Here is a 281654-nt window from a genome sequence, read left to right on the forward strand (position 1 = left end):
ATGTTTCTAAAATTATTTTGCCATTTGTCGAAACTCTCTGCCAATATATCCGGGGCCGAAGAGTCCTTCCACCAAATTCAAGATTCATTAACTCCGATTGAAGGATATGTCTGAATTAGTAGAGTGCTCCCTTAATGGGACAAAAAGAAATCTAATACAGGGCCATCCAAGGTATACGTGTATTAAGTATCCAGGCAATCCGAGTAGAGGTTTTCAAGAAGTTAATCACATTTTCGACCAAAAATATTCAGTGAAATTAACAAATCTGCTAGAGGCTAAAGGTACCTACATATAACATGGTTTAATTTCCATATTGGATTAACCAAAAATGGAAGAAAATTCTTGAAAATAAACTAATCTCAACTGCTTGTAGGAATGTCACCCAAATATTCTGATTTTGGATGACACCACGCAACATAAAGACAAGTACAAAATGACTTTCACAATGGTTTTTAATCTTGCACACGTCAATTTTTACATAGAAAGAAATCCATATAATATACAGAGTAAGGGCCCATCACACCTTGTCTTCATCTTAAATATTAGGAGCTATACATGATACAAGTAAACCAACATGCGACAGTGAACACATAGCTGGTATTGGAGGTCCACAAAATTGATGACCAATACTATAAAACAGGCCACCTTTCTGTTGTCACATATCAGTTACCTTATAAAGAAATCTGAAACTTAAAAAAAATGTAAGCATGCAAATAGAATCAAAATAGCAAACCATCAAAAATTAAAATCAAGGTGTAAAATATAAACCCTCTTTAAAGTCATTTTCACTTTTAAAAACCACCAGGCCCATAGTAAGCACCATAGTAGAGTTCTACTCTTAGAGCATAAATGACGTGCAAATGAAGTAATGTTGCCCATATCTACAATACCATGGCAGTCAAATTAGACAACTACCATTCATTATCAATAGAGGGCGCTATAATGGCAAATTGATCTCAAAAAAAAGTTACTGAAAAAAACATTTTTTTCACTGGCATTTAATTTCTATATTTTTAGGATATTGAATTTACCAGAGAAACGAGCTATTTTGTTAATTCATCACATTTTAAATTTAGTGGATTTTACTTATAAGCAAAAAATAGCAAAATCAAAACCCAGTGAATAAGGGGCGAGGTGCTCTCCTAAAGTCACAAGTGAATGTTGTACGCTACTACCGGATTATTGTGACTGAACCTCATATCATGCATTTTGACAGTGTCAGTGTATGCCAGAAAACAATTTCTTTTGACCAGACATATCATGGAGCTAAAAAGAATTATGTTTAGAAGTGATTATTGTATTGTATATGTCCCCCCTTTCATCACATGTATTGCTGCCAACAATGTTGAGACATGTTGAGTGGAAGGGGACTTGTGGTAGAAATAGTGAATTCCACATTGAGAAAATGTCATCATAATCCATGTCAAGACATCACAATGGCTGTTATAATCATTTTAGCAACAAATAAATTAGAAAATATGATTCAATACAAACATCTCTGGTAAACATACATTTGCATTTTATTTTTTAAGCATTTGATGGTTATTTAAAAAGCAACTATCTTCATAGCAAAATCATTATACACGGCCGCTATGTTCAACCTAGTGCTCTATAAATTTGATTGTAGGACATAAAGCTGAATATTCACATTCAGTAATAGTCTACTAAACTCGCAAAATATTACGAGTAAAGCAAATATTACCAGTAGGCACGACAATAAGATTTAAACATGTTCATTTTCCTTTTAACTCCATGATGTTTATCTTTCAATACATAATACTACAAACAAATACAAGCATCATTGCTAAAACTTGACAACCCTCTTCAAAACATGAATAAAGCAGGCCAGAAAGATACAATATATAAGCCGTGTGTCATTAATACCGGTATCAGCAAGGTTTTATATATAACATACGATATTAATTTGCCAAGGAATCCATTGATTCAGCATTATATTGATACATTGACTCGAGTCTGATCAGCAAACAAAACACTGGTGAAATCAATTCTTTTAAGCAATATTAGAATGAATCGATATGCCTTAAAATTGCATTCCTACTTTGTATTATCCATAGAAAACCTTACACTGAAACCTGCAATTATAATGTTGCATTTTGTAACAGTTAACCTGAAATCAAACAAAGTTTCTCTTAAAATAAAAAACAGTGGTTTTGAGCGATAACAATGAAAATCAGGTTTGATTCAGTGATTAGCCGCCACCACCACATTGTTTTAGTTAAGTACAGGCTAGCTTCAGTGCTCCAATATTTCAAGATTTGTTGCAAAATAAACTGTTTTTATCAATTTTCAAGGTGATTATATACAATACAAAGTAGAAATGCAATTTTAAATTATGAGAGTTGTAATGTTATCAATAGATAATGCAGTAGATGGCCAACAATAGGTCAACTCATTATTGCTACATGCAGAAATACAAAATGTGTAATGAATTGATTACTTCTTCTACTAATTAATAATCAATTATGCAAACAATAGAAAATGAATTCAATATGTCATTCGTGTAATCACACCCTTTAGCAACGAGGCACTGTGACATATACTACATTCACGTTACGGGATCTCAGCACGTGTCGAAATTTTTAATCAGTTGTGTTTGCAGAGGGATTACAGCAGTTGTGTTCACGTTATTCAGGACCCATTTAGGACCGACTGGGTTCGTGCCGAAATCACGCTCTCATTCGTCGATCTGTTGGCCCAAACGATACGCATACGATAATAATAATTGTTATAGTGAAATTATATCCATTTGTTGCAATGGTGTTTATTACGAGCCATCGTGCACATGAACGGCAAAGAAGATTCGAAACACAATTACTTTTTTCACGTCAATGTAATATGTGCAAGAAAATAGAGGTTGTAGCAGCACATAATGATAAATATGCGTCGCTGATGACGGTTTGCGTTCATTACTACAGCATCCGACCATCTACTAGTATATCCGAATTTCCTGTCATCGTCATTTCATGCTAGTATCAATCAACTTATGTTTTTCTTAAATTTACCAACAAGGGCGTGATTTCGGCTCGTGCCGAGCGTTCAGGCAGCAAATCTCGGCACGTGCCGAGTTTCGGTCCCAAGCATCCTTCGGGACCGAGATCGAGTTCTTTTCGGCACGTGCCGACTCGGTCCTGAGTCTCAGCACGTGCCGAGATCTCTAACGTGAACGCCACTATAAAGTGGTGTAAGTGACTCAGTTAGCTTAGATGTGTATTCGCACATCATGAAAAGTAATGTAATTACTATATTTCTGATGCAACTGCATGACCTATCAGAGTTGTCGATGGCATAACCAATCAGATGTTGTTCGCAACTAACATTTTTACATCATAGAGGTATTTCATTGCTGGAGAGCGAATTAAGTTTTCAGATAAAAAAAATAATTTAACACTTGCCATAAAACTTGACACAAACTTGTTAAGATTATAATCACAAAGCACAGCAGTTGTTCATGTATCATTAATGCACATATAGTATGATAGTGACAGGAAAATACCTATCACATTATTATGAATAGGTCATTCAACAACATAGTGAACATGCAACAATGTATATATTTTTAAGAACACAGATATTAGAGAACAGGACACACTGTGCATATTGTATTGTTCGCCAAGATTCGTAGTAGAACCAAAGTTTCTTCATGATCACTGCAGTTTCCACCATCTGACTGGATAGAGTACAACCATCTAAGATACCTAAAAAGGGAAGCAGCACATTGCAAACTATAATAGAGTTCTATTACTCAAACTATATTCATAAATTAACATTTTTTTGAAACTATAAATAGTGGACGTTTTCCTTTTTCAAAATCTGATTTGTCAGCTAAGTTGCATTTTAAATACATTTTTCTTCCGTTTTTTTTTTTTTTACTTCACCAAATAATTACCATCTATGTAAGCTAGTTATCTACATAACAATATATGTTAATCTACATGACAATATAGGCTAATTTAAATATTCATGAACACTAACCAAGCACCAATACATACTACAATGCTACGTGTTACATCTCGCAAATTTTACACAAAAATGTATTTTTTACAAAAAAGTCATTTGTTTACCCCTTGGTCTTTTTTTTAATCATTATATTGCATATTTAATATTGTATACCTTTTTCACAAACATAAATCACAAGGCATTTGCATTAACCGAGCCACAACACTTGCACACCGAAAAACCCTCAATTTTTTTTTAAAGACAGAAAGACCATTAAGAAATGTCTTGGTTATGTGGTTACACAGTATTTGGTATTATTCAGTATTATTCCAAGATAAAGATCACTTAACAGAGATAAAACTTGTGCCAAATTTATGGAAATCATTTGACAGCAATATGGAAGACAATATGTGGAAAGAAACAAACTTTTAAAATGAAGTCCCAGAGAAACTATACAAAACTTCAAAAATGCAGATGATACTTTAAAAACATTTTCACCCCCTTCCCTCTCAGCCTTTGAAGAAGCAAACAATTCTACAAGTTGGAAATAATTTTAACTAGAAAATAAGAAAACTTGGTGACAGGAGAGTGACACAAGGTTAATCTCTGAGGAGTTCATCAAAAACAACTTGCCATTTCACATTTACAAATGCAGATATGGTAGGTTGATTTTGGGAGATACTGAAGATCCTGCTACGATATGCAACTGAACAGCCAATGACAGGACAGCAAGGCAACTGATCAGCCAATGACAGGACAGCAATGCAACTGATCAGCCAATGACAGGACAGCAATGAAACTGATCAGCCAATGACAGGACAGCATGAAAGACACATCAAAAATTGGTTACCATGCCATCCATGATGACTACATCTACAAGGTTTAATACAATTTTGAACACAAATTGATATAAGTATAAATTACACTGTATGGTTCAAAAATAATGAAGTCAACATCAAGTAAAACCTGTCTCAGCCAAACAAGCCACAAAGTTTTTCACTTCATGATAATAGACTTTATTTATCAAAGATAAAAATGCGCAAAGTCATAGGGTTATCTTGTACATGATCCTCAGTTTACAGAGGTGTTTAAAGTAAAATTACATTCAGTTTAGATCAGTTTCTAGTGTACACAGGGCTTGCTTTAGACAGGCTTTACCCCACAAAAATAACAATGTACTGTACTATTGTGGATTATTGGCATATGCATGAATTAAAAGACCAGTTAAGGAGGTTCAAGTGGAAGGGTAAAAGTCATATCTGTCAATATCATGGTCATCAGGATTTTGAGTCACTGAACAATTAATTTGTTTGAGATACAAGAGTCCAAAATGTCATGTAAAATTATCAAAATTGTCATTTTTACACTGGTATCTAGAAGTCTTTCTCCCTATCTCAAACATTTGCTTAGTTACATAGGATGAATAAGTATTATATTATTATCGATAGGAATCCTAATATTGTTAAAACATTTCAGAAAACTGACAATTGCCAGTATGATATTAAATACAACGAGTTTTTCCTCAAAATGCATTAGCAGAACATGTGTAGTAACATGCTCAGTAGTGTAAAATTAAAATTTCACTTGAACTTTCTTAATAGAATAACATGTCAGCAATGCAACTTGAACTCGATCATAAAAATGAAAATTGACATGACTGGATTGGACCATACAACAAGGAATGGATAGATATGGCTGATATGCAGAGTTACACTGCACTGCAGCCCTGTGTCTTTCATGCCGTCGAGACAAGGACAAAACTTGTCATGTAACTTAACAGGTGGAACAACTGCTTTCCTGTTGCTGAGGTTCAGGCAACTTTTCTAGTTTTATAGGCGTCTCAAATACTGGGAGAGATGTGAATGTTAAGGAAACCTGTGGCACCAAATCTTTGGCAATTAATTCATTTACATTGATGAGCTACAGAGTCACCAAGAACTGTACTGTACATCTAAACTGCTGATAGATATTGTTTATACACCAGAATTGTCATCGGTATTCTACTACAAGCCAAATTTGTTTAAATAGCGACATTATTTGAGATAAGACACAATAAACAGCAAACAGGCTGTCTTTTCATTTGCAACTGACTGATCAATTGAGCAATCAGGGCACCTGGTCTTAGCAGGCACAGCCACCCTCTTGTTGCTGTGGTTCTTGTGGGGTATCTTTCAGTTTTACTTCGATCACTGTGTTAAGGAAAATTGTGTTAAGGAAATTTCAACAACATGGCTGCAAACACAAAAATAAACATAGACAGGATCTGATAATCACAGAAAATCATAGGAAAATGAAAAAGAATGTTAGCGGTAACATGCAGAGACAGGAGTACATGCAAATAAAAATGAAACGGAAAAAGAAAGGAAAAAAGTCAAGAAGCAGTGGTGAGAATAAGTGGAGGAGAGAGACAACTGATAAACAAACAGAAAACAAGCAGCCAGTTTTAATTTCTTAACAGTAAATTCTGAATAAATTTATGCTAAATAGTTGGCTTCTTAACCTAGAAAACAGTTGACAGACCAGTTAGTTTAAATTTGTTGTTAATTAGTTGACCGACACCAGGTAGTAAAGAAAATCCAAACAGAAAAGTAAAGAAGCTTTTACTTAAAGCCATGATAAGCACTGCAGCCTTTAAGTTATAACAGTATACAATTTAAGATCAGAACAGTTCATGTACATCACACACTACTAATATATCTATTTATAAAGGTACTCACCAAAACAGCAGTCCTCTATAATCCCCTCCACACATACACGGACAGACATTTATACCCTCCCCTAAATCCCTCCCCCCTACCAGAATTAGCCCTTTTCCTAAAACTGATAAAAAAAATAGCCTAATTATTACAACCTTCAAGAAAAGAAATGAACATACTTGCTGTGTTCACATTTGCATACATTTGTATATTTTTATACTCTTTTACATTTCTTGTTTGATGTTATATGCATGGGGGTTTAATATCTTTTTTTTTTAATATAACAACGATGAGAAAAGAAATTTCCTCTTCATATACCTTTTCCTTCATCTGATAATGATTGGGCGGGGTGAAAAAACTGAAGCACATGAATGTCTTCTTACCTTAAGCAATAATGACACAAAATATAACCCATAGTTGATAGTTCCTGTACTCAGTAGTACCAAGATGTAAGAAATAAATAGTAAAGTTCTGCAGGGCTAATGGTAATAGGTCATAACTTATGTCACCATTACAGTTTTATGTTTTGAGATGCATGTATTACCTGATATGACCTGGTTATGATTACTAAATGGAACTTTTAATCCCTCTTGGCTGTCAGTTAAGTTTCTTGGATTGTAATTCTGACACTATCAACTTCAATCTATTTGCAAGGGCACAAATGTTCATACACTAAGTTCAGACATACTTGAAAAGTGCAACTTTGAGATGTGACCTAGTATGCCAATATAAGACAGTTACTCACAAAAACTACTCTGCACACAACTCTCTACTTGGCCAGCAATTTTTGAATTAAAAAAAATTGGGTTAATATGTATACCATTGTGCATCAACTAATAGTAAGTTTGAACAAATCTGTTTATAAAAATGAAAGACTAATGCACACCTGGAACCCAATCACACATGGACTCAATCTATCAGCCTCTGCCAAGACTGTGTTCAGTTTGGAGCTAACTGTACTTACCTTTCAAACAATTACCAAGTAACGTGTGTAATACAGCCCTTTTGCACCCTAAGCCAGCAACATCACTAACTGGACGCAAAGACATCTTTTTTCCCTGCAATGTCTTCTTTGGAAAACGTGCATGTTAATCAGATTGAAAATTTTGCACCACCCCATTCTTGTACATTTGGCCAATTTACAAGTAGAGCAAAGTACTATTTAAGCCTAGCCTGGCAATCATAAAAGATGTACGTGTATGTAGAGTGATGAGTTGGGTCCAGGCTTACTTACAAAAATGCTCAATATTACGCAGCTCTTCAATATAGTAATTTTTCATTGCTTTCTTTCAATAATATTTGTTAAAGATGATATTATTCTCCAGATTTCAACATTGCTTGCCCACAGCTGGTGATGTTACTGGAAACCAAATAATTTGGTTTATTGAAGAGACATTGTACTTTGAGATCATTTCTAAAGATTGAGACTATTTTGTGAAATATATAAAATATTTAACAATTCCTCAGACAGCTTGAGTTCTGAATGACCCCACAAAAATGTTGAACAAATGCAAATCTTTATAAATGCATTGAAACAATAGTATAAATAATTAGCAAATGAAATTAAAAAAAGTCAAATGGGAATCTGAAACAATCTGCAACATTCAAATGGGCTGATATTAATGTTTAGTGGATATTTCCCACTATCACTAGAAATGATCTTAGAGAACAAGAAATTCGCAAGTATAAACACTGTGTAGTAATGTTTGTACCAAGGTGCTGTGAAAGGATACTGTCTTGATCGTTTTTCTTTTGTTCTTGACTTTCCATTCCTGGTAAAGCTGCCGCTACACGGCGAAATAACTAAATGAAAACAACAAATACATATAATGTTTATGTGTTATTTTATTTACAATCTCAACTTTTGAGGAACGTGTGGCAACACTAAAGACGCTCACATTTAATGTAATACTGTCATAGATGTATAGAATATTTTAATAGGAAAAGCACTGAACACAGGATTAACCAGTTATCTGAGTAGATACATCACATTTCTTGTGAAAGAACAATCAATGGGGAGCTGATATAACAAATGTACTGCAGTTTTGAATACCGTATTACCCCGGGCACGCGCCCAGGGGCCTGAACGTACAAAATCGGGAAAAATTGGGGGTGGGCGCTTACCCGAGGACCACCCCAAAAAAGATTTTAAAAAGTTGTTTTTGTGATCGTATGATAAGGTCAAATAAAGGAATGCTTTCGTACACTTTGTACACGTACTTATTTCTTGATTTATGCGAGGTTTCAATAAACGTGAGCACTCGGTCAAGATCTGTGGGAACACTAAGACACAGGGTCGAATTTCAAGAATAAAACTTGTTTTATGTCAGCGAATGAAGTTGTATTACTCACTGAAATTGACTACAAACTATGGTAAATATTGTAATCAATGCACGGTTACATTTTTAGTAACCGTGATCAGTGCAAGTCGAAACGGCCGGGGAAAAACTACCGCTTGTAATCCAAGAAGGCGATGACCTCATTAGCATAATTTTGTTCACGCACGTATTGATACATCGCATCGTAATTACTGAAGAATAGCAGACAGGGTTATGAAACAAAACAAACTGTTATTACTGATGTGAAATGTTTACAAACTATTGTGAATGCATAAACATATCCAAATGGCGATACATAAAAAACAGACTGAAAATAAACTCTGGTCGACCTCATTAACATGATTTATTCACGCACCCACACACAAGACAAAATTATGATGCAACAAGTTCTCACCGACGGCATGCCTCATTATGGTTATCGTAATGGACTTGAGGTCGGCAAAATGTGTTTTTCTTCAACGACAGAAAAATAATCCACATGACCGTAATGCCATAGCTGTGATGAGGGATGGAAAGAAAGTAGCAATGTCTCAAAAGTGCTAGCTCCCGTTCACAGTCAGCTGGCATCGGTGTCGCTGGGTGTATATGATAGAGGGAAGTTGTGCAACCAAATTTGCCGAGTTCGCAGTTTTTCGCCGATAAAAAAATAACTAAGGCAAAAACTCAGTTTTTCAGCAATTTTGTAATAAAGACATTATCCTCTATCAATAATCCGCCCCAAATAGAAACATTTCCACTAATTCTTGTGTTTTTTCGACGATTTTCGAAAAACCTGCGATTAGGCTGCGAAAGTATAACATTCCGGAGGGGGGTGAAACGGAAGAGCCAAACTTAACGCGTAAAAATAGAACGCGTATTTTGACCCAATGGCTGGACACGGATACGTTTTTGGTCGTTGCCAAAGAGCCCCGCATCCATCGCCTGGCGATGCTCTTCCAACGAGTTTTTACGTAAAAACACAAACAAAACGGCCCTTTTCAGGGCCACCACACACTCCAAAAAGAGAACTACCGTAACAAACACACTATTTAAATAAATCAGACGCGTTCGTTTTTGACAAATACAACTTCATTGTTGACCTAATTCTTGGCTAAAAATCACCCTGGGCGTTTAACCGAGGATGTCCCCAACATGTAACTTTTGTGAAAACAGGGGGGTGGGCACTTGCCCAGGGAGGGGCGCGTGCCCGGGGTAATACGGTATATACTCAATAATTCCACTATTGGTATGCAAATGAGTACACCCCCCTCCCGCCAAATCCTGTCTGTTTTTTATGGAATTCCATTGGTTACACCATATGTGCTCTTAAAATACTTTGTATATCATAGAACATCAGGAAACGTTAACAAATTTGTTTAAGACATGATAACTGAGTGGTATTTTTACTTGTTATATGCAAATTAATATGCTATTCAATGACTGAACACACAAGGTGGATGTTGGTTCTCATACATTTACATTATATATCGATTTTAAACTACATTGAAAGAAGCCCTGTCACAAGAAATGTCTGTGCATTATATACTATTGTTTTTACTTTGAACAGATCTCATTTCACTGTCTCTGTCACCCAATGATTTTCACTCATGAAATACAGCAGGATACACCAAATCGCTTGTGAAAATAATTCCACAAATGTTAGGGCAAGGCCATAATTTTGTATTTAGATACATAATGATACCAATTATGGTGTCACACCAAGGCAGGTTACTTGCTTACCTGTTTTACATTATACCCAGTCTTAGCACTGGTTTCAATGTGCATTACATTAAGTTCCTTTGCCTTGCGTTCCCCCTCATCAATTGAAACTTGTCTAGAAGAAGAAAAAACAAAATCCTTCACCACAGCAACCACAAATTGACATTACTCTACCTGTTTAACGTTGTAGCCTGATTTGGCACTAGTTTCAATGTGCATAACATTAAGTTCTCTGGCTTTGCGTTCACCGTCGTCAATGGATACTTGTCTACATGAAAGGAAAGTGCAATGAAAATGGATGGGCATGATAAAAAATAAAGTCAAAGCCTTTATCTTACACATATTCAGTTTTAACAATGTATCAACACTGTTGTAGTAAAACAGTGCATATGATGAAACAAGTATTGTGGTTGGGTAATATGGTGAAGGTGTTTTCAAGGAAACTACTGTTAGAACGAGATGAGAGAAATGATTGCATGCAGTGAATGCATATCAATGAATTGAGGTGACCATCTTACCTTTTATCAGCTAAATCTGTTTTATTTCCTACTAACATTATAATAACATCACTACCTCTTTCTGTTCGCACATCATCAATCCATTTAGATGTCTGGTGGAAAGAATTCGCATCTGAAATGAAAGTGATATACATTTGCATGTTGTGCAATGTACTACCAAGCTAGGCATTGGCAATCAGTCACATCTCAGACAACTAATAAAACAGACTTACAACGCTATTGTTTAGAGGTGTCAATCGGCCTAATCCCTGACGAATGTGCGTCTCCGCTACGCTTGTGCCCATGCCTTGCCAAATTTTGCTGAATGGCGAGTACACACATCGGGAATCATCTGTCTCGCATGCATTTTAGTCATTCTCTGCATTCAGTTCAGATCAGATCACCCGGAAACAAGAGTTTTGCTTCGAGTTACCAAATAATATATTGTTTAGCCAAAATTGACCATATTTCAGGAAAGTAACGATTATTTGAATTTATAGACTATCTTCATAGTAATTTTCTTGAATGTATAAACAAGAAAAACTTTTACCAGAACATGGCAATTTTTTCCAATAGTGACTCAATTTTTCTAGGATAGTTCAGGTCGCCATGTTTACAACAAAGCTGGTCTTATGTTATTAAATTTTGCCAATCATGTATTAAAAGCCTTTGAAAATATGATACATCAGGGCAAGAAGTATACCAGTCAACTAAAGTGAGGCAAAATTAATATAACAGTCTTGAATTAGTACTGACGCTATGTTTTGATTTTTTACATTTGTGTAGCAATGTCGCGTTGAGAGAACGTTTATTACTTACTTCCACCAGATTTATTTCCACTGTTATTTAGTTTGACCTGCAACTGAATTTTATACTTCCTGTTTTATTGTTAACCAGAGTTGTTTTATGATTGTCTGTGGGCCCGTGAGAATCACTAACGTAAGAAAAAAATGAAACTTTGATCTGACCTTTCGTGTCACTTCCTGTTGAAACATCGCTATAACTGTGTGTTTTCGTGTGACTACGTGGACATTTTCTTTACTCCCCCAGTTGCTTATTAGCTTAAAACATTATCGCAAAAGTAAACACGAGACACATGCTAAATCAAAAGAAATATCGCATTGCCAGTCGTTTGGCATTATTAGTTGTCTGAGGTTACATATACATACATTCCGATTACCTGACAAGTCAAACATTGGCAGCCCGTTACACACACATATATTCTCATTCACTAAATTGTGCAATGTACTAATAAAACTAGGCACCCGCATTCTAAATCTGTGGTTCACTCCTGAAAACAATCTAAAACATAAAATGTGAGAAAATAATATTTTTGCTACAAGAGTAGATATCCTGCCTTGACCTATCCACACAATACATTATGAAAGTACTCTTATACAAAGATAGCTATAAGAGAAAAAAAACACACCTAAACTGACTATTGTTTACAAATTACCTACCAATCTCAACATTTGATGGTGTATTTATTGATGACTGGATGGAACCTCACAGATTTGCAAAGTGGAAATGCAACTTTTGATCAATTCAAATTATGACACAAACAAACAGTCAAAATGTGGGATTTGTAATGCCCAAAGGATATGGTTTATTCCTTACTTGTAATATCGTAAACAACAACTGCTACTGTAGAATCTCTTATGTAACTAGGAATTAAACTCCTAAATCTCTCCTGACCCGCTGTGTCCCACAGCTGAAGACGAACTGTTCTATCTTCCAAATACATCGTCTTTGAGAGAAAATCTATACCAATTGTGGCCTGAAAGACAGAATCAGATATATGTTACGACAATAATGCATGGTTAGCATTTAAATTAGTTCAAGTAAAGTCAGCAAAATTAATACATATGAAGCTTTATACCTTACAAAATTGCATGAAAATGCAAGTGCACACACAATGTGAAATATTTCAGTGACCTAGGGAGGCTTATACACTTTTATAGGTGTGGCAGATTGTAATTATAATAAGTTATTTTCAAAGCAGTAGAGTTGATATATTCTCATTTTTATTATATCCTATATTATACCTGCATTTCAATTTTGGATATGTTGCGTTTTTAATTATGCTAGTTGCCATAAAAAGACATCGTACACTAAGTCTTTTCATGTTCATAAGTAGGCCCCAAACATGAATAACACAGTAGGGGTGAATCTTGCTGTCAAGGAAAAATCAAACAAAAAAAATTATATTTTTAATAATATGTCGTATATTTTTAATAGTATGTCGATCGAGACAATTTTATGTACATCAACATTGCCGCTAACTAGAAACTATTATACACAGTGCCAAAATGCGAGTGCGAATTTCTATACAGCAAAAGGTTGTATGACACAAAGCCTTTAGAATACCTGTCTTCGCTGGGTTTATTGCCTCATTTCAAGTCGTAAATATATGTAGCTTCAAATTATATTCAGAACAAATTATTCATTGTACTCTAGAAATCAATCGACAGAGACAAAGGTGATGACAAGCTTTTTAAATAGTAGCGTGCGAGTTTGTTTCCATAGCAACCAACATAAAAGCAATATTGTCTATCTCAAAAAACCTAATACATTGATAAAAAAAAAAGAATTTCAACTATAGCCTCTCTGCTGAATACAATATACTATATCAATAAAAACAATCATAATCTACCACTACCTAGGGAATCAGGCCCTCTAGTGACCAAGTGCTTCTGTGACGTGATTGGTGACAAGAAAGCTGTTCAAAGCGATGGCATCGTTGTGATCTGAAGTCGTTTACATCAATGAAAATCATACGATTGATAGATTTTAATATATTCTAGAAGAATGACTACTCAACAAAACACATTTGTTGATTTGAACGACAGTGTCTTCACCAATATATGTCATTATAAGCATGATTTTGAATTGCCCATACACTGGGGATACAGTACACAAGAATCCAGGTACATGCACCCATACACTGGAGATACAGTACACAAGATTCCAGGAACTTGTACCCATACACTGGGGATACAGTACACAAGACTCCAGGTACATGTACCCATACACTGGGGATACAGTACACAAGACTCCAGGTACATGTACCCATACACTGGGGATACAGTACACAAGACTCCAGGAACTTGTACCCATACACTGGGGATACAGTACACAAGAATCCAGGTACATGCACCCATACACTGGAGATACAGTACACAAGATTCCAGGAACTTGTACCCATACACTGGAGATACAGTACACAAGATTCCAGGAACTTGTACCCATACACTGGAGATACAGTACACAAGACTCCAGGTACATGTACCCATACACTGGAGATACAGCACACAAGACTCCAGGTACATGTACCCATACACTGGGGATACAGCACACAAGACTCCAGGTACATGTACCCATACACTGGAGATACAGCACACAAGACTCCAGGTACATGTACCCATACACTGGAGATACAGTACACAAGACTCCAGGTACATGTACCCATACACTGGAGATACAGCACACAAGACTCCAGGTACATGTACCCATACACTGGAGATACAGTACACAAGACTCCAGGTACATGTACCCATACACTGGAGATACAGCACACAAGACTCCAGGTACATGCACCCATACACTGGAGATACAGCACACAAGACTCCAGGTACATGTACCCATATACTGGGGATACAGTACACAAGACTCCAGGTACATGCACCCATACACTGGAGATACAGTACACAAGAATCCAGGTACATGCACCCATACACTGGAGATACAGTACACAAGACTCCAGGTACATGTACCCATACACTGGAGATACAATACACAAGACTCCAGGTACATGTACCCATACACTGGAGATACAGCACACAAGACTCGGGTACATATACCCATACACTGGAGATACAGCACACAAGACTCCAGGAACTTGTACCCATACACTGGAGATACTGTACACAAGACTCCAGGTACATATACCCATACACTGGAGATACAGCACACAAGACTCCAGGAACTTGTACCCATACACTGGAGATACAGCACACAAGACTCCAGGAACTTGTACCCATACACGAGAGATACAGTACACAAGACTCCAGGTACATATACCCATACACTGGAGATACAGCACACAAGACTCCAGGAACTTGTACCCATACACTGGAGATACTGTACACAAGACTCCAGGTACATATACCCATACACTGGAGATACAGCACACAAGACTCCAGGAACTTGTACCCATACACTGGAGATACAGTACACAAGACTCCAGGTACATATACCCATACACTGGAGATACAGCACACAAGACTCCAGGTACATGTACCATACACTGGGGATACAGTACACAAGACTCCAGGTACATATACCCATACACTGGAGATACAGCACACAAGACTCCAGGTACATATACCCATACACTGGAGATACAGCACACAAGACTCCAGGTACATATACCCATACACTGGAGATACAGTACACAAGACTCCAGGTACATATACCCATACACTGGAGATACAGCACACAAGACTCCAGGTACATGTACCAATACACTGGGGATTTCAGTTTATACTAAACATTTTTTTGCTTTTTTTTGTTCCAATCTTCTGATGGAAAGTGTGTGGTGTCAAACATGTAAAGTGTGTGGCACAACTTACCTGGTATGTGTTATCAAAACTATCATACATAAACCTTGTAATAAGTGACGTCTTTCCCACTGTAATAAAATAATAAAAACATTAATCAATGCAAGAAAACTGTACTACAATGCAGTTATTAGCAGTTGACATTATTTTAACTGTTTTTCAGAGAGTTTGTACAAGTCATGATGTTATAATACATCAAGTAATTCCAAAATATTCAATATTCACAGTATGTAGATCCTTTCAACACATTAGCTACTTGCAGATTCAATCAAAGAAGGTTCATAACACCACTGCCACTTATAGAAAATTAACATATTAAAAGTGACAACTTTCATTTCTCAGCAAAAGCTTTGTGTTATAGAGAACAAATACCATCTATAGGATGAAATATGGAAAATCATGTTTCAACAAGTCTTTGAAAATGACACATGCAGTCCCTGTTAAATTTTTGAAAGTTCTCTTTGTGCTCGTCATATTAAAGCGGAGGGGTTGTCGCGAGCGTGTCCTTGAAACTGGTGTTCCAAGTGGCGTATACAACAGATAGTAATATGGCCAAAAATAAAAAAAGAGGTTATTCGTCCATCTTTGATCAGATTATGAAACACACTGATATGTATGATGTATGTGCCAAATATGAATGAAAATGGAACATAAATTGTGGAAATACATAATAGTAGTAAGACCAAAAAGTCAGATGGCTGTCAATCGGCCATCCTAGACCAGATTTTGAAACAAATTGTCATGGACATGCATCCTAACATGTATAAAGTATGTGCCAAATTTGAATGAAAACTGACAAAGCATGTCCAAAATACAACATTTTCAAAAAACAAGATGGCTGCCAGTCGGCCATCTTTGATCCAATTGTGAAATAAATTGTCATGGACATGTATCCTAACATGTGTAATCTATGTACCAAGTTTGAATGAAAACTGACAAAGCATGTCCAAAATACAACATTTTCAAAAAACAAGATGGCTGCCAGTCGGCCATTTTGAATCGAATCGCTAAACCACTGCATGTGCATATGTCCCACATAAAGTACTAGGCACATGCAAAGAATGAACGGAATCCGCCCAAGGGATTCTGAGATATGACTCTGGACGTACGCACACCGAATTATAAGTCCCCGTTTTTGGACTTCGTCCGAACGGGGACAATAATGTACATGTTATGGGAAAAAACCTGTCCAATTGTCTAACATCCCTAGCCTAACATCACAATTTGGTAAATCAATCACAGTCAATAAATGAAGACAGTTATTCATGGAACTAATGAGTCAATCAACCAGTATGTCAGTCTATCATCCATTTCATTAATCAACCAATCAACTCATTCAATGAACTACATATTAGTCACACGAGTCCCAGCATGCAACGGCTACTTGGACATGCATGTACACTTCCGTTTCACTCCTGATATTTCAATCAGTGATTCCTTGACATTAACTGAGGCACACATGTACAGTACATTCAACTTATTCATTATTCATCAGTCTGTCTGTATATTAACAATTAACTACATGATAGACCTATGCTGACATAAGCAGCTACCTGAATCATTTGAAATTACATTTCTATTGGACTAAGTCAAAAATATGACCTTGAAATCAGTTTAATGCATATAGATGATGGATCTTAAATTAAATTCTGAGAAAAGCAGCCAGACAGCACGTATACATGTCCTATAACATACAAGGACATCGTTAAAAGTACAAGTATATGCCCACTGGACAGAAGCAATAAAGTAACTATATCAATCATAGAGGTCCTTGCTCAAAACAAAATAAGCAATATAGTTTAAAGAGATGGAACAAGCCAGAATATCTATAACCTCTGAGAATAGTGTTCATTTCACAGTAACATGGTTTGATTCGTATAAACAAAGAAACAAGAATAGTTCCAAATTTTGTGAGCTTTGTTCAGGAAAATCAATTAAATAAGACAGTTGTGGTTGAAAATATACTTAGTTTTTGGAAATGTCCTAATTTGTTATATGCTTTAAAACCGCGGCTCCAGGTGTGGGGTGAAGGAAAGATAGCTTTTCACTGTGATTGATGCATCTGGCATGCTCTATGAAATTACTCATTTTGATAGTCAGAATGAATGGATTATTTTACTTTTTTATTGTATACGATCATGAATATATGATATGTAGAATACAACTATTGATGTCAACTTACAAGATTTTGAAATAATTTTCACCTAAAAATTTACGAGGGAGGCATGGTAGTCTTTGAAATGACTGTCAATCCTCGTTTTATTCTAATCATTGTTAAAGCGTTAATCCAAACTGTTTATGACAATACATTCTTTCCAGGCAGAAAATGATGTATGTGATATGCTAGCATAAAGGATGAACACCTTCAGTAACAGCAGACATAGTAAATCAACGGGTGGACCATTCAGAGTACATTTCCCCATGCTGATGCAATTCTAGGAATCCTAGGAGACATGCTTCAAGTACAGAGCAACATTGTATGGCTGTATCAGTTTCTTTGAATATTCAAATCATTGTGATAACATCTTTCAAGCACAACAAGAACAAAACCCACAATGTAAGAATTATAACCTTTCCTGTTGAGAATCTAGATATTAATAATGAATCAGTATTCAGGATGGTAAAACAATGTTGCTCCCTGTCCTAAGGTTTTCACATGAAAAATCTGATGAACAAGATTTTTTTTTGGCTGTAGTTGCTAACACATCTTGCATGTATGCATGTTTTATAAATATATGCAAATCTGTTCATTCTCAGTGATTATTTCAATGTCAAACAAATTTACAAGTACATCTTAAAAATTATACTTGTTAGTCCACACCAAACCTGAACTTGGTTGATTTTTTTATAGTGATCGACAAGATTTTGGATTTTGAAGATGAAACAAAAATTGGTTGACTCATTGTAACCACAAAGATTGAGTTACATTTTCACAAATAATACTACAATTAAACTTGTGCAAGATTTTATACTGATATGATATGATATCAAAGTTTGAAAATGATTGGATAAGAATTGCTTGAAATATTGTAACAATCAAAATTTGACTTAATGGCGAAAATTTTCCACGTCTCCTTTTCCATCATTTGATGACAGGTAAATAGTATTATGGCAGGTAAGAATGACATTAATTAAATACATACATATTCACACAAAACTGAAAAGCAGTGTTTATCAATCAATTCATCAGTTTATCTTTTTTATTGAAGAATTGACTGGTCTAAAGTTAGGGGAATTTAGTATTTTTATTGAGCAATATCAAAATACCATCAAAATGCCAATGCCAGGAGATCCAAGCTATGCAATTTTCATGAGTATAAATTATTTAAATGAGCAGTGTGTGATAACATCAGGTGATTTCACACTAAATATTAAAAGTACAATCTTTGACCTTGTAGACTTCAATTATCCAAACTCCAGCATAAATCTATTCAAAAAATTGAATCAAGTCACTGTCAATGACTTAGTCCCAAGAATGAAAAATCCTAAAAATGTCTGAATATTCTTTTAAATAGATGGCAAAACAGTTTACACTACTGTAAAAGGATTGATTTCACTGGTTTTTTTTTACTATTTCTGAAAATGCAATAAATTCATTATTATTACATTGACATATTTTCATCTATCTTGCATCTTCAATTTACTGCCTAATGAAAATAGTTTAAAACCCATATTAAAACAAGTCATTGAAAATGACACAGTCCCCATAAAATTTTTGAAAGTTCTCTTTGTGCTCGTCATATTAAAGCAGGGGGTTGTCGCGAGCGTGTCCTTGAAACTTGAGTTCCAAGTGGCGTATACAACAGATTGTTTTTTTACATCAAAACAAGTGTTCCTTGTAGTAGTAATATGGCCAAAACAGCAGTTATTCGGCCATCTTTGATCTGATTATGAAACACACTGATATGTATGATGTATATGCCAAATATGAATGAAAATGGTACATAAATTGTGGAGATATAGCAGTAAGGCCAAAATGTCAGATGGCTGTCAATCGGCCATCCTTGACCAGATTTTGAAACAAATTGTCCTGGACATGCATCGTAACATGTATAAAGTACATGTATGTGCCAAATTTGAATGAAAACTGACAGAGCACGTCCAAGATACCGCATAAAAAAAAAAAAAAGATGCCTGCCATCTTTGATCCAATTGCGAAATAAATTGTCATGGACATGTATCCTAACATGTATAATCTATGTACCAAGTTTGAATGACAACTGACAAAGCATGTCCAAAATACAACATTTTCAAAAAACAAGATGGCTGCCAGTCAGCCATTTTGAATCGAAACGCTAAACCACTGCATGTGCATATGTCCCACATAAGGTACTAGGCACATGCAAAGAATGAACGGAATCGGTCCACAGGATTCTGAAATACGACTCTGGACAGACTGACGCATGGACGGGCAGACACACGGACGAACTCATGGATGGTCGGGGACATGTATCCTAACATGTATAATCTATGTACCAAGTTTGAATGAAAACTGACAAACTACTGCATGTGCACATGTCCCTCATAAAGTACTAGGCACATGCAAAGAATGAACAGAATCTGTCCAAGGGATTCTAAGATATGACCCTGGACAGACGCACGGACGGAGACAAAATTATAAGTCTCCGTTTTCGGACTTCGTTCGAACGAGGACTAATTAATGAGTACATTTGATTGACAAACAAGCAGCCTGTCAGCTGAGATAGCTCAGCAGTTAGCAATACACATTTCAATTAAATAACTGAAGATATCATTAGAAAATGAACAATAGGTATAGTGTCAAAGCAATTGCCGTTTTCAAGACGAATTCGAAAATATCACTTTTTACCAAAAATGACAACAATCAAACAATTTAAGATATCACGAAATGAACAAATCTGAGAGAGGTTTACCTGAGGTACCTATACACAAAGTATCAAAGCATTCAGACTTGTAGTTTCCAAGAAGAACAAAGTCAAGAGCGGAGATAAAAAGTTGACAGTACACAAAATCTGATCGGCTCAAAAAATTAAGGCACATACAAATGTACACATGTTTTGTATGCATCAACTCTGAGCAGGTATTCAGGAAGTTGAGGAACCACTCAAATTGTGATGGCAATGCAAAAAAAAAACATAGTTGAACTCTGGTGACCTTGCCCTTTGTTATATAATATAATTCCCTTTATCATAGTTTGTTTCAATATAAATATGCATTGTCATAATTAATTTTGAATACAAACAAGTTTTGGGGTTGAACCTACAGTGGGGAATCAGTCTACCGAATGTCCTTAAAAGATGTAAATATCTTACAAAAACATTGGTGCCTTATTTGTTTAATTATTTTAAGGAACATAATTTCCAGCTTTATTGAAAGTAATTGAGATATTTTAGAATAAAAACAAATGTCTCATTGCAAAAAAAAAGTGCTGCATTTAGATGTGAATAGATTCATAAAACATGCAAGAAACTACATCTTCAAACACTGCAATCTCTGAAGTGCGTTTTTAAACTAGTATTATAAAACTATCATTCTGTTCTAATAGCTGAAACATATTCCTGTGAGTTTTCATTTGTTGAATGAACTGTTTGTCAAATACAGAATACATATATTTTAGAATAATTTTCTTTTTAAAATGTAGATGAAATGTTTTGCTTTTAATGTATTTTTTATGTATTGTTTTTGATTTGATAACTTTTGACTAAACAGATTTTCTATTAGCTTCAGATCTTGATCAAAGTTTGGCACCCAGTTCATAGCAATGCTTATATTGATTTTCTGACATCTTGTTTTCTGTAAAGATTTTATTGGTAGGTTTGCAAATGTGTATCAGACTGTGCAATCTCTCCATGAGTTGGTTTTGAAACCCAGTATGGGATTCTGAGATACATTACCAAGGATATTATTACAAGATAAATCATTTGCTTCATTGAACACATACAACAATGCATATTTCCACTGAGATCAGTGACCTTTGATGTGTATCACCAGTGATCAGTCAAGTAGAAACAGTCAAAATATTTTATCAGATTTTCTCAATTTTTGCATGATATTTTCTTACAGGACATCTGTTGTTCAAACTCAGGGAAGACTTTATACTGATGAATAAGGTGACCAAGTTTGATAAAGTCTGGAATAGAATTAGTAAAGTTATTATGCACACAATAACAATTATTAACGACGACGACAACAGCGACGACGACAACGCCGGACAAAATTTTTCCCTTAATATACCTTTCCCTTCCATCTTTGATGGTACGGGCAAGGTAAAAATGGTAAAATTAGTTACAAATACCACTTTGGAGAACCAACGGAGAATTAGTCTGCACATTTGACACAATTTGTGTTGTACAGACTAAATTTGAATTGTACTAATTTTACAAATATTAATGAACTGACAGATGGAGTGACATCAACTAATCTACTAGTTCCTGTTTAATTGACCACATCAGGTATCAAAGAATTACTAGAGTGGGACAAAGAAACGTGGATACGCAACCAATTGAGGTTTGACTAAGAGGTTAACAGGTCGCATGTTAAGACTTGTATTTGCATGACACCAATTCCTAATGACCATAAATCATATACACTGTAGGAATACTGAGCATAATTATTGGTCACTCATACATTGCTACTTAATGCAAGTGGCATGTATTCATACCATTACTAGAAAAATGGTTACTGTTGACGGGGTAACAAACACTTGCATTTCATTAGAGAATTATTATCCATGGGAACAGTTTTTATAATCACAGCACAATATTTGCCAAAATGTCAATATGATCAGCATTCCTTAAAGGGGAACCGCTCAATCCCATGAATTGGACCACGTGCTCATGGGTAATTAACTCCGCCTCTGCTCACGAAGTAAATGAATGCTTATTATGCTCGCTTACTCAAACTGATTGACAGGCATTTTGCATATATTAGCCGCCATTTCAAAATCGTGATTTTTACTTTTTGCGACACGTTTCGACCGAAAATAACAACATTTATACTTCAAAAGCCCAACCAGGTGAGTAATTATCGCTAGCGTACATATTCATGCCCCCATAGAAATGTATTTGGAATCACAGCTTGATCTCTAAACATCTAAAATGGCACATTTCCTGGAGCTCCAGCCACGATGTGAGCAGCTTGGTTTGGATTAGCATACTAATTACGGTGGCCATCTTGCCCCTATTTATAGTACTGGTTCCCCTTTAACTACATCATATGCAATACTTGGAGATCCAAAAATGTGGAATACATTTTACACTAATGACGAATGCATACTTCTCATATATTTCTACGAGATCAAAATAAGTCATATTATAACAAATGTATAACAAATGCAATTTTTGGTTTACATGTACCGATACTTTCTGCATATAAACAATAGAACAGAACTAATATACAAGAACTACTGGTATAGGTAAAATGATATCTGTAATTATTACATACTTTTACACATGAAAATTTGTTTGAAGGACGACCTTTTCAAGCACTTACCCAGTTAACTCTTTTTTGAGCCAATATGGCAAAAAATAAGGCCTTCATGAGAGGAATCGGCGGGGGGGACAACATCGTGGCAGATCTAAACTATAGTTCTCCTCAGGTTCTACATCTGTTGACTCCCAATGTGTTCAATCAATGAAAAGCCAAGATGGTGTTTGAGCTGCCTAAATGTTGTCTCCATTTACACACTTCTGTGAGGGTTGTATTTTTTGCAGAATTGTAGATTTTATGGATATTTGTGAAAAAATAAAAGTAGTCATGTTCAAATGCTGTTTTGTTTGAGAGTAACATGGCTGTCAATCAAACATAAGGTCATCCATTTTTATGTCTCGCCTTTTTACCAAATTTAAATAAACATTTCAATGGGATTATTAAGTCAGTGGCCTTTGAATGCGCTTGATCAAACCTGAAAAATTGATAAAGAACATAATGGTTTATAGTATTATCATTAATTTGACAGATCAAACATAAATTCCATTTTATCTTTAATTTCATAGATGGATTGTTCTTCATGCACTCTATTATGAAGAATATTGTAAGACAGACAAGACAAGACGAGACGAGAAAGATACAGAGAATTACAAACTCCTCAGACGGCCTCTCATTGACTGGGTAGCCTGCTTCATTCATATTCCATCCACAACCTTGCATGTAGCAGTGAATGTGAACACAATCTAAGACATGTTTATAAACACAAAATTAAAATTCAGGACCATGGTCAAACCATCCAAAAACGCTCATTAAGTAGCCTTTATGTCTAGTACTGCACATATAACACTGTGGATCTTGTGTCTGTATCCCTTACACATCTATGGTTATTTTACCAATATTAGTGGGTGGGATGACCAACTTACTGCCCCTAAAGTTAATACACTAAATTATCATTTTTTTCTTAACATTTGTTGTACAAATATATCTCTACTACTATTTTTAAATATTACAAAGAAATAACTATTAAATGATGGACGAATGAAAGTCATCAGGGCAGTTGATAGCACTTGAGAAGATGGCAGTGAAGAAAACACCATGATGAGCAGTTAATAGCACTTGGGAAGATGGCAGTGAAGAAAACACCTTGGTGGGCAGTTGATAGCACTTGGGAAGATGGCAGTGAAGAAAATACCATGATGGGCAGTTAATAGCACTTGGGAAGATGGCAGTGAAGAAAATACCATGATGGGCAGTTAATAGCACTTGGGAAGATGGCAGTGAAGAAAACACCATGATGGGCAGTTAATAGCACTTGGGAAGATGGCAGTGAAGAAAACACCATGATGGGCAGTTGATAGCACTTGGGAAGATGGCAGTGAAGAAAACACCTTGGTGGGCAGTTGATAGCACTTGGGAAGATGGCAGTGAAGAAAACACCATGATGGGCAGTTGATAGCACTTGGGAAGATGGCAGTGAAGAAAACACCTTGGTGGGCAGTTGATAGCACTTGGGAAGATGGCAGTGAAGAAAATACCATGATGGGCAGTTGATAACACTTGGGAAGATGGCAGTGAAGAAAACACTGATGGGCAGTTGATAGCACTTGGGAAGATGGCAGTGAATAAAACACTGATGGGCAGTTGATAGCACTTCGGAAGATGGCAGTGAAGAAAACACCATGGTGGACAGCTGATAGCACTTGGGAAGATGGCAGTGAAGAAAACACCATGATGAGCAGTTAATAGCACTTGGGAAGATGGCAGTGAATAAAACACTGATGGGCAGTTGATAGCACTTCGGAAGATGGCAGTGAAGAAAACACCATGGTGGACAGCTGATAGCACTTGGGAAGATGGCAGTGAAGAAAACACCATGGTGGGCAGTGGATGGCACTTGGGAAGATGGCAGTGAAGAAAACACCATGGTGGGCAGTTGATAACACTTGGGAAGATGGCAGTGAAGAAAACACCATGGTGGGCAGTTGATAGCACTTGGGAAGATGGCAGTGAAGAAAACACCATGGTGGGCAGTTGATAGCACTTGGGAAAATGGCAGTGAAGAAAACACCATGATGGGCAGTTGATAACACTTGGGAAGATGGCAGTGAAGAAAACACCATGATGAGCAGTTAATAGCACTTGGGAAGATGGCAGTGAAGAAAACACCATGGTGGGCAGTTGATAGCACTTGGGAAAATGGCAGTGAAGAAAACACCATGATGGGCAGTTGATAACACTTGGGAAGATGGCAGTGAAGAAAACACCATGGTGGGCAGTTGATAGCACTTGGGAAGATGGCAGTGAAGAAAACACCATGGTGGGCAGTTGATAGCACTTGGGAAAATGGCAGTGAAGAAAACACCATGATGGGCAGTTGATAACACTTGGGAAGATGGCAGTGAAGAAAACACTGATGGGCAGTTGATAGCACTTGGGAAGATGGCAGTGAATAAAACACTGATGGGCAGTTGATAGCACTTCGGAAGATGGCAGTGAATAAAACACTGATGGGCAGTTAATAGCACTTTGGAAGATGGCAGTGAAGAAAACACCATGGTGGACAGTTGATAGCACTTGGGAAGATGGCAGTGAAGAAAACACCATGATGAGCAGTTAATAGCACTTGGGAAGATGGCAGTGAAGAAAACGCCATGGTGGGCAGTTGATGGCACTTGGGAAGATGGCAGTGAATAAAACACTGATGGGCAGTTAATAGCACTTTGGAAGATAGCAGTGAAGAAAATCACCATGGTGGGCAGTTGATAGCACTTGGGAAGATGGCAGTGAATAAAACACTGATGGGCAGTTGATAGCATTTGGGAAGATGGCAGTGAAGAAAACACCATGGTGGACAGCTGATAGCACTTGGGAAGATGGCAGTGAAGAAAACACCATGGTGGGCAGTGGATGGCACTTGGGAAGATGGCAGTGAAGAAAACACCATGGTGGGCAGTTGATAACACTTGGGAAGATGGCAGTGAAGAAAACACCATGGTGGGCAGTTGATAGCACTTGGGAAGATGGCAGTGAAGAAAACACCATGGTGGGCAGTTGATAGCACTTGGGAAAATGGCAGTGAAGAAAACACCATGATGGGCAGTTGATAACACTTGGGAAGATGGCAGTGAAGAAAACACCATGATGAGCAGTTAATAGCACTTGGGAAGATGGCAGTGAAGAAAACACCATGGTGGGCAGTTGATAGCACTTGGGAAAATGGCAGTGAAGAAAACACCATGATGGGCAGTTGATAACACTTGGGAAGATGGCAGTGAAGAAAACACTGATGGGCAGTTGATAGCACTTGGGAAGATGGCAGTGAATAAAACACTGATGGGCAGTTGATAGCACTTCGGAAGATGGCAGTGAATAAAACACTGATGGGCAGTTAATAGCACTTTGGAAGATGGCAGTGAAGAAAACACCATGGTGGACAGTTGATAGCACTTGGGAAGATGGCAGTGAAGAAAACACCATGATGAGCAGTTAATAGCACTTGGGAAGATGGCAGTGAAGAAAATACCATGATGGGCAGTTAATAGCACTTGGGAAGATGGCAGTGAAGAAAATACCATGATGGGCAGTTAATAGCACTTGGGAAGATGGCAGTGAAGAAAACACCATGATGGGCAGTTAATAGCACTTGGGAAGATGGCAGTGAAGAAAACACCATGATGGGCAGTTGATAGCACTTGGGAAGATGGCAGTGAAGAAAACACCTTGGTGGGCAGTTGATAGCACTTGGGAAGATGGCAGTGAAGAAAACACCATGATGGGCAGTTGATAGCACTTGGGAAGATGGCAGTGAAGAAAACACCTTGGTGGGCAGTTGATAGCACTTGGGAAGATGGCAGTGAAGAAAATACCATGATGGGCAGTTGATAACACTTGGGAAGATGGCAGTGAAGAAAACACTGATGGGCAGTTGATAGCACTTGGGAAGATGGCAGTGAATAAAACACTGATGGGCAGTTGATAGCACTTCGGAAGATGGCAGTGAAGAAAACACCATGGTGGACAGCTGATAGCACTTGGGAAGATGGCAGTGAAGAAAACACCATGATGAGCAGTTAATAGCACTTGGGAAGATGGCAGTGAATAAAACACTGATGGGCAGTTGATAGCACTTCGGAAGATGGCAGTGAAGAAAACACCATGGTGGACAGCTGATAGCACTTGGGAAGATGGCAGTGAAGAAAACACCATGGTGGGCAGTGGATGGCACTTGGGAAGATGGCAGTGAAGAAAACACCATGGTGGGCAGTTGATAACACTTGGGAAGATGGCAGTGAAGAAAACACCATGGTGGGCAGTTGATAGCACTTGGGAAGATGGCAGTGAAGAAAACACCATGGTGGGCAGTTGATAGCACTTGGGAAAATGGCAGTGAAGAAAACACCATGATGGGCAGTTGATAACACTTGGGAAGATGGCAGTGAAGAAAACACCATGATGAGCAGTTAATAGCACTTGGGAAGATGGCAGTGAAGAAAACACCATGGTGGGCAGTTGATAGCACTTGGGAAAATGGCAGTGAAGAAAACACCATGATGGGCAGTTGATAACACTTGGGAAGATGGCAGTGAAGAAAACACCATGGTGGGCAGTTGATAGCACTTGGGAAGATGGCAGTGAAGAAAACACCATGGTGGGCAGTTGATAGCACTTGGGAAAATGGCAGTGAAGAAAACACCATGATGGGCAGTTGATAACACTTGGGAAGATGGCAGTGAAGAAAACACTGATGGGCAGTTGATAGCACTTGGGAAGATGGCAGTGAATAAAACACTGATGGGCAGTTGATAGCACTTCGGAAGATGGCAGTGAATAAAACACTGATGGGCAGTTAATAGCACTTTGGAAGATGGCAGTGAAGAAAACACCATGGTGGACAGTTGATAGCACTTGGGAAGATGGCAGTGAAGAAAACACCATGATGAGCAGTTAATAGCACTTGGGAAGATGGCAGTGAAGAAAACGCCATGGTGGGCAGTTGATGGCACTTGGGAAGATGGCAGTGAATAAAACACTGATGGGCAGTTAATAGCACTTTGGAAGATAGCAGTGAAGAAAATCACCATGGTGGGCAGTTGATAGCACTTGGGAAGATGGCAGTGAATAAAACACTGATGGGCAGTTGATAGCATTTGGGAAGATGGCAGTGAAGAAAACACCATGGTGGACAGCTGATAGCACTTGGGAAGATGGCAGTGAAGAAAACACCATGGTGGGCAGTGGATGGCACTTGGGAAGATGGCAGTGAAGAAAACACCATGGTGGGCAGTTGATAACACTTGGGAAGATGGCAGTGAAGAAAACACCATGGTGGGCAGTTGATAGCACTTGGGAAGATGGCAGTGAAGAAAACACCATGGTGGGCAGTTGATAGCACTTGGGAAAATGGCAGTGAAGAAAACACCATGATGGGCAGTTGATAACACTTGGGAAGATGGCAGTGAAGAAAACACCATGATGAGCAGTTAATAGCACTTGGGAAGATGGCAGTGAAGAAAACACCATGGTGGGCAGTTGATAGCACTTGGGAAAATGGCAGTGAAGAAAACACCATGATGGGCAGTTGATAACACTTGGGAAGATGGCAGTGAAGAAAACACCATGGTGGGCAGTTGATAGCACTTGGGAAGATGGCAGTGAAGAAAACACCATGGTGGGCAGTTGATAGCACTTGGGAAAATGGCAGTGAAGAAAACACCATGATGGGCAGTTGATAACACTTGGGAAGATGGCAGTGAAGAAAACACTGATGGGCAGTTGATAGCACTTGGGAAGATGGCAGTGAATAAAACACTGATGGGCAGTTGATAGCACTTCGGAAGATGGCAGTGAATAAAACACTGATGGGCAGTTAATAGCACTTTGGAAGATGGCAGTGAAGAAAACACCATGGTGGACAGTTGATAGCACTTGGGAAGATGGCAGTGAAGAAAACACCATGATGAGCAGTTAATAGCACTTGGGAAGATGGCAGTGAAGAAAACGCCATGGTGGGCAGTTGATGGCACTTGGGAAGATGGCAGTGAATAAAACACTGATGGGCAGTTAATAGCACTTTGGAAGATAGCAGTGAAGAAAATCACCATGGTGGGCAGTTGATAGCACTTGGGAAGATGGCAGTGAATAAAACACTGATGGGCAGTTGATAGCATTTGGGAAGATGGCAGTGAAGAAAACACCATGATGAGCAGTTGATGGCACTTGGGAAGATGGCAGTGAATAAAACACCATGATGGGCAGTTGATGGCACTTGGGAAGATGGCAGTGAAGAAAACACCATGGTGGACAGTTGATAGCACTTGGGAAGATGGCAGTGAAGAAAACACCATGATGAGCAGTTAATAGCACTTGGGAAGATGGCAGTGAAGAAAACACCATGGTGGGCAGTTGATGGCACTTGGGAAGATGGCAGTGAATAAAACACCATGATGGGCAGTTGATAGCACGTGGGAAGATGGCAGTGAAGAAAACACCTTGGTGGGCAGTTGATAGCACTTGGGAAGATGGCAGTGAAGAAAACACCTTGGTGGGCAGTTGATAGCACTTGGGAAGATGGCAGTGAAGAAAACACCATGGTGGACAGTTGATAGCACTTGGGAAGATGGCAGTGAATAAATCAAAGAAAGCTTAGAAAGAACTCCCATGTGCTGAGAGTATTGGAGACACATTAAATATAATTCGAAATTACTTAGCTGAAAACTAATTATGCAAATCAGAAAATTAATATGACCAGATTTGAGTGTAAAACTAATGAGGTCTGCGCAATGTAACAGAAAATCTATGTCTCCAAGTTTAAATGAAATGTGATTAGAACCAAAAAATTATGAATTATTATGCTTATTAGGGAATTAATATGAACAGATTTTTACCCCAAACTAATTAGGTTTGTACATTGTCCTAGAGCATCTTTATACTAAGTTTCATTGAAATGGAATAATTAGTACCGTGAAAACTCCAAAATTTCGACCCCTCTAAAAATTCGAACGCCTATTTATTTGCCGGGTTTCGGTGTTTTATTTACCTCCAAATTTTCGATTCCACTAAAAATTGCCGACTCATTCTTATTCGAAAATTGCGACCAGTTTTAGTTTTCCCACAAACGAAAAAAAACACGATGTGAGCGTTCAAACGGGACCTTCCTCGAAGGCATGAATCCGGGTTTCTGATTGACTGAGAGATTTTTATTTTATTGGTAACGAAAATATATTCTAAATAAACGAAGTTTGAAATAAAAACGAACACAAAAATCTCGGCATGCTGCGTTTCTGAATTGTTGATTATTACTGTACTCAGTAGTGATTATAATAATGTACACAAAATAAATTTGTTGAATGGTTATGAAATACAAATAAAAGTCAACTTAGTTTCATCGTAAGCGAATGATTCCGGTCTCGTATAAACGTTTGATGCTGTAGGATATCCGCCATGTTCTCTTAGGTCAAATAGGTCAAATCGCTAATTAACCAATCAAAAAGCTGGATGATGCCAACGTGTTCAAATTACCATAGCTTATTTAAATATGTTAATGTTATTGAACGCAATGCGGAAGAGATTGGTGTTGTAGTACGATGTTTTGGCTTGGATTTTGATGCGAAAACGGCATGATTTTTTTTAAATAAAAAAATTAGTTGTTTTTAAAAAATAAACTGGTCATCTGAAGAATAATTTAACATTGTTCACAGTGATAACAGCTCATTCTCGAAAGGAAGCTTACCCGCTCACGCTAGTCACGATAAAAATCATACACGTGTACTCTTGAATAGATAAACGTCAATGACTACGGTAAAACTTAGACTCCATTTTAGCCGGCAGGATTGATTGAAATGTCCGAAAAATGACGCCAAAATACACCTTAAAAGTCCCATTTTATTTTCTTAAATCCCATTTTATTTTTTAATCCAAGGGCGAATTTACGGCAGAATTTGGTCCCTCAAATAAGGGACACGTGAGCTTTGATTCTAACCGGATACATTGCACTGGGTCGGGGAGATCGTTTGCTAAACTTCCATGTATCTTTTGTCCAATGGGTACCTGTACTTCGAACATTCGCAAGTTTTTCTAGGTAGTGCGAGACAGCTTTGTCTTTTGACCTATTAGTTTTGTGCTGACCTCTTCTCCGCGTCTTGATGTTTTGTTTTGCTTGTCATAATACTCACTGATTGATGACTTTGTTTAGATTTTGAGTTACAACTCGGCCACGACCTTTGCTTTTACCGTGAAACATGAGGAAGTTTACGTCAATTGACGGACATTGCATTTTTTAAAAACTAATGAAGCACACTGTCTATCATCCCCATTTTTTCATTTGCTGATTTCTATTCTGAAAAATTCGACCGTCCGAAAATGCACCTTAATTTTGACTCTAAAAACACGTCACATATCTAACACCAATTATTTAAAACCGGTCGAAATTTTGGAGTTTTTACGGTGCTTTAGATATCAGTGTGAAAGCTTAAAATTGGTTAATTATGCAAATTAGGTAATTAATATGTACAGATTTTAACCCGCAATTATTCAGGTCTGTCTATTGTCCTACAGCATCCATGTACATTCATTGATATGTGATGTAGTACCTGAGATATCAGTGTGAAAGTTGGTTAATTATGCAAATTAGGTGATTAATATGCACAAATATTTACCGGAAACTAATTGGGTCTGCATAATTCTAGATTCATTGAAATGTGATGATTAGTACTTTAGACATCAGTAGAAAAGCTGAAAATTAATTATGCAAATTAGGTAATTAATATGCACAATTATTTACCCTAAAACTAATCAGGTCTCTGCATAGTCCTAAAGGATCTATGTACCAAGTTTCATTGAAATGCGATGATTAGTACTTGAGATACCCGTGGAAAAGCTGAAAATTAACTAATTATGCAAATTAGGTGATTAATATGCACAACTATTTATCGAAAACAATCAATCTCTGCATAGTCCTTGAGTATGGAAGTACCAAGTTTCATTGAAATGTAATGCTAACTACTTATATCAAATGCTGAAAATTAATTAATTATGCAAATTAGGTAATTAATATGTACTGATATTACCATAAAAACTATCAGGTCTGTGCAGTGTCGTATGACATCTATGTACCAAGTTTCATTGAAATGTGATGATTAGTACTTGAGATATCAGTGGAAAAACCGAAAATTGACTAATCATTATGCAAATTAGGTAATTAGTGTCCACGGATTATTACCAAAAACTAATCAAAACCTAGCATTAGTTCAGAGCATCTATGTACCAAGTTTCATCAAAATCCAATGAGTGGTTGTTTAGATATCAGTGGAACAGTCATGGAACCACTAAAAAATAGCTAATTATCATGCAAATTAGGTAATTAATATGCACGGATTTTTACCAAAAATTAATCAAATCTGCGCATATGTTCAGAGCATCTATGTACCAAGTTTCATCAAAATCCAATGAGTGGTTCTTTAGATATCAGTGGAACAGTCATAGAACAGCTAAAAATTAGCTAATTATCATGCAAATTAGGTAATTAACGAGCATGGATTTTTACCAAAACCTAATCAAATCTGCGCATTGGCCCAGAGCATCTATGCACCGAGTTTCATCAAAAACCGATGTATGGTTCTTGAGATAGCAGTGGAACAGTCGGACACACATACACACACACACACATACACACATACACACATACACACATACCCACATACACACATACACACATACACACACACATACAGACACACTAACTGCAAAGACTCCCATTTTGTGCTTCGCACATGGGAGTCAAACACCATGATGGGCAGTTGATAGCACTTGGGAAGATGGCAGTGAAGAAAACACCATGGTGGGCAGTTAATAGCACTTGGGAAGATGGCAGTGAAGAAAACATCTTGGTGGGCAGTTGATAGCACTTGGGAAGATGACAGTGAAGAAAACACCTTGGTGGGCAGTTGACAGCACTTGGGAAGATGGCAGTGAAGAAAACACCATTGTGGGCAGTTGATAGCACTTGGGAAGATGACAGTGAAGAAAACACCTTGGTGGGCAGTTAATAGCACTTGGGAAGATGGCAGTGAAGAAAACATCTTGGTGGGCAGTTGATAGCACTTGGGAAGATGACAGTGAAGAAAACACCTTGGTGGGCAGTTGACAGCACTTGGGAAGATGGCAGTGAAGAAAACACCTTGGTGGGCAGTTGATAGCACTTGGGAAGATGGCAGTGAAGAAAACACCTTGGTGGGCAGTTGATAGCACTTGGGAAGATGACAGTGAAGAAAACACCTTGGTGGGCAGTTGATAGCACTGAACAAAACACAGGCAGTAAACAATACATAGGAATGCATTCACCTAGAATACATCAGTCAGAAATATAGACCATTTATGCCCAAGAAAACTTTCGAATATACAACTTTTTGGCTTTCATGTCGTCAATCTGAACCTCGTTGCCACTAATGTAGACAGCTTTAAGACAATGTTCCATCATTTTCTGTACTTGTGGAGAAACTATAATAACTATGGTCCTTGGATGTTCAGTGAAATTATCGTGAAGTTCGTAGTCCAGGCAGAAAGGTGCAATTTGGAAAGTTAGGGGCTTTCCACTGCTAGTGGGCACACTCACAAAAGCATCACTGCAGAAAGTGTATGCCTTGACGACCTCTTGTTGGTATTCTCAAAGCAATGTATATCGTAGTATCTTTAGTGCACCTTTGACGATGTCTTTAAATACCATCATAAAAAATCTCAAATAATAATATGACATATAGTATGGTTTTGAGACAAGCAAGAAAAAATAAACAAGGGACTGTTATGCAAGTCAATATGTATTTATATGTTTACTGATACTCCATCACTAGTTAGCAACCAACTGATACATGAACTTATTGCAATTATGATAATTACAATTCTTCCAATTAACCAACCTTATGAGTATATTATATTATCCATGCCTTATTAAAGTACTCATTAACTTTTCAGTAAATTTATATCTAGAGGCTGTTAATAAAAGTATCTGGTTAGAAGTAAAGGTTAATACAAGAATATACACAGAGGCTCTATTATAATGTACTGTAATCTCAGGGGAGCCTATGAAGAAATACTGTCGCCAGGTATTTAGATATTGTACTACATGCCAGCAAGTATCGTGATCAGAGATCAACTTGAAATTTATTTCGTGGTGATTTAGATTTCTGCACATCAGTTAGTGAAGTACACTTGAATCTTAACTATAATATAAACAGTAACAATCAATAATTAGAAAAGTAGATATGTTTATTAAATAAAGGTATATAGTGATGTGGAGAAAATACATAGAAGTGCTCAAATGACAGATTGAAAACTAGAGTAATTACTGTAACTAGAGACACAATAAAGGCATGCAAATTAAGGTTCTAATAATGAATTCTGTTCACTTCTGTGTTTTTTTTTTGGTGCTAAATGATTGGGTTAGAAATCAAACTCTAGAAATACATTCACCTCTTCATCAATAAAATTATTGATAACAATCACAGTTTTTGTTCTGTTAAAATTCAGATTACAGCCATTTATGAATCGCTTAGACAAAAACAATATTATTATGATTCTACTACAAAGGAAATACTAAAAAAAATTACAATTACAGCATTGATCAAATCAGTAAAGTATATTATATGTCATACTGATTGAAATTTCAATTACATGTAATGTTGACAAGGGATGAGTAACAGATTGCCTTTGATAACATTAAAATAAATGGACACAATAATAATTCCTAATCTATATCATCAATGATTTATAAGGATATGCAATTTTATATCCAAGTATGATGACATGCAATAGAGTTCTTGTTCTGTGTGTGCACCGATCAAATGCATTTCTGACAAATAGCATCACAAGACGCAGAAGTAGAAAACGGGCAGTAATGCATTCTTATTACATTTATTACGACATATAGCGTATTTCAGTTAAGTATACCTAGCGGGTTTGTGTTGAAATAGATAAAACTTATGCTGTTTCCATGCAGCATGTAGACTTGACTTAGGCTATACATGTCATCAACAAGTTATACAACTACTAGTGACGTATGGATGTTTTCACTGACAACAGATGGTGCATGTGACACATGTCTACATGTGACAACCTGTTCCCATATGTCCTACTTTGCAAGCTTGCTCAGTTATTAATAGAATATCAATGTTAATAATTGTCAAGTTCATTAAATTAGATTCTTTTATTTAACACTGATTTGTCATAATGTTTACTCCAATGTATCAGTATAGTGAATATGTACACTGTCACCACATCAAGAATATATACCCTATTTGTCATCACATCTAGAATATATCTGTAAATATACCCTATTTGTCATCACATCTAGAATATATCTGTATATATACACTACTTGTCATCACATCTAGAATATATCTGTATATATACACTATTTGCCATCACATCTAGAATATATCTGTATATATACACTATTTGCCATCACATCTAGAATATATCTGTATATATACACTATTTGCCATCATATCTAGAATATATCTGTATATATACACTATTTGTCATCACATCTAAAATATATCTGTATATATACACTATTTGTCATCACATCTAGAATATATCTGTATATATACACTATTTGCCATCACATCTAGAATATATCTGTATATATACACTATTTGCCATCACATCTAGAATATATCTGTATATATACACTATTTGCCATCATATCTAGAATATATCTGTATATATACATTATTTGCCATCACATCTACAATATATCTGTATATACACACTATTTGCCATCACATCTACAATATATCTGTATATACACACTATTTGCCATCACATCTACAATATATCTGTATATATAAACTGTCACTAATTCTGTATTCCCAATTACTGAATTTGTCTCATAAATTTAAGCAATTTACAATAATACAAGTGTGTTGTAGAATTTACACATTTATGTGAAGACAACAAAATGTTAATACTTTATACTGCATTAAATGTCATGTCTTTCATACGTTATTCATAAGCAATCTATGTATGCAGGCTTCAGATGAAACAGAATACACCCTTGTGAAATCAAAATGAACGCCTGATGATTGTATGCAACTTCTTGTCTAAGTACACTAACATCAAAGTGATCAATGCTTGTACAATAGTAAGTTGTATTCTACATTTGTATTCCATACAACCATTTCCGTAAAATTTGACATATTTCATTAAAGCTGGCATGCATACCGGTAGAACCATATTACATTTATTTCCAGATGTCATATTGTTATACCTCCATAATATTCATTAAAAACAAATTATTTGTTATTGAGAAGACTAAAAGGGAAATGTACAGTGTAGTATAAGATTGGCCCAGCCATTGTATTGTTTTATATGATAATTGCTTTTAAGAACACATTATTAAAATGATGCAAAATTTCTTTGACTGGTCTATTCTGCTGTGTCCGCTAGTAACAAACCCAAGCTGGTAATTATGCTGATGAGTAGTATGAATTGTTAGCCAATGGGAAGGCAGCTTTTAATGCAACTAGTTCTATGCAACCATAAAGCACACATTACCCTAGCCCATATAATTCTTTGCACAATCGCATGCCTATTTTCCTCCCTTTAAATGTTCCACTCCCAGGTTCCACATTGTCACTGCATATCATGAATAATTAATAACAAAAGATACATCTTAGAATAGTAACTTTGTGTCAGACCAAGAAAAAAATAATTATCATAAAAAACATTTGTAATACCATGGCTGGGCAGTCTAAATGTAGCACTAAATCAAACACTTGGAGATATGCATATACATGTACATGCATGTACAGTTGAGTGTATTTGATCACCTGTAAGATATAGGACATCTCACAAGTGAACCCACAATATCAGATTTATTATCCCAGTATAGCAATTTGTTTAATAATTCTGACCTATTACAGTCATGCAGTTTAATTATTAGACATCTTGTTAAGCATGTTGTCATAATTTATTAAGATATAATAGTCAGAATGTCAACAACAAAAAACATTTGAGGGCAACCACATTAATACATTTTTCAATTTTGGACAATGGTATAGGGACTGATTTTTATAAACTGTATGGCATGTACTCGCTGGTTAGGGGTAGTAATTGGCTTGAAGAAACTAAATACAGTACATCAGTACATCTTTTGTAAATGCATTTTGCTCATGCATAAAGTCAAAGCAGGTTCTAACCATCCCTCATGCTGGAACCACAGGCAACTTTTCTGTTTCTTGTTTATTGATTGATTGCACAGATGAGGCAACTGAATTCCTGCCTGTGCATTCAACACAGCAAATATACAGCTGGCACGCATACCGATTCTTGACAGTTTCTACGATTACAAATGGTATTTTTTACATGTACCGTGTTCATTGAAATCTGGGACATGTATAGATATTATAGTCCAAAATCCCTTATACATGGATCCAAGTTGTTGGATCCTGGTGAAATTTATTGTAACTTAGAACTGTTTTGATTTCAACACCTATAATGTAGGAATCATTTATAAAAATAAAAATCATTAATAAAATAAGTCATTTTAATGATACAGCATACAATAAATGCAATTTTTGTTTATGAATTCTTCTGTTAGAGTCTCACTTTGAATAGTGCAAATTCAAGTTACAGTTATCACAACACACATGCCATATAAACATCCATGAAACCACAAAACCCACCATTATAGAATGCCATTTAATCTGTATTTTATTTTGGCTAGAATCTGTAGAATGTCATAACCAGTGTTTTTGCCCTAGGGAACATACATGTATGTAGTACCACAATTGGAAAGGGTGGTAATAATAATTGCAGATGCATACATGTAGCACTATGCATAGCACTATATATGTGGCACACTTGGAGAATGCTAGCAGCACACTGAGAAACTTGGGTAGCGACATGCAAGGTAAATCAGGTATCGATACAATGGGGAGCTTGGGTAGCAACACGCATGAAAACTCAGGTAGCAGCACACTGAGAAACTTGGGTAGCGACATGCAAGGTAAATCAGGTATCGATACAATGGGGAGCTTGGGTAGCAACACGCATGAAAACTCAGGTAGCAGCACACTGAGAAACTTGGGTAGCGACATGCAAGGTAAATCAGGTATCGATACAATGGGGAGCTTGGGTAGCAACACGCATGAAAACTCAGGTAGCAGCACACTGAGAAACTTGGGTAGCGACATGCAAGGTAAATCAGGTACAATGGGGAAACGCACATGAAAACTCAGGTAGCAACACATTGGGGAACTTGGGTAACATACTTGCTTACCGCTCATAATAAAAACACTACAAACATGTAACACATGTTTGACCAACAGATGTCATATTTTATGTAACAATTTCTGTACACATTATACCGAGTGCATTGTTGTCATTAAAAAAAAATAGGAATGCATGATAAAGGAATCAGTAGTCAATTACTGACAAGAACATAGTCTTTATACTTTCACATTTGTGTCCCAACAGTAATTCCTGTAATTGCCAATCACGTCGAGGGGCAAATTTTATCGCACACGCATAGTTCATCTACTAATCAAAATCAAAATAAAATTATACATTAGTCTGTGTGTGAACATTATATCACAACTTCTGATGTCTTTTCTTATGCATCTATTTCAGTTTAATCATTTGTGTCAGAGAAGTAAAAAATACAGAGGCACAAGGGGAATTCAGAGAATACAATACATATCTTAGCCAGCAATGAGTTGCAATGAATATTGCTGCTTGCTACACAAGGAAAATGTATGGTAAAAACTTGTTCATATAAATAACAAACAAACTGGCTTTAACTTTATGGAGGCATCCAAAGCAGTCTTGATTCCCTTTGAAAAATACCTATTTTCCCTCCACTATTCCACTATTTTGTTAATATGCAACTGTAAAATATATACAAAATAAGACTTTTTACTTTTAGTTACATGCCCACATGTAGGTAATACTAACGCAAGAGATTAGTTTCTATGCATAGTATATCAAAGATACACGTAATAATTAAGTGGTTAACTGAGTACACATATTGATTTGAATTTGTGTTGCAAAACTGCTTTATGGAATTTTCAATTTCAAAAGTACAGCTAATGTCCGATAACAAAATCACTACTGAGTCACCGGCAGATATAAATGTCAAATAAAAAGCAGCGTATATAGCAGTTATAGCGCGAGACACTACTATCATGAAAATTAGCTCAAAAGGTATTCCAGAGAGAATGACTAACGCTACATATCCTCAATCAATCTTTGAACAAATAATTCAGAAATCGAGTCAGAAAGCATCATGTGACATGACAGACAGATGATGAAGATTAGCATATCGAATACAGTGTAAGGCTTCCTTGTATTCTGGTGAGCTACTTTGTATTAGACTAGTCAATGTATTACATGCACAATATAGCCTAATGGTACATTTATTCAAATTACCGGGTAATAATACAAGAAACTGGTACTTGCAAATTACGGCGTGTATATGAAAATGCAGCTGTCAGACAATCTATTTAATCTAATTATTGTAATGCAGATATCAAATCAAAATATCAAATATATCATGTAGATATCAACAACAACAACAAATTAGCTGAAAACATAGTTGATCATTTGAAACTCAAATCAGATAATGTTCCCTTGACAATAAAATTATGCAAATTGAATTCTATAGGATGTTGGCAGTTAATTTTTTGTATTCATAGGATTGACCATGAGAAAAATACATTTCAAATGTTATCGAAACAGGTTTTTGGTCATTTTATCAAATCACCTGCTGATTATTTTTTTCATCCTTGGATGCTTTCAGCAGGCAATGTGTTGAGATTATATATTGCAGACTGAGCATAGATTTTACTTCAGATATCTAACATCCTAAGGGGTGATTTCGTTGATGTATTGTGTTCGAAAGAAGGAGTATTTTCTGTAGGTGGCAAACTATGTAAGCGCTTAAGTAAATGTTGTTTTTGAATGGAGTATGAATGAAGGATTATTTTATGCTTGGTACATTTCAACATCACCTGCTGATGCCAATTTTTTCCATTCATTAAAAATTGAATTATAAATAATGCACTCTGAAATTATCACCCTTGACATCAATACATCAATGTGGCTAGTGGATATCTAAATAAAATTAATTATAAGCTTCTCATGTCGTTTTGGAGATATTGTCTAGACACCCATGAAAGTATGGGGAATACAACACTTCTGGATGGCCACCAAACGAGCGAAGTTACAATTTAGATATCTGCATTTTAATTCTTCTTGTCCCAAACTATAGGACTACACTTGTATTTAGCCCTTTATGACATTTTTGGTTAATCGAATATGGTGGCCAAACTATGTAAGTGACAATCATATTGAGCTTGTTAGATTTCAATGGATTAAATACACACACTGTATTTGCTCTATTACAAGTATTTAGCCCTTTATGACATTTTTGGTTAATCGAATATGGTGGCCAAACTATGTAAGTGACAATCATATTGAGCTTGTTAGATTTCAATGGATTAAATACACACACTGTATTTGCTCTATTACAAGTGTATCTCCAATAAAGTGCATGTAAGCCAACAACTGCATAGTAAACTGGATTTTTAAAATAGGATATATTTTGACCATCACACACCTGCTGTTTAAATACATAAATGCACTTCAAATAGAGCAAATATGGTATTCTAAACAAACCAAATTACACTGAAATGAATTAGCAGTTCTGAAGAAAATAATTTGTTTAAGTTTGCAGTGGATTTGTTTTGTTTTTAAAAATCATTATTATTGAATAGTCGTTATATTATGAATGAACAATTCAGTAATATTAAACTTCAAAAAAAGTTTATATTCTTGCATGAAAATTAAAGATGGCACTAATTATATACCAGCAATAATTGATTTTACAGGGAAAAAAGTGTTTTTTTATTCCATCAATTTCTGGCCACTTGTTTTTTCTATCCTCATAATTCAAGATCATAATTATCAAATAGTGGCAGATCAATCAGTTACTGTGAAATCACTTTCTAAGGCATTTGATTTTTCATTATCAAATACAGAGACCAAACCAATTATATATTTTCCGTACATCAGCAAAGTTAAGCCATATCAAATTTCAAACAAATCTGAGAAGTAATTCTTAAAGACAGGATTGATGTTTATTGTTGTGATTGGCCATTTGTTAACATACTAAATAGATAGCTATATCAAATATTTCAAGTTTCTAAAGAAAATCTGGTAAGTAAGAATACTATAAAAACAATTGAAATTATTGAATACTACCCAGTAAATAATGTTTAACATTTGAACTGGCTGAGTAAAAACCAGTGATTACAAAAATCTTTAGATCATGATGGCATACATGATGCATTATTTGTTGTCAAAATGCAAAATTTCTCAAAAAACTCAATCACTTGTGGTTGTGTGACGACCCACAAAAAACTGATTTTGAGTAGAACTGACTTTTGCTATCATCACAAAAGCTGTTAAAAATTTGTAAGTACTTGTTTAACCTTTTAAAAAGGGGTATTTTTTCGCAAAATCAATGCCAACATATCATACTGCAACTTTGACCATAAAAATATAAAGAACTTGCTTCCAGGATACGATTTGTTGCTTTCAATACTATGAAGATGTCAGTAGTACCATGCAGTATTCTGATTGGTTAATGGCATTGTTGAACTTGTGTTTAAAAAAGCATGGTGGATTTTTAGCATTTGTACAGAACCAATCAAGTGTTCTAAAACATGTCTTCACAATAGAACAAAGTTTACATATATTTCACAGTCAACCAAAGAAATAATTTTGTTGGTATCAAACCATGACTAAATAAAAAGCAATGCTGTTTAATAGAACGTCAAAAAACAAGTTATTTTTGTGTGTATGTCTACAGTTTGCATGATGTTTACATTCTGCCAGTGTGAATGTTCCTAACATTGCCTACTATCAGTTGAAGGTTTTTGTTTTTATGAATTAAAAGCCTAAAATTAGGGTCAATCTACTGGTTCAAAAATTTGATGGAATTTTAGAGAACTAATTCAGCATAATTCTGTAATTTTTGAAGCCACTAAATTACGGAAATTTGCTAAATAATTGGGTGGTAGAATGTTCAGATTAGGTGACATTTACAGTAATAGAGCTCAGTTTCAGTTTCAAGATGGAACAAGACGTAAGTGATTCTCAAACTTTACATATATGCTAAAAACCAAAAATGCAGATCAGGAAAAGCATTTTAAAGCATTTTCTGCAGTTGTTCGAAAAATGCAATATGGCAGAATAAGTCACATGAGTCAAAGTTTCTAATCTTGACATAATTGATGTTTTAATAATACAGAGTTTCAATGATGCTGATAAATTTAATGATAGGAAAAACAAAAGTGAATTAGATCAAGAAAAAATTATGAGCGATACTACAGCGATACTAAAAGTTGGATGTATGAAATAAATGACAATACCTCCACAGATTAAACTTTTTTGATATTGCATTGCTTTCTCTCAATCACTGTATAATTGGAATTACTGAAAATAGTTTATATAAACTTAATACAGACAACAAGAATGTGTACCTCCCCCCTTGTAAGTTGTTTATACTCCCAACAACGCTAATAAGACTTGCAATCATATAAATGTTAATGAAGGGCTTCAGTTTGTTTGACTATCTACAAATACAATGGCTTTTATTGAAGAGAGAAATGAGCAAAAATACTTGTATTGGATTAAAATTTATACATGTCTTGTACATGTCTTTCGCAAAATCAATTAAATTATTGGAAATGGCAATTCAGATATACAGATCTCGTAACATATGAAATTCAAAAGAATCGATTGGGATAATTATTGAAATATTCACTGTTAGTGATATCATGTCAACATGAAACCAGAAGCACACCAAATGATGGGATGTTCAGAGTGTTGGAATGTTACTCCTGTATGAGTATTGTTATTACTGAATTACATATTTATTTTTAGGGCTTATTTGTTGGGTTTTATTTTCCTCTTTTCGCACTGACAAGTAATTAAAATCTAGTGACTATTCGTCCTTCGGTAATGTGTATTGATTGATGTTACAATTCAAAGAAAAACCACTTGAACACTTGTGTTTTTTGGGAATAACTTATCTCGAAGGTCGAAGGTCAAGTTTACTATTTACAATTACCACCAAAAATTGTAAAATGGAATGAATGAATGAATAAATAAATAAATAAAATCGAAGTCCATCAACGAGTTAAATATTTAAAAAACAAAAACAACTTCAACTGTAATTTGACAATATAAATTTTATTTTGAATCAAGCATTCAAATGAGACGTGTCAGGTCAATACAAACGTTGTCTGGCGTGCCGACAGTGTATGTGACATGACTACATGTTCTTAGACTTCTCTGTATTCTCGTCATGACGTTTCTATTCCCTTCTGAATCCCTGCTTTTCTAATGACGATGGGAAATCGGCAACAAAAAAGAAGATTACATTTGAACCTTCGCAATTTGTGAGTGACATGACAATTCACATACAATGTGACAGATTTCGGAAGATTTTTCAATTTAACCGGCCGACCTAGAAGGGAAGGACGTCGATCAGACAGAACACTGTAGTAGAATCGTCTGATCAGTTTATCGTATTCGCCGTCCGAATCTAGTCAGTCGGCGTTTGAATGAAAGACTGACGGATTCTCGTACATCGTTGGGAAATGATAAACACACAAACAGAAAACCCTATTGGTGAAAACACGCATCCAAACTTCAGTAAAACACGAGAATAGCAAAATTCATAGTTTTGCCCTCAAAATTCACACCCACAAATCACAGATTCAGTTCAATACCCGGCATTTTGAGGGTCATTCTACTCACCGCTCTGTTCACCAAGGAAAACCAGCTTGAATTTTCGTAACGGATTCCCAAAATCTCCCGAAGAAGACATTCTAACGATGGGTGTTAATTAAAACTGTTCTACTAAAATATTTCAGTCGCTTTGGACCAAGAATCGTAGAAATATTCAGACACAAAATCCAAGATATCCAACAGAATTATCGCCGCCACGTTTGGAGCCTCGTTCTCATTCACGGAATATGCGCACTCGTTAAAAATGTCGTCACTGTACAGGGTTCGGGGATCAGGGGGCAAGTCCATTGTTGCTACAGGTGTGTCTTGGTGCACGGATATGGTTAAAAAATGACTCACTTCGAAAGTGCGTCGCCAGTGACATCAGTATTACTCATTGGTTAGACGCTTCCAGTTCCACACATACATTTTATTTGTCACCAAGTCACATCATAACAATTTTAACATTGTGACTCACACATCTAAATCATTCGCAAAAGTTTTGTTTCAACTACAGGATTTGTGTCTCCCGATATTGCATGTATGACTGCGCGTTTCTGGTATTTGTGTTGTGTGTTTAATTGTTATTGAAAACGACGTTTTCCCAAATGATATAGTATTGCCATAAATATACATGCATCGTACAGTACCAGCAGCTGTAACAGCTTGAACACTTTAATAATATCGACAATAACACACAATATACATCGAGACATGTAGACTTGTTGTGTTCAACTTCAATGAACTGATAATAACCAGATTTAGTTGTTATTTTAAAAATGGTATTTACTATAAGGTATCCGGTTATTTTGAATTATTATTAAGGCCTACTATTACGGACTGCCATTTCCAATATATCATGTTGGCAGCTGTTGCATAGTTTCTATTTTTATTTCGATTTTCACTTGCATATTTATTCAATACATATCTAAACATTGATATATTTTCAGTGAATGTTTCTATGACGATTGATAGGATATACTCCAGTATAATATATTATAATGTTGTACAATGAAAAACCTTTGAAAAAAAAAGATTTGCAAAAAATCAATTCTGGGTGGCATAACAAGGTATTATTAAGTATAGCTGCAAGCAGGAGTGATTGGCTTCGGCTCAATCTCTGTGAATTAAGTATGTGCATAAATAATGAGGACATGCCAACCATGTATCAAAATAACGTTGTTTCACACAGACGGTATCCAGTTAGCAGTAAATTTGCATCTGAAATTGACATGTGAGAATTGTTTAGGTCAGGCGAAACCCTCAGCTAATAGTGTATGTATAACAAATATGTCAAAAGGCCAACGGTTAAGTTCAGTTTATGCATTTCCATACTGTGCATTATGTCAAAATGGAAAATAGCCAGTGCCTACAAACTTAGCACACACATTAATTACTGAGCAGTTCCCAGTGATCTGGCAACATTTTGGGTCAATATGTTTTTACAATATACAATTACAATAAGGAAATTGCTTGCAAAACCAGGTTACATCTTTTGTATTTAAAACATTTTTTATTGAGTCAATTTACATAAGCACTTTACATAGTTACATGTATATGTACCAAAAAATTACATTGCACAACAGACAAGTACAAAGTCTCCACAAAAATATTACAATTTTTTCAGGTAGTCATGTTGATATGCTAGGTCGTTGCTACAATTTTCATAAATTTTCCCCATTTACCTTTACTGTTTGCAATCAAGTACTCAGTTTTCTGCACCCTTTGCACGAAGTCTTTAAATTCCTCAAATTTTGGTTTGTTACCCTGACATCTGCAAATATAAATAAACCTCCTGGCTACCAAAAGCAAAAGGTTTAACAGGAGGGGGAGTAGACTATCACCAAACAAGAAGCATTCTGGGTCGTTTACCCGAGGGAAACTCAGTTTTGTCCCCGATATCTCAAAGAATGTATCCCAAAATAATTTTACTATTGGACATTCATAGAAAAGATGAAGCAGATTTTCGTCAGGCCCCTTACAGAATTTAGAGCCCTCGCCATAAATTTTTTAACCAATGGCCAAAATTTGTTATAAAAATCTGCTGGCAGACCGTCATTACCTGGGGTTTTATTTGGTACAAAAGTTTTAATCACCTCCCAGGATTCCTCGACAGAGATGAGGCCTTCACAAATGTTTGCCTGATCTTCAGTGAGTTTTGGAATGTCTGGATTATCAAAAAAGTAAGCATTTTCCCTCCTCGCCCTTTCATTTTGGTCAAGTTTTGAGGCATACAAATTTTCATAATACATTTTAATTTCATTATTTATTTCTCTCTGGGACCTCACCTCTAACCCATTCGCTCTAGTAAGTTTGTTTATTTGAGGTCTCTAGCGTTCATTTTTTCTAATTGCAAAAAATACTTAGTATTTTTCTCACCTAACTCATGCCAGTTGGCCCTAGCTCTAACAATCTGCCCCTCTGCTATTTCGTCGTATTCCTGTTGTAATGATTGTTTTATTTGACTAAATTCATGTAATACTTCAGCAGTAGGGTTTAGGCAAATTTGATCATCTAGAATTTTTAATTTTCGCTCAAGATTTTCTATTTTTACTGTTTGTTTTTTCTTTTTTTCTTTACTAAAAGTTATTGAGGTTTTCTTAATACAATATTTAAGCCAGTCCCATACCATACGCGGGTCCTCAATATCCTTGCCTTCTTTTAGCCAACTAGGGAACTGGGTTTCAATAAGCTCAATATAATCAGTGTCTCTCAATAAGCTAGTATTCAATTTCCAATATGAAGTACCACGTACAGTTTCGTCATATTTCAAGCTAATGACGACCGCCGAATGATCAGACAGCACACAGGCAACAATTTCTGTTTGAACTACATCACTAATAAGTGACTGGCTTACCAGAAAATAGTCTAGTCTACTTTGGATCAATACAGGATTGAAGCTACTTTTCTCCGGATGTATAATCAACCGCCTCCAAAAAGCCATGAAACATCTCCGAAACACGAACCCATTTCTGGGGGTTACCACTTTTCCTATCTTTAACCATGTCCAATACAATGTTGTGATCCCCCCCCCCACACACACACAATTTGGATATCTGGGTCTGACATGCTCCCCCTGATCTCACTGAGTAAATTCTTCAGAAAATTTATGTACAGTTTTTCTTCATTTGGGGCATATGAATTAACCAAAAGAAAATGTTTCCCATATAGCATAACATCGTGAATTAAATACCTGCCCCCTGGGTCACATATTGGCCAGGTTACATCTTAGGTACAGAAGTTCAAGGTCACAGTATGTGTTTAGGGATGTTCACAATATATCTGCAAGAGAAAAATAGCTAATACCTTTAAAATTGTCACTCAAGCAACACACAAAATTTGGGTACAATTGGGTCAAAAGTCATGGCCGCAGTACATGTTTACGTATGTTTAGTAGTCACATTGGAAGGCAAAAAAGCATGAGCCATTTTCAAAGTTTGGAAAATCACACGTGAAGTGGGAAAGTTGCTTGAAAGTTCAGAAAGCCACCTGAAAAGTCTTAAATGCTGCATTGGAAAATCAGACAGTTGCCTGAAACAACAGCTGTCACAAAAGTCGCCTGTGAGGGCGGAAACATTGCCGAAAAGTCACCCAAGCTATCTACATAGTTGAAAATTCACTTTGGATGGCAGGACAGTTGCCTGAAAAGTCACAGAATCCATCTATGAATTGGTTATACATGACCAGAATATTGCTGAAAAGTCGTGAAAGGGGTCTGCAAAGTTTTAAAAGTCGCTTTGAAGGGTAATTGAACAACAAGAAAGTTGCAAAGTTTGTGAGGTCGTTTTGAACAGTATGAGAATTGCCTGAAAAGTCAAACAAGCATTTGATAATTTTTGAAAGTTGATTTAAAAGATTTGAAATTTCATTACAACGTTCAAATAATCATTTGCCTGAAAATCATTAAAACCATCTGGAAAGTTAAAAAGGCCCGTTGAACGACAGAAAAATTGCCTGAAATGCAATGAGTGTCATTTACAAATGTTAAAAATTTCTCTTTGGGAGGTGCGAACATTGCAGGAAGGCCATTATAATCATCTGCTAAGTTTATAAAGTCACTTTGAAATGAGAAAAAAGGTTGCCTGGAGCTCATACCACTAATAAAATTAATGGTCTGTGATTGAAATTATCTTTGAGTCGAGGTATGTGTGGGGATCGAAATCGTTACTTTGCGCCACCTGAATGCGCCGGCGCATTCCCGAAATAAGCATCGTGCATGCACCACCAAGTTGCGTCATCATTCTGCGCCCTCACTTGGTGTCAACGAGAAAATTCATATTGTGCCACATTATGGGTTCAAGCTTTTTTTAAATGTGTCGCTTACGACTTGTTTACCACTTCCGTGTGACTGAGAATGTTCTAGAACCGTACTGTGTCTGGGTGGAATTTTTAGAAGCTGGTTGAATAGGTAATAGGATACTGTAGAAGGCAATAGAAGGTAATGGAACATTCTAGAAATTTGTAGTAAATTCCAGACTCATTATGTATGCTGATGTAATGGTCTATTTATAGACAGTATGGATATATATATATATAGGGGAGTTGTTCAGCACTGAGATCAGATCGGAGATCTCGTTGAATTGTATTGGAGTTTAAGTATCTAGTTATTGGAGTAGTGGAGTTTTACCGCGTTATTGTAGTTGATGTTTGCAGAGTATAATAATACCAGTACCAGTTGAAACTTCATCTGTTGGCTCCGTGTTCGTATTTTATCATCGCCGCCAGGGAAGTTCTTTTGTTACTGTTGCCATTTTGGTATTTGAACCATCACACCTGTACTATACCAATTACGGTAATATTACGTTGCGTGTGACAAAATGCAAAAATATAAACCCCTACAAAATGCCGGTGAAGTTATAATAAAGCTATAATTTGGTAAAATCGACAGATAAAAACGCCAAAATCGCTCGTTTCCAATGAGGTAGTGTGAAATTGTGCCTGACATACTTATACGTAAATGAATGATATGTGAAACAAACAGTGTTTGTAAACACTCATTGCGTGTGAGATGGCAAAAAATCACCCAATAACGGGCTATCAACGGCTAATTCTAATGTCACGAAACCATGAAAACAAATATTATTTTTTGGGAGTGGCTAAATTAATAGAACGAAAACGGAAATCATCATTATTAGGAGTACCAAGTGGTCAAATCATAGAAAAAAAATAAAACGTCTTGATTCATTTAATCATGCTCTGTCTGAGGGGGAAAATACACACTCGCCCAATCATTTTCTCATGGTACGGTTTATCTTATTTTGGAGGATTTGGTGGCCCTGATATAATTCCTCAACTCTAGATGATATTAAAACGTCATGTCTGAATCTGTGTTTTTTTCGTAGCAGGCCAGACACCTATGTTTTGTTTTTACTTCACAATAATTTAAGCATCGTCAGATTGGTGGAGCAAAGAATGCGTGTTTGACTGCAGGACGTTTTGTCGTCTACATTTGGCCAATCAAAAATCATAATTCACACAGCGGTGAGGTGATTAACATATGCCTCCTGTTTGACCCCCAAAGACGCACTTATACAATAGACCTTAGATTGGTTTCACAGTTCGAAAAATAAAGCATGCCAAATTTCTTGAAAATAGCATATTTCAACGAAAAAAATACGATATTTTCGAAATCGGGTGACGTTAGAAGGAAAGCATAATAACACCACCCCTAGTATTCAATCACAATTTCCGGTCTCGAGCGATTTCCAGACAGTTCGAAAATTTCGGGAAAAAGTTTTTTGGAAAGATAGTTGCCAAACTAAAACACACCAACGTTCTTTTAAATAGTGTGATACAAGTAAAAATTTAACAACATATGTTATATTTTCCCGAAAACAAGTTGACGCAGCCAATTTCCGGCCCGGGTGATTTTCAGACAGTTCGAAAATTTCGGAATACCAAATTTTGAATGCTAACGTTTTTTGAAGATTACAATTACAATATTTTTTTTACAGAAAAAAAGAATAATTCCTGTACTAGTTGTCGTTTTCCAAACAGCCAGTACGAGAAAAAGTCCGATCTATACCATGTCAAGCTTTGTCTTAGCCTTCCTGTTTATTATTCGAATTGTTCACAGTCATTCGAACAACAGAGATGTAAATGGTGGTGGTGAATAACCATTGCATTGTCTTGAGTTGATCTTTGAAACTTCTATGAACACAGATTAAACTTGGGTTGATTATTTGTGCGGATACTAGTGGGGTCGTGCTGCATTATTTTTAACCAACTTACATTGACATTTAATGTTATTTCGACTTCAGCATTTACAGTAAACTCCATCATCTAAGAAACTGTTTTTTAAACGTAATTTTAAAAGCAAATAAGACTCTCGCTACCACGGTGCTTGGGCGACTTGAATTCCGGGTGTGTCGGGAATGTTTCAAACAATCTTTATTGTAGCAGGGAGGTAGAAAAGACTACTACCGCAATGATTGCAGTAAATCAACTTCAATAACGTTCAAAGCATTTGCTATTCAATTACTAGTACATTTACTATCTTGAAAACTTTAATTTTGCTCATTTTGTTGGGTATCACCAATCACGGGATTACAATATTGTGAGATAATAAAAACAAAATAGTAAGAGATATGAAGCCGTGCGAATTTCAGTGTTCGTGCGTGATTTTGTTTTTATTTTCGCTGAACATTTTCTAATCGTTTGAACGAAATGAAAACAATGGATTAACAGTAGACCTATTTTGCGTTCTATAAAACAACATTGCCTCGCGTTTCACCGGTGGGGGGGGGGATTATTTGGCTGCCGATATTGGTGTAGGTGCGTAGTCCGCTTTGCATCCCCATCTTATACCAACCACTTGTCAGACAAACCCCATTTTAGACCTAACATTTGTCCAGCAGATCTCATTTTACACCAAAGTACAGTCTTGACATATTAAGGTAGCGAGACTATTATTTGTGTTGAAAATTACGATTTTCACATTTATTTATTAATTGATGAAATGCACTATAAACTTTCATCTGATAAAGTCAACGTAACCTAGAATGTCATGTAAGTTGGTTAAAATTTAATGATTTAATGATTTTCTGAAGGGAAGCAAGGCAGCTTCAGTAGTGTTTTCCAAAATCAACAACACAGGTTTAATCTGTGTGCCTATAAGTTTCAAAGATTAACTCAAGACAAAGCAATGTTAGGATGTGTTATCAGTAGCTATATATCTGACACACAATGAGTGTTTCCAAACATTTGAGTGGTTTGTCTCCGCCCCTGTTTATTTCACAGATTAGTCATTTGCATATGAATGTATCAGACACAAGGTCACACAGCCACTGAAAAAAATCATTGATTTTGGTGTTTTCATCTGCCGATTTTATCGAATTATAGCTATCCCATTCCTTTATTTTTTGGTTTCCAATAGCCTTACACATTTGGATGTCCCTACACATGTTAATACAGACCTTGAAGGAAAAACAAATCGTTTGTGCCGATAAACAAGCTTGAAAATCTTTGCTGTGACTTCATGGACGTTTTCTAGGAGTTTATGTTTTTCAAAATACAAGGTCTTTAACAAAAAATAACGTATACTTATTGTCGTCGGATTAACACTAAATTTTCACAGCTTTAAGGTGAGAATGAGAGGAACTTGAATGTGTCCAGACAAACTATTTCATGGATTATTTACCAATGTGTTGTGGTTTGAGTTGGGGGCAATGCGACTAAAACAGAAATTAAAATTCAGGACACTACTTTTCAAAACGCGCTGCTTGAATATAACTGACCAGACACATTCAATTTACCAGACTATTGAACAACTAGGAAAAGTGAAAAAAAAACTTCTTATCACCAGCATAAATGCGTAATTATTTTTTTTTACAAAAAAAAAAATATTTTTTCACTTTTGATTGAGTAACGCACCGTAGAATGCAGATACGGGCATGGCAAACACACCTTGAAAAGCTTGAAGTCTGGCGATTCCAAAAATATACACTTTTCTGGGTCTATTTGTAGTCGTTTGGTCACAATTAGGAGATGAAAACAAGTATGCAAATAATAGTCCCGCTACCTTAAGTATACCTAAATTATCTTAATAAATACGTATACTTTGTACTAAACCTTACAAGTATGCATGCATTCTGACTGATTCTGAATGAATTCCATCAAAACTATAGGTAGCTGAATACAGGGAAGTCCCGGTTGACTAAAACATTTTCTTGAGAAAGTCATTTCGACATTTAGTGATTATGGCATATAGTGATGCATCATGTATGCGCCTTTATACGTGGTAAACATAATATGTAATTATATTGACAAAGAACAAGAGAACAGCAAAATAGTGTTTGAAAAAATAAACTCCTTTTTTTAACCCATACCCACTTGACAATTTTGAACCCCATTTTAGACCAATTAAATCCCTGAAATTTGTGGATACCATTTAAGACCAGACGGCTGAAAAACACACCCCAAAGAGCGGCACATCCACGCAAGGTGAATTGTAGGGAGTAACCCCCCACACCTCGATGGCACAGATTGTTAGCCTAACTTAGTAGGCAATTTCGATAAAAAAGAATGGAAACATTGCTTAAACTTCGTAACGATTGACCTAGATTGCGTCCTTGCTGGGTGGCCTAGAATGGGGCGCGAGTGAACGGCACAGAATGATTTGCTTTGTACGTTTCCATGTCCTTACAGCTTGAACCCTGAATGGGCACAAGTGTTAAATTTCTCGATAGTACAGAATTAGAGGTGCAGAATATGGCGCAGAAGGAGGCGCACGATGTTTATTTTGGGAAATGCACCGGCGCATTCAGGTGGCGCAAAGTACCGATTTCGATCCCCACACATACCTCGCGAGTCACAAAAGCCATCGGTATAGTTTGAAAAGTTGAACTTTCAACTATGTATGTTGATATGACAACATCTGTCAAATTTCCATGCAACTGCACCAACTTTTTAACCACCTTTTACTATTTTATTTACAGTTTTTAACATACTAAAACCAACGTTTTTTGACTACTGAAGCAATTTTTGTTACTTACATTCTGTGCAAAATTTGTTACTATTTTCACTACTTTCAACAAATATAATCGAAAACACGGCCTAGTTTGATGTCATATCGACAAAATATAGTTAGGAAAGTCAGTTTATTTAATTGGTCTTTCATTCAAGTAAAAGACACACACATATTTGCTAATGAAACTTTTACTTTGAAGGTCAGTAAAATTGCCTGAAAAAAAATCAACTATGCATTTCAATATGACAAGATCGGCCAAAAATCGTAGCAATCTATCTTTCCAGTCACTTCTTTCAGGTTTGTAGACTGTTTTAACATACCATGTTCAAATTGTATGGCAATCCTCTGATATAATGAAGTTTCACAAGTCACTTTTTAGAACTTTGAACTCTAGACATGCTTCGATCATAAAACATGGGTCAAATATCCAAGCTATTATATTATATTTCAAACTTTCTTTTTTACCAGACAATGACGATCTTTTGCCAAATGCTTCCCTGCTACTATTATTAAATATGATGCGGCTTAACTGTCAACAATGGTCGATCACCCATCAGGGGCTGTTTAATTCATATTGAAGTTTCATTATTCAGACATGGCATAAGTTAAAATCAAAAAAACGCATGGAAAGAACTTGCTTGAGAGTATTGGAGATGTATTAAAAATTAATTAGCCTTTCAAACAAGAAGCTTGGCAACTAAAAAAAGTAGATGATATATTGATTGGAAAAGCTGAAAACTGTCTGTACCATGTTTTATTGAAATGTGATTAGAACTTGCAATACCAGTGCAATAGCTGGAAATTAATTATGCAAATTATGTGATTAATATGCACAGATTTTAAACCAAAAATAGTCAGGTTAGTGTGAAGTCCTAGAGCATCTATGAAGCACGTTTTATTGAAATGTAATGATTATTAATTGAAATATCAGCAGAAAAGCCCCAAATAAGGTTATTAATATGCATGGAATTTTACCAAAAACTAATCAGGTCTGCATATTTTTCCAAAGCATCTATGTACCAAGTTTCATCAAAATCCATTAAACAGTTCTTAAGATATTAGTTGAAGAATCAAGGAACAACTAAAATTGGTGAATTATCATGCAAATTAGGTTATAATTATGCATAGATTTAAAACAAATCAAATTTGTGCATTAGTGCAGAGCATCTATGTGGACAATTATGCAGTGAGACACTATAAAGAGGTTAGATATTTTTTACTTTTGCGCTTAAGGTACATATTTTGTTCTTGAAGTTGGGCTTGATTTATTTTTTATTGATTGTCACCAGTTGTGTAAATTTTATCGAAACCTAGAAATATTTGATAACAACAGTCACCCCATTATGTCTTTGCAAACAATTTAAGCTAAATCTGTAAAAAAATATGTTAAAATAAAAATAAAATATATTTTTTCAAAAGGTAACCAAATTGATGTTCATCATGACTTTGTACCAGCTTTAAATAATAATTGATCTCAGCACGTCAAATAATGACGAATGGATACATGGATGCACAAACGGAACACGAAACACAAGTTCTTATTAAATTATTCCCAAACTTGCGGTGAGGTACAGGTAGTTTACTCACAACACCTTGATTTGTAAATTTGACTTAAGATGGTTGACTGGTGGCCATTTTGTTTTTGACAAATTCTATTTCAGACAAAAATCTTGTACATAAGTTTTGAGTATTTGATTTAACTTTAAATTGACAGTACATCATGAAATATATATTCACATACAATAATTAGTCATCAGAACAAAGATTGCATGCTGACTTTGGTTAATAAGGTATATTGATATGTCCATAACTAGGGCATCTTGAGTATTTGTTATTTGATATTCTTCAAACTTGTTGAAAGAAGTAACCATAACTGGAAGTTGATGTATGTCTATTAGAATTGTATAACGTTATATGTTTACTTATTGAGATGTACGATTAGAAAGCAATCTGGTACACAGAATTGAAATTGATAATGCTAAATAAAACTCATTGAAAATATTACAACAATGGAGTAAATTTATCTGGTGTGCTGTCTGTGGAGTATCCAGGGTTTTCCCCTAAGATGTTAATCAAAAGGCCCAAACAAGAATATAAGTATTCTTTTACTCACAGTATTTATGAACAAGAGTAGATAGCCTAAGCCCTCAAATTACCACAAATCACTAAGTAACAAGTTAAGTTAAATCTTTTAATTATTTCAGAAAATCTTATTTATGCAAATTAGGTAAATACCATAAAATAAAATAATCAGGTCTGCAGATTATCCCAAAACATATGTACCAAGTATGTTACTTGAGATATGTAGAACAGCTACAAAATTCTAAGTAATCTATGTAAATTAAAAGAATCATGTCCATGGATTATCCTAGAGCAGTTATGTAGTAAGTTTGAAATCTGATTCATGGTTTTTGAGATATCAGTGAAAATTGTGTATACAGATTTCAACCAAAAACAAATCAGGATTATGATGTGTTTCATTAATATTTGTGGAGTACCGGTAGTTCTTTATATATCGATCAAACAGACAAATATACACAGACACACAATTGGACTCCAATTTGTGTTTAGTACACATGATTTAAAAGTTCAACAAATGACATACACAAGTTTCTTGGTAGCAATCAGGGAAGTTCTTTATTATTACCGGTAAGATCAATGTATTATAATTTAACATCCATTGGAATGCATTATAATGGATACAATGCACAATAAAAGCAAGAAAAGAAAAAGGAAAAACGATGTGACAAAGCAATAAAAAACAATAAACAAGCAGTCTGTCAGTTGAGATAGCTCCGCTGTTAGCAATGTACATTTCAATTAAAGAACTGAAGATATCATTAGAAAAGGAACAAATCTGTTAAAAACTTGCGGTTTTTAACAAAAAGTCTAAAATATCACTTTTTACCCAAAATGACAAAAATATTCATAAAAATTGAGAATGTATAGTATTAAAGCAATCAAACTAGCAGTTTTCAACAAGAAGTCGAAAATATCACTTTTCGTCAAAATGTCAAAACTATTCATTACAATTAGAGAATTGAAGATATCATGACAAATTGAACAAATCTGAGAGAGGTACACATGTAGTACCTATATGTATAATATCAAAACAATCAGACTTGCGGTTTTCAACAAGAAGTCGAAAATATCACTTTTTACCAAAAATTACAAAAGTATTCATCAAAATTAGAGACTTGAAGATGTCATTATGAAATGAACAAATCTGAGAGAGGTCAACCTGTTTATAGTTCCAATATGTATAATATCAAAGTAATCAAACAGCGGAGCTAAAATGGTCATTGGGTGACACTAATATCTAGGAGCTGTTGCTGTCTAGATTCTAACAGATTCACAAATATTGGCCTAAAGGAATTGACAGGGATTTATAAGATAAATCTGAATATGTCATCATTGTTTATTTTATTGACATTTGTGGATATTTGGATATCTATCCGTAGAAGTAAGAATGTTTCTGTGTTGGACATAGACAGGTCGAGCAAGAAATCACAAAATGTTATTCATCTTCTACCTGATTTGTGTTACATGTCAAATCAAAGAACTATTTTCCAATATATATGGAGACCTAAATAAAGTTACATAACCATACTACTGAGAGGTATCAAACTACAAACAATGGAAAAATAATGTAAGGAGCATGCCACACAATCAAAAGCGCAATTGAATTCTACTATGTACTGGCTTTTTTAAGGTACGGAGATAGCTTTGGGAGGACTTTTCAATGTTTTTTAAAAAATGGGAGAAACGACACTTTGGCATTAACTTTATGTAGTGTCATATTTATTTTGCTGAAAACAATGTTTTTTTCTGGTGAAAAAATGCATATTTTTCTCTTTCTTAAACAAAAGCATAACCTCTTCATTAATATTCATGACTGACAAACATAACTGAACAAAGCCTAGACAGTTATGGTCTTCATTTAATTTAGACTCAGATAAATCTCTGGCAAGATGTGGTTCTTTAAACCTGCATCGGTAATGGGTACCTCCCTAAAAAAACATTGGGTAGTTTGTGAATTATGAACCTCAAGTCTTTAAATTTGTACATTTTAAAATCCAAAATGGCTGCCAAAGTTAGATTGTCATGGAAACAAGTTTGGATAAACCAGAACTGTTTCACTTCATCCTTATTTGATTTACCTGTCGCTGTTTAACAAGTTAGTCTCATTAATTCTTAAAATGTTTTACAGACATTGTACATTTAATAACAATTGAAAAAACAACATGCAGTAGCAAATAAAAATATTAGCAAAAAAAGAAAGAGAGCAATATAGTTCATGAAAGGTGTCACTGGCACATTCTTCACAGTGTCATATGCTTTATTCCAACTATGTGGTCCTTGTAGACGATACTGAGCAGAACCACATGTACCAAACAACAACCTACAATGAATAAATAAAAGAAATTTAGTTACTTAGTGAATCTAATTAGCTGTCACACACGTTCAGGGAATACAGTTGTTGAGGCAGATAGTTCTATCACTAGCTCTATTCTATTTTTAACTTGTATTCTATTCAGAGGTGGATCAAGGACTTGTAAAGAAGAGAGACAAAACCTATGTTGGTGTTTTAAAGTTGAGGTGTAACTTGAAACCAAATGTCGGCATGAAGTAAGTTAATTAGTTGAAGTTACTCTAAAATTTGTGAAAAATACCAAGTGTTAGGCTAGTTCTGCATTTCACAAGATATGTTAACATTGCCGGCCCATACCAAACCAAATAACCCATTGAAAGTGTAAACTACTATCTGTATATGACAAAAGTAAACAACAGGAATTGCAGTTATAAATTCTCAGTAAATAATCACCATTGATTGCACAACTGTTTTGAAAATAATGCCATATTGATAACCTTTTCATCACCAGTAACCTCTTTTCATCACAACAAATTCCTGTTTATAGAAAATTGGGACAAAAATAGCCAAATTAAAAGAGTAAAAACTGAAAATTTACTCAAATTTTGTCTGTCGGTTCCAAAATTAGAGTTCATTTCCAGAAACATTGAAGAATATAAGAAAAAAGTGCAGAAAAATGTTGGCAAGGATTCATCTGGTTATGAAAAGTGAACACAGCATACATTCAAACATTGGCAGATTTATGATTAATGTCTATAAAATTGAACAAACATGTATATTTATGAACACTTAAACAATTTTTGCCACTATAAATTCATCGCAATGCTTCATCTCTATAATCAACAATACAACTATTTTCATGCAGAGAGAGACACAGCAGTAGCCTGGTTGTCTGTCATGGTTACGTGTTAGACCTTATAGTGTAATTATAATAAACTCAACTCAAAATAAAGGTGAGAAAACTATAAACACCTCTATAATAATAACAAGTATGTATAAATAAAATAACACATAAAATGACTAAACAGAATATATATACATTGTATATAGATTGTATATACATGTATATTAAATGCCGGTATTCAAATTGTTTAAAATGATTAGTAATCATGTCATGTTAGATTGTACAACTGGTAGTGCTTAATGTCATTTAATGCAGATCAATGATAATTGTTGTTTAACAATGTATTATCAGAATTTGGTAAAGTTTTAAATTCCGCCTGCAAACTTTTTGAGTTAAAATGTTACTAAAAAAATTAGATTTGTTGCACCAAAAAGCCTTCAAACCATTTTGTATATGATCAGAGGCTGAGTTAGGTTAACAAGATTAATTGTCATTAAAAAAAGAATTAATATTACAGTTATTTGAACTGTAAAATATGTTAATTCAAAGTCAGCCCAAGCATCATTAGTTTGAGGGTTCAAGAATTTGTAATTTCCAGGAGAAGAGGCCAGACCCCCAGGTCCACCCCCTAAATTCACCACTGCTATTCCTAACTCATATTTTATGGTGAAGCTATTATTACAACAATGTTGCAAAGCATGAATAAGAAGTATGTTGGTCAAATCAAACCAACACAAAGTACTAATCTATGCTGCCTGATGCCTGCTTTTCTCATGATAACCATAATACCACGTACTTCTTTTCCTGTTTGTAGTTATTATTTAATGAGATATGCCATCCCAGAATGCCAATGTCAAGTGCGCATGATTATTCCTTCACAATCATTGGCGTTCTGAGATCTGATAAATGCTACATAAATTGTTACTACATATGACATAAACAAAAGAAAGTGTTTGAAAGCGACGTAAATATAACACACAAAGAAGACGTCTATAAGATTTTCAAACTTGTATGTAAACATTTTTGAACATTAGAAAAATACAGCGTTTTATGAACACCTGAATCTTATTGTTAATGCTGCCATTGCACAAGGGAATATACATTTACAGAAAAAATATAAATATTGCTTTGGGCAATATCACACATTATCTCCAGTATTATCCAACAAGAACTCTTTACCATATGCACAATTACATCAGCACAAAAATCACTGAACAGATCACGAGAAAAAGGACAAGCATGAAAAGTAGTAGCAGTGACTTGTGTTGTAGAATATGCAATTTGAAATGAAAATTACTATTGAACGTCAAACGATTTGCTTTACCAAATTACTGACTCAAAAAATATCTAAAATCAAACAACTCCTGAATGGTAAGTGTATTTGTGGCATGACGTACAAATAAGGAATGCAGTATCTCCCAACATACTATTGATGGGTGGAATGAATCCCAAAATATTACTGTGGTTAAAACAATAGCACATTACAGATATCACAGTTGCTCATCATAAGTTACATTGTATCTCACCTCCAAGCCAATGTAGGATGCTTCCAAATTTGAGGTTTTGCTCCAAAGTATGATGCAACTTCATCACAGTATATTATCGGATCTTTTTGAATTGTGTGTCTTGCTGATGCATAGTAACGACTATCACATTTAACCTGTAACGAAGAAGATTTGACACCATCATCCAAAGAGATGACACAGACAATTTCACCAGTGAACAATAATGTGGTGATGTCATAATATAGATACAGGTGATACAGACAATTTCACCAGTAGACAATAATGTGGTGATGTCATAATATAGATACAGGTGATACAGACAATTTCATCAGTAGACAATAATGTGGTGATGTCATAATATAGATACTGATGTTACTGACAATTTCACCAGTAGACAATAATGTGGTGATGTCATAATATAGATACAGATGGTACTGACAATTTCACCAGTAGACAATAATGTAGTGATGTCATAATATAGATACAGGTGATACAGACAATTTCACCAGTAGACAATAATGTGGTGATGTCATAATATAGATACTGATGGTACTGACAATTTCACCAGTAGACAATAATGTGGTGATGTCATAATATAGATACTGATGGTACTGACAATTTCACCAGTAGACAATAATGTAGTGATGTCACAATATAGATACAGGTGATACAGACAATTTCACCAGTAGACAATAATGTGGTGATGTCATAATATAGATACTGATGGTACTGACAATTTCACTAGTAGACAATAATGTAGTGATGTCATAATATAGATACAGGTGATACAGACAATTTCACCAGTAGACAATAATGTGGTGATGTCATAATATAGATACAGATGGTACTGACAATTTCACCAGTAAACAATAATGTAGTGATGTCACAATATAGATACAGGTGATACATACAATTTCACCAGTAGACAATAATGTGGTGATGTCATAATATAGATACAGGTGATACAGACAATTTCACCAGTAGACAATAATGTGGTGATGTCATAATATAGATACAGATGGTACAGACAATTTCACCAATAGACAATAATGTAGTGATGTCACAATATAGATACAGGTGATACATACAATTTCACCAGTAGACAATAATGTAGTGATGTCATAATATAGATACAGGTGATACAGACAATTTCACCAGTAGACAATAATGTGGTGATGTCATAATATAGATACAGGTGATACAGACAATTTCACCAGTAAACAATAATGTGGTGATGTCACAATATAGATACAGATGGTACAGACAATTTCACCAGTAGACAATAATGTGGTGATGTCATAATATAGATACAGGTGATACAGACAATTTCACCAGTAGACAATAATGTGGTGATGTCATAATACAGATACTGACGTTACATACAATTTCACCAGTAGACAATAATGTGGTGATGTCATAATATAGATACAGGTGATACAGACAATTTCACCAGTAGACAATAATGTGGTGATGTCATAATATAGATACTGATGGTACTGACAATTTCACCAGTAGACAATAATGTGGTGATGTCATAATATAGATACAGATGGTACAGACAATTTCACCAGTAGACAATAATGTGGTGATGTCATAATATAGATACTGATGGTACTGACAATTTCACCAGTAGACAATAATGTGGTGATGTCATAATATAGATACAGATGTTACAGACAATTTCACCAGTAGACAATAATGTGGTGATGTCATAATATAGATACAGATGGTACAGACAATTTCACCAGTAGACAATAATGTGGTGATGTTATAATATAGATACAGGTGATACAGACAATTTAACCAGTAGACAATAATGTGGTGATGTCATAATATAGATACAGGTGATACAGACAATTTCACCAGAAGACAATAATGTGGTGATGTCATAATATAGATACAGGTGATGCAGACAATTTCACCAGTAGACAATAATGTGGTGATGTCATAATATAGATACAGGTGGTACAGACAATTTCACCAGTAGACAATAATGTTGTGATGTCATAATATAGATACAGGTGATACAGACAATTTCACCAGTAGACAATAATGTGGTGATGTCATAATATAGATACAGATGGTACAGACAATTTCACCAATAGACAATAATGTAGTGATGTCACAATATAGATACAGGTGATACATACAATTTCACCAGTAGACAATAATGTAGTGATGTCATAATATAGATACAGGTGATACAGACAATTTCACCAGTAGACAATAATGTGGTGATGTCATAATATAGATACAGATGGTACAGACAATTTCACCAATAGACAATAATGTAGTGATGTCATAATATAGATACAGGTGATACAGACAATTTCACCAGTAGACAATAATGTGGTGATGTCATAATATAGATACAGGTGATACAGACAATTTCACCAGTAGACAATAATGTGGTGATGTCACAATATAGATACAGATGGTACAGACAATTTCACCAGTAGACAATAATGTGGTGATGTCATAATATAGATACAGATGTTACATCCAATTTCACCAGTAGACAATAATGTGGTGATGTCACAATATAGATACAGGTGATACAGACAATTTCACCAGTAGACAATAATGTGGTGATGTCATAATATAGAAACAGATGGTACAGACAATTTCACCAGTAGACAATAATGTGGTGATGTCATAATATAGATACTGATGTTACATACAATTTCACCAGTAGACAATAATGTGGTGATGTCACAATATAGATACAGGTGATACAGACAATTTCACCAGTAGACAATAATGTGGTGATGTCATAATATAGATACAGATGGTACAGACAATTTCACCAGTAGACAAAAATTGTGGTGATGTCATAATATAGATACAGGTGGTACAGACAATTTCACCAATAGACAATAATGTAGTGATGTCATAATATAGATACTGATGGTACTGACAATTTCACCAGTAGACAATAATGTGGTGATGTCACAATATAGATACAGATGGTACAGACAATTTCACCAGTAGACAAAAATTGTGGTGATGTCATAATATAGATACAGATGGTACAGACAATTTCACCAGTAGACAATAATGTGGTGATGTCATAATATAGATACTGATGTTACATACAATTTCACCAGTAGACAATAATGTGGTGATGTCACAATATAGATACAGGTGATACAGACAATTTCACCAGTAGACAATAATGTGGTGATGTCATAATATAGATACATATGGTACAGACAATTTCACCAGTAGACAATAATGTGGTGATGTCATAATATAGATACTGATGTTACATACAATTTCACCAGTAGACAATAATGTGGTGATGTCATAATATAGATACAGATGGTACAGACAATTTCACCAATAGACAATAATGTGGTGATGTCATAATATAGATACAGATGGTACAGACAATTTCACCAGTAGACAATAATGTGGTGATGTCATAATATAGATACAGGTGGTACAGACAATTTCACCAGTAGACAATAATGTAGTGATGTCATAATATAGATACAGGTGATACAGACAATTTCACCAGTAGACAATAATGTGGTGATGTCATAATATAGATACAGGTGGTACAGACAATTTCACCAGTAGACAATAATGTGGTGATGTCATAATATAGATACAGATGGTACAGACAATTTCACCAGTAGACAATAATGTGGTGATGTCATAATATAGATACAGATGGTACAGACAATTTCACCAGTAGACAATAATGTGGTGATGTCATAATATAGATACAGGTGGTACAGACAATTTCACCAGTAGACAATAATGTGGTGATGTCATAATATAGATACAGATGGCACAGACAATTTTACCAGTAGACAATAATGTGGTGATGTCATAATATAGATACAGGTGGTACAGACAATTTCACCAGTAGACAATAATGTGGTGATGTCATAATATAGATACAGATGGTACAGACAATTTCACCAGTAGACAATAATGTGGTGATGTCATAATATAGATAAGATGGTACAGACAATTTCACCAATAGACAATAATGTAGTGATGTCATAATATAGATACAGGTGATACAGACAATTTCACCAGTAGACAATAATGTGGTGATGTCATAATATAGATACAGGTGGAGCTATAGATGTTTTGGGCCTTCACTGTAAAATAACTTACCTGGTCATCTTTCATGACGCGATACATTTTACTTTTTGGTGGTAGTTGACATTTATTTTTACATAACTCAACAAACCATCTTGCCTGTGTTTCACACATTGACAACAGACCACCAGATGCTGGCTGGAGGAAACCGATAAAAGCCATGGATGGTCCAATCTCAGGAGAAAATACATTCTTGAACAACTAAAATAAAATAAATTATAACATATCACTTTCCATATTTGGACATTGTATTCCGTATTTGGACATTGAATTCCATATTTGGACATTGTATTCCATATTTGGACATTGTATTCCATATTTGGACATTGTATTCCATCATTACTGTACACTCTCGGATGATAGAGTATTACTCTAGGTGGACGGTTGATTTTTTTCCAAATCACATTTGTTGATTCGTCACACAAGTTTATCCACCTCAAAGTCGTTTTGTCTGATATATTAGGTTTGCTCAATACTAGCTTGTCCATTACACACAACAAGATCCAACAACAAACTCCATCTAATCATGGTCTTGCACTCATTGTGCATATGACAGCACCCCAAGGCCTGAACACCAGTCGTTTATTGTATCAAACTTTGCAATCCATCAATCATCAAATCAAGTTATTCATATTTCAAGTTCATGTTGTACTTTCCTATTGTATTTTATATGCATCACACATGATTGTCTTGTTACCAATATATAAAGGAAGTCATCCTGCACTAGATCGTAAGGCTAACCGAAGGCAATGGGATGAAAGTGTATAGAGATGAATTGACACAAATCAACTTATGTGTCAGGGTGGGACGAATTGATTGTGAATCTTACTCTATTGTGTTGCAGAGGTCTTGCATGACATTGTTAGTTTAAAAATGGGATGAATATACAATAGGATATGGCTAAAAAACCTAATATCACTTGTTTGGAAGGCAGGGCAGGCTGTACTCAGCTCTGAGATCGAACACAGGGCCTCCCTGATGCTCGGCAAACATGCTAACCACTCTCCCTACACCCAGGGTTTTCACATATTTATTGAAATGCAAATAAATTTCTGTACCCCCAACTTTGTGATTTGGAGAGAAATTGTGTCTCGTCTGGGAATAAACATTGGCATTCCCTGACAATGCTCCACACTGCATGACTGACATGGCTTATGACTTTATATACTATAGGGTTCCATAGGATATGGTATTCCATAGGATTCTATGGGGTATCTTACGATCTATGTCTCATTTAACCAATAATAATAACCATTTAACCAATACAACATTAAATGAGACATAGATCATAAGATTCTGTAGTGTACAAGGTGTACATATATATATACAATCCTGCAGAAGAAAAAATATGTTAGACAACATATACATGTATATTTGTTCATTACCTTTACTTTATTGCTGCCTTCAACAAACACCTGCTTTTTGACATCATCACTAAGAAATGGAACATCGACATTGTATCCAGTACAGAAAATAGCATGGTCTACCTCTGCTGACGACCCATCTGTAAACGTGACCTTATTACCATCCATATTCGTAATATTAGAATGCATATTTATGTAACCTCTTTGAATCAAAGGTATCAGTGTGGGACTCACAGTTGGTTGTGTTTGTAATGCTTTCATCTTTGGATTTAATTTCCACCTACCAACAAATAAACATATACAAATAAGGTTTTCATCTATAATAATTCAATGCCCTAGTTGACATGACCAATTTGAAGTCAAGTGTACAGAAAATGACAGTTCAAGTTCATGTACTTACCTTTTTGGGTCTCCAGATATCATCTTGATTATGCTTTCTAGTATAGAGTTGCCAACTCGCCATGGCAACCATAAGAAAGCACGACACGAAAAATGATCCACTGGACATCCAAATATATAGTTTGGTACAATCCAGGCACCAGACCTTGTGCTAAGATGGACCTCTTTACATCTGAAATGAAATGTGGATAAAAAAAATTACTTTAAAAAGCAAAAACATATGAATAACAATCTGTTCTGCTACATCAACAGCAATATCGCCAGTGGGTGGTAAATTTGACAGAGGTGGTAACAGATGCAGTCTCTAGACACATCCACAATACAGTTACCAATACTTACCTACAAACTGTACCAACAGATGCACAGTCTGTAGACACATCCACAATACTGTTACTAATACTTACCTACAAACTGTACCAACAGATGCACAGTCTGTAGACACATCCACAATACAGTTACCAATACTTACCTACAAACTGTACCAACAGATGCACAGTCTGTAGACACATCCACAATACAGTTACCAATACTTACCTACCAACAGATGCACAGTTGGTAGACACATCCACAATACAGTTACCAATACTTACCTACCAACAGATGCAGTCCGTAGCCACATCCACAGCACTGTTACCAATACTTACCTACCAACAGATGCACAGTCTGTAGAAACATCCACAATACAGTTACCAATACTTACCTACCAACAGATGCAGAGTCCGTAGACACATCCACAATACAGTTAACAATACACACTTACCAACAGATGCACAGTTCGTAGCCACATCCACAGCACTGTTACCAATACTTACCTACCAACAGATGCACAGTCTGTAGACACATTCACAATACAGTTACCAATACTTACCTACCAACAGATGCACAGTCTGTAGACATCCACAATACAGTTACCAATACTTACCTACCAACAGATGCAGTCCGTAGACACATCCACTATACAGTTATCAATACTTACCTACCAACAGATGCACAGTCTGTAGACACATCCACAATACTGTTACCAATACTTACCTACAAACAGATGCAGTCTGTAGACACATCCACAATATTGTTACCAATACTTACCTACCAACATATGCACAGTCCGTAGCCACATCCACAATACAGTTATCAATACTTACCTATACCAACAGATGCACAGTCTGTAGACACATCCACAATACTGTTACCAATACTTACCTACCAACAGATGCAGTCTGTAGACACATCCACAATATTGTTACCAATACTTACCTACCAACATATGCACAGTCCGTAGCCACATCCACAATACAGTTATCAATACTTACCTATACCAACAGATGCACAGTCTGTAGACACATCCACAATACTGGTACCAATACTTACCTACCAACAGATTGCACAGTCCGTAGACACATCCACTATACAGTTACCAATACTTACCTACCAACAGATGCACAGTCTGTAGACACATCCACAATACTGTTACCAATACTTACCTACCAACAGATGCACAGTCCTTAGACACATCCACTATACTGTTACCAATACTTACCTACCAACAGATGCACAGTCCGTATCCACATCCACTATACAGTTACCAATACTTACCTACCAACAGATGCACAGTCCGTAGACACATCCACTATACTGTTACCAATACTTACCTACCAACATATGCACAGTCTGTAGACACATCCACAATACTGTTACCAATACTTACCTACCAACAGATTCACAGTCCGTAGCCACATCCACAATACAGTTACCAATACTTACCTACCAACAGATGCACAGTTCGTAGCCACATCCACAGCACTGTTACCAATACTTACCTACCAACAGATGCACAGTCTGTAGCCACATCCACAATACAGTTACCAATACTTACCTACCAACAGATGCACAGTCCATAGCCACATCCACTATACTGTTACCAATACTTACCTACCAACAGATGCACAGTCCGTAGCCACATCCACAATATAGTTACCAATACTTACCTACCAACAGATGCACAGTCCATAGCCACATCCACTATACTGTTACCAATACTTACCTACCAACAGATGCACAGTCCGTAGCCACATCCACAATACAGTTACCAATACTTACCTACCAACATATGCACAGTCTGTAGACACATCCACAATACTGTTACCAATACTTACCTACCAACAGATTCACAGTCCGTAGCCACATCCACAATACAGTTACCAATACTTACCTACCAACAGATGCACAGTTCGTAGCCACATCCACAGCACTGTTACCAATACTTACCTACCAACAGATGCACAGTCCGTAGCCACATCCACAATACAGTTACCAATACTTACCTACCAACAGATGCACAGTCCGTAGCCACATCCACTATACTGTTACCAATACTTACCTACCAACAGATGCACAGTCCGTAGCCACATCCACTATACTGTTACCAATACTTACCTACCAACAGATGCACAGTCCGTAGCCACATCCACAGCACTGTTACCAATACTTACCTACAAACAGATGCACAGTCCGTAGCCACATCCACTATACTGTTACCAATACTTACCTACCAACAGATGCACAGTCCGTAGCCACATCCACAGCACTGTTACCAATCCCAACAACCAACACTTTCTTTCCTACCAATCTATTAGTTACAGGGTCTTTGTACTCAGCACCCTGGATGATGTCACCTGCCAATACACATATACATAATATGTACTTCAATAAGTAATGCTCATGACCCACTTCCAGTTCTCTGATCTAGAAATTTTGCTTGTGTAATGATTTACATCTCTATGGGTTATGTTGCAGCTCTGAACTAATTGTGGTTTCTGATTCACAGGTGTTTGACCTGAGTCAGGTGTGAAATGAAGCCAGTTGAGTGTCGCGCAGTGATCCATTTTTTGTATTTGAAAGGACGTACACCAAAGGAGACTTTTGATGAAATGAAAGAAACTTATGGTGATGATGTCCCATCATATGACCTTGTAAAACGCTGGCATTGTGATTTCAAACATGGCCGGAAGTATGAGGAAACAGCTCCCAATGGCTCTTCTGCCATTGATGAGGCATCTGTCTGTCAAGTTGAGGCAGCCATTTTGGAAGATCTACATATTACTGTTCGCCAAATAGCCCAAGAGGTCAAGATTAGTACAGGGTATGTGGAAACTATAATTCATGACCATTTGCATATGCATAAGGTGTCTGCCAGATGGATTCCCAGGTTGCTCACACCTTTCCAGAAGCAAGAACGCATTGAGTGCTCGAGGATGAATTTGGAGATGTGCCAAGAAAAAAGACTGATTACACAGGATGAAACTTGGGTCCATCACTATGATCCAGAGACCAAAGCCCAGTCAATGCAGTGGAAGCACTTGGACTCACCACCTGCAAAAAGGGCAAGGGTGCAGCCCTCCGCTGGCAAGGTCATGCTCACAGTTTTCTGGGAGCAGGACGGAGTAGTGATTACAGATTTCCTGGCAAAGGGTACCATAATTACAGAAGCCTATTACGCTTCACTTTTGATGGAATTAAGGGAAGCTAACAAAATCAAGGGCAAGGCAAGATTAGCAAAGGTATCCTCCTCCTGCAGGACAACGCTTCGGTCCACAACTCGCATGTCGTCAGATCGGAAGCGTAGCTAGCGTGTGGCTATGGAATCCTACCCCATCCCCCTTACTCTCCTGACCTTGCACTCTCTGACTTGTTTTTGAAAGGAAAGCGTTTCTCAGATGATGCAGCCTTGATTTCTGAAGTTACAATGAAGTTGGAGGACCAAACTGGGGTGTTCTACAAAAACGGTGTCCAGAGCTGCATCAGACAATGGGAGAAATGCATAACTCTGGATGGTTCCTATGTAGAGGAAGACTAATAACTTTACCAAGTTTCATTAATTTCCTGCTATGGGAAATGGGTCAGGGGCATTACTTATTGAACGCCCCATGTATGTAATCATATAAATAAGTAGTAAATCAACTTTATAAAATTTGCTATACTGTGAAATACTTTATTTTTGCTTGGAATTAAATTTCGCTATTTTCGCTGAAGGAGTGATTCAATGAAAATGAAATCCAGTGAATATCCCTTTTTTCTGATATTTAACATTGAACTCAGCAAAAATTAATTCCAGCTAAAATGAAGTATTTTACAGTAGTATAATTAATGATCAAATTAACATTGTATTCCCCACATGTTACAAATTGGCAAGTCAATAAAAGTCTAGGTGCAATAAGAAGAATTATGGGCAGCTGATTTACTGACCTTTGAAAGTATCCTGTCCGGGAAACTTTACAATCTTAGGTGTAGCATGATGTCCTGTTGCTATGGCAACAAAATTAGAAATAATGATTTCTTCATCTGTTCTAAGATATCCTCCCATTCCATCTTCTTCAACTTTCACTATTGTAATATGCCACCCATCCTCTGAGAGTAGGAATAGACATAAAATGCTAAGGTTAAAGGTCATTTCGAATTATGATATCCTAACATTTCACAAAAATAATGTAAACTGCATGAATTTCATGACATACAAATGTTGAGATAAAAACACAAGGGTTGTTGGTAGTGAAATATAGTACTGTATATGGGGTCATTGTGATATTGAGTCATTGTGTTGATATCATCCACTAATAGTATGTATATTCACTTGGTAAACATGTGATGCTCCCATATTAACTTGGGTCAACAAATCATGTAACAAGGTACATATGCCTACCTTTCTGTTCCACCAATTTGACCTCAGTTTGAAATCGTATCAAGTCAGTTATTTCAAAATGTTTTGCATAATCCACTATATATTTTGACATATGGGAATGATGTGGATAGTCTGGTACTTCATCCGGGAATGGAAAATCTGAGAAGCAATAGTTTTGTTTGGATACATTGCTGAAAAAAACAAATATGGTGTTATAATGCATTTCAATTTGTTCATAGTAATACTTCAGTATACAATAATGTTATCGGCAATAATATAACTTGATACAACTACTGTCCTCTCTCAGTAGAAGTAACGTCACAATTTAAAATTCAATGTTTAAAATATTTCTTTCAGTGTTTTATGTATACTCATATTATATACTGATTACCAAAATGACACAGGTTTAAAGCAATATTGAGACACGTACATTCATTATTTTTGTAGTTGTTGTTCAAGTTCAGTATAGCCTAGCTTTACACATGTAGCTCCCAGGGCCCATCAAGTGGAGAGTATAGCCCAGGATGCATATGCAGCTCCCAGGGCCCATCAAGTAGAGAGTATAGCCTAGCTTTGCATATGCAGCTCCCAGGGCCCATCAAGTGGAGACTATAGCCCAGCTTTGCATATGCAGCTCCCAGGGCCTATCGAGTGGAGACTATAGCCCAGCTTTGCACATATAGCTCCCAGGGCCCACCAAGTGGAGAGTATAGCCCAGCTTTGCATACGCAGATCCCAGGGTCCATCGAGTGGAGACGAGAGCCCAGCTTTGCATATGCAGCTCCCATGGATCACCAAGTGGAGAGTATTGTCCAGCTTTACATATGCAGCTCTCAGGGCCAATCAAGTAGAGAGTATAGCCCAGCTTTGCACATGTAGCTCCCAGGGTCCACCAAGTGGAGACTATAGCCCAGCTTTGCATATGCAGCTCCCATGGCCCACCAAGTGGAGAGTATTGTCCAGCTTTACATATGCAGCTCTCATGGCCCATCGAGTGGAGACTATAGCCCAGCTTTGCATATGCAGTTCCCATGGCCCACCAAGTGGAGAGTATTGTCCAGCTTTACATATGCAGCTCTCAGGGCCTACCGAGTAGGGAGTATAGCCCAGCTTTGCACATGTAGCTCCCAGGGCCCACCAAGTGGAGAGTATTGTCCAGCTTTACATATGCAGCTTTCATGGCTCACCTAGTAGAGAGTATAGCCCAGCTTTGCACATGTAGCTCCCAGGGCCCACCAAGTGGAGAGTATTGTCCAGCTTTACATATGCAGCTCTCAGGGCCTACCGAGTAGAGAGTATAGCCCAGCTTTGCACATGTAGCTCCCAGGGCCCACCAAGTGGAGAGTATTGTCCAGCTTTACATATGCAGCTCTCAGGGCCTACCAAGTAGAGAGTATAGCCCAGCTTTGCATATGTAGCTCCCAGGGCCCACCAAGTGGAGAGTATTTTTTTGTGAATGATAATATCTGGGATTATGTAGCTCCCAGGGCCCACCAAGTGGAGAGTATTGTCCAGCTTTACATATGCAGCTCTCATGGCCCACCGAGTAGAGAGTATAGCCCAGCTTTACATATGTAGTTCCCAGGGCCCACCAAGTGGAGAGTATAGCCCAGCTTTACATATGTAGCTCCCAGGGCCCACCAAGTGGAGAGTATAGCCCAGCTTTACATATGTAGCTCCCAGGGTCCATCGAGTGTATAGCCCAGCTTTACATATGCAGCTCCCAGGACCCATAGAGTAGAGAGTATAGCCCAGCTTTGCACATATAGCTCCCAGGGCCCACCAAGTGGAGACTATAGCCCAGCTTTACATATGTAGCTCCCAGGGTCCACCAAGTGGAGAGTATAGCCCAGCTTTACATATGCAGCTCCCAGGACCCATAGAGTGGAGACTATAGCCCAGCTTTGCACATATAGCTCCCAGGGCCCACCAAGTGGAGAGTATAGCCCAGCATTACATATGTAGCTCCCAGGGCCCACCAAGTGGAGACTATAGCCCAGCTTTACATATGTAGCTCCCAGGGCCCACCAAGTGGAGACTATAGCCCAGCATGCATATGCAGCTCCCAGGGCCCACCAAGTGGAGAGTATTTTTTTGTGAATGATAATATCTGGGATTATGTTTTGTTTCTCCTTTCACACTTGGCCCTATGGTTCTCTGTCAAAAACAAACAATGTCACTCTCGACATGTATATCGAATATTTCAGAAAATATATACACTATATTTCCCTGCTACTACCTTAAAGATAATAATTGAGTTATATGCATTACAGAAAGTACCACTCACATGTGTGTGCATCTCATTACACCATAAGATAACTTTTCCCGGAAAGTCCAGAGTCCACCAACTTCATCTGTTCTCTCAAGAACAATCACATCAAAGTTGGCATCTTTGAAGCATTTTGCAGCAACAAGACCTGATATGCCTGCTCCAATAACACATACTTGTGTTTTAGTGATTGGTGTTGATGTCATCCTCTATAATTTTCAAAGATATAATGCAATAATCAATGACTTTTCATGAGAAAATAAACAAAAATGAAATACTGTGTATGGTAGTTTGATGTTAGACAAGCATTGTGACATTAACGATAACAATTTGTGCCAGTTAGCTACATGTAGTGTATAGAAAATTAGGAAAAGTTTTAATGTAATGTCAGATATGTCAGATACATACGACTACGAAATGAAGCCAGTTGTTTATTTTGAATTGGATCCAATGTTTAATGCATTACTTTAATCAGTATGTCCAAGACAAGATGCACATGGATCAACACAATGACACTATGAACTCAATTTAAACATCACCAATTTTGGACTTTGTCCTTTGAACTACCGGGTAATTATATAGATTTATGGATTTATACATGTGCTGTTGAATTCAACCAAACCAATATCACATATATTTATGTACAAAACAACTTACCGGTAATATAGAGGAATCATCAAATATTTTTAAATGTCATTAATGTTTAAATTATTTGATTTATTGGGAGTTTTGAGATCAAGTGGGTTCAACAAACTTAGAGGCACAAATAAGGATGTACATGTCAGTGTACATGTACACTGATCTGATATATTGATATATTTACCAATTAAAAAAAGATTCAATTATGAGCAAGAAGTGACTGCATGATATTGTTGTTGATAGTACACATTGAAACAATGAACTGAATATTGTAAAACCATTTATTCTCACTGGCATTTAATTTCACTATTGACGATTTGAGCAATTTCACTGGGTTTGAAGTTCACGAATTTGGCGGTGAAACAATGAGCTCTATTGTTATTCTACACGTTCACGTGGATTTAATTTAGGTAATTTTAATTATCAACAAAAATAGCGAAATTATAAACCAGTAAATAATTAATGCATTTACAGTATAGCAGGTAACCAGTAAGTTAGATCACATACATAGAATATACTTGACTGCATGGTGGTGAGTGATTGCTCCTGGTGGTTCGTACAGAAGTAATTTCTAGCATCTCAGCATCAACTGTACAGATGTAATGATATGGTGAGTGAATATATGAAGACAAACAACAAACATTTGATATGCAGACAAGAAACAAATATTTGACATAAAGAACTCATGCCAGTGTATTACTTACAAGTGTGGCCACTCTGGAAATAAGAAAATAGCCAAGTTACAGCACAAATAATGTGACAAATACACCTATCAGGATCACATCTCTACCTGGGCTGTACTATTATTATGTGGGGTAGGGTAGCTGCATTTTATGGATTGGCAAAAAGTCATTGAATTTTCAAGTTGGCTTGTTGATTGTTGAATTAAGTCATTTTGATGTGCATTTGAAAATGAAAAAGTACCGGTAAGTTATAACTGTATTCACGACACATGTAAGCATAATTGGTATATCATAATAAAGTGGACACTTTAAAGTACTCTATTATCTCTGATTAAAGGTATGATTATATGGGTATAAAATCCAGTAAAATGTAACAGAATATACTTGAGGTCATTGGCTGGACTTTAAATATTTCCAACAAGATATTGTATATGACATAATCATCTTTATCTTGATGAATAAACATAGTGTAACTATTACAACCTTGTCCACTGAACACCTTGACTAAATAATATATGGATGGATGGAAGGATGGATGGATACAAACTAATGATGTATAATTTTTTCTTTGCATAGCAAAATTAGCCCCGAAACAATTGTGATATATCTAAACGTTTTTTGCAAAAATATTGGCTACAATATAGATGTGAACAATTCTGACCAAAAACAAACAAGAACAATAAAGATATCATAAGTACATACAAAAATTAATATTCATACTCCTTGGATAATACTACATGTACTGTATTAATCTTGAGGTCCCTTATAGAATAATATACGGTAACCTGAATTGTAGTGTTTCCAAATAATAGTGCAATAAGATATATATATATAAGCAAAATAAAATACTAGCTGGATTAGAAAAAAGGTGGAAAATCTGCACTGTACTGTATTTTTCAAGTCATAATGAAAACAAAATATCAGTGTACTACACTTATCTACTGTAACTGACAGATCTTAGAGAGCATATTACAAACATCTGTTTTTTTATTAATAGCAGTATAAATTTTGTTCACTTATATTTCTATGTCTAACAAATGTTTGATTGAGCCAAATTTTACCCCATATATCTTGAAAATTGCACTTGAAATTTGTAGGTGATCAGGTGATCTTGAAAAATATATGTAGAACACACACTGAAATCAACTTGGCCAGGATCCCAAACTGGGTAGCATAATATCAAAATTTGAAAGAAATTTGATAACAAGCAGCCTGTCGGCTGAGATAGCTCCACTGTTAGCAATGCACATTTCAATTTAAGAAATGAAGATATCATTTGAAAATGAACAATATGTATAGTATTAAAGCAATCAGACTTTCTGTTTTTAACAATAATTTAAACTATTTTACAGTATATTGTCTTGCCTTGTTTGAAGTTTGACATTTGAAGTTCTAAAATGCATCCAGCGTCAACTTTGAAATGTTTGCATGTTCACATTTTGGTTTGGCATCTTTGCATTTTAGTCTTGTATGCTAAACATCACCTGTGGTACGTATCATTGTTTATTTGAGCATTTTGGGAATGTCACCAATGACAAAAATTCGAAGATGCGTCTCAAATATGAAGATGCAAAAGATCCAAATAAGCACTTAATGTTACCTATGAAAAGCTTGTATGCTTTGCATTTTTTCCATGTTTCACACATTTTAGCTCCAGACTAACATCAGGTTTTTTATCTTTCCTACATTGTATGTAAAAAAAAATTGAAATTAACATGCAGGACCGAAATATTAAACATTCAAATCTAAAACATTCTAAAATTAAACTTGGAAGAATGTTTACTTTGATAAATACGAGATACACCAGGTTTCATGAAGGTGTGAATTTGGTTTATATAAAATATTCATAAATGCTCACAAATTTCAAATTACGAATGAAAACAACTTGGCTATAAATCACAAGTCTTAGCAGATGAATACTGCTCGTACAAAACATTAGGCTCTTCTTTGACATTTAGCTCACTATAGTAATATAACATTTCAAGCCAATCAATATTGATACTACTACCAGTAGTACTTATATTATTTTAATTAATTGCAGCAAACGAAACACTATTCAGTGTTGTGCAGTGTTCAAATTCCATGTAAACAAACAATGTATTTTACAAGTGTTGTGTACATTGATACAATCTTTCATTTGACACCATGGAAGAGAGGTTGCAGTTGACGTTAAATGTATATAAATTGAATTGTGTTTTGATGTGATCAGGAATTGTCTTGTTCTGAACATGTTGGTATTTGGAAAGAGTTTGGCAAAGGACTCATTGGTAATGGGCGTTACCAAATAGTTTCTATAACCAAACTTTGGATTTGAAAAAGGTGTAATGATCTTTCCGGATGTTTTATAAATGTCCAAGATGAAACAAGTTCATGCCTTCATGAAATCTGGTGTACCCTATCAAAGCAATAGTTTGTTTTGATCGAGGACTACACATGACACCTAGAAATGTCGTATAATAATAATAATAATCTTTATTGAAACCGTATCCCGGAGTGGGATCTTAGTTGAAAATACAATAAAGTAAAACAAAAAGATAGCAAAAAAAAAAAAAAAAAAAAAAGACATTCATAGACAATTGAAAAGAAGAAAAAAAAAAAAATTTAATTATTTGGTGGTTGGTTGATGCATCTGGCATTTTAAGATTTTTTCTTGTCGTAATTTGAAACAAGTGTGGATGAATTTTCCTAGTTCAATGATGTTTTGTCATTTTTACTTTTTAGTATATTTGTAAGTTTTTTGTCATCCGTCCCCAAGTTGCTTATATTGTATTTAATATTGTTGATCATGATTTCTCGTTCCTTCTTGTATAAATTACAATTGAGAAGAGAATGTTTTTCGTTTTCAATTTCCTGTTTGTCACAAACTGGGCAAATTCGGTCCTCCGCTAAAATGTTATTATATCTGCCCCCCGGGGAGACTACTTGCATAGAAGTGCAATACGGTTATGTGCCGCTCGACTGGGGTGTCATTTCACGTTATTTTGTTTAGAGGTGGGTGGTCATTTATCAATGGTTTGGTTTAGAAGTGTGTAGCATTTATTTACTTTTTCACAGGTCCTTATATTCAAAGCCAAATACCGGAAAAGGCTGAATAAAATGCATCGTCAGGATGCGCTCACTGGTTGCAAAAGTTGTGAGCTGGATGTTTGTTTTTTTGCTGAAAACACTTGTGTTTAGAAGTGGTATATAAATAGAAAAAAAATGGTTTAGAAGTGAGTATGGTTTACGAGTGGTGGGCTACACACCCTTACCCACTTAGTGTGGAAGTAGCTCCCCCGGGATCTGCCCCTTTCGATTTGAAGGGTATGAGCACTTATTCTGAGTTTTGTCATAGCTGCTCTATGATTTGGATTTTTGATTGTGGTGAGATATTTTTCATATGCAAATACAGTTTTAATTTTAAGGTTCGTAACTTGTTTTTGTGGTTTTTACCTTTATTGTCATCGTGTAATGTTTCTGTGCCATGTATTTCAAAGGATTGTTCTAGTTTGCGCGTTACTGTTTCAGTGATTTGTTTGTCATCAAGAGATTTATGGTTTTCCCAAATATTTCTCATATTTAAATTTTCTAAAATTTGTTTTATGTCTGTTACCCAGTTGTCTTTTCATTTTTTTATCAAGATGTATGTATGTCATTCATGCGGGGCACACAACTGTCTCAGGAGCCGGCTTCCTAGCATATTTCCTATCGATCGACGTGGGCAAAATACCATGGTAGTTGTTTGCACATAGAGCTAAACGGACCTCACTCTATCTAGAATCACTGATCATAATCACATGGGTGTACTGCGCACAGCCTGTTCGGTCTACGGCCAACCACGGTAACCGTGGGCGTCCGTGGGTGCAACATAACATAGAAATGAGTCATACGTACCAACACGTCATAATATTACATGTTTTCTATCCAAACCCTGCCGCAGAAAACACTAACAACCACGAAAGCATGTGAAGAAAAATCACTTCTACATTATCAAGTGTCAATTAAACAATTGTCATGCGATCAGAACACTGTATTTGTTCGCACTTCTTTCTTGCTTCTTTTCTCCCTTTTTGGTTTGACCTACTTTCAACTTCCGTACATGCGCAAAGGAATCTCCCTGTGACGTCACTGCTCAACTGGATTTCCGTGAACACCTTGCTGGCTTTGAAGTTTAATAGTGAACAAGACCATCAATTATTGACGGTGTAGCCGGTATATTTTGGAATTTATTGTGACAGAAAACAATTTCGACTTTTTAAGTAGACAGATGGTGAGTTGATATTATAATTGGTAAACTATGAACAGCGGTACACAGTTGCCGATAATTTTAAGGCAGTTGAGTTGTTTAAATTTTCACGTTGTTTGGTGACGTACGACCATGGTACTGCATGCCTCTGGGCCTTCCTGTCTGTAAAAACAGCATTGGCTCTTTGCTAAAATTCCATAAAGTTATACTTCGCATATGTTGCCTTCGATCTTTTGCCAGTACGAATATATAATACCGTGTAAATTTTGTGTGAAGGCCGAAAATTGAAATTGTTTTGGTTATGACGTTTGGCGAAGAATCATCATGGCGTTGGCCCAGCTGTTTCCCATGGGCACAGGCCGGTCATGCCACCAAACTTCAACTCGGCATCTTTTGATATTTAACGAGGCAAGCGTTTTTGGCGGATTGTGTAAACATCTGAAGCGGTAAACAACGCATTCAACTGCTATGTGTTATGGTGTCAACTTCAGCGCTGAACTGATCATATTGTGGCTGGGATTGCACTGTCATGTCGACACAATGGGGTGTTCTTGATGATTTCGATCCAACTCGCACCAAAACCAACTCGCACCATACCAACTCGCACCATACCAACTCGCACCAAACCAACTCGCACCACGATCATATTTCTAAGCATTTGTGTGGTTCGCTTTGTCCCTTTGTTGCTAGGGACGTTTCTTGGATAATAAAAAATTACCCAAAATAAGGGTCTGCTTAATTAATCAGCGGCAACCGGTACAACCGCCTATGAGTGGGAGGCGAACGTACCGGCGACTGACTAACCATGCCGACCCTACTGTAGGTCATTTTTAAACTCAAAGAAAATGGACTGGCGATTTCTGGTAAAGAACTGCATTTATATCGAATTAATCACGATCAAAAGTGAAACTGACTGAAACCCGACAAGAAGTCCGCCATCGGGGTGCTGATGGAGTGCGTGGTGGCGGGGGTCGACGACAGACAATAGAAGACTACTGTAGTACATTAAAAAACTAGTAACATGTTTTTTCAATGTATGTGTCTTAATGGGCGAAATAATATACGATAGAAATTACATAACATCGGAGTTCTTGACAAATACTAACGGCGAAATAATATACGATAGAAATTACATAACATCGGAGTTCTTGAAATTAATAACGGCGAAATAATATACGATAGAAATTACATAACATCGAAGTTCTTGAAATTATTTACGGCGAAATAATATACGATAGAAATTACACAACATCGGAGTTTATATATATATTTACACATAGAACAATGACTTACGTTGTATATAGTTCTGAACGCATCTCATTATCACGACGGCAAGAGCAATTACTCACAGGTTGCACGGTAGTTTACTCTGCTGATTTCCTACTCTGCTTGTAGTATACAAGTGTATGAAAACGGAGTAAATTCTCTGATACAACATTCGTGATTACTAGACAGTTTCATATCATGGATAAGCTGTCCAAAGCTTCACGTTCGTCCACCCAATCGGCCTCATGCCGATCATGAAAAATACGAAATAAGCTTGGTCTATGCAACGCTGTATAATAATAATTGCGTATCCCTATTGGGATTTTGACTAAAATGCAATACAGATGTGGATAAAAACAAACAATTAAAATGAGAATAAAAATATACACAATCAAACAAGCAAATAAAAGTAGAAAAAAAATGAAAGGTAAAGTAATTTGGAATATTTGCCATATTTGTGTTGGTAAATGTTTGGATTACTAATGCATGTACATGACCTTATCTTGAGTTAGCTGACTATATTGTTTTCAATTTTACCTCTCTTGTTTTGAAACAGTTTTCTTTGTATTTTGCTATTTCTATTATTGTTTTTGCATCTTTATTATTTAAAAAATATATGTATGTGTTAATGTGTTTATTGAACATTGAAGTCTATTCCCTAATTGAATTCGGATTGGTCACAAGAGATCCTGGCACCACAATACGTACGAGAGAACCCGGCACCGAACGTGGTGTGGATTTACTATTGTTCAAGGTGTCAGCGTTTGAACCTGCCGACTTGGTAATGTGTGACTTGCGCAAGTATTGTGCTATTTTACCATTGTAGGAGGCGTCAGTATTTGAACCTGCCGGTTCGGTAATGTGTAGCATTCATAACTGGCGTAGATCGTCTCAGGCGTCGGTATTTGAAACTGCAATTTTGGTAATGCGCGACTTACACAAGAATTATGTAGTTTTAGCATATATATAGCGATAGCCCAGAGTACAGTCCTGTAGGTTGGCCTCCTTCCGCTGTTCATTCGGTTCCCACAGTCCTGAAAAGTCGCATAGACCGAGGATTCGACACCCGCCTACAAATTTATGGCGCTGAATGCCTCTTAAATCGGCCAATACATTAGTGGTTGTGCGAGTTGGCATTGGTGCGAGTTAGCATTGGTGCAAGTTGGTCTGGTGCGAGTTGGTATGGTGCGAGTTGGTATGGTGCGAGTTGGTTTTGGTGCGAGTTGACCTGTGACCGTTCTTGATTACTTTGTCAGTCACAATCATAATTCATATGAGGTTATCATCTGATATCACTTATTCATAGAGTGGTTGATACTCATGACATTATGGCTGTATTATACTACTACACCAACTATGTCACTTGTCCCAACTAGCCTTTCAAATACGTGATAATCTTTGTTAAGTGTGTTAAAACGACATAAATTTGATTTAATATTTCACCAAATTATGCTTTTGAATACATTACAGGATGTAGGTTGCTTGGTTGGCAAACATTTGCAGTTACAGCCATTGATTCAAAATCAGAAAAATAATGGAAGGGCTATTTTTTCCAAAATAAAAATTCAGTTATTATATTTTTATTGTCATAGCACCATTGAATTATTGTTATCCACTCTGAAATTCTCATATTGCAGTCATAAAAATGGTACCATCGCACTATTTTGTTTTTTCTATGTACTGTTCAAGTGCACACAGACTGATGACATTATCGTGCATATTGCCACATTTCATGTTAAATATCAGCTAGGGATATTTTACACTGAACATCACTGCTGTGAATAATACACTCAGTGGTCATGTGATAATTGCTATATATTACATCAAATATTATCTTGTCAATGCTGTTATATTTATGTAGTTGAGCATTGGATAATATTAATAGAATTTTGAAGTTTTCAATCATGTTACATCACATGCAATCCAATGTGAGTGTAATGATTTGAGGTTATGAAGTTTGATTTAGTCATTTACATAAGCATATTGATACATTTGTCATAGAACTTCTTGTGAGTATTTAGGCTCAGTTCCAGGCCTAGCAGTTGAGCAATAAACACCTTGGCTACACGTGCTCCTCTCCAGTGCGTTATTCTCCTCTCGGATTTGGTGACCAATACTCACTTGGTTCACTCTACCTTGAGAAGTCTGTTCTCAGTTTACAGTGAGATGTTCCTCATGTTATGACTATGGGAAATATCAAGCTTAGCTGTCATCGATGTTCAAAATGTTCATAAACTTCTCTATAGGCTGTCAGACTGTGATGTCATGTTCAAAATGTTGGTAAAACTTCTCTATAGGCCGTCTCACTGTGATGTCATGTTCAAAATGTTCGTAAACTTCTCTATAGGCTGTCTCACTGTGATGTCATATTCAAAATGTTGGTAAAACTTCTCTATAGGCTGTCTCACTGTGATGTCATGTTCAAAATGTTGGTAAAACTTCTCTATAGGCTGTCTCACTGTGATGTCATGTTCAAAATGTTGGTAAAACTTCTCTATAGGCTGTCTCACTGTGATGTCATGTTCAAAATGTTGGTAAAACTTCTCTATAGGCTGTCTCACTGTGATGTCATGTTCAAAATGTTGGTAAAACTTCTCTATAGGCTGTCTCACTGTGATGTCATGTTCAAAATGTTGGTAAAACTTCTCTATAGGCTGTCTCACTGTGATGTCATGTTCAAAATGTTGGTAAAACTTCTCTATAGGCTCTCTCACTGTGATGTCATGTTCAAAATGTTGGTAAAACTTATGCCAACCAGTGTATGACTGTCTGATAACAAATTTCGCTTACTGATCAGCTCTAGAGGTGTTGTGACAATGTTGCCTGTGAGTTGTTTTTATTAATAGAAACACTTAGGTAACACTCTTATTTTATCTTCAGGTGCAAATGAGCGTGTTTTGCCAACCATTCACTGTGCACGCACATAGAACATATAAACCAGTGCGATGGCCTTTTACTGGCCTTTCTAAACACTTAACATTTACAATCAAATTTCAGAAAATTCAAATGATATCACCAACTAGCTCTTTAATTAGCACATGTTTATATGTAAATGACTGGTCAAAATAAGACCTATTTTCATAATCCAGCAAACAATAATTTTTGATAGTATATTTTCAATATTTTCATGAACTTACAATTTAAGATTTTTTAAATAAGAATCTAATGTGAATAAGATTTGAGAAAAAAACATTTAAGGAATACATTTCTTTACATCAAATTTAATGCACAATAAAATCACTGCAGTCTAGAGTGATCTCCCTAACATCATGTTATGTTGGTGGACGGTTGATTGATTCCAAATCATGTTTGTCCTTAGTCAATTCCTTTCACAGGTTGATTCATCCCACAAGTTTATTGATCCCACAATTAAAATTCATCCCAAAGTTGATTTTTCCACGCTGCACAATATTGTAAGGTTGACTAAAAGCAATGAGACGAAAGTGTGTTGGGACAAATATGTTTGGGACGAATGTGATTTGAGACAAATTGTCTCTGAATCCTTATGGTGTACATTTGTGCATGCAGTCTATTTTGTTTCTCATGGTTCCCCTCCTTAATTCTATCCCATTTAAATAGTAGAAATAATAGTCCTTGCCAAAGGCAAAACAAAAATTGATTTGTTTGACTTTCTGGTTGGTGTATGCATTGGATCAAAAAGAGTTGCTCATGCTTTTTCTGGTTTTTACCAAACTGCTTTAAAAGCTAAACCTAAACCTATAAATTGTTTATAAATTGATATGACAATGTGTGTTTAATTTAAGTTAGCCGTAATAAATTGTAATCAGGACGAATGCAATTAAAACAAAATTGTTTTGTATAGAAAATAATAATTAAATAAATGGTTGGCCAAAAATGACTTGTAATTTTACTAATTTTAAAGATTTTGTAACTGATTTTATGCATTTTTATGTTTGTATGATGATACATATGAATATCATCACCAGTGTGCCCTCTAAGCCTATTTCATGATAAATGTCTGAAATTATCATTCTACGCATTCAGTTATTACTAAAATATATATTGTCTTATTGTCTTGAGACAGGATTCGCCATGAAAACTGACCCAATATGACAAATCTAGTAAACTAAACTAGTTGAGGACCCATAGAAATGTTTTGAACGGTGGTACGATGATCTAGTTATTTTTTTTCATCATGAATTTCATTGTTTAACCACCAAGTAGTCAATATTTTACAATCACTGTCTGCCGCCATTGAAAGAGGAAGAACATTTATATTTTTACCCAGTCTATATTGTTCAGACCCAATCTATAATTTTGGGTTCATGTTGTGTCACATTTAATTCATAATAGCGTATTTAACTTTTAATAGGACATGGTCAGGAAGTGACATCACAATCTCAAATTACATGAAAGGACCAATTAAATTGCAGATACACTTTGTGATATCAAAAATATCACATGGAATTTGCTTGATACACATATACCATATTTTCTTTATTAGAAATGCATCTTCATGTAGAAGAACAAATTGTATTTGCTATATATTAAATCTTTAAAATATTAACTATTTTGATCATAGAAAAATCTCTAATTTATGTGAGCATATGCACAGAACAAATAGAGTACATGTGTATATAAAAGGTACAATGTACCTGTTCTGAGCTAAATAGTCAATCACATAAACAGTCAAAATAAATGTATTCTCTTGACGTAAAATACCAGATTCATTAATTGTCAATCTAAAAATAAAATATTTAAAACACAAGATTACTTATTACTTTTAGGCATGTTGCCAGGTATGCATATTGAATGAGTGACCAACTGGCCAGTCATGTGACCCTTGAGATTGTCTCTATAAATAACTTAATTGATAGTTGTGCTGATTTGCCAATATAATACTCACAACATGTGTACTCACTTGCTGTCTACATACAGATTGCATATAAGCACATACTGTTTCAAGGTTGATCAATCCAGTTTCATGAAAGTCTACATGTGTATGGGAAAAGTAAAATACCGTAATCATGTGTGGCACTTAATCATGGCAATCTTCCAGGTCCTGGTTTGGTCACCATTTTAGATTTTCGTCAAAAATTTCCAACATTTGGGGCATTTTTCAGGAGTGCTTTCACCAGTCAACATGAAATTTGGCACGTAGCATGTATGAATAAATCTTCTTACCAGAAAAATAACACAATTTGTAATCAATTGCATGGTTTGGCTGCCATCTTGTATTTCTGGTAAAATTTACTAAAACTTACGGTAAGCATTGTTTAAAATGATTGGTTCATCAGATTAATCTGAAAATTAGTTTGTAGCATCTTTGTTCAGAACCCATTATGAGAAAATGAAATAATTTGCATTCGTCACCTGATCATAACTGTTATAACATACATGAATTTGCGTACATTGGATTTGGCCAGTATACAACATTACCATTTATGGCCATGTGTTCTTTTACCGGTATATGTATAAATTACAATACCTCAACCATTGTTGCAGATACTAACCTGCAACTACTAGTATCTTGTGTACAAGAGATTTAAACAACTATTGTATAGTGTTCAGTGTTTCTTCAAGATGGGGGAACAGGGATGCAGCACCCTTGTACCCCGGGCTTGCGCCCTCTTACTAAAACTGGAACAGTCAGTAGATTATGATCAGTTATAACAAATATAGTGTTACCAATGGTAACAAAGGTGTGCTCCCTCTGAAAATTTTCTTCTAGAAAAACCCCCTGGTGTTGGCATAAATGACTTCACAATAACAGCATTTAACGATTGATTATTGATGACACTGTACAACAACCTGTCTCTTGATCTTAAATGCTTGCCATGCACATAATCAAGTCATTCAACATCCATTTCTGCTTGGACCCTGCTGACACCACAAGGCTTTAATTATATACTTCTTGATACTGCTTAACATTGAAAGATTTGTACGTTTCCCTTATCATGACAGGTGGCGATAAGACAGTAGTTCATCTCTATAGGGCAGTAAATTGGTATTCTTTTAAATGATTAAAAACATTTATTAAGTCCTCAAAACTGATGATGGACTGATTTGTACAAATATCTTGTATATTCAGAGAAATAGGTGGGAAAGATTTCTCATACAGAGAAAGGCTGTATGATTGTTGTTAATTGAGTTAAATCATATTTCATTGTCACACTGGGCTAAATACAAATTTTCTGTTTCTAATTGAGGAAATGAAAGGTAACATAAAAACATGTGACTAATGTTCATTTACTGTTATTCAGATACACATAAAACACTATTATAATGTCTTTATGTTTAGGCTATAGTATATATTTAAATAGTTTTTTTCAATATCCTGGTTGTCAAATTTAGAACAGTTATTTAATAAATGTAACTATTCTATTATTCACTCTCAATCACTGATCACATACTATAAATTCATTCAGAAACAATTTACCTGGTCACACGACCAATAATTTACATGTACATATTCAGTTTGATTGCATATATTATGCATGTAGCAATACATGTCCATAACAATTCAATATATGATCAGATAAGACAACACACTTGCATCAATCTTTCTTTTTGGTCGTATTACTTTTTTATGCATGAATAATATTTCCTTCAATTACAATGGGGACTGTGTCATTTACAATAACTTGTTTCTAATAAAACTAAATCATGCATTATCATCACACTGTGATGCTGGTCATCTATCTAAAATTGACGTAGTACGCACAATGTCCACTGATCTAGTAGTCAATTATGGATTCCTTCTGTCCCTTTGATTAACATTATGATGCAATCGAAAATTAAGAAATAACACACAGACGACTGTAACCTAGGTAATTTGAAAAAAAAAAGTACTCAATTTAGCCAGCCATGGCTCTGAATAACCTATCTAACCCATCACCTGCTGAAATCTGACATTTAGACTGAATAGGAATAGGGCAAAATAAAATATGGAATATTATTATGGGATGAATGTTGGACAGTCAAATTATGATTAGAACCAGGTGTTAGTTGTATTATTCTTAAAGATTCTAAGAATTCACATATGTAAATATGAATGTAGTATTGCTATATTGCATAACGTGTAGGTTGAGTATAATAATAATGATGATTATCATGACATTGGGAGTGAAGGTGCATATACCTTGGTAAGCACCATAAATATAAATGATTGTTATACATGTAGGGCTCAAAATTAACAGCCTATCATGCTCAGACTACTAATCTTGTCCCGGGGCTTCATTATATCAAAGTTATTAGCTCAGCTGCACTGCTAAAAATTTACAAAATATATTAGTACCATGTTTTTGAAATAAAGCAATTCGTCTTCAAAACTATGGATGTCCTTCACAAATTGAGCAAAATGACATTTATTTATTTCTATTCACACTTTTCTGCATGGCTCTAAATACTACCAGCTTTTATAACTTATAGCCCATCAGACTTCCAAGGAATTTTGTTAATTTTGTGCCCTGTTGTTAGGAATGCTTCTATGCAATGTTAAAATTTCTGCCTACATTGTGGGAGATTTAAATACTGATTATTCAATGTAAACCAGTGTTTTTCAACACACTTAACACCACAGTATAATTAATATTCTACGAAGTTGCACCGAGTATAGTACAATGTTTTCATGAATCTAGCGATCACATTTTCATTGACTGACACATAGCGTATGTGGATGCACTCCTATACTACCTGAGTGCATCTTATGCATCTTTTTTCTGCTTGTAATAATAATAATAATTTAATGAGAGATAACAGCCTTAAATAGCAAAGAAAAACACATGAAAATTTGCATTTATTGACAAGATTCTATTTGCATCCTAGCATTTCTGTGTCCAATATCAACAAAAGAATGTATTCAAATGTGATTTAATACTAACAGCTTTTTATGGAATGGTAAATTCATTGTTTTTGGTGCTAAATGTATTATAATCTGTGTCATTAGCTTCAACCACTTAATTAGCTTTTCTGTCACCGTAGATGACAAAGCAGAACTGTTCATATACCGGTAGGTAATTGTTTGTCAACAATTGCATTTTCTACTTCTACTTTGAAAACTACCAGCTAAATTGCTTTGATACTTGGTATGTAGGTACCTTGGATGGATCTGTCAGATTTGTTCTTTTTGTGACGACATCTTCAATTCTCTATTTTTGGCAAATGTTTTTGTCATTTTTGGTAAAAAAATGCTATTTTTGACTTATTCTTAAAAACTACCAGCTCAATTGCTTTGATACTTGGTATATAGGTACATGTACCTTGGATGGACCTCTGTCAGATTCGTTCATTTCATGAAGATAACTTTAATTCTCTATTTTTGCCATATATTTTTTGTCATTTTTGGTAAAAAACACTGTTTTCGACTTCTTGGGAGGACCTCCGTCCGATCTGTTCATTTCGTGACGATATCTTCAATTCTCTATTTTTGGCGAATATTTTTGTCATTTTTGGTAAAAAATGCTATTTTTCTCAACAGCTCATTTGCTTTGATACTTGGTATATGTAGTTACCTTGAATGGACCACTGTTAGATTTGTTCATTTCATTTTTTTTTCTTCTGTTTACAGCTGTGCAGGGATTCATTTTTCTCAGAATCAGGACATTTTGTTGAAAATGCTAACTAGCTACACAGAACATTTCTAATTATTTGCCAAATTTTGAGTTTGAAACAGTAAATTTAACAGAAAACGTTTGTAAAACATTGCTGTTGATATAGCAAGGATACATTTGTGGTTGAGTAGATTTATTGGTTTACCATGACCTATGGTTATATTACAGTAACTCAATCATCATTGTGTTCTCATGCTGACAGCTTCCTGTGTTTTATGGAATTAAATCATGTCTCTGCTTCCAAATGTCATCTTTCATAATATATGTTTATTCTAGTAACTATCTTGGTTTTTGTACCATAATACAGTGAATTTATGTATGATCATCATAAGGTCTATTATTAGAGATTTTAAATGGCAAGCAATGGAAATTAGCATATCTGTTCCAAATATGACAATTTTCCCTGGAGAAGTCTTTCATGTACATCGACTACTTATTACCTGAGTGTAGCTTATAATAACATGCTTGCAAAAGAAATGATCATCAAAATAGCTGTTTATATATACATGTACATGTATACGTTGCTATATGTAAATTGTGAATTCTTCCAATATCTTTTCTTGCATTATATTACATGTATTGTAAGAGGTGACAAAGAATCAAGGGTTTTCAAACACATAATAGTGTTATAATTCTGAAAATGTAATACCCTGATTTATCTTGCATTTTATAAAGAAATCTACATGGATTTGGGATTGTATTTGTGTAAACTGGTGCTTCTAATACATCATCATTCAAAAGAATTTACTTGCTGTGTAGTGCATGTTCTAGAATTTATATTCAAATTCCAGGGTTTAAAAACACACTCTAAAGAACTTGCACCTAGATAGGCAATGTGCATGACAAAATCATTTTGATAATACCGACCATACATTGGTTCCTAGATAGGCAATGTGCATGACAAAATCATTTTGATAATACCGACCATACATTGGTTCCGCACATAATATAATATTGTTAGTTGTGACATTTGTGCCGATTTGCAACAATAAATGTGGTGATGTGTTCAGTATGTACGCTATGTAGCAAAAAATGTTCATGCAATATTAACATTAAGTTAGATATTATTTCAATCAGTTTGGGATCTCAACAAAGTTCAATTTTGGTTTTTGTTCTATGTATATTTTTCAAAATATTGGTTAAATTTCACCCCCAAAAAATAAAAAATTAAAACTTAAACAAGTTTTATCTGATCATCTTCAAATTCAGGGATTTTATCAATTGGTAAGAAATGTCAACAAAGTTCAATTTTGGTGTAACTAGCACAAGATTTCAAGATATGAGATAAAATTTAAAACATTTGTTAGAGGTTAGAATAGTTTTTCATGCAAAATGTTTAGATATATTATAGCATTGTTTCAGTACATGTATATTCAATAAAATGTTTAGATATATTATAGCATTGTTTCAGCACATGTATATTCAATAAAATGTTTAGATATATTATAGCATTGTTTCAGCACATGTATATTCAATAAAATGTTTAGATATATTATAGCATTGTTTCAGCACATGTATATTCAATAAAATGTTTAGATATATTATAGCATTGTTTCAGCACATGTATATTCAATTTTACTATGCAAAAAAAAAAGATTGTGTATTGTTGATTTTTATCCATCCATTTGTTATTTTAATCTAGATTCTCGATGGGCAAAGTTATAATAGTTATGCTATGTTTATTTTTAGTATTCTCATCCCTTTCAGGCATTTCTCATTTTTAACTCCTGCGTGCAGAGCACAAACAGGAGGCCAATGTTGTACTGATGTCTATCTTTCTGTATGGATGTCAATCTTGTTCCTCCAATATCTCAAAAAAGATTCAGTGGGTTCAGATGTAATTCGGTACACAGATACTTATGATAAGATTTTGGTACAAATCTGTGCAAATAAATGAGTTTGTGTAATAATCAATTAATATAATAATTGTTAATATCTTAACAGTTGCTCAATGGGTTAGAACTTGGTACATTCATACTGTTTGTGTAGCTGCATGAATGATAGTTATTTGCCATTATTTTGTGCATTTCAATTAGATAATTTGCATAACTTTTTTAGTATGTTCTTTGTGCATAGATGTAGAAAAGCTTTGTACATGCTTGCTGTTTATGTAGATAAATACCTGATAGTCTGTACATATTAATTAGTTATTCTCTACAATGATAAAGTTTTCAGCCTTTATTCGATATCATAAATCTAGTTTGGATGTCGTGGGACTTATGGGTTGACCTCTGTGTGTCCGTCCGTGTGTGCGTCTGGACCTATATCTTAGACATGCCAGGACCAATTACATGGAAACTTCACACAGACATCATTCATAATATTGTACATATGCAAATTAATTTGTTTCCCAATCTGATTCAAGATGACCGATTTTGTGCTGGAAAATCATCCAAATCAAGCAATTCTTGCCCAGTTTACAGATGGATTTTGTTCAAACTTGGTACATACATTGGTCCCATACCTTGTGCACTTCATTTTGTTTTTCAGATGGAATTCAAAATGGCTGAATGGAGACTATTTTGTTTGAATGAATGTGGTTCTAGAACCATATTTGCGACATGTTTTGACTGATTATGTTCAAATTTTATATATTCATTATACATCATGTCATAGATATACATATGTATTAGTTTGATGAACCAATTCAAAATGGCCGACCAGTGGCCATTTTGTTTAAATTAATGCTGTTACAGAGCAATATCTCTCAAAATGGACAAGTACTCGTTTGATGATCAGATACAAGATGACTGAATGTCTCTCATAATTATCAAGCTTCATCTTCTAGATCCATATCTCTGGCATGTTTATGTTCAAACTATATTACTATTGACAAAACTACATGTATATATCTTAAATTTGATAACCAACTGGGACTTTGCCATGCATGTTTTGTTCAAATGTTTTTTAGGCTTTACATATGCACATTGGGAGTGCAGTTAAATATCTGACACTGTGAGAATTGAATAACTATTCTCATTTTTTTTATAGTTAGTACATGTATTCTAACAATTCTGGTCAAATAGATGGAATCAGTGTATACCATTAGTTTTGAATCACTCTATAAAGCAGCATAAGCTAAGCTGAGGCACAATTGTTAGTTCTTCAATAAACATCAGTGAATATTGAATTAATTCCACATGGGAGTGCTTTCCTGGCATTTCTAGTCTTGCAAATGATCCATATTTGTGTGTGAATTTGCTTGGTTGTAATGATGCCAGTCCTTCAGACAAGGTTATGTGATTGTCAGGTTTCTTATCATTACTGTTCTGATTTACTTGATCTGTGACTGGCATTAAAAAATGTAGGTCATGCAAACATGTAATCTGACTTGTGATGTACATGTATATTCATTTCTATTTCCATATTATATATATATATATATTAGAGTATTCTCATTTTTTGTTTGTTTCAGTGCTAAAAAAGACTGATACTCTATAATTTGTTATACTCGCTCACAATGCCACTGTTTGGCAAGTCTCAGAAGAGCCCTCAAGAGTTAGTGAAAACTCTCAAGGAAGCAATGACTGTCTTAGAAAAAGAGAATGTCACAGATAAAAAAGCTGAAAAGGTTTGTGCATTGGATTATAATGTGCTGTATAATATATAATAATTTTCAGATGCATGTTGTATTGTCGGCAACATTTTCTTTAAAGCCATTGATTTGTAATGTCATGTGTGTACTGCAATAAATGCAACAACTGCAATATTCACAAGATATCCACATTAGAATTTCTCTGCTCTGCAATCAATGATTGCTTATATTACAAAATAAATATTCAATATGAAGAATTGTTCATTAAGATTAAGTTGATGTGTCATTTCATTTTCAACAACCACAATTTTGTAATTTTTTTTTAATTTATTTTACCTGTTCGACAATATCTTTGCAACATTCTAATTTTCATTATTATAATGTATACACGAGTAATATGCACACTGTAAATTTGAACTACTTTATGTGTACTGATAATCAGTATTTCCCAAGTTATAGATAACATCATATTCTCACTATTGCACAACAGTAGCTATGATGTCAATCAGTCATACTTTATTAACAATCCTTTGCTGGAGAATCAAGGTGGTGGACTACATATTACTGATGGAAAGTTGAATATCTAGAGAATGAAAAGTGATATAAAAAAAACTGTAAATTGCATTCTCCTACATTTGTGGAACTTTTTCATCTGAGAGCATAATATTGTTTGCCCGGGCATCCCCTTATAGTTGTCTTACAGTTTAAGATAACTTGTTTTTAAATACAGGCTTCAGAGGATGTGTCTAAGACGTTGATTTCAATGAAGAATATCCTGTATGGTACAGGGGATCAAGAGCCGCAAACTGAACTAGTGGCACAACTTGCACAGGAATTGTACAACTCAAATCTACTACTCATACTTATACAAAACCTACAGAAAATTGACTTTGAGGTAAGTAATTTTACTCACTGATATGCAAAGTAAAAGAGTCTCCACTCAGTAGTTGCTGCACTATTTTTAATTAGTTGCCATAATGTATTTTGACAGGATTGTATATGCTTCAATATTTAAGTGTATTGTATGCATAGCACCTCCCACTGATTTATGTGATCAGTTTGAGAAATAATAAATCAATCCTGAAAAATTGGAGCACTGAAGCTAGCCTGTACTGAAGAGGTCATGGTATCTAATTGCCAAATCAAACATAAATTTTAAATGTTGTAATTACTGCAGGCCACTTTATTTTATTTGAGGAGATTCGTAGTGTATCATGAACACATGATACAGGGATTAAGTGAGAGTTTATGTAGCTTCCAATGTGGCCATATCTGTCAATTGTGGTTACAAATACTGTCGTATAAATAATTTATTAACTATAAGATACAGTGTAGATGAAGAGCATAATATGCACCAAGCATTACCATAGCAATGATGGGTCATTCAGTTCTATTCTATATTTTCTCGCACAAGTCACATTTCAATTAAAAGACAACACCCTTATCTTATTTTTCTACCAGGTCAACAATATCTTCATACAATTTTATTTGCTCACTATTTCTTTTTTCAGGAATATTTGAGATATACATGCACACACTTTCACTTCTACCATACTGTCTGACATTGTCCATGTTTACATTGTGTATTGTAGGCCAAAAAGGATGTAGCCCAAATTTTTAATAACATCTTGAGACGACAGATTGGTACACGATCTCCTACAGTAGAATATATCTGTACAAAACAAGAGATTCTTTTTACTCTTATAAAAGGGTAAGTCATTCTTTTCAAACCTTTCACCTTTACATTTGCTGTAAGTGTGCACTATTCATTGTAATTTTGTCTTGCATGGCAGTACATACGAGAGGGGTAGACACATCCGATAAATGACCATGTTTTACCATTTGTTGGTGTTCATGGAATTCTAGTCAACTTTGCAATACAACTTTCAATCCAATTCAAGCCAGGCGTTAACAGCACATGCAGCTGTGGTTGTAGAATCCACACAAAAATACATTCTTTTGAAGTGAAATATTCTTTTTCGGTAAAATTTACATTTTACTCACATTACTATGATTTCTAATAATGTCTACGATTTTAGAGTATTTTAAATTTAATGCTTAAATTTCATTTATAAAATAAAATAAAATTTGTTGGCTTCCTCTTTAAAACTGTAAGCTAGATTCCATTATTGTACAGGTAGGTATCTACTGCATTGCTATCACCATGACTACTAGTCAGATGTCAATGATGCAAGGTTTGTTTATTACAGGTATGAAACACAGGAAATAGCTCTTAACTGTGGTGTCATGTTGAGGGAATGTGTTAGACATGAAGCATTGGCAAAAATTATTCTCTACTCCCCTGACTTCTATAATTTCTTTAAATATGTTGAGATGTCTACATTTGACCTTGCCTCTGATGCATTTGCAACATTCAAAGTAAGTATAAATGTCTCGACTGTATAACATAACTATGAATCAATATAGATACATGTATAAGGCATTTATTCCATTCACATAAAGTTTTCAATCAATGTGGCATTGAATCCATCCATTGTGCAATCAGTGTGCCAGATTCATACAGTTCCACTGTATAAAATGTACTATGATGAAACTTCTTGATGCACTTCAGCCTACTCTTGCTATTTTTGACTGTCCACACTTCACTGTTGTACTTTTTTAATTCATTTGTACTTGCTTTTATCAAAGTGTGATCAGCCCAAGGACTGTATCCTTATATTGTTGAGTGAATGAATGAATGATTTTATGTTAGCTTTGGAACAGTTAAGACAAGCACAAACAATTAATAGATGAATTGTGACTGTTGCCATTGTGATCTAGCCCTGTTTAAGTAAATGATGTGCTTAATGATATGTTGCAATTGTATCAGTGGCATATTATACTTTTCCTCTACATAGGATCTTTTAACCAAACATAAGATATTGTGTGCAGAATTTTTGGAAAACAACTACGGTGATGTATTCTCACATTATGAAGGTTTACTCAACTCATCTAATTATGTGACAAGAAGACAATCATTGAAGGTAATTCCACATTCAGTCTTTTCTATTATTATTCCCTGTTCGGACACCGACCTCTGTGTGTCGATGCTTCAGTGCGTGCGTGCGTGCGTCAGGATCTGTATCTTAGAAATGCCAATCACAATCAAACTTCACACATACATCATACATGACATTATACATATGCACATCAATTTGTTTCACGATCTGATTCAAGATAGCCGAATCATCAAAATCAAGCATTTCTCAGCTGTTTACAGATGGATTTTGTTCAAAATTGGTATAGTCATTGGACATTATAGAACCTTGATGCACATCATTTTGTTTTTCAGATAGGATTAAAAATATCTGACTGGCGGCCATTTTGTTTTAATGAATGTGGTTCTAGTGCCATATCTCTGCCTTGCTTTGACTGATTATGTTCAAATTTTAAATATTCATTATACATCATGTCATAGATATACAGATATATTGGTTTGACAATCCTATTAAAAATGACCGAATGGGGGCCATTTTTGTGCTAAAAAATCATCAAATATCAAGCATTTATGGATGGATTTTGTTCAAACTTATAACATACATTAGATATTACAAGTTCCTGATGCACGTCATTGTATTTTTCAGATCGGATTCAAAATGGCCGACTGGCGGCCATTTTGTTTTAACGAATGGGCTTCTTGAGCCATATGTCTCTGACATGCTTTGACTGATTATGTTAAAATTTTATATATTCATTCATCGTTTGACGATCAGATACAAATGTCAAGCATTTTAATGTTAAACAATCATCATAATCATATTCCTGACATGGTTATATCCTAGCTGTATTACTATAAACAAAACTATATGTCCTGAATTCGGGGACTGTGCCATGCATGGCTTGTTTACTAAGTATCATGCAGTCAACTCTGTTAGGCTCTGCTCTGGTTTCTTCTTTGTCAAAGTACAGTTGCTAAGTCATCATTTTCTCAGACATGATGATGTATGATGACTTACATATGCACATCAATTTTTATGACAATTTGATCAAATGTGCCGACTGGTGGCCATTTTTGTTTATTCATGCCTGCGCTTATTCCTTACTAATACATTGCCTGATTCAGTTTGCATACAAGTATCATCTCCACAGATAGTACTGTACATTTTGTTATTTTGTGATTTGATCAATTTTGTCTAAAATTAAATCGCAGTCTGTAAACGTGTCCGACACTGTTTATCAGAGATGGGCAGGTTGCTTTCATTCAAACTTTGTATCAGGACTTTGCATATTGGGTTACACGTGCACGTCAATTTGTTTTTGAGATTAGAACAAAAATGGCTGACTGGTAGGCATTTTGTTTTTAGCTCCGCTGTCGACTTTGTTGAGCGGAGCTTATCATATGAGTGATTGTCCGTCGTCGTCGTCCGTGTCAATGTTTTACTTTTTCGACTTCTTCTTGAAAACTACAAGCCTGAATGCTTTGATACTTGGTGTATATGTACCTTGGGTAGACCTCTCTTAGATTTGTTCATTTCATGTTGATATCTTCAATTTTCTAATTTTGGTGAATATTTTTGTCATTTTTGGTAAAAAGTGATATTTTCGACTTCTTGTTAAAAACCGCAAGTGCAATTGCTTTGATATTACATATATAGGTACTACATGTGGACCTCTCTCAGATTTGTTCATTTTGTAATGATATCTTTAATTCTCTAATTTTGGTGAATATTTTTGTCTTTTTTGGTAAAAGTGATATTTTCGACTTCTTGTTAAAAACCGCAAGTCCAATTGCTTTGATACTACATATATAGGTACTACATGTGGACCTCTCTCAGATTTGTTCATTTCGTGATGATATCTTCAATTCTCTAATTTTGGTGAATATTTTTGTCATTTTTGGTAAAAAATGATATTTTCGACTTCTTGTTAAAAACCGCAAGTTCGATTGCTTTGATATTACATATATAGGTACTACATGTGGACCTCTCTCAGATTTGTTCATTTTGTGATGATATCTTCAATTCTCTAATTTTGGTGAATATTTTTGTAATTTTTGGTAAAAAGTGATATTTTCGACTTCTTGTTAAAAACCAATAGTTCAATTGCTTTGATATTACATATATAGATACTACATGTAGACCTCTCTCAGATTTGTTCATTTTGTGATGATATCTTCAATTCTCTAATTAATTTATTTTGGTGAATATTTTTGTTATTTTTGGTAAAAAGTGATATTTTCGACTTCTTATTAAAAACTGTAAGTCCGATTGCTTTGACACTATTCATATTGTTCATTTTCTAATGATGTCTTCAGTTCTTTAATTGAAATGTGCATTGCTAACAGCGGAGCTATCTCAGCCGATAGGCTGCTTGTTATAATGGTTTTTGCACAGCCTACTGGCCGCATGTATACAACTTTGATTCTTTACAAGACAGTTCAGTGCATACACAAGATCCAGTGCTTAAACTACATTCAGGATGTCATTTCAAGATTAAAATGTTCACATGACTTTACATTAAAGACATAGAGGTTGTTTAACGGTTTGCCCCAATTTTCAGTAGTTTTGCATATAGTGGTTAAAACTTGTGATTTAAACATAAGTGTCTCTGATAAAGCTCACAGTATTTGTTTGAATTCATTATACCCCCGGTAGTGCTGGCATTTGGTTGCCCATTACATTTATCACTTAGTCAGACAAATATTTTCTGCAACAGAATACATCACTATAGCCACAAATAATCCCCATAATTGTGAATCGCTACTAGTGATGGATTTTGTATTTAATACAGAACGGGAACTGTGCACTCTCATTGCTTGTTTTATTAGTCATAATGATTATGAATAGGATCTTTAATACTATGCTGTACATTTTTTTTTCTTGTTATAAATGTGATATCATTCATTGACTCACATAGTGAAAAATACCACAAAATACAGGTTTTCATACCGCTGTTATTTTACATCACGCACCAAAATAACAGACTTCTATATAGTTATGGTCTTTTTCATTAAATACGCAACAAGGATTGAAAAATTGATTGATTGCATTGAAAAATGCTTGTTTATTCTCAACTTGTACGAAGGTTATAATTAGAATGGTGAAACTGCACCTGACCTATTTCACACACACCTATCTTAAATGTACTCTCAGATACCTTGTCTGTTCTCTGCACTTTGCCAGTATTCAAGTCATTATGTTGTGTTCATTATTTATTTCATCTGTAGCTACTTGGAGAGTTACTTTTGGATAGACACAACTTCACTGTGATGACAAAATATATCAGTAATCCAGACAATCTAAAATTAATGATGAATATGCTGAGAGACAAGAGTCGGAATATACAGTTTGAGGCCTTCCATGTGTTCAAGGTATGGATGAGTATTGCCAATAGATGCATGCTTAAATGTTATTTGGAATTAAAGTTGTATTACAGGATATCTTTGATGTATGAACATTCCCTCTTATTTGAGGTAAACTTTGAATTAAAGATTATTGAGTAATTGTATCGCCGATGAAATCTAGTACATGTGCCTGGTATTCTTGGTCATAACTTGTTTGCAAATAGCCAAACATTACCAAGTATTTCATAGATTCAGTTGTAGTTTTCACGATCCTAGATCATCATCAAGATCCACTAAAATCACACATGATGGAATTTTCTGATAGATGATTCAAATGTGGTCAAATAACATTGATTTGCGATAAACAGCCACATTTTATGTTTTCCTGTACATGTGCCTTGATGCCCCTTCTCTCTAAATTGATATGGCAGAACAGTTGGTTTTCAAATCTCATTGGTGCCAACTTGTCATCACGCTTCTGAGATTTGCTGTAGTTTGTTGAGTGTACATGTTTCGAAGTAGGATTGCAAACCATATTCCATGACAGGATTTTAGGTTGTCCAACCCAAAAACAAATCAGCCAGGATTTTACACACTGTAACTTCTGATTTTAGTTCTCAAACATGCCTGAAACATGTCGCGTGACTCTAGCAAATAGTTTTCTTAATCTGATTTGTGTTCTTTCTGGTTTGTGTTCGCAGTTAACTGTAGAAGATAGTAGTACTGATATGTCTTCTTTATTCACACAGGTGTTTGTTGCAAATCCAAACAAAAGTAAGCCTATATTAGATATACTATTGAAGAATAAAGAGAAACTTGTGGATTTTCTATGCCATTTCCACAACGATAGAACAGAAGATGACCAATTTAATGATGAAAAAGCATACTTAATAAAACAGATTCGTGAACTGAAACCTGTGGCATAGTAAAATGAAGGGTGTATAACTTACAGGCAAACTATGTACCTGTATATAATCTATTAACACAAGTAGTTGTACAGGTTGTATGACAGACTAAACTATTAGTAGTATTGTGTAGACATCTATGGAAAGAGCCCAAGTGCCATCCATGTATTTAGTTATACTATAGGATTAATAGTCAGCTATGTAAATTGCACATATATAGTTTTAAAAAAATTAATTCATACAATCATTTTTGTTTCAACCTAATTTTTCCAACTTTTATTTCAAAGGTATATTGTTTTTTGACTCGTGTGCGAGTCTTCGCGACTACTATGTATGCAAGTCATTCCATTGTTATGTCAAGAACCACTTGTTGGACTTCAATGAAATCTGGTACCTAGATGCTCTTATATAATGTGCATATTGTTTACCTAATTTACATAACAATTAACCAATTCTCAGCTGTTGCACTTGAAATGCCTATATCTCAACACTACTCTGTATAGTTCAATGAAACTTGGTACATGTAGACCTGAGTTATGGGTTGAAATTTGTATAATAGTTACCCATTTTATGATGTAGCTAGTGTTTTCTGTGTATTGTAAATCAGATTATTTTCACTGCAGAGCTATAATTTTAATTATCACATGACCTGGTTCATATCATTCAGTTGTAACGTTTAGCATATAATACCACTGCTAATATGGTATGGTAAACGTAGTGATATTCATGTTACACATTAAATGCATGTTTGTACAGTACCATATTTGTTCTATTAGAAGCGCATGTAAGCCAACAGTTACATCTATAATTTGACCATGGACACATCTTTGTTATTTATGCGAGTGTTTCTAATAAAGCAAATACATTATGCGACATGCCGTTATCATTACGAGATATTTCAGTCTAAATATGAGCAACTGTGATATCCACTGTGTCCTATTGTTAGTCCCCGTTCGGACGCAGTCCGAAAACGGGGACTTATGTTTTGCCCTGTGTGCGTGCGTCCGTCCGTGATCACCTGTATCTCGAACATGCATGGACCGATTAAGTTCAAACTTCACACATTATATGGGACATATGCACATGCATTTTTTTCATGATCCGATTAACGATAGCCGAATAGCGGCCATTTTAAGGCCGAAAATGCATCAAAATTGCACATTTTCACCATTCCGGACCCGGATCTCAGTTATGCATGGACGGATTTTGTTCAAATTTGGTACATACATTAAACATAATAGGACCTTGATGCATGTCATTTTTTTTTTTGGATCGGGTTCGAAATGGCCGACTGGCGGCCATTTTGTTTTAAAGAATTTAGTTCTGGATCCGTATCTGAGACATGCTTGGATTGATAGAGTTCAAACTTCACACACACAAGGTACATCATGTCACAAATATGTATGTGCATTTGTTTCATGATCTCATTAACGATAGCCAAATGGGGGCCGCTTTAAGGCCGAAAATGCATTGAAATCGCACATTTTCACCATTCCGGACCCGGATCTCAGTTATGCATGGACGGATTTCATTCAAATTTGGTACATACATTAAACATAATAGGACCTTGATGCACGTCATTTTTTTTTTCGATCAAGTTCGAAATAGCCGACTGGCGGCCATTTTGTTTTAAAGAATTCAGTTCTGGATCCGTATCCGAGACATGTCTGGATTGATCAAGTTCAAACTTCACACACACAAGGTACATCATGTCACAAATATGTATGTGCATTTGTTTCATGATCTCATTAACGATAGCCAAATGGGGGCCGCTTTAAGGCCGAAAATGCATTGAAATCGCACATTTTCACCATTCCGGACCCGTATCTCAGTTATGCATGGATGGATTTTGTTCAAATTTGGTACATACATTAAACATAATAGGACCTTGATGCACGTCTTTTTTTTTTTTCGGATCAAGTTCAAAATGGGCGACTGGCGGCCATTTTGTTAAAGAATTCAGTTCTGGATCCGTATCCAAGACATGTCTGGATTGATCAAGTTCAAACTTCACACACACATGGTACATCATGTCACAAATAGATATGTGCATTTGTTTCATGATCTGCTTAACAATAGCGGAATGATGGCCATTTTAAGGCCGAAAATGCATCAAAATCACGTATTTTCACAATTCCAGAACCGGATCTCAGTCATGCATGGATGGATTTTGTTCAGATTTAGCACAATGTGTTGTACATATGCAGGTGCATTTCGGTCATGATCTGCTTTGAATGTATATGTCACTCAAATATGAACGGAACGGGGACGTGTCATTGACAATGACTTGTTTTGCCTGCAGTATTCAATCCACTGCACGCAATATCTTTAGACCCACATATATATGATATAATTTTCTGCTAATACTGGTAACACTACGCACTCAAACAAATTTAAATATTGCTTTTGCTGATACCACATTATCTCAGATTCTGTTGTAACTAGTCTTACACTAATAGTTCATAAGAAATATGAACATAATTTATAAAATAAAATACGAATCAAAGCAGTTATTATAATTTATAACTATATATTCTGGAGCCAGTCTAACACAAGGCCCAGACGTATTATAATTTGACTGGTAACTTTACTGTAGTTTTGTAGGGCATTGTTGTTAGCAGAATCACTGTTAAATAGATAGTGAATTTTGAACATTATACTGTGTAATTAATTTGTATCACAGCGTGGTAAACTGCAAGGGAACACTAGCCAATTAACCATTGGATGTCTTTGTAAGATGACTGTTCTGAGCTACTAAAACCATTCCATTCCAATACAGTACAAGAAACTGTTTAGCATTGCTTGTAAACTTTTGCGGTTCTGCCACTGCTAGCATATCTTGATAAATCCTGTACAAATCTCATAATTTCTGAAAGGTTTTATATTACATCAATGCGTTCACAATATGTAAACATTAAAATTTTTGCTACTTTCACTACTACAAAATTTCACTTGTGATTTTGTCTCCCCGAATTTGAAGTGGTTTACAGTATCAGACTTATAAATGGACAAAAATTCAGTCTTGTTAACAAATATTACTGCAAGCATATTTATTATACTGTGGTAGAAATGACATGCTATGGTCAAAAGGATTGACATTATCACCATTGTTTGATGTGATATAAAAGCTACTTGCGTCGTTTAGTATTAGAACTGGACGTGTATCATGTGCATATATGGTATTATACATCACTTGCTGTAATTTTGCGATATTCATCTTGTCATACAAGGAAATGAAAATTCCAAATGTTGAGCAATAGTCCTCATGGCTACCCCAAGGGCTTGACCAGACTTCTCACAAAGAAGTTTGCTAAATCTGTTGTATACTTTTTGGGGATTTCGGCATCCTCGTAATAACCTCATTAGAACTGCTATGCTGGTTAACTGTCTAGTAATAGTCTTTTGTAACATTGTGTAGTTACAATATTATACCACCCCTGTGAATCTCTATCCAGAGGAGCAGTGTTAAGTCATCTAAAGGCCTTTTAACATGTTGCACCATGAATTGCTTAGTATAATCTTGTTACCAAGGCAATGTCTCTCATTAACCACCATCAATACAATCGCCATAGTTTTCTTACATACTTTCACATTTTAATAAATTAGGCACGATCCATTTAACACTGATTATTTCAAACTTGCTGGTATTGAAAGTGACAAGGGTGCAAAGACAATTTACTACATAAAAGGGTAAATATCTCCTTCAGTCTCATGTACACCTCAAATCACATCCAAAGTATTTATGCAGTAAATTGGTGTATATCAGGGGGCAACAATATATTGGCTTTAATCGGTTCATTTCTCAATTTAGTATTTTAATGAATATTCATCCAACATTGGTTGAGATGATTGATGTCTGATTTACTTGTTACTAATAAACATGTGCATTATATTTAATTCGAGTTACTTGTGAGAAGCTTTGTACATGTATCACTAGCATTTTGTATTGTGGGTTTTTATTTATTGCTTAATAAATACATCTATCATTAGTATTTTTAATTTTAAATTAGTTGTCAGATTTATCTTTATTGTACAAACAATGGCAGTGAGAATGCATACATCAAATGTCTACCCAAAGGGGTTATACATACTGACTCCCAATAATAAAGTCATAGTTGAAACCCAACTTTTTCACCTTAAAATTATGAATTACTAATTAACAATTTGTTACATGATCAAGAGTGGTAAAAGTACTGAGGGTGAGAGAGAAAATAGTGCATCACATGACAATGTGTTGAAGGTGCAAGACTTTGTTCCAATCACATCACCCTATTAGCACAGTTAGGATTTGTCTAAAAGTGCATTGATATCATTTATTGTCTGTGACGTTCTCTTCAGCACATCTTGTACCATTCCCGGTCCACTGTGATTGCTCATTACTGACTGTTGACAGGTGTTGGTGTTGGCACTGCAATTCTCCAACAAATCTGAGTTAAGTGAGTTAAGTCTCGATCTTTGCAAAAATAAAATTGCTGAAATATAACTAGTCCTATGGTAATATTTGGTTTTCAAGGTACTTAGTAAAGCCATGCAGAAAAGTGTGATTTTGCTCAATTTGTGTAAGACATCCATAATTTTGAAGATGAATTGCTTTATTCCAAAAACTGATATTTTTTGGTAAATTTTTAGTAGATAAGGTGGGCTACTAATTTTGAAAAATGGTAGCCCCAGGAGAAGGTTGGGCTACTGTTCATTTTGATCTACCCAGCTATCTGTGCCATGCTGGGTCTTGGAAGCTAATAAGCTTGCATATGTCATGCAGACACCCTGCACAAGTTGTATTCCATAAAAATGCATGATCTAAAGGCTTTGGGCCATACTGAAGGTAGGTGCTGGAAATTTTCAACATTTTCAACTCCTATTACCTGAAAGCCTCTAGACATCACCATCTGTCATAGACTTGGTCAGTTTTATGTGACAAACACACACAACAGTGATTTGATCACCTTAGGCACCAGATATGTTACAACTTTTGTCTGGGGGTACAGTCCCGCTTATAGGGCTAGAGTTTGTTGTGTATTCTTTACATTAGCAATTAGTTATGTCTAATCACTATCGATTACCAGTGTGTGGACATTTCTGTAGGACCTGTCAATTTATGCAAGTTCCCGTTTCTTGTAACGGTGTTGTTGTGATAATTAAATTATTGTTTGCATTATATACTTGTCTTGTCCTACATTACTGGATGTTTGAGAACTGTGTCTGGTTCAGACACCAACTATCATCCAAATAGTGGTAATAATTGGTTAGTGATGCCATAAAACTGCTTAATTAATTGTTAAATAGTCACTGTTGAATTACATGCCCACTTTCCCCAGGCACATTTTTGCAATCATAGGTGCTAGTGTTGGTGTAGCACAGATAAAAGGAGTAACCTGATTCTGCATATTGGTCCTTCCCTATGATGGATGCTCAGCTTTGACAGGTAACCAAAGTACATACATTGACATTACGGGATAAAATGTCAGTGATTATACCAATATTTGTCTAACTATATCCAAATGCAGTGGCTGCGGCACCCTGAGGCAGTGTCGCCCCCACGAAAAATAGGTCGTGGGGACATCGCCCCCACGATAAAATAAGGTAAAACACTCATCTATAATTGTACGAGAAATATACCTGAGTTTACCATCAAAATTTGCTCTTCAAAATGCAGGAAACAGCGTCTCAGAGGGTCTAGATTTCCAAATTTTTGCAGGGGAGCATGCCCCGGACACCTCTTCGGCGCTCGATTCTTTGACATTCACATAAAATCTTCACCCTCACAGTCAAAAAAAACTGCCACTGACATGTGAACCAAGTTTCCACTGCCTTGCTATTCAATACAATTTGTCATGAACTGGATAGATAATTTATGATTTTTGCAATAACACAACACGGTACAAACCAGATACTGATTGGCTAGAGTGAAAAACATGATGACTGCCACCACATGGCAACACTAGATCAGACACAAAAGTTCTAAGGATACAATTAAAACACTTGATCTTCTGTAATTCCGCAGCCACAGACCTGAAAAGAATGAAATAATAATTACATACTGTATATATACTGCTTACATTAATGTATACTGTAATAACATGCATGTTACATTGACTGCATACAAATCAGGAAGTGAAGTCCCCAGGTGTGAACATCTGACCTGACTACTCTCTATAAATCCTGCCAGGATAGAGCATTCTGACCAAACAGAACCAAAAACAGAATGCAATTGACAGTTCACCAATATTTTCATGGTGACTTTTACATGATTCAAGGAAACATCTTATGCGTGTGACATTACCTGCTGCTTGTGAAGTCCTTATCCCTTCCCTCATAGAAATTCATTCGTTCATTTGGTGAGCTGTTTACCCAGGTTACCCATTCCATTGCCAGAGATACATATCTAGAAATAATCACAGCACAGTTTATTACCACTCATTATAATAACAGTGATGCTACTCAATACAATCTGACAAAATTAATGGGGTGAATTACGATAGGTTATTTTTGCAATAACACAACATGGTATAAACAAGATGGTGGAATTGATTAACCCTATAGCAGCTGAAAGCCTTCACAGATATAATGGTATCAGTTGATGGAGTGCTGGAACATTGTTTCAACTTACTTGGTGAATCCCTGTGATTGATGTAAATTAACAATCTGATATTGCCCATTAGAAAGTAGAAGACGGCATGCTCCCGCAGGAATTGTCTGATCATTGTCAATATACGGTGGTCTATTTTCACTGTTGTCCTCCTGAAATGAATAGGTGATGAGTTAAGTAACACAGATACAAATGAGTACACATAGACCCTAAATAAAGTTTTGCACAAATTGTAGAATTCCTAAAAGTTAGGTCCACCCATGGTATCTAGATATCAAGTATGAAAGCAATCAGTTTGGTAGATTTCAAGGAGAAGTAATAATAAAGCCTAACTGACGATGAACAGACGACATTGAACAATCCCCTATAAGAAGAGCTTCATTCTTTTGTCTTTGATGACAGCATTGACACACAAGTAACATAGAAAGCACTGTCTTTAAAATCTTACCTGATCATCCTTATCAAGATACATCTTCTTTAGTCGACTACTAAAATCCCACCTCATGTCTAACATAGTCCTGTCTTTAAACACAATATGAACTCTGCCATTAGTGTGGGCAGTAAATTTACCAAGATTATCCACACAACATTGTTCAAGTATGGCGGATGTTGTCGGCATAGATGGTTGCATTGAAGTAGGTTTCACCTGGGTGGGTAATATTAATAAGCAACATTACACACTATATACATACCACACATAACACTGACACATAACACTGACACATAAACATGACATACCTTCCAACAACAGTTTATTTCAGAGTCCAATAAATAACTATCATGTTGTACCATTTGTTGAAATATTCTGTAATGACAAAATGAAGATATCTTGAATTCCATCCAACAATATCATCTGTGAAACATTTACAGCCTAACAAAAGTAAACACTCATTGTTTAATATTAAATGTCCACTGCATGCTGATATTTTTCAGTATTTATGTAAATACATCCCCAAATTCACATACATTTATTCCATTAAATATGTCATATAATCATCTAATCAAAGTTAAAATGTAAATAGCTGTCATGTGATCAGAGCAAGTATTATAAAGGTATAGGCTTCGCATAGTAAGTGAATGTAATTGCATGTAGGTTGATCCATACTTTTACCAAATATCAATAAAATTGATCAAAATGTCTAAGAAACTATGACATACTAAGTATATGGAAACACTAGATTTTGATATGGGCATTTTGAAAAACATGGGAGGACACTAAACTTGTAAACAAAAGGCACTGTGAAAGTTAACTGTAATAGAGACACAATCTGAAAAATCACTTTAAAAAGAACAAAAAATATTAAACATGTTAGGGCACAATCAATGTAAAATCAAAGAAAGCTTAGAAAGAACTCCTGTGTGCTGAGAGTATTGAAGACACATCAAAAATTAATTCAAAATTACTTGTACATGAGATATTGATGGAAAAGCTGAAAACTAATTATGTAAATCAGGTAACTAATATGAACAGAACAGAACAAAAAAATTATGAATTATTATGCTAATTAGAGAATTAATATTAATCAAAATTAATCAGGCCTGTCTATTGTCCTAGAGCATTTATGTACCAAATTTTATTCAAATGTGATGATCAGTAATTGAGATATCAGTGTTAATTATGTTAATTAGGTGATTAATAAGCATAAACATTTACCAAAAACTAATTGGGTTTCTGCATAGTTCTCTTTAAAAGTTTCATTAAAATCCAATTTGTGGTTCTTTATATATCAGTGGAACATTATGCAAATTAGGTAATTAATATCCAATTAAAACTAATCAGGTGTCTGCATAATTCTAGAAGATCTATATAGCAAGTCTCATTGAAATATGATGATTACTACTTGATAAATCAAAAGCTGAAAATTAATTAATTATGCAAATTAGGTAATTAATATGTACTCATATTACCCTAAAAACTATCAGGTCTGTGCAGTATCCTATGACATCTATGTACCAAGTTTTATTAAAATGTGATGATTACTACTTGAAATATCAAAAGCTGAAAATTAATTAATTATGCAAATTAGGTAATTAATATGTACTGATATTACCCTAAAAACTATCAGGTTTGTGCAGTGTCCTATGACATCTATGTACCAAGTTTTATTGAAATGTGATGATTAGTACTTGAAATATCAGTGGAAAAGCCGAAAATTTATTAATCATTATGCAAATTAGGTAATTAATATTGCACAGATTTTTACCCAAAACTAATCAAATCTGCGCATTAGTTTGGAGCATCTGTGTGCCAAGTTTCATCTAAATCCAATGAGTGGTTCTTTAGATATCAGTGGAAGAGTCATGGAACAGCTAAAAATCAGCTAATTATCATGCAAATTAGGTAATTAATATGCATGGTTTTTACCAAAACCTAATCAAATCTGCTCATTGGCCCAGAGCATCTATGCACCAAGTTCCATCAAAAACTGATGTATGGTTCTTGAGATAGCAGTGGAACAATCGGACACACATACACACATACACACACACATACAGACACACTAACTGCAAAGACTCCCTTTTTGTGCTTCGCACACGGGAGTCAAACAGCTGCTTGTATTTTTTACGGAAAAACGTAAAATTTATTCATTTCAAGTTAATTTTTCCAGAGATTCGGGCTACATCTAGTATTTTGTGATATTTCTGACATCACCTACTTGTTTATTATCGCAGCAGTTGTCACGTAAGTGTTAATTTTGATGTTTTCTGAGAGCAATGTCCAACATTTAGTACAATCTTGATCTTTAAATAGTGGTAAAATATAGATTTTAATTTTATAATGAATATATAAAGTATATATATGAAGTATCTTACTGGTTCTCTTATTACAATCACCGAGCACCTGTGATTCCACCAGCTTCGCTCAGATTTTAACAAACCTACCTACATTTGTGCCCGGTATTTTTATTAACTCAAATACATCAGTGTTCTCCCCAGACTCCATGCCAAGCATCGCACCTAACAACACATCTAATTTGCATTATTTATTAGTTTCTTCAGCAAACATTGTGATACAGAAACAACAATAAAGATGAGATATTTTTAAAGCTCATACATTTTATATCATTTTTATATCACTTCATTGTATTTTATGAGTGCATCAAGTCAAATAAAGTTTGAAATAGAACGGCAAAAAATGTATTGTTATGAATATATTGTTATCAATGGGAGGTAACTGGTTCATCATTATTATTCAGTTTTAGTGTACATGTCAGTTCATATGACGTGGGGAAAAACATTATTTGGTTAAATTTGTAAAGTCTACCACATTGCGGGTTATCAAAATATGACTTAGAAATTAATAAATCAATAATAGCATTTCAAAACTCAAGTCATCGATTTTTCATTTATCTATACCTTATGCGTAACGCTACGATCACCAGGGGTATTCACCACTGCTGTTGCGATCATCGGTCCCTGAATTTTGGGTTTAATTAATAATACACAAATTTAGAATGTTTTGTTAATTAAAATGATTCATTGATGATTATCTTAGAAATTACATCAAAATCTTCAACGAGATGTTATTTTTGAACATCGTGGAAAAAAACATGCACTCTGCGCCGCCATCTTTGTTACCTAGATCGGACTCCCCCTTGTAACCCGGCATGCATCGGTCATGATGTCACAACATGCATTACGTCGCTTCAGTGAAGTTCCTTGGTAATGACGCACTATGAATGAGGTATTTCTAGAGGTCAGGGTTTGTTTTTTCTTTGGCCATCTGCAGTTGAATAATTTTTGCTTTGATTTTTTTACGTTTTTTTTCAAAATGCGACCTAATTTCACTTGTTTTTTTAATTCTTGGTAATTAGTTTCACCGGCGATGGAGTAGTAAAAACCGCAGTGCAGAAATTGGGATAGATCTTCCCGACGCAATGGGCAAATTATTACTTTGCAGGCCCTGTTCCCTCGAAAGAGTTCTTGTAGACTTCGGTTTTATCACTGTTTTTGTAAGGCTAACCAGGATTACCTTTCGATCAATACATGTTATTGTTTTAAAGATGTGCAAGACGAGGCTGACACTTGTAAACAATACAACAACTTAAGCATTACGGACAGGATTTCAAGAATCGCGGGTGAAACGAAAGCGACACGAGCCTGCGGTGCTTGAAAGGTCTGAGGAAAACACTGTACATGTAACCAGCACATTTGTGAATCAAGATTGACACAAAGTTGTACAGGGTTCATAGATTTTTTCTATTGATAAATATGACACACAAAGTGAAATTGAACCGCGTCACTTTTGTAACTGCACATGTGTACTCGCCATACTGATAAAACTGCATACATTTGATGTTTTTAGTCGCTGTATCTGCTCAAATAACATCCATCATGACATATTAAATCATTATATACTAAAACTCACAAATTTTCAGACCTTCCAATGAAATATTATCAGTATTTTTGCGACAGAATAAGTTATCGCAATATGCAAATATTTGTTCAGAAATTTTAAAGACCACCAAGTTATAAATTAATTAATGCAATAATTAGCTAATTAATATGCCAGGAATTGCACCAAAATTCAATCAACACATCTACTCATCATATATCAGCTGTGTGCCAAATTTCATTTGAATTGAAATTGTAGATCTTGAGTTATCAGTGGAACAAATTTTAGTTACAGAGTCACAGACACCGGTAACACATAAAGCACCATTTCACGGGAGCTAAAAAATATAAATAATTTATCATTGCCATGAGTAACAAATTTGTATGTGCTATTATTGACTCTGAATACCTTGCTGCTTTAGTGATGAGTCTCCTTACAGAATAGATCTGTGTAGTCATATCTGGAGGGGGATTGTCCACTGAATACACTCTCTCTTCAATCTTATCATTGTTATACCAGCAATGTGTAAAGAAACATCCAGTAGGACCTTTAGACTTGATGATAGAAGCATCCCCTGGCAACAACTCTACACATGGCTTGCTTCCCCAGCATAACCTGTAATGAAACACAGTTAATAATTGTACACTGATCAGACATACACGTACCTATAAATGACACATTGATTTGATACACACATGTGAACACTACATACCTATAAATGACACATTGATTTGATATACACATGTGAACACTACATACCTATAAATGACACATTGATTTGATATACACATGTGAACACTACATACCTATAAATGACACATTGATTTGATATACACATGTGAACACTACATACCTATAAATGACACATTGATTTGATATACACATGTGAACACTACATACCTATAAATGACACATTGATTTGATACACACATGTGAACACTACATACTTATAAATGACACATTGATTTGATACACACATGTGAACACTACATACATATAAATGACACATTGATTTGATATACACATGTGAACACTACATACATATAAATGACACATTGATTTGATATACACATGTGAACACTACATACCTATAAATGACACATTGATTTGATATACACATGTGAACACTACATACCTATAAATGACACATTGATTTGATACACACATGTGAACACTACATACCTATAAATGACACATTGATTTGATATACACATGTGAACACTACATACCTATAAATGACACATTGATTTGATATACACATGTGAACACTACATACCTATAAATGACACATTGATTTGATATACACATGTGAACACTACATACTATAAATGACACATTGATTTGATATACACATGTGAACACTACATACATATAAATGACACATTGATTTGATATACACATGTGAACCTACATACATATAAATGACACATTGATTTGATATACACATGTGAACACTACATACCTATAAACAACATTTTCTGTCCAGATAACTTTCAGTTTTTCTTGACGCACATTATAGGGTTCTGCCGTGTCGACACCATTACTGGTTTTATTCCAATTATGCAAATGTGATGCTGGACAGCGTATTGGCAGTGAATTTGGCAGTAAGCATTTTATAACATCACCCGTTTTCTCTCTAATAACACTATCTTTGTTTTTTTTTGTGTTGTCACTATGGACTTTATCTATGTTACCTTGACCACCAGAAACCGATATGGCTAAGTTTAAAGGGTGTTCCCAGCAGTCAGGATAGTCGACCAAAGAGTGACGACTCACAATAAATGTGCAAGACGTGCCATGTTTTCCTTCTATTGCAGCATTCATTTCATCATCACAGGGAGTGGTGGGATGCTGTTGATTGAGTAACACAGTAAAGCTGCCACCATGATCCAAGTTGTCTAAAGGGGAAGTAGCATTCTTCCTGGGTTCCAGCTTTCTATCCAAATGTTGACTGACCTCTGCTATGTATTTAACACTGAATTCTTGTTTGTGTGGAGCCAGTATTAAGCTGGCATATTTATCCAATGATGTTACAGATACAGATCCATCTTTATGTAGTTTTACGTATTCTTGATTTGGTTGTTTCACCCATCGCACCTGCTTGATGTTCGTAGGCATGGTCTAGATAAAATACAATAATAGTTGTAATGCACTGTAGATATCATTAGGTACACATCATTATAACAATACCATGTGCTATTGGATATTTGTCAAGAAATTGATAGTATAAAATAGAAAAGCAGTTGTGCTGTCTGGTTTAAAATTGAACCATTTTGTTACCATGCTACAAATTTATTCAAATCAATTTACACAAGATGATGTGGCTTACCAATGTCCAGACGAAAGATATGTTTGATAGAATGCACTTGAGAAAACATGTTTAGGACATTATTATGTAGTAACACACTTCATAACAAAGGAAAATAATGATAAACACCAGACAATTATCTCTTAGCAGAGAGTGCTTGCTTTTAATAAATGGGCGCTATTCGGCCATCTTAAAACAAATCATGAAACGAAAAGACTTGTATATGTATCACAAGATAAATTACGTATGTGTGAAGTTTGAATGTGATCAGTCTAGGCGTGTTTGAGATACACTCACATGGACTCACAAATGTTAGAAATTAATCCAATGAGACATTGTCAGAGAGTTACAAACCTACCACTATATCCTGTGTATTAATCAGAGCTGGGCAAATAAATGGTTTCTCTGCAAAGTGATTTCGAAATTCCAATGCTTCCTGGATTTTTCCTTTGAACTCACTTGTTACAAACTGTGTCCGCTGCTGTACTCTGAAATTAATATATTGAAATTAGTAAAACTAAGAAACAAGTTTTAAATATCAGTAAAGTGTGTTTCCAATATAACTTTTTGAATTTGATACGTCTTTCTTATGAAACTTTCGAATGCAAACAATGTAATAGTTGGATACTATACATATAACCTATAGTTTGGACATGGTTTGCCATTTTAATTTTATTAATAATTTTATTATTATACATTCCTTAAGACTCAATAATTCATGTTCCATATTTTCCAGAGACACCAACAAAATCAACAAGTTTGGTACAAAATTATAATTCCTGATGTCCAAAAGTGGATTTCATTTGTTTATTTAGCACTGGGTGGAAATAATTTGAGAATATATTTTTTTACTGTATTTCTACAACTGTTTGATACTTGTTTTGGTAGGGTTTGGGGCCTTGTAACTTCCGATGTGAGTGAGACTTTCAGAACTGTGAATTTGTGTGATACGCAGATCTGACTGTGAAACTATTTATGACCTTGATTTTTTCAAAACATATTAACATATATATTAACATATATTTTTTTCCTACACAGAAACATTGTTACATTGGCTACAATCAAAATTAAAATTGTGTGAATTATAAGTATGCCAATAAGAGTATGAATTGTACTTGAATCGTATGTCAATCGTACTTGCATCCTATATGAATTTTACTCTAATCGTATGTGAATAGTATGCAAATTGTACGTGAATCAAACTGTACACTGTCTCAACAGAGCCTTGATCTGCTTTACACAGTTTGTTTGTTAGTTTGCTGTTTGTCAACCATTATAGACGCAAGGAAATTTTCCCCTCATGTTTAAGATATTTTTGATGTTAGCTTTGTATACACATTGTACAATTTTTACATGATGACTGTATGTGAATCTAGCATACCTATGTAACTGCTGCAAAGGATGACTGGTTGGTTTTTTCTCATGAATGAACACAGTCCCACATGGTGACAACTGGAGCTGAGATCCATCAGAATATGTCACTTCTACTGCATCATTACAAAATATCATCATCTGATTTACACTGGGTAGAGGTGAATACGCCATTATGAGCTAAAGGGAACATATTAACATTTAGAATAACTAACTAATAACTATCATGCATTTTCATAGCAAGTTCTAAGTTCCATGCCCTTTTATATACAAACTATCATGTGACCTTTTGATATACTGTAGAATACTTTATTTTCGCTATTTTCGCTGAAGAGATGATTACGTGAAAATAAAATCCAGCGAATATACTTTTTTTCCTATATTTCACATTAAACTCATCAAAAATCAGTGAAAATAAATTCCATACAAAACGCCCAAAAAACCTTTTTAGCGAAAATTAATTGCAGCGAAAATAAAGTATTCCACAGTACTATAGATATATTAATGTTGGACAATTGATTCATCCAAATCACATTTGTTCCAAGTCTCGTCGTCCCATAAGTAGATTCATCCAAGTTGATTCGTCCCACAAGTTTATTCAATTCAAGTCAATTCGTTCAAGTTGATTCATCTCAAAGACGATTTTTTCTGTTTAAGATCAGCTCATACCATGCAAGTTGCCCAATAGTCGCCTAATATCAAATTACCAGGTCAGAACAACAAACTGTATCTACTAGTTTGTATGGTCATGCACTCATCGTTCCACTTTCAGGTAGCACATTTGTATTATACATGTACCAAGCCTGTTGTCTTGTCACCACACAGACGACATTATTCTTTTTAGCATGGAGGTCCATGTTTTTAGTTTGTAAAAAAAAATGCATGACAAGCAAAATCACGTTTCAGTCCAGGCAGAATATAGTAACAAATTCATTCATTTGGAACTTCATTTTGTAGTCAATAAGATCCTGGAAAATTCGTGAATATGCTCAAAATAGTGAAATTAAATGTAATGGTTTAAACCTGTCAGTGTGCACTCAATTCGAAAAGCGAAAGAGCGAAAGAGTTGGAACGAAACAGCGTTTGAACGAAGCGACACTGAACTAATATTATCAGAGTTGTACATTAACAGTGTTACCAATCACGGCGACGACAGGTTGAAATTATTAACAATCACGAAAGAATACGAGAATATGGTACAAACCTTCTATAGCGTGTGCTTGTCTGATTCACAACAATTTTAAATGCACAAGTTCTAGCAAGTTTTGACATGCAATCGTAATTTTCGCAAGTATCGTTGTCGACTCAAAAACAAGGAGGAAGATGTCAAGCCTTTCACTGAATTCCAATTTCCGTAACAGCACGTGTCCTTACGAATGTCATTAAAAGTGAAAACTACAAATATATGTGATTAAACTTCCCAGGAAAACAAAGTATTTTATAATAGCCGCCATATTGAAGTTGTGTGACAACTAGCTTCGTAGAGGGCGCAATGCCCAGTGAGGAGTTTTGATTGGTTGTTGTGAACACTAAAAATAAACTTTAGATGGCATTTATTGTGCGGGATTGTGTCACAGTAAGGTACTTTCCACGACAGGGGTGGATGCCCTCTGTGATTTTGCATTTTACGCCCACGATTTGGGTTTTTAGAATGGCGAAATTGGTCAAAATTCACCAAATTTGTAACTTTATACATAGACCTTTTCTAAGGTCCGTGCTTTATACAAATTTGAGACAGAATTTTATATTTCATTCGATTCTAATTATTGGAACACCAGTGGAATTGAACATTTTCCTTACAAAATTGAAATTTACCTTTGTTTGGGTATTTAAGGGTGGAAATTGAGCATAAATTTGACTAAATTGGTCAGAAAATGGTAAAATAAATATTTTTGTCGGGATCATTGAATCTTTTTTACCATAACACAGTTTTTAATAACAGTAGTACTTACCATCAGTACTGGATTTTAGGACTGAAGATTGGCCAAGAAAATGTCAGAATTGGTAAAAAAAAAATTAAATACAAAATATATTTGTTGGTGTTTGTTGCAGGTATATATGATGAAATCATATCACAGTATGGTACTCTTCGAGTTAGGGGTGCAAGCTTTCTTTGATTTGGCATACAAATAGTAAAATTCACCAATTCGTTACTTTATAGATCATCTATGAAACGTATTTGTACTGGTCTAATCATAATGTAAGCTTTAGAACTAGACATTTTTCAATTCAAGTTTGAACTTATATTATGTCATTTTAAGACCGAAAATTTGACAGAAAGTACAGTACCAGTACCTGAAATCAGCCAAACATTATCAAAAGAAAACTGAAAATAAATTATTTTAAGTCGCATCAAATACGTTTCGAAATAATATATTTGAATGAGTCGCATAGTTCATGCATTTCAAGACAGCAGATTCATCCCAAATATGTAAAAAATTCATCAAAATTTTTTTCTGGCCTAAATCTAAAATTGGTAAAAATTGACCACATTTAATTTGTTATTGTTATTAAATATATTTATAGAGATTGGGTTCCAGATTTCTTTGAAAACAGTGGAACTAATAGTGTATTTTAAAACAGCTATTTGGTCGATAAATATGTATTTTTAGAATTGTTGAATAATGAGTGCATAAATGGGTTTACCAAATGCAATGATAATACCCCCGGTAGGGTTTAGTCAGTAGAAAGCTCTTGTGATATACAAGCGATTCTTTATTTCCTGTGTGATGGAGATTTAATACAAACTGAAAGTTTGAAAACTTGGTATTAATGTGGTAACAATTACATGTAAGAGTTAACACAAAAGTTTCTTCTTTTACCGTGACCACAGTCCCACGGTCGCGTAATTACACAATAAAGTGTAGAATGATTTTACTCAAATGAAACAAAAGACAATTATGCACTCCTGCATGTGAACATTTATAAGGTTGATATTGTATTTTTAAAATTGACAATAATGACTAATCCAGCAAAAATGTTTGCGTGCTCCTATTAATAGTATACGAACAACTTTTCCCGACTTCGATCTCTAAATCAAACAAGTCATTGAAATGACACAGTCCCCGTTAAGTTCTCTTTGTGCTCATCATATTAAAGCGGAGGGGTTGTCGCGAGCGTGTCCTTGAAACTTGAGTTCCAAGCGGCGTATACAACTTATTGTTTATTTACATCAAAACACGCGTTTCGTGTCATAATATGGCCAAAATAAAAACAGCCGTTATTCAGCCATCTTTGGTCTGATTATGAAACACACTGATATGTATGATGTATGTGTCAAATACGAATAAAAATGGTAAATAAATTGTGGAAATATAGTAGTAAGGCCAAAAAGTCAGATGGCTGTCAATCGGCCATCCTTGACCAGATTTTGAAATAAATTGTCATGGACATGCATCCTAACGAGTATAAAGTACAAGATACCGCATAAAAAAACAAAAACAAGATGCCTGCCAGTCAACCATCTTTGATCCAATTGCGAAATAAATCGTCATGGACATGTATCCTAACATGTATAATCTATGTACCAAGTTTGAATGAAAACTGACAAAGCATGTCCAAAATACAACATTTTCAAAAAACAAAATGGCTGCCAGTCGACCATCTTTGATCCAATTGTGAAATAAATCATCATGGACATGTATCCTAACATGTATAATCTATGTACCAAGTTTGAATGAAAACTGACAAAGCATGTCCAAAATACAACATTTTCAAAAAAAGAAGATGGCTGCCAGTCGGCCATTTTGAATCGAATCGCTAAACCATTGCATGTGCACATGTCCCACATAAAGTACCAGGCACATGCAAAGAATGAACGAAATCGGTCCAAGGGATTCTGAGATATGACTCCGGACGGACACACGGACGCACGGAGACCGAATTATAAGTCCCCGTTTTCAGACTTCGTCCGAACGGGGACTAATAATTTGCGAGCAACGTTTTACACGCATATTTACCTGTTTATGAGCAACTTTTCCTGAATTTCTCGCTTCTTTCAATGGATGTCGGAAAACTTTTCAGGACTTTGCACTGCAGGGACTAGTATTAGCGCCCTCTACCAACCAAGGAGAGGGGGTGGCTTGTATGTATCGGTACCTCAGGTAATGTTCACCGCACTGTGAATCACTCAGTGACAGATTTGAAGGGGATCCAACTGAAATTTAAGGCATGGTCCTACACACTTGGTTTGGAATATGAAAAAATGAAATGGGGAAACTAATGTTTCTGAAGACTGCACTTGCCCATGTTGTAAGAAAGAAGATGAAACCTTGGAACATTTTGTCCTGTAGTACAGAGTTAAGCTGATGAAGGGATCACAAATATTTTACTGAATAGCGGAGAAAACTATCTTTACGCAGATTTTGAACAAAGGAATGAAATAATATGCCTATTGCTGGGAGACAGTACTCAACTCTATAATGATGACATTTGTACAGCCATTGACAAATTAGTCAAACAATTCCTTATCAGTGCCATGAAGTCCAGACAAAAGTTTTTAGACTAATCTAAATTGGTGTTCTTAGTTTACATTTCCCCCTTAATACCTACATTTGACTCAATTTCAGTTTTTGTATTTTTTCTTTAATTGCAACATTTGATTCAATTTTTGTTGTTCAATTTGTTATGTAATGCCGCATTTGATTTGTAATTCTACATAGCTTTTATTTATTTCTTAAAATAGTCAGCCATATTCAAAAGTGTTGCAACAAATAAATAAATACTTTTTCTTTGCTTTTATGATAAATCAGCATTCACGATTTGACAGTAAATCCCAGTGGGGTTGCCTTTCTCCCAGTAAACCAATACAAGTCAGGCAATGCTAAGAATAAAGGCAACTGTGGTAAAACAGATATGTCAAGCATAACATTAAAGATTTTTTGTGCAAATTCATATGAAAATCAGTGTTTGTGTGAGTTTGTTATACTCTGTTTTGTTTCAATCAGATCTATTACCGGTAGGGACAGATCTCTCAGATAGCAGAAAGCAAATGCCATTGCTTGATTGATGAAGTTCTATTGTGGAACGCTGTTGAGTTTCTCACAGACCTAAGTGTATGCATTTTCGGGGATGTTGCGAGTTGTGGTTCATGGGTGTCCTTTAATGCAACAATGACAGAAACCATGATGGAGAGACTATTCTTGGAGTGACCTTTGGTTTTGACTGCTCCAGTCCCTTCACTTCATCATCCCAGGAAATGCTTCAACTCATACTGTTAAACACATGATTAATTTTGCTATTTAATTTTGATGTTGAGGAAATTTTACTAGCTGCGACAGAGGGATAGAAAGGATGTGTTTGTTTCCGCAGATGGCAAGCATAATAGTGCTTGCAGTGGTTCTGATATAATTGGATTGAGTTTGATTACAAGTTTTAGAGCATACATGTGGTTGCTGAAGGTCCAGTAGAATACCCATGATCTGAGCTAAGAACGACCTGTATGCATGATACCTGAACAGCTCTGGTGTCACACACATGTCCATGTTGCGCATCAACTCTAATTCAGAGAGAAGTTCCCCAGTTTGATCCACTAGAGGGGCCAGAGTAGTGGTGTCCAACCCTGACCATAACCAAACTATTAAGGTCATCTTTGTGTTGTACGACAGTGAGAATTTGTACTATCACATGAATAGGATAACGTGCAATGACGTTTATATTGTCTTGGTATGGAAAACTGTTGTTCCAGCATATTTTCTGCACAAAAATATTGGTACATTGGCTCAAATTGTTATAAACATTAGTGTGAATTACATTTCACACATACGCGAAATGAATGGTTCACTGTCTTCATGGTGACACTCATAGGGAATATTGATGGGCCCATCTGCCCTCTAGTGATTGAGGTTGGGAGATATAATTATTCAATTGTTATCAAAGCAACAGTACACATACATTTATACTTACTATCAATTATCAATACAAATTTTGTCCTATGGCAAAGGATAATGTATTTCTTCGCCAAAATTTGTTGTAAGTACAATAAACTATTTTAAACTTGGTGAATAATAATTAAACTAAGAAAATCATGTCTACATGAACAAAATGTCATTTTTTGAATGAAAAATCACTTTTTTTTTTTTACAAAATTACTAATGTTCATAAAGCTCTACTGAATCAAGGAAAACAACAATGTTTTATACATTTTTTTGCAAGACATCTTGACAAGGAATAGTTCCTATTCTTTTGTAACATTTACTGTAAATTCTTGCAAATCATGGACTTATTGCATGCAAGTCACAAACTATCAAGCTCCAAGGAACATTCACAATAAAATTTTTTCAAAATTAGAATTTTCATCCAAAAGATAAAATGCTAATAATCTTATTTGAGCCCCGCCCAGTTCACATGCAATAAAACTAGTCTTGTTTAAACAAGTTTACATATTCATTTGTCAGACCAATCTCCCCACATGATACCACCATTCCTGTTCATACAAGCTTACATATTTAATTGCCACACCAATCTCCCCACATGATACAACCAGTCCTATTCATACAAGCTTACATATTTAATTGCCACACCAATCTCCCCACATGATACAACCAGTCCTATTCATACAAGCTTACATATTTAATTGCCACACCAATCTTCCCACATGATACAACCAGTCCTATTCATACAAGCTCACATATTAAATTGTCAGACCAATCTCCCCACATGATACAACCAGTCCTATTCATACAAGCTTACATATTTAATTGCCACACCAATCTCCCCACATGATACCAGTCCTATTCATACAAGCTCACATATTCAATTGCCACACCAATCTCCCCACATGATACAACCAGTCCTATTCATAGAAGCTTACATATTTAATTGCCACACCAATCTCCCCACATGATACAACCAGTCCTGTTCATACAAGTTTACATATTTAATTGCCACACTAATCTCCCCACATGATACAACCAGTCCTATTCAAACAAGCTTACATATTTAATTGCCACACCAATCTCCCCACATGATACAACCAGTCCTGTTCAAACAAGCTTACATATTTAATTGCCACACCAATCTCCCCACATGATACAACCAGTCCTGTTCATACAAGCTTACATATCCAATTGCCACACCAATCTCCCCACATGATACAACCAGTCCTGTTCATACAAGCTTACATATTTAATTGCCACACCAATCTCCCCACATGATACAACCAGTCCTGTTCTTACAAGCTTACATATTCAATTGCCACACCAATCTCCCCACATGATACAACCAGTCCTGTTCATACAAGTTTACATATTTAATTGCCACACCAATCTCCCCACATGATACAACCAGTCCTGTTCATACAAGCTCACATATTCAATTGCCACACCAATCTCCCACATGATACAACCAGTCCTATTCATACAAGCTTACATATTTAATTGCCACACCAATCTCCCCACATGATACAACCAGTCCAGTTCATACAAGCTTACATATTCAATTGCCACGCCAGTCCCCCCCCCCACATGATACAACCACACGGGATATAACTGCTGTTCTGTTCATACCAACTTACATATTCAATTGACAAACTTAAATTTTAAAAGACATACACAAGATTCAATACAAAAATTCCAACCCATTTTGTTGGCACCAAAATCACAGATGTGTTCTGGAGTATTACACTGAAGGTAGCAATCTCAATAGGGTAATTAATAGATCTTCAGTTAAATCAGTCTATGCCTTAACTCAACACGTACCCATGCATACATCTTGAATATACTTTATTTCAAACTACCCTGCTTTTCTTAAAATGTCTATTTAAAAGCTGCAATGCTAGAGACAAAGAGTTCTTGTCTCTTTTTCTTCTGAACAACATTTTATTATTCATTGAAACAATTCACATATTTCACAAAATGTAAGTGAAATGACCACTTCACCCCTCCCCAAATTTTGATCTATCACCCATTGGTCCATAAATATCAATTTATATGCATATTTAGCAGACATGCAAGTATATATCTTGTGTAATATAGCATAGCTGTAGAAAAGCACCAAGTAGTTTGTAAATCTGATGCTGTCTCTATACATGTAGTTTGACGACTGCACTGAACACAAAACATCTCATATGTTACATATTAATATCTGACCATACAAATAGAGGTAAATAGGCAAAACATTTCTCAAAACAAAATTTGCTTTCGACTGAAGCTTTTGTAGCAGAAAAAAATAAATTATTCAGTGACTAAAAACAACAAATAAATATTGCAGCTGCATGACACACAAGCACTACGAGAGATGAAATGATTGTTGTCCTTCCATCACAGCAATACGTAGTTTGGATTCCATTATATCTTTGTTGGAATAATCTGGTAGTTTCAAATAGTTCACACATGTCATAACGGAAGGTAAAAAGTTATCAGCAGATTCATTTGACTCAAATGTTTTCCTCACTATTGTCAGTGGTGGACTCAAAGCACGGAAACCTACAAAAAAAAAAGAAAACATAATTTATCAAGTTGATTAATACATGTAGTTAAGATTTGGCCTGGAATATTTTACACAAAGCAAGACATGTTTTCAATGTGTACCATTAGAAGTAGTTGTGAAAGATTGTCTAAGATTATAAAAATACACAACACAATTATATTCTTAACTCACCTCCAACTGGCAGTCTGGGACTTCCAGTCACAAACTGTAAAAACTGCCTTTGTTGTTCTGAGTTATAGAATGTTAAAATTTCAAATAAAAGCTTGACAGCCCGACTGAAAGATAATAAGACAATTTAAAACTGAGATTAGTTGGGATTAGATCAGTTATAATGATGCATATAGTGGTTTTATTGCATGTTTTCACTTTCAGTATTTTGTGGTCTAAAGCAGTAATGATCAGTGCTATACACAGCACATTTGTTCTAGACCGTGACTATTGCAAAATTCTAAGCAGAATGTAATAATCAAAGAAAGCTTAGAGAGAACTCCCATGTACTCCATGGTATTTGAAGAATTTAGAAGAAATAGAGAATATTTAAAAAAAAATTAAGATTAGTCGTTTAAACATGATGGCAGTTGGATAATATAATGCACAGTGTGAAAGCACCTCTGACCCATAGTTTTTGAAGATTATTATATTAACAGAAAAGGAATAAATTTAAATTTAATTTTACATTTGTGGTTTGCAGTTTGTTTATCACAGAGCACCTATGCACCAAGTTAAGTAGTTATCAAGATATTGGGTATATTGTTGAATTGTTTTGTGGTTGAACTGTAAATATGGTAGCAATTTATTCTAGGTGCATGTATGGCTTCTGATTGATATAAAGATTACCTGTCATGATTATAACCATGATCTGGTCTACAACAATCCATGAGTGTTTTCATCTCCCATGGTTCATAAGTATTGCCACACAGTAATTGGTCCATCTGAAATGCAATTTATTTCAACAGTTAAGACTATGTGAAATGGAGCATTCTCACTACCATGAGATTCATCAAGCATTACTTTCAACACATCCCAAATTCTGGTTCATTGATGCTTAGAGCAGAAAGGGTCGTGATTTTTCCATTGCTTTGATTTTGTGGGAAACAAATTGTGAATATGAAAATGCAGGAAAGCACTAAGTTGTAGCAGAGACAATTTCACCAGAAAAGGAAACACAGTGACAATCTTGAGGTCATTTTCTACACAGTCCGTGGATGGAAATGTGATTATCTCAACAACCAAAAATCACTTCACAGCTTACTCACCTCTTCAGGGTAAAAACATTTAAGAAGAGATATAGGAAATACAGATTCAAAACCATCTCTGAATGCTTCACATTGCCTTGACACACCTTCCACTAGAGTCCAGTGCACAAGCAGCTACAAAAACAAAAACAATTAAAGTATGAAGCAAACAAATGGTAATGAAATAATATGCAATTACTCATAAACAGTACACAGAAAAATTATTGATTGACACATAGTGGAGGTCGATGTGACTGTGCACTGTAATCTCTGTAACCTTATTATCATTCATCTCAACACAACTGCTTGGTGTGTGAAGCCCAGAAGCGAGCAAGATGGTGACAAATTTGTCTTCTTCAAAATATAACATAATAATTCAATATTTGGAATTTGCATTTACCTAATTAGGTAATGTACCCTGTGTAAAACAAAATTACAGCACACTGTAACTTAAGATGATACATAATAACAAGAGCTTGTACCATGCAATTATGGAGATAGATCATACCTGTAAATATTCTTGTAAGTTGTGTATTGTAACTGGAATATCTTTCCCACCTTTCTTTAATTCAATATTAGGATATCCAGGTAAGACGAAATCTAATGCCAAATCTTCAACAGAACAACCATCCATTGTAAGACTATCTAGAGCTAACTGTAGACTAGCAGGAGTCTGAAATCAAACATAACAAGACCATAGCATATCACACATCATGTACTGTACAATAATGGGTTTAAATATAGATTATATTCATGTCAAAAGGCAATTGTACAATTAATGTATTTACTGACTTCAAGTTCACTGCACCATCAGTGCAGTGTTTAAGGTACACAGTACTGTACACGATTAGTTTCATTTTTTTGTTAACTTTTACAATTTTATTTTGACAGGAGCTATGATGATTAATTAGGCATCCAAGGATTGTGGGTCAATGTTTTTTTTAAAATTGGTATACATGCCTACTGATCAACAAATTTAAGTAAGAGAGCACATTTCAAGCTCTCAGCCCACCACCTTTATTGGTAATTAGATGATTTCACAGCTTTCCTATTTTATTCATAATTTTGCAACTTTTAAATTAAATTTAATATAACTTGATTTTTGCAGCATATTTAATACATCACATTCACCGTCATGCTGTGAATACTGATTCAGTGATCACCTTAACATTGACAATTTCACCACAACATAAAGTTAAATCTTTTACTCACTAAATAAACTAAGTACAGGCATATGTTGCATAAAAAAGGGAGCTTTTTAGACAATGCATAGATGAATTCACCTGATGTGTGAAATAACATCTTTGATTGGATAACTCCTTAACTACAGGTCATAATTTCTTGTGTACGGACGGCCAAGCTCACTGTAAACACGCAGACACATAATTTTGAATTTTTTATTGCATTTAGGAAACAAATATCGTATTTGATTTGTTGGTAGCAGAGGTGTCTCTATAGTCAGGTGATTGTTGATACACAACAAAGGCATCCATTTTTGGTTTATATGTACTTCTATTTGAGGCGTGCTTGTAATATAACTTGAGATGTCACATGTTTATTTGTTGGCAGTTTCAAATGTGCAAAGTGCCATTGTCGATCACTGTGTTGTTTGCATAAACTGAAACCTGCCAATGTTTGCTAGATCAAATAACGGCAATTGTCCTGTTATCTGCTGTAACCCCCCCCCCCCCCCATCTAAAAAAAAATCAATCACTATTTATTGCATCAACCAGAAGCACTATTTAAATTTGTGCACAAAACATTTTTTATTATTTGTAAGCTATAATTTATACTCTTGAAATGTTTTTGCAGTAGATATTGAATGTATAAATCTATAAAGTACTGAATTAGTTTCAACCATTTTCAATTTAATTCACATAAAGCAGTGACTTAGCAAATACTACCAAGCTACTAACTACAGAATGATTGTATGACTGGAGAGAATAAGCCATAAACATTGATTTGTACTTACATGTGACTGGTCATGTTCCAATCTTTTCTTCTGTCTGAGTATATCTTGTAACTGGTTATATGAATTGGCAATAACTTGGTCAACATGGCGCAAATCAGAGGCACTAACAGTGGACTCCTCACCTAGAATCCACTTGTAAAATGATAGACTAAATGGAATGTCAATCTAAAATCAAGTAAAGAATAACTATCATTTATTAACCTTAAAATATAGATATAGATGCTAGAAAGTGCTCCTGTGTAAAGTGAATTCAATATTTGTTGATACTCAGTTTACTGAACAAATAACATACAACCATTTCTGCCTGACAATAAACTGCACAAACAATATGCTTGCAAAAGTTTTAACTCATTTGAGCAAAATGTTGTTAGGATATGAACAAAACTTGCTTAAAGTGTAAATTGCAAGTACATGTGCATGTTTTAATTTGACAATAAATCGGCTCCAGACATTATTCCATGATTTTATTTTTATTTTCCACCTTATATACGGTCCTACATTACGCAAATATGTGTCTCATAAAGACATAATTAGTCAACACGTATTTGTAAACATGGCTTCGGGAAACTTCGGAATTATGACGTCATAAGGAGAACTCCCCGGTGTTCAATGTTGCATGTTGTCTGCTAGGTTTAATTTCATAGAACTAGCCTTCAAAAATATTGGTAGACTATGGTAAAAAGGTGCGTCGTATATGGCTGCAATGCCACCCATAAGGATGGCGTGTCGCTTCATAATTTCCCAAAATTTGGAAGATTTCGTCGGCAATGGGTGAAATTTGTGAGAACAAAAAGAGCAGACTGGGACCGCGTAGACCCTGGCGAGTCGGCGGTGGTTTGCGCCAAACATTTTACCACGGATTGTTTTCGGGACAGCTCTTTGAAAACTTCGTTAGGGTTTTCAAGTGGGTGAGTTTATTTTATTATTTTCTCATTTATGCATTTGTGTATTTCTATGCTAATCTGAGCCTCGTACGTAGCACAGCACTGCCTCAGGCACTGGGAGTGGTGACGATATGCCGTGATGCCGGCACTTCGACCGTGACGGTTGTTGTATGCCCGCTGATAATAATCTAGACCGTATCTATTTTTGTGTCCGTCGCCGTAGTCGACAAGTGAAGTTGATTTGATCCTATACTTATAGCTTTATGGCGTCTTTAGTTGTAATGTGTTTTATTTGCTATTTCTGTCGTAAACTGCGCCTTGATCATTGGGTTACTGTCACTGTCTGGTTTGTTGTAACAACGGTACCAGCTGGTGGACGCGGGAAAAATGACGCGTAAAATACTCGTCGTTCGGTACCACCTTTTTAACGATAATACATACGATTCAACATTATTAAAAGCTTCGAACAATTCATCATAGTTTTCAATGGTCTTATTCCGCAAAAGCTTTCTTGCGAAAAGATAATTTTTGACGTTGTTTTTCATTTGCTAAATCTGTGGCGTCGACATGAAATGTAAACAATATATCGACAGACAGTTACAGATGTTACCGGTACTAGCAATCGCGGTCACCGCATGTTTACCATTGCGTGTTCTCGCCCTTATTAACCGTGGATCGAATTCGAATTGAATGGTTATATAAAATGTTTACCAGCGATTTTCGCATCTTTTTAGAACAGAGGGTCGAAATTGTAGAAATAACCACTTGTATATGCCATGGAACTATAAACCCGGGTTTATAGTTCCATGTATATGCGAACGTTTCAATAAGTTTTCATTTTTGCAAAAGGTTAATAATGTCAACCTTGTTATTATTTCTAAAATATAGTGAGATTTTTTGTTGTTGTTTACTACAGGCGCCCTAGATTGTTCCCAGAGGCTGTTCCCACCATACATTCGGATAGTAGTTTGTCACCAACTGAAGAAAGAATAACATTCAAAAGGCGAGAGAACTCAAGAGTGAGTTATACAGTTGTTTATTACATGTCACAACAGTAAAACTAGTTCCTGTCAATGAGATGGTTTCCAACAACCATTTTCAGTTTTTAAATGTTCTTTAGAAAATTGTGAATTGCCTGTAACCAAATCTTTTTATGATTTTCCACTAAAATATTACTGAATGTTTTTTTTTTTTTAATTTAATTTCAGGTTCTTCAAACACTAATCACAAATGACTTGGTTGACCATACATTTGAAAATCAAAATTATGACGAACAAGTTATTACTGCACAAACTAACATGGAGTCCCCAAATAACATGGTTATCTGGATTATATTTCAGAGTAATGAAGTAGGTGGGTCATACCACATGGAGTTGGAGGGCTTGAAGCGATGTTTAGCAAAACTGGCTAACTGGAGGATACATGTCACTGCAATTGTTACAGACAGACACATGCAAATTCAAAAGTGGTTGGCAGAATCTTGTGATGTATTTAGGGATGCCAAACATTTTTTTGATGTTTGGCATGTAGCGAAAGGTTTGTTCTGCATTTTATAATTGAGTATATTCATTTACGTATATTCTTCATCATTTCCGCACATCACATTTCTGAGCTGAATTCACATATAAACCTACATTTGTATACTGAATTAGTAAAATATTAATTGCTACTAATAGTACAAATACGGTATGATCCTAGATGTTGCAAATCATAAATGTCTGTATCTGTGTTTTCTATCCGATATGTGGCAGGAATTACAAAGAAAATCACAACACTGGCAAAGAGGAAGTCTTTTGGTTTTCTGAGAAAATGGAGTCGAAGCATTGTTAACCATCTATATTGGTGTGCAAACTCAAGTGATGGTGTAGGAGAGTTAGTACTAGCTAAGTGGGAATCAATTGTCAACCATATACAGAATGTTCACACAGGTCATGGTGACATATTCCCAGAATGCATGCATGCTCCCCTATCGCCATTGGAACAAAGAGAATGGTTTGAACCAGGTAGTGTTAAAATATATATTTTTAAGTTTCATAGTCACATGTCCCTACACTATTACATGAGCAGTTAACATTGAGTTTTGAATTTCACCAAGCAATTCACAATCTTTTAGTAGCAGTTTTGAAGAAATAAAAAAAATGCAACTTGCACTGCTTAATTATCGTTACTATTCCCAGCTAGCATAGGCTTGAACATACCCTTGTTCTTTGATAGGCACTGAGGTTTTTGAAAAACTGTCCGATATTCTGCTGAGTAAATTTTTGAAGAAGGATATCTTAAAGTTATCCCCCCATGGGCAAACGTCTGCAATCGAAGGATATCACAGCCTAATTAACCATTTTGCTCCAAAGATGAGTCATTTTTCATACAACGTTATGAAGGCAAGGTATGTGTATATTTCTCTAGTACATACCGGTACTGTATAATTATTTTTAGTTCCTGTTTTGATGAAATCCAAAAATGGAGACTTATTGAATGTGTTCTTTGTTATATCAGGTTCACCATGCATTATATTTCAATATTTCTACAGACTATCACTGGCAGCTCTTCATTTCAATGAAAATTCAAACAAAGACCAGGCAATGAATGAAGATGGAAAACTGCAGTATGCAATTAGGTATCCCAAATTTAAGTATGGTGGTTACTCAGTGGTGCCTATAACAACTAGAAGCACATTTGGTAAGTACTGTAATCCTTCTAACCTGATTTCTTTAGTTGGTCATTTAAAAAAAAAATTACAGAAAAAAATTTCACACGTTAGATAACAAAATATCTACATACACAAAAAACATTAAGTGAAAGAAAAACAAATATTTTGCACAATAGTTCTACCCTCTTTCAATTTTTTTTAACAGTAAACTCCTGATCTTTTTTTCACAGACTATATTGATATGTTGTATGAAGAGCTATACAATGTAGTTGAAGACAACAACAGTGATACTGATGAGATGAAACCTCCACCAAATCTATGCAGTGGATATGAAAGACCTGACAAAGATGATGCCATAAAGCAACATTTTTCTCGATTTTCTAAAGATTTGTAATAATTTTTTATTTAAGTCAGTTACCTCTTTTCTTGTTTTTATAGGAATTCGCATTGTTTCTATGCAAGTATTTTGTTGATTGTTAGTTCATTTTCAAAATATAGTGTTTTTACAGGAATAACCAAAGACCATGTTCAAATGCAATACAGCATTTAAGATGTTTCATTTGCAGTGTAGTTTTTTGTTAGCTATAACTATAATGTAAAATCGTCTCAATCAACATAATTAAAAGAAAAATACTGACAGTGATCAGCGCACCTTTGAGTTCGCAAGTGATTCACTGCAGTTGGAAATCGTTTTATTTCTGTGTTTGTCTAATTCTTTGTAATATCGCAAAATGATGTATTTGCCGATTTCAGTTAATAGAAGGATTAAGACTAGTTCTAGATCATTTCTAATCTGGATCTGGCTTTTGCTTGCAAATGTTTACTACTTGCTCGCTACCTTTTCATTGAATAATTGACTACAGAAAACAAATACTGCAAGAAATCATCTAAATTTTAATTCAATTATATATTATGCATTATTATAATTTGATTAATATTGATGACCCATGTAGACTGCATTTTCTTCAGGACCTGGTGGTGGAAAATGAGCACGAATGCAACTAACAGCACAAGCAGGAAGAACTACACGGACACTTTTTCCTAAAAAACCCCAACACCATCTTGCAAGCTGACGATAGGCAGTATGTCGATATCTCTCATGGTCAGGACCATCAAATGGGGTGTCATATTGCTGCCTGTATTGAAACCAGGCAGTTTGTAGCACAAATTTGTTCAAACTAACACATTGGAAGCCTGAATGTTGCGTGATGCATTGCAATCTTTCTTCTAAACCGAATTCAAACACTGCTTCTAAACACTTTGCATCAACAACAGTTACCTCCCTACAGCATACACATTCTCTTACTGTAGGCAATATTTGGCATCGTCCACCACATTTACACCTAAATAAAAACACATTTTGTCTTAATTCAATGTTTATTACAGTTCGTTCGTTTGTTGATTTTTAACAGTTATCAAGAAAAGGGGGCGTATACATGTATTACAGTGATTGTATATTGTAGCTAATGACAATATATAATGGTTGACAAATTACAAAATGTAATATTACTTTAGCAAATAAGAATTTGAAGGTATCGTGCTAGTAGTTTTTTGTCGAATTTCACGAGTTATTCCTCGTTTATTAAGCAGGCAAGATTAGATTCCAAATGCATGAAGGAAAAAAATGAATAGAATTGGTACAATAACACATGTACATTGCACACGTATAATCAGTGATACAGGGACCGTGGTAGAACGCTAGGAGTACCCAAACATGACTTGTTATATTTATCAGTGATTAGTGTTGACAAAATGAACGATTCAATTTCAAATAAAATTCATGATTTCGAGACACATGAATAGTGAACAATGTTTTAGAAGCGATAAAGACTAAAATAGCATAGCTCTGAGATCGTAGCATTTGGTTTCACTACAAGGCATCTCAACGTTCAGTTTAATTTTCGTAAATGAAAACGTTAGGTGGTCAGCTAGTTGTGGCGATTTAAGAAAAAAGGCACCAAGCCATATCTGCGATAAAAACTTGATAATCAATTTTGATTAATCTAGAAATCAAAGCATGCGGTGGAATTCACCGGTTTCGTTACGTACCAATCTAAATTATCGAGTCGAGTACTCGAGGTTTCTTCGACGTGTTGGGCACTACGATCGTCCCGAACGTTGACTTCTGCCATCGGCTCATACATGTACGGCCTAATGATCGTAGACGTATCAAACAAAGTTAACGAATTATCTGAAATGTCGGAATCATCGGCAGCAGCGCTGCTTACATCTGAATGTCCCGCCATGTTTCAACTAGAGAACTTCTCCTTGTGACGTCACGACGCGTTGAAAGTTCGATGACCTAGTCTTGAAACGCGTTCGGAATTCTTCGGAAAATACTCACAAAGAGCCGGTTTTCAGCAATATCTCGAAGGTAATTTCTTTCCGAATGTCATATAAACTTAAGGAAAAAACGTCTCTGCTTATAATGTATAATTTTTCTGTAAATTTTATTTGTATACAGGCACTTGCAATTTACACTTTAAATAAGTTAACTGGTATGCAGATTAGCTAATTAACTTATGCATATTGATTTCAATGTGGTGTTAGACTTTCAACTACACAATCAGTGAGAAATGAAGTCGGGCAGACACATGCACCCCCCCTCCCCCCCACACACACATACACAGATGACGGAAGCAAACACAGAACACAAGTCTCTGTTTCAGATTATGTTTGTTAAGTTTTACATGGAATGAGCGACAGGATCTTTCAATATCTTTGGCATTGCTAAATATTGGCAGATGAGTGTAGGTCTTGTGCAATCGTACATTCACTGGTGAACTCACCATTCTTGAATCCATTAAAGCTTTGGCTACAAATCTGCCAATGAACTTGAATTTGTATCTCAGCTTTGCAACTGCACCAAGTTTTGCTGTCTTTGGTATTGGGGATGGAAAGAGACCTGTTGGTGCATGTAAGTACAGCACCCCATCTTGATTACCTACAACAGGCAATATTAGAGTAAGTAAGTAATGGAGTAACACTTACTGACCAATCATGTACTGGTAACAGCATTTGTAAATCATAGGCTCTCTACATTCTATTTAGGAGCAGTACACACATTTTTGACAACACCACCAAAATTATGATATTTTCAACAAACATATATACCCAGATATTTTGGTAATTATGCAAACATATGTCAGTAATTATGATTGAAACAGGAATGTCAATACATATAAACAGACAGAGAAGAAAGTACCTTTAGGATCAGGTAAGGGTACAGCCTCTCCTGCCCATATATCTAGATCAGCTCTCTGAATCTCTTGAGACACAAGTGCATAGAATTCTAAAGTCGGTCCTAACCCAGTTCCAACCTACAGAGAAAACATTCTGTCAGGGTCAGGTTCTCAAGTCTAAAAAATTGAATCTGCTAAAGATTACCTGTACTCTTTGTATAAGATTATGCAATGGCAAATTTGTGGAGGTCTGCAGACGCAATGTACTCAGTAATGAAGGATATAAAAGTGTTCTGGTTGAGTGAGAGGGGCATATCGAAGACACTATATATACCACAATGAAATTCACAGAACACTGTGATGTAATATGTTTGTCAACGTTGTTGCAATATAATATATGGGGAATGGGTAAAATGCACTGTTTGTTGACCACCTATTAATTAGACCATGAAACTATTGATTACATCATTTTTGTCATCTCCATCATTTGCTGACCACTGAAATCTTGATCAAGCATACACAGTTTTATGATGCATGCCAGTGGTTGAACTTTGTGTTATTTGGGAATGGTTCTCAATTGTTCAGAAAGAATTGGTGTGGCTTTTATTAAGGATGCAGCTCCTAACACAGATTTTACAGTACTAGTGAATTTGATTTGTTTAACATTATAAATAACACTTTTTATAGTTATTAACTGGGTCAATAAATATTCAAACTATTGGTAAAAAAAAATATTCCTATAGGTGGTGTTTATGCTAATTGATGAAGAAGACATTACCTCATTTTCATATTGTATTTCTAGAATTGCCTTTGAACTGCCTAATTCTTCAATGACTGTTTCTGCTTGCTGCAGTAAATTATCTCTTGACACGGTTCGCTGAGGAAAAATAACAAACAGAAAAATGAGTGACACAAGTTGTTAAATTACAGACTGATGTATTCTGTAGCTAGGTGAAAGGTTTTTCCAGAATCCTGGAGGGAAAAATAGCTAAAGCATTTCATGAAATAAGAACACTGAAGGATATACAACCGCTGTAGCTTTATATTATGGTATATCCTTGAAGTATGTCAGACCATTGTGAGAATGTATGGGTTATTGGAGTTAATCTTTGTAATGTAAGACACTTGTTGTCATGACTTACCTTCCTTCTATCTAGTCTAGGTGCAACACGTTCACCAGCATCAGATGAATTCATATCAGGATTATTATCCTGTAATCTCTGCATAGCTCTATCTCTATCAAAGGCAGTGACGTAAAACAACAGCTGACGTGTATCAAATGGCAATAAAAATGGACTGCAAAAACAAAACAGATTAACTTAAGCAAAGAAAGAAGCCATCCAGAATTTGGTGTTTTAATTCATAACAGGTGTATGCGTAGATGAGTTCAGCTTGACAATACATACCAGTATTTAGCCACATCTCCTAACCATGATGGCAAGTTTCCTGTCATAATAACTAATGGATCTTGTAACTGTCTTGCCGCCTTTGCAGTTACCTTACTGTTAATGAATTCATGGGTAGACAAAACAGCATGTGGTTCAGCACCCTATGTAAAAATGAAATATTAATGTAGACAAACAATTGCCTTGCACAGCTCTACAGACATATCAAGTTTTCAAAACCACTGGTGTAATCCCTAATGGAACAAATCTTACTGAAATATTGTTTTAGACACAAATGCATGGGCAAAGTGACCCTATATAAGGCAAAAACTAAAGGTTGAGTAGTTGCCATTTCACTGAAATTACCTTAGAAAATTATGATGCACACTATTATGGAAGATGACAAAATCATCGGTGAGAGACAGGCAGAGAGGCTAAGCCTCTGAAGAAGGTGATATATTTGACATTTTGCCCAGGGTCTCCGGTAACTTGTCCATAATTCCCTGAGGTTCACATGACAAAAACTGGATTTCAATAGATGGTACCATCAGGAGACCTGGATGGAACCACGCTACAATCTTTTTTCACTTGGGAATGATTTAATGTTACAACATTGGTATACAGCATATATGTTATGCTTTTAGTATTCAAATTTTGGTGATGGCTGTTACAAGTTGATTGATAACACAGGAAATATTTTGATAAAAATAAAAATGATTGCATTTTATGCATAAGTTGGTTATAATAATAATAATAATAATAATGTTTATTTGCCATAGATTACATAAAAAATTACAATACAGCAATAAATAATAACTAATAAATATTGATAAATAATAATAATATTAATCTATGGCTGGGAAACAGAAATTAGCTCATGCAGAGCTAGTCTAGTCTATTTCCCATCAACATATATTTGTAAATAGCTATTTATTAAAAAGGGCAATCAAGTAGACAGAAAAAACTTATTTACAATGGTTTGCTTACACACCGATACATGTTTGTATGCCTCTATATATACATATTGGAATATAACTATGGATGATTACAGTGGATTAAATAGTCTTTCACTTCTTTTTTAAAATTTGCTCGAATACGAATCAATTGGATATCCAGGGGTAAGCTGTTCCAAATTTTAGTTCCCTGGTAATCGACTGAAAACTGACCCAAATTTGTCTTTTTCATTGGTAGAAGAAAGTTTGAATTATCCCTTGACCTAGTGTGATAATGGTGAGTATGGAAATTGAAATAGTAATTAAGGTCACGTGGCAATCTGTGAAATTGTAGGTCATGTATAAATGTACATAGCTGATACTTAAATTGGTCATATATATTGAGAATACGTAGTGACTGAAAAAGAGGTTTACTATGTGCACAGTAGTCTTTAAATAGCATGATACGAACAAGCTTTTTTTGTTGTTTATATATAGGGTCCAGAAATGTGCGATACGTACTACCCCATACTTCTAAACCATAGGAGATATGAGGAAGAATTAGAGAATTATACAGAAGGATAAGAACGTATTTGGGAAGTGTATGTCTGAGCTTAGCAATTAAGCCAATTAAAGGAGTTATCTTTGCTAAAACTCTATTAATATGCGGCTTCCATGTGAGATGTTTATCTATCACCACACCAAGATAAGTAGTAGTATCGACTTCCTGGAGAACTGCATTGTTTAAATGTATGTTTTGTTTGTTTACCAGCTGTTTCTTAGAGGTGGAAAACAGCGTGTAATTAGTTTTGTTGGTATTAATTGTAAGTTTATTAGTGTTGCACCATGTGTTCACCATATCTAAATGTAAATCAACTTCAGCGCTGGGTATATTGTTACTGGAAAATGAATGAAAAAGATTTGAGTCATCAGCAAATAATTTAATTTGGAAGTAAGTTGATGATGCAGGAATATCGTTTATATAAATTAGAAAAAGTAACGGTCCAAGGATGGAACCTTGTGGCACACCATAATTAATTGGGAGAGTGGAGGAGGTATGGCCATCAGCTTGAACAAACTGTTTTCGATTCAATAGATAGTTTTCAAGCCACTTTAAAGGTTTTCCACGAATACCATAGGAACTTAATTTGGAAAGAAGAATGTTGTGATTTATCGTGTCGAAGGCCTTAGTAAAATCCAGGAATACCCCCATCACGATATTACCATCATCAATTTTATTAATTAATTCATAGAAAAGATCTATTAACGCAAGCTTGGTACTGTATTTTCTGCGAAATCCATATTGGTGCTTATTGATAATATTAAATTTGTTAAGAAAGGAAGATAATTGTTTGTGCAGAGTTTTTTCAATAATTTTACTGATAACGGGTAAGATTGAGATGGGTCTGTAATTACCAGGCAAATAGGGTGAACCTTTTTTAAAAATAGGAGTAATTTTGGCTATTTTTAGTTGGTCGGGGAACACACCAGACATAAAGGATTGATTTATAATGTGACAAAGAGGTATTTTAATGAAAGGGGCTGCATCTCTTAGAAGACGGGAATAATTATAGTCATGGCCACAAGATTTACGCGGGTCTAATAATTTTAGATCAGATTCTATTTCATGGATGGTAACTGGTTGGAGAAAGAAGGAATTCAAATTGGTAGTTGTAAAGTAGTCCAAGGGATCGGCAGATGTGTTAATATTCATAGCAAGTTCCTCCCCAATGTTAGCAAAAAATCTATTAAAATAGTTAGTTATTTTTATTGGGTCATGAATATTCATGGTTTGAGAAAGCGGGTTGTCTATGGTAAGTAGTTTAGGCAGTCTACCACCATTCCCAGTGGCCCTTCCTGTTAAATCATTTATCGTTTTCCAGAGTTTAGTCGGGTTGTTTTTATTTAGATTAATTAAATTGGAGTAATATTTTTTTTTAGATTTTCTAAGAATAGTTGTTAAAATATTTCTGTAGGTTTTGTAAGCAGACAGGCGATTTTGATTGTAATTACTCTTAATCACTTTTTCGTATAGTTTATTTTTATGTCTGATTGACTTTGTAATGCCCCTCGTTATCCATGGCTTTTTGGGTAGTTTTGATCTTTTTTTCATCTTGACTAAGGGGGCCACTTTGTCACAAATAGTGCTAAAAATAGACGAAAAAGTATTATACGCATTATTTACATCCAAGCTGTTTAGGACATCAGACCAGTTGACACTGTTTAATTTCCGATGAAAATTTTCAATATTATACCGGGAAAAGTCTCGATGTATAATATACACTCTGCTTTTGGTACATTTTGTCAAGATTTTCAATGAATGCAAAAATGGGAAAATGGTCTGTTATATCTGTCAGAATAGTGCCACAGTGCACAAAATAATCATAGAAGTTTGAATATATGTGGTCAATTATTGTTGATGAGCTATTTGTTGAACGTGTGGGTTTATTGATTAGTTGTTTGTAATTGATACTGGCCATAGAATTGATGTAATTCTGATTTACTGTAGCTGATTGATTATTATAATCAATATTAAAATCACCAATTAAAATACACTTTGATTTAGTAACATTTATATTCATAAGGTGGTTTTCTAGGCCAGTACTGAAGTCAACCACATTTGTTCCTGGTTTCCTATATATAATGCCTATGTTAAAATAACCAGAGCTCAAGTGTAATTCTAGCCACAAGGTTTCAGAGTGGGGAATAATGTTAGAGTTCAATACACGGTAATCAACCGAATTGTGGATATATGCTGCCACCCCTCCCCCAAGTGCACCAGTACGACATTTCTTGATAAGAGTATAATTTTGGATATTAAAATAAGATGAATCATTGATTTGCCAGGTTTCAGATAAAGCGATGACATGGAATTTTGGGGATAATGTATTTTCGCATAATAATTTTAGTTGGTCAATATTTTTGTTTAATGATCGAATATTCATGTGTAAAATGGATGGTTTGGTTTGAGTCCCACTGATTGATTTATTACACACAAGCTATAGGTGCAGTCATCACATGGCTCAGGTAGTGAATACAATACAACATAAAGGTCAAATACAGGGGTCAATGAGATGTGAACTCATTTGCATAATGTATATTGTAAAACATTCACACAAAGTAAGTACAATACTTGCTATATTTTAATATATGTTGTAAAATGCAAACCTACCTCATAAAGACAATGCCAGTTTCTATTGATACCATGTAGTACCCTTAACAAAGAGATAACTTCAAGAGATGGATCCAGACTTTGAAATGATGAAGGCAAAACTGGTGTCAAATAATCATCTAAGGCTTTGAAAGGTGATAGTTTAAAAGAATCTGTAGAAAACATAATAAAAGACATTCACAATAAGATCAATGTCTATAATATTGTGTGGCTCTCAACAGACAACTATAAGTTGTATATTACAGTGTGTGTAATTGCACCTGTAATTTGTAGTTGCGAATCAGGAAATGAGCTCACTTTTTGATGTGGCAGTTGTATGTCAACTCAATTTAGAAGTGTGTAAAGCATCGTGTTTGGTACCAACTTTCAACAAAATATGTTAAGGGTTAATAGGACATGAAAATAAAACCAATTTTTAAAACTAGCGCCGAAGGCGCATATTAGTTTTTATGTTTATATAAGAGATTGCATACTTACCTTTGGTTAATGAAATTTTAATTTCATAAACAAATGGGATAATTGCCAATTATCATATAATACTGGTTAAATAAAATCGAAATAACAGTGGATAGCTCCCGTAGGGGGCGTCCTTCCCCTGTCATCTGATTTGCATACTTCCAGATCTTTTTGACCACGATATTGATTCGTAGCTATTTATCTGGGGTGGTTTTGGGTGGGAAGGTAAGTATGCAATCTCTTATATAAACATAAAAACTAATATGCGCCTTCGGCGCTAGTTTTAAAAGTTTATTACAGAGTATTGCATACTAACCCCTTTGGTTAATGAAATTTTAATTTCATAAACAAATGGGACAGATTACCAGAGAATATCTCTTGGCAGATAAATACTACCCCACCTGATTATGGAATTGAAAAAATTCCATCCCCCCAACTGTATAACTCCCGCTAACTGAATAATTCTTGCAGTTGCGGAAAGTTACATGCCCTATTGTTTCGTTACAACTTGGCCTGTCACTAGGTAGCCTAACGAGTGTAGGCCCTGTGACTCGGCCGCTAGGTCTTTCAGGTAATAAGAGAGAAAAGTGTTGCTAGTTTTCCAGGACCCGGCTGCTAGCACCTGGGCTAAAGAAGCTCCGCTAGCAAATGCCAGTGTATTACCTATGCCTCTTAAGTCATGCATCTTGGCAGTGACTTTGCCTGCCTCTGTGCTCAAATACTTATCACTATAAGCGTGGTAAACTGTCTCTTTTACCCATCTCGCTAACGTGAATTTCGACGCCGCTGAGCTTTGTTTACCTTTTTGGTAACAAACGAACATCGACCTTTGACCCCTTCTGACCCCGGAAGTACGTTTCTTATAATAAGCTAGCGCACGTACCGGACAAAGAATTCTGTCTTGTTTTTCATTGGAAATATTGCTCAGTGCCGGGATAACGATCGGAGTCGCCGTCTCGTGCAGTTTCTGATTTTTTCCTCTGAATTTTACTGATGTCATTAAAATCGCTTTATCGGGATAAAACACCGTAAAATTGTCTTCAAATGACAGAGCGTGTATTTCGCTAACTCGCCTCCCTGAAGCGAGTGCTAGTAGAAAAACAGTCTTTTTCGTCCAGTCCTGTAGTGACGCCAATTCCTTCGGTTCGTATGGGAATTGTCGTAGCGCTTCAAGGACTACTGACAAGCTCCATGCAGGCGCTTTGTACCTCTCAATGGGGCCCGCCTGTGTAATAAAGCCCTTGAACAGATCGGAGATTGTCGGGTCATCCGAAATGTTTTTGTCTAGGCTTAGTTTGAGTACAGAGTTGATCGCCGATTTATAGTTTTCTACTGTCCCCGGTTTCAACTTTTTTTCGTTGATCAAATAAGAAAAAAACTCCGCTACTTGGGGCAAAGAGGGATAGAGTGGATGTATATCCCCTGCAAGACACCAATTACGAAATTTTTCCCAGTGGTATTGATACAATCCATTTGAGGAATCCCTAAGCCCGGCCGTCGTTGTTTGCGACACTTGGCTTGAAAACCCTTGCGCAATTCTAAATTGCTGGATAGTTTCCACACGTGAAGTTGGTACAGCTCCGGGTTGGTTGGTGTATAACCGCCGGGTTGTGTCAACGTGATTTCTTGTGGCAGGCTTCTCGGATGGTCCGTTAGCAGAGACAGCAGTAACGGAAACCAAGTCTGAGACGGCCAGTTCGGTGCCACTAGAATCATGTGCGAGTTCTCCGATTGTTCCAGTTTTTGTAACGTTCGGTGGATCAATGGAAATGGTGGGAATGCGTAACTGAACATTCCGCCCCACTCCATCTGAAGTGCGTCCCACGTCAGTGACTGTTTGTCCGGATAACGCGTCACAAAAACGGGACGTTTTTTGTTTTCCGGTGTTGCAAACAGATCTACCTGGGGTTCCCCCCACATGTCGAACACTAGGTTTACTGCCGTCTGTGACAGCTCCCATTCTGTGTCGTCGTAGGGTTTCCCCCGGGATAGCGAGTCCGCTACACCGTTTTGGACTCCCGGTATATGTTTGCACATCAGCTCGACTTTGTTTTGTGCACACCACTTTAGCACTGCTACAGCATGGTCGTTTAACGACTGTGATTTCGTTCCCCCTTCCTTGTTGAGGTAAGCTACTACAGTCTGATTGTCGGATCTTATTAACACGGCCCGGTTTTTTACCGCTTTTTTGAAGGATTGCAGGGAGAACTGCACCGCTAGCATTTCCAGTCGGTTTATGTGAAATTTCCTTTGTTTTTCGTTCCACTGACCGTGTGCAATCCCGTCCATGCAGTGCCCTCCCCAGCCCGTCATGGATGCATCCGTCACCAACGTTACTGTCGGTTTCGCCTTGTCCATGGGAATCCCCGCCGTGAGGTTCTTGAGGTTGCCCCACCACGGAAGTGATTCCAGAAAGGCCGGTGTGAACAGTACCGGTTTTTCGTATTTTATCCCGTCCTTTGATAGTCGCATTTTTAACTGTGCGTCTAACACTAGGCGTTGGATCGGTCTGGACTGTAGCGCCGCTCTCGGTACTAAGCCCCTCATCGAAGTTAACATCCCCACTAGTCGCATTACCTGGCGTAGTGTGGCTTGTTTTTGTTTTAGAAATGATTGTATCATTTTTTGTACATTGTCGATTCTGTGCTGGGCTGGTCGGATCATGCCTTTCTCCGCATCCAGTTCCATGCCCAGAAAGACTATTTTCTGCGTCGGTATTAATTCTGATTTTTCCATATTTATCAGAAAACCTAGCTTTAACAGTAGACTGACAGTCCGCTCGGTTGATTGACAAATCAGGTTCCGATTTTGACTTTTTATCAGCCAGTCGTCTAAGTAGGGGTTGACGTCTGCTGCGTTCTTGTGCAGTAACGCCACCACTGTGCGTAGAACTTTTGTAAACAGAAGTGGGGCTGACGTCAGGCCGAAAGGTAGGACGGTGTACTGATACGTTACACCGTTCACCACGAATCGTAACAAGCGCCTGCTTTCTGTGTGTATTGGTATGTGCAGGTAAGCGTCGGTCAAGTCGAGGGACGTCATCCAGTCCCCTTTTTGAATTGACGCTCTCACTAGTGCCGGAGTTAACATTTTGAACGTTTCTTTCTTCACAAATTTGTTCAACTCCTTTAAATCCAGCACCAGCCTGTACCCACCGTTGGATTTCTTGACGGGAAATAACCTCGAGATGAAAGAATTTTTCGGGTTTTGTACCCGCTGAATTACCTTTTTTTCGAGTAGTATTTCCACGCTTTCTTTCAGTATTGTTGACTGAGTAGAGCCCGGTTTCCCCGAAATACATGTTCTTTTTTTGCATTTCGGTTCTTTTATCAACGGTATTCGATACCCGTGTGTTATTATCGATATCACATACGGATCGTTTATAGTTTCTTTCCACCAGGGAATACATTTCTGCAGACGCAGTGCCACCGGCGTCGAGGGACTCACCAACCCTCGGTCGCTTGTGGCGGTATACATTGACATCGCCGATTTCTCCATTTCCCCCTGGAGTGAATGCGGCGTTATATCCCCGTTTAACGTCCTTCCCCCCCTTTTTTTCCAACCTGGAGGGGAGTAGGGACTCTGCCTTACGGGTTTCTGTTTTTTCACCGGTCGATGCGTCATTCTCCCTAGGTCCACGCATTCGGCCGGTTGTTTGTTTATACGATCGCCCACCGACCTGAGGTGCGGCCGACCGTGTTTTTGTTGTGCACGATTGAGTTCCCGCCATCCTGGGCACTGAACAAAATCGCTTAATGCACAATGTTTTGCACGACTTGGTTCCCGCCGACCTGGGCACTGAACCGAATCATTTAATGCAAGTGGTATATGTGTAAGGGGATCTGTGGTTTGATTTGTTTGACAAAAATACTCGGAGACTTGAGTAATATTTGACATGTTTAATCGCACCTTGTTTTGATACATTACCATATTTGCTGACGTATAGTCAGGAAGACTTTTTAGTGTTACCAGTCTGTTTCGAGAATTGTTTATTCTGTCGCTGCTGGTTTTCACTTTTTCCTTTTGCCTGATTCGGGTTTGCCTTTGCGTTTCCCTTGGGCTGACCCGTAGTAGCTTGGTTAACTGGCTTCGCCTTGGTCGCGATGCTCTGTTTGTTATTAGCGGCTTGCTTGGCTTTAAAGGCGCCTTCGATCATCACACGGTTAACTTTTGCCGCTGCTTTCTCATTCAACTTAGAATTCACAGCGCTGAGTTTTCCGTCGAATAATTTGGTCCCTCTGAAATCGATCGTCGCCAATTCGTTCTTGATTTCAGCGTTGGCGGCTGTCTTTAGCATAGCTGACCAAACTGCTGCACGGCGAGAGTGTTGAATAGTCGCTCGTAACTGGAGGTGACTCTGTATTATGTCAGCGTCGACGACGTTAGTCGCGACCAACAGCGGCTCTAATGTGCTAAACAGTTCATCCTTGGTGATGTTGCCTGTTTTGAATTTCGCTAACTGAATTTGTGTAGTAGTAGTGAAAAATTCTCTATGGCTTAATGCAAGAGAAGTGTCCCAAACGTTGTTTTCCAATCTACATAGCGTTGACTGGGACAGGCAATACGGGATGTAAACTTGTGGTTAGCCGAGTGGATGTTTCGTTATACTTCCTTCGGCGACCATTTCCCGGACGCATGGCTCCAGTTCTGGTGGTTGTACGCCGAGAGGTCGTTCGTGCAGGCTGGCGTCGGTACCGACCGGTGTTTTCCACTCATCAGCGGGCGGTATGACTTTTTGGTAGCGTCTGCTCCAATCGTCCCGGTTAGTCCCCAAGAAGTCGTCCTTGGTGGCTGTAGCGGTTTTCTCGGTAACTTCACGATCCCATTTGCCTCCTCCGATCACGCGTTGTGTTATAGCAGCGCCCTGTGTCAGTCGGGGAGACCATGGTAGCATTGCTGAAGTCGCAAAAGTGTCCTTTTTCGGCAGTGTAGACAAACCGATCGAGAAACGTGGGGCGTCCGCCATCGGTGGAATCGGTAGAGGTAAGATTTTCTTGACCATAACCGCACCTTTCGTGATAGCATCGGAGCGGATTTTGAATTCGGGGTCCTCCTTGTCGGTACCACTCGCTGTTGTGGTTTTCGACGAGCCGGCCTCCCCCGCGTTGCTTGTAGCATCTTCAGTAGAAAAAATCACGCCTGCCTCAGCCAGTGCGTCTTCAACATTTTCTCGCACCACTGTTGTGTAGGATTTTTTCTTTTCCGCCTGGAGAGCGCTGACACTCCATGCTTTTGGTGGTACCTCTTTGTCTACTGGGTTTTCCAAAACTTTAATTTTTCTGGTCAGTAGATCCACCTTGTTCTGTAAATGAGCTATAACACTTTGCTCATTGTCAGTCTCCTTTGGACGTTTTTGGCTGGGTTCGTCTGCCAATAGTTCGTCCTCAGCGTTGGTAGGTACCGATGAAACCGAAGACTCCTCCAAATGACGTTTTTTGGATTTCTTCTTTCCTGATTTTCCCGTTGACTTGCGTAGGCGGGAATCCCAGTTCCAAGTTTCTATCGGCCAGGCGAGGCAAACACCGCAGTTGATGTGCCCATTACATTTTCTGCCACATGGAATGCAAATACGGTGATCATCGTAAGTGAGCATCGATATATGGCACTCTTCACACTTTCGTCCGAAAGTGTTTGAATCCGAAGTGCTGGGATGAACGGTGTTCAACTCTCCGGTATCCATATTTTCCGCCATCTTGAAACTGAAGGCGGGCTTTTGAGTTTCGTTACTAAAACTACAATTTTTTACTCAAGGTGACTAAGTACGAAGTTCTTGATGTCCACAAGAGCTTCCTGACACACTAATAGTTCGGTGGCTGTGTTGATGGGTGGTAACAATGTATTTCCACCGCAAAAACAATGATATTTTGGCAAGCCCAAATTTCAACCGTGAATCAATCTCGTGGTTAAAAATGGAAGTATGCAAATCAGATGACAGGGGAAGGACGCCCCCTACGGGAGCTATCCACTGTTATTTCGATTTTATTTAACCAGTATTATATGATAATTGGCAATTATCCCATTTGTTTATGAAATTAAAATTTCATTAACCAAAGGGGTTAGTATGCAATACTCTGTAATAAACATGGCCCCTAGTTGGCCATAAGAACACAACACAAAATGAAGTGTATTAGTAAACCACAAGAAGTGATGTCATTAACATCAATTTGAATGAAATGACCATGTATGCCTGAGAAATGGTTGACAACATGTTGAAATGTATCAAGGTTTATTGAAATCAATCAAGTTTTTTTTTAAGAGATACAAGTGACAATTCACTAACTATTGAGCAAGTTGGGTAATTAATATGCAAGATTTTCCACTCTAAACTAATCACGTCCTTAACCTGGGGACTTACCTGTTTGGATCTCCTCATTTTTTTTTAACCTGGGAGATACTTTGGTTGGCGGAGACTCTTTTCCTTTTTTATTTGAATTTATCGATGCAGAAATATTACCAGTAGTAATGTCTTTGTGGTCATCATCAGGGACTGGTCTGTACCTGTGATACAACAGATAAATATTACGCCATGAAGCAAAGAATCTCAAGAGACTATTTCAAGGTACTAGTGCACTGTTTCCATAGAAATAGAACCACATTATAGACTGCTTCCCTTACTACAAACTGATTTATTGGGGGCTGCATCTCATCACATGTATATTTGTGTGTGCTGTTTGACACATGGCAATATTGCATTTGTATATGCACCAATGATATTAACATAAAGATGACAACTCACCATATCGTGTGTGTTCGTTTCCAAATACTGGCTCTTCCAAGAGGGTTATTTTCATCGTCTGTATCTCTATCTTCATCTGTCTGTATTCCATATTGTTTGATAGCTTGATAAACTGTCCAGTTATATGGTAATATTCTATCGCCTATTAGGAACTGTAATCGATGTCGTACATTCAGACCAGTACCTGAGAATGCCGCTGCTAAACTCTCATCAATATCATCATCAGAAGCATCATCATCACTGTTATCTTCATCATCATCTTGTTGCTGTAATAGTACACATTCGTAAATGACAGCCATGATATTTAAACACATAGTTGCCCAATACAATGAGCATTTTGGGAAATCTCAGATGCTAGTAGAATAACAAATAGTATGAATCACATAGTTTCTAATTCTGAAGCAAGACCAACTATACAAATACAACAAGACCAATAAAGCTTGACAACTACTTTGTGAAATTCACTATTACCACACTTTCCTTTCATTTCACCATAGGTAAGGCAATTAAAATAGGGGTGATACAAAATAGCAACATGTCTGAATGACTGACAAAACAAATACTGTTGACTGAAAAGGATGAACGCGTAGACTGAACATCTGCTGAAAAAATTGAATAATTTGATTTTGAAATTGAATATCTTTTTTATAGTTCAATGTCGAAATGCCGAGCTTTCAAATTGGAATATAATTTTGAGATACACTTACTTCAGCGAAAGTGACTATCATCAAATGTGTATAGCACATTATTTAACATGTTAATACTCAAAAAATACTTGTCAGATCCTATGTTATGTTTGATTTCTCGTAGTGAACACAAAATGGTCTAATATTTAAATTGGTGAGCAAACAAGTCATTGTCAATAACACGTCCCCGTTCCGTTCATATTTGAGTGACATATACATTCAAAGCAGATCATGACCGAAATGCACCTGCATATGTACAACACATTGTGCTAAATCTGAACAAAATCCATCCATGCATGACTGAGATCCGGTTCTGGAATTGTGAAAATACGTGATTTTGATGCATTTTCGGCCTTAAAATGGCCATCATTCCGCTATTGTTAAGCAGATCATGAAACAAATGCACATATCTATTTGTGACATGATGTACTATGTGTGTGTGAAGTTTGAACTTGATCAATCCAGACATGTCTTGGATACGGATCCAGAACTGAATTCTTTAACAAAATGGCCGCCAGTCGGCCATTTCGAACTTGATCCGAAAAAAAAAGACGTGCATCAAGGTCCTATTATGTTTAATGTATGTACCAAATTTGAACAAAATCCATCCATGCATAACTGAGATCTGGGTCCGGAATGGTGAAAATGTGCGATTTCAATGCATTTTCGGCCTTAAAGCGGCCCCCATTTGGCTATCGTTAATGAGATCATGAAACAAATGCACATACATATTTGTGACATGATGTACCTTGTGTGTGTGAAGTTTGAACTTGATCAATCCAGACATGTCTCGGATACGGATCCAGAACTGAATTCTTTAAGACAAAATGGCCGCCAGTCGGCTATTTCGAACTTGATCCGAAAAAAAAAATGACGTGCATCAAGGTCCTATTATGTTTAATGTATGTACCAAATTTGAATGAAATCCGTCCATGCATAACTGAGATCTGGGTCCGGAATGGTGAAAATGTGCAATTTCAATGCATTTTCGGCCTTAAAGCGGCCCCCATTTGGCTATCGCTAATGAGATCATGAAACAAATGCACATACATATTTGTGACATGATGTACCTTGTGTGTGTGAAGTTTGAACTTGATCAATCCAGACATGTCTCGGATACGGATCCAGAACTGAATTCTTTAAAACAAAATGGACGCCAGTCGGGTATTTCGAACTTGATCCGAAAAAAAAAATGACGTGCATCAAGGTCCTATTATGTTTAATGTATGTACCAAATTTGAATGAAATCCGTCATGCATAACTGAGATCCGGGTCCGGAATGGTGAAAATGTGCGATTTCAATGCATTTTCGGCCTTAAAGTGGCCGCCATTTGGCTATCGTTAATGAGATCATGAAACAAATGCACATACATATTTGTGACATGATGTACCTTGTGTGTGTGAAGTTTGAACTCGATCAATCCAAGCACGTCTCAGATACGGATCCAGAACTAAATTCTTTAAAACAAAATGGCCGCCAGTCGGCCATTTCGAACCCGATCCAAAAAAAAAAATGACGTGCATCAAGGTCCTATTATGTTTAATGTATGTACCAAATTTGAACAAAATCCGTCCATGCATAACTGAGATCCGGGTCCGGAATGGTGAAAATGTGCGATTTTGACGCATTTTCGGCCTTAAAATGGCCGCTATTCGGCTATCGTTAATCGGATCATGAAAAAAATGCATGTGCATATGTCCCATATAATGTGTGATGTATGAGTGAAGTTTGAACTTAATCGGTCCATGCATGTTCGAGATACAGGTGATCACGGACGCACGGACGGACGGACGGAGGGACGCACACAGGGCAAAACATAAGTCCCCGTTTTCGGACTGCGTCCGAACGGGGACTAATTAGACACAAATCAGTGATTTATGGAGACTCCTGAAATAATTTATAGATTATCACTGACAGAATTCATAATTAAAGTAAGTAACATGTGATATGTGACATATTAAAAACTTGCCTGTCTTATTCTGCCATAGCCTCGGATAACAAGATACCTTTCAATTGCTTGCACCAAAGCTAATGGATCAATTTTGACAGGACCTCCTTTCCACTGTCTAAGATTCAAAGATTCTGGATGTCTCTGCAGTTGACACTGTCAAGAAAAAGCCAATAAGAATCATCATGAGGACGTTTAGGTCAATTTAAAACTCCCACACAAGGTTATAACATAAGCAGAGTGCTGTCAAATGTATTTGAGTGTGCATGTATACTAAGAATATTTGGACTTACCTTCAACTGATGTGTATTAAAAAACCTCATTGCTTGTGACCCTCTTGTGCCTGGAGTTGCACCACCTGGTAAATCATGCACTTTTACTGGAAACTGTTCTAAATGGTTCACACAGCCCTGTAGCTTGTTTACTAATTGCAGGAAGGGGGGTGGACTGGCTAAATCTAATGCTTTAAATGATTTGCTATCTGGAGCCTATGAATTCAGAAATAGAGAAATTGTTAGTTGAGACAACTAAACACAGCTGCAAATCATAACTATCATTATTATAGAGCGTGCCATAATTTTATGGTATTTTACAGGGCATTTTCATCCTACCATAATTGGAAATGCAAATTCCAAATATGGAAAGATTAACGTGTAAACTTCCCCTAATAATAAAAACAAACATGGCTGCCACCAGGGTTTGACCGGACTCCATACAAAGAAGTTCGGAAAGGGAAAGACGTATAATAATAAGGTTATTACAAAGATACCTCAAAGTATGCACTCCGACAGTGCGCCGTCGCATCGACTCTGGTACGCCGCTGTACTGTCTTCGTGCATACTTTGAGATATCTTTATAATAACCTTGTATTATTATACATCTGACACAGAAAACAATATAATTTAACTGCTGCAAAACGCTGTATAGACGTGTTCAAACATCTTCTTTATTTGGGAATTGTACATTATGTTAACTTCACATTTGAACAGTTTGTTTACTTCAGACACAAAAGATCAATCAGCGTGTGATTGAAATAAAATCCCATCATTGAATGTTCGCACAGCACAAAACATTCTTCATTGCTGTTTCGGGCTGTTACATAGGAAAATACATAGGACAATAAAGTTATCACAAGAAAACCGCAAAGTATGCACGGCAGTAATATATTGACCTCCACTACACTTCAGTTGACATAACCACTTTACTTTGAGGTATTCTCGTAATAATCTCATACACTCTTATAGAGGCATTAATAAATTTGTACTTACAGGACAATTAAGGAAGACATGTAAAAATCTTTTAAGTCTTGTATATCTAGACACAGCATTTGCATCCTTCTGTGATACAAGGTATGCAAGTAATTTGGCTATCATACCACTATGAAGTAATTCAAATGGTGATACGTCTGATTCTGTCATTATATTGCTGATTTCCTGTAAAGCTTCTATACCATAATCATTCTGCAATACAAATAACAAAGTAGACACTATGATTAAACAAACAACTGACACTTTGGTAATCTTCTCAAATTAACAAATTCAGAGTCATCAATCAGGTGAATCCCAAAGATTTCAATCAATATTTTCAATTAGACACAAGTATGGCTGAACATAGTAAAATGTTTCCTGATTAGCATCTGATGGAAGTTGTTTAGTTTTGTCAGTGTTTCTTTGATTCTAGTTTCTCAGTGCTGAAGCTAAAAATTATCTTCTTTGCCTGGTCTAGTTCTTTGTTACAACGTTAAAGCTGGTCTATCTATTATTAATAGTATCAATTACACAATAACTATGTACAATATATGTGACTAATTGTATTCAGTTTTCTTACCTCAAGAGATAATTTTTCTGTAGCTGTACATAACCTATGTAAAATGTTCAAAGCTGGGTGACTATCACCTCTTTGTTCTACACCAAAATACTGATTAACAAACTTGTTAGCTGTGTAAATAAATAAAATGCATGGAAGATTAGAATACAGTAAAATATGAATGCTGTATTAGATCAATTTGCCCATCAAAACATTTCACAAAACCAGATTGCTATAGAAATAAAGACATATACATGTAGACCCATATTTATTTATTTATTTATTTATTTATTTATTTATTCACTTTTGTAATCACTTTAAATGATAAAACAATAAGTTTGTAAGTATAACAAGTTGTTACACTTTATTGTACTTGGATCAATATCTAAATCACATGTGCTTCTCATTGCTATCTTGGACAAGCAAATAATGACCACACTGTAACCATTTAATTTTTACTGCTAGAAATTTCTGTGATTTCAAGATTTCATAAAATTTGTGAAGACAAAATTTCGCAAAACTCAGACACTCCAAAAAATGTTTGCTACTAAATTTTGCGATTTTCTCTCTTGCAAAATAAAAACCATTGACAGTATATATAGCAGTTAGTAGAACATGTTGCCATCCCAAATGGTGAAGCTTAGTGTCAAAGAAAACAAGTCATTGAAAATGACACAGTTTCCGTTAAATTTTTGAAAGTTCTCTTTGTGCTCGTCATATTAAAGCGGAGGGGTTGTCGCAAACGTGTCCTTGAAACTTGAGTTCCAAGTGGCGTATACAACAGATTGTTTATTTACATCAAAACATGTGTTCTGTGTAGTAGTAATATGGCCAAAAATAAAAACAGCTGTTATTTGGCCATCTTTGATCTGATTATGAAACAAAGTGACATGTATGATGTATGTGCCAAATATGAATGAAAATGGTACATAAATTATGGAAAAGGCCAAAAAGTCAGATGGCTGTCAATCGGCCATCCTTGATCAGATTTGAAAGAAATTGTCATGGACATGTATCCTAACATGTATAATCTATGTACCAAATTTGAATGAAAACAAAGCATGTCCAAAATACAACATTTTCAAAAAACAAGATGGCTGCCAGTCGGCCATTTTGAATTGAATCGCTAAACCACTGCATGTGCGAGGTATGTACGACCGAGAAATAGTGCCGTATGCGAGTACCAAGTTGCGAGTCGCAAGTAGCAAAATATGCCATATGCTAGTGGTAAAAACGGCATGTGCGAGTGGTAAAATGTATCGTTTGCTAGTAGCAAAAAAGCCCTACGCGAGGGGTAATACAAAGGCTTGTAACGTTTGCTTATAATATAACAACGTATGTTCAATTGTGTTTTATCACAGTAAAATCAAATATTTACCATGGTTATGAAATGATGTGTACATGGTTGGTTAAGATTGGCATGATGCTGTATCAAAAAGTTCGTTCAGTCGTTTGCAATGAATCGATGTTTGCTCTTCACGAAATTGCACAGGAAACGTGAAAGCACAATAATTTAATAAACGGCCATGACCAGCCAGCACACTCCGCATAACATGTGAAAATTGTTTTTTCTTTCGGTAAAATTAGTATGAACCCGTGGTCAGCGATTAAAGAATCATAGAATTATAATTGTAGTTAGTAAAAACGGGTGCATGTTCACCGAAGGGTCACAGAATTCTTGTGTCACGCACCGCCGTTTAAATGAAGACAATGGCAGGTTTCAAAAGTAGTCACACCTCGTAGAGGTGTTAAATTTGCCACAACCCAAGTGTTAACTAGCACACAATTCCATAATACGTAGTATATAATAAAGAAATAAAGTGCATGTTGAGTGATAAGTCCGCATGTTTACGAGACGTCCCTCACACGTGGAATGTATTTACACGCAACCCGGATCAAATTTGAATTGAAACAAAGAAGCGTCTGCCGTTGCTAGGTCAGGATAGAGAGACAATTTTCATGGGTAAATGCCAGTAGAAAATTTAGCCTCAATGCCCCAAATACTTCGACCTAACCACTTTATTTGTACAAGTAGAAAAAGTGTTATGTTTCGTTAAAATAAGCATGGACATGTTAGCATTGAAATAATCATAGAAGTACAGTTATCATCAGTACAAGTAGACTCGCTGAACAGGAACTCACACGCGAGCCAATGGAAACAATGGCTGGTTTCAAAGCTATTTTGTCTCAGACAAGACATGGACAACAAACTCGCTGTTTTGCTGATTAGGAATAACGTGATGTTAACTTCGTGGTATTTCAACAGCTTTGTAATGAAGTACTGGCCCTCAGCTAAATCCTCCTATAAACTGTTGATTCTGTTGACCAATGGGAACGCACGTTTCAACCAGACTACTTGGACCTTGGACATTTGCGAGACATAACAACAAAAAACGCAGCTAGTGATACATTTCAAAAATAAAATTACAAAATAAACTCAATCAGAGGCGCCGACCACGCGCGTTGGAAATAAATAGAACGCGTTCAACTGCGTTGTGACACAGTATCACCAGCCTCTTTCACTCACGCAATATAATTATGCTATTTCCCAACGCACTTATATTAAATTAATACATTGACGAAAAACACCACAAGAAAAATGTCAACTAATAATACGCAATTATTCAGGCAGTACTAGAAATTATTGCTGATACTAATCATGTTTTGTATTGGAAAGTTGGATACTTGAACGTGAAGTCCCCGGGCATGTAGTAATAATAATAATAACTTTATTGCCTTCGTGTAAATTTTTTTTACATAGGATAAGTACAGCAAAAAAATAATAACAAGATATATGTGAGAATTGTACAAAAAACAATAAAAAAGGACTTAACTAGTATTTAAATGTTAAATAAATCTTTGTGTTGTGTAAATATAATTGGCAAGTTCTATAATTATGCCAGGATCTTTGCTTGAGAGTATATATGTGAACTGTATATTTTTATTGTTTATTATCTTTTCTAAGGTCTATGTTTCAACGAAACATAACACTTTTTCTACTTGTACAAATAAAGTGGTTAGGTCGAAGTATTTGGGGCATTGAGGCTAAGTCTTCTACTAGCATTTACCCATGAAAATTGTCTCTCTATCCTGACCAAGCAACGGCAGACGCTTCTTTGTTTCAATTTGTTTCAATTCAAATTTGATCCGGGTTGCGTGTAAATACATTCCACGTGTGAGGGACGTCTCATAAACATGCGGACTTATCACTAAACATGCACTTTAATTCTTTATTATATACTATGTATTATGGAATTGTGTGCTAGTTAACACTTGGGTTGTGGCAAATTTAACACCTCTCTGAGGTGTGACTACTTTTGAAACCTGCCATTGTCTTCATTTAAACGGCGGCGCGTGACACAAGAATTCTGTGGCCCTTCGGTCATGAAGCTAAAATATTTTAGCTCCATGCTTTGGTGAACATGCACCCGTTTTTACTAACTACAATTATAATTCTATGATTCTTTAATCGCTGACCATGGGTTCATACTATAAATTTTACCGAAAGAAAAAACAATTTTCACATGTATGCGGAGTGTGCTGGCTGGTCATGGCCGTTTATTAAATTATTGTGCTTTCACGTTTCCTGTGCAATTTCGTGAAGAGCAAACATCGATTCTATGCAAACGACTGAACAAACTTTTTGATTTAAACACTTAAATGAATAATAAACAAAAAGCACTGGAAATAGTAGTTAAAGCTGCTTTTATTTGCGACCTTCGCAATGTAATCCGCGGACACTAGTCGACTGTAATGTTGAGTACAGGGGGGGGGGGGGTGCGCCGGTTGACACATAGGCTAGATCGCACGACACCTATTTTCTACCATTATTTTTATATATGAATCACCCCTATTAAAAGTAAAAACCTTAGCAGCATCTTGCCAATCTTAACCAACCATGTACACATCATTTCATAACCATGGTAAATATTTGATTTTACTGTGATAAAACACAATATTGAACGTACGTTGTTATATTATAAGCAAACGCTACAAGCCTTTGTATTACCCCTCGCATAGGGCTTTTTTGCTACTAGCAAACGATACATTTTACCACTCGCACATGCCGTTTTTACCACTAGCATATGGCATATTTTGCTACTTGCGACTCGCAACTTGGTACTCGCATACGGCACTATTTCTAGGTCGTACATACCTGCATGTGCATATGTCCCACATAAAGTACTAGACACATGCAAGATACGAGTCTGGACGGACGGAGACCGAATTATGAGTCCCCATTTTCTGACTTCGTTCGAACGTGGACTAATAAATCACTAATAATACAGTGGTCACTTTGATAGTAATAATATAAATACCTTGATCTTTGATCCAGACTTTAACTTTTTCTTTGTTATTTGCCATAGTTTGACTAGCCATGCTTGCTGTACTTGGTAGAGGCATCTCTTTTGCTGTCTTGTCAGAAGGACCACCACTATTATTCGCATTACGTCCCCATCTTGAAGGGTTCAAACTGGCTAAGAAAGATGTCTTTGGAGAAGCACCAGTACCTTTACCTTTAACCAAATAGAAATTTTTTTTAATCAGTGACTGAAACATAGAGTTACTAATGATATTTATTACCTAGATGGGTATATAAAAGCATATCTCCAAGAAGCATGAGTACATGAACACAGTAGATGAAGCAGACATTTTCCTATTCTGTACAGAGTAAACATTGAACATTGAAACTCATCCACTGTATTTTTTGACAGGAATATACTGTAAACTGTTTAGTTGTCACTGCTGTGTGTATTTGTTGGGACAGCAGTGAATTGGAGGGACACACAATACAACTGTCAGTTGGTTACATTTCATTGAATTCCCAAATCAATAAGAGAACACCAGTCAGGCATTTTGAATCAAATCACAAAAACAAAATGACATGCATCAATGTGAAGTCAGAAACACAAAACGAAAAACAACAAATCATCTTGCTTGTATGTGTATAATATTTGGGAGGATGGGGTGGATGTGAACTGATTACAATACCAAAGGTTTATGCAAGATATTACCTTTAAATATGCTGCAATATCAAAATAAGCTAATGTGAAATAAATTAAAATATTTAAGCCATAACTGTACATGACTGACTAATCATAAGACATCTCAAAATAAACTTGCAGGGCTCAAAATTCATGGGATGTCTTCACAATTTCAAGAAGTTCGGGAAATTTTCAGAATTATTGGGCTTGAAATTGGGTGCCCTCAGTATACCGAAGTTCAAGCTCTGAACTTGGCTAAAATTTTATGGTTATTCATTATAATTGTCAGTTGGATTCAGACTAGAAACAACTATTGAAGCTTATTCAAGTTAATATTGAGATTGAGGAAAGATGTACATACCTTGAGCAGTCCTTCCTTTCAGAGCAGTGGACCTTCCTGTAGCTGCAGATGTAAATGGCTTAGATGATGGTAAAGGTGGTGAACCTTTACTGTAAGGTTCTAAGTTATCATAAGGACCAGTTCCTATCGGTAATTCATCAGGTGCTGCATATTTACTTTTCCTGGCACTTGTCCGTTTCGGGGGCCTCTTCCTTTTTAAAACATCACTAAGACGACTATCAATCAAAAGTAAAGAGAATACTGAATCATTTAAGACAACCAGAATATGTCAACAATGTTCATAGTTACTATCACATGCACAAGGTAAGTTATCCCTATTAAAACAGAAATACAGCTACGGTATTATACATTGCAACCTGTGTTATGTCATTAGTTCTTCGTTCAGAATAAATAAGGAGAGTAATTTAAATGGTATGTTTTGTTCATAATATTATTTGCTCCAGGCAATAAATAGACTGTGCAATTTTATTTTTTTCAGAGCGTGGATCATCACCTCAGTAAAAATCGTTTTACATGTTGTTTTATGAAAATTGTTGTAAAAGATGCACTGCACAAAAATTATTCCTAAAACAATCTATACTAAGTTCTGATTACTATGTTACTGTCCATACAGAATCTCCATCATTTATTTACACAGAATTTTTGGAGATCACAACTTCCATATAGACACTGATTAACCGAAAACCACATGAATCTTCAACACACAGGTACTTGTATATTCTTCAAAACAAAGTCCCAAAGAAAGTCACAAGAAAACAAACAAACAATTCAACAACTTGTGCAGGTGATAATATTATTTTTTTTTGTTTTGCTGGAAAGAATACTCACGGCGTAAGAGCTGTATTACTACTATGTATATAGAGTAAAAGTCTGGTGTACCTAACCAAAAAAACTTTGGCACCTTTAGACAGACAATTGAGCAAATTTAGTAACCATAAAATTGAATCAAAGAAAGTTATCCAAATCTACTTCATACCTTTTGGTTTACCCGACAAATCATGATAAACTTACCCTTGTGCAAAACTATCTTGATCTATAGACTCATCCAGCGGTGAGTGAGTTGATATAATCTCTTCTGAGGCCTTCACAATGTGAGCTTCTTTTACAGGTGATGGCTGGTCCCATTTAGATTCAGCTAAATGTTTCACTTGATGCATAACGCCTACAAAGATACCAACAAACACATTTTTTTTAAATTCAAAGTTTGGATTGGAAAATGCATAAATAACAGTACTACCCATTCAATGAAGGCATCCTGTGATGAGAGTAAATCAAATTTAAACTCAGCAGAGGTCACATGTGAATATGCAATCACATATGCAATATCTGGAAAATCAAAATCCATAACTGTCAGTTAAGGTCGGCATTAAAGGTCTACGGCAAAGACTTATCATCCAACACAAAATTTCATTCATGACCAAAAATGTACATGCATATTCCATTAGAAAACTCAAAGCACATTTAATTAGGTCTTTACATGACCAAATACTGTGCATTACTATCATAACCTTGCCGTAAAAGATTAGGAATATCTGGTTTGCTTTACAGTTTAATCATAATAGGAGAAGTGTTATTAAATTCAAGCATAGATTAAATTTTAATTTGCTACTGAGATATACTGATTTGCTCCTGATACTAGAGAAAATAGAATATTCCCTTCATAAAAAAAAGTCTGAAAATCTACTAAATCTGACCATAGTAATTCAAAATTGTTTTGTAATTAGGCTGAAATTGAATATTTATTTGTAAATTAACTAATTCACATGCAAGGATATGATTCTAAAAGTAATCACGTCTGCATGTTACCCCAAAGTACCAAATGATTGTTATACTGTGAATAGTAATATCATCCTTACCTTCTCTTCTGAAGTACACATGGAAGATATCTGGCAATTTCTGCATTAGAATGTCAGCCATCTGTAGAGCACCTACGACAACTTTTAAGTCTTGTGAAGACATCATGGAAGCAATGTGACTGCAGTAAATGGTAGAAAAAAAACAGGGTAGGTGATAGATCACTAAAAACCATGTCTGGTAAAGAGTTGGTGAACTATTAATTATTATTAGAGTAAAACAGTGTGTCTTACAAACCCATGTGCAGCTTTAGTATAAGCAAGTAACATTTTGTACATGGCTTATAAAGAAATAATTTTACATTTACAGCAAGTCTCAGAAGAAGTATTGGGGCAGCCAATTTGCAAACTCGCTAGTAAATTAGCTAACTGTTTGGGTTTTGACTAAACTTTCGAATCTCGCTGGCGCCGTCTTGTGGTCACGCCTACTCTGGGCGAATCTATATAACAGCAGGGGACGGTCGTCATACTTTAGGAGCTAATCAGCCACATGGATGACGAATTCACTTTCAAATATACCAGGGAAAGTGTTCTATGTGTAATGAGGTCGATTTCTTTTTAGCGGTTGGCTAATGTTACATTGACGGATCATTTAGATGTGAAAGTTTGTCATTTTCTTCCTGATTTGTAGGAAACTGTTTATCAATGTGTTTCTTTATTTAGTTTCAAGCCCATATAGTAAATATCGGCGGATTAATTGCATTTATCATATCATTGCTTTACGCCAGCTGACTGTGGCCATTCTCAGGCTTACCAGGGAAACTACTTTTACATTATCACGCCTCGTAACAAAGTAAATCATTCAGGGGAAGCTAGACATGTACCTACCAGGCAACGTAAAAGCATTCTATGTCCCCTAATGCAACTTAGACTCGCCCAAAGTGGACTAGGTCACTTTCACATCTAAATGATCTGTCAATGTAACATTAGCCAACCGCTAAAAAAATCGAGCTCATTACACATAGAATACTTTCCCTGGTATATTTGAAAGTGAATTCGTTATCCATGTGGCTGATTAGCTCCTAAAGTATGACGACCGTCCCCTGCTGTTATATAGATTTGCCCAGAGTGGGCGTGACCACAAGACGGCGCCAGCAAGATTCGAAAGCCATCTGTTTAGTCAAAACCCAAGCAGTTAGCCAATTCATTAGCGAGTTTGCAAATTGGCTGCCCCAATACTTCTGAGATATGCTGTAAAGCAGGGGAGTTTTCACCTGCGCATGCATCAGACCGCCATAGCGCGTCATTGTTTACAAAGGAGCGTCTACCCAAGAGCCTTTGCGCTTTTAGTGTGTGTTGTTATTGTCGCTTGGGACTCAATTCTCGCATGTGCGCATGTGACAACCCTCCCGCTTTAAGATGGGGACTGAATATGTATCAAATCATTTCTAAGTTTAACAACTTTGCTCACCTTGAAACTGCATGACTTTTTAATACATTTTTGAGTAGCTCAGGACTTGAGAAATAAATCATTCTCAAAATAGCTCTCAAACACTTATGTCTAACTGCTGGCCCAGCCTATAAGAAATATAGCACATAAAGTTATATTTACAGAAGTCTGAGTTCCAACATGCAGTACTTATGACTGTATGTGATATTTCAAATCAAATGAGTCGACAACTGACCAATTAGAAACAGAATTGAATGGACCAATTAGTCAAAATGAATAAAACAGAAGAAGCTTGACAAACAATAGGTAGAGGTTAGAGCAACCTAGTGGTGGTGATCACAAGTCTCTGACCACAGCTGATTAGTGAGGGCTGATCCCAATCCAAGTTTTATGCCAGCTTTGGCATAAAACAAGCAGCCTCTCGGCTGAGATAGCTCTGCTGTTACCGTTAGCAATGCATATTTTAATTAGAGAATTGAAAATATCATCACAAAATAAACAAATTTGGGATCAGTTCACATGAGGTACCTATATGTACAATATCAAAGCAATCTGACTTGGGGTTTTCAACAAGAAGTTGAAAATATCACTTTTTACCAAAATATTCAACAAAATTAGTAAATTGAAGAATCATGAAATGAACAAATCTGAGTGAGGACTATGCATATGTACATATACACCAAGTATCAAAGAGAAATCAGATTTGTAGTTTTCAAGAAGAAGTCAAAAAAGTAAAAAGTTGTCACTGACGACGGACAATCGCTCATATGATAAACTCCACTCGACAAAGTCGACAGCGGAGCTAAAAAAAACTACCAACTTACAGATGAACTGTACACTTCATACAGTACTGCAAATAATGCCTTAATAAATGACGATGCTAAATCAATATCTTCCTTTAATAATACTGCACGTGCATCTTCTGTCTCCACAGGCGTCAAACCTGCAAAAGAAAAAACAATTCAAGATGCTGCTGAACACTTTTAGTAATTCACTTCAAACAGGGATTGCAATAACCCCATATTTTGCTTCCCGGACTCCAATTATTGAAGAGGAACCCAGTTTTTCAGGCAAACTGGCGTCCAATCTGTAATAAATTTATCCAGTGTCAAATTTAAATTTCTTAAAATTTTGTAAGTGGGACTCGTCTTGCTGAGACACTAGCGCAAACCCTGACTTGTATTCTTTTGTTCTGCTGAATTAAATATTCAGAGGTTATTTGTGACTCCTAGCATGGATAACCTGTAGTATTTGCGAGAAGCAGTATTTTATCCAACATGTAGTGAGAAAAAAATTAACAATATTCTTTTGAGTAATACCTCATGTCCTCTTTGGTAATACCCTTGAATAACCTATTCATCATGTCTCCACAAGAAAATTTCCCCCAAAAAAATGAAACTGAGACCTGTGACAGTAACAAGAAACACAGTGTGTATACTTTGGGATGCATACTTATTATTGGTATGAAATGCACAAATAATTTTTTTGACTCAAAATATATCTAAAACTAGAAATATTTTTAGAAGTTTGGATCAAATACTGCAAAATATTGCTGCGCCTTAAACTATAGGACATCATGGATATCACAGCTCATATCATAATGTTGTGACTCAATATTATACAAGACCTATGTATACAACCAATGTAACACAGATACAGACCAAAAATAACCTGACTAAGAAGGCAATGTACACACATCAGATATAGCACAATAGATTATTCAAACTAATAGCAATATGACAAGAATAATAGACAAACTACCTGTTGCTGATCCGGCAGAGACTGGATTAGCTCTCCTTTGTACTGGTCTTGCTGTGCCAGTATCTTCATTAATTTGTTGCATGGCATTGAAATCTATAGTGTAAGCACGTCCTAGAGTTGATAAACAAACTTCATCTTCACCTGCCAGATGGGATGCCTGTATTAAGATAGGAAATATGCACATTATTACGTTTATATCCATTTATGTTGTATACTCATCTGAAACATGTGCAGACAGTAAATTGGGTGGTGGTATGGATGCTCACCTCTACTATTCTGTTATCAATTCTGGTGTATGGATGCCACAATCCCCTATCATCTCTCCACTGCCAGATAGCTGCATCTGTATTCTGAACATTACTTTTACATAGCATTGCATCTACAGCAAATATCCCATCATTTGGTAATTTTGGCATCAGCTCACTACAAAGTATAATATTGAAATTATTTACATCTAGAAGTGCATCTCCAATAAAAGTGTACATAGACCAAAATAACACAATTGTATAACGAATCATTCAAGTATGACATATTTTAACACATGACAGACATTGCAATGGCACATGTGCTTCTTATAAAGCAAAAATGGTATTCAAATTGTAGCAAAATTATGTGATATAATGTTTAAAGTTGTAAATATAAGAAAACAGTGGCTCGTACCCTATTAAAGATGTGATTTCATAGAGTTCTTGTGGAGTCCTTGGGACAAGCTGTTGGTAAAAACAGGATATCATTATTTCATTATCATTTGTAATAAGAATAATTTAATTATATAACACAATGCTTCAAAGAGAATAGAAAACAAATTAAGATTACCTCTATTTCTTGACTTGCTTGATCTGATGACCCCATAAGTAAATAACCAACAGCATCTGCGATATCTAATAAATAAATCAACATGTCAATAAACATGGTAACAACACGTTACAGTCCAGATTTGAGGAAACAAAATTCTAGTCAAGTCTTTTTTACAATGAGCACAATTATTTGGCATATAATGTTTAAGAAAACTGTTGTTAACAAAAAGTTTAGGAATAGAATTCTAAAAAGAAATAATGGAACAATAGTACAATGTTAGGATCAGTTTCAATTTCAATAAAAATTCATTGAAACTATGTTTATACAATCAGTATAGGTTTTGTTTACTTCAGGACAAATTTGGAGTAACATAAACATAATAGAGTGAATCAACTTCAGAATTATTCAGCATAACCAGGACTTTATAAACTTACTTTGTTTGAGTAAATGTACTGCAAGGTGAGGGCAGTTTGAACACATCAATGATAGCATTCTGATTACCATAATAAAAGTACCAGTATTTATGACAGGCGGAGAAATCAAAAGCTGTATAGAAAACAAAAAATAGTAAAATTCTAGTAATTAGCAGTCACACTTATATATCCAAACAAGTAGGTATTGGTATATTGTATAAATTCTTTTCAGTATAAATGAGAACAATGTTGCATTTGTTCAAATCTGTACCCTACAAAACCTGAAGGGAATCCTTCAAAAAATGGACAGAGAATTGACTAGCAAGCCATAGATCTAATAGATTAATGAACATAGAAAATGATTAACAGGAAAGAGTGGGTGTTACTCAATACATTGGCATTAAGAAGACTTAGGAAATATGATTTACTAGTAGATCAAAAAGGTTATAGGGGATGGTTCATTTTTAAAATTGAATGCTAACAATAGTGATCAAGTTTTTTTTGTACTGTTTGATGGTTTGATGTAATTATCAGATATACTTACTAATTGCTGTAAGTTGGTGAGTAAAGCTGGAGAAGCAATTTCTTGCAATAACTTGGCATCATTCTGATAGTTATCAACAAGTCTGGCAAAACATAAGCAGCAACTCTCAACTGACTTCTTGTCCTGAAATCACCACGCATACATGTATATATGTTATGTATGATAACAAGATCTGGGATGTATGAAACAATGAGCAGTGCAGAGATTTTTATTTTAATTATAATACTTCAACATTCTTGTGGTTAGTATGCAAAAACACAAGGGTAATTTTGCAGGATTTTTTAACATGAACGAATCATAATGATATTGCTGTTCAAACGATTCTTAGACATGTGAGCAAAGGCTTGATATATTGATGATTCAAAGCAAACTTGTTTATGCATTGTTTCCAACCACTGCCCAGTTAACGTCTGATTACTGGACAGCACATGATAGCTATTGATGAACGAGATCGTGCTATAACACAGTATTATAATATGAAAATATTCAACTATAGTAATTACAAACTGATTAATGGAAGTGTGTCTAACCTGGTGTTGTAGTCGTCCACTTAGCAAAGGTAATGAGTCAGCTACAAAGTGGAACTCATCTAAGTTGATATTTTGACAGCAGTTGGCAGCTACTGTCAATGCAGCTCGTTGTGCAGTGATAGAGAAGAAATCCAAATACAGCAAACATGCAGACACACCACCCTGAAAAAAGGATATCAACTTATACCACATATTGTAACTATAATATTTCAATTCCCTGCAGTTTCTCATTTACCCAGTTGTGTATTTTGAAAATCAACACATACTGATTACACTATGGTAAATTACCGGGTAACACTTATTAGAGGTGTTATTCTAATAGACCATTTTCCGTTCACTGCGAGAATCACGTGTTATGCGTGAAATCGAACGTAAAAACAGGACAAACAAAGGTCATAGCATCGTAGTCGCGTGGGATTCGACAAACGCGAAAGTATTTCGGGGACATTTCCATGTTTAATAATGTGCTGTCCACATTTGATGATAGGCAATTTCGATTAAGTAAGGGTATTCGGAAGCAATATTCCTCTGTCGAAGATAAAGAAATTCTAGTTCGACGTGCGTCTTTCATGCATCTCGCGAGATCTCGCAATTGTACGGAAAATCACCTATTTAGGCAGACAAATGTAAAAATCTAGCATTGCATGTAAAACTGAAATTCTACTGCCCACACAACAATAAATTATTTCTAAATAATGATTCCACCCAGGATGAATGATTTTACTCATCACACAAAAAAAAGAACTTGAAAATGATCCACAGTCCAATACTGTTTTAGAGGCAATTTACTCATGATTATAGTACACATGTTGTGCTAGCCTTTTCACAAAATGTCTTAAAACACTTGTGATACATGTATAAACAGATGTGATCTACCTTAATGTCCCTTTGAATGTAAATGTGGTCAAAAAATGAGTTCATTTTATTACTATAAAATCATTATTTCAACATGACATTGCACTGCCAAAAAATACAGAAGTTAAAGTAATATAATTGTCATCACTTAATTATTAACTGCAACTAAAGGGCATATGAACATTTGTTTAACCTCAGCTGCATGTTATTGAACATGGCACAGTCCCAGTTAGTTATCAAATATAAAATATAAAGTTTTTTTTATAGTAATATTGTTGGAACATAAACATGTCAGAAGCATGGGTCCAGAAGATGATGCTTGATTTTAATGAATTTTTAACAATAACATGATTGACATCTGGTATCTGATCGTCAAATGAGTACTTGTCCATATTGAGAAATATTGCTCTGGAACAGCATTAATTAAAACAAAATGGCCACCAGATGGTTATTTTGAATACAACTATATATCTATAACATGATGTATAACGAGAATATATAAAATGTGAACATAATCAGTCAAAGCATATAAGAGATATGGCTCTAGATGCGCATTCATTAAAACAAAATGGCCGCCAGTCAGCCATTTTGAATCCGATCTGAAAAATAAAATGATGTGCATCAAGGTCTTATGTATGTACCAGGTTTGAAATAAATCCATCCGAAAATGCTTGATTTTGATGATTTTTTTATCACAAAAATGGACACCATTCGGCCATCTTGAATCAGAATGTGAAACAAATTGATGTGCATATGTATAATACTATGTATGATGTATGTGTGAAGTTTATTTATTTATGTGTTAAGTTTGTTATTGGTCCAGGCATGTCTAAGATACAAGTTTGGACACACGCACAGACACAAAGATGCACAAAGGTCAATAAATAAGTCCCCGAATGAGGACTAATAATTGTCACATGAGAGAGACAAATACTTCATCAGAGTTGCAGTTAATAATTGTTTATTATTGTATCAACCTACAAGTATGTTCTGAAACAAAAAAAACAATAAAAGCATCTCTTCTTTATTTTTTTACCATATGGTCTTAAAACTATAAGTGTATATCGTAAGAACTATATTAATTTACGCAGATAGTGCATTTTAAAATGCATCTTTTTTTAATTGCAATACTTCAAAAAAGAATTTAAAATTGTATCTTTTCAGTTTATGTTCTAGCATTTTTAATGATATCATGCCAAGAAAACATTATTGTCAAGAGAATAACAAGCAGCCTATCGGCTGAGATAGCTCCGCTGTTAGCAATGCACATTACAATTAAAGAACTGAAGACATCATTAGAAAATGAACAATATGAATAGTATCAAAGCAATCGGACTTACAGTTTTTAACAAGAAGTCGAAAATATCACTTTTTACCAAAAATTACAAAAATAGTCACCAAAATAAATTAATAAGGGAACTGAAGATATCATCACAAAATGAACAAAGCTGAGAAAGGTCTACATGTAGTATCTATATATGTAATATCAAAGCAATTGAACTATTGATTTTTAACAAGAAGTCGAAAATATCACTTTTTACCAAAAATTACAAAAATATTCACCAAAATTAGAGAATTGAAGATATCATCACAAAATGAACAAATCTGAGAAAGGTCCACGTGTAGTACCTATATATGTAATATCAAAGCAATCGGACTTGCGGTTTTTAACAAGTCGAAAATATCACTTTTTACCAAAAATGACAAAAATATTCACCAAAATTAGAGAATTAAAGATATCATTACAAAATTAACAAATCTGAGAGAGGTCCACATGTAGTACCTATATATGTAATATCAAAGTAATTGCACTTGCGGTTTTTAACAAGAAGTCAAAAATATCACTTTTTACCAAAAATGACAAAAATATTCACAAAAATTAGAGAATTGAAGATATCAACATGAAATGAACAAACCTAAGAGAGGTCTACCCAAGGTACATATACACCAAGTATCAAAGCATTCAGGCTTGTAGTTTTCAAGAAGAAGTCGAAAAAGTAAAACATTGACACGGACGACGATGACGGACAATCACTCATATGATAAGCTCCGCTCGACAAAGTCGACAGCGGAGCTAATAAAAAGAAAACATGGTGCAAAACTTGACATACATTTATGTGTCACATGGAGATAATAATATATTTAATTGTGTTGCGCTATTTACAGTAATAACTGATCAACAACACATGACATAAAAACTACAAATTATATCAAAGAAAAAATAATTACAAATGCTTTCTAGTACCGGTACCTAGTTATCTATTTATGTCAATTTCTTGTGTGTGAATACATCAAGCTGTATGTTGTTAATTTAATTATGTGCATCTTTGGGATGCGAATACATTAATTCCAGTGTAATTCCAATATCGTATTTGCTTTAAGGTGATCTTCTGTAGTAGCACCTCAAAAAATGTGATTGAGAAATGTACATACAAATTCATCTTGACACTGGCTTATTATAGTATTGAATGCAATGAAATATATATAAATATAGAAGGCTATACTTACAGCTTGTAAAATAGCTTTACTATGTCTTCTAGATAACATTTCTAGTGCAGTGAGAGACTGTTCTGCAACATCCATGCATTGAATTACTTGTAACTAGAAACAAACATACATTATATAATATCACATGCACAAGCCAAATTATTCTTGTTGAACAGAAAATAACAGACTTATACTCTGGTTGTATCAGCGAAAAACTATTCCACTAAATCCAGTTTTTCAAAATACAGAATTACCAGTGGTCAATTTTGTCTTCAAATGACAGAAATTTCAAGTATGAAAAGATTTGGTTACAAAATACTTGTAATAAAATCCTATGTATAAATACCATCCAGTGAGATCTGCTGTACTGAAACACTGCGTCATATCCCCCAAAACACATTGAGTGACAATGTGTGCCACCATACACACCACTAGCCATGGAAAGCTGTGGATGATTTCTCAATTTTAACCCAGGAGAGTAACTCTAGTTCAAATAGTACAACTGTTTAATAGATGAACAGTGCCTATGGTTATGTTCACAATGTCAATCAACTGTGCAATTTTGTTTTTTTCAGAGCACGGTTCATTGCCTCACTGAGATCGTATGCATTAAAGTCAAGCGAAAATCTGACGATGCATCGCACAAAAAATATTCTTAAAACAATCAATACAAAGTTCTGAAACATAATGTTATGGAATCTATGTCATTTATTGACACAGAACAATGCATTCTATTATGACATTAAAGTTGAATGCATGTCAGAGTTCATATGACTTACCTTTTCTAAAAATACAGGCACAGCTTCTACTACTACTGCTGATGATCTTGGCAAGGCTTCCATCATGTATGTAAGAGCTCTACAAGCATTATTCATCTACAAAACAATTAAAATGATAGGTTGAATAGTTGAATGCATAAATAGTTCTAAATATTTGAGAATGTAAATTTTAAAAGTTTTTGTTAAATCTGTATTATTGCCAAGGCGATTACTTATCAAAGGTACTGGAAACATATTCATAATTCCAACATTCCAACATTGAGCAAGAAAATAGTGAGTAATGTTGACATCACATGCCATGTTTTTTTTTTCCATTAATGTGCACATTAATTATGAATTTATTTTACAGCATTGGCCTAAATCAAAAGGTGGACCAATGTGTAGACTCACAAAATACTCAAAGAGTAACGTTGACTTTGGTATCAACTCCATGGTGATAAAAATGATAGTGCAGTTTACTTTATTTCAATTTACCATATCAAAGTTTTCTTCCATCTGTAAGAGTGTAATAAGTGCAGGTACAGCCTGTTTAACTGGAAATCCACCAAGAGTTTCTTCATTTCCCATCACTAGTAATTGACACATTTCAATAGCTGCTTGTAATTGTTGACTTTCATCTGATGACTGCAATCCAGTTAACAATTGCTGAGCTTTAGTACCTACATGGTGCAAAACAAAATACTAAATTGATGTCTGTCCTTTGTACATGCCAATTCAGAAAATTATGCTCACACGATGCAAATTTGAGGAGGTATTTTCGGAGGACATCCAGGTATTTTCACTGCCTGGCAACCATCAGAGGTGAAAACAAAAGCTGAAAAGTTTCAGAAAACTGTACTTTGGGATAGTAGTTGAGACTCGCATGAACCTTATAAAAAGACTGCCCTGCCCCTACACATGTGCAACATATATAAATTTGATTGTTCAGGATTGCCTCTAAGTTGAGTTTGTTTTGTTTTCTGTTACTGTTTCCACCGACCATTTGACTGGTGTACCACAGCAGCTCTCACAGCGCCCATAGAAATATACAGCACAGCCACATAGACTGTTCTGTGATGTAATTCCGCCCCAAAGAATAATACTTGAAATATGACAAACTATCAGCAAATACTACTGAAAAAAGTATACATACTTGTACCACTGCTCATACTTCTATTCAGCAATTGGTGCATGCGTGGTCCCAGAGCACCAAATAGATGAGGGGGAAGCCCACGAGCTTCAAGAAGAGCTGCAAAGTCAATTTATCAAAATTGAAGTAATGTGTTTCCTAAGCAATGTGTAGACAAACAAGAAAGAGAAACCTGAGAAAAGAAAGTACCTTGTAATCTTCCCATCTCTGATTCATCAGACTCGTTTTCTCCCATCGCTGCCATGGCAGCAGCAGCACCAGTGACAGAACTTGTGGCAGCTATTACAATGAAACATTTAGAAAATCAGGATGGTCAAACTGTCAAGTTCAAGTGAGCATGTTTATTGGACTCGATAACTGTCATTACAACAGAGCTTCATTGAAATTTTGTCCCAAATATTTATACACCTCTGTATTTTGTTTCTAACTTGATTATTTAATGTATAAACATTGTTTCAAATTTTATATCATTGTAAACACACCGCAGACTTAGTGCTGCTGAAATTGACAATGTATGCACAATATCTTCATTTAAAGTTCTGAAGTCCTATTGTTATGACTATAGTTGGAGTACATTAAGAAATAATCTCCTTAAACATTAGGTTATTATATAGTGCAAGTGCAAACAAATTGTAAATAGTGATAAAACTATGATCCACTTTAAGAAATGCTAATGATTTGTGAAAAAAAAAAATCGTACCTGCTGCTCCTGCTGTTGTATTTTCTTCATTGGGTCTATTGTTGGCATTTGTGCCATCTTGGTTATCGTTGTTAGACATAGCGGCTTCTTGTCGGCGAGTCCCAGCAATTGTACGTTTTCCTGGTCCTGAACCTCGCCGACTGCTGTTTGTAGTAAAGTAAAAGGAACTGATAAGTTAACATGAGTCATAAAAGATGTAGGATATATTATAGAGCCTGTCAATATACATTATAGCCACCATTCTGAATGCTTGCTTGAGTTACCTAACTTTAAAAAGACATTGTGAATGACTTAGTCCCTGTCAGTATTAAAAATTGAGTTTTTCACTATGATAGGAACTGAATTGCAATATGTCATCACATAAAATAACAGTATTAAATGTTGCTTGCAATTTTTGCTCTCACAGAGACATTTTTTTGCAGAGCCAATGTGTTCACTGCTACAAAATTGTGCTTGACTACCAAAATTAGTCATCTGCTAAATTAAAGTGGTTTACATTTTTACAACATTCCACACAAACTATGCATACCTGCTGCTAGCACAGGATCCCGTTGTTTTTTGACGCTGGCTCCGCCGTAAGCTCCCAGGCTCCGGCGAAGGGCTTTCACCTCTGGATGCTCTCCCTATAACAAGACAAATATCATCGTGATGGCAACTAAAATCAAAGAAAGCTTAGAAAGAACTCCCATGTGATGAGAGTATTGGAGACATATTAAATACAAGTCATTGAAAATGACACAGTCCCCGTTAAGTTCTCCTTGTGCTCGTCATATTAAAGCGGAGGGGTTGTCGCGAGCGTGTCCTTGAAACTTGAGTTCCAAGTGGCGTATACAACAGATTGTTTATTTACATCAAAACACGTGTTTCGTGTCATAGTAATATGGCCAAAATAAGAACAGCCGTTATTCAGCCATCTTTGATCTGATTATGAAACACACTGATATGTATGATGTATGTGCCAAATACGAATGAAAATGGTACATAAATTGTGGAAATATAGTAGTAAGGCCAAAAAGTCAGATGGCTGTCAATCGGCCATCCTTGACCAGATTTTGAAACAAATTGTCATGGACATGCATCCTAACATGTATAAAGTACATGTATGTGCCAAATTTGAATGAAAACTGACAGAGCACGTCCAAGATACCGCATAAAAAAACAAAAACAAGATTGAACAATTGCGAAATAAATCGTCATGGACATGTATCCTAACATGTATAATCCATGTACTAAGTTTGAATGACAACTGACAAAGCATGTTCAAAATACAACATTTTCAAAAAACAAGATGGCTGCCAGTCGGCCATTTTGAATTGAATCGCTAAACCACTGCATGTGCATATGTCCCACATAAGGTATTAGGCACATGCAAAGAATGAACGGAATCGGTCCACAGGATTCTGAAATATGACGTTGGATAGACTGACGCACGGACAGACGGACGGTCGGACGGACAGACTCAGGTATTTACGGAATGTCGGGACATGTATCCTAACATGTATGATCTATGTACTAAATTTGAATGAAAACTGACAAAGCATGTCCAAAATACGACATTTTCAAAAAACAAGATGGCTGCCAGTCAGCCATTTTGAATCGAATCGCTAAACCACTGCATGTGCATATGTCCCATATAAAGTACGAGGCACATGCAAAGAATGAACGGAATCGGTCCAAGGGATTCTAAGATACGACTCCGGACGGACGCACGGACACACGGAGACCGAATTATAAGTCCCCGTTTTCGGACTTCGTCCGAACGGGGACTAATAATTTGAAATTACTTAGCTGAAAACTAATTATGCAAATCAGAAAATTAACATGAACAGATTTGATTGTAAAACTAATGAGGTCTGCGCAATGTAACAAAAACTCTATGTACCAAGTTTAATTGAAATGTGATTAAAACCAAAAAATCAAAGAAAGCTTAGAAAGAACTCCCGTGTGCTGAGAGTATTGGAGTTACTTTAAAAATTAATTAAAAATTACTTGAGATATTGATGGAAACGCAGAAAACTAATTATGCAAATAAGGTAACTAATATGAACAGATTTAAGTGTAAAACTAATAAGGTCTTCACAATGTACCAAGTTTCATTGAAATGTGATTAGAACCAAAAAATTATTAATTATTATGCTAATTAGAGTATTAATTAATATAAACAGATTTTAACCCAAAATTAATCAGGCTGTCTATTGTCCTAGAGCATTTATGTACCAAGTTTTATTCAAATGTGATTATCAATACTTGAGATATCAGTATTAATTATGTTAATTAGATGATTAAGAAGCATAAATATTTACCAAAAACTAATATGGTGTATAGTCCTAGGTTCATTGAAATGTGATGGGTACTCTTTAAAAGTTTCATTAAAATCCAATGAGTGTTTTTTTAGACATCAGTGCAACAGCCATAGAACAGCAAAAAATTAACTAATTATGCAAATTAGGTATTTAATATGCACAATTATTTATCCCAAAATTAATCAGGTCTCTGCATGTCGCAAGTCTCATTGAAATGTGATGATTAGTACCTGAGATACATTTGTATCAGGTGAAAAGCTGAAAATTAACTAATTAGGCTAATAAGGTGATCAATATGCACAAATATTTACCCAAAAACTGATTAGGTCTCTGCACAGTCCTCAAGTAACTATGTGCCAAGTTTCATTGAAACATGATCATTACTACTCGAAATATCAAAAGCTGAAAATTAATTAATTATGCAAATTAGGTAATTAATATGTACATGCCAAGTTTCATCAAAATCCAATGAGTGGTTCTTCAGATATCAGTGGAAGTCATGGAACAGCTAAAAATTAGGTAATTAATATTCATGAATTTTTATCAAAACCTAATCAACTCTGCATTATCCCAGAGCATCTATGTACCAAGTTTCACCAAAATTTGATTAGTGGTTTTTGAGATAACGATGGAACAAAACAAGCAGCCTATCGGCTGAGATAGCTCCGCTGTTAGCAATGCACATTTCAATTAAAGAACTGAAGACATCATTAGAAAATGAACAATATGAATAGTATCAAAGCAATCGGACTTACAGTTTTTAACAAGAAGTCGAAAATATCACTTTTTACCAAAAATAATATCACTTTTCACCAAAAATGGCAAAAATATTCACCAAAATTAGAGAACTGAAGATATCATCACAAAATGAACAAATCTGAGAAAGGTCTACATGTAGTATCTATATATGTAATATCAAAGCAATTGAACTATTGATTTTTAACAAGAAGTCGAAAATATCACTTTTTACCAAAAATTACAAAAATATTCACCAAAATTAGAGAATTGAAGATATCAACATGAAATGAACAAACCTAAGAGAGGTCTACCCAAGGTACATATACACCAAGTATCAAAGCATTCAGGCTTGTAGTTTTCAAGAAGAAGTCGAAAAAGTAAAACATTGTCACGGACGACGACGACGGACAATCACTCATATGATAAGCTCCGCTCGACAAAGTCGGAGCTAAAAAGTGACATACATACATACATACAGACAGGGTAACTGCAAAGACTCCCTTTTGTGCTTCGCACACCGGAGTCAATTATGAATTATTATGCTAATTAGGGAATTAATATGAACAGAGTTTCACTCCAAACTAATTAGGTTTGTACATTGTCCTAGAGCATCTTTGTACTAAGTTTCATTAAAATGGAAATTAGTACTTCAGATATCAGTGTGAAAGCTTAAAATTGGTTAATTATGCAAATTGGGTAATTAATATGTACAGATTTTAACCCACAATTATCCAGATCTGTCTATTGTCCTACAGCATCCATGTATAAACATTCATTGATTCGTGATGATTAGTACCTGAGATATCAGTGTAAAAGTTGGAAATTGGTTAATTATGCAAATTAGGTGATTAATATGCAAATATTTACCAAAAACTAATTGGGTCTCTGCATAATTCTAGATTCATTGAAATGTGATGATTAGTACTTTAGATATCAGTAGAAAAGCTGAAAATTAATTATGCAAATTAGGTAATTAATATGCACAATTATTTACCCTGAAACTAATCAGGTGTCTGCATAGTCCTAAAGGATCTATGTACCAAGTTTCATTGAAATGTGATGATTAGTACTTGAGATACTAGTGGAAAAGCAGAAAATTAACTAATTATGCAAATTAGGTGATTAATATGCACAAATATTTATCCGAAGCAATCAATCTCTGCATAGTCCTTGAGTATGTAAGTACCAAGTTTCATTGAAATGTAATGCTCACTACTTATATCAAAAGCTGAAAATTAATTAATTATGCAAATTAGGTAATTATATGTACTGATATTACCATAAAAACTATCAGGTCTGTGCAGTGTCATATGACATCTATGTACCAAGTTTCATTGAAATGTGATGATTAGTACTTGAGATACTAGTGGAAAAGCAGAAAATTAACTAATTATGCAAATTAGGTGATTAATATGCACAAATATTTATCCGAAGCAATCAATCTCTGCATAGTCCTTGAGTATGTAAGTACCAAGTTTCATTGAAATGTAATGCTCACTACTTATATCAAAAGCTGAAAATTAATTAATTATGCAAATTAGGTAATTATATGTACTGATATTACCATAAAAACTATCAGGTCTGTGCAGTGTCATATGACATCTATGTACCAAGTTTCATTGAAATGTGATGATTAGTACTTGAGATATCAGTGGAAAAACCGAAAATTGACTGATCATTATGCAAATTGGGTAATTAGTATCCACGGATTATTACCAAAAACTAATCAAAACCTAGCATTAGTTCAGAGCATCTATGTACCAAGTTTCATCAAAATCCAATGAGTGGTTGTTTAGATATCAGTGGAACAGTCATGGAACCACTAAAAAATAGCTAATTATCATGCAAATTAGGTAATTAATATGCACAGATTTTTACCAAAAACTAATCAAATCTGCGCATATGTTCAGAGCATCTATGTACCAAGTTTCATCAAAATCCAATGAGTGGTTCTTTAGATATCAGTGGAACAGTCATAGAACAGCTAAAAATTAGCTAATTATCATGCAAATTAGGTAATTAACGAGCATGGATTTTTACCAAAACCTAATCAAATCTGCGCATTGGCCCAGAGCATCTATGCACCAAGTTTCATCAAAAACCGATGTATGGTTCTTGAGATAGCAGTGGAACAGTTGGACACACATACAGACATACACATACACATACATACATACATACACACACACACACACACACACACACATGCAGACACACTAACTGCAAAGAAACCCATTCATTAAAACAAAATGGCCGCCAGACAGCCATTTTGAATCTGATCTGAAAAAATAAAATGACCCGTCAGGAACCCGTAATGTGTAATGTATGTACCAAGTTTGAACGAAATCCATCCATAAATGCCAGAAATGCTATTAATATTTGATGATTTTTTAGTACAAAAATGACAACCATTCGGCCATTTTGAATAGGATCGTCAAACCAATATATCTGTCTATCTATGACATGATGTATAAAGAATATTTAAAATTTGAACATAATAAGTCAAAACAAGTCGGAGAACCACATTGATTAATACAAAATGGCCGCCAGTCGGCCATTTTGAATGTTATCTGAAAAACAAAATTATTTGCATCAAGGTCCCATAATGTCTAATGCATATACCAAGTTTGAACAAAATCCATCTGTAAACAGCCGAGAAATGGTTGATTTTTATGATTTTTTAGCACAAAAATGGCCGCCATACGGCCATCTTGAAACAGATCGTAAAACAAAATGATGTGCATCAAGGTCCTATAATGTCCAACGTATATACAAGGTTTGAACAAAATCCATCTGTAAACAGCCGAGGAAATGCTTGATTTTTAAGATTTTTAGCACATAAATGGCCGCCATTCGGCCATCTTGAATCAGATCATTAAACAAATTGACGTGCATATGTATGATATCATGTATGATGTATGTGTGAAGTTTGATTGTAATTGGTCAGGGCATTTCTAAGATACAGGTCCGGACGCACGCACGCACAGACGCACGGAGGTCAAAACATAAGACCCCGTTTTCGGACTGCGTCCGAACGGGGACTAAAAACAAAGTCTGAAAAGTGTGATCAATAGATCAGTACCTGTTCTCGGGCAGACAATTTCACCCAGTACACGTACATTTGTTCCCTGCACTTTGCGAAAGATGTTGAATACTGTATTATCAAATCGTGGAAGATAAGGTCGTAACCAAGCCCAGCAAAATGAACTTGTTTCGGAAATGCTGTGTACTGCAGATCAACCACATGCTCGTCGCAATATAATTTGACATCTTAGAACACTTTGCAGGCCCGGCTAGCATGTTATTTGCCACATTAAGTTATCATTAGCCACAAATAAATTGTATTATTATACGTCTGTCACCGTAACGCATTAAGTTACAGCGTGCCATAATTTTTCGTATTTGACTGGGTATTTTCATCCTACCATATTAGGAAATGCGAATTGCAAATATGGAATGATTACACGCGTAAGCGTCCTCTTACACCAGGGTTTGACCGGATACAAAGATACCTTAAAGTATGGACTCAGAAAGTTCGCTGTCGCATCGACTCTGGTACGCCGCTGTACTGTCTTTGTGCATACTTTGAGGTATCTTTATAATAACCTTATAATACTTATAATTTATTATGAATGGAAAAAATGATATCATTATACGGATATTCTGCTTTATAGTGGTTATTATTTCCTCAACATCACGCATTGTGCTATAGAATAGCATGATATTGTAACTTCAGAATTTAGTAGTTATTTTAGCCATTTCAAATCTCAGTTACTATATGCATGGAGCTATATAGTTCCTCCGTGGTATACGCTAACGTGGCTATTGAGATTGCTAATATAGAATAATTGAAAACAATGGATAAGCCGAATTCTGGAGCATTACTGAAATCTTTAGAGTAACCAGGTAATTTCAAAAGATTGGTGAAATTACAATCAAGTTTGTTAAGTCTTGTAGCGACATTGTTTTTAGATCGTGACATAAGAAATCAGGGTCTTCTTTGAATATTCTTTTTATAGTTGTACAATGAAACAATGACATTTACAGGGAATGTATTTAGGCTGTGGCATCATCATTCTATCGAAGTCAGCCATGGTTGAAAACAGATACAAGAAATCACTTGGAAATTCAACGCACAACTCAGGATTTAATGCCATTTTTAATCAAAGCTTGACCTGTATCACATGACTAGCAACCGTTTGCTAGGCAAATCTAACAGTCTCACAGGATCTCGCACAAAGCAAAAAATAGCTTATTATCATCTACTGTATTTCCCTAGTCATAAGCCTATACATATTGATGTAAAATGATCAGGGCCTGTGGGAAAATTCTTGATGCAAGGCAATCTCTGCCAAGATGTTTTTTTCTGCCTGATTTGACCTGAAACAACATCCTCTGAATCAAGTCAAGTTCGTCCTAACCAATCAAAATGCCGTGTCTTACTGAAGAAATTTTCCAGAAATTTCCAAGTGTTGACGACGTAATTTTTTTGTCCGTTACTGCATTGTTAAAATACGATTAGTTAGCATCGAATTCGACAATAAAACTGGTGATTCACGATTTTCGAAAAGTAAACTGAGCATATAGAAAGTATTTAACACCATTCATGGTCACCAATAGGTGATATTGAAGCACAGTTTACCTGTTCATACACCATTCACAATAGTCTCAATAGACACTGATTATTCAATGACCACATTTTTGAGGTTTTGAAAGCTTGGTTTTCATTGCGAGTAATAACAGTCCATAACTGCGGATGACCTCAACTAAAAAATTTCTAAAAATATAGGGGTGGGCTTATACCCAGGAAGGGGCTTATAACCGGGGAAGTATGGTAATAAGTATACAACATGTGATACTGATCAACCAAAAATCGGCCTCTGTAGCACATGGTATTACAACAAACAATATCTAGCTGTATGTAGTAAGTAAATTACATCAATGATTCACTTACCTCTGCCTGCAGCTTCACGACCTCTTGAAGACCTCCTTGATGAAGAGGTAGGAGCCTGTGGGTCAGAGGGATTGGTTGATGTACTGTTCCCCGTTTTTGAACTGACTGAACTACTTGGATCAGTAGCTTTCAAATGTTTGCCCTTTCCTTTAGTAGTCTGTTTTTTAAAACCTTTTCCTTTTGAAGTACTTGGTTCTGAGCTGCTTGTTTTATTTGTCGGGGGTCTTCCTGGTTTTCTCTTCGGTTTGGTTTTTGATGAACTTGGTTCTGTGGCCTCCAGTTTGAATACTTCACTTTTTACTTTGACTTTATTGTCAGTCGGTTTCTTTTTTCGACGGTTTGTTCTGATAGCAACAGACGTAGATGGCACGTTCTCTTGTCGATCTAAACTGACAGCAGAATCAATACTTGATCTACGTGAATTCCTTCTGCTTCTTCGCAGTGGTACTGCACTTTGTATTGAAGCAGTTGAGGCTGTACTCACACTCCTATTCCGGCAACCTTTATCTGAAACACCTTTTCCTTGTTTACTCGAAGTAGAGTTTTTAGATGAATCGCTACAAAGACTTTGACTTCTTTGACGGTTTGACTCACTCTGGGTAGTTTCAAACTTCTTAAGTGTAGCTCTTGACAGAGGTTTATTTATACTAGAACTGGCTTGATCAGCACTCTCACATGCAACTTTCCGGGGCCTACCTCTTTTCCTTTTAGGTGGAACTGTATCAACAGAGACAGTTTGGGTAGAAGAAAGTTTCTGTACTTTCAATGTTTCTATACAGAGAGACGGCAAAGGATGCTTTCTTTTAGGAGTACGTCCACGTTTACCTGGTTGTCTGAAAGAGAAAAATAGACATTGTTTTAATGACGGTTTTGGAATTCTTGAAAGGAAAATACTGAGTATTGAGTATTGTCATAATACCCATTTACTTAAGTGGGCCTATGCATTTCATCCTGCTGCATCCATCTGCTACTCATAATGTGATTTTCACAGCGCACTGACAGGAACAGCATGAAACAAATTTACATTTCCTTCAACATTTTTCCAACACAGAATATCGCAATCCTGGCAAGTGCTGAAGGTCACTGCAGCCAATCATAGAAATCAAAATCACACACTACCCATTATGTCATGCATCAAGGTTGTACTGACATATTGCGTTCATTTAGCATGGTGCTTTCTTGTTTGAAATACACATTCCATTCTGATTAGCCAGTCAAAATGAATGAATGTGGTAGTTGATCAGATCTAATGGGTTCTACTCAAAAGTAACAATAACAAAACTTATTCTAATCAGACTGGCATATGGCTCACTGGTATGACTAGAGAAATCTTCAGTTGTTGAACCTAGACAAAACAAACTAACCTCTGTGGATTACTTTTATATAACTGCTGTGTACTAGTTGAAGAACAGTTCACTTCAGTATTTGGAGTCTGTGAGGACCTGAAATTAATAATAGTGATCAACAAAATACATAAAGAGATAGTACAAAATGACAATGAAGTGTTTGTTGCATACATCACTGAGTAATATCAAAATGTGCTTAGGTAAATGGCCAGTGTCTAAGAAGACAAAATAAACTTAAAATTTTTGAACATTATTAAATGTAAGAAAAGGTAAGGCATACATTTAAAAATCACAATACCTTTTTTTTTGGCTCTTAGAAGAATAATTATCACAGTTTGTGGAATTTTTGCGTTTTGTTGTGCCACGTGTAGATCGTCGCTGCTGTGACCCCCCTTGATGTAGTAAATTAGGGCTTTGATCGGCCATAATAGGTCACGATAGTCCTACTACACGGGTACATGCCCACTACAGCTGCAATCTGTAACAAGAAGAATTAACAACAATTATTATACACTGTCACTGTAACGCTATAAGTTATAGCGTGCCATAATTTTGCGGTATTGCACTAGGTATTTTCATTCTACCATATTAGGAAACACAAATTCCAAAAAAACAAACATGGCTGCCCCCCAAAGTTTGACCTTGATCTGACCACACAAAGAATTTCGCTGATTTCATTCTAAAAGTTTTGGATTTCAGCATTCCCATGATGCATTCCTAGGGAGAAAAGATGTATAATAATAAGGTTATTAGGAAGATACTGCAAAGTATGCACTCAGACAGTACGCGGTCCCATCGACCTTTGCTGTGCGTTGATCAATACTTCCACTGTACCAGTGTTCGAAATTAACTGAAAATCATAAAAGGCCCGAAGGACCTATGTCAAATTGAAACTGTAGGTCCTTCTAGCTAACTGTAGGCCCTGATATTTAACAAACAAAGACTAAACAGATAATACAAGCTTGCAATTGCAAAACCTTTATTTACTAATTAATCAGATATATTATCTGCAGCCTCAAAGAGGTCATCATCATTTCTTTCATCGTCACTAAACTCATCAAAATCTTCAGAAAAAACACTATCATGATCACTGGCCGACTCTGAATTTGACATGCATTTTGCATCGTGTTCACAATCATTGGCGTCAGCCTCAGCTTCTACAAGGATCAATTCTGCTGCACGATCCTCGACAAGGCCGGCAATACATCACCTTGTTGTTGTTATCAAAAAGTAACCAGTCTTTGAACTCCGCCTGCCAGCTAATTTGGAATGTGCGTGGTTTACGCCTAGACCGTTCGTATTCTTGCTGTTTGTGTAGTTTTCAGCGTGTTTGATGCAAATCAAAGATGGCGGAACATAAAATGTAAGCGCGAATTCTATTGGTTTGAATCGGAGGCTTGATCGGCCTACAACCAATCAGATCGTTTGTTACAGTTCCCACGTTCGACGCATTTCGCGATCATTCGGCAAGCTTGAATTAAGACTCGTATGCCCAGGTCGATGAGTGATGCCATTTGTTGATCAAACGTGCAAGAAAACGCAATTTTGAAACAATTCTGGAGTTCCTATCGATATTTATTATATATTTGGTCTTGCAATCATAATTAATAATGGAACGTTTTTTTTTAAATATAAATTTATGGTCGGTCACAAAGACTGATGGTTTTTCACAGCTCTAGGCCCTTTACACCCACTGTCGGCGTGAGGCCGACGGACCGACGTTAATTTCGAACACTGCGCTGTACTGTCTTTGTGCATACTTTGCAGTATCCTCGTAATAACCTCATATTAACATCATTAACAAACAAGTCATTGAATCTGGTGTAACAATTACAGCCTCGCATATTGAGAATCTAAATTTAAAATCAAGGCTAACAACATAATACTCCCAGCTAAAAGAGCTTGGCAAATGTAAGAAAATGCAATTTACAGTTTTTTTATACAGTAGAATATTGATTATCCGGACGTTGATTATCCGAAATGTTCGGTTATCCGAACCTACTGTGTGTCCCCTAAAGTTAGTATGCATGCCTGGCTGTGTTCCGTATAATACAAAAGTCAACTGTGAACAATAAATACTACAGTCGTCTTGTGTGATTTCCTGGTGCAACACTTTCAATAAAGCTATTATCAACATGTAATCCGACGTCTTTCACGTGTACGTTTGTTTACAGTGTCTGCGCAAACAATGAAACGAATTACAGTATCCAATAATTTCCTAATTCAGACAAGCCTATTATGCAACACCAGTATTCCACTGTAAATAACAAATGTCCTAAAACACAAACTTCATCAAATGTCTTCTCCACTGTTTACAGTCAAATCCTTAACTTCACCAAGTTGTAAGTCACCGCAGTTCGAATACGTTTCCCGGGAAAATTGTACGGGGTTCCGCTGCCGTCAAAGAAACGCGGCCATGAGCCGATCCCATGTTTTTTTCCAATTTTTAATTTTAATGTCCAGTATCAGAAGTCACATCCTTTTCAGAATAAAATCAAAGAAAGCTTAGAAAGAACTCCCGTGTGCTGAGAGTATTGAAGACGCATTAAAAATTAATTCAAAATTACTTGTACTTGAGATATTGATGGAATAGCTGAAAACTAATTATGTAAATCAGGTAACTGATATGAACAGATTTAAGTGTAAAACTAATAAGGTCTGCACAATGTACCAAGTTTCATTGAAATGTGATTAGAACCCAAAAAATATTAATTATTATGCTAATTAGAGAGTTAATATGAACAGATTTTAACCCAAAATTAATCAGGCCGTCTATTGTCCTGGAGCATTTATGTACCAAATTTTATTCAAATGTGATGATCAATACTTGAGATATCAGTATTAATTAATTATGTTAATTAAGTGATTAAGAAGCATACATATTTACCAAAAACTAATATGGTGTATAGTCCTAGGTTCATTGAAATGTGATGAGTACACTCTTTAAAAGTTTCATTGAAATCCAATGAGTGGTTTGTAGACATCAGTGCAACAGCCATAGAACAGCAAAAAATTAACTAATTATGCAAATTAGGTAATTAATAGGCACAATTATTTATCCCAAAATTAATCAGGTCTCTGCATATTCCTAGAAAATGTCGCAAGTCTCATTGAAATGTGATGATTAGTACTTGAGATATCAGGTGAAAAGCTGAAAATTAACTAATTATGCTAATAAGGTGATTAATATGGACACATATTTACCCAAAAACTAATTAGGTCTCTGCACAGTCCTCAAGTAACTATGTACCAAGTTTCATTGAAATGTGATCATTACTACTCGAAATATCAAAAGCTGAAAATTAATTAATTATGCAAATTAGGTAATTAATATGTACTGATATTACCCTAAACACTATCAGGTCTGTGTAGTGTCATATGACATCTATGTACCAAGTTTTATTGAAATGTTATGATTAGTACTTGAGATATCGGTGGAAAAGCCGAAAATTGATTAATCATTATGTAAATTAGGTAATTAATAATATTAAAAGATTTTTACCCAAAACTAATCAAATCTGCACATTAGTTCAGAACATCCATGTGCCAAGTTTCATTGAAATCCAATGAGTGGTTCTTCAAATATCAGTGGAACAGTCATGGAACAGCTTGAAATCAGTTAATTATCATTCAAATTAGATAATTAATATTCATAGATTTTTACCCAAAACTAATCAAATCTGCGCACTACTTCAGAGCATCCATGTGCCAAGTTTCATCAAAATCCAATGAGTGGTTCTTCAGATATCAGTGGAACAGTCTTGGAACAGCTAAAAATCAGCTAATTATCATGCAAATTAGGTAATTAATATTCATAGATTTTTACCAAAACTTAATCAACTCTGCGCATTATCCCAGAGCATCTATGTACCAAGTTTCACCAAAATTTGATTAGTGGTTCTTGAGATAATGGTGGAACAAAACAAGCAGCCTGTCGGCTGAGATAGCTCCGCTGTTAGCAATGCACATGGCAATTAAAGAACAGAAGATATCATGAGAGGTCCACATGTAGTACCTATATGTATAATATATCAAAGCAATTGGACTTGCGGTTTTCAACAAGAAGTCGAAAATATCACTTTTTACCAAAAATTACAAAAATATTCACCGAAATTAGAGAATTAAAGATATCATTACAAAATGAACAAATCTGAGAGAGGTCCACATATAGTACCTATATATGTAATATCAAAGCAATTGGACTTGCGGTTTTCAACAAGAAGTCGAAAATATCACTTTTTACCAAAAATTACAAAAATATTCACCAAAATTAGAGAATTAAAGATATCATTACAAAATGAACAAATCTGAGAGAGGTCCACATGTAGTACCTATATATGTAATATCAAAGCAATTGGACTTGCGGTTTTCAACAAGAAGTCGAAAATATCACTTTTTACCAAAAATTACAAAAATATTCACCAAAATTAGAGAATTGAAGATATCATTACAAAATGAACAAATCTGAGAGAGGTCATCATGTAGTACCTATATATGTAATATCAAAGCAATTGGACTTGCGGTTTTCAACAAGAAGTCGAAAATATCACTTTTTACCAAAAATGACAAAAATATTCACCAAAATTAGAGAATTAAAGATATCATTACAAAATGAACAAATCTGAGAGAGGTCCACATGTAGTACCTATATATGTAATATCAAAGCAATTGCACTTGCGGTTTTCAACAAAAAGTCGAAAATATCACTTTTTACTAAAAATGACAAAAATATTCACCAAAATTAGAGAATTGAAGATATCATCATGAAATGAACAAATCTGAGAGAGGTCTACCCAAGGTACATATACACCAAGTATCAAAGCATTCAGGCTTGTAGTTTTCAAGAAGAAGTCAAATTAAAGCCGCAAGCGGCGTCACCGGAGCTATCAGACGAATTATGTAATTAAAGTGGTCAATGAATTGCCATAAAAGTACTTTGAATGATTTGTACAATGAGGTTGACGTGCCGATGGTTCCTTCTTTTTACCTGGTTTGGTTATCGAGATATTTTTTTAGAATATGCAAGGAGCCATGTGCTTATGCATATATTAATTAGTTCACCTGACCATATATGTTCATCTGTTATTTTATTCAAATCTCTTGTTTAATGTCATCATAATTCAGCGAATTGCCATTAAAGTACTTTGAATGATTTGTACAATGAGGTTGACATGCTGATGCTTCCTTCTATTTACCTGGTTCGGTTATTGAGATACGGTTTTTAGAATATACAAGGAGCCATGTGCCCATGCATATTAATGAGGTTACATAATCATAAATGATATTCTCTTATATGAGTTAATTTTTTTGGGAGATGTCTTCATTATGGCACTGGTTGCATGTCTTGTTCTGCAACAGTGTTTCAGATATGACAATTATGCATATTAATGAGTTCACATGACCATATATGGTCATCTGTTATTTTAGCCAAATCTCTTGTTTAACATCATCATAATAACACAGGTTTCATCTTCCTACCTGCAACAGTGCTTGAGATATAACAGTTATGCATATTAATGAGTCCACCTGACCATATATGGTCATCTGTTATTTTATTCAAATCTCTTGTTTAACGTCATCACAATTCAGCAGGTTTCATCTTCCTAACTACAACAGTGCTCAAGATATAGCAGTTATGCATATTAATGAGGTTAGAAGCCCCCACCCCATGGGCGCGTAGCCACACAACCTAGCCGTGTGACATTCAGGGAAAAGAATGCGACTCTTGAGTAGAATTGACATACACAATTTCAGCCAAACCTGACCAATACAACACATGAAATTGCACAAGTTTCATTTTCACATAATCCAAGATGGCGGCCAAACCACGTGACTTATCGAAAATATATTATTTTTCTCATATGTAGCAATGTTCAGGCATGTTATATTCAAAACGAGCAGTTAATCGGTTGAATCACCTCTGAGAAACAAATGCCCAAACTGTTGGTCAATTTTGCCTAAAATCCAAGATGGCGGCCAAACCATGTGACTGATCTGAAATCTTTTTTAGGTTTCTGAAAGAGTTTGATATACAGATGCCATGCAGCAATATTGAACGTAATCCCTCAAGTGTGGCATGAGTAAAAAACTACTTCCTGTTTAGAAGAAACCCAAAATGGCAGCCAAACCATGTGACCAATCATAACAATTTTTTCAAACGTAAATGGGCTTCATATATAGAAGCCAAATACTACATATGAGAGCATTCTGCATAGTGGTTCTGAAGAAGAAGATTTTCAAGTGTTTATTGCCGTTTTTAGGAAAAACAAAATGGCGGGAAAAGTCACATGGCCGCTAAAGTTTTTATTGTTGATATCTATTACACATGAGTTGTACTATATACCATAAAAAAATCTAGATGCCTAGACCCTCAGAAAGTGGTCAAACAGCCACTTCCGGTTTTATTTCAATCCAATATGGCTGCCAAACTAATTAACCAATCGAAATTCTGAAAGCATGTTGCACCAGTTCACATTATGGACTATCAGCATGAAGCATTATCGGACCATTCCGTTCAGCGGTTTTCTCAAACGGCTTGACGAAAAAAGTTACGGAAGAAAGAAAGAAGAAAGAAGAAAAAAACGGACAATAAGAATAGGGGCCTCGCCCTTTGGGCTTGGGCCCCTAAAAAGTAAAACATTGACACGGACGACGACGACGACGACGGACAATCACTCATATGATAAGCTCCGCTCGACAAAGTCGACAGCGGAGCTAAAAAGTGACATACATACATACATACATACATACATACAGACATACAGACAGGGTAACTGCAAAGACTCCCTTTTGTGCTTCGCACACGGGAGTCAAAAAGAAAAAAAATAACTTCTGGGATGTCTTGCCACAGAAGCTACGCCAGTTTAATAGTGCAGTGAAAAAGACAAAACCTTGGTGTGCCTCTTTGATGGTTTATCAGCAGATAAGGACAACCAATGACCACAGTCAGCGGGCCGTTTGATGGTTCACAGTGTCGAAGTGTTTACGTCCGGTGATCACAGCAGCCAACCTGGATTTTTACAACAATTTATTATGTCAATCGTTCTAGGTGTTAAAAACTTTGCTGAATCCAATAAAATCGGGATATCTTGTAGCAGTTTACCATTCGAAAATCCACGAGCAATCTGGTAACATCGAGCCGATCTATACACAGCGTATACGAAGCGACCTTTCACTTGTTTACTTTATCAGTGCTTTTATTTAGCGTTGACATGGCTACCCCAGTGAAACGCAAACACTGTGTGCTTGATTTGGACGTGGAGATGTCAATTATAAATCGACTAGAACGTGGCGAAACCGCAAGCAATCTATCTACCAAGTAATGTGTTGGTAAATCGACGATATCCGATATCAAGGCAAAACAAAAGCTGCTGGATTTTTCCAGTACAATTAATTCAAGTGCAGGACTGAAACGAAAGATAATGGAAACAGCCAATGACGATCGTTTAGAGAAATCCGTCTCCACTTGGTTCCGGGACTTGGTTTTCCCAAGAAAGAAGCAAAGGAACTTTATTATCGCTACATTTTCAGTGTTCTCCCCAAAGCGTTTTAGCGTAGCGGGGCCGCTACTCCATTATTTATGCCGCTACTCTGAGAGATTGCCCGCTACTCTGTGGCATTTCCTGTTACTCTTTGTTTTAGCTTGTTAATACACGTGCGAATCTGTTAGTCAGCGTCATCAGCGTCCGGTACTGTGAGCCAAATCAGGTGTGAATGGAAACATGTCAGTGATTACGCAAAGACAATGGACTAATACAGCTTCGTACTTCGACAATAAACACTTTCGCCCTATTTAATTGGGGTAATAGCGAGTATTTTCTCAGTAGCATATTTGGCTGGAAGAAGCAACGATGTCAAACAGCAGAAATATTACGTTGTGGTTCCGCGTAGAACGCCCTGCTGGGCCCCTGGTTGCGAGCGATAAACCCACCAGCAACGCGGTCACCGGTACCCCTGTCGGCAGTGGTACTAAACGTGTCCAAGATGATGTTACAACGAAAAGTGCAAAAAAATAAACTCTAGATTTGATGCACAATGGACAACAAAATATACGTGGCTGAGAGAAACATCCGATGGCAAAGGTAAAAAAAGTATTTATTTGTAGCGTTTTACTTGGAAGCGAGTTTTGACCTAGTTTAGTAAATTTTTGTATGGCTTCATTTTTTGCCGATCGTCGAAACATTTTTTTGGAAACGACCTTCTTTCTGGAAGTTCAAAAATTGTCGGCTACGATTTATCAAAGTAACTAATACTAGTATTGTGTTTTGAAATAGTTGGGTAAAGTTTATCGTGGCAATTTTTAAGTTTAGCGACTTTTCAAAATGGCGGCAATTTGTTTATTTTCGTGTTTGATCGTGACGATATTTTTTAAATACAAGTATTGATTCGCTCCTATTTCTTATCTTTTAGGAATGCTGTGACACATATGTGGAAAATTCAACTTAAAAACATCCAGAAATAGTTCTTTGGTATGGAATTCTATGCCATGTATAACTATTACGAAATATGCTATCGATAAACACGCACACTCGGAGATGCACAAGAAGGCCATGTCATTTAATAGAAGTGGGAAGCAAAGAAAATCACGGCGTTCTCAAAAGCTGCAGATCACTGGGCTTCCATGAAAGTCCGAAAAATCAACATTACATAGAAATCACACAGCAGCAGATTCATTTAATCTTCTACATAAATTTGTTAAAAAATAAAGACACATTTTCATCCATGCAAGCCTGTCATTATTGTTTTCTTTATCTTCAGACAAATGCTAATGATATGTAAATTATATGCAAATTAGCCGCCACTCTGATACATTTTTCTGGGGAGAACACTGCATTTTACGGACATTTTGAAAATTTTTTTAATATTCCAGCGTGCAATATTTTTATTACAATGTATTACTGATTAAATAAAAATGTTTTTAATGATGTACTCTACATGCACTATTGTTTGATTTCATTACAGTTATGTGCGTTAGAATTCGTGTGTACGTGAGCCTGTAAATTTGAGCACGCCCACACAAGATCGCATATCCGAACTGTTTGCATAACCGAACAAAAAGCATGTCCCCCTAACAGTCCGGATAATCAACGTTCTACTGTATCACTTTTCATTCTCTAGACAATCAACATTTATGTAGTCCGCCATCTTGATTCTTCAGCAAAGGATATGGGTAAAGTCTGACATAGAATCTGTTGTCAGAAATTGAGAAAATGATTTCATCTATAACTTCAAAAGTTGAACTTCAAATTGGCTGAAAGTTTAGAACATGGTAGCTTACATGTACTGGTGCCAAACAGGCTTATAAAATAGATGTCATGGAAACAGAACTGAAAATATTTATTTCTATGTTTTTCTACCAAATGTTTGAACTTTCTTATATTGTATACAATTTACCGATGTGAGTGGGTTATATAGGTGAAATATTTACTGTTGTCCACAAAAAAGGGAACAAACAAGCAGCCTATCGGCTGAGATAGCTCCGCTGTTAGCAATGCACATTTCAATTAAAGAACTGAAGACATGATTAGAAAATGAACAATATGAATAGTATCAAAGCAATCAGACTTACAGTTTTTAACAAGAAGTCGAAAATATCACTTTATACCAAAAAATCACAAAAATATTCACCAAAATAAATTAATTAGAGAATTGAAGATATCATCACAAAACGAACAAATCTGAGAGAGGTCCACATGTAGTACCTATATATGTAATATCAAAGCAATCGGACTTACAGTTTTCAACAAGAAGTCGAAAATATCACTTTTTACCAAAAATGACAAAAATATTCACCAAAATTAGAGAACTGAAGATATCATCACAAAATGAACAAATCTGAGAAAGGTCTACATGTAGTATCTATATATGTAATATCAAAGCAATTGAACTATTGGTTTTTAACAAGAAGTCGAAAATATCACTTTTTACCAAAAATTACAAAAATATTCACCAAAATTAGAGAATTGAAGATATCATCACAAAATGAACAAATCTGAGAGAGGTTCACATGTAGTACATATATAGGTAATATCAAAGCAATTGGACTTGCGGTTTTTAACAAGAAGTCGAAAATATCACTTTTTACCAAAAATGACAAAAATATTCACCAAAATTAGAGAATTGAAGATATCAACATGAAATGAACAAACCTAAGAGAGGTCTACCCAAGGTACATATACACCAAGTATCAAAGCATTCAGGCTTGTAGTTTTCAAGAAGAAGTCGAAAAAGTAAAACATTGACACGGACGACGACGGACAATCACTCATATGATAAGCTCCGCTCGAAAAAGTCGACAGCGGAGCTAAAAAGTGTCATTCTATATTTCACAACAAAATAACGATCTTTATTTTTTTAACGTTTTTGGCAACATCTTCAATTTACGTGTTTTTGTAACACCCTAATTTCCATTACTATAATTGTATACATGAGTAATATGCACAACAAAAAATTAAACTAATTCGCATCAGTATTTCTCATGTTATAGATAAAAACATTTTCTCAATTTCTGACAACAGATTCTATGATGTCATACTTTACCCATAATCCTTTGCTTGAGAATCAAGATGGCCGACTACATAATACTGATGAAAAGTTAAATATCTAGAGAATGAAAAGTGATATAAAAAAACAGTAAATTGCATTCTCCTACATTTGTGGGGGGAAAAAATCATAACTTTCACAAAAATAGAGATATCTTCATCAAATGTATCTACATTATGAATCTCAAAGCAAACTGGTAGGCGGTTTTGCAGAAGAAGTCAAAAATATGCAAAAAATGAGCAAAAAACCCCAAAAATATTTAGACACTTGTAAGTTAGAGTCCATGTCAAAAACATTAATAGCAAATTTCAATGCAATCTGACAAGCAGTTGTTGACAAAATAATTTTTGACCAAAAATGACAAAAATATTCACTAAAATTAGAGATTTGGATGTCATGTCCAGTGTTCTCCCCAGGCCAAAACAGCGTCGCGGGCCCCGACGCGATAGGATTTGCCCGCGACGCTATGTGTTTCCTCCGCGATGCTATTATTTATCCCATGATCTGATTTCTTCAGTCTCTCGCAGACTGTAAGTTTCCTGGCTAACTAGTTAAATCTACAAATGCATTGTATTAACGCCAATTTCCCGGGATAATCCCCTGTTTCTCATTGGTTGGATATCGTTTTAAAAAAACAAAGCAGTTCTATAAAGACAAAGTCGTAAGCCCCGGTGTCAAACGCTCTTTGCCAAACGTATATTCATATGCAAATGATATAGTCACACTTGGGGTCAAAAGCCACATGTTTCCGGTGTGTACGAAACGTATTTTCATTATTATTTTTAGAAATGTAGTAGTACTATTATTCTAAGTTTTGATTTTTGTCAGTATTTTTGATATTGTATTTGTTTTTTGAGATCAAAATGTGAAAAAATATATATTTATGATATAAACAATTTTGACCTCGTGATTGTGAATCCAAGATGGCGTCACCCACGCAAGATCCAGCGAGCGTGAACTTCCCACTCGGATCGCATGTCGTGCTCAAATTCGGATGAATTAAGTGAAGCATAATTGAAAATAATATATTTATCAAGAAATCGGGAATTCTAATCAAGAAACGTGGGGAAATTGGAGTGACACTTGTGTTATTTCTTGGAAGAAAAGCCTCAATTTCACGTGGTATAACAATGGCGACAATTCGTAATTCAGACCTCCGTTGTCTCGAATTGTTCACAATTGTGTTGAACAGACAACATCGATGATTAAAATACATAAAGATGGATAATTTCAGCCAGAAAAACTATTATTGCTCGAACGTAGTAGCGCAAGTATCGTGACTCGTAACAGTTGTTGTACTTAACCGGAAAACAACAGAAACGGAAGACAAGCAATGAGAATAATCAACCCCATGTTTAATTTACCGGGACTGAACAGGGTTTTATAAAGTTGCTGATTGCTGGGCCAAGCAAAGGAACAGAAAACTCAGTATTTCTGCAGGACATTTGCAATGCTAAATAGGGTTCTCCACGGTTTGAAAATTAAACAGGGCGTGCCAATGTGAAGTGGGCGTGGCACATTTGTAACGTGTATCATTGGCATGGATGTTGAAAAGATGGAAACCAAAAAATCTATTAATCTACATATCATTACATATGCATAATATATATTTATTATTACAAAATGAATAAGAATTTTGAAGAGCTATTATTAAGTAAACGTCAGCACGTACAATCAGCTGATTTTAGCTATACGATTCCTCAAGCAGCGACATCAGTTGTTTACAAGTAATGATCGCATCCAGAAAAAGACGTAACAAGTTTGTTAATTTATTTTCCCAAATAGATACATACATGCTTTATTTAAGTTTTAGCAAAAATTTAAATTTATGATTTATATTTATTTGGACGAAGCAAAATAAAATGTATGTTGCACAAACGTTCGTAATTGGTTCATTAAAAAAAACATGCATGAATGGCACTAAAAACCAAGATGATCAAACGAAATAAAATGTACACAATAGAAGATTTTCGATCTGCAGTTAACAGTTACTATCAAAAATAATAGAATTAGGTATAAAAAAACAAAACACATATTTAAAAGAATAATTTTCATTTGAATCAAATGTTTGTTGGTGTCTGCTTCGTTGAAAACAGCTATGACCCGGAAACAGTTCATTTTACTGTGTGCACACTGATACTATATAACGATGCTTTTGATTGGCTAATCAAAATATTTGTTCCAAGAAGAACACAAGTAAATTTATTTCCTCCACTTATGATGCGAGTTGAAAGCATGGTCGTTTTACCGGGGTTTTTAAATCATGATTTAAAGAAAATTCAACTTTAAATAGTGACATTTAAATATAAACATTTACATGTTCAAGCAAGCATTCGTGTGGACTTCTTGGTGATCAGCAATGTCTGTGATGGCACATTGTACGTCGGCTGCGCTGGTCGTTTACCGATCATGCAAGTGCATAGCTGCCCGGTAGCTGCCTTTGTTCCACTCGGCGGTGACGATGTTGCCACTAACTTGTCACGGCGTGAACTTGGTTTTAACCATAGACCTTATGTTTAACGAATGGTTTTACCGATAACGATTTTATATATTTGACGTCACCCTGGCAGTAAAAATATGGGTACAATAATGCACTTTTCTAGGCCACATGTTCATTTTTAATAGTGTTGAAAAAACTTGTAACTTTTTGTTCGGTGGTGTTATCACCTCAAGGTGACCTGCTACGATAACAAACCAGAATTTTCACAGTTACACCTTAAAACAATGAACCAGTTACCCTGAGCACGATGAATCATCTTCGGAAGACAATGAGTGTTGGCCTGTTTTGTAAACAATTCTTTGTCTGGGACCATGCAGGGCGCACAGGAAATATAACAGGGCGCTGACAATTTAAACAGGGCGCCAATTTCAGATAACAGGGTGCAGTGCCCTGTTAAAACCCCTCGTGGAGAACCCTGCTAAACATGCAGTGCAATAATTGTATACAGATTGTACATAAAATAAATAGAAAAAAGGAAAAAAACTGGTTTTGTTTTATTTCTCCATATGACAAACAATATGTTAATTTATGCTAATTATTATGCAAATTAGACGCAACTCTATGAAAAATTTCTTGGGAGAACACTGATGTCATGAAATGAACAAATCTGACAGAGGACCATTCCAGATAGCTGTTCTATAAATTTGGGAGAAGAAGTCGCTTGAAAAAAGTTGACAGACAACAGACAGATGACGACAGGTCCAGTCAACCCATGAGTTCTGCTCAGATGACAGAGCTAAAATTTGTTTACAATGAAGTCAACAACGACAACTACCGTATAGACATTTTCCCCTCATATACCGTACCTTGACCTTCATTTACGATGATATGGACAATTCAAAAATTATAATTTGATGAACAATTATTTGCTAATTAATGCAAATAAGGCTTGACATCAAATCATTTCATGGATGCACAATTACACAATTTAAATATATTTTAGTCGAAAGTATTACAAGCTAGTGGCATTGCATTGTTTTATTCAGTCTGAAGTAGTACAATTTATCACTAACATCACAACCTCAATGCTGTGCACCATAGTCATTAGATAAATGTATAGACAAATATATGTCAATCCTGACACACAAGTTTATAAATATTATTTGTATTAAATATCCGGTAATATGAATATATAAATTCCCTACATTTTTTCTTTTAACATAAACAAATTCTAGAAATGAATATTTGTTCTATTAGTAGCACACACACACTTATGTAAATAGCATGTAAAATATGTCATTTTAATAATCTAGTATACAATAGGGGCTTCTATTGGCACTTCTAATAATAGACCAAATATGGCAAGACATAAACCAGAAAATGACAATGATTACAATTTAAGTAATAGAGAATGTTAATGTTACATTATGCAGAAATAATGCTGGTGATATTGTAACTAATTGAAATGTCAACATTAGCTGATTGGATCGCAATAATTAACCCATGGAGAATAGTATTCTAAAATTAGATTTCAAATTTACATGAGCCAAATAAACCAATTTGGTGATTCCACCAACAACTTAGATTTTTGTTAGAGCATATCGTAGTTATGTTTTAACTAGTGGTGAGAAATGAGAATTTTTTCATATTATCCTTAATACAGCTAACTGTCATTCAGTACCTACCATACTCATCCAACTTAGCGGCCAGGGTACACAGCTCCAAAATTCATAATTTTTTTTAGGGGCATTTGGTCAAGCAGCCTCCTTAAAAAAAATCCAAATAATTGTTGTTCTCCATGTGCCAGATTAGAGGAGCTACATGTATTGCATCTTTTTGGTACAAATAAATTCAAGAGTTGCATCATTATTTGTTGATTTCAACAACACTTTAATAATGAAGAAACAGAAATGTTCAAAAAAAATTGCAAGATAGGTCATGTTGAATTGTAGTTTACCTACCCATTCACATCCTATTAACGATTGCCACAATGGACACTATACTTATTCAGAAAAGTAAAAAAAATGGTAAGTTTTGGAAAAAGTAGGCTGTATGCCAAGCGTGATCACAAAACAGAAATCCTGCAAAATATAAAGGTGAGTGCTTAGCCAATCATGGGTTAAACTAAGTCAAACAAGTAGGGTAAATTAAATTGAAAATTCCAACATTTTTTTAAAGACCAGAGATAAATTGCTTAGAAATAAATAAATATAACTATGAAATAACAGAAATCCTGCAAACTATAGGGGTGGGTGCCCAGTCAATCATGGGTGCTAAGTTAGACAAGTATGGTAAAATGAAGTAAATTAAATCAAAAATTGGTGGAAACACCAAATATAAATTACTTGAAAATTAATAATTATAAGCTTATTTGCATAAAGCAAACTTCTCAATTTCCGCAAAAATATGGGTAGGTAAATCTTACCAGAATTCATTGTCTTTGCCCTGACTATGGGGGGGGGGGGGTATTATTCAGTAGACTTTTATTGAGTAAGTGGCTTATTGAAGATTCTGAACTCTTAAGGTAGCAGAATAGTATTTTTTTTCTAGAAAATGCCAAGAAATTGTTGATGGCTATAACTGAATCTATAATGGCCAAAACCCATCACACCTATACATTTTTAGAAGGCATGTACCCTGGATCCTTAGTGAATTACTGTTTTCTGTTATTTTTTATATTTTTGTTTCAGCATCACAATACCATTTTAATTTCTTTGATCAACTTTTTCTAAAATTCTTATAGTAGGTGAATGAAATATTACAATGTCGCAAGTTTTCTTGGCTTCGAGAATTTTAGCTTTAAAGGTGTCACGCTTAGTAAACAAGCTCCGGTAAAAACGCGTTATCTCAAACTTACAGGTCGATTATGTTGTGCCAAAGTGGATGCATGTGACTATGATTACAGGGATTGCATTAACGCGGAATTCCGCGTCTGGGAAGCATAGTTTTTCTGTGGGACGCATGAATTTTTTAACTAGTGAGTCCCAGGAACGCATCAGGTGAGCACGCGACTCGGCCGGATTATGATAGGTCTAAAGGCATTGTGTACGTTTGCGATGCCATTGTCCCGCATACAAAGTTCATAGAGCTTGTAAATTCACCTAATATACTGTGCCATTGTCTTTAAAAACACCTATTAGCATCTACATTTCACAATGGAAAGTGTGAAGTCCCGTCTGAAGTACGGCGAGACAGTCAATACTGAGACCAGTAGAATGCACTGTGACCTGCTAATTTAACCGCCTAAAACTTACAATGTCACCCAGGGTTATTTTTCTCTAAAAAAAATCACCTTAACGAACCTGGTACGTCAAATACACTTTTTTTTCCTAATTTTATTGGTAACGAAATTATATTATAAACGAAGTAAAAACGATCACAACTGCCGAGCAACAAATGATAACCGTTGCGCAATCCAGTCATGCTGCGTTTCACAATAGACCATTTTCTGTTCACTGCGAGAATCACGCGTTATGCGTGAAATCGAACGTAAAAACAGAACAAAGGTCATAGCGTTGTAGTGCCATCAAACGTTGCGTGGGATTCGACAAACGCGAAAATATTTTGGGGGCATTTCCATGCTTAATAATGTGCTGTACACGTTTGATAAGCAATTTCGATTAAGTAAGGGTATTCGGAAGCAATATTCCTCTGTCGAAGATCGGCCAGTCGATGTGTGCTACAAAATTAAGAAATTCGAGTTCAAAATCAAATCGTTCTACTTTTGCAGCAGACGTTCGACGTGCGTCTTTCATGCTTCTCGCGAGATCTCGCAATTGTACGGAAAATCACCTATTGTTGATTATTACTCTGTAGTGATTATAATAACGTACAAAAAACAAATTTGTTGAATTGTTATGAAATGCAAATAAAATTTAAATTTGTTTTGGTCAAATCGCCAATTAACCAATCAAAATGCTGGATGACGCCAACGTGTTCAAATTACCATAGCTCATTCAAATATGTTAATGTTATTGAACGCAACGAGGAAGAGATTTGCCGATGTTGTAGTACGATCATTTGGCTTGGATTTTTATGGGAAAACGGTATGATTTTTTTTCAAATCAAAAAATAGTTGTTTTCAAAAGATAAACTGAGCATTTGAAGACTAATTTAACATCGTTTACAGTGACAACAACTCAAACCCAAACGAAGATTACGCACTCACGCTAGTCACAAAAAACATACTCTTGAATAAAAACTCTATTTTAGACATCAGGAAATATTGTAATGTCTGAAAAATGACGCCAAAATATTTAAATAACAAATATTAAATAAAATCTGCCAAAAAATTGCCGATTTCTTGGTCCCATTTTATTTTTTTTAAAACCCAAACTCCAAAATCTGGTACTAGTACTAGTATGTACAAATTTTGGGTGTATTGTTTTCTGGTGACAATATTAATCGAAACAATGAACTATTTAATTATATAACACAAGTGACTACGGGAGAAAAAAAACATCACTTTTCTAGAAGCCATGGATCGATAAGTTATTTGCAAGATCTCCTCCCCGGAAGGTTTTATGTGGCCATGCCTTTTCTTGTTAAGTCTAAGTTAAGTCTGACACCAGCTCATTTATCTAGGCTTATGAAGAACTTGAGGGTAAACCCGTTAATGATTTAAAATTTGTAAAAGCAACATTGTATTTTAATAACAGTAAAAATAGAAGAAAACCATGTAAATAATGCAGATGGTGACATGTAAAGGGTGGAATGAACATGTAAATAAAGTACAATATAAATGTGATTAATGCCTGTTTATGTTTATTGTGTAATAGTTCGTGCAAAAAACTATTTTAGAAAAATAAAGTGCAGTAGCGACAGGGACCCCACATACTTTTAAGGGACCCACACATTTTATAAGGGGTGGGTCCCAGGGACTCCACATTATCGAACACTGATGCAATCCCTGGACTATGAATATCACAACAGTGACTGTGTGTAGTATTTATGACAATAAACAGTGTACGAGTTGAGATTTTTGCAGATAAGTCAAAAACACGAACCAGGGAAAGGAACTAACCTGGAATAATTAGCTACTGTCAACCAAAGTCAAGTGATGTTGGACTGCTGAAACAGGATGCATCATAGGCTATGCAAGTGATTGACAACACTCATTAGCATAGCCACACCTCCAAGTCACACTTGCCTGGGCAAGTGAAAAGTGAATTGGGCCTTTCAATTTTTCAAAAATGGTTGTGACCTACCCGAGTATAAGCCCAGGGGGCTGAACATGTTAAATTAGGAAAATTAGAGGTGGGCTTATACTCAAGACCACCTCAGAAAAGATCATTTGGGGGGGGGGTTAAAATTGTAACCATCTTTCCAACCACGAAAAATTATCCAAATTACATTTTTCGTTCACAGTGCCGGTCTTGGGAAAAAATGTTACACTTTTTACAATGAAGAGACAAATATGTTCATAAAAATACACACATTTTATTACAATACGGTTTACATACCGTCTGAATTTAGGTGCAAAAATGGGTAGGGTCTGTGGCAACACTGTCAAAGGCAAGATCATTATCATTAACTTCGTTATGGAATGTTTTCAATTGTACACAAACTCTCAATACAAAGCAATTTCCGACATGGTGTTTTTCATCAAGATTTGACCTGAACAACTTCCTTTGACCAAACAAGTCACATCTTTCCTTAACCAATCAAAATGCTGTGTCGTACAGACAAAGTTTTCCGATTATTGATGTAGAATTTTTTTCAATGCAATGCGAAAGTGAATTACCGCGATGTTACAGCTGTAAAATGCGATCTGATTTCGACAAAAAACTGATTTTTTCGCTAAAGCTGTTGATTCGCAATTTTCAAAAGGTAAACTAAGGGTGAGGGAAGTATTTAAACCTTTCCTGGCAGCCAACAAGTCATGTCGAAGAATAGTTTGCTCGTTCACACCCCATTCACGAAAGTCTCAATGGATAAGATTATTCGGAAAAGTAAAACGATGTTCAATGACCAGGTTTCACAACTTGACGATCATATTTTTGGCGTTTCTAAAACTACTACACAAAAGAAATATGGATTACTTCAGTATTGCAACATTGGGGTTCATCCTGAGTAAATAACAGAATAGAAAAGGTGTGAACCATGCACTCTTGAAATTAATGCAAGTTTTCTCGTAAAAGCAGGAACCAAACTACCTAACCAATCATGATTATTATGCAAAGAAATACACTTTTTACATGCATATTTTAATAAATGTCGTTGACGCCCAGTAAAACACCCTGGGCCTATACTCGGGGATGCCCTGAACTTGTTAAATGTCTAAAAATAGAGGGGTGGGCTTATACTCAGGGAGGGGCTGAAGCAGTGTTCTCCCCAGAATTTTTCATAGAGTTGCAGCTAATTTGCATAATAATTAGCATATAATTAGCATAAATTAACATATTGTTTGTCATATGGGAAATAAAACAAAACCAGTTTTTTTTCCCTTTTTTTCTATTTATTTTATGTACAATCTGTATACAATTATTGCACTGCATGTTTAGTATTGCAAATGTCCTGCGGAAATACTGAGTTTTCTGTTTCTTTGCTTGGCCCAGCAATCAGCAACTATATAAAACCCTGTTCAGTCCCAGTAAATTAAACATTGGGTTGATTATTCTCATTGCTTGTCTTCCGTTTCTGTTGTTTTCCGGTTAAGTACAACAACTGTTACGAGTCACAATACTTACGCTACAATGTTTGAGCAATAATAGTTTTTCTGGCTGAAATTATCCATCTTTATGTATTTTTTTTAATCATTGATGTTGTCTGTTCAACACAATTGTGAACAATTTGAGACAACGGAGGTCTGAATTACGAATTGTCGTCATTGTTATACCACGTAAAATTGAGGCTTTTCTTCCAAGAAATAACACAAGTGTCACTCCAATTTCCACACGTTTCTTGATTAGAATTCCCGATTTCTTGATAAATATATTATTTTCAATTATGCTTCACTTAATTCATCCGAATCTGAGCACGATATGCGATCCGAGTGGGAAGTTCACGCTCGCTGGATCTTACGTGGGTGACGCCATCTTGGATTCACAATCACGAGGTCAAAATTGTTTATATCATAAATATATATTTTTTCACATTTTGATCTCAAAAAACAAATACAATATCAAAAATACTGACAAAACAGTGTTCTCCCCAGGAATTTAAACCACTGTGGCGGCCTAATTTGCATATAATTTGCATATCATTTACATAATAATAGAAATTGACCAAAGCACATTTACACCCGCACAATAAACAACATATATTTTCAAAAACAAAGTGGCAGATATTTATTTGCTTTACACAGTGTTATAAACACTTTTATTTTGGGCATTTTTGTAATATTAATGAGCTCAGTCGCAGTGCAAATATTTTTTTTTTGGAGTCAAAAAATTATGTTTTACAACTTAGAAGAGTTTGAATTTAAAAATGAAACATTCTCGAAATGCAAATGCTGCAGACTAAAAAGAAACAAATAAATTGTAAAAGGTTAAATGAAACTCATTTGAAACGTTCCAGCCAAGATTATGTTCAAGACTTTCTTGATCTTATTTACTACAAAATTCTCCTTAAAAAAATCGACCACGTAATTATTTGGCGGATTGCTGGTTATTATTCCGACCATCAGCTTCTACAATGTTTACATTTACAGTAATGAACGAACAAATAACACTTCCAAACAACTTGAATCATCAAAGTTACGACGTGACATAACTTACTTCGTGATGTTATACATCGGTTATACCAATAATTTCTCTTACTCAATCCTGATGCCATGCAAAAATTAAATACTTCTTTTTTTATATGAAAAAAACGTAAAATTTGAACTAGTTTTATCGGGAGAAATTATTTTTGATCACTCGATCACTTCGTGAAAAACACAGACCGGCCATGCAATTTTTGAAAGGTAAAAGAAGTCTTGAAAGAAGAATTTTTACATGATTCACGATGATAACAGTTCAAATGTATTTTACCCAATCACGCAATAAACATGTTGTTTTTTCTTGAGTAGCGTAAACTGATCGTGAACTCCGCTTTGCCCATGTTACATCGGGGTGGAATTGATTTTGAAAGAATTTTAGCTATCAATCCAAAGACTGCATCTATCGTCAGAAAATATTTACTTACAAACAAAGAGGTGCTAATTTTACAAAATTGACTTGTATTGTTTAAAGCCGATACCACATCGCACGACTATGTCTATTGTTTACAAATTATTATCCACGACTGGCAGGATGCTTGTCGGTCGGTACGTAAGTATAATAACAATATGACAATAGTCGGACGCGTTTCCGTGGTGGTCCCTAATTTTGAGTGCCGGTCGGGCCAACCAGCGTGACGAGATCCCCAATGAAAAAAGCACTGTGGCGGTCTTGCTAATCACCGTGGCGTTGTCAGACCGGTGTGGCGGCAAATCGAAGCACTGTGGCGGGACCGCCACGCTGTTTACATCCTGAGGAGAACACTGCAAAAATCAAAACTTAGAATAATAGTACGACTACATTTCTAAAAATAATAATGAAAATACGTTTCGTACACACCAGAAACATGTGGCTTTTGACCCCAAGTGTGACTATATCATTTGCATATGAATATACGTTTGGCAAAGAGCGTATGACACCGGGGCTTACGGCTTTGTCTTTATAGAACTGCTTAGTTTTTTTAAAACAATAACCAACCAATGAGAAACAACAGGGGATTATCCCGGGAAATTGGCCTTAATACAATTGTAGATTTAACTAGTTAGCCAGGAAACTTTACAGTCAGTGAGAGACTGAAGAAATCAGATCACGGGATAAATAATAGCATCACGTAGGAAACGCATAGCGTCGCGGGCAAATCCGATCGCGTCGCGGCCCGCAATGCTGTTTTGGCCTGGGGAGAACATTGGGCTTAAGTACAGGACCATTTTAGAAAAGATTGAAACAATAATTAGAAAATACAAAATACATGTATAATACTTAATGACATATTCCAGTGTTCTCCCCAGACTCTAAGTCAAGCATCGCGGCTAATTTACATAACAATACATCTTATTTGCATAATTTTGTTTGCATAATAATTAGTTTCCCCAACAAACATTATAACTGAAATAAAGAAGAGATACATATCTCATATATTTTTTATCATTTGTTTGTTTTATTATTTGGTTGTTTGTTAAATTTGCAAAATCTGTATGAAGAAATTAATAAATCAATAATGACATTTTTTTTCTATAACGGCATTTCAAAACTAAAGTCAGCGATTTTTCATTGATCTATCTATTATTTGTGTAACGCTACGATCACCGTAACATTGTCAGCTGACGGCATTGCGTTGAACGGGTATTCACCGCTGCTGTTGCGATCATCGGTCCTTGACTTTTTTGTTTAAAAATACACAAACTTAGAATTTTTGCTTAATTAAAACGATTCACTGATGATTAACTTAGAAATTACATCAAAATCGCCAACGAAATGTTGTTTTTAAACATCGCGGAAAAACATGCACTCTGCGCCGCCATTTTTGTTACCTCAATCAAAATCTCCGTTGTAACCCAGCATGCATCGGTTGTGATGTCACTACATGCGTTACGTCGCCTTAGGGTGGCGTTCCTCGGTAATGACGCACTATGAATGAGGTATTTCTAGAGGTCAGGGTTCGTTTTTTCCTCGTCCGTCTCGTCTGCAGTTGAATAATTTTTACTTCGATTTATTTACAGCTTTTTTTTCCGATGCGACTTAATTTCACTTGTTTTTTTAATTCTTGGTAATTAGTGTCACTGGCGATTAAGTAGTAAAAACGCAATTAATCGCAGTGCAGCAACTCGGGATAGACCATCCCGACGCAATTGGCAAATTATTACTACCCTAGTATTTTGGGTTTGCCAGCTCCGCACCCTTGATAGACTTGGTAACTTCTTGTAGACTTCCGTTTTTATCACTGTTTTTGTAAGGCTAACTATGTACAAAGGCGGGATTACCTTTCGATCAATACATGTTATTGTTTTAAAGATGTGCTAGACGAGGCTGACACTTGTAAACAATACAACGTGAATAAGCATCGCGGGCAGGATTTCAAGGATCGCGGGCGAAACAAAAGCGACGCGGCTGTTTGTCTAAGCGACGCGGGCCCGCAGTCCTTGAAAGGCCTGGGGAGAACACTGTATTCTTACAATAGTGTATGTTTTGTTGTACATGTAACAAGAATACATGTAACATATTCTATTAGCGTTTTTGATTATGTTACTCGGTCATCATCACATATACTAATCTCAAAATAAAGAGTTGATAAAAAACAAGCAGCCTGTCGGCCGAGATAGCTCCGCTGTTAGCAATGTACATTTCAATTAAGAACTGAAGATATCATTAGAAAATGAACAATTTGCATAGTATCAAAGCAATCAGACTTGTGGTTTTTTACAAAAATGACAAAAATATTCACCAAAAATAGAGAATTCGAGATTTTGACATGAAATGAACAAATCTGAGAAAGAACCATTCAAGGTCTTGCATATCAAATTTGAAAACATTCTGACTTGTGGTTTCGAAGAACAAGTTGAAATTGAAAAGTTGAAGACGATGGATGACAACTTACAATAAGTAATATGTACAGCTCCGCTGTGTCGACTTTATCGGGGTGGCTATAGCCATTAACATTTTTTATAAATGGAACAAGCAGCCTGTCAGCTGAGATAGCTCCACTGTTAGCAATGCACATTTCAATTAGGAACTGAAGATATCATTAGAAAATGAACAATATGTATAGTGTCAAGCAATGAGACTGGCTGTTTTCAACAAGAATTCAAAAATATCATTTTTCACCAAAAATTACAAAAATATTCACCAAAATTAGAGAATTAAAGATATCATTACAAAATGAACAAATCTGAGAGAGGTCCACATGTAGTACCTATATATGTCATATCAAAGCAATTGCACTTGCAGTTTTTAACAAGTTGAAAATATCACTTTTTACCAAAAATATTCACCAAAATTAGAGAATTGAACATATCAACATGAAATGAACAAACCTAAGAGAGGTCTACCCTATGTACATATTCACCAAGTATCAAAGCATTCAGGCTTGTAGTTAAAGGTAAAACATTGACACGGACGACGACGGACAATCACTCATATGATAAGCTCCGCTCGACAAAGTCGACAGCGGAGCTAAAAAAGACTATGCAGAAGAAATGTATTCGGTATGTTTATCACAAATAGAACTATTTCTTGTTCCATGTCCAATACTGTGGCTGAGAATATGTTTTATACACCTGTGTTGCAACTTGCAAGCTTGTTGATTTCAGAGAGCCAGTAAATTATTTAGAGGCAAATTTTCTTGCAACACAGTTTAGCCAAATACATGTAAGCTGACATAATTGCTTTCTAGGTATACAAGAGATATTCACAGACACAGTAATACAAACCCTGAACTATTTTCAGTGTGGTTCAAATGTTACTGGTAGATACCAAAGGCTCCATTAATATTTAGAACACTAAGGTTGGAGATTTTGATAACAAATGCCCATTAAATATACCCCAGTACCCAGTAATAGTGCACATATTCTTGAAAATTCAAACTCAGCAGTGTTCTCCACAAGGGGTTTTAGGCGGCCCACCAAGTTTTACGGCCGCCTAGGAACTCTCAACACCCGCCCACCAATGTAGATCCAGCTGAAATTATTTGTAAAAAGCTTGCATTGTTCTTCCCAAGCCTAAACAAAAGAGTAGTTGCCCAACCCTTTATTTTGCCATTGTTTCAAACGTCCAGACATAAACAATGACCACTGGAAGTCTGCAAGCAGTTATCAAGTGTATTCATGGCAATGTGTCAATCGCCTGAATTCATTGTCGCCCGACATTGTTGCCACTTATTGCTCACGATGCGCAACTACAGTGGTTTAAATTTACAGCTGTTAATAATCGTCTTCCGATCACGAAAGAAAGAAGTAAACACGAACGAAATGTATATGCATAGAAAATAAATATATTAGCAGATTGCATGTAAACTCGAACAAAAATTAAAATTCTAGCCGTATTTACAACGTTCGCTCGATTTTCATCGTGAAAACAGCATGGAGAAGGCAAACTGGTGACCTTTTGGCCTACCCCTTTCAACGACCGTCTGCTACCCACCGTTGTTGGCGCTGTAACGATTTAGTATCTAAGTTGCATAGGGGAACAGCGCATTCTGGGTGTTCGTGTACTGAATTCGGAAAGCGGTAATAAACATCAAACATGGCTGCCGGATTAGTTTACCGCGAGTATTTGTAATTGAATAATATTTTAGTTATCTTCAATTTATCCATTTTTTATGTCTAATCTTTCGAGAACATAGCAGATTCTTTTATTTTGCCGATTGCTAGCATTTTTTCTTGAATTCCAAAACAACGTATGAAAACGCAAGTATCGTGACCGTACCACAGGCGCCTGTGGACCGTACATGCGTAAATGAATCTTACCGTCCGTCGGCACGGGTGAGTACTGATTCTTACTGACGGACCGGAACAGGAAGTCAGTGGAAAACAAAGGATTTTTTTCGTTAGCGTGCCACAAATAAAAATGTTATGGGTTTTGTTTTGACAAATCGTCCGTTTTGGCTTCGGGGACAAATCACCTCGTATATTTTCTACATTATAACTCAATTATGTTTTGTACTTGCTCTTGAACAAGAACAATTTGCGAACGTATAAATCATCGATTTCAAACTTTCTGCATTTCGTAAATATTGATAGTGACCAATCCGTTTGTATTTCAAAAAATTTTAACATGTTTCAATTAAATTAAAAAGAAAATAGTAAATAACTTAGTGACATAAATGCTAGAATGTTGTATGTAAATGACATGCAAATTAATATGCAAATTTATGCTAATTAGGCCGCCCACCAGCTATTTTGGATTGTGGAGAACACTGCTCAGGAACTTACAACCCTATGATTAGCAATTTACTGATAACAGGTGTACAATGCTAGAACACCTAGAATGTAATGTGACAGAGAAAGCTCTGAATACCGAATACAGGCAGAATATAGTAGATATTTGCTATGTTCACATGGCAGCATTCTATCAGAGCTGAACTACTGCTCCTCCCACCGTTTAACAGGAGATTATCTCCAATGTGTTCACATGGTCGGGCGAAACGAGAGCCAAGATTTGCCAGAGTTCAATTCAGTCCGATCAGCGCCGAACGGAACAGTGCCCTCAAATAATTAGTATGAAAAAAAAACATGGCTGAAAACATTTTTGTGTCATGCTTGTGTTGTTTCTTTACATGGCACGATGCCGTTGAGCTGGGAGAAAAAAAAAGAAACAGTCACAAGTCTGAACATGGAGGTATAAAAGACAAGGCACTGGTGTTATGATTTAGGTACAAGTATCTCGTATAAACAGGAAACACAGCAGCTTAAATGTGTTACAGCCTATTCGCTTAAGTTATTGTCATGCAAAATTACCATTTTGTAATTGTTCAACTGTTGTGATATCTAAATTACTAGGAACAGGTCACTGTATCATGATCGCTTCTACGATTTTTATCTTTGGTGTCTTTAATAAAAAGTTTTAATTTTCACTGGATCTGTTCAAGCATACTTTCATTCGCCATTTTTCTGTTTCTTGTTGAGCTATCAATTTATCGCAGTATTTCTTTACTCTGCCAAATAGATATTAGGGTGCATAGCTCTTCATCAAGCCAGAAATTGCGTGAAATTACATACGATGTTGTCTCTGCCATAACTGAAATGTGAGGTTACTTGAAGAAAACAATTGAGGGCGTGATTTGGGATTTGGAAACAATTGAGATGGGTCCTTTAATCCCTATCCTGCATCCCCATGAACTTTTACATTGACTTGACCCGATACCTGGGTTAAAGTCTAGCAGTGTAAACAGCTACCATAATCCCAAATTGGATAGGTATAACTATGAATATTACAGCAGTGATTCATGAACAAATTGAAGCAATGTAACTGTCACTAGCATGTATTCCTTTGCCTGGCTTGAATGTTCCAGCTGGAACTTCCATGTACTGCTTAATTTCAACATAGAGAAGGGTAGTTAAACTGTAGGTTTTTGAATGGGATACTGCTGTCAATCAACTTGTTGAATATTAGTAGAGAAAGCAGAATTGTAACTTGCAGAGATGGTGAAAGAAGGCGAAGGAACAATTGTTGAAACAACCAATCAGCTGTTCTATTGTGTACAAGTAAACGTAAACAGCAATGAATCAGACTGTATGTTCCAACATGTACGTGTGTCGTCATTTTTCAAACAGTCTATAAAATTACTCTGCAAACGTGCAAATAATAAAATACGAGTAATAAGATTGCTGACAGCTTAATAAAGTTAAGAATACTTTCACTTTGAGCACCCTCCGTATGTTTGAACGTTAATTCGGAATACCATCAAAACAAGAGGCGATCGTGCAAGCCGCCATCTTGGATTTCGTATGACTGATATCACACGGGAAAACCTCAACAAAAAACAAACACTGCTATAAAACGCCGAATTCTCGATTAAATAATACACTTTATATACTATAGTATTGAAATTATTCAAATACGACTCGATACAGAGGAGAAATCATAAACACGACGCGATGTTATGATTGTATACAGGACAGACAAAGGTTTGGAGATAAATCAAGAGTTGACAACACGCTCGCCAATCGCCGCATAAAAACATAATTTTCTGGCAAATAATGATCTGCAAACCATTTTTTCTATGAAATTTGGAAAATATAAAGGTTATACGTACATACAGCTATCACTATATCGTATCTTACTAACTACTGCAGTAATTATTGAGACTTTCTTCCAGATACATGCACCAAACCATAGTTCGACGACGGCCGACCGATGCACAACAAGTCACGACGTCGTTGTGTATCCTGTCGCTTAAGAATATATTGGCTTTCCATAAAAACGACAGCTGCCAAAGATACAGTTTTTTTGCGGAAACATGTCAACCACTAAATTTCAGAAACCCATTGACAATACTAAGTGAGATTGATTGTGTGATACTGTTTTTATTTTACATTATTGAACTAAAAATATCATTCCGCGCTTTCTTTCACTCACGTAAAATAGGACATCACTCGGCAAGTCTGCAGGTCGACTCGATTAAAAGGAAGTGCGCCACTATCGGTAAAAGAACTGAAAACTTTCCCGAGCGGAGAAATTTGTGTTCAAGTTTACCGGATCAAATAAGAAATTCTTGCCGTAAAACAGATAAGAACGCTTTGAAATAAAGGGTATGGTTGAAGAGTCTGCTGTTATTTACATTTAATATATTATTAAGGTTTATTGAAACACTTAAAATTCCTCAGAAGTAATTAAAATGGTTACACTAACTGCTAAAAACACATATATAAAACATACAAATTTTACAAGAATTACTGTCTAAAACACAACAATGGTTTTAAAAAAAATCAACAAACTACAATTACAAAAAAAACTATTGATATATGTTGGTAAAAATAGTGAAAAAAATAGATAATATAATAATAAAAAAAAACAATAAATCAATGAAAGATGGAAATGAGAAAAAAAACGTATTAAAGGAGAAAAGTATTTATGTTAATTTGCCAGAAGATGTTGCTGTCTAATATATAATGATATTTATATTTAAAACGTTGTAAGGAAATACATATTCGGGCATAAAAAACGTGTGAACAAAAAGTTTCACAAGTGTAGTTCTACAAAATTAATACAAATACAAGTGCACATGAAAATATCCCTTCTCGATTTGAAATCATCAACCCTTATTCCATTTCAAGGGAAAATTACGTTCACCTGGGCATTTAACGACAACGATTCCTTCATCTGATTCAGTGAGTAAAATTCTACTGACGAAATTTTGTTCACCACTTACCAACCTTGTTTATTACTGTTACAGAAAGTAAATGAACTGTTAGTTAAAACTGTGTACTAAAAAGTGAAACTAAGAAAGACAGATTAAATTGCATTGCATGCAGTTTTACACTGTGGGTATTTCCCCCCTATAGATACAAATTATCTTAGAGATAATCTCTCGGCGTATCTGTTGGCTACACCGCGGTGATTACTCTGTGTATATCCATGGTATATCGAATACAATTACAAAAGTGGCAACACAAGGCCGAAGTGTTACGTAATATAGGAAGTGCACGCGCATATGTCACTGCCAGTACGTATATTACGTATAAAGAGGTAACCTATAACATAGAACAGACAAGTGAGTCTATTACATGCTATCTTTCCACAGTGTTGTGATATTCAACCTGTGAGCATTTAGGTGAGTACATTTGTATGCAAAGAAAGTTCCGAGATAAATACATGTTGCGTCCAAAATTTAAATAAATACAGATAATTATAAATTCATAATCCAAAGAAGTTATTTATCTGTATGTCATCTCTCGAACGAAATAAAGAAAGATTATGCAGAACAAATCAGAACAACAAAGAGGAGTTCTATAAATGCGCTTATTACTTTCCTCGGTAATTGTAAGAACTTGAACGAGTAATTAGTACTCAGCGTCACTGTTTTTCATCATAAAAATATTCAACTCACCACATCCAGGTTGTGTGAAGTGAATGCTCTGTGGCAAGACGTCATCAGTTTTAGCTGAATGTGCCTTGAAATTCAAGATTACGCTGCGTCCTCGGCATACACTGGGTTATACGAAAACTTCATATTCAATGTGTTACCAACGAATTATCAAAAATGAACAAAAGAATATCTAACAACACTAAAACGATACATGACAAAAATCAAATTACTACACAAAATAATACGAAGTCATAACATAATCTAGAAAAAAGTACTATAAAAATAAGTTGAACATTTTTAATAAAAAGCGTATCGATAAAATCAATGGAATACTGAAATTATAACATGTTATTAAAATAAATGTTCTGATATTAATATAGGAAATGCCCGTTTTTGCGAACCAGCTCAGGAACATTGTCCCAGGGTTGCAATACACTTAAACGTTCTAGCGACGAAATCTTTGGGTTTTAACATTTGTGTAGTATGTATTTTGTGTGATATAGTTTCACTGGTGCTTACTAACAGGTATGTCGGAGTATATTTTGTTTGTAATGGCGCCCTCTGTGTACTCGATGATTATTTATTTAGAGTCTGTTATTCGTAATTTACACTAGAGTCATTAAAACTAAGAACAGGAAGACACAACACAAAGTTTATGATAGAAATACTTACAACGTTGCCACGACAACTATATATATTATACTAGTAATACAATTTCTGACATTTGCGTGATATACGCTGCTGATGGCGCACTCTACGTTGAACACACACAAGTCCCCTGAGTCCACCACCTGTACTGTCTGTTAGTGACGTGAATACATTATTGTGTCATTGCGAGTACTTCCTAAGCATCGACAATCCAAAAATTCAAAGTGGCGTACACTTCCATGTACATTGGTATAATCTATATATATCTATGTATATACACACACATAAATATGGCAATATTTATGACTATATTATTCAATGGCGACAGTCTAAAATAGTTTAGAATTGAAAGTACAATGAAATACTAGTATCTCGAAATTTTAAAATTACAAACAAATAGATTACGATATATTACAAACGTCATGAATGAATCAAATAATTGAAAAGCAACGGAAATATACAACTCTCACCCTGGTTACCATGGTAATATATATGTTGAGAGTTTACTACTCTCATCCTGGTTACCATGGTAATATATATGTTGAAATTTCTACTTCCATCTTGGTTACCATGGTAATGTATATGTTGAAAGTACAACTCTCATCCTGATTACTGCTTTATACTAAAATATGTTTGGATATTAAGAGTAGTAACAAATCCCCACTTCCAGTCCGGTTAGACTTAAAATACAGAATGAATATTCATTTTTGAGATATAATTTTTGGTATGTGTTGGGTCTTGGATATTTCAGCTTCGTCGTCCTGTACTTCGTTCAGTAATTTTGACTTCCCAGATTGCGTTAAAATGGATAGTTTCGCGATTTGACACGGAAAATGTCTGGGCTAAATTATTTGCTGAGGGACGGCCGCTTAGGTCACTTGCAGCACGTGAACCTAAAAGCGTTAGGTAACCAAAAAGGACGTTGTACAAAAAGTACGTTCAATTTTTCATAGAATAAAAACAATTTTCTCCCTCGCTTATTGTAACACCCACAAATCGAGTCATTGCCATTCCTCTCAAAAGTGAACAATGGTTTAGTCCCCTATTTTACGCTGAGACTCGAAACAGTCTTTTTCGAGTCATTGCCATTCCTCTCAAAAGTCAACAATGGTTTAGTCCCCTATTTTACGCTGCGACTCGAAACAGTCTTTTAAAATTTTGCAAACATGCTGTGACATATATAATTGGTGGTGGCAAATGCCAGGCAGGAGCGGATTTAGAGGGGGGCCGAGGGGGCAGCGGCCCCCTATTTTTAACCCCCCGCAAGGGCTTCGCGCCATCGGTGCTCGTGAACTTGGCCTTCGGCCAACTTATCGGCCCCCCTATTCCAGAATCCTAGATCCGCCCCTGCCAAGCGAGTTTATAAAATTGTGAACAAATATTTTCGTACTAACCGTGAAATACTAAGTACACCCATCATTGTAACTGATGGAATATTTTATATTGCAATTTCTTAATTTTATTTTGTTGTCCTGTCAATCACGCCTTTGATAATTACCGGGTTGTTGCCAACATTTTGAACAGATGAAGTAAATTTCAAAACAAACTGCCTGACCAATTGTAACGACTTATCAACATCTGACTGCAGTTCTTCGTGTAATTAAGGGGTGAAAGGGGTGTAATTGTTTCTAAATTCTTAATATCATACAGCTGTTTTATTTTATGCAGATTCATTAACCATGTGTCATTATATTTGTTTTGTTGTTGATCTTTTATTGCATCATATACTCGACTGATTGGGCCATATTGGTAGTATATGATTGCATTCAGTTGTATTTTTGCTAGTAATGGTAATCGTCCAATTTCCATTCTACTACCAATGTTACTTGTTCTGTTATTAACATTTAATAATCGTCTACAGAACATTAAATGGTGTTTTTCTGTACACGTTTTGTCCCAGTACTCTGGTCTGCTATTGATTCCCCAAATTTCTGCAGCATAAGTTAAAATTGGTGTCTGGATGCCCTCAAATAATTTCAATTGTAAAAGCATGTTTAACTTGTTTGATATTAATACTGGTTTGATTGATGCATCAGCTTTTTTTGCTTTATCTGCCAATCTTTCCATGGTCATGTTCATTGCCCCATTTGTATTAAATGTTACCCCTAGATATGTGAATTGGTTTGTTTTTTCAATCGTGTTTAGCCCATATGAGAATTCTGTATTTTTTGATTTATGACCATTTTTTGTGAAAATCATAATTTTTGTTTTTCTCATATTCAACTGTAGACCCCATTGTTTTGTATATTCATAAAGTGTGTCTAATGACCTTTGTAAGTCTTCTTTGTTAATAGCTGTTAGAACTATATCATCAGCGAATAGAAGTGAAGAGATGTTTTGACTATTTAGGTTTGGACTATTCATTGTACAGTTATCAATGTTGGCTACCAAGTCGTTTATAAAAATGTTAAATAATGTTGGGCTTAATGGACACCCTTGTTTGACACCTTCTTGCATTTTAAATCTCTGGGTCACTTTGTCATCTAATTTAATTTTGAATTGCATATTCATATACATATGTTTTAGGACTTGATATGCACCACCACATATGTTGTTTTGTAATAATTTTATGAATAGTCTCTCTCTCCAAACTTTATCAAAACATTTTTTTAAGTCTATAAAGCAAGTGTAAAGTTTTTTGTTTTTTGATCAGTGTATGTAATGTCAGTATATGATCAGTTGTTCTGTGATTGCGTCTAAAGCCGGCTTGGTTTTTATGGATTATGTTGCTGGTTTCAAGATGTTGTGTTATACGTTTATTTAAAATTATTGCAAATAATTTTCCAATTGTGTTACTTGTTGATATGCCTCTGTAATTGGCCGGATCATATTTGTCTTCCTTTTTATGTACTGGTGTGATTATATTTGTGTTCCAACAATCTGGATATTCTCCCCTTTGTAAAATGATATTAAAAATCTTTTGTAATGCTTCTGCTATTAATGGATGACTATGCTTTAACATTTCAGATGGGATGCCATCAATTCCAACTGATTTTCTTGTTTTTATCTTTTTCAAAGCTTCATTGATTTCTTTAAGTGATATTTCAGCGTTCAACATATTATTTAGGAAATTCATATTTTCTAATTGCCTTAATAGTTTCTGTATTTCTGATTGTCTCTTTTCTGAAGTACTAGTATTTTGACTGATATTCTGGAAATGGTTTATCCAATCATTGTATGGTATTTCAGACACAATGCTGTCTTGTTTTCTCTTTGTGTATTGTCTTATTACCTCCCAAAATTTCACTGTATTTTCTTCATTATCTAGGTTGTCTAATTTTTGTTTCATCATTTGCCATCTTTCCTTTTGAAGTGTTTTGACATATTTTCTGAATAGTTTTCTTTCTTCATGATATACTTTTCTCAAGTTCTCATCATAAGGTCTCTGTTGTATGTGCTTGGCAAGAGTTTTTTGTTGTTTCTTCACTTTCATACAGTTTGAGTCAGTGCATTTTACTTTACTTTTCTTAATGTTTTTTCTGTGTGTTTTGTCTTTTTTATGTTACATTTTTTGGCAATGTTTTCTAATAAATTTTGAAATTTTTGGGTTATCCCATTTACATGTTTTTTTGTAAATATATATATAAATATATATCATTACTTGCAGTATGTCACTAAGCAGTTTGACAAGAATGCTATAAATGGTCAAATATTTGTTGGTCTAAGTAAGGAACTAGGAGGCAATATCTGAGCATGCAGAGGCGGCGGCACGAAATGTAGCCTGGGGAGGAGGCGAGATCTGCTCACCATCTCCCGCGCCTCAGGGGCAACATTACTGGATGAGAGGGGGTGTTCCTCCGGAAATTATTTGAAATCTAGACACTCTAAAACGCTATTTCTTGCATTTTGAAGGGCAAATGGTTTCAGCTTGATTTTGGGGGATGCCCTCCAACATTTTTTGTGAGGGGCGATCCCCCCATCCCTAGGCCCCCTGTGCCGCCGTCACTGGCATGGGTCTCATTTAGGAACTCCTGGCAAGGCAACTGCACAAATTGCAGCTCCCAGGGTAATACATAAAGTATTACATAAAGTTGAAAGTAACAACTCTCATTTTTGTAATGGTAATACAAATATACGGTTCAGTATATGCACAGTGACAATACCTACACTTATTCATAGTTATTTATTTATTTGTTAGACATTACACTGTTCTGGAAAAGTCACAGCGAGAACAAAATATTGTTAACAATACATACATACATACATACATACAAACAAACAAACAAACATACGAAGAAAAACATACATTATGCCAGCACTGGTTTGATGTTGCTGCCCTGTATGTTGCATTCAATTAATATAGCTTTTTTTCAAATAATTATGTCGTTTCGAAATAAATGTTGTCTTGAGTTGATTTATTAACTAGAGATGGACTTTGAAGTTTTATCATACAGCCGATTATAAATGGAACAAGATATAATGGAGTAGAATTCATCTTCTAATCCTTCTTTAACACATAATTCAGAGAGAGAAATATAAAAATATTATACATTTGTAATTACCTATCAAGACAAATAACTTACAAATTTGAAACTGTGGCTAGTGACAGTTCAACTCCAATGGTGGACTAAAAAAATGTTTCAACACGTGCAATGTCTGTCAACCTGGAGCTATTTTTGGGCATGCACTGACCGAACGTCAACTGAATTTGTTTTTGTTTCGATTAAATATGGTAAACCAGCGGTCATTTGGGCGTACAATAAACATACAACTTGGTATGAAATTACATATGAGATTGCAAATGCACGTTACTTTTTCTCAATATCTTCACACTTGTCTGTCTGACATGCAATGAACAATTATGTTTCAAACACGCAATAATGCCATAATGCACGTAATAGTACTATAAAACATGTAATAGTTCTATAATGCACGTAATAGTGCTATAAAACATGTAATAGTGCTATAATGCACGTAATAGTGCTATAAAACATGTAATAGTTCTATAATGCACGCAATAGTGCTATAAAACATGTAATAGTGCTATAATGCACGCAATAGTGCTATAAAACATGTAATAGTTCTACAATGCACGAAATAGTGCTATAAAACATGTAATAGTTCTACAATGCGTGTAATAGTGCTATAAAACATGTAATAGTTCTATAATGTACGTAATAGTGAAATACAACATGTAATAGTTCTATAATGCACGTAATAGTGCTATAAAACATGTAATAGTTCTACAATGCACGATATAGTGCTATAAAACATGTAATAGTTCTACAATGCGTGTAATAGTGCTATAAAACATGTAATAGTTCTATAATGCGTGTAATAGTGCTATACAACATGTAATAGTTCTATAATGCACGTAATAGTGTTATAAAACATGTAATAGTTCTATAATGCGTGTAATAGTGCTATAAAACATGTAATAGTTCTATAATGCACGTAATAGTGCTATAAAACATGTAATAGTTCTATAATACACGTAATAGTGCTATAAAACATGTAATAGTTCTATAATGCACGCAATAGTGCTATAAAACATGTAATAGTGCTATAATGCACGCAATAGTGCTATAAAACATGTAATAGTTGTATAATGCAAGCAATAGTGCTATAAACCATGTAATAGTTCTACAATGCACGTAATAGTGCTATACAACATGTAATAGTACTATAATGCACGTAATAGTGCTATACAACATGTAATAGTTCTATAATGCGTGTAATAGTGCTATAAAACATGTAATAGTTCTACAATGCACGTAATAGTGCTATACAACATGTAATAGTACTATAATGCACGTAATAGTGCAATAAAACATGTAATAGTTCTATAATGCACGTAATAGTGCTATAAAACATGTAATAGTTCTATAATGCGTGTAATAGTGCTATAAAACATGTAATAGTGCTATAATGCACGCAGTAGTGCTATAAAACATGTAATAGTGCTATAATGCACGAAATAGCGCTATAAAACATGTAATAGTGCTATAAAAATGTAATAGTGTTATAATGCACGTACAAGCGCTATAAAAATGTAATAGTGCTATAATGCACGTACTAGTGCTATTAAACATGTAATAGTGCTATAATGCACGAAACAGTGCTATTAAACATGTAATAGTTCTATAATGCACGCAATAGTGCTATAAAACATGTAATAGTGCTATAATGCACGCAATAGTGCTATAAAACATGTAATAGTTCTACAATGCACGTAATAGTGCTATACAACATGTAATAGTACTATAGTGCACGTAATAGTGCTATACAACATGTTATAGTTCTATAATGCACGTAATAGTGCTATAAAACATGTAATATTTCTACAATGCGTGTAATGGTGCTATAAAACATGTAATAGTTCTATAATGCGCGTACTAGTGCTATAAAACATGTAAAAGTGCTATAATGCACGCAATAGTGCTATAAAACATGTAATAGTGCTATAATGCACGTAATAGTGCTAAAGAACATGTAATAGTTCTATAATGCACGTAATAGTGCTATAAAACATGTAATAGTTCTATAATGCACGCAATAGTGCTATACAACATGTAATAGTGCTATAATGCACGCAATAGTGCTATAAAACATGTAATAGTTCTACAATGCACGTAATAGTGCTATACAACATGTAATAGTACTATAATGCACGTAATAGTGCTATACAACATGTAATAGTTCTATAACGCACGAAATAGTGCTATAAAACATGTAATAGTGGTATAATGCACGTAATAGTGCTATAAAACATGTAATAGTTCTATAATGCATGTAATAGTGCTATAAAACATGTAATAGTGTTATAATGCACGAAATAGCGCTATAAAACATGTAATAGTGCTATAAAAATGTAATAGTGTTATAATGCACGTACTAGCGCTATAAAAATGTAATAGTGTTATAATGCACGTACTAGTGCTATTAAACATGTAATAGTGCTATAATGCACAAAACAGTGCTATAAAACATGTAATAGTTCTATAATGCACGCAATAGTGCTATAAAACATGTGATAGTGCTATAAAAATGTAATGGTGTTATAATGCACGTACTAGCGCTATAAAAATGTAATAGTGCTATAATGCATGTACTAGTGCTATAAAACATGTAGTAGTGCTATAATGCACGTAATAGTGCTATAAAACATGTAATCGTTCTATAATGCGCGTACTAGTGCTATAAAACATGTAATCGTTCTATAATGCACGAAATAGTGCTATAAAACATGTAATAGTTCTATAATGCACGTAATAGTGCTATAAAGCATGTAATAGTTCAATAATGCGTGTAATAGTGCTAAAAAACATGTAATAGTTCTACAATGCGTGTAATAGTGCTATAAAGCATGTAATCGTTCTATAATGCGCGTACTAGTGCTATAAAACATGCAATAGTTCTATAATGCACGAAATAGTGCTATAAAACATGTAATAGTTCTATAATGCACGTAATAGTGCTATAAAACATGTAATAGTTCTACAATACGTGTAATAGTGCTATAAAACATGTAATAGTTCTACAATGCGTGTAATAGTGCTATAAAACATGTAATAGTTCTATAATGCACGAAGTAGTGCTATAAAACATGTAATTGTTCTACAATGCGCGTAATAGTGCTATAAAACATGTAATAGTTCTATAATGCACGAAATAGTGCTATAAAACATGTAATAGTTCTATAATGCACGAAATAGTGCTATAAAACATGTAATAGTTCTATAATGCGCGTAATAGTGCTATAAAACATGTAATAGTTCTACAATGCGTGTAATAGCGCTATAAAACATGTAATAGTTCTACAATGCGTGTAATAGTGCTATAAAACATGTAATCGTTCTATAATGCACGAACTAGTGCTATAAAAATGTAATAGTGCTATAATGCACGTACTATGCTATAAAACATGTAATAGTTCTATAATGCACGAAATAGTGCTATAAAAATGTAATAGTTCTGTAATGCTCGTAACAGTGCTATAAAACATGTAATAATTCTACAATGCTTGTAATAGTTCTATAATGCACGTAATAGTTCTACAATGCGCGTAATAGTGCTATAAAACGTGTAATAGTTCTATAATGCGCGTAACAGTGCTGTAAAACATGTAATACTTCTAAAATGCGTGTAATAGTGCTATAAAACATGTAATAGTTCTACAATGCGTGTAATAGTTCTATAATGCACGTAATAGTTCTATAATGCGCGTAATAGTGTCATAAAACATGTGATAGTTCTATAATGCGCATAATAGTGCTATAAAACGTGTAATAGTTCTATAATGCGCGTAATAGTGCTATAAAACATGTAATAATTCTACAATGCGTGTAATAGTTCTATAATGCACGAAATAGTGCTATATAACATGTAATAGTTCTATAATGCGCGTTATAGTGCTATAAAATGTGTAATAGATCTACAATGCGTGTTATAGTTATATAATGCACGTAATAGTTCTATAATGCGCGTAATAGTGCTATAAAACATGGAATGGTTATATAATGCGCGTAATAGTGCTATAAAACGTGTAATAGTTCTATAATGCTCATAATAGTGCTATAAAACATTTAATAATTCTACAATGCGTGTAATAGTCCTATAATGCACGTAATAGTTCTACAATGCGCGTAATAGTGCTATAAAACGTGTAATAGTTCTATAATGGGCGTAACAGTGCTATAAAACATGTAATACTTCTAAAATGCGTGTAATAGTGTTATAAAACATGTAATACTTCTACAATGTGTGTAAAAGTGCTATAAAACATGTAATAGTTCTACAATGCGTGTAATAGTTCTATAATGCACGTAATAGTTCTATAATGTGCGTAATAGTGCTATAAAACATGTAATAGTTCTCCAATGCACGTAATAATTCTATAATGTGCGTAATAGTGTTATAAAACATGTAATACTTCTACATTGCGTGTAATAGTTCTATAATACACGTAATAGTGCTATATTGCGCGTAATAGGCGATACTACACATATTAGTTCTACAGTGCATGTTCCGCAAACATCCAAAGACATTAGAAAAACCGTGTAAGACTGATCGTTTCTTTCATAAATTCACCTATTTGCATCAGTATTTTTAGAAAAGTACGTTTGTGCGTCTTCGACTTTGTGAAAACAAGACAGTGTATGTACAGTGTAGACGCCTAGTGAAATCTCACATAGCTGTTAAGTATTCTGTATTTTTTGTTATGTGCTATTCATTCAATGTAACTTTTTGTTGTATTTCTGTAAATTAGAAAGCAATAAAAAGATATTAAAAATACAGTTTATTTGAAGGCGCTGTATGTGCCACATGTGACCCATAGCGAACACGACACGAAGCATCGATTGCAGGGCTTAATTTAAACACAGAACGTTAATTTTACAGATTCTGTTGCCGTCTCCTGGCTCACGGTTTTATATACACGAGGGTCTCTTTTTGTTTTTATTCGACTTTAAAAATGGCAAGGAGAAAGCCCTCACTTGTATTATACGTGTGTAGATGTTCGTATTGCAGTTTTATCGTATTGCAGTTATATTTATATTATATTTTTTCAGCTTTTTAACGATGGGTCACGATGATATAACAACATAAGTAACATTTTCATGTAAATCTGCCAACGTTGCGATAACTTTTCACAACTTTGTAAACTGTTTATCATTTTACGCTTTGATAGTGGTAAAACCTTCTAATATAAAGGGCTTTTACAACACATTTTCTTCATTTTTGATATCACAATGACTTGGGTCAAATATATATGCATTCTCGCCAACTTTTCAATTGCTTTTCATATCTATTTAGGCCGGTTTTATACATCAGTATAAGGTCAGCGCATATGACTGTCTGCTATTCATGTGAGATTTTACATGGATTTTATTTATTTCTTCTACTTTATAACGACCACAAAAGTAAAAATCAATCGTCGTGGTTAGTACTTGCATGGGAGAAAATCTGTAAAAACGAGCCGATGATATTTTTTTGAAAAGACAATAAAGCAATTTTTGTGTATTATTTCCTACTCTAATGTCGAACATTTGATGTCAAAGTCGTGGAAATTGTTAGAAAATTTCAAGTTCATATACAGTTTTAAAATATGCGTGCATAGTTTCCCTAAGTAATTTCATATCAGACCCGCAGTGAAATTAGTAGTAGAATTAAAATATGTAAAAGTCTAAAAAAAGCCATTTATGTAAGCAAATTCTACCACTACCCCAGCGTAAAATGATAAAGAAAGTGCTTACAAAGTTGTGAAAAGCTAGTGCAAAGTTACCAGATTTACATGGAAATGTAACCTATGTTCGGAAAAGTGAATAAATGTCTTGTAAAAGGCCGTTCGAATATCGTAGTGGCTCCCGAAGGATGTTGAATTTTGAAACATTTCCAAAAATTAAAACGACGCCAATTTGAATAAATTTCAAATACATCTTATAGATTTCGATCACACAAGTAAAGATCAATAGGCCGTGGTTAGTACTTAGTTAGTATGTGAAAACCAGTGGGTGATATTTTTGGGGGGTTTTGCCGTAGACATTGAAAAGACAAGAAAGCAATTGGTGTGCATTATTTCCTACTCGCTAGTTTGTTTGTCTAAGCGCGTAACTTCCGCTTGGTATATCACGCCGGACTGCAAACACTTCCCGTCCAGTGGACATGCCGTTTTTTTCAGACAATTGCATAGTTTGCTGACTTTCGTTTTATCAGTTGTGGTGCTCTTATCAGTTGCGAGTTGCCGTTTGTTGTTACTGTTGATGGTATCTTTTATATTGTTCATACAGCTATAGCTGACTTTGATGGTATTTCGGTTGAATATTTTCCTGAGATTATTGCCAGTCGGGAAGCACTTATCAATTAAATCCAGGAATCGCTTGCCGATACTGTTACGGTCGTTGCAGCTATATGGTGGGTTTACCAAAGGACATTACTGCGTGGCCGGTTTTTTTACCCTTCTCCGTGGGTGACTCAAACTTTAATTGGTGGTTGTAGCCGCTTTCACGTAGAGCTCTTTGGTAGGGTGGCGCCGCGGTGTCAAACATCTTTTTATCTGACGATATAGATGATAATCGCCTGTTAATCCCGGCCGGGATATTCTTTGTGATGGCGGGTGGGTGGTTACTTTCCTTGTGCACGTATACCAAGTTGGCGTTAGCCTTTGTAAAAGGGCTGTAAGAACCCTCAACGAGGTTTAGCGTGACATCAAGGAAGTTGACTATCTCCTTATTCGCTTCGATCGCGATCTTCAGACCGTGGTTTTTGAATACGCGACAGATATCTTTTTTGATCTGTTCAGTCTCTTTGGGTGTGGCGTCTAAGGCGACTAAACCGTCATCTCTGTAGAGACCGATCCGGACGTTCTTCCCTAACCGTGCTCGAAGTTGTGATAGTAGGAAGCAGCCCACAAGTTCACAGGTCTCTGCGCCGTCAAAACTTCCCATCGTGACATCAAACGTGTTGGAGCCCTTCTTTTGCCACGGTGATTGATTGTGGAACAACAATGTTTGTTTGGCGTGAGAGATGATGTTTATTTTTTCATCCTGGGTGTTATCATAAGCTGAGGCGAAACGCAACGCTTTGCTCAATAGATCTTCACTTATGGATGGGTAGAATTCCACAACGTCAAAACAAATAAAGTTATAACATGCCTTGTTATCGATATTATAAAACCATTTGATTACGGAAGACGTATTTTTCCACTGGTGGATACCAGTAGCTGTGATGATCTTTTTGTTTATTCGGTCCAGGATTTGTTTGCTTATTTTCCCTATTTCAGATTTCGATGGATTAATTAGTCTGCACGATGGGTTATTCGCGAAGTTTGGTTTGTGGTCTTTTAAAGTTATATAAGCATCCTTCTTCGCACCGACGTCTATTCGGTCGTCAATTTCCAATGACTGGGCGATTTTCTTATCAATTTGCGTGATTTTAGCAGCGGTAGCGTCGGTAGAAATTTTGTATGATTTCGTCACGTTCTTCTTTAGAAGTTTACTATAAGCAGACGTTTCCATTTTATAAAAGTTCGTGGTTTTATCAGCTGGAATTAACAGTTTTTTCTCATGTAAAATAGCGTCAACATCGTTGTTAAGTTTTTTTTGGTTGATGTTATGATGCTTAGCATTCCATCTTCGAATTCTTTTAACTCTTCTATTGAGCAAAGCCAAAAAAAAAAAATCAGAAAAAAATCTGAAAAAAACTACAAAGGGAGAAAAAACAACAAATCGTATCTAGCATAGAAGAGGCTGACAAAAAAAAGATGTACAAGAATATTGAAAAAAAATAATTCTCTTATCAAAACCTAAGAATTTAATAAAACAAAGGAAATGCCATACCCTAAATGGATTGAACATTTCCAAAATATCAGTACAAACGTTGCAACTCCACCAGAGAAAGTCAAGCAACTGAAAGCTAAACTCACACAACTAGAGGAAGAAATGGGTGACAATAATGCAATAAACAAGCCTATAACACTATCTGAAATTATATATGTAACAAGAACACTAAAAAAAACAATAAATACAGTGGTCCTTAACGGAATTCCAAGTGAATTTTGTAAACATGCAAAAAGAATGATAAAACAGGCACTGCAGAAAACAGACAACCACATACTGGAAACTTGTATATATCCACGGATATGGAGCACAAGTATATGGATACGCACAACTACAGAGGAATATCGCTAAGCAACGCTATAGCAAAAATACTCAGTTATGATCATCAACAATAGAATCGCCAAATATCTCGAAAAGAAACAACATTATACATCCTAATCAAGCAGGTTTTCGAAGCAAGCATCGAGCAACAGACCATATATTAACCTTACACACAGTCATCCAGAAATACTAAACACAAAAGAAAAGCTTTTACTGCTGTTTTGTCGATCTGAAGAAATGTTTCGATACCATTTGGAGAACAGCCTACAATATAAACTACTCAACAACAACATCAATGGCAAAGTGTATAATATTAAAAATCCATATACACCAAAAAAATCTATTGTATTCAATACGCAGATGACATGACAGTACTGGGGTGCATAAAGCACTAGATGTTTTACACAGTTACACAACTGGGGTCTGCAAGTGAACACCAAAAAGACACAAATAGTCATCTTCAGGAAAATTGGAAGCAGAGCAGAATCTCTAAAGATCAAATATAATCAGGAAGAAATACAAATCAAAGAACAATATACCTACTTAGGAGCCACTTTCCAATCAAATGAAAGTATACAATCAACATCAAGCAGACTGGCAGACAAGGCAACCAAGGCACAAATATACTCAAACTGAAGCTCTTGAACACAACGCAGATCCCAATATTAACATATGCGAGAGAAATGTGGGGTGTCTCAACAAATCCATCTATCTGGGATAAAACAGACACAGAGAAATTTCATATCAAATTCTGTAGAAACACTCTGTTTGAATAACAAAGCAAGTCAAATAGCATGTCGTATGGAGTTAGGGAGAGAACCACTCATAAACAACATACACAGTGCAGCAATTAAATACTACCAACATCTACAATGAATTGAAAATACAAATCTGGCATACTATGCACTACAGGATATGAAAGAACATTAATATACGGGGACCTGGTTGTCATAGCTACAACAAAATCTTAAAATCTTTAATATACATAAACGTATAGACAATATCTCTGTAAAAACACTACAAACTAAAATAAAAGAATATTACAGTGCATTGTGGAAGAAAGATAATATGAGAGACGATGCAAAGTTACAGACTTATCACACATATAAAAACAATCTCAACATATAACAATACATTACACCTATAAATAATTGAGATCATTAAAGAGAATTAGCCAAATTTAGAACAAGTAACCATAGATTAGCAATAGAAACAGGTCGCTATACGAGACCTAAGACACCAATTGACGAGAGACTATGCACATTGTAACCAAATAGAAGATGAAATACACCACCTAATAGATTGTAATTTATACACAGAATATAGAAACACTTTGTACAATGCCATAGGATTAATCAAGCAAGACTTCAGAAACAAAAGAAACAAATATAATGCAATCAAGAGAAAAGGCAATTAATTATATATGCTCTAACTAATATTTGTTTCAATGTAAAAAACAAACAAACACTGACTAACAATGTCAAAACTTATTATCAAAGTATGTGTGAAAAGACTAATTTCACAATCAAAATACTAGTAGTATAGTCTAATGTTGCTATTTTTATTTATATATTTTTACTTAATACATTTCAATTTTTCAACTTCATTGATGTACAGCATAGCCAAAAAAGAAATGTAATATTTTCTTTACAGTGTCAATAAAGCTCTATTCTATTCTATCCTACATACGGTATTTATTGACACAACACTGACTTAAGAAAGTACAGCAGTAAGGCCACTAAAACTACAAAACTGAGAAAAAAATATAATAAAAGCTCAACTAAAAGGAAATACGCACAACAATATGAACATTTTATCAAATTCACTACAAAAAAAAGCTATTGTGCAATTGTGGGGATCACCAATAACTACAGATAATGAAGTTAAAATGAATCAAAATACATATTTGAAATAGAAATCACATAAAATATTAAGAAACAAAATTCTATTATGACAAATGTATGAATTGACTTCAATGATTGAGGAGGTGTTGCTGCCATATTCTCAGGCTCTTTTGAATGAATTGTGAAGCGTGATTCACAACAGAGTCATTATTCATAAATTTTCACAGTCATTGTCATTGACTTTGATTGCCTCTTTAAGTGACTCCCTAAGTTGTGAATATTTTAGTCAACCCATTATGAGATTTATTCTTCAATTTTGCCTGAATTACACAAGTCAACCGGTAGTTTGAATAATAATAATAATCCAGCTTAAAAAATTAAGAAAATGTCAGCTAATGGCAATATAAATCTGAAATATGGGTTTACTTTTAAAATTAAGAATTTGTGTACGGTCGTAGTGGATGCCCAATTTGAAACTTGGAGGGTTATAGTAAAATCTCTTCCATGGAAAAATGTATTAAAGCCTTTACAACATGTATTATTTTACACTTCTATTTTGTGTTTTTCTTGTAAGCCACACGTTTAACATTGACTGCAATTAAAAGGTCCATTGTTGAATATTGTTTTTTCTTTTTTTTCTTATGCACCTTTACTTTTTCGTCAATTTCTTTTTTAACTTATACCCATATAATTACAATGTACACATTTTTTGTACACTTTCAAAAACACTATTAACTCATTCTCATTAATGGACAAACCATTCAACATTGGTGAATGTCTAATTAAACCAGGTTTTTAATTATGACCATATACTTTCTTTCATGACTATATGGTGATTATGAAAAATATTAAAAAACTAACTAAAATAATTAGTGACCTTGTCAATAAGGGACAGACCATTCAACATTGGGGGTGTTAGGCCATATTTTAATCATAACCACACACTTTCTTTCATGGCTTAATGGTCATTATGAAATATTAAAATATAACAAAAATAATTAGTGACCTTGTCAATAAGGGACAGACCATTCAACACCAGGGGGGCAAGTAATGTTTTAATCATAACATATTCTCTCTTGGTTTAATGACCATCAATAACATTAGACAGGAAGGACAAAGTAAATGTATGCATGTACATGTTTTGGTTACATTCTCAAAATATTATTGTAGATTAAGGGTTCAATTGATTGACAATTTTATAACTAAATGTCTGATTCCAGATTTGAATATTCATCATCCCCAGTACCGCTGTCTTCACTTTCTTGTTCCTCTAGCCATGTATGTTCATCTAACATTTCGTCCAGATCGGGATCATCCTCATTCAAATCTTGTTTTCTCTATTTCTGATAATTCTTCCATCAACAGTGTTCGTGCTAGTTCATGGTTTGCCTCTTGGTCATCTGATGTAATTTGGGGTGGGGGTTAGACGTGGTAGCTTTTGAACATGCTCCATCGTTTTTAAAAATTTTACAGCTATCTGTATTATGTGAGTAACTGCACCCATCACACAGACAACCTAGGCCACAAGATCGATGATTCTTGAAACATTTGCAGCAGCATGTTGGTAACTTTTTGCACCGACAGTCCTTAGTTAGAAGGGTAACAGTATTAGTTATCTTTTTAATTAATATTCTCTTCACTTTCCCACAGAATTTCCAGAGTGCCATTAATGTTGATCTTATACCCACTTGATGAGTCAAACTTGGGAATAACAACATCGGTTTGCTCAGCCTGTAGCTATAACTGAGAAACCAAGCCACATCTACCCCAGTGTAATTCTAGTGCATCAAATGACGGAATAAGCTCATCCTCGTATACAATTCTTGGCCATACGTGTTCTCGAATTTCACCTTAGCCACCTTTTATGATTTTCTTATACGGTGCCAGTGCTGCTTTCTAGTTTACGATATAACTGTGATGGTGTTTCATCTACAAATGCTGAAAAATGCTTTTTAAAGTATACAATTCCAACAAGTCTGACAAATAATAACACGCCTTTGTGTAGATCTCCATGTGATGTGTTAACCAAAGAACCCTCAAACAATAGCCCCTCTGTGATAAACTCTGCATACTGATAAAATGTATTATAGAATGACCCTTTCCCTAGCCCCGCAAAAAAAGTGAACAAAATCACAACCTGTGCATATTGTGACTCTAATGCATGAATCTACTATCAGCTTCCTCATGACAACTTTGAGAGGTCCATTCACCAGTATTTGACTTAGTCACATATATAGCACAATCACGCCTGGCCCAATCAAATCCACCAGCAGTAATGAAACATTGATCCCCTGTAATATAGGAGCCACCAATTTAAGGGATTCGTCTGATATGAAATTTCTGTTTATTGGCCCGGCAACCAAGAAACTTCCTCCAATTTGATTGAAGTTTCTTCTCCCTTGAAATCATGTCTATCTTATCACCATCAGTAGATTCATAATTCATATCCCTCCTATGACTTTCAATATCATTTGGGCTTATGCCCAGACGCTGTTGGTCATCGAAAATCAGAGGAACGTCAAAACAAAATCGATGGAAATGGGGGATAATCCATCGACGGACAAAAAAATATGCATAGTAGCCAAAGGTCTTATGAGATGCAAGAGGTGCTTTGTTTATCAGTAACATTGCATCAAAAACCATAAATTGGGTCCTCCTTCCAGGGGGCAAGGAATCTTTCAGAATGGATTTATATCTATTACCAAGGATTTTTGTTGCATTACTTTTCTGACTTTTATACGGAGAACCATCTGACAAGGCAATTGCCCTAGGGAAAGTGACAAACTGTTCCAGAGAAGTAACTGGTTGTCCAGTTCTCTTTGAATGTACAATTTGTTGTGACAATTCTATGGTCTTTGTCACTTATTTTTAATTTCCGTGTCTTTTTTACTTTACCAGAAAACGTTTTCAGTCGGCGTTTGCGAACTGGTACCCCAGTGCTTGGTTGGAACAGTATGCGGCCTTTAACATATACCAGAAAGTCATTCTTGCCAGTATCTTTACAAGAGAGTAAATCCTCATGAACCAGTTTCTCAGCCACAATGGAAATTTGGAAAACACCGGTGACTGAAAGTTTTTCCACATATAACCTACAGTTTGTCTCATGTACTCTCTGATCAGAGTAATTTATGTTACTTTGCCAACTCAATGCAATATTTTTCAAGGCAGTAACACGATAGGGCAATTACACAGCCAGCCTTTCAATGATTTCCCTTGATGGATTATGAAGAGCGGATTTCACATCTTTGTTGATTCCCATTTCATGTGCTCCATCTTAGGCAACATTTGAATACATTTTACCACTGAAAACAAGCAAACCCTCCACTTTCAAGATGTCTAGCACCGACTTGGGCATTCACATGACATCTGCCAAGTGACGTGGTATCAGTATAAGATAAAGAGGCCTGTTAAATGCATGAAACATTGAACACATTTTCTTTAAATCTGCCAACCTCAAATGCCAGTCATCCATTCTAATACCAATGAAAAGAGCTATATATGCAAAGCAGTCCTCTCTAATAAATCTACACCAAAACTTAAATGTGTCATCACTATCAGACATCTTATGACAATATGTATTAAACTCTACTTCCAATCCTAATAACCGTTTGTTTAAATCTGAACATATGCCACTGATGTTATCAATGGAATCGTTTTCAGAATTTAAGGTCTCTTCTACAATTTTGTCAGCACACTCACTGGCTATACTTAAAATTTCATTTGTGCTGAGGGGACACCGAGTAACATCTGTTTGATGGATTTTGCTCTGAAGAAAAGTATCAACTAAATGTCTATACAGGCTTTCCCAAGTTTGTGTTAAAAATCGGTGCGTGTTCCACACTAAATTAGTGTCTCTAGGGTTGCACTTTTGTGGTTTATTACAGCTAGCTGTTTTAAACCAGCATCCAAATAACATTTCATGAGAACAGGTTGATAATTTGTTAATGTATGTCAATCACCAATGAATATAATCATCCATTCAAGATCAACACCATATGTGTCCCCATACGTTTCACCTTCAACAAATTTTCCATCCTGCAGAGTATATATCTGGAGAGGACACATGGCAGCATAGACAACAGATGACATTTCTGGTATGCCAGCATATTCATCAGGCTGTGCCATGCATTCAGCCCTATGAATAATATCCATTTACCTTGACCCATTTAACAAAACTTCCAACTGAGCATCTTCGAGCTCATCAAAATACACGATAGTCACACAATGTCATTTACGTTTCAAGTCTTAATTTGATTTCCCTTTTTTGTAATTCAATATTATTGGCAGCCCATTTTCACTCCGCTCACATACCCGAATCTGGAAATCATTTCTAACAACAATTGAACGAATAAAGCATCTGCCATCACCATAAATTTTAATTGATTGCAAGCTGTCAATTGTAGCATGAATATCTAAGCTACCAGGCACAAAATCATTAAGAGAATTTAAAATAGTTTGCGGTTTTGGCTGCACACACTGATAAGATGTGCCATGATATACTCTATGTTTTCCTTCTGATCCAACAATAGCATATTTTGATACTTTATCAATGTTATCAAGCGAGGTGACATAAAATGAATCATGAACAAGACTTTCTTCGATGAAGGAACGTTTGTCTATAACAACTTGCATATACTTATGCAAAGAATCAAGAGAACAAATGACACCAAACCTATTTAGTATTCTAATTAATGTGGCAGAGCCACTATAACCCTCAACTACATCAGCTAAGTACATGTGACGTGGATAAGTGCATTCATCTAAAGATATAAACAACATAAAACATACAAAAAGTAGACGTCGTAGAAAACGTGCATGACTGTCCCTGGATTTTGTTTTATAGAAGTCTGTTAAGTGCCTTTGCCAGTCAAAACTCTGACGTTTTAATTCATTTCGTTCACTATTATTTAGAGTTAAATACACAATCACATTCCAGATAATAGGACCCAACTCACCTACCACAGATTCAAAATCAATGGAGGATATATCTTGTGATTTGGATTTTAGGTTAGTCACAATATCAGCAGCTTGTTTTTTGTACAAGTGAGTTACTGTGTTACTGAGTTACCATTACAGTGTCTAAATTGTGAAAAAAATCTATATCAGTTTTACTTAGTTTCTTAATTTTGTCTTCAAGTGTGTCAATTTCTGCTTTGTATGATAAACGAAGACGAAAACTAATGAGTAATGCAGTTCTATTTTATTGTCAACACCAGACCTATATAGAAGAGTTGAATAACGTCTGTTTGTGCCAGACATCAAAGATTTTGATGCTGCTATGTTATATTCTTCCTCAATGAATTTACTTTACATCAACTGATAAAAGAGCATGTTTGTTTATTATTGTTTCCCTACATGGCAGATTGTTTTGCTAATCACAAAAGAAAGAAGTTGAGAACCTTCCTTATATCCTACACCAACAATTTGGTTGAACTTATCAAAAAACAACTGCAAATCACCATCATTAGACATTAGACGACCTGCCTGAATGTCATCCTTTAATTTTATACCAATGTCATAGAACTTTTTATAGCACATTGGGCAAATTATACTGTTTTCATTTAAGGTAAATGGTGTTCCACACTCATCGTGAAATCTTTGTAACAAAGATAGGTCAGACAAATGACGAGAAGTACTTTTGTCATACACGTCTTAACAAATAATAATGTTTTTGTTTGAAAATGTGAAAATATAAAAGACTATTCATACAAAACTTTGGTAATTTTGAATACAAATTATAATATAGTTGTAGAAAATTGTATTTCAGATTATTTTTTAAATGGAGTTTCTACGTGTATTGGGTATTGTGGTTTGTGCGTGGTTTCGATATTACTTTCATCTGTATTTTGTGACAATATGATTATTACTACAATTTCTAATGGAAGCAGGTGTTTTTCCACGCGTGGGTGATAGATTGTTGGCTCACATATCTATTGTTTCTACGCTATATAGGCAATATTGCAACAAAATGTATGAGGTTGAATAAGTTCTCTTTTCAGGTACATGTTGATAAATGTGTGATAAAAATATACGACCCACTGTCTAACTGTTCATATTACCCGTTTCTAAAAGCTCTAAAATTATTATTATTATGATCATTATTATTATTATTATTATTATTATTGCACATGCCAACTTAAATGAACCATTTTCGGCAAACACAACACCTAGATATGTATAATGTACAACAATATCAATTTGATATCCAAATAGTTTAAATTTTAGTTATCGTCATCTTAGTCAACAATATTCTCATTGACGATAATAATTTCAGTTTTAGTGATGTTTACAAACATTTTCCACCTATAACAATAAAATTAACAAAAGTAAACCCGAAGCACTATCAGATACAATAACGGTGACGTCGGCATACATAAGACATGCTAGTGGATAATCATCCAATTCAACCCCATTAAATGGTGTTTTATTCAAAGCCTTTTCGAAATCGTTGAGAAAAAATGCAAATTGGGCTTAATATGCCTCCTTGTTGTACCCCAATGATTTTGTGTAACCATGCGGTAATTTTACACAATATTTAACCACACTGTACATACTCTGCAAAAAATTGACTATTTTACAACTAAAGCTTACTCTAACAAGCTTTAAAAATAAACTAGCTCGGTCAACATAGTCAAACTCCTTTTTATAGTCTACAAAGCAGACGTATAATCTCTTTCTAGCGACTCTATATTTCTCAATTAGCGTTGACAGGATGAAAATATTATCCTCAGTGCTTTGATTTGAAGCCTGCCTGATTATCACTGAGAATATTATTTGTATCAAGCCATTTGACTATTCTTTAGTTAATAATAATTGTAAAAAACATACCAAAACAACTCAATAGGAAAATGCCACGGTAATTAGTGGGGTCGTGTATGTTACCTTTCTTTAAAATCAGTGACTTTGACCAAGTCTCTGGGAAATGCCCACTATTCAAAATCAAATTAAAGATCTTTGTATAACACTTGATAAGATCTTGATTACTATTTTGAATAATTAATTGTTTTTTTCATTTTTAATTTCTTTATTGCAGCTATCACTTCCTCCGTACTAATCTCCGTATCAAGTTGTAAAGTATCAATATAATCTTGTATATTATCATGAGTGGGAATGTATAAGGACTAGATTGTGGCTCTGACTGTTGATATGAATATTGACATCTCTGAGTTGTGAGTGAGTCTATCACATGGTAAACCATACAAAGTATATTTAGTAGTGTATTGGATTTTAACTTGTTTAGCCCAGTATGTATGTACACAATTAATTCAAACACAGAGATTTAATTGAACGTCTCTACTTCAATTATTCCTCTTATGTTTGTTTTGCAGAATGTTGGAATGCAGCACACAGGCGCTGTGCACCAGTGAACGAGTATCTGTAATAAAAAAAATACAGGCACAATGTTTTGTCAGTATTTTGTTGTTTTGTTTGTAGCAACATGACTTTTAGTTTCTCTTTAGATTTTAGTTTTTGCTTGTTAAATAAATATGTCAGTTCCTCTATTTATGTAGTGACTGATAATCAGATAATTGTTTTATTTGCCATGTTGCCAAACTGTGATGTATATTTTTCAATATTGAAAACTCTATTATTTGGCCGATTATGATCCTTAAAATCAAAAACTAATTTTTCTTGTAATCGCTTTAAATAACATGATACTTTCGTGTCTTCAGTTTTGCTGGATGTTTCCCGATGGAAAGAAGCAGTATCTTTACTGGTTTCAACAATACAAGAAGCTGAGTGTACTCTAACTAAGCGTGTTTTATAATAATATATATTAGAAATTCCACGAGCAAGTGTAGGTTTTAGTGAAAATCTCGTAAATGAACCCGCTGTATTATTGAAAACACAAACAGTCAGCATCAGTGTATTTTGTATATGTGGTTTTAAGGAAAACCAAGTACATTTATTAATCTTGTTACGCGTTTAGTTTTATGTACTCGTCAGTGTCGCAGTCATTCGAATAGAGTCACGTGACAGTTTGGCATAGAACAAAATAAATGATTAATTTGATAATTGTTGTATAATAATTTCCCTTTTTAGCTCCGCTTACGACTTTGTCGATCGGAGCCTATCATATGAGTGATTGTCCGTCATTGTCAGACGTACGTGTCAGCTTTTTCATTTTCAACTTCTTCATGAAAACTACAATTCTTATTGCTTTCATACTTGGTGTATATGTACCTTGAGCAGACCTCTCTTAGTTTTTTTTATTATATGTTGACATCTTTAATTCTCTAATGTTGATGAATATTTGTGTCATTTTTGGTAAAAGTGATATTTTCGCCTTCTTGTTGAAAAACCGCAGGTCTGATTGCTTCGGTATTAAGTATATAGGTACTACATGTATACCTCTGTCAGATTTGTTCATTTCGTGATGATATCTTCAATTCTCGAATATTTTTGTAATTTTTGGTAAAAAGTGATATTTTCAACTTCTCGTTGCAAACCAAAGTCCGATTACTTTGATATTATACATATTGTTCATTAAATGTTTCTAATGAAATACTCAGTTCTTTAATTGAAAGTACATTGCTAACAGCGGAGCGGAGATATCTCAGCCGACAATACGTGATATTGAATAGCATACACTAAAGTGATTATTGTTATTTAAGTTTATTGAGTGAATTTACGTTCTTGTACTCGTCAACACATATCACAGAATCGACAATAGAACGATAAAAAGACACGTAAAAACTTGTTTTTTTGTGCCTCCTCATATTGATATCACAGCGTGGTAGTACTAAATAACCGTATTCAGTATATAATCGTGGTCCTTCGCCTATATTTATCACGTAATCGTGATCCTTAGCTCATACTTATAATATAATCGTGGTCCTTCGCTCATATTTATAACGTACTCATGGTCCTTCGTTCATATTTATAATGTACTCATGGTCCTTCGTTCATGTTTATAATACATTCGTGGTTCTTCGCTCATATTTATAATATAAACGTGGTTCTTCGCCTATATTTATAACGTACTCATGGTCCTTCGCTCATATTCATCACGTAATCATGGTCATTCGCTCATATTTATAATGTACTCATGGTCCTTCGCTCATATGTATAATATAAACGTGGCCCTTCGCCTATATATATCAAGCAAACGTGGTCCTTCGCTCATATTCATTACGTAATAATGGTCCTTCGCTCATATTTTATAATATAATCGTGGTCCTTCGCTCATATTTGTAACGTAATCATGGTCCTTCGTTCATATTTATAATATAAGTTCGCTCTTATTAGCCATGTAATCATGGTCATTCGCTCATATTTACAATAAAACGAGGTCCTTTGCTAATATTTATAATATAAACGTGGTCCTTCGCTCATATTTATAACGTACTCATGGTCCTTCGCTCATATTTGTCACGTAATCATGGTCGTTCGCTCATATTTATAATATACTAGTAATCGTGGTTCTTCGCTCATAGTAGCCACGTGACCATGGTCATTCGCTCATATTTACAATAAAAACTAGGCCCTTCGCTCATATTTATAATATAATCGTGGTCCTTCACTCATATTTATAACGTACTCATGGTCATTCGCTCATATTTATAATATAAACGTGGTTCTTCGCTCAGATGTATAACGTACTCATGGTCCTTTGCTCATATTAGCCACATAATCATGGTCATTTGCTCATATTTACAATAAAACGAGGCCCTTCGCTCATATTTATAATATAAATATGGTCCTTCGCTCATATTAGCCACGTAGTCATAGTCATTCGCTCATATTTACGATAAAAACGAGGTCCTTCGCTCATATTTATAATATAATTGTGGTCCTTCGCCCTTATATTTATGATGTAATGTATTTATTAAGGTGTTTTTGTAAATTTAATCGCTACTGCATAATTTGTGTACAAATGCAACGTATAACAACGTTATTCGTATCAGCGTTTTATAGTCATTACACCCGTTTAATTCCTTAGGTCCTCGGTTAGGTCCTTCGGTCTTTCGCGGTCCTTCGTTTTAGCACAGTCCCTTTATCATAGAGGGACTGTGGTTTTAGTGAGTGCCGCGCACGAATGCTTATTTTGGGAAATGCGCCGGCAGAGTACCGATTTCGAGCCTCACACATACCTCTGACACAGTGTTCCTTAATATTACAGAGTGTGATATGTACTGACCTAGATATTCAATTTAGAATGACTTTGAAATAACTTCGACAATGGCGACCCTGTTATTAGGTAGCCCTTATTTTAGGCGATGTTTTTTTTTTCGAATTTATACAAGAATGGGAGAGACTATTGGCGCGTTTCATTGACCCAAGCTTCAACGATAGTAAAGGCATCGGATAATCATGATCATAAACAACTGAAACCTTTTAAAGACATCCCGGGTGAAGGCTCGTCTAGTTTTGTGTCTGCTGTTCTTTATGCGGTGAAGGGATGGCGTACTGGCAGTGCATCTCGTCAACCATGGCCAGCTTATGATAAATGGGAAAACAAATATGGGACACTATACAAGAGAGTGTTTGGAAAAACGTTTTCAGTATTTATCACCGATTAATTTCCACCATTACGACTTGTTAAATTGAGAGAATAAATGTGTGGACAAATATTAGCCATGTATTTGTGAGTAAATAAATACCTGTCGTTTAATTAATTTCCATCTCTACAAGGTTGTTAAATTGAGAGAATAAATGTGCAGACACATATTTGATACTTATTTGGGTGTAAAGAACTCGTGTTTGATCAACTTCCACCATTGCAAGTTGTTAAAATAATGAAATAAATATACTAGTATCATTGGATATTTGATTTAATTGTGAAACTTTCTAACAAAATGTTAACTGCTGAATTTGATCCCTCAAACAACAATTCCACAGACACCGTTTACATCCTTTCTGACATGTCACTGTTGATGATATTTGCAAATGAGTTGCTGGTCTCGTAACAGTGTGTGACTTCCTGTCCTGGTTCCATGTTTACTTACCTCAAGCACGAACGACTAGCCTAGTCCCAGAGGAGGAATCTCACGTGGGGGCACCCTTTTTTCAACGGAGTGTATTTTGTCTCATTACCGATTACGTTGTGTTGGAAGTAACATCCGGCTTGAACACGTACATCTGTCCCATATCTGGTATACCCAGCTTTTCTGGTGTTTTCTACAGAGGTAATTATCGAGGACTTCTGCACTTTGCTCTTCGTTTTGGGGTTTTCCCTGTTGGAGAGGTATGGCAAACTTTTGGATCGGCGTTGTAGGCATTGTTATTAACGAGTACACTACACTACACTGAGTTAATAAATATATTCACATGTCAAAATTCTTGACAGAAAAATAATATTGCCAATATTCAAGAGAGAAACAGAATTTCTGTGAAGATTGCAGAAGCGTATCCATCAACCGTGTTTACGTCTTTGAAGTAACCTGATTCGTTGGTCACGCGACACCTAATTGTGAAAATTCATTGTATATGAATACTAATTAGGACATTTTGCACACTTAGAAAAAGCTTATAATGAGAGGTGTAATTTGGCGCAATCACACTTTAGTAAATAAGCAGTATCTACATTTATTGTGATTTTCCGAGTGTTCGGTGCCTTGCATGTAAATCATATGCATGTATTGCTTTCTGTATAACCGTGGCTGAAAATGCTATTTACAACCGTTTTTAACAAAAAAATTTTATTAAAAAACTTGAAACAATGCACAAGTTAAATATGTATAGTAATTAAACCATAATATTTTGTTTTATTTGCCGTAAAATCGACAACATTTTTGTAGTAATGAATTATTCATATATTTAAATGAGGACATAAGGCAACCAATCACATCAAGCAACACACCGCTTGCCTAGTCCCAAACTAGAAAAACTAACAAAATGACAAAAGACAAAACAAACAACAATAAACATTTTCACCCTTATCTCAAAAACATGTTGACAGCTTTCAGTGGCATACTGTGAAATCATTTTATTTTCGTACATAGATGCTCTGGGCTAATGCACAGATTTGATTAGTTTGAGATAAAAATCCATTCATATAATTAACCTAATTTGCATAAAGATTAATACATTTTCGGCTTTTTGACTGATAACTCGGGTACTAATCATCACATTTCAATGAAATTCACATAGATATATAGGACAATGCACAGACATATGTGAAATATTAATTACCTAATTTGCATAATGATTAATCAATTTACGGCTTTTCCACTGATATCTCAGGTACTAATCATTACATTTCAATGAAACTTACATAGATACATAGGACAATGCACAGACATATGTGAATTATTAATTACCTAATTTGCATAATTAACAATTTTCAGTTTTTGATATCGCAAGTACTAATCATCCATTGATACCTCGTACATAGATGGGTTGTGATAGTACTTATTTTAATTTAGTGAATTTATTGAATCTTGGTACATATATACAAAGCAATGGGACGATTTAATTAGTTTTAGGTGTATCTATAATATTTACCTAATTTGCATAATAATTTAATTTTCGGGTTTCCATTAATTTAGTTAGAATTGATCATCATATTATAATGAAACTTTGCACATGTGCACCCTGAAACAATATACGGACCTAAATATATGCATAATAATGTTTATTATAATTCATTTAGTTAATTGAGGTAGTCCACAGACATGATTAGTTTAATGTTGATAAACATGCATATTGATTATCTATTATTAAGATTTAAATTGAATTCATCACAGAGGTGCTCTGGAATTAGACTAAAAACCATGGATAAAAAATCAATAGTAATTTCTGTATGTATTATAAATTTTGATAATGCAAATCACATTGGTTTCATGTTGTGCATTACAAATAGCAGACAAATATTAGTTGCTAAGCTTCTCGTTTGAAATGCAAATCTTAAATTTTGAATTCATTTTAATGTTTCCCCAATACTCTCAGCACACAGGAGTTCTTTCTAAGCTTTCTTTGATGGTAATTGCGAAGGCCATCAAGGATCTGACCCATCGCTTATGTAAATCCTGTTCAAATCTCGCATAAGTAACATCCAATCACAGCCCTCCTTTTATACAAGCTGTTGGTTGCTTACAATTCATACTTTTCAGTGTAGCAATACTCTACGGGCGGTACATGTATATTTTTTATTTACAAAAGAGATTCCACAGCATTTTACAATTTTTGTCATAACATTCAATATTTTTTCTTCATTTCAAATGAATATGTACACTTCCTGATGCATCTTCACCAGCCAAGGTTCGTTTATTCAGTCATCGCTTCAACTTTACACCAAACACTAAGCATAACAAATAAGTAAATCATAATGATTAGAACACTGTAAACAGCTATAGTAAACAATGTAAACTGATTTTAAATTGTATAACGGTCACCGGCCCATACCACGGCATCGTCACAGAATATTGGAGCAACAAATATTTCCTGATCAATTGCCATGTATTCCAAATAAAACATATTTTATTCCAGTCCAAATCAGCTCAATTACTTTAATAAAAAGTGTTGATACATTTTGATGAATAGTTACAGCTACCATATCAATACCATAGACGATTTTTGCCCAATCGTCAACAAAACATCACCCATGTCCAGGGCAAGCGTCTGGAAAAAGATACCCATCTTCATTCGAAACAATCACTCCCGGAATGACTGTAATGAATTTGTTTTCGCGTATCTATTGTCCGATTTATTTAGCTGATTACTAGTGAATGGCTGTGTTATGTCTGTCATCATCTAGGCTCATGCGAGGTCCTGGACGGAACTTGGCTCAGTGATTTGGAACTAATGTCAGGGGTAAATTCTTCTCCACGGGGTTCTCCACACGTGTCAGGGGGGAATCTCGTCTCGTCTCTCTATCTCGTCCCCTTGAGGTACGGGATCGGGAAAGTCACTTTAACTTTACAGTCAAATAAGACGCACACAACAAAATACGTTTCAACTCTCGTCTTAGTCGATCTTTTGGAGCACTCTATAAGACACAGCGCCCTGGGGAAAAGTCCCCAAGACTCTCACAAGGCTAAACCAAGACTCGCCCAAGACTGGACTGCCTCAAGGCTCGCCCCTGGACTGCACTCTCGACTGCCTCTCTCTCTCTACGTCTATCGTGCTGTGCTCCCCCAAGACCAACTCAAACTCTCTTTATTCATTTTCAAAACTCTAACCAATTACAAAACAGTAAAAAGACTCTAAGGCGTAAACTTCAATCATAAAGCCAATCACACTAAGTACTGAATACGTCATATCTTTTGATTAATCGTTCACTACATTAATAACTATGAATATAAACTGTCAGAATGGCGACGATTATCTGGTAATTAGTTCCAAATCACTGAGCCAAGTTCCGTCCAAAACCTCAAATAGACCTAAACGATGACGGACATAACACAGCAATTCGCTCGTAATCAACTAATTAAGTCGGTTAACAGATACGCAAAAACAAATTCATGACACATCCCTTCACCCAAACTGAGATATGCCTCTCGGCATTGCACGTTCACAAATCAAAGATACCGTCAGCCACTCATCGTCATACGGGTTAAATACAATACTAATAATAAAAGGTATAAATCAAAAAGAGTAAAACACACTAATTAAGTACAATGATTATAAAGTCTAAATACAATGGTTATAAAGTCACAAATATCAACGGTTATAAATCAAAAAAAAGGGAAAGGCTACCAATCGACTCACTTTTCTCAAAACGGTCCGCTGAGGGTAACCCTTCGCTGCACTGTCTCCGTTACTAAGGTTACAAACTCTATATCAAAAGGTCAAAAAAAAAAACTAAGGCGCGGCGGTGTAACCAAGCGATCAGCCAATCGCTGCAGTCGACAGCATGATCACGTGATTACCAGGGATGCGTCTCTCGGTTAAAGCATTGCAAAGCGGTAACTAATAAACAATGAAAAAAAAAGCTATTAATCAAACTCCTGTCATATACGCTTACAAACTTCAACTGAACTCACAAGTCGTTAATCTAAACAAAAGTCATACGGCGTGGAAACAGAATGCAAAGACAAAGCTATCATAACACATTACTCCTCTGGCAAAAAGACGGGGAAAAAGACTAAAACGATAGAAACTACTATGTTACATATAATCCTGTCAATCATGAACAAAAGCTTGCGATATCAAACAATACGCATATAAGCGCACCAAACTCTCACCTCAAAAAGACATTAAAAAACGTTACAAAGGTGCTCTAAACTCAAAAAAGCGTCAGAAGTATTCCGGAAACAACACATAAACAAAAACAACTCTTAAAACGTCGATATCTCTGTACATCGACAAATCTCAAAACTCTGAAAAACTCGTGGGGGCATCACTCTCCCCATCATAATCCGTACTCATGAACTCATTAAAACTCCATAAAACATCACAAAACTCAAAACACTGTGTTGCAAATACTTGTCCACTGAGGCGCGCTTAAATCGTTATAAAGGACCTCGCGCGTCACTAAATATCAGTTCAAAACAAAGATCTGGGTGCTTACATACATACAATTCGACATCACGAAAAAAAAACGGTAAAAACAATAGAAAAAACCAGCAATACATTACATTACTGAGCAATAGTGTTAGGGTTCTGGAAAAGAGTTCAACGTCCTGAGTTACACAGTGTCAGTTACAGTGTCCAACGAGCGGTTCTCTAAGCAAATAGATAAAGTCAAAGTCTATAAGCGTCCCTTCTCTTGTCGCGTTATTCTGGGTCGTTCTTTATCTTCTTCCTGTCTTTAATGTCGCTCAATTCTTAATTATACTGTCCTATCCGGTACTCATCCTTCGTAAGGGGTTCAGAAGTCTTCATCTCTTCAGCGTCCTTCATCGGTGCCATACTGTTAACGGTGTTAGTCGTCAAGCGCGGTTTCATCTCTGCCATCGAGCCAGTTAGTTCGGTTCGCAAGAAAGACACACCTTCGCCATTCACTTTCTTCACAGGATGTCAATGTGTGTTAAACACCTGCCCGGGATCTCTACTCACGTATCACGGGGGTAAATTCTTCTCCACGGGGTTCTCCACACGTGTCAGGGGGGAATCTCGTCTCGTCTCTCTATCTCGTCCCCTTGAGGTACGGGATCGGGAAAGTCACTTTAACTTTACAGTCAAATAAGACGCACACAACGAAATACGTTTCAACTCTCGTCTTAGTCGATCTTTTGGAGCACTCTATAAGACACAGCGCCCTGGGTTAAAGTCCCCAAGACTCTCAAAAGGCTGAACCAAGACTCGCCCAAGACTGGACTGCCTCAAGGCTCGCCCCTGGACTGCACTCTCGACTGCCTCTCTCTCTCTACGTCTATCGTGCTGTGCTCCCCCAAGACCAACTCAAACTCTCTTTATTCATTTTCAAAACTCTAACCAATTACAAAACAGTAAAAAGACTCTAAGGCGTAAACTTCAATCATAAAGCCAATCACACTAAGTACTGAATACGTCATATCTTTTGATTAATCGTTCACTACATTAATAACTATGAATATAAACTGTCAGAATGGCGACGATTATCTGGTAATTAGTTCCAAATCACTGAGCCAAGTTCCGTCCAAAACCTCAAATAGACCTAAACGATGACGGACATAACACAGCAATTCGCTCGTAATCAGCTAATTAAGTCGGTTAACAGATACGCAAAAACAAATTCATGACACTAATTACGGTATAACCGGGCTACTGTTTCTGACAGTTAGGTATTCGCAGTTAGTAATATAGTGAACGATTAATCAAAAGATATGACATGTTCAGTACTTGGAGTGATTGGCTGTATGTGTGAAGGCCACGTCTTAGAGTCTTTATACTGCTTTGTAATTGGTTAATGTTTTGAAGGTGAATAAAAGAGTTTTTAGTTGGTCTTGGCGAGAACACCAGGAGAGATGCAATCTTGGGTCAGCCTTGCGATAGTCTTGGGGACTTTTTCCCAGGGCGCTGTGTCTTATAGAGTACTCGACTGACCGACTAAAGACGAGAGTTGATACGTATTTCGTTGTGTGTGTCTATTTGACTGTAAAGCTTAAGTGACTTTCCCGATACCGCACCTCAAGCAGACGAGATATAGAGACAGGCGTGTATTTCCCCCTGACACGTATTGGAGAACCCAGAAGATTAGAATGTCCCCCTGATATGACTACGCAAAATAACAACCTAAACTGGAACGATTTAAGCAACAATATAAACATACAAATAAAAGATGACTTTCGTTGCAATTGACAATAATAAACTCGCCGAAAAGCTGTGTTTTCCCAGATTGTTTTCATCGCTAACATCGGTATAATCCGCAATTTTATTTGAGTGTGTTAGCGACCTGACTCTGACCGGTGACGTCATCAGATGTGCTATAGAAGAAGGTTTGTGATTCATTGACTAAACAAGTCAGAGGATGTCTCGTTGAAATCTCGTTACATAGGCATTCAATATGGCATAGAGGCTATATGGTAATGTCAAAATCAAGATAAATTAATTTTTGAAATTAATTCTTAATGTAATATTGCGTAATATTACTGCTGAATTTTGACACAGTTGTATACCATAGAAAAAACTGCCATGCTTACAATAGTTTTAGATGCAAGAAAACCAACAACATTATTTTAATGATGAAGAATTTCCTTTTTGTTAATCCATCCACATAACAAGAGTGCGATAGGAGGTATACATTATCGGTAGTATGTTAGAGGGGGCAGTTATTGTATTTTTTGTTCGTTTTTCAGTTTCTCGGTCACATGAACTTCACACATTTTGTTCATTTTATTTGATAGTGATGTTGATTTGTGGCATCGCCAACGAAAACAATTGAGTAGGAAGATGCTGCGCCCAAAGGAAGTTGCCAACTATACAGATGAAGCCAATGCGATTATCACAGAATTCATGCAAGCCTTGTATCAGAAATGAAATAAAAGAAACTTTGTTGACAAATTTGTGGATTTGACCTCTTTGTGGTCATTAGAATGTAAGTTTGTACTTGTGCATTTGTTTTCCAATGCTTATATTGCATACAATGTGGCAAGTTATAGTGATTAATTGCCATGTTTGTGTAGTAATCAGTCGTTTTTTGACACAATGGGAGTCTTTGCAGTTAATGTGTCTGTGTGTGTGGTAACAACGTTGTGACGACTTCAATTTAACTTCGATTCGTAAGCTGCTACCAACTATTTTATAATATTTATAAATTTCCTTACCGATTTGACATGTATTAGATAAATTGAGAAATCGTAAGTTATCAATATCGGCGTACATGAGAGTCAGCCCCGCCATCGATGAATTGCGCTCACTCCCACTTCACGGTTGTATGCGTGTCTGTATTCCGCTATAAATAAGAAATGAGACTTATGTTTTGACCTCCGTGCTTCCGTGCGTCCGTGCATGTGTCCGGACCTGTATCTTAGAAATGCCTGGACTGGCGGCCATTTTGTTTTAATAAATGTGGTTCTAATGCCATATTTCTGACTTGCTGTTACTGATTATGTTCAAATTTAAAATATTAGACATCGTGTCATAGATATACAAATATATTGGTATAACGATCCTATCAAAATGGCCGAATGGTGGCCATTTTTGTGCTAACAAATCATCAAAATCAAGCATTTCTCGGCTGTTTACAGATGGATTTTGTTCAAACTTGGTATATACATTGGACACTATAGATCCTTGATGCACATAATTTTGTTTTCAGATAAGATTCAAAATAGTCGACTGGCGACCATTTTGTTTTAATGAATGTGGTTCTAGTGCCATATCTCTGACTTGCTGTGACTGATTATGTTAAAATTTAAAATATTCATTAGACATCGTGTTATAGATATACAGATATATTGGTTTAACGATCCTATCAAAATTGGCCAAATGGTGGCCATTTTTGTGCTAAGAAAATCATCAAATATTAAGCATTTCTCGGCTGTTTACAGATGGATTTTGTTCAAACTTCGTACATACATTAGACATTACGGGTTCCTGGTTCACGTTATTTTATTTTTTTAGATCAAATTCTGAATGGCTGACTAGTGACCATTTTGTTCCATAGAGCCATATCTCTGACATGCTTTGACTGATTATGTTAAAATTGTATGTATATTCGTTATACATGTATTAAAAATGACTGATTTTGTTTTAATTGTTTTAATATAATCTCTCAATATTCGTTTAACGATCATATACAAATGTCAATCATTTAAATGTTAAACAATCATCGTAATCATAATCATATTCCTGACATGTTTATATTCCAGCTATATTACTATAAACAAAACTATATATCTTAAATTCGATAACTAACATGGACTGTGTGCCATGCATGGCTTGTTCTAAATCAAAGTCCCTCGGGACGTTGGTTGTTAACGCATCAGCAGCTGCAGTAATGCGATGGTATATCGTTCTTTTATTGCCGGTAAGATTATTTCGCCCGTCATCGAACTAATTTTTAATATGCACAGATTGGCAGCTATGCATCTTGTGACAACGATGCATCATGAGTGACCGCACGACAACCCGGTTATACCAATAATTCGACTTAGTTTTATCGGGAGCGGTTATTTATCAGGAGCGGTAAAAAACACAGACCCGCCATGATGTTTGTGACACATTAGTTTTCCGCCATGTGTCCTTTGACCCAATGGTTCAAGAATTAACCAATCAGAATGCCAGTAGAACCCAATTTTTTTCAAATTGTAGTGATCATAAAAATTACATTGCGGAAGTAAAGCGATGTCAAAGCACGGTGTGTTGGCATTAATTGATTTCAGTTGAAAACTGCATGATGGTTTTTGAAAGAGGTGATTAGCAATTTTTAAAAATAGGTCTTCATTCTTGATGATAACAGTTCAAATGTATTTTACCCAATCACTAAATAAACATGTTTTTTTTCTTCTTAAGTAGCGTAAACTGATCGTGAATTTTACCTGATTCACATATTATGTCATGTAGTTATCATTACTGCTCTGTTCAGCAAAAAGCTACATTTACTAACTGGTACAGAAATTTATCGATGAAGCTGACAATATTTTTAAGACGACTGCAGAATTATTTAAATTTCCCGTAAAATACCATGCAATGCTGAACACCAAAGTGTGACAAATACACTCAAATGCGTGGGATGCTGTTTTTGATTTTGGTGAGTATATTCTTTTAATTATCTGGGCATTGTTTACATTTTTGTTTTGTTATGTACATGCAGATGTCATGAGTGGATATAGATTGATTCAAAATGATTGGTGTAATTATTCTTGTACATATATGCGATAATTAAAAGGGTGGTACGTCATTGGCTGAATCACAGATTAATGCCTACAGTTCAAAATAGTCATTTTGACTGAACAGAGTCTTTGGTGGGTATGAACTAGGTGAATAGGCGAATTGAAAACCCTCTGCCTAATTTTGTCGTAAAACAGAAAATTTATATCTTAAATAAAACTGACTAACATCCTTGCCATTGCTGTCGGGTGTTTGCTTAATCCATGGATTTAGTGTAGCCATTTGGATCAAAACACTGTGATTATTATATACATGTATCTCTGGCAATGTCTGGAACGCTACCGGAAAAGTCGACTTTGTCGAGCGGAGCTTATCATATGAGTGATTGTCCGTTGGTGTCCGTCGTCGCCGTCTCAACTTTTTACTTTTTTTACTTCTTCTTGAAAACTACAAGCCTGAATGCTTTGATAATTGGTGTATATGTACCTTGGGTAGACCTCTCTTAGGTTTGTTCATTTCATGATGATATCTTCAATTCTCTAATTTTGATGAATATTTTTGTCATTTTTGGAAAAAAGTGATATTTTTGACTTCTTAATAAAAACCGCAAGTTCAATTGCTTTGGTATTATACATATAGGTACTACTGGTAGCCCTCTCTCAGATTAGTTCATTTCGTAATGATATCGGATTGCGCAAATCGGATTGCTTTGATGTTATCTTAGATAGACCTCTCTTAGATTATTCAATAATATCTTCAGTTCTTTAATTGAAATGTGAATTGCTAACAGCAAAGCTATCTCAGCCGACAGGCTGCTTGCTTTCCATCTATATTCTGAAAGTAGGCCAAATGATCCAGGGACTCACCGATGAATATCCAGATAATTGTCTGGGATCGACAATTTCACATGTATTGTTCTGTTCAGCCACCTCGCAGCCATGCTAACGAGTTTATCAGTACTGCTAAAGCAGGTTAATCTGATACGTTTATTCAAACAAAGGCTCACATAAGACTAAACGAAATGGAAACAGTATCGGATCCGATACTCTTAAAATGCATGGGGAGAACACTATGTGCACATATTTACTTTTAGCTGTAGATATATATGTCGTTGTCGTCCTGAGTCAAATTGTTTTGAAAACTTTTATACTTGACTTGGTACATATGTTCCTTGGGTAAGAATTGATTATTCTGTGAAAATATCTTTCTCTATTCTCTATTTTTAATGAATAATTTTGTATATGTTATTTTCGACTTCTTCTTGAAAAACATTTTCTCTGATTGGTTTGATAATTGGTATACATGTTCCTCGAGTGGACCTATTGCATTTGAACATTTTGTGATAATTTCTTGAATTTTCTAATTTTATCAAATACCTTTGTCATTTTTGTTTTCTTCTTGAAAACCGCTGACTTCAATTGCTTTGGTACTTGGTACCAGTATATGTGTACCTTGGGTGGACCTATTACATTTGAATTTTTCATGACAATATCTCCAATTCTGTAATTTCATCTAATATTTTTTGTCATTTTGGTCAAAAATGATATTTAAATTTTTTCTCATTACTGCTAGTTTGATTAAATTGAACACTGTATTCTATAATTTACAGACATATATCCTATAACTGAAGTCGAGGAATCCAAAACTTAGGTACTATTACCGGATTCTGTCGTGAATTCGCCCTGGGCCGTTAAACGGCAGTTTGGGTTTTTAAAATAAAATAAAATGGGACCATGAAATAACCCAGGGCAGTTTTTTAAGGTGTTATTTTAATCTTTCCTAATGCCTAAAAGTTTCACTGTAGCCATTGACGTCTATTCAAGAGTACAGTGTATGATGTGTATTGCGACTAATCCAAGTCAAAAGATCGCACAACTCATTTACACATTTAAATGAGCTATGGTAATTTTAACACGATGGCATCATCCATCAATTTAATTGGATAATTAGCGATTTGACCTGGTCAAAACAAGGTGGATATTCATTTCTACAGCATCAAGCGTTTATAGTGCGCTGGGTGACATTGTAATGAAATTTTAGGTGGTCTACTTTTTAATCCAGCAAAAAATATGTATCAAATTTTATGATTAGCTTTTGCAATAGTTTCTTTCTTTCGTTTTAGATGGTCTAACTGGCGGCATTGAAAGTCGGCGTAGGTGGATTTTTCAATGAAAATACAAGTCCCTAAAAAATATTTGGTGAAATTTTGAACCCCAAATAAGGGCTCATAGGGCGATTTTTCGGATGGGCGAATTTAAGGCAGAATCCGGTACTAGTACCGGTAAACTTATCCATATCAGTAACAAGACCTTAAAACACAGGAATTGCAAAACTTACATAGAATGGAAACAAAGCCAAGGTTATTGATTTCCTCACTTTGAAGTTTATAGATGAACTATGTGCATGCACTTATTGTAGCTACACTGTGCTCTGATGAAACAGTATTTCCCATTAGGATTCAGACAGTTACTTCGGCCTGGGGTGGGTCGATGGGTCAGTGAGGGGGTTACCCTGTTTTTAATTTTGCGAATAGGGGTGGGGGTCACCATGTTTTCCACAATTCACACACGCGCTTATGCATATATTTTTAAAGATTTATTTCAGAACAAAAGATAATAAAGTTAATCGTACAAATGTGTTCTTAATAATAACTTTTACCCATATTACCTATAAATCTTTTGATGAAAAAAAAGTTATAGGCTAAATATTTTGGTTGATTGAAGTTGCCAAATAACTAACAGATTATGCATTGCGGCTTGAACCCAAATTATACTGTTAAGTTTTAAACACATCCCAAGTCCATGTGCTGCAGATATCAGATAATGTTATTTAACGTTTGAAGTCACCATTGTATAGGATATTTACTGGATTTATCAAATTATATTAGGAGACGAAAAGACAACACAGCAATTAGTACAAAGAGCTGTAAAATATACATATTTTGCTCTTTGAAATACCAAAATCCAACACAAATTTAAGCACAAATCAAAGTTTCCTTTGTTTTCATAAGCACAGACTGTGCTTTGGGTGTAAAGCATTCCTGGTCTATAGGATATAAAAGATTTTAAATCCAAATTAGTTTTCAAAGAGTTCAAACCGTCTAGATTCAAATCTTCTTTTCATATCTTATAGGTGTTTATCAAGTGAGTATTCCACAGCTTTGCTTTCATTTACTATCTTTAGCAGCATAGATTTCCCTCCTTCCTGCAGCTATTTCTGTTGTCGTTTTTGGCCTTATGCTTCCCCTTCCCTCCTAAGGTCTATTAAATGCAATGTTTCTTTGTTTTTTCAAAGGGGGGTCAGCATGTTTTAAAATATAATGTTGATGTCGGTCACCCAGTTTTTTTTATTTGATATGGGGGGGTAACTGAGATTCACAGCTGGCAAAATGGAATCTGCCGACTCCCCCTAGACCGAAGTAACTGACCAACCAATACCAGTAACCTCATTATATATGCACATTGTGTAATTCTAGCTTCAGCTTTAATTTAAAACTTGAGACTCCAGTGGTTGCATTACCTCATTATATATGCACATTGTGTAATTCCAGCTTCAGCTTTAATTTAAAACTTGAGACTCCAGTGGTTGCATTACCTCATTATATATGCACATTGTGTAATTCCAGCTTCAGCTTTAATTTAAAACTTGAGACTCCAGTGGTTGCATTACCTCATTATATGTGCACATTGTGTAATTCCAGCTTCAGCTTTAATTTAAAACTTGAGACTCCAGTGGTTGCATTACCTCATTATACATGCACATTGTGTAATTCCAGCTTCGGCTTTAATTTAAAACTTGAGACTCCAATGGTTGCATTACCTCATTATATATGCACATTGTGTAATTCCAACTTCAGCTTTAATTTAAAACTTGAGACTCCAGTGGTTGCATTACTTCATTACATATGCACATTTTGTAATTCCAGCTTCAGCTTTAATTTAAAACTTGAGACTCCAATGGTTGTATTACCTCATTATATATGCACATTGTGTAATTCCAGCTTCAGCTTTAATTTAAAACTTGAGACTCCAATGGTTGCATTACCTCATTATATATGCACATTGTGTAATTCCAGCTTCAGCTTTAATTTAAAACTTGAGACTCCAGTGGTTGCATTACCTCATTATATATGCATGTTACATTGTACCTCATTATATATGCACATATAACTCTAGCTTTATTTTGTAACTTTATTTTCCTATCTATTCTATCACATTTACATCATTCTAGATGTACAAACAGGGTGTTTAAATCCACATTGTTCAGATGACACTACTTTGTTTTGATTCACCTCAGTTTGTCGCGGAGAGATACAAACCATAGGTGTGTTTGTTGAACAAGTTGAATTGTATTATTTCACATTTGCTGTATTATTTATATACAGTGATGTATAGTTGTATTATTTGCTTCCTTTATAATTTCTAAAGTTATAAAAGTGTATAGGTTTTTCACAGCTAATTGTCTAACTCTCATAGTTAATCTATTATTAAATTATCTATCTATCAAATATCTAGGTCATACTCAGGTAACAGGTTATGAGAAACAATGTAGCGCTAGATTCGTTATGTTTTTCAACCTATCTAGTTCAATTTGAGTGCTTCATGTTCTACCATTGAATAAACATCAGTTTGATATTTAATGAATTGAAATTTTCTGTCTACGTTATTCTTCCTAATACAGCACAATGTATAAAGTGGCTATACTCGCGAACCAATTTTCCACATCCACACAATTACAGTTGGACCTCAATCTAATATTTGCAATCCCCCATATTTCTACATTAGATTGTTTAAGGTAATCTTTTGAGGTGACGATTGTATGCACTTCAATTTCATAATAAAATGAGCAAATAAAATAAGACGTGTCATTACAGTTTTAAAACTTAATAACCATACAGTTTTGTTACACAAAGTTTAGTGTGTATGAAATTGTATGACATCACCCTTTATGTGTATGACATCACCCTCATATGTGTACTTGTATGACATCACCCTCATATGTGTACTTGTATGACATCACCCTCATATGTGTACTTGTATGATATCACCCTCATATGTGTACTTGTATGACATCTCTCTCATATGTGTACTTGTATGATATCACCCTCATATGTGTACTTGTAAGACATCACTCTCATATGTGTACTTGTATGACATCTCTCTCATATGTGTACTTGTATGACATCACTCTCATATGTGTACTTGTATGACATCACCCTCATATGTGTACTTGTATGATATCACCCTCATATGTGTGTTTGTCTGATATAACTCACACACAACCATTTGTCTCACCAAAGAAAAAAAAATATTAGAAAAAAGGAAGAATAATTGAAACTTGCAGTGGAGAGAGGAGACGAAATGGAGTCTGTTGATATAGACTTGATTACACAACTCCTGACAAACAACAATCTTTCAAAAGAAGAAAACTCAGCGTTGTCAGAAGTGCTGCTTGCTAGTATGGAGACGGTGAGTTTATATGTCAGAGGTGCTATGTATTAGTATAGGCAAAGTAAGTTTATATGGTCTACTCAGTAATGTCAGAGGTGCTCTGTATTAGTATTGGCACACTAAGTTTATATGGTCTACTCAGTTATGTCAGAGGTGATATGTATTAGTATTGGCACAGTAAGTTTATATGGTCTACTCAGTAATGTCAGAGGTGCTATGTATTAGTATTGGCACAGTAAGTTTATATGGTCTACTCAGTTATGTCAGAGGTTATATGTATTAGTATAGGCACAGTAAGTTTATATGGTCTACTCAGTAATGTCAGAGGTGATATGTATTAGTATTGGCACAGTAAGTTTATATGGTCTACTCAGTAATGTCAGAGGTGCTATGTATTAGTATTGGCACAGTAAGTTTATATGGTGTACTCAGTAATGTCAGAGGTGCTATGTATTAGTATGGGCACAGTAAGTTTATATGGTCTACTCAGTAATGTCAGAGGTGCTATGTATTAGTATTGGCACAGTAAGTTTATATGATCTACTCAGTAATGTCAGAGGTGCTATGTATTAGTATTGGCACAGTAAGTTTATATGGTCTACTCAGTAATGTCAGAGGTGCTATGTATTAGTATAGGCACAGAAAGTTTATATGGTCTACCCAGTAATGTCAGAGGTGCTATGTATTAGTATAGGCACAGTAAGTTTATATGGTCTACTCAGTAATGTCAGAGGTGCTATGTATTAGTATGGGCACAGTAAGTTTATATGGTCTACTCAGTAATGTCAGAGGTGCTATGTGTTAGTATAGGCACAGTAAGTTTATATGGTCTACTCAGTAATGTCAGAGGTGCTATGTATTAGTATGGGCACAGTAAGTTTATATGGTCTACTCAGTAATGTCAGAGGTGCTATGTATTAGTATAGGCACAGTAAGTTTATATGATCTACTCAGTAATGTCAGAGGTGCTATGAATTAGTATAGGCACAGTAAGATTATATGGTCTACTCAGTAATGACAGAGGTGCTATGTATTAGTATGGGCACAGTAAGTTTATATGGTCTACTCAGTTATGTCAGAGGTGATATGTATTAGTATAGGCACAGTAAGTTTATATGGTCTACTCAGTAATGACAGAGGTGCTATGTATTAGTATAGGCGCAGTAAGTTTATATGGTCTACTCAGTTATGTCAGAGGTGCTATGTATTAGTGTTGGCACAGTAAGTTTATATGGTCTACTCAGTTATGACAGAGGTGCTATGTATTAGTATTGGCACAGTAAGTTTATATGGTCTACTCAGTTATGTCAGAGGTGCTATGTATTAGTATTGGCACAGTAAGTTTATATGGTCTACTCAGTAATGTCAGAGGTGCTATGTATTAGTATTGGCACAGTAAGTTTATATGGTCTACTCAGTTATGTCAGAGGTGATATGTATTAGTATAGGCACAGTAAGTTTATATGGTCTACTCAGTAATGTCAGAGGTGATATGTATTAGTATTGGCACAGTAAGTTTATATGGTCTACTCAGTAATGACAGAGGTGCTATGTATTAGTATGGGCACAGTAAGTTTATATGCTCTACTCAGTTATGTCAGAGGTGATATGTATTAGTATAGGCACAGTAAGTTTATATGATCTACTCAGTAATGTCAGAGGTGCTATGAATTAGTATAGGCACAGTAAGATTATATGGTCTACTCAGTAATGACAGAGGTGCTATGTATTAGTATGGGCACAGTAAGTTTATATGGTCTACTCAGTTATGTCAGAGGTGATATGTATTAGTATAGGCACAGTAAGTTTATATGGTCTACTCAGTAATGACAGAGGTGCTATGTATTAGTATAGGCGCAGTAAGTTTATATGGTCTACTCAGTTATGTCAGAGGTGCTATGTATTAGTGTTGGCACAGTAAGTTTATATGGTCTACTCAGTTATGACAGAGGTGCTATGTATTAGTATTGGCACAGTAAGTTTATATGGTCTACTCAGTTATGTCAGAGGTGCTATGTATTAGTATAGGCACAGTAAGTTTATATGGTCTACTCAGTTATGACAGAGGTGCTATGTATTAGTATAGGCACAGTAAGTTTATATGGTCTACTTAGTTATGTCAGAGGTGCTATGTATTAGTATAGGCACAGTAAGTTTATATGGTCTACTCAGTTATGTCAGAGGTGCTATGTATTAGTATAGGCACAGTACGTTTATGTGGTCTACTCAGTTATGACAGAGGTGCTATGTATTAGTATAGGCACAGTAAGTTTATATGGTCTACTTAGTTATGTCAGAGGTGCTATGTATTAGTATTGGCACAGTAAGTTTATATGGTCTACTCAGTAATGTCAGAGGTGCTATGTATTATTATTGGCACAGTAAGTTTATATGGTCTACTCAGTAATGACAGAGGTGCTATGTATTAGTATGGGCACAGTAAGTTTATATGGTTTACTCAGTTATGTCAGAGGTGCTATGCATTAGTATAGGCATAGTAAGTTTATATGGTCTACTCAGTAATGTCAGAGGTGCTATGTATTAGTATAGGCGCCGTAAGTTTATATGGTCTACTCAGTAATGTCAGAGGTGCTATGTATTAGTATGGGCACAGTAAGTTTATATGGTTTACTCAGTAATGTCAGAGGTGCTATGTATTAGTATAGGCACAGTAAGTTTATATGGTCTACTCAGTTATGTCAGAGGTGATATGTATTAGTATAGGCACAGTAAGTTTATATGGTCTACTCAGTAATGTCAGAGGTGATATGTATTAGTATTGGCACAGTAAGTTTATATGGTCTACTCAGTAATGACAGAGGTGCTATGTATTAGTATGGGCACAGTAAGTTTATATGCTCTACTCAGTTATGTCAGAGGTGCTATGCATTAGTATAGGCATAGTAAGTTTATATGGTCTACTCAGTAATGTCAGAGGTGCTATGTATTAGTATAGGCGCCGTAAGTTTATATGGTCTACTCAGTAATGTCAGAGGTGCTATGTATTAGTATGGGCACAGTAAGTTTATATGGTTTACTCAGTAATGTCAGAGGTGCTATGTATTAGTATAGGCACAGTAAGTTTATATGGTCTACTCAGTTATGTCAGAGGTGATATGTATTAGTATAGGCACAGTAAGTTTATATGGTCTACTCAGTAATGTCAGAGGTGATATGTATTAGTATTGGCACAGTAAGTTTATATGGTCTACTCAGTAATGACAGAGGTGCTATGTATTAGTATGGGCACAGTAAGTTTATATGCTCTACTCAGTTATGTCAGAGGTGATATGTATTAGTATAGGCACAGTAAGTTTATATGATCTACTCAGTAATGTCAGAGGTGCTATGAATTAGTATAGGCACAGTAAGATTATATGGTCTACTCAGTAATGACAGAGGTGCTATGTATTAGTATGGGCACAGTAAGTTTATATGGTCTACTCAGTTATGTCAGAGGTGATATGTATTAGTATAGGCACAGTAAGTTTATATGGTCTACTCAGTAATGACAGAGGTGCTATGTATTAGTATAGGCGCAGTAAGTTTATATGGTCTACTCAGTTATGTCAGAGGTGCTATGTATTAGTGTTGGCACAGTAAGTTTATATGGTCTACTCAGTTATGACAGAGGTGCTATGTATTAGTATTGGCACAGTAAGTTTATATGGTCTACTCAGTTATGTCAGAGGTGCTATGTATTAGTATAGGCACAGTAAGTTTATATGGTCTACTCAGTTATGACAGAGGTGCTATGTATTAGTATAGGCACAGTAAGTTTATATGGTCTACTTAGTTATGTCAGAGGTGCTATGTATTAGTATAGGCACAGTAAGTTTATATGGTCTACTCAGTTATGTCAGAGGTGCTATGTATTAGTATAGGCACAGTACGTTTATGTGGTCTACTCAGTTATGACAGAGGTGCTATGTATTAGTATAGGCACAGTAAGTTTATATGGTCTACTTAGTTATGTCAGAGGTGCTATGTATTAGTATTGGCACAGTAAGTTTATATGGTCTACTCAGTAATGTCAGAGGTGCTATGTATTATTATTGGCACAGTAAGTTTATATGGTCTACTCAGTAATGACAGAGGTGCTATGTATTAGTATGGGCACAGTAAGTTTATATGGTTTACTCAGTTATGTCAGAGGTGCTATGCATTAGTATAGGCATAGTAAGTTTATATGGTCTACTCAGTAATGTCAGAGGTGCTATGTATTAGTATAGGCGCCGTAAGTTTATATGGTCTACTCAGTAATGTCAGAGGTGCTATGTATTAGTATGGGCACAGTAAGTTTATATGGTTTACTCAGTAATGTCAGAGGTGCTATGTATTAGTATAGGCACAGTAAGTTTATATGGTCTACTCAGTTATGTCAGAGGTGCTATGCATTAGTATAGGTACAGTAAATTTATATGGTCTACTCAGTAATGTCAGAGGTGCTATGTATTGGTATAGGCACAGAAAGTTTATATGGTCTACCCAGTAATGTCTGAGGTGCTATGTATTCGTATAGGCACAGTAAGTTTATATGGTCTACTCAGTTATGACAGAGGTGCTATGTATTAGTATAGGCACAGTAAGTTTATATGGTCTACTCAGTAATGTCAGAGGTGCTATGTATTAGTATAGGCACAGTAAGTTTATATGATCTACTCAGTAATGTCAAAAGTGCTATGTATTAGTATAGGCACAGTAAATTTATATGGTCTACTCAGTAATGTCAGAGGTGCTATGTATTAGTATGGGCACAGTAAGTTTATATGGTCTACTCAGTAATGTCAGAGGTGCTATGTATTAGTATGGGCACAGTAAGTTTATATGGTCTACTCAGTAATGTCAGAGGTGCTATGTATTAGTATGGGCACAGTAAGTTTATATGGTTTACTCAGTAATGTCAGAGGTGCTATGTATTAGTATAGGCACAGTAAGTTTATATGGTCTACTCAGTTATGTCAGAGGTGATATGTATTAGTATAGGCACAGTAAGTTTATATGGTCTACTCAGTAATGTCAGAGGTGCTATGCATTAGTATAGGCATAGTAAGTTTATATGGTCTACTCAGTAATGTCAGAGGTGCTATGTATTAGTATAGGCGCCGTAAGTTTATATGGTCTACTCAGTAATGTCAGAGGTGCTATGTATTAGTATGGGCACAGTAAGTTTATATGGTTTACTCAGTAATGTCAGAGGTGCTATGTATTAGTATAGGCACAGTAAGTTTATATGGTCTACTCAGTTATGTCAGAGGTGCTATGTATTAGTATAGGCACAGTAAGTTTATATGGTCTACTCAGTTATGTCAGAGGTGATATGTATTAGTATAGGCACAGTAAGTTTATATGGTCTACTCAGTAATGTCAGAGGTGATATGTATTAGTATTGGCACAGTAAGTTTATATGGTCTACTCAGTAATGACAGAGGTGCTATGTATTAGTATGGGCACAGTAAGTTTATATGCTCTACTCAGTTATGTCAGAGGTGCTATGCATTAGTATAGGCATAGTAAGTTTATATGGTCTACTCAGTAATGTCAGAGGTGCTATGTATTAGTATAGGCGCCGTAAGTTTATATGGTCTACTCAGTAATGTCAGAGGTGCTATGTATTAGTATGGGCACAGTAAGTTTATATGGTTTACTCAGTAATGTCAGAGGTGCTATGTATTAGTATAGGCACAGTAAGTTTATATGGTCTACTCAGTTATGTCAGAGGTGATATGTATTAGTATAGGCACAGTAAGTTTATATGGTCTACTCAGTAATGTCAGAGGTGATATGTATTAGTATTGGCACAGTAAGTTTATATGGTCTACTCAGTAATGACAGAGGTGCTATGTATTAGTATGGGCACAGTAAGTTTATATGCTCTACTCAGTTATGTCAGAGGTGATATGTATTAGTATAGGCACAGTAAGTTTATATGATCTACTCAGTAATGTCAGAGGTGCTATGAATTAGTATAGGCACAGTAAGATTATATGGTCTACTCAGTAATGACAGAGGTGCTATGTATTAGTATGGGCACAGTAAGTTTATATGGTCTACTCAGTTATGTCAGAGGTGATATGTATTAGTATAGGCACAGTAAGTTTATATGGTCTACTCAGTAATGACAGAGGTGCTATGTATTAGTATAGGCGCAGTAAGTTTATATGGTCTACTCAGTTATGTCAGAGGTGCTATGTATTAGTGTTGGCACAGTAAGTTTATATGGTCTACTCAGTTATGACAGAGGTGCTATGTATTAGTATTGGCACAGTAAGTTTATATGGTCTACTCAGTTATGTCAGAGGTGCTATGTATTAGTATAGGCACAGTAAGTTTATATGGTCTACTCAGTTATGACAGAGGTGCTATGTATTAGTATAGGCACAGTAAGTTTATATGGTCTACTTAGTTATGTCAGAGGTGCTATGTATTAGTATAGGCACAGTAAGTTTATATGGTCTACTCAGTTATGTCAGAGGTGCTATGTATTAGTATAGGCACAGTACGTTTATGTGGTCTACTCAGTTATGACAGAGGTGCTATGTATTAGTATAGGCACAGTAAGTTTATATGGTCTACTTAGTTATGTCAGAGGTGCTATGTATTAGTATTGGCACAGTAAGTTTATATGGTCTACTCAGTAATGTCAGAGGTGCTATGTATTATTATTGGCACAGTAAGTTTATATGGTCTACTCAGTAATGACAGAGGTGCTATGTATTAGTATGGGCACAGTAAGTTTATATGGTTTACTCAGTTATGTCAGAGGTGCTATGCATTAGTATAGGCATAGTAAGTTTATATGGTCTACTCAGTAATGTCAGAGGTGCTATGTATTAGTATAGGCGCCGTAAGTTTATATGGTCTACTCAGTAATGTCAGAGGTGCTATGTATTAGTATGGGCACAGTAAGTTTATATGGTTTACTCAGTAATGTCAGAGGTGCTATGTATTAGTATAGGCACAGTAAGTTTATATGGTCTACTCAGTTATGTCAGAGGTGCTATGCATTAGTATAGGTACAGTAAATTTATATGGTCTACTCAGTAATGTCAGAGGTGCTATGTATTGGTATAGGCACAGAAAGTTTATATGGTCTACCCAGTAATGTCTGAGGTGCTATGTATTCGTATAGGCACAGTAAGTTTATATGGTCTACTCAGTTATGACAGAGGTGCTATGTATTAGTATAGGCACAGTAAGTTTATATGGTCTACTCAGTAATGTCAGAGGTGCTATGTATTAGTATAGGCACAGTAAGTTTATATGATCTACTCAGTAATGTCAAAAGTGCTATGTATTAGTATAGGCACAGTAAATTTATATGGTCTACTCAGTAATGTCAGAGGTGCTATGTATTAGTATGGGCACAGTAAGTTTATATGGTCTACTCAGTAATGTCAGAGGTGCTATGTATTAGTATGGGCACAGTAAGTTTATATGGTCTACTCAGTAATGTCAGAGGTGCTATGTATTAGTATGGGCACAGTAAGTTTATATGGTTTACTCAGTAATGTCAGAGGTGCTATGTATTAGTATAGGCACAGTAAGTTTATATGGTCTACTCAGTTATGTCAGAGGTGATATGTATTAGTATAGGCACAGTAAGTTTATATGGTCTACTCAGTAATGTCAGAGGTGCTATGCATTAGTATAGGCATAGTAAGTTTATATGGTCTACTCAGTAATGTCAGAGGTGCTATGTATTAGTATAGGCGCCGTAAGTTTATATGGTCTACTCAGTAATGTCAGAGGTGCTATGTATTAGTATGGGCACAGTAAGTTTATATGGTTTACTCAGTAATGTCAGAGGTGCTATGTATTAGTATAGGCACAGTAAGTTTATATGGTCTACTCAGTTATGTCAGAGGTGATATGTATTAGTATAGGCACAGTAAGTTTATATGGTCTACTCAGTAATGTCAGAGGTGATATGTATTAGTATTGGCACAGTAAGTTTATATGGTCTACTCAGTAATGACAGAGGTGCTATGTATTAGTATGGGCACAGTAAGTTTATATGCTCTACTCAGTTATGTCAGAGGTGATATGTATTAGTATAGGCACAGTAAGTTTATATGATCTACTCAGTAATGTCAGAGGTGCTATGAATTAGTATAGGCACAGTAAGATTATATGGTCTACTCAGTAATGACAGAGGTGCTATGTATTAGTATGGGCACAGTAAGTTTATATGGTCTACTCAGTTATGTCAGAGGTGATATGTATTAGTATAGGCACAGTAAGTTTATATGGTCTACTCAGTAATGACAGAGGTGCTATGTATTAGTATAGGCGCAGTAAGTTTATATGGTCTACTCAGTTATGTCAGAGGTGCTATGTATTAGTGTTGGCACAGTAAGTTTATATGGTCTACTCAGTTATGACAGAGGTGCTATGTATTAGTATTGGCACAGTAAGTTTATATGGTCTACTCAGTTATGTCAGAGGTGCTATGTATTAGTATAGGCACAGTAAGTTTATATGGTCTACTCAGTTATGACAGAGGTGCTATGTATTAGTATAGGCACAGTAAGTTTATATGGTCTACTTAGTTATGTCAGAGGTGCTATGTATTAGTATAGGCACAGTAAGTTTATATGGTCTACTCAGTTATGTCAGAGGTGCTATGTATTAGTATAGGCACAGTACGTTTATGTGGTCTACTCAGTTATGACAGAGGTGCTATGTATTAGTATAGGCACAGTAAGTTTATATGGTCTACTTAGTTATGTCAGAGGTGCTATGTATTAGTATTGGCACAGTAAGTTTATATGGTCTACTCAGTAATGTCAGAGGTGCTATGTATTATTATTGGCACAGTAAGTTTATATGGTCTACTCAGTAATGACAGAGGTGCTATGTATTAGTATGGGCACAGTAAGTTTATATGGTTTACTCAGTTATGTCAGAGGTGCTATGCATTAGTATAGGCATAGTAAGTTTATATGGTCTACTCAGTAATGTCAGAGGTGCTATGTATTAGTATAGGCGCCGTAAGTTTATATGGTCTACTCAGTAATGTCAGAGGTGCTATGTATTAGTATGGGCACAGTAAGTTTATATGGTTTACTCAGTAATGTCAGAGGTGCTATGTATTAGTATAGGCACAGTAAGTTTATATGGTCTACTCAGTTATGTCAGAGGTGCTATGCATTAGTATAGGTACAGTAAATTTATATGGTCTACTCAGTAATGTCAGAGGTGCTATGTATTGGTATAGGCACAGAAAGTTTATATGGTCTACTCAGTAATGTCTGAGGTGCTATGTATTCGTATAGGCACAGTAAGTTTATATGGTCTACTCAGTTATGACAGAGGTGCTATGTATTAGTATAGGCACAGTAAGTTTATATGGTCTACTCAGTAATGTCAGAGGTGCTATGTATTAGTATAGGCACAGTAAGTTTATATGATCTACTCAGTAATGTCAAAAGTGCTATGTATTAGTATAGGCACAGTAAATTTATATGGTCTACTCAGTAATGTCAGAGGTGCTATGTATTAGTATGGGCACAGTAAGTTTATATGGTCTACTCAGTAATGTCAGAGGTGCTATGTATTAGTATGGGCACAGTAAGTTTATATGGTCTACTCAGTAATGTCAGAGGTGCTATGTGTTAGTATAGGCACAGTAAGTTTATATGGTCTACTCAGTAATGTCAGAGGTGCTATGTATTAGTATGGGCACAGTAAGTTTATATGGTCTACTCAGTAATGTCAGAGGTGCTATGTATTAGTATTGGCACAGTAAGTTTATATAATCTACTCAGTAATGACAGAGGTGCTATGTATTAGTATAGGCACAGTAAGTTTATATGGTTTACTCAGTAATGACAGAGGTGCTATGTATTAGTATTGGCACAGTAAGTTTATATGGTCTACTCAGTAATGTCAGAGGTGCTATGTATTATTATTGGCACAGTAAGTTTATATGGTCTACTCAGTAATGACAGAGGTGCTATGTATTAGTATGGGCACAGTAAGTTTATATGGTTTACTCAGTTATGTCAAAGGTGCTATGCATTAGTATAGGCATAGTAAGTTTATATGGTCTACTCAGTAATGTCAGAGGTGCTATGTATTAGTATAGGCGCAGTAAGTTTATATGGTCTACTCAGTAATGTCAGAGGTGCTATGTATTAGTATGGGCACAGTAAGTTTATATGGTTTACTCAGTAATGTCAGAGGTGCTATGTATTAGTATAGGCACAGTAAGTTTATATGGTCTACTCAGTTATGTCAGAGGTGATATGTATTAGTATAGGCACAGTAAGTTTATATGGTCTACTCAGTAATGTCAGAGGTGATATGTATTAGTATTGGCACAGTAAGTTTATATGGTCTACTCAGTAATGACAGAGGTGCTATGTATTAGTATGGGCACAGTAAGTTTATATGCTCTACTCAGTTATGTCAGAGGTGATATGTATTAGTATAGGCACAGTAAGTTTATATGATCTACTCAGTAATGTCAGAGGTGCTATGAATTAGTATAGGCACAGTAAGATTATATGGTCTACTCAGTAATGACAGAGGTGCTATGTATTAGTATGGGCACAGTAAGTTTATATGGTCTACTCAGTTATGTCAGAGGTGATATGTATTAGTATAGGCACAGTAAGTTTATATGGTCTACTCAGTAATGACAGAGGTGCTATGTATTAGTATAGGCGCAGTAAGTTTATATGGTCTACTCAGTTATGTCAGAGGTGCTATGTATTAGTGTTGGCACAGTAAGTTTATATGGTCTACTCAGTTATGACAGAGGTGCTATGTATTAGTATTGGCACAGTAAGTTTATATGGTCTACTCAGTTATGTCAGAGGTGCTATGTATTAGTATAGGCACAGTAAGTTTATATGGTCTACTCAGTTATGACAGAGGTGCTATGTATTAGTATAGGCACAGTAAGTTTATATGGTCTACTTAGTTATGTCAGAGGTGCTATGTATTAGTATAGGCACAGTAAGTTTATATGGTCTACTCAGTTATGTCAGAGGTGCTATGTATTAGTATAGGCACAGTACGTTTATGTGGTCTACTCAGTTATGACAGAGGTGCTATGTATTAGTATAGGCACAGTAAGTTTATATGGTCTACTTAGTTATGACAGAGGTGCTATGTATTAGTATGGGCACAGTAAGTTTATATGGTTTACTCAGTTATGTCAGAGGTGCTATGCATTAGTATAGGCATAGTAAGTTTATATGGTCTACTCAGTAATGTCAGAGGTGCTATGTATTAGTATAGGCGCCGTAAGTTTATATGGTCTACTCAGTAATGTCAGAGGTGCTATGTATTAGTATGGGCACAGTAAGTTTATATGGTTTACTCAGTAATGTCAGAGGTGCTATGTATTAGTATAGGCACAGTAAGTTTATATGGTCTACTCAGTTATGTCAGAGGTGCTATGCATTAGTATAGGTACAGTAAATTTATATGGTCTACTCAGTAATGTCAGAGGTGCTATGTATTGGTATAGGCACAGAAAGTTTATATGGTCTACTCAGTAATGTCTGAGGTGCTATGTATTCGTATAGGCACAGTAAGTTTATATGGTCTACTCAGTTATGACAGAGGTGCTATGTATTAGTATAGGCACAGTAAGTTTATATGGTCTACTCAGTAATGTCAGAGGTGCTATGTATTAGTATAGGCACAGTAAGTTTATATGATCTACTCAGTAATGTCAAAAGTGCTATGTATTAGTATAGGCACAGTAAATTTATATGGTCTACTCAGTAATGTCAGAGGTGCTATGTATTAGTATGGGCACAGTAAGTTTATATGGTCTACTCAGTAATGTCAGAGGTGCTATGTATTAGTATGGGCACAGTAAGTTTATATGGTCTACTCAGTAATGTCAGAGGTGCTATGTGTTAGTATAGGCACAGTAAGTTTATATGGTCTACTCAGTAATGTCAGAGGTGCTATGTATTAGTATGGGCACAGTAAGTTTATATGGTCTACTGAGTAATGTCAGAGGTGCTATGTATTAGTATTGGCACAGTAAGTTTATATAATCTACTCAGTAATGACAGAGGTGCTATGTATTAGTATAGGCACAGTAAGTTTATATGGTTTACTCAGTAATGACAGAGGTGCTATGTATTAGTATAGGCACAGTAAGTTTATATGGTCTACTCAGTTATGACAGAGGTGCTATGTATTAGTATAGGCACAGTAAGTTTATATGGTCTACTTAGTTATGTCAGAGGTGCTATGTATTAATATAGGCACAGTAAGTTTATATGGTCTACTCAGTTATGTCAGAGGTGCTATGTATTAGTATAGGCACAGTAAGTTTATGTGGTCTACTCAGTTATGACAGAGGTGCTATGTATTAGTATAGGCACAGTAAGTTTATATGGTCTACTTAGTTATGTCAGAGGTGCTATGTATTAGTATTGGCACAGTAAGTTTATATGGTCTACTCAGTAATGACAGAGGTGCTATGTATTAGTATGGGCACAGTAAGTTTATATGGTTTACTCAGTTATGTCAGAGGTGCTATGCATTAGTATAGGCATAGTAAGTTTATATGGTCTACTCAGTAATGTCAGAGGTGCTATGTATTAGTATAGGCGCAGTAAGTTTATATGGTCTACTCAGTAATGTCAGAGGTGCTATGTATTAGTATGGGCACAGTAAGTTTATATGGTTTACTCAGTAATGTCAGAGGTGCTATGTATTAGTATAGGCACAGTAAGTTTATATGGTCTACTCAGTTATGTCAGAGGTGCTATGCATTAGTATAGGTACAGTAAATTTATATGGTCTACTCAGTAATGTCAGAGGTGCTATGTATTGGTATAGGCACAGAAAGTTTATATGGTCTACTCAGTAATGTCTGAGGTGCTATGTATTCGTATAGGCACAGTAAGTTTATATGGTCTACTCAGTTATGACAGAGGTGCTATGTATTAGTATAGGCACAGTAAGTTTATATGGTCTACTCAGTAATGTCAGAGGTGCTATGTATTAGTATAGGCACAGTAAGTTTATAAGATCTACTCAGTAATGTCAAAAGTGCTATGTATTAGTATAGGCACAGTAAATTTATATGGTCTACTCAGTAATGTCAGAGGTGCTATGTATTAGTATGGGCACAGTAAGTTTATATGGTCTGCTCAGTAATGTCAGAGGTGCTATGTATTAGTATGGGCACAGTAAGTTTATATGGTCTACTCAGTAATGTCAGAGGTGCTATGTGTTAGTATAGGCACAGTAAGTTTATATGGTCTACTCAGTAATGTCAGAGGTGCTATGTATTAGTATGGGCACAGTAAGTTTATATGGTCTACTCAGTAATGTCAGAGGTGCTATGTATTAGTATTGGCACAGTAAGTTTATATAATCTACTCAGTAATGACAGAGGTGCTATGTATTAGTATAGGCACAGTAAGTTTATATGGTTTACTCAGTAATGACAGAGGTGCTATGTATTAGTATAGGCACAGTAAGTTTATATGGTCTACTCAGTAATGTCTGAGGTGCTATGTATTCGTATAGGCACAGTAAGTTTATATAGTCTACTCAGTTATGACAGAGATGCTATGTATCAGTATAGGCACAGTAAGTTTAAATGGTCTACTCAGTAATGTCAGAGGTGCTATGTATTAGTATAGGCACAGTAAGTTTATATGATCTACCCAGTAATGTCAAAAGTGCTATGTATTAGTATAGGCACAGTAAGTTTATATGGTCTACTCAGTAATGTCAGAGGTGCTATGTATTAGTATGGGCACAGTAAGTTTATATGGTCTACTCAGTAATGTCAGAGGTGCTATGTATTAGTATGGGCACAGTACGTTTATATGGTCTACTCAGTAATGTCAGAGGTGCTATGTATTAGTATTGGCACAGTAAGTTTATATAATCTACTCAGTAATGACAGAGGTGCTATGTATTAGTATAGGCACAGTAAGTTTATATGGTTTACTCAGTAATGACAGAGGTGCTATGTATTAGTATAGGCACAGTAAGTTTATATGGTCTACTCAGTAATGACAGAGGTGCTATGTATTAGTATTGGCTACAGTAAGTTTATATGGTCTACTCAGTAATGTCAGAGGTGCTATGTATTAGTATTGGCACAGTAAGTTTATATGGTGTACTCAGTAATGTCAGAGGTGCTATGTATTAGTATTGGCACAGTAAGTTTATATGGTCTACTCAGTTATGACAGAGATGCTATGTATTAGTATTGGCACAGTAAGTTTATATGATCTACTCAGTAATGTCAGAGGTGCTATGTATTAGTATAGACACAGTAAGTTTATATGGTCTACTCAGTAATGTCAGAGGTGCTATGTATTAGTATAGGCACAGTAAGTTTATGTGGTCTACTTAGTAATGTCAGAGGTGCTATGTATTAGTATTGGCACAGTAAGTTTATATGTTCTACTCAGTAATGTCAGAGGTGCTATGTATTAGTATAGGCACAGTAAGTTTATGTGGTCTACTCAGTAATGTCAGAGGTGCTATGTATTAGTATAGGCGCAGTAAGTTTATATGGTCTACTCAGTAATGTCAGAGGTGCTATGTATTAGTATGGGCACAGTAAGTTTATATGTTCTACTCAGTAATGTCAGAGGTGCTATGTATTAGTATGGGCACAGAAAGTTTATATGGTCTACTCAGTAATGACAGAGGTGCTATGTATTAGTATAGGCACAGTAAGTTTATATGGTCTACTCAGTAATGTCAGAGGTGCTATGTATTAGTATAGGCACAGTAAGTTTATATGATCTACCCAGTAATGTCAAAAGTGCTATGTATTAGTATAGGCACAGTAAGTTTATATGGTCTACTCAGTAATGTCAGAGGTGCTATGTATTAGTATTGGCACAGTAAGTTTATATAATCTACTCAGTAATGACAGAGGTGCTATGTATTAGTATAGGCACAGTAAGTTTATATGGTTTACTCAGTAATGACAGAGGTGCTATGTATTAGTATGGGCACAGTAAGTTTATATGGTCTACTCAGTAATGACAGAGGTGCTATGTATTAGTATTGGCACAGTAAGTTTATATGGTCTACTCAGTAATGTCAGAGGTGCTATGTATTAGTATTGGCACAGTAAGTTTATATGGTGTACTCAGTAATGTCAGAGGTGCTATGTATTAGTATTGGCACAGTAAGTTTATATGGTCTACTCAGTTATGACAGAGATGCTATGTATTAGTATTGGCACAGTAAGTTTATATGGTCTACTCAGTAATGTCAGAGGTGTTACGTATTAGTATAGGCACAGTAAGGTTATATGATCTACCTAGTAATGACAGAAACTGTAAGCAAGGCTACAGAGAATGGTGTTGCAATGTTTAAAGAGGCTGTCCAACAAAGAAGAGATGAAGTTCATGAAAGATTGGATCCGGATTTTGATAGACTTGCTGAACAAAACATTGTGTGGCACTGTTATGCTAAATACACAAGTGCACATAATATTAAACATTCAAAAACAAGGCAATTAAGCCTTGTTCATAATGTTATTGAGAGTCACAATCCAGAACAGGGAGATTGACTTTCATGTACTAGTTCCAGGTCAGTGTGGTCTCAATCGTGTGCAATGGATTGGTCATTGTGCATGTTCTACAAAAGAGATACAACAGAAAAGTAAAACAAAATAATATCTATTACCACTGATACGTCTTCACTTTGTCATCTACCCTCACTCGATAATCGTTTTCGCCTATTACCTGCTCCACCACATAAGGACCCTTCCACTGCATCAATAGCTTGTTGTTGTCAGTTGGCAGCAAAATTAACACCTTATCTCCTTCCTTAAGCACTCGCTTCTTCGTTTTACGATCATAGTAATACTTGTATCGGTTCTGTGCCTTTTGTAATTCCTCTCGAGCAATCTCTAAAGTCTGGTCTAACCGATCTCTCAACTCATACACATACTGGTAACTATTAACTATCTCAGGAGTATCGCTTTCTTTGGTCCATAACTCTTTAAGGATCTTCATTGGGCCTCTAATCGTTCGACCATATAACAGCTCAAATGGGGAAAAACCAGTTGACTCCTGTGGTACCTCTCTATATGCAAAGAGTAAAGCACTAATATACCGATGCCATTGCCTTGGTTGTTCATGGCACAACCGCTTTAACATCTTCTTCAAAGTACCATTAAACTTTTCCACCAGTCCATTACAAATGGGGTGATAGGGCGTAGACGTCAGTCTCTTAATGCTGAGCAATCTTGATACTTCTTGCATGCATTCTGACACAAACTGAGTCCCCATGTCACTTAGTACTTCTTCTGGAACCCCCAATCGGCTATAAAAGTCAATCAACGCCTCGGCTACAGTCTCCGTATCTACATTTTTAAGTGGAACGGCCTCTGGATACCGTGTAGCATAGTCCACCATAGTTAAGATGTATCGATGACCCCGTCACTGGCTGGTGTAATTGGTCCAACCAAATCTATAGCCACACGCTTGAATGGCATATCAATTAAAGGCATCTTACCTAATGGGGCCTTCACAATTGGTCCCTTTGAAACAGTCTTCTGGCACACATCACACGACCTACAAAAACTGGTAACATCTTGATGTAGCCCAGGCTAATAAAAGCTAGTCACAATCCGGTCTTCTGTCTTCTTTATCCCCATGTGTCCACCAAATATTGAATCATGGGCAATCTCCATAACACGAGTCCTCAACAGTTTCGGCACAACCACTTGACATACCGTCTTGCCTCCTGGAACTGAACGATCCCGATACGCACGATATAGCAAGCCTCCATATACCTGGAACTCGGTTGTATGGTGCCCTCTCACTTCTGGTTCTCTCTTATTATAATATTTCTTCAACGATGTGTCTGCTTGCTGCATCTCGATTACTTTGTCTTTTGTTACATGTGCTCCAGTCTTTACATCACACACTTTGAGCGGCTTCACCTTACCAGATTTCTTCATTGTGCTCTGGTTGTTACTGCTCCACTCACATTCCACACTGGATCCGTGTCATCTGGTGGTCTTGCTTCGGGCACATTCCCAACAATTAACTCATAGATTGGGTCCCGCACACATAATGTTTCAACCGTGCCTCTCAAATATGGCGTATCAATTTCCACCATGGCGACTGGAACCCTTCTTACAGTACGATCAACCATCAATATATAACCCTTCTTTTTTGAATACTGGTTATCTGGTACCAAGCTCTTCTTGACTATAATGCCATTACACCCAGTGTCTCTCAACATGGTCACAACTGTGTCACCAACCTTCCCTTGACCCACAGGCAAAGTCCTGTCTTCCACAACGCCACTCTGTTCCATACATGCACCATTCACAACCTTTAACTGCTCCCCCGATGCTAACAACAAATGGTCCTTCTCAATCGTTTTAGGCACATCACTCCTCTTTAACCACTGCAGCTGTATAAGTAGTAGTGCTGGGTTTGACACTCTTTCTTTCTGGACCTTATGTTGTCCACTATGGCAGAACTTAGCCACATGTCCTATGTCACCACACTGAAGGCACTGTTTACCTTTGTCATGGTTGACATCAGTAACGCGGGGTGGACATTGTGCTGCTCGATGACCAACACCCTGACATACAAAACACCGGATACTACTACCCTGTCCCTCATCAGTATTTCCAATGGCAGTCTTATCATTACGCCTCACCTGGTCCTTCGTGGATAACTGTCGACCATGTGCCACTAGGTACTGCTTTGCTATTACTGCCAACTCATCTAAATCTGTGGATGCTCTTTCTTTAAGATAAACTGCAAGATCTCTTGTACAGGCACCAATAAACTGCTCCTTCACAATCAAGTCGGTAACACCATCATATGTTGCTGCAGTGCCTGACAACTCAACCCATTTTGCAAAATAATTCTTAAGCCGCACAATTAACTGGTCAGGACTCTCAGAACTTTCAGGTTTAATTTCACGGAATCGCTTCCTGTACCCATCCTCTGTGAAATCGTATCTTGTCAACAGCGACACCTTCACCTGATCATAGTCAACTGCATCAGTGTCGGACATCCTAGAATATACTTCCAGTGCTCTACCAGGCAACAGCGCACTCAATGTTGTGGCCCATCCATCTCTATGCCAACTCGCATTCGTTGCAAACCTCTCAAACCGCAATAAATAATTATCAAGTTCGTCCTTACCATCAACAAATGCAGGCAACTTTGGTGACTGTGCATCACTGTTCACATTTCGTTGACCACCAAAATCAGCCTGTTGAAACCCTGGCATTGCTGCTTGCAGCTCTAATTTCCTCAACTCAAATTCTCTTTTGTTTTCATCCGCTTCCAATCGTAACTTTTCCCTTCTTTCCTTAATCTCCCTTTCCTTTTCTCGCTGTTCTGCTTCCGCTTCCAGCCGTAACTTTTCCTTTCTTTCCTCAATCTCCATTTTCCTCACCTCTGCTTCTATTTCCATTTTTGCCTTTCTCTTTTCCCTCGCCGCTTGCCTGTTAGCCCGCTGAGAACTCAGTTGCTCCAAAATAAATTTCCTTTTGTCTTTTCCAGTCACTCCCAGTTCATCCGCCCATTCCATCAACTCTTGTTTCGACATATCTTTCATCTCGTTGGCCATGTTGTCTTCTATATGTCTTCACTGTTCCCGGACGAGCCCCCAGATGTCACACGCAACATAATATTACCGTAATTGGTATAGTACAGGTGTGATGGTTCAAATACCAAAATGGCAACAGTAACAGAAAAACTTCCCTGGCGGCGATGATAACATACGAACACGAAGCCAACAGATGAGGTTTCAACTGGTACTGGTATTATTATACTCTGCAAACATCAAGTACAATAACGCGGTAAAACTCCACTACTCCAATAACTAGATACTTGAACTCCAATACAATTCAACGAGATCTCCGATCTGATCTCAGTGCTGAACAACTCCCCTATATATACCCCCACTGTCTATAAATAGACCATTACATCAGCATACATAATGAGTCTGGAACTTACTACCAATTTCTAGAATGTTCCATTACCTTCTATTGCCTCCTACAGTGTTCTATTACCTATTCAACCATTTTCTAAAAAAAATCTAGAATATTCCACCCAGACACAGTACGGTTCTAGAACATTCTCAGTGACACGGAAGTGGTAAATAAGTCGTATGCGACAAAATGAAAGTCAACTTGTACCAGTATTAAGACAATATATATTCACTTGTTATTTCTTTTATTTTGTTTTATAAACATCTTTATTAATAAATAAAATAAGATGACAATAAAAACTACAATAATGCTGAACAACATGTAATATTTATTTTGAAATGTTAATATTAACATGGGAAACTGAACGAACGGCCGATAAAGCAGTTTTAACAATTTAAGTTTCGTTTACAAATATTTAAATATTTTAACCTAAATTTGGAAAATCCTTGGCTTTGATTGTACAGAAGTATAGCTAGATTATATCCACTTCATGGTACATGGAAAACCATACAATGAAAACACTTTAAATTTGAGAAGTCTCTTGTAATGTTCGTAATGTCATAACCATGTGGAAAATAAAATCAGTCATGGTACTAGTATTCTGGTAAAAAACACAAACAACTTTTTTACAAATCCGCAGATTTAGATGCGATATTCGCCAAATCTAGTAAAGTTAGGCAAGACTGGTTTGTTTCGCCGACAATCACACTCTCTGGGTTCTCCTTTTTCTTGGCTGTAGGTGCCAATTCTGGAAATTCCACTTGGTTTTCCATTTCAATTTTGGGTTGAGACGTAGTCAATGCTGCTGTTGGTATGGGTAATGGTAAACTTGGACTTGTTTCCGCGGGTCTTGCCATTACTGTACTAACTGGTGTAACGAGAACTTGCGTTGTTTGCAGGCATTCACTAAATATAGGTCCGGGCACTGTCATCACATTACTAGTAAGTGGTCGCATAAACGCCCAAGGGTTGATAAATGGAGTAGGATTTCCATACCATGGCATCATATTTTACGGAATAACCATTCCTGGGTTGGGCTGTGCTGGAACATACGGAGTATAAACTTGATTTGCCTGGTGTGGAATTGTAACTACAGCTGTCGGCGACGGAGATGAAATAGCATGTTTCAATGGCGAGGTTTCCTTGGATTGTTTTATTGTGCGTGTTGTTATTTCATGCTTGTCTTTCACGTCGTCGTCATCGGGTTTAAATTCAGAAACCTTTCGTTTTCCCATTTCCAATAATTTAGGTAGATCAACTGCATCTTGGAGATTTCCTGGTGGCAATTTACCATCCAAAGCGACTTTAAGGAGACGAACATCTTTTAATAATTTGCTGCGTCCCTCTAACCCAACGTACTTTTCTGGGAAGAGTCGTTGCAAGCGTGGTTTTAGAACACTGACAAACTGGATTGTATTTTTAGCTATGAAAGACTTCACAGATTGTAATTCCCCTTCTAATGCTTTTATCTTGTCTTTCACGTTCTTTATTTCTTTGTCTTTTTGTGAAATTGAGAAGAAATAACATAAGAAAATGTAGAAAATAAACTACTAAAATTTACTAACCCCATTTGAAGTGCGAACAAAAAATGTTTGCTACGAATGTCTAGACTACGAATACAGTTAACAAATTAAAATTATTTTGTGGTGGTGTTTTATTATTAGCCATCACCACTGTACATAAAGTAGGAGTGAAAAATACGAATTAAATCATTCTATAAATATTTCGTAGCTTACTTGACGTAATGTTCCCGGTGTTTATCTAATCGACCATAATACATATAACCAGCACATGGTTCATAACAACACTCGCGACGGTTTCTGTTCCCACTTTCCTTGTGTCCTTTATGGTGACATAAATTGCATGTAGCGTCAAAAGCTCGGATTCCTGGTAGTGCAAGTGTGGCTAAAGGTGGTGGCGGAGTCTTCAAATCTGTCCACTCACGTTCAAGTACAAACTTGCTTTGTGATAATATTTCTAACTGGTCCTCCAATTCTTTTTGTCTGTCAGACATAGTAGGAGCCTATGACGGTTTTTGGCGTGGCGTTTCACTTTCAACATTGGTAGATGTTTTGTCTCGTTTGTAGTCCAATCGACATCTCTTGCCAGTACTTGAATTAGAAACCCCTAAATTACACTGAGTCATGGCCGAAGATGACTTAACCGCCGGGGAAGTGCCGTCGACAACGTACAATTGTTCACGCATTGTACCACCTTTTAAGCGAATAGTGTCCACTATCACATCACGGTATCGTTCGGTTGGTGGTAAATCAACTCGCTGTCCATCTTCGTCCATGATTTGCAGACGAATAGCCTGCATTCGCCTTAAAAAAACAATCTGTTCGCATAGATAGTCAACAAAATGTTGATATGACATGCACATGTAAACTCGTCTTCTTTAACATAGATGGGAAAAATTCTGTCCTCCGTGTAATAAGTAAAATGTAGCTTGAAAAGATATTCAGCCATTGTCCAAAGAGCGTTGTAATCAGCAATGCTGGTCAGGGTTCACACTGATCACGCTAAAAAACGATTCGGAAATGTCTTGCGCAAACAATAAAAGACAGAATGGCGCCTCGGAGACTCAGACAGATATACATTGTATCAAAAATGTTTAGACTACAAATATAATGTTTTGATTAGTAGTGATAAAATCAGTGGCAATTTCATTAGGTACTTGCTCTGATGTATCAACATTTACCACAATCTGATTGTCCAATGTTTAGTGAAAACGATTGTAAGTATACAAACTGTAACAAATTAAATGTTGACATTGGTGCGACACGGAAACATGATCCTACTGGCCGCCTCAAAACGTCTTGGCATCACAATAAAGTCAATCATCACGTCAAAGCAGATAGTTCTTCGTCTCTAAAAGTTGTTGAGACCAGTCTCGATGATACTAATTTCAAGTTTGGGGGCCTCATTGTTGGGAATCGGGACGTTGAAATACTTACAGGTACCCCCTTTATGCTGGCTAATGACGTAAGTGTCCGCCAAGTCATTTTGAAAGACAAAATAACATATACATGTGGTTCATCGTCACAGGACAGTCGTCATATTGGTTAGACACTCATACTTCGCGCATCTCCAACAACCGTTGCCCCTCCCCCCCCCAGGGGGGGGTTACTTCCACATTAAGTGGGTAAGGGTGTGAAGCCCACCTCTCGTAAACCAAACTCACTTCTAAACCATTTTTCTTCTATGTATATACCCACTTTTAAACACAAGTGTTTTCAGTGAAAAAAACACACACATTGGCAACCAGTGAGCGCATCCGAGCAATGCATTTTATTCAGCCTTTTCCGATATTTGGCTTTGAATATAATATATAGGACCTGTGAAAAAGTAAATAAATGCTACACACCAAACCATTGATAAATGACCACCCACCTCTAAACAAAGTAACGTGAAATAACACCCCAGTCGGGCGGCACATACCCGTATTGCACTTCTAAGCAAGTAGCACCCCCCCCCCCCATTTGCACTTGAACCATGATCAGAAACTCGCTCACTCTTGCTCACATGACATGACATGACATGACATGACATGACATGACATGACACTGCAATCAAAGGATTTTGAAAGACAAAATAACATATACATATGGTTCATCGTGACTTAAGCATGGCCCAAACGTCTATGCAATGTGACAAATGTGGTAAAATAAGTGAGTTATAAATCATTACTAGGGTTGATTTAGGGTAACAGTGTCTCAATTTTGAAATAACACCCACAATGGGAGTGATAGTTTTTAATTAATTGCTGAATATGAAACTTCCAGGAGAGACTAAAATTAAGAAGAACGCCCAAATAACTAAAAGACTCAACCTGACTCAAAGAAATAGTATTAATTTTAAAACTGTTTGTGATTTCTGCGTCCCTCCTAATTGTTTTGAAAATGAAAAAAACTAGTTTTATTTGCATTAATAGTAAGTTTGTTTGACTTATACCATAATATAACTTTATTAAATTCACCTAGAATGTACAAGGTGCATATACGTGTCCTGTAGACAAGTTCCATGACGCTGCATTGCGTGCGTGGAATCGAGTATTTTCAACAATTTTTTTCCCGGGAAAACGTCGTCAATCTTATTTTATTAACCTGAACTTTGTCTTGACAGCGCAAATTACACCTACTAAATAAGCGTCTTTGGTTGATTTCTGGCACCCAAAATTGATTCTCGATTCAGTTATAATAACGCGTTCAATATAACAACACGAAAAACATACTACAGAAGATGTTTTTATGATTGTAAAAATAAAAGAAAAAACAAAACAAAAATTTAAGAAGAAATAGGATTAAACTAAAAACTACGTATAAACAAAAATGTATTACTTAAAGGACGAATAAAAGCTACTATAAAATACTAATACAACTTAGTTTGGTGGAGCTGTTACATGTATAATTCATTTCTAATTTTCATACCTGACTGGATAAATTGTGCAACATCGATAGAGCACTTCTTCCTAATTTCAATAAATTGATCAGAGGGCAATGTGCCGAAATCTTTAATTTTGTTTTCAATATATTCAATATAATTTCTGCATTCCATCATGAAATGATATTCACTCTCAATTACATTACAGGTTTTGCATTTACGCTCTGCCCTTGGTATCCGTCTATGTCTACCAGTCTCTATTAGCAACTTATGATCTGAGATCCCGAATTTGCATAAAAGTTGTCTCATTTTAATATTGATGATCTATGCAAAATAATAATTTTAAATTTTCTGTATGTGGCTAATTTATTTGTCTCACCATTTATTCTTCCGTCATTAAATAGTTCACATTTCCACTGTTCTGTGTATTTTTTTTAAGTAAGACATTAAGTTTGTTATTCAATAGATCTTTATCAGACTTTTATTGTTGTCTGATATAACTATTTAAATTATTAAATTATTGTATTAATCCAACCAAGTTTGTGTACTTCCCTCTCCTTTAATGCCATTACTATAATTAGTTTTTTTGTTTTTTTATTTAAACAATATTTTTATTTTGTTTCAATAATGGACATACAACACAAAATATTACATCACATAATGGAAAAGTAAAGAAAAAATAAAACTAAGAGAAAAAAAGAAGATAAAAAAAAAAAAAAAAAAAATTATCTGGTATAACATCTAAATTTACCCATTATCTAACCAATTAGTTAATGGTTCCCATTTCTGATAATGGATTAGCTCTTTGTTTTTGTTTATTGCGATTTGTAGTTCAATATTTCTATTTTCCCTGATCCAACTTTTATATGCGTATTTTGTTGGATGAACCTTTTGAACCCTACATGTATATACATATTTTTTAAATAATAAAATAAAATGATTTAATAGTATATTTTCCGGTTCACATAGACCTATAATAATATTTTTGACATTACAAACCAAATTGGCAATAAGTTTGCAATCACTTTGCAACAGTCTCCACAGTCTCTTTACAACAATACAGTTAACAAATAGGTGTTCTAATGTTTCTTCTTCTTTTTCACAAAAAGAACAGTGGGGGAATTGATTATTTTCCATTTATACAGTTTTACGTTAGTTGTTAAAACTCTGTGTAGAATTTTGTATTGGAATGCTCTAAAATCTGTGGAGATTGTCGTCTTGAAAGGTAGTTTGAAAATTACATTTTGTTTCATCCCATACAAATGTTGGAAGTCTACGGCAATATTTGGCTCTTCAATAATGTTTTCACACAAAGACTTGTACACCTTTTTGCTCGTCAGTGTATTAATTGCAACATACTTAGAATTCCATTTGACTTTGTTTTGAAAATCACACCACTCATGGGTATTAGCATGAATGTTCTCTCTCCATTCATCTGGTATTGCAGAGATTAGGCATTGTATAGTATGGTATTCTGTCAAAGTGATACCTTTTACCTTCCAATATTGCCAGTCATGAAAGTTTCCATAGAAATCGATTAGGTCTATTATTCTTAATACTTTTTTCCTTGCCAAACTTTTCAGATAGACTGTACGAAAGCCAATTTTTAAAAATCTATTGTTCCATATTATTTGTTTATCAATTTCAGATGTTGTTTTTGGAGTGTATGATGTCAGAGATGACCATTCCCGGATAATATCATAATAAAAGGGTGGGATTTGATTTTCAAATTCTGATTCATCATAGTTGCAAAAAACACAAGGTCCCCAAACTTTTTCAATAGTCCCTTCAATATATCCTTCCATCCGACTTGGCTATCAGAAACAAACCGTTTCACCCACATAATCTGTTGTGCTTTAAAAAAGGAGTCCACCTCAATCATATTCAATCCACCTCTTTCAATATCTGAAATAAGGATGTTTCTTTTAATTTTATCCTTTCCATTCCAAATAAAATTGTAAATAATACTATTGATTTTTTTATAATAGATTTTGGCACAGAAATCATTGATGCTAAATATATGAATTGGGAAAGGCCAAAGGTTTTAAGGATCTGTATTTTACCAATTATTGAGAGTTTTCTTCTAGACCATAATGAGCATACTGACTTCAGACTGTTGATTTTCTTTGAAAAATTTTCTTCAATAGACATGTCAGATGCATATGTGAAAAAAACTCCCAAAATTGTTATTCCATTTGACCATTTAATATTTATTTTCTCTTTTGGTCTGTGACCATACCCCAACAAAAGAGCCTCAGTTTTATCCTTATTTAGATTTAATCCTGAACATTTTCCAAATTTGTAAACTGTATTGAAGAGCGGTATCATTGAGGTGGGCTTAATTGTACAGGTTATGTCGTCTGCATACATTACTAACTTAATAAATTTTTTAAAGGTACCAATACCATTTATAGTTGAATTATTTCGAATACTGATTGCAAGTAATTCCACTACTGTTATAAACAGATAAGGGGATAAGGGGTCTCCCTGCCGCACACCTTTTGCAATGGGAAAGTAACCAGTTGACTTTCCATGATTCATCACGCAGGAAGAGATGCTACTGTAAAATGTTTTTACCCAATTTATAAAGCAATTACCAAAATTAAATACCTCCAATGTTTTTATCAGAAAATTGTGATCAACAGAATCAAAAGCTTTTTTGAAATCCAATGATATTAACACGCCATGTGTATTTTGATGTCTAGTTAGCCACATTACATCAAAAACTGTGCGAATTGCATCACCTATAAATCTGTCCTTCACAAACGCACATTGGTCTGGGTGAATGATAGTTGGCAGGATGGCATAAATGCGTTTTGCAATTGCTTTAGAGGCTATCTTGACATCTGTATTAATGAGGGAGATTGGTCTATAGTTTTCAAGGAATGTTTTATCTTTGCCTTTTTTAGCAATCAGGATTATGACCCCTTGTCTTTGCGACTCTGTTAACTGTCCCTTTCTATGAGAGTAATTTAAGCTATTGAGTAAATGTGAACTAATAATGTTCCAAAATGTTAGATAAAATTCAGCTAACAAGCCATCATTACCAGGTGTTTTATCTTTTGGTAATAAAGTTAAGGCTCTAAAACATTCATTCAAAGTTAGTGCTCCCTCACAAGACTGCTTTGCTTCCTCACCTAGGCAAGGGATGTTAGTACTGTATAAAAATTGTTGAGCGCCCAGTTCTGATTCTGTTAAATGATCTTTCGCATACAAATTTGAGTAGAACTCTTTAATATAGGACATGATGTGATCAGTATTTGTTTCCTCAGTATTGTTAATTTGTAAGCGTTTCACAGTTGTTTTAGTTTTGTTTGATCTCTCCAGATGCAGAAAAAAATTATTACTTTTTTCTCCCAGCTCGTAATGATTACATCTAGATCGTATAATGGAACCCTGTACTTTATCATTCCAGATTTTTTCTATTTTCAATTTTGTCTGATGATATTGTTCTGTTTTAATTTCATTATCAAGATTATTTTCCAAGTCCTCAATCAATGATTCCAGTTCATGAAGTTTTTTGTTTTTTTCTTGAGCTTTTGATTTTGAATAGGTCATTGTAAAACGTCTTATTTTATACTTTAGATACTCCCAGGAAATCATTGGGTCTTTGCCTGAAAGCTCAGACTCCCACTGCTTGATTTGATTTGATAGCTTTAGGAAATAATTTCTATCTTTACACAAAGAATTATTAAATTTCCAGTAGAACCGACCATGTCTGCCCCATGATTCACTTTGAATACAGAGAGTAATAGCTGAGTGATAGCTGAGTGATCTGAGCAGATGGATGGTTTGATTTCTACTGACTTCACAAGATCTTGTAGGGTATCAGAAATGAACCAAAAATCAAGACGACATTGTATGACAGGAGATTTTTGTCTCCATGTGAAGCGTTTGCTGTTTGGATTTTTTATCCGCCAAATGTCCACCAGATCAAAATTAGACAGTTTATCATTCACTTTATCTATTAATCGTTTTTTGTATTTTAGATTCCCTCCTTGTTTATCCAGTGTAGGGTTAAGGCATACATTAAAATCTCCTCCCAAAATTAATTGCTTACCCTCACCTAACATGTTATTAAAACTAGAGCCCCACAAATCATAAAACAGAAGTTGTTCACTGGAGATACTGGGTGCGTAGATGCTTCCCAATACCATTCGTAAATTTTGGATGGTAACATCCAGATACACAAATCTCCCTTCATCACCATTGATGTTATCATGAATTGTAATATTGGCTAATTGTCTAAATAAAATACATACACCCCTACTGTGATTAGTACCATGTGAGAAAAATATTTTGCCATTCCATTGTTTTGTCCACTGCTCTTCAACCTCTTGAGAACTGTAAGTCTCTTGCAGCAAAATAATGTCGCATTTTTTGCGTTTCAACCATGCAAATAATTTGGTTCTCTTTATATTGTTTCTAATACCCCTCACATTAAGTGAGAGTAATTTAATTGGGAGATCATTCATGGCAAACTATATTCAATGCCTTAATTGGTTTACAGTATACCAGATCATAAATAAAAATCAAAAAAACGAGAGAGCGAAAAAGCAGGCGACAAAAGCAACGAGGAAGGAAAAACAAAAAAGGGGGACCAGACCAAACAACAGAAAAGTACAAAAGTTGCAAGTGCCAACAGAAAATGCAAAAGACTAACAAAATACCAGTACTATAATTTGTGGTGTGTTGGGAATGTTTTGTCTGAACCAATATTTTACCATTTGCGCATGGATTTTAATGAATAATAATCTCCCAAGCTCTCATGATATTGCCAATTTAGTTGCGCTTTTACTGATGCCTAATAAGAATCTACAGAAGGAAAAAATGACAGTTTCAATAATATTATTTTTGGTAACCCCCCCCCCACCAAACTTGGCACTCATAATTTAAAATCGAAGTGATTAATTTTTCAAAGAGGTTTAAGGCCGTTTTAAACGCGTAATTAATCGTATATTAAGTGTGATGTAATAAATACAATGCACAGATTTTAATTAATCGTATAGTGAAGTGTGATGTAATAAATACAATGCACAGATTTTAATTAATCGTATACTGAAGTGTGATGTAATAAATACAATGCACAGATTTTAATTAATCGTATATTGAAATGTGATGTAATAAATACAATGCACAGATTTTAATTAATCGTATATTGAAGTGTGATGTAATAAATACAATACACAGATTTTAATTAATCGTATATTAAAATGTGATGTAATAAATACAATGCACAGATTTTAATTATTCGTATATTGCAGTTTGGCATAATAGTTAACTAACAGAATACGGATTAACGTTTTTTTTAAATACAAATACAAAAAAATGAACAAAAATAGTTGATCATAATACAAATACAAAAACACAAAAAAAACAAGGTCAAAGTCGCTCATGTTATATATTTTTTTTTTTACAGTATTTTTATTTTTCTAGGTATTTCATTATATTTTCCAATGTGTTAACAAATATTTCTTGTTTGTTATATTGTTCTGCGACCGCTTTTTCTAGGTTAAAGGTTTGTTTTACTCTTTCAATGAATAAGTTTAAGTTTGGTTTAGAATTATTGAACCTCGCAATATATAATTCGTATTTCCCAAGTAAAATTAAGTGCTTCCACAGGGCTTGAAAGTTACTTTTACCACCAGAATTAAAGATTACCTCTTTTTTACAAATATTGATATTTTCGGCACATATATTTATCCAAAATATTTTAATTGTTTGCCAGAATTTCTGGCTTTCTTCACATTCCCACAGCAAGTGTTCTAAATCTTCTTTTAGGTCAAAGTTTTTGCATTTGTCATCGACAATTTTCTTATTTTTGGATAGAAACACATTTGTCGCAAGAATTCGATGCAAAATTTTATACTGAAATCCGCGCATTTTTTTGTTGATTGTTATCTGTTTAATTTGTTTCCAGGCTTCCTGTCAGTCAACATCATCTGTATATTGTTTACTAGCACAGGTGATTAATGCAGTGGCCTTCTCAAATTTAGAATTTCTTAAAACATTGTACCGGGTAGTAGTCATTACATTTGAATTTGCTATATCGCTTATAGTTTTCGCAAATGGGTCTCGTCTCCTTTGGCGACGTACGCCGTTTTAATGCAGATTTCCATTCTGTGGGGATTGCGGACGTTAAACCATAATATTTAATAAAATCTGACTTTATATTAAATTTAGTCTGGAACTGATTGAATGACAAAACCTCCCCATACTCATCAGTCAAATCACTTACGTACTTCACCCCGTGGTCAAACCAATTGCGGTAAAATATCGATTTTCCAACAGTATTGTTCCATATTATATGCATCCCTGGCTTAGGTTCGGCAATCTTTTGTGATTGTGACCAGTGACTAAGAATTTCACGATAAAAAATATGTATCTTGACTGAGAGCGAGTCAATCGAATAATTACAATTCATAAGCAAGGCCAGCTCTCCCAATTTATTAAAAAATGGTTTGGAAAATTAGACCAGGATGACTGTGATTCTAATATTCTGTTTATCCACGTTAATTTTAATGCTTTATTCATTAGTTCAAGATCTAAACAGTTAACGCCACCTTGAGAAAAGTGGCCAAGCATGGTATTGTTCTTAATGTTTTTTTTCCTTTCCACAGAAAATTAAATAGATATGCGCCTGCTTCCTTAATACCATTAACTGGTACGGGTATACTATTCATAATGTAAATTAACTGTGAGGCTCCGAAGCATTTGCCCAGTAATGCTTGCCTTGAAGGGTTAAATCTCTCGATTTCCATATCTGAAGTTTATCTTTCATTTTTTTTTCATTTTCGTATTTATCGTGACCTACATACACCCCAAGTGCCCTAACGGGACCCAAAGACGGCGATAGGCCCTGTGGAAGCACCCATCCCCCATTCTGATCGCCTACTAGAATTAGTTCTGTCTTCTCTAAATTTAAAGTCAAACCGGACTGATTACTAAAATCAGATAAGATGTTTAGGGAAATCTGAATGGATGAGCTGTCTTTAAGTATGAATGTCGTATCGTCTGCATAAGCAGATATTTTTCGCTGGTATCCAGAGTGTAATGTAATACCCCTAATACGTTCATTATTTCTAATATGAATTAAAAGTAGTTATATCGAAACTACAAATAGAGCAGTGGACAAAGGACATCCTTGTCTGACCCCTCTGTGAACCTCAAACCACCCAGTACTGGCACCTTTGTTCAAAACGCAACTTTGAATGTTTGTATAGAATGTTTGTACCCATTTTATTAATGAAGGCCCAAAATTAAATGCGTCTAAGGCTTTATACATAAATGACCATTCTAATGAATCGAATGCTTTAGTATAGTCTAGAAATAATAATGCACCTTGGTTACCAGTTTCTTCGCACCATTCAATAATATCACAAATTAGACTAATATTATCTGTAATACTGTAAGTCTGCCTTTTATAAAGGCGGACTGATCTTCATGGACTATAATAGGTAATACTTTCTTTAGTCTTGCTGCTATACATCGGCTTGCAAGCTCATAATCTGTAATTAGTAGTGAGATTGGTCTCCAGTTATGTATATGAAGGGCTTTGGCAATAACGTAATCACAACTTGTCTTTGTGTTGCGGAGAGGGAGACATTGTTGTATGCATAATTTATGCACGCCAGAAGACAATCACTGATATTTTTCCAAAATCGCAAATAGAATTCGGACGGAATTCCATCACAGCCAGGGGTTTTATTCTTAGGACTACTCTTAAGAGCTTCAAATAACTCGTCTTTAGTAATTTCTCCTTCGCAGATATTTGATTGCTCATGATTGAGGCTTGGAATATGGGCAGTTTCAAGGAAGCTATAACTATTCTCATTTAATTACCAACTTTCGTTTTGAATATAAATTCTCGTAAAAATCTTGCAAGGTGTTCAATATTTCTTTGGAGTCTGTAATATGAGTGTCCCCATCCAAGTTTGTCAATTGACTTCTTTTTATAATTATTTTTTTCTAGGTTTAGGAAATATTTATTGCTCTTTTCTCCACATTGATACCAATTTACCCGTAACCGAATAATAGACCCCTGTATTTGTTTTTCACTTGCTCATATTGCAGCAAAATGCTTTGATCAAGGTTTCATCAATACGCTCTTCCAGTTGTTGTAATTTTCTATTTAAGTTGTTCTCTTTGTTACGCAGATTCCTTTGCTTGTTTTTACTATAAATAATGGTTTTCTCTCTGATTTTGAATTTTAAATATTTGAATGTTTGTTGAGCATTGTAACATAAAAAGTGACACTCTCTCTGTACTTCAATGATCAGAGCATCAATTTGCGCGACACAAATTTCATCATTTAAAAGGCTATTATTAAACTTCCAAAATCTGGGACTTCTTCCACAATCAGGAAGTTCAAAGGTCATAAGGATCATGCTATGGTCAGTACGAATGCTTGGCATAATATTACAACTTTTGACCGAGTTTTGTGACCGTTCGAGGACCAAAAAATAATCTAATCGTGAACCAGAATTTCCACGCCTCCAAGTAAACCGATAATATGATGGGTTAAATTTTCTATACAAATCAAGTAATTTCAAATCATTCATCAAGCTGTAAATTGTTCTTCTAGCAGGCCCTTTATTATCGATTCCGCTACCGTATTTATCTATAATCGGGTCGAGGGGGACATTAAAATCTCCTGCAATAATGCAGTTAGAGTGAGGAAAGTTAACTTCAATTTCGTGACTAAGCTTAGTAAAAAACTTTTTCTGGTCTGTAGTTGCATTGGGAGCATAAATATTTGCAATAACGAACGTGTAATCCCCTTGGACAACTCTAAAAGGATGTATCTACCTTGTAAATCTTTGACATTTCTGCCAATATTCAGATCACTAGATTTGTTTGTAAGAACGGTGGTGCCAGTCCTGTGGTTTGAACCATGACAAAACAACTCGCCTCCCCAATCAGATTTCCAAACTTTTTCGACACATTGACTTGAATAAGTTTCCTGTAGTAAAACAATGTGTTTTTTGTTTACGTAAAAATTGAAATATTTCTTTCCGTTTATACTTTTCCCAAATACATTTAAAGACACTATTTTGACCTTTGACATAATACACACACAGAAAAAACAAAAAAGATTTAGCAAAACAACCGTAAACGATTGCAGACAAAATACAGTGTTGAATGGGCTTAAGGGCCCCCTAAAAGCATGCATCTGGGAATCTTACTTTAACCAGTTAGTTTTATATCAATACTGGGTTGTTTTGGTGCCATTTTTTCATAATTGCCTTAAATTCCCATTACCATGAAACATTATTGTCATTTAGACAAGCACTATGCAAATTAGGCGTTCAGATACATGCTTAATAGTAAAATATTGTATATATATATATATAAATAACTCGTTAATACTCGTGATGTATATTAATTCATACAGTTGATACACATGTAGAAATATGACCACTCAGAACAATTCTTTGATTCACCGCTATCTTCTAGATTCAGTTGACACATTGTTAGTTGGTGTATTGTTTCCCATTTACATGTATATATAGTTTTCCATCCCAAAATCTTGGTTTTCGTCCTTCGCTATAGGCTTTATTCATTATTTCACGTACGACGCGTTTACTTCTATAATCTGCGGGGCAGAGATCTTCAGTCACGAACATTCCCGTACCTTGTAATGCCTTATTTGAGTTCACAATAATGTTATGGCGTTGCGGACGATATAAAAATTTTGCTAAGATATGCCGCGGTTTCCCACTATTTTTAAGACCAGTACGGTGTGCGTTCTCAATCTCTGAGTTTTTCATTCCGAACTTGCTCTGTAAAATCTGCTTTGCCACGCGTAGGTAGTCTTAAAACTTCTCGAATATCTCTGCATTTTGAGGTTTTCTTCATCTAGTCTTCTGTTTGTATCACGTAGTTGTTAACAGTTATGATGCAATTGACTCACTTGTTCATGCATGTCACGGTTTGCGTTCTCCAGCTGTCGGATTGTTTCACCCTGTTTGGTTACAGTTTCTTCTAGCGTCTACTGTTTGAATTCCGTAACTTGCAATTTTTCTAGGATAACTGAATGTTCCTTACAAATCTTTTCTATGCTTTTCTCTAAACGCATTAGAGCGTTTTTTACGAAGCGTTGGAAATCATGTATTTCTAAGACGTCGTCCTCGCCGTGTTCATTGATTGAATACGTGTCAGCTTCCTGCGCATGGTCAGATTGGTCAACATTGCCAGATTGCGTGTCTTCATCAGGTATATCGCATTCTTGGTTTTCTGTCAATGCATTAATTTGCATAAAATTAGCAATGGATCCTTTTGTCGGTGTAGATTTACCGCCACGATTTTTTCCACCACTTCTAGTTCGTCTCATCATTGTTCTATTGGAATTTGTTTAAGGTTTACAGGTACCCAGTTCATTAATGGCCTTGATTACCTCTTGTTGTGCGTCTCAGTTGCATAAAACTGTATAATTTGGCACACTTTTCGAGAGCCCTTGACACTCCTACACTGTCAGTTGCTCGCACATGCGCATGTGCATTCAACGAACAACACTTTCAACGCCTTTTCTTTCTTTTCTGCATACCGCCTTAAACTTCCATTGGGAGTAAAATTAATCCCAAGATAGTTGAAATTGCCAACTACTTCAACTTCTGAACCACCATAATAAAAATTCTCATTAATAATGCGGTTTCTCTTATTAGTTTGGTTTTATCTAAACTAACTGAGAGTTGCCACTTATTGCTGTAATTTTCCAGGTCATCTAGGTAACCCTGCATTCCTTCCAGAGTTCGAGATAAAATGAGTAGATCATCAGCAAATAAGATTATTATTTCTGATCATTAATTTCTGGTGGACTACTATTTTTATTGCTCAGATTTTCTGGCAGGTCATTCACAAATAGACTGAACAGAGTTGGGCTAATGTTGCACCTTTATTTTACTCCTGTGAATGACTGGAATTCTTTAGTTAGTCCCCTACTTGTTTTAACTTTATATGACATTTTAGTTTACATGATTTTAATTAAATTATAAAAATTACCAGTGACGGCATATTTTTGTAGTTTCCAATATAAACCTTTACGCCACATGCTGTCCAATGCTTTTCTATAATCTACAAAACAGGCATACATTTTTCTGTTTTTTGATTGCTTCTGACATTCTTGGTAAAGATATTTGTCAACAATAGTTTTCAAAATAAACAGACAGTCTGTCGTTCTTCTATGTTTACGGAGCCCAAACTGAGATGGCGAATAGAGATGTTGTTTCTCCAAATATTCTACTAATCTGTTTAATACTGAAGTAAACAGCTTGCCTAAACAACTTGACAATTGAACCTTTCTTGTGTAATGGGATAAGAATACTACTCTTCCATGCTAATGGAAATTTACCAGAACTTAAAATTTGATTGAAGACTGATATAATTGGTTGAAGCAGAACATTCTGTCCATACCTAATTAATTCATTGAGAATCTTGTCCTCACCTGGTGACTTATTTAATTTTAATTTCTTTACAGCAACTTTGGTTTCATCAATTCTTATTGGTTTATTTAAATCTTTGTTAATTATTTCATTTCTTTCCATCTGGTCGATCAA

At 35.5% G+C, this 281654-nt stretch overlaps 6 protein-coding genes and 1 long non-coding RNA gene across 10 annotated transcripts; 3 read left to right on the forward strand and 4 right to left on the reverse strand.

Annotated features, from left to right (window-relative positions):
* Positions 1-5891: 5891 nt before the first annotated feature.
* Positions 5892-44249, reverse strand: LOC100368437 (ras-related protein Rab6). 3 transcript variants are annotated; one of them, XM_002737683.4, is made up of 7 exons: positions 44034-44249; positions 15819-15877; positions 12805-12964; positions 11209-11320; positions 10712-10805; positions 8387-8456; positions 5892-6146 (listed from the first exon to the last, which is right to left on the reverse strand). In XM_002737683.4, the coding sequence occupies exons 1-7, from the start codon at positions 44101-44103 to the stop codon at positions 6079-6081; spliced, it is 633 nt and encodes a 210-aa protein (XP_002737729.1). In that variant the 5' UTR covers positions 44104-44249; the 3' UTR covers positions 5892-6078. The 3 variants fall into 3 exon arrangements, with proteins under 3 accessions (XP_002737729.1, XP_085354660.1, XP_006820135.1); XM_085498534.1 differs by lacking the exon at positions 10712-10805 and adding an exon at positions 10865-10958 and having other exon boundaries at positions 5950-6137; XM_006820072.3 differs by lacking the exon at positions 10712-10805 and adding an exon at positions 10865-10958 and having other exon boundaries at positions 5950-6146.
* An 11332-nt stretch (positions 44250-55581) lies between these two features.
* On the reverse strand, positions 55582-77938 carry LOC100369047 (flavin-containing monooxygenase 5-like). Its single transcript, XM_085498544.1, has 11 exons — positions 77711-77938; positions 73662-73743; positions 72534-72724; positions 70268-70437; positions 69814-69975; positions 68117-68243; positions 65573-65743; positions 65194-65452; positions 63824-64009; positions 59714-59847; positions 55582-57373 (listed from the first exon to the last, which is right to left on the reverse strand). The coding sequence occupies exons 2-11, from the start codon at positions 73680-73682 to the stop codon at positions 57193-57195; spliced, it is 1602 nt and encodes a 533-aa protein (XP_085354670.1). The 5' UTR covers positions 73683-73743; positions 77711-77938; the 3' UTR covers positions 55582-57192.
* On the forward strand, positions 77894-102630 carry LOC100369193 (calcium-binding protein 39-like). Its single transcript, XM_002737687.4, has 8 exons — positions 77894-78086; positions 91317-91472; positions 92167-92331; positions 93029-93147; positions 93647-93815; positions 94295-94420; positions 97603-97746; positions 98469-102630. The coding sequence occupies exons 2-8, from the start codon at positions 91362-91364 to the stop codon at positions 98643-98645; spliced, it is 1011 nt and encodes a 336-aa protein (XP_002737733.1). The 5' UTR covers positions 77894-78086; positions 91317-91361; the 3' UTR covers positions 98646-102630.
* Positions 102617-114677, reverse strand: LOC100369338 (uncharacterized protein C5orf34 homolog). The gene is made up of 11 exons (XM_002737688.4): positions 114433-114677; positions 113239-113408; positions 112216-112345; positions 111012-111670; positions 109958-110164; positions 105952-106018; positions 105662-105859; positions 105235-105365; positions 104908-105009; positions 104596-104636; positions 102617-103051 (listed from the first exon to the last, which is right to left on the reverse strand). The coding sequence occupies exons 2-11, from the start codon at positions 113400-113402 to the stop codon at positions 102906-102908; spliced, it is 1845 nt and encodes a 614-aa protein (XP_002737734.2). The 5' UTR covers positions 113403-113408; positions 114433-114677; the 3' UTR covers positions 102617-102905.
* Positions 114678-121015: 6338 nt separating this feature from the next.
* LOC100369485 (E3 ubiquitin-protein ligase TRIP12-like) lies at positions 121016-204567 on the reverse strand. Of its 2 annotated transcripts, none has more exons than XM_085498560.1 (42): positions 204339-204567; positions 176925-177104; positions 176645-176722; positions 175281-176113; positions 167815-167908; positions 167286-167428; positions 166775-166864; positions 166589-166684; positions 165931-166115; positions 165457-165552; positions 164699-164791; positions 161336-161497; positions 160806-160928; positions 160283-160394; positions 159867-159931; positions 159711-159760; positions 159317-159473; positions 159051-159207; positions 158114-158232; positions 157311-157417; positions 155903-156021; positions 155058-155208; positions 154047-154252; positions 153020-153217; positions 148722-148831; positions 148163-148354; positions 147188-147382; positions 146916-147050; positions 144260-144525; positions 143879-144021; positions 137068-137219; positions 132985-133127; positions 132721-132874; positions 132357-132455; positions 131602-131716; positions 131186-131340; positions 124863-125027; positions 123399-123563; positions 122912-123025; positions 122493-122587; positions 121827-121930; positions 121016-121651 (listed from the first exon to the last, which is right to left on the reverse strand). In XM_085498560.1, exons 2-42 carry the CDS (start codon positions 177050-177052, stop codon positions 121455-121457), a joined length of 6261 nt encoding a protein of 2086 aa, XP_085354686.1. In that variant the 5' UTR covers positions 177053-177104; positions 204339-204567; the 3' UTR covers positions 121016-121454. The 2 variants fall into 2 exon arrangements, with proteins under 2 accessions (XP_085354686.1, XP_006820136.1); XM_006820073.3 differs by having other exon boundaries at positions 154047-154261.
* Positions 125823-129091, forward strand: LOC146750332 (uncharacterized). The gene is made up of 6 exons (XM_085498537.1): positions 125823-126765; positions 126955-127282; positions 127498-127749; positions 127961-128132; positions 128277-128425; positions 128627-129091. Exons 2-6 carry the CDS (start codon positions 127045-127047, stop codon positions 128788-128790), a joined length of 975 nt encoding a protein of 324 aa, XP_085354663.1. The 5' UTR covers positions 125823-126765; positions 126955-127044; the 3' UTR covers positions 128791-129091.
* On the forward strand, positions 184158-185347 carry LOC146750333 (uncharacterized). Its single transcript, XR_014929199.1, has 2 exons — positions 184158-184707; positions 185036-185347. It is a non-coding gene; the product is annotated as an uncharacterized LOC146750333 (long non-coding RNA).
* Positions 204568-281654: the final 77087 nt, after the last annotated feature.

The sequence above is a fragment of the Saccoglossus kowalevskii genome, chromosome 1 (assembly GCF_978046115.1).
Source record: "Saccoglossus kowalevskii chromosome 1, keSacKowa6.1, whole genome shotgun sequence".
Taxonomy (NCBI): Eukaryota; Metazoa; Hemichordata; class Enteropneusta; family Harrimaniidae; genus Saccoglossus; species Saccoglossus kowalevskii.

Coding starts and splice junctions, on each gene's coding strand:
- LOC100368437 (XM_002737683.4), bottom strand. CDS start 44,103: ATGTCTTCTTCGGGAGATTTTGGGAATCCGTTACGAAAATTCAAGCTG. Junction 15,878..44,033: donor TTTCCTTGGTGAACAGAGCG/GTGAGTAGAATG, acceptor ATTTTATTACAG/TGGGAAAGACGTCACTTATT. Junction 8,457..10,711: donor CTGGGTATAATGTAAAACAG/GTAAGCAAGTAA, acceptor GTTTTCATTTAG/TTATTTCGCCGTGTAGCGGC.
- LOC100369047 (XM_085498544.1), bottom strand. CDS start 73,682: ATGCAGTCAAGTATATTCTAT. Junction 64,010..65,193: donor AAGGCAGCAATAAAGTAAAG/GTAATGAACAAA, acceptor ATTTTATTTTAG/TTGTTCAAGAATGTATTTTC. Junction 57,374..59,713: donor CATCCTACATTGGCTTGGAG/GTGAGATACAAT, acceptor TATTCATTGTAG/GTTGTTGTTTGGTACATGTG.
- LOC100369193 (XM_002737687.4), top strand. CDS start 91,362: ATGCCACTGTTTGGCAAGTCTCAGAAGAGCCCTCAAGAGTTAGTGAAA. Junction 92,332..93,028: donor TACAGAAAATTGACTTTGAG/GTAAGTAATTTT, acceptor TGTGTATTGTAG/GCCAAAAAGGATGTAGCCCA. Junction 97,747..98,468: donor AGGCCTTCCATGTGTTCAAG/GTATGGATGAGT, acceptor TTATTCACACAG/GTGTTTGTTGCAAATCCAAA.
- LOC100369338 (XM_002737688.4), bottom strand. CDS start 113,402: ATGGCGTATTCACCTCTACCCAGTGTAAATCAGATGATGATATTTTGT. Junction 111,671..112,215: donor TTAATACACAGGATATAGTG/GTAGGTTTGTAA, acceptor TATTTTATCTAG/ACCATGCCTACGAACATCAA. Junction 110,165..111,011: donor ACAGAAAATGTTGTTTATAG/GTATGTAGTGTT, acceptor GTTTCATTACAG/GTTATGCTGGGGAAGCAAGC.
- LOC146750332 (XM_085498537.1), top strand. CDS start 127,045: ATGGAGTCCCCAAATAACATGGTTATCTGGATTATATTTCAGAGTAAT. Junction 127,750..127,960: donor AAGAGAATGGTTTGAACCAG/GTAGTGTTAAAA, acceptor GTTCTTTGATAG/GCACTGAGGTTTTTGAAAAA. Junction 128,426..128,626: donor AACAACTAGAAGCACATTTG/GTAAGTACTGTA, acceptor TTTTTTTCACAG/ACTATATTGATATGTTGTAT.
- LOC100369485 (XM_006820073.3), bottom strand. CDS start 177,052: ATGGCCGATCAAAGCCCTAATTTACTACATCAAGGGGGGTCACAGCAG. Junction 160,395..160,805: donor TCACCAACTTACAGCAATTA/GTAAGTATATCT, acceptor TTTTCTATACAG/CTTTTGATTTCTCCGCCTGT. Junction 144,022..144,259: donor AAACGAACACACACGATATG/GTGAGTTGTCAT, acceptor GTTGTATCACAG/GTACAGACCAGTCCCTGATG.